The following is a 288,358-nucleotide window of genomic DNA, read 5'->3' on the forward strand; positions in this document are numbered from 1 at the left end:
TGTACAAAACCAAAAGCAACCAGGAAGACCATTAGAATCAGCAGAGCAGATGACTGTAGTGAGGAGAATGTGCAAAGCAGTACCAAAATGCCAGAGGCCAAAGCAGGCAAAGCTGAATGCCAGGCTAAAAAAGGGCAGAAGAGCAAGAGAAAAACGAGCAAAGAGGGCAACTGTAACCCTCAGAGAAGTGAAGCAGAGACTTCTGGTCCATGTGCAGATGTGCAAAGTGTAGATAAAAGCAACGATAAGGATTCATCAAGTAATACTAAACCTAGCAGGAAAACGTACACTGTGTCTCCTTCCGATCTTACAGGGAGCTCAATTCCTGTCCTGCCAGGTTTAAAGAGGGGTGAAATCACCCGCTCTGAGCGTGTTCCTGAGAGCAAAACTAACAAGATCCAAAAGGCTCAGAGAACCTCCGCTGTTCAGAGCAATAACAAACAGAGTAGCAGCCCCGTAGAGGTGCTGGACAGAGTCGCCAACAATACGAACGCCGTAAAGGAAGGGGCCGATTCCAGATCTAAGACTAAGAGAAAAACCTATGTTGTTGACCCTCCAGAGGCTCACCCTGAGAGCAGAGAGAGTTTTGCTTCTCAGACTAGAGGCGTAGCCGATTCTGCCTTCAGTCAGGCTGATCCAGTGGAACAGAATTTTCTGCCTGTTACCGTTTTCAAAACGGAGCCAGATTCCTACCTGGAGGCACTGATCAGTGAGCCAGGTGGGACGAATTCCATGGTGGGAAATCCAGGCCTTATTGATTTCTCCTCTGCAGCCCGTTCTGAAGCTTTGGCCTTCAACCCCTGCAGCAAAAGTCTCCCACGCTTGGAGCCCCCGACTGCTGCAGACCACAGAATTGCAGGAAAAGCCTCCGCTCTGCCAAAGAGCTCTGCGATCGTTAAAGAAAATTACATCGAGCAAACGTCGGGAGGCAGTTGTGGGCGGAAGAAAGCAAAGGCCAGTTCAAAAGACCCTTGCCAAAGCGCAGCGTCGCCAGGAAGTGGTAAGTGGTGGGGGTAGAGGGAGAGGAAAGGGATTGTTGTGAATGATTAGCATATTGACTGTATAAGGGAAAGATGGAAGTGATTATATTGTAGTACAATAAATGCTCTGATCATTACTATTTAAAACACAGGTGATGTATGAATCTTGGGCATTTTTGTTGCCCTCCGCCATCTGAATGCTAACTGCAGAAAAAGAAAAGTTTTCTATTAAGTTGGGGCCTGATTCAAAGCCTGTTGAATTCCTTGTGAGGCTTTCCATTCAGCTGGTTGTGAATCCGGCCACTAGCCCTTCCCGTGCCTCGATTTGGCTTCAGTGACTTGGGATTTCATTTATATTTTTGCAAGAATCTCTGGATGCTGTTTTGGTTGCGGGCAGGGAAAGGCTGAGGACCACTGCTACAGGGGTTTGTTCCTTTTGCCTCTGACGTTGTGCCTCTTCATCTAGACCAGTGGTTCCCAAACTTGTTCCGCCGCTTGTGCAGGGAAAGCCCCTGGCGGGCCGGGCCGGTTTGTTTACCTGCTGCGTCCGCAGGTTCGGCCGATTGCGGCTCCCAGTGGCTGCGGTTCGCTGCTCCAGGCCAAGGGGGGCTGCAGGAAGCGGCGGCCAGTACGTCCCTCGGCCCGCACCGCTTCCAGCAGCTCCCATTGGCCTGGAGCAGCGAACCGCGGCCACTGGGAGCCGCGATCGGCCGAACCTGCGGACGCAGCAGGTAAACAAACCGGCCCGGCCCGCCAGGGGCTTTCCCTGCACAAGCGGCAGAACAAGTTTGGGAACCACTGATCTAGACTGTCTGGCAAGATGTGGATCACTTGAGCAGCTTTTAGGTGGAGAACAAGATGAACGAGCCCTGATCAGTGCCTGCATTGTCTTTGCAAAGAGCTCGACAGAACTGGCTGGGAGATGTGCTCTTGTATGTTTTAAAGCTGAGTGGGAGGGTTCAGCTCCTTGCTGTTGCCTAAAGATGTTTTCACTGCAGGGTTAACATGAGTTACTCCTCTCAAGTTCGCCTCGTTTGAGTGAGAGCGGCCGCGCTGTCCGATAACATCTGAACCCACACCTCACTGCACTCGCTCCTGTGTGGCGCTGACTTAGAGCGACACGTTCCGTGGTTTGCAGACTGCAGTAAACTGAGCCGCTCAAGGAATTCTTGGAAAACTTGTCTGTGCTTTCTGGGCACAAGAGGGAGGAATGTGGGATGGCTGCCGAGAACCAGCAGCTTTTGAGTCGTGCTAGCCTGTGTCCACACTGCAGAAGTGGTTGGGTTAGCAGCTGACGGGTTGCACTCGCTGGAGCGTTGGCCGGCCCACTCGAGTTAAAAGCACCAGCGCACTTGAATTCAGGGTTTTTGTGTGTGGAGGGGACTCAAGTTAGGGGCGTCGTTTGAGTTATAATTTGAGTTGGTTTTGCAGTGAAGACAAGACCCGAGAGAGAGACTAGAGATGGGATGTTTGAAGAGAACTCAGCATTGGCTAACTCCCCGCCTGTGGAAGTCAATCACAGTGGAGTTAAACCAGTGCTGAGCACTTTTAGAACTCACCCTCAATTGGGCTGAGATGTGAGCCCCTTCCACCTAATGGGCCCTCAGAAAAACCCACATTTTATCCAGACTGCGGCTTCATCCATAATGCTGGCCCTTTGCAGAGCAATCTGTGCTCGTGGGAACTCCACTTGTTCGCCGTGCTTTGTTGGGAAAGCAGCAGAACACCAGCTTTGCTGGAGAGACGTTTAAACGTTTCTCCAACCTGGGGGAAAATGCTCCAACAACTTACTGCACTGGCTTCCTGTTCTGACCCTAGTAGGGTTCTCCATGCTCTGGGTCGGTGGAACTATCAGGAGGTAATGGAAGCAAAGAACAAAGTCGTGGTAATATGGGGTCTTTGTAGATTCTTCCAGAGTTAACTCAAGGGTTTAGCATTTCTGTGCCTCTCATAGAGTCGGTCTGAAGCTCATGTGCCCCTGTGAACACACACAGGATGGATCCAGCTGCTTAGACTCACGGGTACGCTCTGAAGCCTTTATGGCAAACACTGCACTGAGAGTGATTAAATGTTGCTACAGAGTTTTTATTTCCATGTCTCATGCATTAAAATAAGAGGGGCATAATTTTGTATAGAAATACACACAAACTCCGAGCCAGAGGCTGCCGACACACTTACTTGATAAGGGATCCTGCATCTCCATTCATCTGGTTCATTCTGAAATGCTCCCGTTCCCCTCATCCAGACAACGTGAACTCCATGGGGGTAGATGAATCCTAGGGTTCAATTTAGCTCCCCATCAGCTTTCTCCCAGTCTCTTGCATTAGAGGGCGTAAGGCATCTGAAGAAAGGCAAAGTTTAATAGGCCCGGTAGCTTAATTATGGCTAATGGGGCCACGTGCAGCCCTCACTCCACTTGTATAAGCTCCCACTGATGATCTGAGCAGGGCTGGGGGAGATGTGCACATGGATAGGAGTCAGTTATGGGAGAGGTTCTGTTACTACTGGTTACTCTGCAAAAAGCTGTGGGTGTGGTGGTTTTTTTTTTTTTTTTCTGTAGCGTTTCAAAATCAGGCTGGTTTGAAAAGCAGAGTGTACTTTGCAAGGGTGTTTACCTGTAACTGGAGGTCTGGAAATAGTATTACACTGATTTTTCCCCCTCCCATCCCCCAGGCTTGCTAATTTCCCTTGGGAAGGTTTTCAATAGATGCTGCAGTTACATCCGGGTTCCATAGTTAGCTCTGGAATTCTCCCAGCTACGCAGCCTCGATCACACTTCCTTAGCTCTTACCCACCTGCTGTGTCTTTTAGATCGTCCCTGCCCCAAAGAACGTACTGTCAATAACTTTTTGTACATACAATACAGCCCTGCTGCAGACTGGGGCTGGCTGGCCCTACCGCAATGAAAAATTACAATCATACACAATAAAAAAACTGGCTTTTGAACAATAATCCTGGTTTTGGACCCCAGGGGGTGGAGAAACCTCCCAAACAGTCTCCTGTGTTTGGGGGTGAAGGGAAAGGTGCCAGCTGCAACTTTCAGAGAACTCTGGCTGGACATTACTCATTCTCTTCTCCACTCGCAGGTGATGTCTCAGGGTGGATTTAAATGGGCTTTGTCAGGGAATCGGCAATATTTTGAATAAATCCTTTTGAACGTCCCTGTCTTTACAGAGAACAAAGCCCTGCAAGATCTGACCAATGCCAGCTTTCGGTCATCCATCAGTTCAGAAGAGTCTTCGGCACGTCCGACCAGACGGAGGCTGGACCCGGCTTGCTATGCAGAACCGAAACTCAATAGGTCAGTATTTCTAACCCCCCAGCGCCTCCCCTGCACACCTGTGTTCTTGTTGAAATGGGCTTTTCCTGTGTGCCGGCTGCCCCTACTGCTTGGCCTGCCCTCCCCAGTCAGGTGGCTAGACCTAGTCCCTTCCCTACCTTCATCCAAATCCTCCTAAAACAGCCTTTTGCCTACAAGAAGTGACGGGGGTACCAACAGAACAAAAACACTTGGCTCCATAAAATATGTATGTGCCTTAGGCCCTGGTCTGCCTAGACAGACCCTTACACCTGTTGTTGTCTCTCTGAAGTCAGTGGGAACTTGCTGAGTTGAGAGTCTACCTGCGTGATCCCTTTGCAGGATCAGGCCCTTCCTGAGCAATTGTATGTTCTGTATCTGTTTGTGGCATCCACTTGTATCATGTTGAATTTAGGCCACAATCCTGCCTTGGGATCAGTTAGCACAGATGCCTGCGTGGAGTCCTGTAGACTTACTGTCCAAGAGCTGATGTCTAGCACAACCCTTTGCTAGGTTTATTACTCACCATTATTGTTTAATTGCTGAAATTTAAATCGCAACCCTATACAAACCCATCCCTGTAAGTAAGAAATCTCTAAACTGTAATAGTAAGTAGGTGGAGGGATAGTAGAAAATAAAATTCCGTTTCCTAGCTATACAAGGAATAGGAACAGAAAGCAACATTTGTACTTCACTGTATTCTGAGACATCCAAAGCAGTTTTGTATATGTATATTAAAGATATTACAACAAGTACCATTGATTCAGTCAAATTCTCATGACGGGTGCATTGTTTTTCCAGTAAGCAGAATATCTGAGTAGTTACAAACAGCGGATGATTTCTCTAAAGATGCTCTAAAAACGCAGTGCATCAATCTCTCCAGCATAGGGGCATTTTCTCATTGCGAGGGTCTCTCTGTTTTGCATATTACCAGCTATCTTCAGGCCTTGTCTACACTTGAAAGCTGTACTGCTATACCGGTATAGCCATAGACTTACCGCAGGAAGTGCAGGGCTTGAAACCCGGTGACCGAGCCATGCCCTAGCACCGGGAAAGCGGACAACCCTGCAAATGAAGCACCGAGGCATCTAATACTATCTAAGAACTAAAACAAGTCAAACTAACCTAACTACTAAAATTACAGCAACTAATTACACTAAAGACTGGATTAAAAACCACTAAGAGAAGGATTACGTGAGCAATGAGGGGGTCCAGGAACCGTCCCAGGTGGTAATAAGGAACTGAAGGGGAGCGGGGTTGGCAGGGCCCTTTATACCGGCGCTATAAGCATGCGGCACCAGAGGGCTGGAGCCGACCCAACGGATACCACTAAGGGGAAAAATTCCGGCAACTGTGCTCAGGACATGCACACGTCTATGTTGGAATGAACATTTGCAAGCACTGGAAGAAGACCCTTCCCTAGTGTGAACACGTTTTATATCCGTATAAAGAACCTTTATACTAGTATGTCTGTTTTCCTTTTGGAGGAGGAATAAGGTTACACCAGTAAAAATCCAAGGTGACTTATACTGGTATAACTATTATGGTAAAAAAAAAAAAAAAAAATCATGCCTCTAATGGAAATAGTTCTATGGGTAAAACTTGCAAGTTTAGAACAGGCCTAAGTTTGATTAGCACTTTAATTATTTGTATTATGATAGTTGGTTAATAATATTTAACCCTTTTTATTCTGCAGCAAATTGAGGCGTGGTGACCCCTTTACAAACACACAGTTCCTGCATTCCCCTGTCTATAAAACCAAAAGGAAGAAAATGACAAAAGAAAAGGAAAAATCCAAGAGGATCAAACAGGAAGAAAAATGTCTTCATGAATGATCCACTGCAACATACATAAATTGTCCGTTTTCAAAATGATTAGTAAATATTTTTATTTTTCTGTAGCTAAAAATTGTCAAATATAACCCAGCATCATGCCCTGAATCCGTTTGTCTCGTACTTTTGCTGGGACAGTTTGAACTCGCTAGAGAACTTAGAAGGGTGTTTTGCATAATGTATTTATTTTATTTTTATAGTGGAACGCTAAATAAAGACCGACCATTTTACCTTCTAAAATTCACATTCATGGTCTCATTTTTATAGCCGGGGCCAGATGAGACCGTGCCTTATGGCCCTTTGCACCAGCTAGGCATACACCTGGGTCTTCCAATTCTCTGCTACCTGCACTGGAGCCGTTCCAGGCTGGGGATGGGGCAATGGAGACCTGGGGAGATGTGGACAGGTTGTTTGGATGCCCCTGCAATTACACATCCCTGGCGGGGCTGTAGTTCGTGATGGGAGTAAGTTCTATTTAGATGGTCAACGAGCATTGGGCCAGATTTGGTCCAACTCCACAGCTTGTGAGGCTTGCTTTCTGGGAAGGTTTCCTGTACGTTTAGAATCCAGTGTTTTGTCATAAAATCACAGAAATGTAGGGCTGTAAGGGACCTCGAGAGGTCATCAAATCCAGCCCCCTGGAAGGAGCCACTTGGAAGGAGTTCTGCACTTGTGCAATAATAAGTAAAAGAACTATCCGGGTAAAGCACTGCAACATCCCTTAAAGGCGATGAGTTTCCATTGACTTCCATGGGAGTTGGATCAGGCCTTTCATCCATCCAATGTTGCTGTATGTCTGATATATATATGGGGATTTTTTTCTAACCATCAAACCCTTCCTTGTCCTTGAGTCCTCCTTGGGTAAGTCAATGCTCTGCTGCTTTATTGACTCAAACACTAGCTGGGAAACTCTCCCTGTCTTTAAGGCCTGGTCTACGCTGGGGAGGGATCGATCTAAGATATGCAACTTCAGCTACGAGAATAACATTGACTTCAGCTACGCATCTTAGATTGACTTAGAATCACTTCGCGTCCTCGCGGCGCGGGATTGACAGCCGCTGCTCCCCCGTCGACTCCGCTTCCGCCTCTCGCTGTGGTGGAGTTCCAGAGTTGACAGCAGAGCGATCGGGGATAGATTTATCACGTCTACACTAGACATGATAAATCGATCCCTGATAAATCGATCACTACCCGCCGATCTGGCGGGTAGTGTAGACGTACCCTAAGAAAAGGGGTATTAAGAGCAGAGGAGTTAGCGCTAATATTAAACAACGTGGGCCTGAGTTAACTGCGTACAAAAAAACCACACCGAAAACCGAAGGCCACCAGCTGTTTTTAGCAAGTCAGCAGACTAAACTGGGCCCAATTCGCCTCTTCCTTACACGGTTCCTTATCACACTGAAGTCAGTGGAGTTACTCCAATGCAAACATGGGCCCAGTTCCTGCCTCTCTGACCCCAATATGTGTAACTGCGACCAACAAACTTTGTACTTGTTAGTCTTACATTTACACTCCACTGTCTGCTCTATAATGGACAGTCACAAACAACACTCCAGAAGGGAAGAAATAGCTTAAATATAAGGAAAAATAAGTTCAAATGGACTCTGTTAATAGTGCTTCAGTGTCATTGCAACACTCACTACAGTCCCTGTGCAGCTTGAGGACTACGGGCTGAGTAGGATGTCAGCGTCTAGAAAAGCCAGTTTGCAGCTCTCCAGCAAAACTACCTCCCAGATTGAGGTCATGTGACTCCCTAAAATCTTTGAGCAGATCTGGGCAAAATACAGGACAAGGACAAAACAAAAATTCTGTCCGAAGTAAATCAACCCCCTGGCTGTTAATAGTCAATATGGTATAATCACTGCATGTGTCCTTGTGGGGGAATGAGTTTAAATAGTATGGCTTTATAGTTTAAAAATATCAACTTTTCTTCTGTCTTTGGAAGGCACACTGTAAGAGGCACTAATCTCTAGTGTCATTCTCTTCCTCCTCATAGTATTCTGTGCTACTAAAGCATTTTTCCAAAGGTATTGCTCTGATTACTGCCCATTGCCTATCACTGGCTGTGGTTGCAGCATGCACACGTGGAAAGCAGTCACAGATTTTGGACAATACAGCCTTGAGGGAGTCTCATTCAGACTCACCACACGGTTTCACTTTGCCCAGTAGACAATATAAAGTGTGATGGCCCTTGAGTTTCCTGGTTTCTCAGAGCTTGTCTTCACTGCAGAGTTAACCTGAGCTCGGTCTCAGGTGTTGTCTACAGAAACCTCTGACTTGAGTGGGGTTGGTGGTGGTGCTTTCAACCTGGGCTAGCTGACCTGCCCTGGGTGACAGGCTAAAGCCAGAGTTTTGCCTACAGTTGGGTGCGTAACCCACACATATTGCAGTGAGACCCCAGGTTCAACCACTCCAATATGGCTAAACCTCCAGTGCCTTCCCATAATTCCCCCTGTGTGCCCAGAAGGACAGACAAGTTCTCCCATAATTCACTGGGCAGGAATCCTAGAGCAGCTCAGTTTCCTGCAGCGCTAAGAATCATGGGATGTCCCCCAGAAGTCCTAGCAACACGCAGGGGATTGCAGCACCGGTGAGCATGCAGTAACTCAGGTAGGGCTTTGCAACGTGGCTGCTAGCCCCAGGCTACCTCTGCAGCGAAGCCATGCCCTCAGTGGTAATGGCCCCTGGGCTAGTCTGCTGGGCTTTGGGGAACCGGTGCTGCTGGGTTTGACCTTCCTGTCTTCTGCAGGAGACCCAGCAGGGGTTTCAGTATCTTGGGCTGGGTTTTCAGAAGAGCTGAGCACCACCAAATCTGATGGAGGACAGAGGAGAGCTGTGAGTGTTTGGCCCGCTCTGCTATGGGCTCACCCCTCACCTTATGTGGCAGTAGTAGGGGGCCCACTTTCTCCCATCTCCAGCATTCTGTGGAGAGCTGCAGGGGTGTCTGCTTCTCCCCTGCATGAGTGGCTGCAGGGACTCCCAGTGCTTACCACTGTTGCCGAGGTATAGCCGGGGGAGTGGCTGGGGTTGCTACACAGAGCCCCCTTGCTTGGATGGTGGTGGTGAGGGGTCCTTACAGCAGAGGGTTTGATGTTAACACCCTGTTGTGATGCCTGGGGCAGTTCACCCCTTTCAGCTGCTGTCTCAGGCTGTCTGCAGACTCAGGCAGATATTACTGCATCAGTCACATTCGGGCCACGTTTTCAAGGTTTTTATCATAACCAAATGGGATAATTTTTTTAAATGAAAGCTAAGATTCTGTGCTCATCACATGACTCCAGGAGCTGGGGCCCGAGGCATGGGCATTGTAGTGTCTAGACATTAACACTACCTGGACTCTATAAAGTGTATTTGATTTCTTGTCCTCCTCTTATTGTGAGTTGCTTGTCACTGCACGGTGGAGCTGCTAGGAGCGTTCCTAGTATTGGTGTTTATCTAGGTAGGCTGTTGAACTTGATCTTTGTGTGACCCTCCCACTTGCGGCAGGGGGCTACTAATGTATCACTGTCATGAACCAGGTGGCATGACGATTCCGATTTAAACATTTTCCTGTGTTTCTCTTGCAATGGCTTTAGCGTGGATGTAGTGAGCAGCCCCGCAATAAGTTACACAAGTTGAAATGAACCCAGCTCTCTAACGCACTTTGGGAATAGGTCGTGCACTCCTAGAACAGGCCCTAGATACACTTAACTAGCAGCTTAGAGAGCCATGTTTCAAATGAGTGGCACTCCATGTCAATGCTGCTCTCTAGATTAACCTGGACTATGCTACTAGCTGGTCAAATTTAGGATTGAGCATCCCACTGCCTGTATTAAATTAATTCACTTTCTTAACCAGCTCTTTGAGCATAGGTTTGGCTGCAGACTTTGAGCATAGGTTTGGCTGCAGGCTTTGAGCATCTGAGCCTGTTAGGTTGGGCAGTAAGGTTTATACTGATGTAACTAAAGTCATAATCTGGTCCCTGCTGGTTTTATAGTTGCCATTATGTACCGTCTTTGGGTACAAAGTCTCTTTTACTATTCTTGTTTACATCTAACTGCTGAAGACGTCAGAGAAACAGGGCGTATCGCAGATATCGTTTCAGCCTACAAGGACAGACATTAGTGGTTGCTTTGGTCTCCTACTCCTACAAAAATACAAGTTTTGTGTTCTAGAGAAAACTTGGGGTTTGCAGACCAGATTTGAATCTCCTTTTCCAAACCTACTGTACCCACCCTCTATAGGTCTACAACTCAAATCCTTTCAGGAAGCTTCTGCAATGCCCACAACTGAAGCAATTCATAATCCCACAGAATTAAGCCAGCAAGATGTGCACATGCCTAAAACGAATGACTGCATGATCTCATTGCTATAATTCTCCATCTTCCCCATCCCATCCGCTTCCTGTTGTTTGCTATTACTTCTCATAATGTCACATCTAATATTAGAGGGTAAAATACCACCTGTTTGTTTGTTCTGTAAGATGCCTACTGCTTTTCTGCACTGTAAAAAGGATGTCAGTCATCTAAACCTGGGAGCTTTATGCCTATGTGACCAGATGGAAAGCTATACTTTTGGGGTCTCTACTCCAACCTCTCACCTTACCTCCCAACTTCCACAGCCATGGCCAGAGAATCAGAGGTTTTGGGTGGTGGTAGGCAGGGGGAGGGGAATACAAGGTCATCTACCCCATTCCCCCGCCAGTGCAGGATTGTTCCATATTGCATATCGTCAAGTGTAGTGTCCAGTAGGGGGTTAAATGTGGAATGGGTGGGGTTTCCTGCACATTCCCTGGCAAATTATTCCACAGACTAATAGATCTCACTGGCAGGCAATTTCTTAACTATATTCCCTTGCTCCACTAACCTCTCTGGGGCTTCCCACTGCAACTGGGAGATTATCAGCCAAGGCCACAGAGCCTTAAAGAGGTGGGTGGTAGCAAGCAGCAGTCAGGCTGGGGGCTCTGTAGGCATGATGAAATTGTGTGTTTGTAGGTAACTAGGTCATAGGCAGCGAAGGAGCTGGGTAGGGCTTCAGCCATATTGCATTGTGCAGAGCTATGCAAAGCCTAGAGCCAGTCTTGTAAACTCTGGTATGCACTAGCTGGAGCTACATGATATTCACCCATTACTAGAAGTGACAGTTAATAGACATCACTGCTGTAGTTTTCCTTGCAATAAGGAAATATGCAATTTTTACATCTACTGCCACACTTCAGCTGACAACTTGTCGTAGGCAAAAACATGAAATAACTTACTAGCAAACAGAAGTTTGTAAATAAGAATTAAGTTATTTTACCTCTTAAGTATGATATCTTTACAACTAACTTTTGCTTAATGAAATCTGTCTCAGCATTAACTAGGTTGATAGGCTGTGGAGAGATGCAGTTGAAGGGATTTATTTTGGATAGTTCCGGTTTTTTCCCCTCACACACACACACAAGAGAAGAGACAAGAGGATGTTAGTTCTGGTTTTATTTTAGTCTGAACTAATATATCCTTCAAGGAAAAAAAACCAAACCATGGCTGGAATAGTGTTTCACAATAGACCATAATGCTGAACATTGAAGTGTCACAACGATATAAGAGACTGAATAAGAAGCATTCAGCTGCCTGAAGAAAGCAGCTTGAGTAATTGCACCTTTCTGAAATACATGGGCCCTGGTAGGAGGTAACAATTCCCATACAGTAAGAAGGGTGTATAATGAAATAGAGTCTCCCCTCCCCCCAGTCCCACCACATCCTGGGTTTAGTAGCCATTTACCCTAGGGAACTGAAACAAGCTTCCAGCATTCATTACGTGTTCTCTCTCTGCTATAGCTCTGATTCAAGTAACCCCTCATCACCAGGCTATTGCGCTCTGGTTGCCATGATCAAGGAAGTTGGTTTAATGCATTCATAAGACAGACTATTGAAAAGCTGGAGTTTACTGTGCTGCTGGCACAGTCAGTGGATGATGCTGGAGAGGAGAGGACTGTTCAAGTTTCTACACGTCTGTTGTACAGTAGGTTACCACTGGTTTAACCGCTCATGTATCATCCTCTGGTTTTGAAGTGAGGCAGAAGAGGGGGGGGAAAGAGGCAGTAGTGAGGGATAAATCAAGGAGGAGGGAAGCCCTGGCCTGCTTTGAATGTTGTTAGGTGTCCTACCACATTCAGATGGCTGGCAAAATAGACCCCACACCCCAGCAGTTAATGAGTTAAAACAGGTTTTTAAACAGGTTTCATTTTTAAAAAAGGTGACCGTGTCAATTCTCCCAGTACTGTGAAATGTTACACACCACAGTGTAAGCCAGTCATCAGACAGAGGCGGGCTTCTCTGCAGAGTGCTTCCTGACGTCTGACCTTACAGTTTGGGCTGCGAGGTTAGTTTCATGCTCAAGTTTTCAGCAAGCTTCTCCATGAACTCAAAGGTGTTCAAGTAATCGGACCGCTTCACGCTGCAGAGGGAAAAACACACCAAACAAACATCTTAAGGCACTGATGCTGCCAAGTGTAAAGGGAAAAATGCTCTTCAGGCTTTGAGTTATAATACTACTGAAGAATAGCATAAAACACTGATAAGTTTATAGTGTGACGGTACTTCTGTGCAAGGACCCTTGCAACAGGACTGAAGGGGAGTGTGACAGAGTGCTAGGCAACAACACCTATTGCGTTCTGGGGGTATAGACCCCTCCTTCAGCCTAAGGGGAGGAGCTACTGAGCCCAGGGCTCAAGCAAGTTCGGGGGACCACAAATGAAAACCAGGGACAGGAGTGAGGTTATAGGGCCAAAATCTGGGATCCAGAAGGGGACACTGAGCAGAGAACCCCAGACAGCACCCACTGCTCCTTGAAGGTGTCTAGGGAGCCAGTGGACGCAGCCCAGAGGAACTCTGCCGGATGCATGATCGAGGCGAGGAATGGAAACCAACCCCACAATTGCAGAGCACCTTCCCATGCAGCATCCTCCTCCTGGTTTTCTAGATGGTCACCTTGGCCAGTGCTAGGAGGAGGTCTCTTGACTTCATGGGGCGGGGACAGGGCGTGCATAAATCAGGAGATGAGGGGAAAAGGGCAGCCAGAACCCAAGGAGAAGGTTCTGGAGGAGCAGGAAAAGGGGCTGCAACTTGGCGCGCTGCATGTAGATATGTACCAGGTTCTCCCCGATGCCGCAAAAGGGACAGGAGGGAGGTGAACAGCGCCAGGTACATGGCCGTGCTCATGGCTCCATGAAGGAGCTGCCAGCTGATATCCCTGGTCTGCTGTGGGACCAAAGTGGAATACAGGCTGGCCCTCCGGGGTTCCTCACCCTCCACACATGGTAAAAGGTCTTGCCACTTGGTGTCAGGGCGGGACACGAGGGTGAGGAAATGGAATGTGTGGAGCATGAGCATGTACAGCTGTTCTCTAGACGCAGTCCGGAAACTAACCAACTGCAAGTCGCACAGCCGGCTCAGGTTACGGAGGGGAGGGGACTGGGGGTTTGCAGGGCAGGGGCCTGATAATAAGGTCCAGAGGGCCAGGGGTGGGTGGGGAGCACCCTCCTGGACAGACTGTGGCTGCAGCTCCTTCAGGATTCATGTAAAACAAAACCCCGAAGTAACCATGCTTCAACAGTCTCTCAAACAGCTTCATGTCTCATTGGGAGACTGTAAAACCCACATCAGCACCTTTCAGCCAAAAGGGTCAGCTATGCAGGCAGCCGCACTGAAACGAAGCCAGTGCAGGAGTGGAGCAGACATGCCGATAACAGTGTATTATGCTGGGGACCAACAGTAAGGGAAGGGGGAAATGTTTGGACAAAAAAGAGCAGGGCAAACCCCTCCTCCTATGAAACGTGCCAGGGATCTTCTAGATCCCCGGAGCAGACAAGACATCACTTAAGGTCTCATCTAGAAGACTTTCATATTGTATCTACCTTAGAAAGGACTGAGTTGCCCTCTTCCAGATTTGAACCTGCAGCTCCTGTTTACATACACCGTACCTAGTGCTTAGACTATTAAAACAACCTCTGCCTACGATTAACAGCAGCACTGCTTTCCCTTTTACCTGTTTTGTTGTTGCTCGTGGTCTTAGGCTATATGGCATTCCCCACTCACTGATTTATGACAAGAATGTGTGTATTTAGTTGCTTTGCCAGTAAAACGACATGCCCCTCCCGCCTACAGGCAATTCTCACCCATCCTTGGAAAAGTTGGAAGACTGGCTCTGATTTGCATCAGGCATGTGGAGGCTTGGGCCAGATATTACAGTTGATAGGGAAAGAGTAAATACGGTGGCCTGCCCAAGAGATTGTAGAGTCAGTCTTGAACTATACAATGCACGATTCTCTTAGGTGAATACAGGACCAACTCACATTGAGCTGAATGGCTTAGTTCTGTACTAGAATGTTAAGACAGTAGAAGGACATGATGAGGGATCTGATTGGCCCTTCTTTACTTGCCTCACTTTGTAACTGTGTTTGCAGCCCAAATGGTATGCAAGACCATCCCGGCACCCTTAACAAAAGATCTAGTCACCATGGAGGGGCACGTGAAGGAGAGAATGGTCAGAATTCTGTAGATTAATTTTCTGTAGTCTTTTGGAGGTGGAGAAATCAAACCTTCATCCTAGTGTAGTTCACACTTGTATTTAATAAAAGCGAGTGTCACCGTAAGACAGTCGTCCCACGGGAACTGTCTCCCAGTCTGGTCTGGTCAACCTGGGCTCTTACACCATTTGGCCAGGCAGGATGGATTGAGCTACTTAGATTGTAAGCTCTTGGGGGCAGGGACTGTCTCTTCACCGTAGGCAAATCACTTCACCACTCTGACCTTCAGTTTCTCGGTCTGTAAAACAGGGCTAACGATGTTGACCTCCTTTGTGCCATGCTTTGAGATCTATGTAAGAGCCAGCTACTCTGATTATTCTGTGCTTGTGCAGCGCCTAGCATAAAGGGGTCCTGGTCCATGATGGGGGCTCCTAGCTGTTCCAGTAATACAAATAATAATAAACAGTGGTTTTAAACCTACCCCCCACCAGCCTACCATGCACTACTGGTCACTACAGAGTTTAACAGCAATGCCATGGCCCAGTTTAAGAGCAGTGCAGACACCGCATACTTACTTAGGTAAACCTTTAATGCAAGCAGCTAAGTCCTTTGTCATGAAGCCAGCCTCTATAGTCTCTACACAGACCTCTTCCAAGGCAGTGGCAAAGTTCTTGAGGTCGGCATTGTTATCCAGTTTAGCTCTGTGAGCTAGGCCTCTAGTCCAGGCAAAAATGGAGGCTAAAGAGAAAGAGAGAGTAATTGTAGTGCTGAAACAATAAGATGAGGCTGCACTGTCACAACAAACAAGTAAGGAATCCCCCAAGTAAGAAATGGAACAACTGATGAAGGTTAATGAGAAGAGCTGAACTTTCAGTGAAAATCTGGAGTGCGAACGGGAGTGACTTCACATCCCCGTCTCTTCTTTGTTTTTTAAAGCAACCCATGTGCTATTCCTTATCTTTTTTTTAAGCTCCAGTATCTCTTTCGCTCCTCTCTGTGGCACATGATGGAGATGAACAGAGGCCAATACGAAGAGCTACATACAATTAAAATATCCAAAGTTATTAAATACCATACACGCTGGAATCTGATTACTTCCCAGTAACACGTTGCACGGAGAATGAGGGTAAGTGCAGATGATGTTTTATCATGATTTTATAGGGCTTGTTGATACACACACGTAGTGCGCGGCCCGCTGGGGAGTGAATCTATCCTGCACAAGCCTGCCACGCGCTAAGTGCCCATGTGGACCTGCTGCCCCACACTAAAAGTTCCTAGTGTGCTTTAATCTACACAGGAGTAGAATAAAGCACACGCGGGAACTCTTCAGTGCATAGCACCAGGGTCCACATGTGCCGGGTACATTTACACCCCGGCTTGTGGTGAACGAAGCGTTCACATAGACAAACCTGTACTCTGCTCACTTGTGCTTATCAGCTGCGTGTACCTATTTTATTTGAAAGTAAAACAACCCGGTGGAGCCATTACTGCACCATTAATGCAGGGATGTCAGAACATCTCATAGGTTAGATTGTGTACACAATTCATTGCTCCCATCCAGTCACTTCCAAGCTGCTTGTACTGTACACGGCAGAAGTACCAAGGAAGATACACACATGATCATGCAATTTGCATGTGTGGCATTCTGTGATGCAGGAATTTGCAGGAACAACAATGCGGGTGTTCTCAGTCTTAACTCCTTCTGACATGTCGCAATCAGTCAGAGAAGCACGGGGCATCTTACCAATGGGATTAGTGGAAGTTTCTTGACCCTTCTGATGCATGCGATAGTGACGCGTAACTGTGCCATGAGCAGCTTCTGCTTCCACTGTCTTGCCATCTGGGCAGATCAGTACGCTGGTCATCATCCCCAGAGAACCATACCCTGCAGGTCATAAGCAAATGGGTCAAGTCTTCCCCTGAAAACCCCGACTCCGCTAAAGCTACCCCACTCTGCCAAGCCACAAGGGAAGCCAAACAAATTCCTGAATAACAGCCATACATTAAATACTAAAACACCCACTCGTTCAGTTCTGACTTAGGAAGCTGCTCCCAAGTGTCTGAAGAATAGAAGTTATTCACCAAGGCCACTAGAAAACTGCAGCCATTTTGCCCCATTTCAAGCAAATTCATATTCACCCTATCCAGCCACTTGTTTTCTGCTCATAGTCTGCAAGCACCTTTCCTCTCCCATTGACTCCCAAAGCTCTGAAATAAAAGTCACTCCAAACTGCAAGGCAGCATGGGAAGGGGATGGGAGCAGCAAGGCTGTTTAGGAATCGGATTTTGCATTTGATTTCACACTCGCTGGTCCCAACCAGAGTAGAAATTCAATTCTCCCAAGACAGAGATTCGTATTTCTCCTAGGGGAAGAAAAAGCAATGGGCCCAGAAAAGCTAGCTGCAGTGGGAGGAATGGAAGATTTCCTTATGGGGTGTGTGCAGAGATAGGAGGGGAGCACTGAGACGTGGCTGGGAGAGGTGTCGGGAGCCAGGTCCAGGGCCCGTTCCAGTCCCTCTGAGTCCCGCTCCCTGGCCCAATCCTAGGCTTTGCTGCGGCTGCTCCAGCTCCGGTGGATCCCGCTCTTGTCTTCCCCCGCCCCAGTGTGTGCGAGTTTATATGGGGGCAGAGCCCCCACAATATTTCCATTGTGGGAGCACTTCTCCTGCCCCCCTTCCCAGTTCCACTGCCCTGCTTCTTATCTGTTCATGTATTTTGTTGTCCATCCTCATTCCTAAGGTGACCATACGTCCCGTTTTGCCCGGGACAGTCCCTTTTTTAAGCCATGTCCCAGCTGTGATGACTTTTTTTTTGGCAAAAATGGGCATTTGTCCCATTTGCTCTTACCAACTGATCAGCAGCTGGCGAGAGCAAACGGGACAATTGCCCATTTTTGCCAAAAAAGTGGGGCGCGCACCCCTAGTGGGGCGCAGAGGAACATGCGGGGGGGGGGGGGAGCGGCAATGCCACCCCTGTGGGGGGGGAGGGGAAACGGGGTTTGCACAAGCAGCGATGCCAGCTGTGCGGGGGCAGGCAGGATTTGGGCGAGCAGTGACGCCAGCCGCGTGGGGGGAGGGAACAGGGCTCAGGCGAGGAATGACATCAGCCCCACACGGGGAGCAGGCTGCACGTGGGAGAGGCAGGGCTCAGGCCAGCAACTTGGGTCAACCCCGTGTGCAGCGTAGAGGGGGGGCAGGCACGGGTCAGCCCCATGTGCGGGGTTGGAGGCAGGGCTCAGGCAAGTGGCTTGGGGCAGCCCCATGTGGTGTCCCGTTTTCCCTTTGGGAAATATGGTGACCCTACTCATTCCCCACATTTATCTTGTCACGTTCATCTCCATTCCTACGGAAAGGTCCCATCAGATAAAGGGCTTTGGGAGTGGGAGGAGAAACTTGCTCCTGTACAGAGATTTAAATTGCTGTTCTACGCCACACCTGATCATCTGGGGTAGTCGGGGCCAGGTCCTCCACTGGTGTAAAGTGACATGCTCTAGGAACGTCAATGCGCTACACTTGGGTACACCAGCTAAGGACCTGGCTCACTCTGTCTAACATAGTAAGACTTTGATTTTACATGCCATCTCCTTGGGAAGATCTCAAACCACTTCAGAAGCATGAACAAGTTCTGCCTTGCAACCTCGGTGTGGTAGGCGAGTATTGTTCTCCTCCCCAATTTAGAGAGAAGTAGGCTCAGAAAGACTGAAGGGCTTGCCTAATGTCACATGGACCCACTGGCATTGATAGAACTATAGTGTCTTGACTTCCTGTCCTCTGCCCTAACCACATGCATGGCTGGATTAATGCACAGGCAAACCAGGTACATGCCTAGGACCCAAATTTGTGGGGGCAGGGGGTTAAAATCGTAGGCCAGTGTCCTCCTTCTCCAATGCCTTGCGCCACCAAGGGGGCACCAACCACCCTTCACCCAGGCACCACAACCCTAATCCTGGCCTGGTATGGAGGGGAGACCCCAGGGGCGGAGGAGAATGCGAGCCCACCCCGCACTCACCCTGCAGCAGTGGTTCCTGTCCCACAGGTCTAGACCTGGCTCCCCACTCCGGACATTGCACGTTGAGACCTGGTGCCTGGGTTGCAGCACCAGTCATGTCTGGCCCAGCCGCCTCCCTCCGCCCCTGTCATGACAGAGGGGCAACCGGGCCGAACCTGAGTGGTGCTGTAACCTCATGCACCAGGTCACAATGCCTGGAGCAGGCCCAGCCCCACGGGACAGGAACTGCCACTGTGGGGTGAATGTGGGGGGGCTCTCTCCAACCCCCTCCCCCTCTCCAGAGCCAAGGGTCACCAGATAGCAAATGTGAAAAATCGGGACGGGGCAGGGGGTAATAGGCTCCTATATAAGACAAAACCCCAAATATTGGGACTGTCCCTATAAAATTGGGACACCTGGTCACCCTACCAGAGCCTTCCCTCTGCACTGGGCCAGGAGAAATGTATGTTTACTTAGGATCCAGTGATTGGTTAATCCAGCCCTGACCACATGGCCATTCTTCCTTCCCCTACGTTCTTCAGCACTTAGGGTCCCAACCTGCAAGGTCCCGGTGCTTGGAACTCCCATACTTGAACAGGTGTTCCATGAACCTTACAACTTATGGGATCAGGCTCTTACACTGGGTTTGAGTGTTCCATCCCACAGAAAGAGCCACAGGGGAGAGCCTGAGGGAATGGAAAACAAACAAACAAACAAAACCTGTTTTCCTGGTGCCATCCCCTCTGGCGGGAGGAGCTTGTGGGGAGGTAAAACTGGGAGCTCATGTCACCTTCTCACCTTCCAGGTCTCTGAGATCTGGGTCACTGGAAGCTTCTTGGGGCAAGGAACAAGAATCCCTCTAAGTTTTGTGTGAAGCAAAATTTGCTGATGGTACTAAAGAAAGAACACTACTCAACTCACGTTCTTCCTGCGAGTGCCACACACATGCCAACAGGCCGCATCTTTGAGTAGGATTCTTACCAAGAGCTATGAGTTTTATTCATATCAATATCTATCTAGCTCTTGGCATTTGGGTTACATTTTTATGTCATTACAATTTCTTTTTTTGCTCATGGGGCATTGAGCCAATTTGCTGAGGTGACCTTTCCATGCTCAGCTTTCGCCACTGTGCCCTGGGTTAAGTCATGCAGGCATTTTGGTGACCAAATCCCAGCTACTGGTGCAAGCACTTTGGGTTTAGAGCCATTAGTAGTTGTAGCACTGGAATAGCCATCAGACAAAGAAGTCTAAACAGAAGATGGATGCACTCTGCCAATTGAGAGTCACTTTTTAAAGTGCATCTCGTACTTAGTTTTCTTGAGTCTGTGAACTGCAAACAGTTCGGAGATAAAGCAGTGGCTCTAGGATAAGCATATGCACGGGTACATAGCATGAGATGCTCTGTGTGAGGCTGGTGGCCTTACTGTTACCCAGGCTTAGCCCAGCAACCTGCTGGAATAGGAACAGGACATACCTTGTGCCACAGAGTCAGACTGCACATCACCGTCATAGTTCTTACAGGCCCAGATAAAGCCACCTTCAGATTTCAGGGCTTGAGCCACCATGTCATCGATGAGTCTATGCTCATACCAGATCTTCTTGGCTTCAAACTGGGGCCTGTATTCTCTGAAAGACAAGAAAACCACCAGGTAGCTTCTGGAAATTACAATTCTGGTCAGTGCAACATGCAGGGGAAAGGCTGAAATCCTTAACTTGCATGAGGAAATGGGAGAGGAAAGGGCCTGTGGGCTCAGATGAAGACGTTTATGGGCCTTGAACAGCACCTGAAAGGACAGGATGTACATAATACATTTTGCTCCTGGTTTTATAGGTTTTTATGAAGCATACATATAAAGATGGCATGTGACCAGTCAAAGGTGGGGGGAGGAGGGAAGACAACCAATGGCTGAGCTCCTCATATATGTGACAAAGAGCAAACATAAATTAGAGGAAACACTGTTAAAAGAATTTGTCTCATGCATTCAGCTTTGAGACTCAGTAGGCCCAATGGTGTTCTCTCTTACACTGAGACAAATCAACAGCAACTCAGCTGCATTTAAAGGGCTTAAACTGGTGAACGGGACAAGACTATGACTCCATGCTTCTGTGAATTTACAGTGAATTTTGTGTGATCTTATTTCTGGGGTCAATTGGAGTCTAATACTCAAGGACCTCCCTGGTTAACTATGAGAGCTGTAGGACAAGATACTTTCTTCAAAAAAGGCCAAGCAACAATTTACTGAAATCTAGACAGATCCCCTCTTTATAATGTAAACCATTTTAAGAGTATACATATGTACATTTTAAAGACAGAAGACTTGCAATGCTCTACTAAAAAATAGTGAGGTTCAAGTTCTAAAGCAAGTAGCCAGGGATTTTCCATGACTCCATCCAAATCTCCAGAGCTTTCTTTTTATCATCAGTAGATGCCAGTGGAGATGGACAACAAAGCCTTGATTCAGGAGAGCCCTTAAGCACATGCTTGAGTGCCCCAACCTGGCTTCAATGAGAGCGGGGGGTGCTGAGCACTTCAGAGGTTTGGGCTCTGAATTGACAGTGGGGGTTCACAAAGAATAAGAGAACCATCTTTCTACTACAGAAAAAATGCTCTGGAAGAGAAAAACTGGAAGTAACAATCTGTACTAGTTACTTTTCATAGATCTCCTGAAAGATGTCTTTAAAGCGTCCATCATATCTCTTCAGAATGGTGTTCTTGGTGCTCATGTACAGGGGCCAGCCTTTAGATAATGCCATCTGGAAAGAACTGTGTGCAAAATCCCTGATGGAGTGGTCAAGGTTATACATTCCCATAGCTACACCACCACAGCCTATCAGCAAAGAGAGAAAAGAGAACAGTAAATAAGAATTAGCTACAACACTGGCTAAAAACCCCACCCCATTTCTAACAGCACGCTATAGAATTCCCAGCCAGCAGGCTGGAATCCTCGGAAGTCTGTCTTTCCTGATGCGGTTCTAGAGACTGTGAAGTATAACAGGATGGAATTCAGTTACAAACAATAGGACTCTTCCTCCCACATGGAGAGATATACCTATCTCAGAGAACTGAAAGGGACCATGAAAGGTCATTGAGTCCAACCCCCTGCCTTCACTAGCAGGACCAAGTACTGATTTTGCCCCAGAACCCTAATTGGCCCCCTCAAGGATTGCACTCACAACCCTGGGTTTAGCAGGCCAATGCTCAAACCACTGAGCTATCCCTCCCCCCACATGTGCATCATTTGTCTAATTCTCTCAGTGCTGTGAGGCATGGATCTAGGTATGGTTCCTGGTGGATCTTTAAGCTTAAGTAACTTTTTACATGGCTGTAGGCCAGATGTAGTTTCCTTCAGTGACACCTAACTACGGTCCAGATCACCACCACTCAGAGAAAAAAAAAAAAAACACATGGAAAAGGGTTCTGGGGAGGAAATTGCTGTGGGAGATCCTACTTCTTTGAGGTGGTGGTTTAACCATTGGCAGCGTGGACAAAGGCTGTGGGACCAGCTCCATACTACGTGGGTCCCGGGAATCCACAGTCATCTGTGGAGGCCCTGCATCTCTTCACTGGCTCGGCCCTCACTGCAGCCTCTCCTGGCTCCCTGAGAGGACAGGTTCATTGTCACCAGGCTGCAAAGAATGCTCTCCTGTTCCTAGAACCTCCATAAGGGCTATAGAGAAGAGAGAACACAGCCTTGGACAGTATTCTGACTAGGTTGTGCACGGCCTGTGTATGTCTGAGAGGAACGCAGGAAAATTGTGCATGCCCTCCATTCCACAGTTTGTAATCCCTTCCTCAGTACAGACCCTGGGAGGAGGAAGGAGAGACCTGCTTGTGGACCAGCAGGGTGGGACAAGCTAGCATTCTAAGAGATACATTAACATTCCCTAACTTCCTATTTAGTCTGAAGTACATACATTAAAACTGTGCGTGGCATATAGAAGTGGAATCACCCTTTGAAGCAGAAACAACTATATCACAGAGAACTCTGGTGATTTTATTGAGAACAACAAGAGCTATGGATTTAAAAATAAGTACAGAGCCAGTCAGCCAAGGAAATACAATTCCCCCAAACTCTCCTGTCATCTCTTCTGGTCTGAATAACAGAAGGGTAGGCTTCACAGCAGTACGCACACCCACTTCCCCCTTCTTTGAGTTGTGAAATTTCCTAGAGGCTGTTGTATCTGCCATGAGTTTGATCAAAACTAGACACGCTGGAATGGTCTTCCTACTGTTGACAATTACTAAAATGAAAAGATTAAGGTTCCTGGGCCTGATTGTGTTTCTACTGAAATCAATGACAAAATCCCACTTACTTCAATAAGGCAGTTCCCATTGGCTGATCTCTATGAGAGTCTTCTCGTTGACTTCAATAAGAATTGGTTGGAGCCATTAGTGAGAAACCTGAGATGGGCTCATTCTTATCCAAATGCCTTAGACCTTTACTATCATTTTCAAAGCAAAGTTACCACTGGCCTAAATGGAAGGTTTGCCTGGGTCTGCAGGATCTGGCCTAATTTGAAATCTCACTGGCCAAAGTATTTTTCAGTAAGTTTTCTTATGACAACACCCCTCATTTGGAAACCCAAAACATAATTTTGGAAGGAGTGCCTCGTAAGGTAACTTAACCACTGCCTATGTGTATTCCTGGTAATGATAGAAATAGTTGAGTCTTATTACAGAGGTACCTGGTGGTGGTTGGGGAAATAGCCAGACCTTTTCATGACTGAAGCAGGTTTGATTGTTTGTCACAAAAGCAAAGTTGTTTTAAGATGACATTGGGTGTTATTTTAAAAGTATTAAACCAAGTTTCATAAAAGCCGAACCCAAGTATGTTGGAATAGGATCCAAGAATACAAATCACCAGTCTCCATTAGTCTTAGCATGCAAATTGGCACCCAGCCTGCCATGCTTAGTGATGTACAGAGCAAAATCGGATTGACTACAAGGTCCTCCAAAGAACTTTTAGGGTTAGGGGTCTCATAGCTACCAAGTTTTATACAGCCTCAAGTGTAACATTTTCCTGAAAATAATTTAAAGATAATTTGCACATTTGTACATAACCGTAAACTTCAGGTTCAACACAACTGCATGGCGTAGTGCTGGTGAAAGGCATTTGATTCACTGCCTTGGTGAACCAAGTGCTTTGTTTATCTAGAGTGCAGCAGCAGGGCCGGGAACCCACACACTACCCTGCCAGCATGGCTCAGCCCTGATCTGGGGGGAGGGGATTTCCTCTAGTAGTAATAGAAGTAGTTCATTCTCCAAGCAGTTTTTGGCTTTTTGACAGAATCTGCCAATTAGTCCAAAGCATGGTGGGGAGTTTGCAATGTGAGAATTTCTCTCTCTGTTATCAGCGAAGAGCAGTGCCTGACATAGCTACCAACGGCGCAAGTGTCACAGAAGATGCATGAGAAGTGGTAAGTCTGGTGTGTGTGTATGTTTTGTATTTTGTTTCTTTGCTTTATGATTTCCAACACAATTGAATTAACTTTCAGCGCTGGAAAGTTCTCCTCCCCTCCCACACAAATGAAATAGGCCTCTAAAAGTAAAGATGTTGTACCATGCAGTGAATCTGACACACCCATCAACTTGAATCATGCCAAATACCAGTTACAATCACAGCTTTTGTGACACCATACATACCTTCAAAGTTATGGACCAGATAGGTCACTGGTTTACCGCCAGCTTTCGGTGTATAAGTCATTTCTACTTTTCCAGGCCCAGGAACAACAAAATCTGTTGCTCTGTACTGTACAAAAGAGAGAAATTTAGTAGTTTCGTCCAATACACAGGTAAACTGCAAGAGAAATAGTGTCATGTTTGGTCAAATAGCAATTCACATTCATAGGAAAAATGTGGAAATAGATGCACTAAAAGAGCTGAAAAATGCAGAAATTTACATTTTCCAGATGTAGATGACATTTTAATATTGCAGATCTCTAAAAATAGTATTGTTTAATATTCAGTGGGGAAGGGGAAGGGGATATTCTGGTAAATTCTATTTATTCCATTTCATAATTGGGTTAACACAACTATGCACCAAACTACACTATCTTGACAATGCTGTGAATTATGCTACTAGTGTCTAACCTTTCACTTCTGAGACCTGAATTCCAAACAGGCCTAACTACAGTAAGAATCATTCTCAGGCATTTGTGAATGGGTGAAAACTGCCCACGCAGGCAACACACACTCTAAAAAAAACCCACATAACTGTAAGACTTAGTTACAATAAATGTGTATCATCATCTTCCAAATTGTCCTGGGTAAATGTCATTAGGTTCTTTTTAGGCTACTCTCCATTACAGCCTTCGAGCCTTCTCACCATTTCCTTGCTGACATCAGTAATGTTCTTCCCAAGCTCTACAGCTTGCTGTTTTTCCTTTATCTCTTCCCATCTATTATTCCTTTCACTTGCTCTGGCAAGTTTCCACTTCTTTTGCTTTATCAACACACTGTCTAGCCTACTGTAATTTCCACTGCCTACTTAATTATTCAGTGCTCTTGATTTATTTCTTAAAGACGCAAGACTAATTATTCTTTTTTGTGAGGTATGGGCTCGGCCATTTCTTTTTGCTCTTAGGAATTAGATACTCAGCTGTCGCCTACCATTTCAGGTGAGCATATGACTTACCTAGCTCTTCTATAACACTGCTCATCCATAGATTTCAAAGCACTTTACAAAGAAGGTCTGTATCATTATTCCCATTTTACAAATGGGGAAACCGAGGCACAAAGCTGCTATGACTTGCTCAACATCACACAGCAGGTGAGTGGCAGGGCTGGGAACAGAGCCCAGGTCTGACTTCCAGTCCAGGACCTTCCCACGGGACCACACTGCCTTCCACACCATTTCGTTTCACTTGAACAGCTTCAAAACAAAACTCATCCCTCCCTCAACCATTTCTGCACCAAGAGCGGAATCTGTGCGGACAATCACTTGAAAAAGGACAAATGCTTTTTCACTAAGCTTTCAAACTTGTATTTAAATCAGATGCTCAAGTGACATGACTTATTTGTAAGTCCAAATAAACAATGTCAGTGTTCATTAACCCAGGACAAGTAAATGACATGGCAAGAACCCAGTATGTTGCCAAAAAACAAAAACACCCACCAGCTCCTCATTAACTCACTTGCATAAACCTTTTGGCACAATTGTGCATAGTGAACAGAAGTAGGGCAGGCAATGAGACTCCTCTTCCCCAACAAAATGTTTTTCTTCCTCCTTCTAAAGGTCTCGTTAAAGTGGGCTTTCCTGGGGGGGTGAAGGGGTGTTCTGCTGCCAAAGAGTGGGTCTTCCAGTTAAATAGACTGACATGTTTCAGATCACTAGAGGACACTCTCAGCTTCATATTACACCAGCTCTCTCAGTATTAGTGATCATTAAAGAACAGGAATGTTCCTCGTTATGATGTGGCCTGAGGCTTCCAAGGCACCATTGTCCAGTCTCCCCAGGCACAAACTATAAGGTAACCAAGCAAGTGGGTTTTGTTGGTTTCGCGTTGTTTTTTGAGTGAAATGAGTACCTGGCTCTACAAAAGCTGCCCATGGTGGAAACACAGCGAATCGAGAAGTAATTTGGATGTTGGGCTACCTAGAAGTACTTCAGACAATTCGACAACACTGGGACAAGAGGAAGGAAAAAATTTAGGGGTAGAGTCAGTCTGTCTTATACATTCACCGCTGCAATGGGGTGAGAGGAAGGCCTTGGGAGCAGTTGCTGGAGGCATTCTGTCTCTAGACTGCTAAGGCAGTGAGCTTGCCTTTGGGGCAGTTGGAAATTTCTACACTCTTTAATAAGGAACAGTGCACTCTACCTCCAGCATAGGCCTCTGTCTATTAGTAGTAGAACTGCGGTAGCTCCAGTCATCGACCAGCACCATGGTAGGTGCTGTACAAACACAGAATGCTAATAAGCACGGAGCATGATGAGTGCATCTCCACCCCCTCGTGAATCTGTGCAAAAGCAGCTAAAATACGGCCTTTAAGAGATATCGCATGCACGTTGGGTGCATGCTGTTTTGTACCAGTCCTGTTCCCTGGGATAAGACTGTTCACCTAAATAAAGTACAGATAAAAAGAAACAGAGAATGACCCTAAAGTAGTAACTCACTTGGTCCCCATAAGCGTGACGGCCAATGATGATGGGTTTCACCCATCCAGATACCAGCCGGGGGATGTTTTTGCAGATAATAGCCTCCCTGAAGACTGTGCCACCCAGAATGTTTCGAATTGTCCCATTCGGAGACTTCCACATTTGCTTCAGCTTGAACTCCTCCACTCTCTTCTCATCCGGAGTGATAGTAGCACACTTGATGCCGACATTGTACTTCCTCATCGCTTCTGCTGCTTCTACTGTCACCTTGTCATCGGTCGCATCACGATTTTCCATGCCCAAGTCATAGCTACAAATAACCCCCCAAAATAATCAAAGTCACCTGATGGCTCAATCTAAGATGCTTATGGTCCTACATGATATAAATGGACAACACACACACAGTCCTAGAATTCTGTCATTACTGGTATCTACATCCAGCCAACCTGCACTCCAGCAGGAGTCAAAACAAGGGAAGGTCTTAACACCAGTATCTTCCCTCAAGGTTTCTGCAGGTGAGCGTGCAGGGATGACTTTAGTTTATGATCGAGGCTGTGTAGGAGCCCTGCCAAGAGCATCTGCCGCAAGGGTACACAGATGCGTGCATCCCCAGCTGCCTTGGCCATGTCCCATTCTCAGCTAGTACCCACCTGCTTTGTGAGTATCTAATCAACCTATCACCCTGGCAGCTCAAGTGAAGTTGTGGCTGTTTTGCATTATTTCAGCCTTCCCCGCTGGACTTTCCACGATGGGGCTCTCTGCCTGCGTGCAAATCAGCATAAACCCGGAGTGAATTAGACCCTTCTACTGCAAGCTGCTTGGGGCTGGGACTGTGGCTTTCTTTGTGTAATACATAACACTAAGCACACCAGCAGGACCCCGCAAACAATAATACCAGCGATGATGGAGTCAGCACACTGCTATGCTTTAAAATTACATCTGAACATATTTCTTTAAAACAGTGGAGGGGGAAACATTTACTATACTTATTACTGTTTTTATGAACAACTGTGCTCTGCATATTTGTCCTCGAAGTATAATCAGTTACGTGTAAAACAGGGCATGAATGTATCCACTGTGCTTGGGAAGACAGTCTCAGTCTCCTTCCCCACTTTTTAAGAATGGACTCTCCTCCAGACACTGTGTGTGCAATAAGCTGCTAGGTGCCTGTAAGTTCCTCTTGGCACTAGCAAGCAGTAAATCTTGGGTGAGTAGGAGGTGGAGTCTCCAGAACAAAAGCAAACTGCTTTGGAAGTAGGGAAAAGGTCGGACTCGGTGGGTTTGACTAATGATTGACACCACTGAAGATTTCTCCATACAGCTGGGAAAATAAAAAACCATGAACACTGCTGTAATTCTGACCTACTACTTTGAGGATAGGAAGGGAAGGAATAGCTCTTTATTTTGCTAAAATAAGTCTTGTAGGCAGTGTCATCACATTCCAATAGGTGTGATTTTTCCCCCTCCCTGTTTTTTTAAAAACTTGCTCCTAATTTATTATTCTGGAGGTGAGCAAAGGTGAATGGATGCAGTTTATGAAACTGTGAGAAGCGTGAACAGTCACAGACTAATCCAAACAGGGCTTAATCCTGTTCCAGCCCCTGCAACAGCCCCTTTGTACCACTTCAGCTGCCTAAATGCGTAAAAAGGCCCTGTGGGGAATTCCCCCATGTTGGCATAAGGCTAATGGGAGCCCAATACCATCATTCAGTAAAGCTGTCAGTGTAGGGATGTGCTGGGGGCAGGGGGTTAAGGAGAAATGGCTGAATTCCAGCTGGTTTAGGCTGCATAAAGCATACCTATCACCAGACCTAGAGCAGCCCAGAATTAAGGAGGTCCAAAGGTGGTAACTGAACACCTGGGCTCTGACTCCTGTGCTGTCCCTTCTAAGAGGCACAGCACAGTTTAATCCACTTACTGCTGGGCGTACACCACTTACCCCTGTGAGTCCACAGAGACTGTCAGTGAAAGTGTTTGCAGGAATGAGGTCATAGCGAAGACATTTTGGCAAACAGGTTTTTCATCACAAAGTAGTGGCTTTAAGTAGATGACTGAGCCCTTCCTGGTGGTCTTCAGAACAAATCATTTTGCAAACCAAGCAGAGTAGCACTGAGTGCTGGAGGGGAGACGTCTGTGGGAGGCCAGTTCTCTGACAAGGTATAAACCCCCACATATACAAAAATATAAACCAATGCCCAACAGCAAATCGGCCATGTATAATATATGGTTACCTGTGCAGGTCCAGATCCACATATGGAAATATCAGCTTTTCTTTAATCAGTTCCCAAATGACCCGAGTCATTTCATCTCCTTGCATCTCCACAACAGACCCTCCATGGATTTTTTTGGACATCTTGAACTAAATAAGATGTAAAAACAAACTAAACTCTCTATATTAAGCAATGCACATTTTTGTAACATGAACAGAAAAAAAAAATCCCAATCCTACAAACCCTAATCCTTTAGCAGTGTTGCCAACTCTCATTTTATTGTGAATCTCCTGAAATTTGGTGCTTTTCTTAAAGCCCCAGCTCCTGGATGCTTCTGATTAGGTGAGAATCTCAACTTTCATGTACGTTTCTATCCCTCCTGGTTGTGGAGAGAAGGTTGAAAATGTGCCCTAAGCGCCTCCCAAAGGCTCAAAATCCAGAAGGGAAATAAAGAGAGTCCCAAATTTATTAGTTAAAAAACCCTCATGATTTATAAGCCAATCTCATGCTTGTTGAGGGACCAGACTCACGGTTTTTGAATGCTTAAGGTTGGTGATACATATTCATTTTAGTAGAGATCAGCTCATCACTGCTCTTTTTTCCCCCCCAGGAGTAAAATGTCACATTGGTACAGAAATGCCAAGGATATACAAATACAACTCTTTACTTGAATATCTTGCTTTTGGGGTTAAAGTAAGTACTGGAACACATCAGTTTTCTGAAAACAGAGTACTCCTAAAGTATTGGAGTCAAGGGTCATTAAAAATATTTTCCACCAAGACTCTACATGGCTCCTATTTGCATTTTGATCCTTGTCAACAAAAAGTACTATTCAAACACTTTATGCATTACTTTCAAATGGCTACAATCGCTTGGTTACTACTTCTGCTTACACAAGAGCTATGACTTGGCAATTTTTTCTCAAACGCAAACCAGCAACCTAGTTCTCATATGCAGTTCTCATTAGTTATTTTAAGTTCTCAACTTAGATACAGGAAACTCCTGTTTAAGGCCCTGATCCTGTAAACACTTATACCCATGCACAACTTCGTGTACATGAGTAGTTTCACTGGATTCAATGGGAGGACTCACATGAGTAAAGTTATGCACAGGCATAAGTGTTTGCAGATTTGGGGCCTTAATGTGTAAATATTGATCCTTACTGACAGTAAAAATTCTTTGCATTAGTAATTCTTATTCAGCATTCATGTATCCAGTCCATTTTTAGACTTTAAGTGAAAGTAATGGAATAATTAATATAAATATTTCATAATTTATACAGCAGCTTTCATTTGAGGATCTCGGAGCCATTTACAAACATTGCTTAAGCTTCACAAGAAGCTTTGAGGTAGGAAAGGGGTAGCATGCCTGTTTTACAGATGGGGAAAGAGAGGGTGAGTGACTTGCCCAAGGTCATACAGAGTCCAGGGCAGAGCTAGGAACAGAACAGAGAACGCCTGATTCAGTCTTGTGCTCCAACCATGCTCTAGACCATGCTTCATTTTTTTTTTACTTCCTCTAAAAACCCACCTTCTGAAGTGGCAATAAATTTGCAGCCTTATGCTACTAATAATCCCATCTGGACACATCAATTTGAATAACAACCAATCTGAAACATTTTAAAGGTAAATCTTTTTTTTTATTATATCCAAAGATAGTGTCCTTGCCAACATTAGATATAGTTGCCTAGTGCTTATTACAAGCCACTATATAAATGGCCATTCACAAAACTTCGGCTGAACTCATAGTAGGCTAAGCCCACACATATAAATACTCCAGGCCTAATTTTCAAACATGTTTTTTCAGTGACGAGGAGGCAGAAGGGTCTTGTGGGTAAGGCACAGGATTACTGGTTAAAAGATTCTGTGTTCTGTTTCTGGCTCTGGGTGACTTTAGCAATTCATTTAGGCCAACACTTTCAAGAAAGAGGCCATTGATTTTGGGGTGTTTTAAAAGTTTGAGAGTCCAGAATAAGGCAACCAAAAGTGACCATTTTTGAATGTTTGGCTGCTACCCACTCTGGCCTTTGTCATCAGCAGAAAAAAAATTAAAAGATGCATTTAAATATGTTAACTAACAACATTTTCCCTAGTATGGCTATGGCTTATGAGCCTCAGTTTCCCCACCTATAAAACAGAGATAATAAAACATTTAGACCCACATATGCCTAAACACTGATTTGAGCATCTACACGTGGTATTTGGCCATCCTATTAAGGTGCTCACCTCTGATAGTCAGTTACTTCAGTGATCTATCCCTTTCAGGTTCCCCAGATTCTTGCCACAGAGCACGGACTTTAAAACAACATCCTCTCCCCTTTCATATCCTCAGCCCATGCACCTAGCCAAAGAGACCTGGATTGGACTTTCCCAACACTCTTTCATTAGGAGAGGCTCATTGCATTTTGTAGTTGCTATTTACATTATTGTAAGTTACACAGTTCAAATCACATCCACATTAGAGATGTGCAGCTATGCCAGTGGCTGGAATCACAGTGCTGGCAAGGTCTGAGATCAGAATTTGGTTTTGGGCCTTGTGTGTCTGGGAAAGTTTGACCTGTTATACCAATATAACTATGCCATTATAACCCTCTGCACAGACAAGCTTATTCTGGAAGAAGACTGGCTTTTTGTTGGTTTAGCTTAAACCCCTTCTAGAGTGAAATAACTAACCTCCCTTGCAAAACAGCCACTCATACAAGAAATGTCCACAGGAGAGGTTATTCTGGTATAACTATACTGGCTGAAATTCACAGTTTAGGTTATACAAAGAAACAAAAGGATTTCCACTCAGACTAGGTCTGTACTAATGTAAAAGTGATCTAAGCTAAACAATAGAGTCTCATTGTGAAGCTTTGGTTGTCATGAAGCAGCAGTAATTTGATATTAATTTGCAATCTATGAACTGTCACTTCGTGTTTTCCAAAGATTTACAAATCATACTCTTGACAGCAACTCAAAATGAAGTATTTCTAAAGGTGCATCTTTTGAAAAACCAAAAACACTGTAAACTTCCCACGGGGAGAATGAAATCATGCACTCAGACTGTTTCTGAGCAGCCTTGACACGCCCCTGCACCTTCACCCACCCAGGAGAGAATGTCAGACCTCTGAAAAGGATCTAAAGCTGCAAAACACATCTAGATCCAGGCCGTTTGTAAAACCCAGCTAGCGCTATTGTAGGTATGCCATTCTGGAGGTATAACGCCCGCTTGAAGGAAAAGCGGATCATGATTTTCAGCCTGGGTGAGGGGCGGTTTGGTTTACAACTGCAGCGCTTGCTGGGGTGTAAAGTACAGAGGTCAGATAACAACACCGTGTACTCAGGGGACCGTGCAAACAAAGGTAAAAGGTAAGTTTCAGGTTGCGGGGGGGCGGCTGCCTGTCCCCCCCATCAGCGATCAGGCCCCGTTTCTAGAGAGAAGACTGATCCCTTCCTCTCCTCCTCGGTCCAGCCCCGGGACCTCACCCACCTCGTCCCTCTCCGAGCCCGGCCCCCACGGGGCTACCTCCCCCCGCGGCACCCCAGCCCCGGGCCGGTCACCAGGCACGGATCGGCCCGGCCAGCGGAGTCCCGGCGCCCCCCGGACAGACGGGGCCGCTGTCACGGACAGCCCCTCACGGCCCCCGCCCCGAGCCCGGGCAGCGCCGCTCCTGGGCTGGCCGGAGCGGGGAGAGGCGGCGCCCCGCTTACCTCGGGCTGTCACGGGCTTGGGTAGCGCTGTCTCCGCACCCGGCCTGCTCCTGCTCCTGCTCCTGCTCCCGGTGCCGCGGCGCCTCTGCTCGCAGCCGGCCGGGCTCCCCCTGCCGGCCCTCGGCTCGCCCTGGGCCCAACGGCCCGCCTCCGCCGCCGCGCCCGCCAATGGCCTCGCCCACGGGCAGCCAATGGGGGCGGCCCACGCGGGTGGGCCCCGGGCGGCGAGGTGTGTCCTGCCCGGCCGGGGGGCTAGAGGAGGGGAGACAGCCAGTCAGCCAGTGGGTGTTATGGGAGGGGAGGGGGGCTAGAGGAGGGGAGACAGCCAGTCAGCCAGTGGGTGTTATGGGGGTGGGGGGATAGAGGAGGGGAGTCAGCCAGTCAGTGGGTGTTATGGGAGGATAGAGGAGGGGAGACAGACAGCCAGTCAGCCAGTGGGTGTTATGGGGGGAGGGGGGCTAGAGGAGGGGAGACAGCCAGTCAGCCAGTGGGTGTTATGGGGGGAGGGGGGCTAGAGGAGGGGAGACAGCCAGTCAGTGGGTGTTATGGGAGGGGAGGGGAGGGGAGGGGGGCTAGAGGAGGGGAGACAGCCAGTCAGCCAGTGGGTGTTATGGGGGGAGGGGGGCTAGAGGAGGGGAGACAGCCAGTCAGCCAGTGGGTGTTATGGGGGTGGGGGGATAGAGGAGGGGAGTCAGCCAGTCAGTGGGTGTTATGGGAGGATAGAGGAGGGGAGACAGACAGCCAGTCAGCCAGTGGGTGTTATGGGGGGAGGGGGGCTAGAGGAGGGGAGACAGCCAGTCAGCCAGTGGGTGTTATGGGGGGAGGGGGGCTAGAGGAGGGGAGACAGCCAGTCAGTGGGTGTTATGGGAGGGGAGGGGAGGGGAGGGGGGCTAGAGGAGGGGAGACAGCCAGTCAGCCAGTGGGTGTTATGGGGGGAGGGGGGCTAGAGGAGGGGAGACAGCCAGCCAGTCAGTGGGTGTTATGGGGAGGGGGGATAGAGGAGGGGAGACAGCCAGCCAGTCAGTGGGTGTTATGGGGGGAGGGGGGATAGAGGAGGGGAGACAGCCAGTCAGTGGGTGTTATGGGGGGATAGAGGAGGGGAGACAGCCAGCCAGTCAGTGGGTGTTATGGGGAGGGGGGATAGAGGAGGGGAGATAGCCAGTCAGTGGGTGTTATGGGGGGATAGAGGAGGGGAGACAGACAGCCAGTCAGTGGGTGTTATGGGGGGTGGGGGGATAGAGGAGGGGAGACAGCCAGTCAGCCAGTGGGTGTTATGGGGAGGGGGGAGGCACAGGGAAAATGGTGCCATGGGTGAACTTGTATTTTGGTAGCCTTGACCCCTGTGGGCAAAGAGCCCCCCCCCATTGTCCCTGTGGGCTCCCCACCCTCCTGCACCCCAACCCCTGCACTTCCCTCCTGTGCCCAGGCAGGGAAACTGGTCTGGATGCTGGGAGAGCTGGCACTGCTGCTCACTGCCCCGGGAACGCTACTCCTCTGGGGTGCTGGGGGGTCGGGGAGCGATGTCAGGGCTCCCTGCATCCAGGTCACTTTCCCCACCTGGGCGGCATGAGGTGAAGGCAGAGAGCAGCAACTCCTGATGCTGGACTCACGGCACAGCCCAGATGGGGAAAGTGACCTGGATGCACGGAGCACTTGGTGTTGCTCCTCGCTTCCTCCCTTACTGCCCCGTAGGGGGGCGAGCAGTATCTGTGTTGCATCACCATTGGCCCCCCCCTTCCTCCGCTGGGAGGAAGCAGGGAGAAATCTGGGTGCTCCCCGCCCCCAATGCAGCACTCCCCTGCCAGCCGGGAGCAGTTTCTGACTCCACATGGGTAATGCGCACCTCTGCACTGCCGCACGGCACCCCCTTGACTATGGTGCCCCTGGGCGGTGGCCCTGGTGGCCTACCCCTAAGACCAGCCCTGGGGAGGAGGAAGGAGAAGGGAAGGGAGGTAGAGGAGAGGTGGGAGCAGGAGGAAGGGGGAGGTAGCGGTGAGAAGAAGGGAGGCCAAGGCAGGCAGATGCTCCCATATAGGTTATACATTTACTCAGGTGAGGCTGAGGCTCACCTGAGTATCCCGGTGGGTTACCAGCCAAGCCCCTCAACCCCCCCCCCCACCCATCAGACCGTGGCCCTGTGGGCCTGTGTCAGGCTGTAGGGCAGGGGGAGTCAATTATTTTTTGATAAGGTCCAAATTTCTTGGTCAAGGTATAGTCAAGGTCCAGACTCCAGAGCAAAGAAAACAAATCATAATTATAAGTAAATAAAAAGATGTTGGGTTTCATTCAAAAGCATCTGGTGGTCTGGGTTTGGCCCATGGTCTGCCTACTGACTATCCCTGCTGTAGGGGATATCAGACCCCAACATCAGTTTTCAGCTTCTAGCCCTGCCTTTCACGGCTCTGCCCACAACCCAGCTTTCATTCCTTCTTATCCCCCCTCTCACTTACTTTTCTCTGCTGGGGCCTCCTGTCAACCTGCTCCCTTTGGGCCAGAATCATCTCTGTACAGACCTTGGCACAGGGGTTGAGAGGAGGTGAATTGTCTCCCCCATGTCTTGGGGCTGCTGGGGGTTGGGCCAGTGCCTGGTGCAGGTTAGGATAGCCCTGAAGGCTGCCCTAACTCATGCCACCAACCTCTTGGGCTCTGCATTAGCTGGGGAATCACTGGGCTGTAGGAATGTGTTGGCTGTGCCAACTCCCACCCCGGTTTGCCCCAACACAGACCCTATGGCAATAGCTCTTTCAAGAAGAGAGGCAGAGTCAGTGTGAATCTGCCAGGGAGGTCTCTATGCCAGGGGCATTCCCCAGAAAGGCATTGGTGTAATATGGCTACAGGACACTGTTGAATGAGCATTTTCTAGCCTTATTCTACTTGCATCTTTGGGCTGTCCTCTACAATTGAATCAGTCTTTCACTTGTGCACCGAACAGAGAATTAGTGTTGGTAAAATCCTTTGAGAATGTCAGACAAAAGATGCTATAGTGCAAGATATTAAGAAAATAATATTTGATAAAAAAAATTATACTTTTCCTCTCAAAAAGTAAAGCCCTGCACCTGCACCCATGATCTATTGAGTTCAAAGAGACTTCTGGTGCTTAAAGTTAAGTGCAGTAGCAGTCTTCTTTGGTTGAAGGAACACACACACAATTGGTCAATTCAGTCCTCAGTTTAAGAGTATTTATGGATTCCTCCTTCATGCTGACTTCTCACATGAGTGTCTCTTTCTATCATCTCTGGTTGGCTAGGAGGTTCCATCCCATGCTGGAGAATGATGATCTGGCCTCACTCATTCACACTTTCATCATTTCTCAGTTGGATTACAGCAATGCAGCGTACCTGAGCACAAAGCCTCAGCACATAGGAAACTCCAACGGGTACAGAATGTTTGCAGCAAGTCTCCTCAGCCATACAGGCTACCGTGAACACATAGGCCCTGTCCTCCACTCTCTATGCTGGCTTCCCATAGAATACTGAGAATCCAGTTCAAGGTTTTGGTGTTTATTTTCAAGGTACTCCGGGCCTGGGCCCAGGATATCTAAAAGACTGCCTAAAGCTCCGGGACGAAGACTGTGATTGAGAACTTCACTCCTCTGGCACAGGGGAATGCTCTACAAAAACAGCAACGCTTGTCTGTGCAGGAGACAGTGTTTTCTCTGCGGGGTGGCCTGAGGCTGTGGAATGAACTCCCTCAGGAACCTCACAAACCTCACCACTCTCCAGTGCAAGGTGCATTTCTTTGACCTTCTCTAACATAAATGTATACTAACCCCCCCCCCCCCAACTAAACAAAAACCACAACTACTACCACTAACAAGAATACCTTACCAAGACAACTAGCTGTACAAAATTCTCCTGGGGCGTGGAGGAAAGAATAAATATGTGACAGATGTTAGTCATGTCATTTAAAGGAAAAGCGCTACAACTGGAAGGTGCTCAAATGCTACAATGGTCATCACAGGATAAGAGCCTCTATAGAATAGAAGAGAAAAAGTGCTTGCAGGAAAAGGATCTTAATTTGCAAGAATTTAAACAAACACCATTGCCCCCCACACCTCCAAAAAGAGAAAAAAGAAAGCATTCCAGTGCTGTTCAGCTTATGGTGTTTACACATTCTGTTGGCTTTGTCATTGGAGGTTATATGTCTGAAGAGAACTGATTCCTCTTGTTTAATTTAGGGGTTGTGGGTCTTGCACAGTGTATAGTCATTTACACCTGTCCAAAGTAGATGAGGGGGGAATTGAGATTTGGTTGCATTTTGGCACCCACTATGTACAGGTGTCAATAACTGCAAGACAGCAGACTGTCAGGTCCTGCATATGCTAGGGGTGGGATTTTGAAACCATGTCCAGTGTTGGCTCAACTGTGCTCTCATTGGAAACCATCGGAGTGTCAATGTTGAATTTAATGAGAGCGGAGTTATGCCGAGGCTAAGCACCTTTGAAAATCCCATCCTCTGACTATGCTTGAAATATTAATCAAACATTTCATTGACATTTTGACTAGAAAAAGATGAATTCTTTGCAATAATTTCATGGTTCTCCTTCCCCTCTCAGTTTTCAAACCAGGTGTAAAAGTGAATGGGGTTTTGGAGCATAGATGGAATCTAAATTGCAAGGATTTGAAACCCCCCCCCCACCCCATGCTAGGTGACTACACTTTGCTAAAAAGTTTGTAAATGCGTGTGGGTGTTTGCTTAATAAAATCTGCCCGGTGAAGTTCACAATACATTTAGAGAGCTATAGACATGGACCCATGCATGGACCCTTATGTTTTGAATCCTATATAAAAGCTGTGTCAATCATGTGTCAGTGTTGGTGTAAGAGGAAACACTGCAGGCTGGAGGGCTCAGCTCGATCCCTCTTAACCTGCCACGGCCCAAATGCAGGACGCCACAAAGACCCAACAGGAGGCATCCCCAAAGTTTACTCATGCAGGCAAATTAAAATGCAGTGGGGTTCATTGCTCTATGTGACCAGCCCTCTGCCCACCTCCGCTCCATTGTGCTTCCACCTGGTGCCAACGATCTGCAGCAACCCAAGTGCGGGGGGACCTATGAATGTGCGTGCAAGGACAAGGCAGGTATACTGGGGGCAACACGAGCGAGGGACTTTTGTCAGCCTCCGGCTCTGATGCTGCAAGCTGGGCGGAACCCGGGTGGATTGCTCTGCGGCTCGATTGCTGCGGGCTCCGTGCTCGTTGCCCTCGGCTGTCGATTGGTTTGGGCTCGGGAGGCCGGTTGCTAGGAGGGGCGGCCCGGGAGACAGGAAGCGGATAGAGGGTTCATGGTGAAGACTCAAGAGGCGCTCCGGCCGATATGAGAGGTGCTCCCCCCGCGGCGGCGGCCTGAGGTAGCGGGGCGGCGGCAGTAGCAGGGAGAAGGTACGGGGTAGGCGCTCGGCCCCGGGTCGGGGGGGGCCCAGGGAGTGCCGGCCTCTGGTCGGGTCTGGGGGGCAGGGAGTGCCGGCCCCGGGTCTGGGGGGGGCGCTGCCCCCCTCCCCCCGGGAGTGCCGGCCCCGGGTCGGGGGGTGGGCCCGGGGAGTGCCGGCGTCGGGTCGGGGGGGAGGGCAGGGAGTGCCGGCCCCGGGTCTGGGGGGGTGGGCGCTGCCCCCCTCCCCCCGGGAGTGCCTGCCCCGGGTCTGGCTGGTGCTGTCGTGTTTTACGTCCTGTCCGCAATGAAAGCGCCTCCCTTGTGATCAAAGGCGTGATGGTGCCTTAGTGGCCCGTAATCCCCCCGGGAGCTAGGGGAAGTTGGGATGCTTAGGACACGTCGTGCAGGGCACCTGCTGGCATTGTGAGGGAAGATGGGCTGAGAGGCGTGTTCTGTTACCTCTGGAGTCCGAGTATTTCCCCGGCTTCTCTTCCTTTCCCCCCAACGATGCACAGGAGTATTTTTTGACTTTTTTTGTGCCCCTATATTAAGCTTGAGGCTGAAGGGGACCCCTCTGCTTACAAGGAAACTCAGAGACCAAGAAGAGGTGTGTGTAGCTCCTAAGCTTGTCTGTTTCACCAATAAAAGTTAGAATTATAGACTATCAGGGTTGGAAGGGACCTCAGGAGGTCATCTAGTCCAACCCCCTGCTCTAAGCAGGACCAGTCCCCAACTAAATCATCCCAGCCAGGGCTTTGTCAAGCCCGACCTTAAAAACCTCCAAGGAAGGAGATTCCACCTCCTCCCTAGGTAACCCATTCCAGTGCTTCACCACCCTCCTAGTGAAATAGTTTTTCCTAATAGCCAACCTAAACCTCCCCCACTGCAACTTGAGACCATTACACCTTGTTCTGTCATCTGCCACCACTGAGAACAGTCTAGATCAGGGGTAGGCAACCGTTCAGAAGTGGTGTGCCGAGTCTTCATTTATTCACTTTAATTTAAGGTTTTGCGTGCCGGTAATACATTTTAATGTTTTTTAGAAGGTCTCTCTCTATAAGTCTATATTATATAAGTAAACTATTGTTGTATGTAAAGTAAACAAGGTTTTCAAAATGTTTAAGAAGCTTCATTTAAAATTAAATTAAAATGCTGATCTTACACTGCCAGCCTGCTCAGCTCGCTGCCAACCTGGGGTTCTGTTCACCTAGGCCGGCAGCGGGCTGAGCGGGGCCTGCGGCTGGGACGCCGGCTGGCAAGGGGCCGGCAGCCGGGACCCCAGACCTGGGGGGTTCAGGGGTCAGGGCTGAGGGTGTGTGGGGGGGTTCAGGGGTCAGGGCTGAGGGCTGGGTGTGTGTGGGGGGTGCAGGGCAGAAGGCTGGAGGTGTGGGGGGGGTTCAGGGGTCAGGGCAGAGGGATGGGGGCTGTGGGGGTGCAGGGCAGAAGGCTGGGTGTGGGGGGGGTCAGGGCAGAGGGCAGTGGGGATATGGGGGGGTTCAGGGGTCAGGGCAGAGGGCAGTGGGGAGGTGCAGGGCAGAAGGCTGGGTGTGTGGGAGGGTTCAGGGGTCAGGGCTGGGGGGGTGGAGGTGCTGGGCAGAAGGCTGGGTTGGGGGGGGAGTTCAGGGGTCAGGGCAGAGGGCTGGGAGTGTGTGTGGGGGAGTTCAGGGGTCAGGACAGAAGGCTGGGGGGGGGTTCAGGGGTCAGGGCAGAGGGCTGGGGTGCTCCCAGCCCCCTGCCCTGAGCGGCTCATGGCAGGGGACTGGAAGGGATATGCCCTGTTCCACCCCTTTCCCCAAGGCCCCGACCCTACCTCTTCTCTGCTTCCTCTACGGAGCAGGGAGCACGCTGCCACTCCTCCCCCTCCCCCTCCCCCTTGAAGGGCCATCAGCTGATCAGCGGCAGGGAGAGGGAGGAGGAGGGGCAGGAAAGCACCACACTGGGGGAAGAAGCGGGGGAGGAGGGAAGCTTGGCTGCAGCAGGACCAAGCTTCTACCTCCTACCCCTGCAGGGGAGAGCGGTGCGCAGGGGGGCTGAGTGGGGCTGGGGGCCGGGACCGCGGCAGGCAGCAGCGTGCCACTCAAAATCGGCTTGCGTGCCGTAGGTTGCCGACCCCTGGTCCAGATCCATCCTCTGTGGAACCCCCTTTCAGGTAGTTGAAAGCAGCTATCAAATCCTCCCTCATTCTTCTCTTCTGCAGACTAAACAATCCCAGTTCCCTCAGCCTCTCCTCATAAGTTGGGCCAATAAAAAATATTACCTCACTCCCACCTTGTCTCTCAAAAAATATGCCTTTTTTACAAACTGCATCTCACAATGCTCTCTAAAACCAAGTAATGCAAATACAGCAGTGACTCCTGGCAGCAAGAGCTGAATTATGTGGTATATAAAACAGAGGAAGGGGAAAATGTTTACCTTCCTCTGACAAGGTTGTGATGGCAACTGAGAGACTTCCAGGATATTCAAAGGTGATATTCTATAACTAATCTTCAAGTGTTTGATGCAGTTTTAAGACTATTAAAATTAAGATTACTTCGCCTTTAAACCTGGAATACATGTAATGGATTCCAAGTAATACCAGAATAGCAAGAAAGCAATTTGTTAAGTGCATGTATTGACCTGTTACACCATAATGTCTCTGAGCTGTTATAACCAATCATTTGGTATTCTGTTTGATCTGTATTCTAGACCAGGGGTCGGCAACCTTTCAGAAGTGGTGTGCCAAGTCTTCATTTATTCACTCTAATTTAAGGTTTCGCGTGCCAGTAATACATTGTAACATTTTTAGAAGGTCTCTTTCTATAAGTCTATAATACATAACTAAACTATTGTTGTATGTAAAGTAAATAAGGTTTTTAAAATGTTTAAGAAGCTTCATTTAAAATTAAATTAAAATGCAGAGCCACCCGGCCCGGTGGCCAGGACCAGTGTGAGTGCCACTAAAAATCAGCTTGTGTGCCGCCTTTGGCACGCGTGCCATAGGTTGCCTACCCCTGTTCTAGACAGTCACAATATTTACATGTCCATGCATTTTTAAAATGCATGAAGACCTAGGTAAGTCAGCTACTGTACTGCCTTAACACTGCATTTGTTATAGATAAGGCATATGGACAAAATTTGACCATAGCTAAAGTCACTTTAGATTATCTTCCTGGTTCCACAGGGGGAGGCATGATCTGTTTTTTCTTTCTAGTCTGTTGATTGGTATCATGTGCCTCTTGGCTGTTTAGTTTCTGCACCAAGTACAAGTGAGCAACTATTTCCATCTGTTTCTTGAGGGTGTGTGGGTAGCAGAGAAGAATGTCTGATGGAATCCTTGACCTAGGAGAAGTGGAGTATTGTGCAGGAAGGGTGAATACATTTGCTTACCAATCACTTCTGAAACGAAATCGAAGAGCTTTATTATCATCTAATTTAACAGTAAATATCCTTTTTCTTCCCCAGCCCATTCAATTAGGCACAGAATCCAGCCATTGTTCTTACGGAGTAAAATATTTCTCCTGACAGATTTTGTATTGCCTAGTTCTGAAGATAAATGACATGGGTCCTCTTACCTTGCCTAATTAAAACATCCAGGTGATGAGACAGGGCTGACTTTTTTTTTAAGGCCTCTGATGGCTTTGTTCTGATAGTTTTGTTAGCATTATATATAATGCTATGTGTTTGTCTTGTATTGCAGTATAAAGGAGAGAAAAGTGTGTATATTTGAGATGAGGGAAGGGTTACTCCACTATAGAGGTAGCAGTTGTTGAGCTGGCTAACCCTCCAGATACACTTTTGATAGAAACCATCACATGAAGAGCTTAAATAAGTGATTGTTAATGGAGGAATCATTACCTGCCCATTATCTAATTTGCTGTCGCATGCAGTGCCAGAGAGAAAAGGGTTGAATTAGCCACTAAAAGTAATCCTCTTGAAAATGCTGTTTAAATTTGGAGAGACTGGCCCAGATCCCTCACAGGTATTTAGGCACCTAACTCCAGTTGACTTTAATGGATGTCTAAAGGAGCCTAGATACTTTTGAGGATGTGGGCCTCTGTGCCTGTATTGTGGCAGAGTTCCATGAGGCTTCTGTGATGCAAAACTACTAGAACAGTAGAGGGGGTGTTACAGGCTAGGATTGAGGTACCTCAGACATACCTAAGGGCATTGGCAGTTTTCTTATAAAACTAGGAAATTATTACTCACTCCCTTCAAAAGAGAAGAGAGAAAACAATCCTAGAATAGCAAAAGAAATCTAAGTGTGAAACCAAGCTTGGGGATCCCCCCACTTCCTGCAATAAGGGCTAATCTTACCACACAAACTAGCAAGAAAAAGCAAACCAAGAACTTGCTTGATTACCTTGCAGAGACCTTTGCATATGTATGTTCTTTTTTTATTTGTCAGCTCTGCCTGAAAATAAGGAAGTTCTGAAAGAGTTGCATATGATCTTGTGACCTACAGCTTTGGCCACTGCTCTAACTAGTTACACTCCGATGAACATCAGTCTTTACACTGCCTTTTTCCCGGCACAGCAAGATATCTTACTCATTGAACAGTAACTGGATTTTCCAGTTCTCCTTTTATTTAGCATTAGAAGCTCTATCTCCTTAGAGTTCTAAGCCGCCCATAGAACAATTTGTGATCCTAATTTCTATTTCCTTATTGGTGCCTGACCTGTGTAGTTCTTGAATTCAACTGTTACTTCTAGTTCTTCCTCCTAAGAATATGAAGTCAAAACACAGTCTCTCTGCAAAGATTCGTAACTTCCTCTTGACAGGTAAAAAAGCCATTCTCTGTGGACCAAGAACCAAGATGTGTAGTCAGAACAGTGCAGAGCCCACTTTTGGTATCCAGTTTCACAGGTCTTCCAGCTGACTGGATGTTGCTTTTGCTTGATCACATTCAGGTTTGTAAAGCGTGTGTATATAATACACTGAAATTCTTTTCCAGGACACATGAGATGGCCACAGATGACAGACAATCTCCAACACTGGACTCTGTCAGTGATCTGCCCCGCTCTCCTAGCAGTCCCTCTCATCTCACTCATTTCAAACCATTGACTCCTGATCAAGATGAGCCTCCTTTTAAATCTGCCTACAGCTCCTTTGTAAATCTCTTTCGTTTTGGCAAAGGTAAACACTCATTACGAAGCAATTAATTGTGCCTAAATGTCCTACTGCCATGTTACTGCATAACTAGTATTTCAAACTATGATACTTCATGAGATGAGGGCATGGTTTCAGACTGCCAGATAGCTAAATGAATGATAAGGCTCCTATGAGAGTTTTACTTTCTTTAGTAGAATATATGAGCTAGATTCACTTTCTGGCAAGGTGGTAGAACCTTGGTCATAGGATGAAGTCTGCCAGGAGTGGAAAATGTAGAAGTGTGCGTTGCTTGCAACCTCTGATCTACCTAGATTGAGAGCTGGCAGCAGCCAGCGATGGGTGGGGACTAGCTGGTGGGGGAGATGCATTAATAAGCCTCCTTCAGTAGGGCTTCTGTGGATCCCTAGTAGGAATGTAAAGATCACCCCCCTATAAGAAATTCCCAGGGATGGAAGCAGCCTACCACTGTCTGCCCTCATTAGTGAGATGAGCATTTCTGGTGCAAATTCTATCCCTGGCCCTGCCTTTCTCTACTTCCCATCCCCAGTGAATCTGGCACCATGTCTATGGTCTCTAAATGGTGAAGTTTCAATAATGCACATAGGGGAACTGCTTCTTGAAGTGCATTTCTAAAGGCTAATGCGATCCTGCGATGCATAAACAGAGAATCTCGGGTAGGAGTAGGGAGGTTATTTTAGCTCTCTATTTGGCACTGGTGTGCCCGCTGCTGGAATATTGTGTCAAGTTCTGGTATTTACCGTTCAAGAAGGATGTTGATAAATTGTAGAGCGTTCAGAGGAGAGCCACAAGAATGAGTAAAGGATTAGAAAAACACGCCTTAGAGTGATAGACTTAAGGATCTCAATCTATTTAGCTTACCAAAGAGAAGAGTAAGGGGTGCCTTGATTATGGTCTATAAGTACTTAAGTGGGGAGCAAATATGTAATAATAGACTCTTCAGTCTAGTAGAGAGCGGTCTAACTTGATCCAATGGTTAGATGTTGAAACTAGGTGGTTTTTTTGGGTAAAAACAAGCTTGTACAAAACTTTGGGCCAAACTTGACATGCCAGTGTGAACTTTAACACTAAATTGAGCAGGTTAATTTGAGTTGTATAAGATAAGTATGGCCAGGATCACAAAATGTTTAAAGGGTGGAAATTCTGCTGAAATAAATAAATAAGACACAATGTGAGTACGTTACTCAAACCAGCAAGATCAGCTTAGCTATACTCAAGCTTCTATTTGAAGAAGGTGACTTATTAATAAGAGGCTCTATTCATATTGTTAAATATGTTGCCACTGTACTAGAAAAACTGGCTTTCAATTCAATCCAAAAGATCTATCTTCCAAAAGGCAGGCTGGTAGCAAGAACTATTCATATGTGATTATTATGTGGAAGAATTACACTTGTTATAATTTGTCTTTGCAATTCTTTCTTCATGAAGAGAATACTTGTGAAATGAGAGAGTGTAGAACCTGGCTTGGTTCCTGCCCTGAAGAGCTTCCTAGTTCTGTATTTGTACAATGCCTAATACAATGGGAGCCTTGATTCCTGTCGGGTCCCCTAGGCACTACCATATTACAAATAATTCAAATGAACGATCTATAAAGCTTCTTTAGCTTTAAACTTGCTTGTGGTGCTAGGTTTCTACTTCCCTTTTGAAGTGTTGGTTTCTTGCTGTTCTTAAACTTAGATGATGGTAGACTTTCATCTCCTGCAGAGAGTGGCCAGGGTGAGCAGCAGGCACTGAGTGGGACTTGGTCCAGTCCTCAGCATACCTCAAGGGCCCAGTCTCTGAGGTCCCCTGTTCCATACAAAAAGCAGCTTACTGGGGAGCTACAACGCAGAGCGTCTGCAACTTTAGGTAATGTGTGCCTAATTTTAATGTTGTTTGCTGTATTTTACATGGGTGCTGTCTACTCGTGGGAGGGAGGTACTACCACTTTTCAGGTGGGGAAACTAAGGTAAAGAGCGTTTCAGTCACTTTCCCAAGGCAAGAACAGGGATTAAAACTTTTGAAATTCCTGGCTCTGCTTGCCAATTAGACTACATAACCTTCTGTTTAAGCTGCAACTTCTCCTCCTCATGAGCATGTCTGCTCTTCTCTCAAGACACCGTAGTAACTTGACCAGCACAGCTTTTTATAATCACTCTTGACAAAATGTTATCTTGCTCAAGTAAGGCTAGCAGAAATTCCTAGGTCAAAAATGTTGAGTTGTCTCTACATAGCCTGGATTGCATTTTTGGATAAAAGTTTAAGTGCCTAATTATTCTGCCGAAATCTAAGAATGCAGAACTGACACCTCAAAATGAATTGTAGGGCTCAGTCCTAACAAGACAAAACACGGTCCCTCTGGTTTCAGACTACCCGTAACATTCACTTGTTGCATCTTTGAGGAGGAGATGCAATGGGCACTTGCAGAAAATGCTTTAAGTGCCTGATTTAGTGACGCTACTCATACGCCGTACTGAATCGCTTCTAGCCAGCTATCTGGAATGAGTTTAACGCTACTGGAATCTGCCATTGTGTAACTGCTGAGCCAGTACCTTGATGGCAGCCCTCCAAAGAACAGAGGTGCTGCAGCAAGTGATGGTGGTGATTCATGATGTGGCATTGGCAATCCTTCTGATTCCTACTAAAGTAACGCCTCAGCATGGAGCTAGAGTATTGTACTGTCAGGAATGCTCTCTCACATGGGACATCGAACCAGGTCTTGACAGCTTGTGGCTATTAAGATTCTCTGGTACACTCCAGAAGAGTAGAGGTGTCTATTCCTGGCATTCTGGCAAAATTCCAATGTTGGTAGCCACCATTTTATCTAGCTTAGTCCCGCGTGATGTTCCAGTTGGATATATTCATTGTCATTCTCTTTGCTTTGTTGCTTGTGCTATTTAACTGCTCTTACGTTTTGGGGTAGGTGGAGTAACTGCTGTTTTTGAGACAACTTTAGATACTGTCAGGCATTCAACCTATCCAATAGGCTAAACACGTTGTGTGTGAGAGAGGAGGAGGAGGAGGAAGCCTTGGGTTTTGGCTTCTGCTGGAATTAAGCTGCCACAAAATAGATTCTTAGTCTCATTGAGGTTGACTTACTACTGCATTACTCCAGTTTAATTCCAGGTAACTCAATGCATTTCAATGGATTTACACTGGAACAAGACTAGAGTAACAGAGATGTGAATCAGGCCCATTATATCTAAGTGCGAATCTGCACAAGCACTTTCTGCGGGGCAAGCTGGGATGTAACTTTGCCTTGCACTAGCCTGTGGCGCACTAGCTGTGTGTGTGTATGTGTGTGTGTACACCGCTGATGTGCCCTAAAAGTTCCCTGAGGTGCACTTATGTAGCTCTTATCAGCAGGGTCCACACAGTTAGTGTGCGGCATGCTGTAGCCTTACACTTACTGCATGACAAGCTAGTGTGTCTGCATAGACAGGCTGAACTTCACACTTCTTCCCAGTGACCTGCTGGTTACCTCTAGAAAGAAGTACATATTCAAATTCTGTTTATAATGCCATCGTGTATTCCAATAAATGGCCTGATACCTTGTTGAATATCTCAAGTCTGGTAAAATGTAACTACAGTGACAAAACATTAACTCTGCAATAAGGGTGTAAATGATCAGGATTTTCTCTTTGACAGGATATTGTCAAGTCTCTCCTGCTTTCCCATATTCTTCTTTTAAAAAACAAAAAAACCCTTCAAGTCTCTTCCCCCTCCTCAGGATCAATTTCCTCCTTTACCATGTGTTCTTTCTGCCTTTCTGAAGGTGCTGACACTAACATGTTTAAGGGAGTCTTGTATTCAGGTTTACACGTGTTTCTGGAACTTATGGCAGGGTTCCTAAAACACTGGGTAGACTCCCCCTTCTTTTGTTTACAAATGTAAGTAAAGTTCTTGGGCAGATGTACAAAGATATTTAGGGGGATGAAAGATGCTGACAGGTGCCTGGTTGGATTTACAAAATCACTTAAATTGCCAAATTTTCGTTAATGTCAATGGAAATTAGGTGCCTAACTTGCTTATATGCTCTTCAAATCCAACAAGACACCTTTTGGCATCTTTAGCCCCCTAAATGCTTCTGTGGATTTGGCCCCTCACCTTTAGGTTTTATAATTTATCTTTACATTACAACAGGTATTAGTATGACGTACACTATTTAATCCCTTCACAGACAATTAAAGCCTGACGTAAACAAACAGGTAAACTGAGGTGCAAAGAGGCTGAATGACTTCCGAAGCCCTTACTGAGCTGATGGAAGAGGTAGAATTAGAACCTGTGAGTCCCCATTTCAACCCTCTCTCTGTGCAATTGATAGTCACATAACTCTGGGGATAGTATTTGTTAGCTAACTACAGTTTTAAATCCAGAGAAGGAGCAGAAATTACTATCTTAAACTTTTTAGCAACAAAATGGTAAGCTGAAAGCAAAGTTCACACTTGGAATCTGGACTGGCTTCTACTTCTAGTCATACAGTAATATTAAAGCTAAATTTGCCCCAAAATATTAATTACATTTTTACTTAACTGCTATTACATAAATGGAATTGAGAAGAGACAGTCGGATGCCATGCTTTCTGAAGATAGGTTTGCTGGGTGTAGCACAAAAGGATCAGCCGTGAGATTCTGGGTCTGATTCTGTTGTCCTGCCCTTCATGTAACCATTGCACAAATTTAAATGATTACACAAGGTGTGGGGCAGGGGGAGGGGAAGGGGCATTAGTATCTCATATAGAAGCAATGGACTCAAATTGCTTCAGTTGGAGTTAGAATATACATCTGTGTGCCAAGTTCCATGGTCCAAATTGCACCAAGGCAGCATGACTCAGAGCTAATGTCCTGAGTCTTCTATCCACTTTGAGTAGATCTTCATAAGCTGTCCAGCTGAAGTAGCAGCATTTAATATTAATAGCATTTCTAGCTTGTTACTCAAACATGCTCAGTAATGCTATTGTGTTAGATGGCTGTAACAGAGAAAGCAGGTAATGGGGAGTGGCAAGGGCATGAACTGGGAGTAAAGGAAAGGAGAGAGCACATGGGAGGAACTGACTGAAAATCATAGAAGAGAGACTAGAAAAGAGACTGCATCCAACTACATTCTGTTCATGTTGTGCACAATGCACTCAGTTCTGCAAAGCCAATAGCAGGAGAGATTCTTGCAGGGGAAGTGAGAATTGACTGATATTAAAATTGGGTCAATGTCTCTTAAATTACTTAACATTGTGTTTCCACTATTGGTGGTACACACACTTGAATGAGCCCTGTATGTGTCCCCATTTATCCTTTTGACCTGTTAGAGTAAAAGTTAGATTTAAAAACTAACTAGTACATAGTTAGCTATGTAAATAGAAATTTTCACTAACCTTCTTGTCCTGTCTTGCAACACGCTTACCTAATTTAAACATTCTTATTTCCTGAAACCATTTGTTTAAAAAGAGCTTTGACTGGTACTTGCAGATCAAATGGTATGATAGGCTAGTTCATGTAGAAGTTTTGATACCTCTGATAGCAGAGATAATTTTAAGTAACGCTTATGTCACTAGAACACATGCTCATCTGGAAGTTGAAGCATTTACTTTCCAGGCTGTCCTGCTGAATACCGAGAATACTCTGCTGGAGGCAGGGAAGAGATCTTAAGATTTAAAGTAGTAAAGATATTTATGCTCATTTGAAATCCTAAATTCACTTAAATCTTGTTAAAATATCAGACTCAAATACTATTGACGTACTCCAAAATGACACTCAGTTTGGCCTTTAAATTCCAGGTGGTTAAAGGTATAATAAGATCTAAACACTTGGAATCTTTTTTTAAAAACATTTTGTTCTTGTTGCAGGTCTGTAGTGGCTTTGTGGACAAATCTCTAAATGTTTTCTTGCATCTGGGCTGATAAACACATTTTCTAGGAATGAGGCCATTCAATAGATTCCTAGTAGATATTTTTAGTTAACTATGGAGCTTTAAAGACAAAGTTTCTTCTGTCACACCCCCAAAAGTCAGAACCTAATTTTTACTGCACAGCAACAGTTAACTAACATGCTCTTGCCAGTGCTTTCAGCGTTCCTGCTGACATCAGTGATATATAAAGCAGTAAACAAAAAGCAGCCATGTCTATTTTCTCTGTACCAGAGGGAACAAAATAAAATGCTTGTCAGATGGCGAGCGAGGAAGCTGGTAAGAAACTTTAAGCTGTTTTGAAAAGCAAACGAACAATGTAGAGAAGTAACTCTCTCTTTCAAAACTTTTCTATGGAATATTAGGCAGGAAAAAATGCATTATGTAATACCAAGGTGAATCATGTTGTAAACGTTTTGAAGAGACTGACTCTTTATTGCACCCTAAATGTCAATGATTTAATTTCATGTTTGTAACCAATTAGTAGGTGAAACTAATTGCAACAAACAGAAAAATGTTGTGGAAAAGTGGCTTAAACTTAACTATAAACATGGCTATTATAAGCTGGTGAAGTGAAACCTGTGGATGCACTTCTTTGTATCCTTTAATGAATCTGACAGTTTCAATGGAGACTCTCAGCTGTGTCCTGGGATTTGAATGAATAGTTATTGCTGTTTGAAATAGTCTTGAATTAAGTCTTTATGTACAGTACAGGACTGAATTCAAGTTTTCTGCTGCCATCTGGTGATTATTAGTGCTTTAGAAGATATTCTAAAATGAGACTTCCATTGTATAAGAATTTGCATTTCTTTTTAGAAAACACTGGATGAGAACTACCACTTGTTTTGAGCAGTGATGCCTATTTAAGTTCTTAGATTCTATGGTCTTATACTAGAGGGAACAGATAGGTGGTTACAGAAAAATTCAAGCTACTTTGAATGCAGATTACTACTGACTCTCTCTATCTGACATAAGGCAGCTCTTTTTTAAAAAAAAGTAATGATGCAAATTCTAACTTCCTAAACTACATACCCGGTGAACTCTTCTTTTTCCAACGGCATGTTGCGTTATATGACCCACACATTTCTATAGTGCCTTTGATGGGGACGATCAGTTTCTCTCCCCTTCAGACACACGGAGGAAAGTGGAACCTTCTCTCAGTGGCCATGATCCTCGGACAGCTGTTCAGCTCAGAAGCCTCAGCACGGTCTTAAAACGTCTCAAAGAAATCATGGAAGGGAAAAGCCAGGTACTGCATCAAGGGTTTTACTTGGTTAGGTCAGTCAAAGCATATAGAAATTAAAATGTTAAAAGGTTCTGTGTTGCTGTGTTCCATGTATTGCCAATGGAAAAGAGCAAAACCTTACGAAGTTCTCTTGGGTTTTTTTACTAGCATTCAGTAGAACAGAGTATGAGTAAACTTGCAATATTTGAGTGGGGAATGGGGAGAAATTCAAACTGGTGAAGTCAACTTTTGATATAAATTGCTTGCCGTTGTTTGTATTTCCTATTGAATTACTTACTAGATTAGAGTTTCCAGAACTTTCAGAGCAGGATGACCTCATTCCTCCCTTACTATAATATTTCATGATGTTGCTCCCCAAGATCTAACCAGGAGCACATGAAATCTTGTAATTGTAGCAATAGCAGCTAATTCTGAAGTTCTGGAAATTTAACTTTAGTTTCAAACAAAGTACAGCACTTTAAATACAATCACATCAAACTGAGTGTAACAGGCAACTATTCCCAGCCTGAAACACTCCAGCATATTGGCAGGTGTGGATCCTGCTGGGAAAAAGTTAAATGGGTTCTGCTGACTTAGCCAACCCCACTGGGATATGAAGGGAGGTGGAGCTATCTGGAGAAAATCTCTGTTGTGAACAGAGCAGACCTAACATGAATAGCCAAGCCTGGGGACAAGGTATGAGCAGGCAGTTGTGTATCTTCATTAACAATAAAACTGGGAAGGGGTGAAACTAGGTGGTTTTTAGCATGTAAGTTGTGTTAGAGCAGATTGGATGCAACCCTTTTGCTGACAAAAGATGTTCCATGTGGTGATGATTAACTGGGGAAGTGCAGGCTGAAGTCCTTCGCCTCAACAGACAATTGTGATGCTTTTTTTTTTTTTTTTTTTTTTTCCCCTCACCATCATGCTGTAGTTGCCTGATCAGCAAAGGTACTGGGATGGGAATTTTCAAGGTCTTTGCAGAGACAGGAGCTCAGCAGATTTTGGCTGGCTAGAGGTTCTGTGGCAGGGTCTTGTCACACAGACTTTGCAGTGGCGCTGTCAGCGTCGTGAATGGAGAAGTTGGATCTACATTTTTATCCCACTATTATCAGGAAAGAATGCCTGCAGCTGGGTCTGAAGTTCCTGATGCTGACGTAGGAGTTCCTGATCAGCTCCTCAGTTTCTTTGAAGTCTGAAACAAAAATAAAAGGATCAGAGTAATTTCCTCTTGAGTAGACCAATTTTCAACCCTCCTGAGGAATGCTCTTACCCTGTTAGGAATGCTCTGGCCAGGGTGGAATGCACATGGACAGAAAAGTTGAGCTCTCTTTTTAAATGACCCAAATATATCAATTTGGTAGACCTAAGCATGCCACCCAAGATAAATTACTGGAGACATCAGCAAGGAGAAGTTGATTATCATTTGGGGAGACCTGTGCTAGGGTTACCGTTCGTCCGGATTTACCCGGACATATCCTGCTTTTTGTGTTAAAAATAGCGTCCGGGGGGGAATTTGTAAATCACTAAAAATGTCCGGGATTTCCCCCCTATGCAGAGCGAGGCGCGGCTGGGAGGGCTGCAGGAAATTCAGCCGCTCGCATGGGGCTCTGGCAGCCAGGGCCCTTCCCCCGCAGCTTGCCGGGCTGGACTCCGGAGCAGCTGTAGAGCTCCTCCTCCCCGGCCCCCCCTCCCCCGCATTCTGAGCCGGCCGGCCTGCCGGGTCGTTTGCATCGGGCCTCGGCAACTCCTCCTCCCCTGCTGCCCAGCGCCCCGCTCCGGCAGCACTGGGTGGGGTGGGACCGGGTTGTGTGTTGCGCTGGGGAGCGCAGCCACGTGTCCGGCTCCGCACAGAGCCCAACACCATGTTCTGAGCGGCAGGGTAAGAGGGCCAGGGGGCAGGAGAAGGGGCAGGGAGATTTTGGAGGGGGCAGTCAAGAGACGGGGGGGGGGGGGGTCGGGAGTTCGGGGGGGGCTTTTTGGGGGGGGTGGAGAAGGTTTTGGGCAGTCAGGGTACAGGTAGGGGCTAGGGTCCTGGGGGGCAGTTGGGGGGGGTCTTAGGAGGGGGCAGTTAGGGGACAAGGAACAGGGAGGCTTAGGTAGGGGGTGGGGTTCTGGAGGGCAGTTAGGAGCAGGGGTCCCAGGAGGGGGCAGTCAGGGGACAAGGAGTGGGGGGGGGTTGGGAGTTCTGGGGGTGGGGCTGTCGGGGCAGGGGTGGGGAGAGGGATCGGAGCAGTCAGGGGACAGGGAGCAGAGGGGTTTAGATGGGTCGGGAGTTCTGGGGGTGGGGCTGTCAGGGGGTGGGGAGTGGTTGGATGGGGCGTGGGAGTCTGTGTGGGGGTGTGGATAAGGGTTGGGGCAGTCAGGGGACAGGTAGGGGGTAGGGTCCTAGGGGGCCAGTTAGGATGGGGGGAGGGTCCCAGGAGGGGGCAGTCAGGGGACAAGGAACAGGGAGAGGGTTGGGGGTTCTGAGGGGGGCGGGAAGTGGGAGGGGCTAGGGCGGGGCTCCTCCCGTCCTCTTTTTTGCTTGCTGAAATATGGTAACCCTACCTGTGCTGCTGTTCATCAGAAGAGATGAACTATTGCATCGGCACAAGAGTCTCTGCTTCAATGAAGAAAGGGGTTTGGGCTCCCCTTCACTAACATGTTGTTACAGAGTAGTACATAAAGTCAAGAATCCACTGTTGATAACTCTGCAGAGTTCAATGCCAGCAGCTTTAGAAGGACCTGATACAGCTTTTCAGGCATTTCCCGAACTCTTGGAAGATGAGGTCATCACGGTAAAGCTCTTGCTGCTATGACCTAATGAAGCTGTGAGATGTTTTATGTGATCCTGGTAGATCCTTGTGTGCAGGCTGCAATTACATGTAATCACCATGGCAACATCTGAACAAACTGCAATAATATTCTGTCTGAATGTGGAGATCTTCAGCTGCTGTGTGAAATGACTCAAACAAGCATTCTCTTATTGTGGGTCCTGGTACAACTCTACTATAGAGCACATTGTCTTTGTCTGAAACACACATCAGACGCTAAAAGACCTTGCACTAGAGCATGCAGCACCAGAGACACTGACCCAGTCAAAGCTGCTTTTTGGGCACCCTCTGCTGTGTTGCAAATATATTGCAAAGCAGTCTCATTTGATAAAGACACTTCAGTTTGGTAGTCGCTTCAGGTCCTGTACATTCTGAAACAACATCTTCTGTATATGTGTTTACTTTATTACCTCACTAGCTGAGGGTCTGACATGTAGTAGGGATGAGCAGGGGAAGGAAAATAAATCAATTTTTCATGTGCTAGTTGAAGTCTTACCTACAGATTGCAAGCTTTGATTGTTGAAACATTTTCTTAATGGACCAGCCAGATTGAAAATTTGATCAGGATAATTCAGTTTAGTTCTGTGACTAAGAACTTGATCAATCATTTTATTTATGACCTTGTGACTCTTTACAGTGCTGCATCAAATCTATGAACTACCCTAATTTTATAAATATGTCCAGCTTCACTTTTTTTCACTCACTGCTTGTGTAGCAGCCAGGAGCAGAGAATACTGTCTCATTTCTCTAATATGACTTACTTTGTAGGATAGTGATTTAAAGCAGTACTGGATGCCAGACAGCCAGTGTAAAGAATGTTATGACTGTAGTGAGAAATTCACCACCTTCCGGCGCAGACACCACTGTCGGCTGTGTGGGCAGATCTTCTGTAGCCGATGCTGCAACCAGGAAATCCCTGGAAAATTTATGGGTTACACAGGTATGCTCTTTTATTTGTTCCTGGTGCATTTATGTATTAAAAATAGATTGTTTTTCAGATATCTAATGCACTCAGAATACTGGTCGCTAAAGAATTAAGGGGCCCAAATAGTTTTGATTTCCAATGAGCCTAAGGCTTATAAATCAGTGAGGTGCTTTGGAAAACTTTATTAGATAAGAAAAGGGTGAATCGTCTTAAAAGGACGAAGAAACAAAGAAAGATGGCCATTGTCTAACAGACATGTCAAACATGACAAAGTATGTTCACAAATAAAACTTGCTTTCTTAAAATGGCTGAATATGCGTTCAATCAATTCCACAAATTCATTTTACTTACAAAATTTTCAATATTAAACTCTAAACTCTGAAGTCTAGAAACAATTGAGAGACAGCTTGTTCCCAACTGGTTTGTAATCCTTCACTTGCTACTACCACTCCATAATTTTGGTAGCATGTAAGCTTCTTTGGGGTGGTAGCCAGCTCTACATGAAACAGATCTACATGCTTAACTTTTGAACTTGGAGAATTTCCTTGTGTGGTTAAGATTTTTTTTTTTTTTTTTTTGGCTTTTCTTCAAATGAGCCCCAGAAACTCAAGTTAATGCACAAGTCCTGAAACAGGGAACCCCTGCTTTAACAGATTTTACGAGACTCTCCCAAGCAGGGCACTTCTGTACACTTTTTGCTCACTTCTCCCATACACTGGCTTACACTCCTCCTGCTTCCTTTTTCTACAGGGGATCTCCGAGCTTGCACTTACTGCCGCAAAATAGCTTTAAGCTATGCGCACTCCACAGACAGTAACTCCATTGGGGAAGACTTAAATGCTCTATCTGATTCTACCTGTTGTGTATCTGTACTGGAACCTGGGGAGCCACGTACTCCTGTTGGGAGTAGAAAAGCTAGCCGAAATATCTTTTTGGAGGAGGATCTTACTTGGCAAAGGTATGAAATGGTTTCATATTACTTTGGTTAGGGGTCAGAATCTCAGCCACGCTGCCAGATTGTCATTTGTTTTTAGGCGAAGAAGTTAGACCACTACAAGATATTACTTCACCTATGTAGGCTCAGGCTGTTAGTTTGCCTCTGATAATTTAGGCTTATCTTCTATAAAAGACCTGAACCCTGCGCTTGGTTCTAACTTTCTCCTTCAATGGAGAGAAGAGATGTGGCCAGTAATTCCTCTGGGAATTGCCCAATCTTAGTGAGGCTGTTGGCATTTGGAATAATAAACCCTTTACAACTAGACTGGAGCTGGAAGCTGGTAATGTGAATAGGAGCATTCACTGTAACAGCTTCATAAAGATGGAAGGCATTTCTGTTTTTGTTCAGCCACTGGTGAGTCAGGCTTCAGTTCAATAAAGTGTTAGCTTGCTGACTGTCATAATTAGGAATGGTAGACTCAAAAAATGCTCTCTGGGCCAATACTGATGAAATTAGCAGACAGTAACCGTCTGCAGAAAGAGTCAAACGCCTGGTATGAGGCTGCAGGGACAACTTGAGGGGTTCTTTTATCTCTGTCAAAAGAGCCAAAGCTCTCCCTAGTGGTCTTAGATAGAAAATTACTAAGAGGAAAGAGAAACAGTCTTGTCTTGTACAGCACTTAAGCCACAACATGATGTTTACTCTCACTGATCTTGATTAGTGTGAGAAGAACCCAAATATGTTCCAGGACTGCAGGGTCAGGATAAAACTATATTAAAAGAGGACTCCAATCATGCTTGCTTTGTAACCAGAAGAGTACTATAAGTGGCAATATGTAACTTCTCTAGGGGCAAGAGTTGGATTTTTTTCTATGTATGCTAGTGGTTAATGCTCTACTGGCAATAAAAGAGAGCTCAGAAAACGGCTGTCTTCAGAGAATACTGATTTCCACTTCAACTTCCCTTCGGTGCGTGCTAACAACTAGAATGAAAGTACTCTGTATAAGCTGTCTTTAGGTCTGAATAAAGATCTAGTGTTGAAGAGATTCTGTCAAGGTGAATGATTCTTTGTCTTGGATCATTTCTTAAATGTTAAGACAGTCTATAAACTAATACTCGATGTAGGCAGTTTGCTAACCATCTCTAACCTTGTACCTGGGGACACTAACTAAATTCCTTTGCTAAGTATATACAGTGTAGGCCTCAGCATTTTATTAAAGACAAACTAGTATTTTTAAAGTGTCTGATAGAAGTGCTGTCCAAGGAATCTGAACTGTAGAACAGCGAGTTCTGTGGCATTCTCACAAAGGCATCTGTTGCTTTTCAGGTGTATGAGAATGCTGCAAAATACTATAAATCATGAGACCTTCTGATCTGCCTTTATAGCTTTTCTCCACTCCCATGCTGTCTTTTAGGGAGTGCAACAATTCCCAAGTAGAATAATGGTGTGTGGAAAGCATTTGCAACTTTATTCTTGGCAGTCTTAATACAGCCTTGGAGGAAAAGTTCTTCTGAGTCTTGAAAGACTGGTATCTCTGGAGATGTCATAATTATCAGTGTTGTAGGGAAATTGGCTAAATGAGCATGGTGTAATGGTTTTTGGAAGAAACTAGCTCGTTTTTGTTTCTCCTCCTCCCACCAGATTAGGCTTAAAATTCATTAGTAAGGGAGTACACGCTGAAAGTCCTAAGCAAACTTCTTAACAGTACTGCAATAGAAACTTGGCAAACTAAACTCAGCTTTGCAATTAAAGCAGAACTCAATTTATGTTTGTAAGCCATGAGATACTTCATGGTAGGTGTAGGCTGCTTAAAGAGAATATTGAGAAGAAGCTGCAGCTCAGTCTTCCCAGGGTAACAAGAACTCAAAAGTCTGCTACTATTCTACTGAATTTGAGGAGAAATATGTCTTCTCTGCAACTATATAAACTCTTTAGAGCAGCCAGAAAAACCTTTATGGGGCAGGGCTGCTGTATTTATTCAGAGCACCCAAGAGCATGCTAAGGTGCTGAATGGAAAAAGACGCTGCCCTTGCGCTGAACAGCTGCTAATTCAAGTAGTAGGGCAAGATGGATAAAGGAGGACAAAGGTTATACTGATAAAAGAGGGTTACTGAGGCTTGTGCATGTGTTATGGCGGTAGCTATGTTCTTTATCAGTAGCTCTGTGGATGGGCTTTAGATATTTAAGGTCATGAATTTCTTGGGGAGCGGGGGAATGTTGTGAAGGAGGAAGGGCAGGGAGTATCGGGCACTAGCACAACCAAGTGGGAAAGAGGTGAGTTAAGGAGAGGCAGGGTAATGGGGAAGGGGATGAGGATGAAGAGTGGGTGAGGAGTTATGCATTTTGAAAGACGCTGGCGGTGGAGTCTAAAACGAGAGCACCATACCAGTCTCTTGTACAGCTGTCCTTGGGCTGATGTTATGAAGGATCTTCCCCTGTGCTCTGGCTGCTTTTTAACTTAGCAAGTGTGCAAATCATGTTATCCCAAATAGTGTTGGTTTAACTGGGACTGTTGTTTTTTTAGTGCTTCTTTGTGATGGTGGTTGTCTTAACAGAGCTCTATTCTTTGCAGTCTGATTCACCCAGACTCTTCAACTACCACACTGTCAACACGCCTTGTGTCTGTACAGGAGGATCCAGGGAAGTCTCCTGCTCGAAACAGGTAAATTACCAAATGTGTGTGCGTCTGTTGAAGATCTCTCTTCCTAATCACAATACCATGCATCATGAATATGAAATAAATATGATTTGGTAAAATCTTCTCTTGATCAGTTCTGAACCGGTGTCCTGACGTAATGAGAGAACCACTGTGCTATTAAAGGTGCAATCTGTTGGTTGAGATGTGAGGTTAAAATCCCGTTCACTTGTGGTCATTGAAGAACCCAAATGTCTTTGCTTTCAGTAATTATACAATGCCAAATGTATTTAAGTATTCTAATGTACAGCTAAACATGCTTCCTGCCCTGAGGAGCTTGCAGGCTACATGTGACTAAACAAGCAAGACTAATAGTAGGGTTGGGGAGAAAAAGGACCAGGAATACAGTAAGATTGTACTGTTACTCTAGTTCAGTAGTGTGGCTGTTTTGATGGTACCACGAAAACTGGATTGGCTGTTCCATTGGAACAGAATGAAAGGAAAGCATGGAAGCAGGTTAGTGAGAGACGGGAAGAGAGGCTGGGGGAGGAGACTGTGGTTATGTCCTAAAGGCCAAGATTGGGAAAAGGTGAGAGGAAATTGAAAGCTTTTGAGAGCAGGAGAAATGGTGTAAGTAGAAAGGTGGAAAAATTAGCACTTATGTGGGGAGGTTGAGAGGGAACAGAAGGAAGAATTATGGTAACAAGGGCAAGAGATGCTGTACTGAATTGATTGGTTCACTTTTAACTTTGCCTGTGTCACTAGGCTGCTAAAACCAAGGCTGTTGGTTCAGGCTGCTTGGAGTAGCATCTGGATGCATGCCCCCTTTATTCATTAGCACCTCTTGTAAGAGAAACATGTTAGCCCAGTTGTCCTGGCTGAATTCCATTTGAGTCACTAACTTCTGCATTGAGTTCCCCTGGCAGATTCAATTGGAGAAATCTCTCCTGACCTCAACAGCTGTGTTCATTCTTTGTGTGTTTTTGGAACTCTGTAGGCAAATTCTGTTCAGGCTGCTTTTGAATGAACTGAGCATAGACTATTCCCTGGATTTCAGTTGTTTGCTTGTTTGAAGTCTTGGAGGATGCAGCAAATCTGTAGGAATTTTTTTTCTTACATCTGCTGCTGGCTGAACTGGATAGCCTTGTTCCTTTTCTCACTTCACTATTCCCACGCCTGATCTTGTATAAGAGTGGTTAAACCTCCAGGGGCTGAAGTAGATTTTAATAAATGTAAAAACTTAATAATCAGCTGCAGTTTTTTCTGACGCTTTTGTCTAAATGAGCTTTCTGATGGGGAATCCCTTGCTAGAATTTAGTCATTTTTGATACGGTAAGTTTCTTTGGTGGTGCTACATAATAACTGGTTCCTACCCCAAAGAGCTTCCTGTTGTAACTGCCAAATCTAGGACACAAACACAAGGAGAGAACATGATGGCTAGGAAAAGATAATGTGAGGCTTAATATTGTTAAAGAAGTTTCAGAGAGTTGGTATTGTCCTCTAGAAAGATCACTGAGTGTCACCAATGTACTCAGTATTACACAAATGCTCTTCAAGGCTATCTAAGGAGACATGGGCAGAACAAGTTAAGATAACTGAGGTGGGCAGGGGGAAATGGAGGGCCTGCCTGGTTTACAAGGAGATTATGTGGCTGCTTTAGTAGCTCATATCTTGGTAGTTCAGTTCTTCCTCTTTTGAGCTCCACTGAGACTTCAAAACAAAGGAACAGTGGAGGGAAGTGGGGTTGAGGAGCTAGATATAGATGATAAAAAGGGGAGGAGGGTGAGAAACCTATAAGTGTGTTAGTGCCAACAATCTATGAATGATCGGCAAACAGAGCAGGAAGTCCAGTGTTAAAGCTCAATGCTGAATGACTGTAAAAACATGGAGAAGCTGCTAGGGCCATGAAGCTACTCTCCCTCTACTCCAGGGCCGGCTCTAGGATTTTTGCCACCCAAAGCAAAAACAATTTTGGCCGCCCCCCGTTCTTTAATTACCCCACCCCCGGCCCCGCCTCAACTCCGCCCCTTCCCCAAATCCCCAGCCCTGCCTCCTCCCCCCAGGCTCTCAAGCCTAGGAGGGAGGGGGAGAAGCGGCGCCCGCGCCGCGGCCACTCGGAGTCTCACCTGGGAGGGAGGGGGAGACTCCAAGTGGCCGCGGCGCGGGCGCCACTTCTCCCCCTCCCTCCCAGGCTCTCAAGCCTGGGAGGGAGGGCGAGTAGCGGTGCGCGAATCAGCTGTTTCGCGTGCCGTGGCAGCAGCAGCGGAGGTGAGCTAGGGCGGCCGGGGCACATTTTTAGGGGCGGCATTCTGGCGCCGGCCATGCCGCCCTTAAAAATGTGCCGCCCCAAGCACCAGCTTGTTTTGCTGGTGCCTAGAGCCGGCCCTGCTCTACTCCCAGTTCCCTGCTCGAGAAGGTGGTGCTTAGAGCACTGTTCCAAGAAGGCTCGGGCTAGCTGGCTGCTTATGTGGCGTAGGAGTGTCCTGAGCAATGCCTGGCTGACCCAATTTGCAGCTGCAGCAGTTCAGTCTAACAGTTCTTAGTAACTTTTTTGGAATGGCTCTCTGACCTGAGTATCTGTCCTGAAATACAGAGTGATGATGCAAAGCCACCCCTGTCTCTGAATCCTGAGAATTTTGGCAAAGTCAGTGTCCCAGCCAATGAGACTCTCTTGGCATCTGTAGCTTTGGGTCATGCGACAGAGGCTGAATGCTTTCTTTTGGCAGACTATGAATTCTAATAGTGCTTAGCATTTAACGTGTTAAAAGCACTGTGTGGGCATCTCCAGCTAAACAAACAAACTTCATCATCCCTTTAAGAAGGCTATTCTGTCGCTGTTGCAGGAAGTAAAGGGATTAAAAATCCCAGATGACAAAATTTGCTGTAAATATCCGGGAGATAAAGTGCAGCAAAACCAGTATTGGGATAGGTATTGGAGGGGACTCGCACTTACTGGATCTCATTAGAACTACAGTGTATAGCAAACTAAGTGGAATAGTTATGGAATTAATTTTTAAAGTGTTGGGGAGGGCATGTTGGGGGAGGCTTTTGGGACTGATCTTGGATGGCTGGTTAACTGTTTTATGTGCACTAAAAGCCCTGTGAAGTTACATGTCAGTACTGAACCTAAAATCTCTGAATAGATTTTACAGGCCACTTCTTATAATAGACACTTAAATCTTTGAGGACAATGGTACATTCAGTGGGTTTGATAGCAAAAATACCCCAACAAACTGCTCGTCCCCCGTCCCCCCAAAGTATAGTTTTTTCTGATTATACCAACTTGATCTCAATGTGTAAGTAAAGAGTAAAATATTTTTAAAGTGACTTAACAAAAAATGGTGTAACTGGGGAATACTGTAGTAAGGGCTATAGAACCACAATCAACTTGTTAGAGATACTACACAAAGATCTAGAAAAGCCATGTCTACACCCTTACCTTTCCACAGGTATCCTAGTGTAAGAGCTGACTCTCATGATACTCTTGCCAAGGCTTTCAAAAATAAGGGCTAAATGTCAGGCACTTAAAGGCCTAGATAATTTTTCTATTTCAGCTGTACCAAGCAGCTTCCATTGAGTAGGTATGCAGCTGTATTCTGTCCAGAGCTAGGAAGGTTTCCTGGGCGGCAGTTGTATCCTAAATGCTTAGTCTTAGCAGAATAGTTACGAAGAGCCGGTGCTTCCTCCCTGTGGCCCTTGCTTGCTTATTTGCTTTGTTTAACGTTTTGCTATTTCTCACTCTTCTGATTGTAGTCCATTTTGTGCTGGAGGGAGGAGGGGACTGTTCATGGCCCCTCTCTTTGGCAGGTTTTTTTTTTTTTTTTTTTTTTTTTTTTTTTTTTTTAGAGCCACTTCACATCAAAAATACCCATATTCTGCTCTCTCTGTCATTCTTACCATATCCCATCCACCTCAATCAGGGATGAACCCAGACCCCAAAGCAGTGTACAGGCTTTGAGATCTCCTCTGAGGATCTGAAGAGGCAATCTCACTTTTTTTGGTGTGTGTTCTGTAGATCCAAACTATTTTCTTCTAACAGTCAGAACTGATCAGAGTCTGGTATAAAGTTCTTGTGTAGATATACTCCCTCTAACCCCTAGGTATTTATGACTTTGCTTAGAATATCTCTAAACTGTCCAGAGTTCATTAGTCACTCAGTCATTTCCCTAAAAAATTATTAAATCATCTTTCAGAATACATTGTTAAAAATGGCATCAGGTCCCCAAAATGCCTGACACATGTTAATCAAATACATGTTCTCTCTGCAATGCACTGTGGCATTTTTAGTAGAAATGACAGCAAGTTAGTAATCAATGTGCGAGGCAAAGTAGTGCCATGCTCTGTTTTGAGGGGTATTAAGGCTGTCTTTTGCACTTCCCTCCTAATTCTCTATTGCATTGAACAGGCAAATATAGCTAATTGCCTTAGCTGCTATTTGACTGCTAACTTGACTGAATTCCATTTCTAACTCCTTTGGCATATGGATGACCATTCTAACTAGCTATTTGATATAGATTTATTTGCCAGTCAAGGTAAGTATAAAGTACTGAAAATAAGAGGGTCATACAAGAGACTATAAAGGATGTTCTTAGAGGACCCAAGTCTGCCATAGTTAGGATACCCACAAATGGTCCTATTAAAATCAGTTGAACTACTCTATGTAGTGAAGTAAATAGGGATACTGAGGCATAGAGGTGAAATGACTTGCTCAAGGTCACCCAACAGGCCAGTGGCAGAGTTGGGAATAGAACCCAGATCTCTTGAGTCCCGGTCCAGTGTGCTATCCACTAGGCCCCACTGCATCTATCATGTATTCAGAAAGAACAGCCACAAATCTCTCCATTCATCTTGCTACATGTACTTACAGATGCTTCAGCTAATACTTCAGAGAGCAGATGGTTCAGTGAGCTGTGGCAAATTGAGTAGTTATCTGTTGGGAGAGGATGAATAGGGCATATTTACTCCAGCAGACTGGGAAGAAAAAGGGGTTTTGTTTTGTTATTTGAAATACCTGGGAGGTACTTAAATACTACGCTTATAAGGAGGCCATGTATGTACTGATTGTCTGTCTTTGAAAGACTTTTATCCTGTATGTTTAATATCCGAATTATTGCAAAAGCTGATCTTCAAGAAAACTATATATACAAGGTAAAACTGCTTTGTGAATGTGACTTTAAAAAAACCAAAACAAAAAAACCCAAAACACTAGTAACAAAAAAGATTAGGTATGTAGACTTTAAATGATAAAATTTAAGTGACGCTATAGGTGGTAGTCCGTAATTGAATTTTAGCACAAGAAATAGATCCCAAAAGGTAGAGAGAACTGCCACCTAAAATTGGTGTGCGGACAGAAGAATCTCTGGGTATATCTGCACAGGATAAAAAACCTGCAGCTGATGCAGGCTCTGGCTGCAGGGCTGAAAAATTGGACGAAGGGTCCCAGGGCTCAGGCCCCCGCTGAAGCCCAAATATCTACACAGCAGTTTTATGCCCCCCCCCCCCCCCCCAGCCCGAGTCAGCTGACGCAAGCCAGTTGTGGCCATGCCATGGGGCTTTTATCCCCATGTAGATGTACCCTAAGTGACTTGAATCCTCATAAAATAAGCACAAAATTACAGTCTAAACCACCAGGGTTTGAGCTTCTTACACATTCTTGTTCCTCCTGCTGGAGGAATGAAGCTTTAACTAGAAAACCTATTTTGTTTGATCTGTCCTTTCTAGACCAATTCAGGTAAATACAATCAGGCTTTGAATGTAATCAGTGGTGACAAAGTTTTGATACTAATGTCCATTTAGCTAGCTGGTCATGTTTGTGTGGTTTTATATATACACCTAAATAAATAAAACAATTATGCCTTCTACAGCTAGATGGCATAGTTAAACTAGTTCTTGTAAAACTAGCTCTTGTAAAACAATTGACTAGCACTAGAAAACATTTCTGATATGTGAAGTTTTTAAAACTGCATAACTTTTTCTGTACTGAACTAAATTATCTGTTCTTGAAATGCTGTTAACTCATGTTACTAGGAACATAACATCTGCAGTAGTTGAAGGCTATTAGCAATGACAGCCATAGCTGTATGTCAGAGGTACGCTGTGACTTATTGCTTATATTGGCCAGGAAAATGCCATTAATTGTCCTTAAATGTCAATTGTTGAAATACCAACGTGGCTTCTCTTGATCCTGACTCGCTCATTACCTAAATTGAGCCTATTAATGTAGACTTTCCCCCTTTATGTTTAAAACACTTCAACAGGCCAGTACTACTGATTGAAAGACTACTGCTTTTTCATTCTATTGCTCGTTGTTGTTTTTTTTTTTTTTTTTAAATATAACTTCAGTGTCCACTTTCTTACAGTTTCACGTTCCATTAACTTCTGTAGTCTGCATTCCCTAGCTATCTAATAGTTATAGAGTAAGGCCAGAAGGGACTACGAGATCATCTATTCTGACCTCTGTCTCACAGGTCACCAACAGCACCGCCCACCAAACCCAACAACTGAAATTAGACCAAGGTATTACAGCCTTCAGGAGACTAGACTATTGTGTGCCACAGGCAGAGAATAGGAGGGACTGCGATACACCAATACCAGAGGCCCTGAAATGGCAGGGAATTGATTTAAATGAGATAATCCGGGTAAATAACCTGCACCCCCTGCAGCAGAGGAGTCACTGCCAATCTGACTTGAGCAAAAATTCCTCCCCAGCCCCATATATGACAATTAGTTAGAGCCCGAACATGTGAGCAAGAACCAGCCAGCCAAGCACCTGAGAGGAAGCTTGGTACCACCTCAGAGCACTGGCCCACCTTACCACAGCTGGAGATAGTAAACTGGATATCTGGAGACCAAGAAACCCCAGAATACACTGGGGAGGGGGAAGGGAGATAATTCCTTCCTGACCTCTGCAGGTGACCTGAAGCATGAGAGTTTGAGGATATCTAACATGAACCAGATGTTAGACCCCTCAGGGCTGTGAAGCCCTGCCCCCCACTGTCAGAAGCAGCCTTATGAGTCCCACTTATAATGTGGTCCAGCTCTCTAAAAACTAAGCTTGTTTGCCCCCACAACACCTATTGGGAGGATGTTTCAAGCCCTCACTTCTCTGATGGTTGGAAACCTTCTGATTTCCAGCCTGAATTTGTTCACTGTCAGTTTGATTAACATGTCACTATCTGTCCTATAATCCATAGCTTATTCCTGTAAAAAACTTAATGCACTAAAAGATGGCAATACCTAAAAGAGAGGACAACTGCACAAGTTGCACAGTTCTTGCCCCTCCCATAAAACAAACCAAAACCTTGCCAGGAACCTGTTTCAAATCACTTTTTTAAACTAGCCTACATTGGGTATTGTCCCCATAGAGAACTCTCATTTCAAAATGCATTACTGTGAGGTGGATAGGGAAGAGAAGAGAAGATAAAATATACTCTGGGTTACTCTAAGAGGCTTCCCAAAGCTGTGGGATGTTGGAGAAGAGGATCTATTATATAGTGACAAAAAGCAAATGTATCGCCATTTTGTAAAAAGAACGAGGAGTCCTTGTGGCACATTAGAGACTAACAAATTTATTTGGGCATAAGCTTTCGTGGGCTAAACCCCACTTCATCGGATGCATGCAGTGGAAAATACAGTAAGAAGATGTACACACACAGAGAACATGAAAAAGTGGGTGTTGCCATACCAACTATAATGAGACTAATAAATTAAGGTGGGCTATTATCAGCAAGAGAAACTTTTTTGTAGTGCTAATCAGGATGGCCCACTTCAAACAGTTGACAAGAAGGTGTGAGTAACAGTAGGGGAAAATTAGCATGGGGAAAAAGTATTTACTTTGTGTAATGACCCATCCACTCCCAGTTTTCATTCAAGCCTAATTTAATGGTGTCCAGTTTGCAAATTAATTCCAGTTCTGCAGTTTCTCGTTGGAGTCTGGTTTTTGAAGTTTTTTGTTGAAGAATTGCGACTTTTAGATCTGTAATTGAGTGTCCAGGGAGCTTGAATTGTTCTCCGACTGGTTTTTGAATGTGATAATTCTAGACATCTGATTTGTGTCCATTTATTCTTTTGTGTAGAGACTGTCCGGTTTGGCCAATGCTATTCACTGGAGTGTGGGACTTGACCCAGTGTTTGGAAACAGTTGGGTCCAAGGTTGATTTCTTCCCCCCCCACCCCCCAATATCGTTATGGAGAGGAAAAAAAACACTTGGCTCAAATATTCCTTCTGATGTGAAGCTGTTCAATATGAACTATTTTGCCTGTTAACTTCTTTTATAATGTAGAGATTCCATGGAATCTCTTTCGGCATAAGATCATTGTAATGTTCCCTGTATTGCAGCCATCTTAATTTGGGAGAGGTCGGGAATGACCCTTTAAGTGCTGGTTTGGAAAGCTAGTGTGTGCTAGCACACTGCTTAAAGATTCTTGAAGCATGTTGTAAGGTCACAGACTGTTCTGATAAAGTTTTGTTTGAGGGGTTTGCAGACTATAAGCATTGTTTCTTTCTCTCTCCAGATCGGCCAGCATTACTAACCTGTCACTGGATCGGTCTGGTTCACCCATGGTGCCTGCATACGAGACATCTGTCAGTCCCCAGGCTAATCGCACGTATTTGAAAGCAGAGACCAATGAGGATGAGCGCAAAATTCTTCTGGTACAAACTAGATTTTTGTCGTCTTCATTGTGATAGCGATGTGTTGTGTGCCTGTCTTTCTATTGCTTTCTTTGCGGTACATCTTGTGGCTCTTTTTCTTTTATGATCCTTTAGTTTTTTTTTTTCCTTATGGGTTAGCAAGTTCTAACTGTAAATAGTTGTTTTAATGTAAAATAGTTCTCTAGTCATTTGAATAAATTCTAGAGACCACAGCTAATGTTGGAAGGTTTGAAATTTGACCTTCTCCCCATCTGCTTTGCTTGCAGAGTTGATGTAACTTTTCTCATAGGAAGTAGCACTAATGCATTTATTCCAGAAAAGTAATCAACACCAGTAGCACAGCACTCTGGAGCAATCCTGTTATAAAACATTCTGTTATGTGTGCGTTGTGAGAAATACTACATAAAACTAAAAGAAACACCCAAACCCCGGTTGACATACCTAACGTTAATAAAATAAAGTCAATTAAAATGGAGGGAGGGGGGAGATGTTTCATTTAAAACTGTCCAGACTGCATAACTAGTGCTGAATCTTTCTGGGCTTCTATTCCCATTCAAAACCAACAAGGTCAAATCTTGTACTAGCCCTGTCTCCCTGTGGATTGCATATGTAAGGGCAGAATTTGATGATTGGTGGTGGCTCACCTTTTTATTGTAGAGCTTCCACATTGAAGCAAGCTTTTTGTAATGAGACAATTTCTTCCTTTGAGGAAGGAGAATGCTGTAGCAGATATGCTCTGCAGAGGGAATCTAGGAGTGTTGGGGAGAGTAGGGAGACAGTGTCTCTGTCCCCCAGACTGAATAAGATCCTAAACTAACAGCTTAAACATTACAAATACAGCTTGGGACAAAATAGTCAAAGCTGGTCTGTCTTCACTTAACTTTAGATCTGATTTTTAGAATTGTTGCTTTTTATGCAATAATTTAGGATGTCCTAATTGCTTATTGCAATACAGGAACTGCCCTGAGTCCTTGTCAGGTTATGATACTCTTCTGTGGCGCATTGCGTTGACTATACTATGATAAAAAGTTAATGGCCTTTGCTTGAGAAGGGGGAGTTTGTGACAAGGTGCAGGAGCACTAGAATTCTGAATGAAATCCGTGCGCGCTTTCATAATCTGCAAACTAAAATCCTAGAGTTTAAAGTGTTAAACTGTTCTGCCACTTGATTTCAGTCTAAAACACAAGGCTATATTAAGATGACTGAATTGCTACTGGATCAAATTTTATATACTCCCGCCATGGCAGGAGTGAAGTGCTTTGTAGCTGACAACCCAAGAACATGCAGTGCACTGGAGAGGCTAGCATGGGGTGCATAGAACTGGAGTCAACCAATCAGTGGGACCAGGTTCCTGTAAGATGAAGCCAAGGGGAGGGGGGTAGATTGCTGGGGTAGAAATTGCTTGGGGGTAGATATAGTAAACTTGCACACAAACTGGGTTAAAATCATAGACTTTTTTTGGGAGGGAGGGGGCGAGATCCTAAGGAAACCAAACTTTCCTGGCAAACTTGTCATCTCAGCAAAAGGGTGAGAGGAGAGGAATGCTGATCAGATGTGGTAAATCATTCAGTTACTTGAATTTTTAAAGGGGTGAGGAACTGGATTTGTTTATTGTGTATGAAGAAGCATGTGGTGGAGTCCTGGCTTTTTTTAAATTTGTTTTTTGTGTGTGTGCACACACATATGCTATGTGTGTGTATGTGTATATATATATATATATATATATATATATATATATATATATATATATATATGTGTATGTGTGTGTGTATATAAAATGGAAATATCAGGAGTGTTAAATCTAGTCTTGTTCTTGAAAATATCAGTATGTCTTGTGAGCATTTTTTAGCCCTGTTTGAAGGTTTTTTTAACACAAAACCCTAAAAACAGTCCTAAACAGAGATTAAAAATAAAAACACTTGAAGCCTAAATGAAAATCACTTCCTCTCTCAATCCGTTTACTTGATAACTAATGTCATAATTCTACTGGTTCTATGTGTTTACATAGTCTTCTGGGGGGAAAAAACCCCTACACTTCTTTAGGCTAACTTTATGCATCCTGTAGTAGCAACTAAAGAAACCATCCCGATACTCCCCTCTCTTCCTCTTTGGGCTGGCTCAACATCTGCAGATCTTTTCCTGTGGTGCATATCATTTCAAAGGACGGGAGCATCCATCCACCAGGATAAGCGCACTATCTGGGTGTGCTGGTGCCGAAGAGCTGTTCTGGCTGCAGGGACGTAGCCAGGACCAATGTAAATGTTAGCTAGGCCACAGCCATGCTAGTGTCAGGAGGTTTTATGACCACATGATTCAAAGTTGTAGTGTAACTAGCCAATACATCAGACCCTGTGATTCAGAGTTGTCTAGCACCAGAAATCTGTGGAGAGAACCTGAATCGTGGGGTGTGTGGAAATTCTGGTCATGGATGTTCTGGGCCCTTGGCTATGCTAACTGTAAAGTGAGGTCCTAGAGGTGTCTTACCATGCAGAAAACTAGCTTTGATTTCCCAGCTGTGGCTGCTCTTATGGAGGTGGAAGTACTGGGAAAGGAGGGTTTGCATCAAAATGGATGGAGGCTTGAACCTTAAGGATTCAGAAGCGGGTACAGCAGATTGGAGGTAGGGATGAGGTGGTGTGATTAGCCTCTCAATTGTCCAACAGGCAGTAAGTGGAGATGGTGGAGAGGCATTCGTTCATAGAAATGGGATGGTAGAAGTTACTTGAACAAAATGGCAACATGGAAAGCAGCATTCTCAAAGGGATCTCCTTAACTAGTTGACCAAAGAGAGCTCTGAAACAGGCTTGAGTGCAGCATTCAGGTCAACAGCACAGAATGTTCAGAAGAGCATTTATTGCTTTACCAGAAAAAAGAACCAGTGTTCCTTGGTCTTCTACATAGCCCCCAGTTCCAGGGGGCTGAAAGAGGGAGCTCAGCATGGTAGATTTAGTGCTATGAAAGCACTTGCATGACTTAGTCAAACAATGCAAAAGCTCACTGTGTATGTATAAAATATTACTGCAAAAATTCTTCCCTTGCTTCTTTCTGAATTGATCTTTGGGTATTAGTCTGTTGCTGCTGCCTCATTCTGAGTTTATAGGATCACTTGCTGTAAAAGAAAGGACTTAAATAGCAGCTGTTATGCATTTGTTTCTAGATAAGCAGTGCTTAACACCTTCGATTGTACTCTTGTTACTGGAAGGCTGTTGATCTAGGAGCCAATTTAAAGGCTTGAGCTAGTCTTTTTAAAACACTTCGTAACTGTCTCTCTCACACAGGACTCTGTCCAGTTAAAGGATTTGTGGAAGAAAATTTGCCATCACAATAGTGGAATGGAGTTTCAGGACCATCGCTATTGGCTGCGGACACATCCCAACTGCATTGTGGGAAAGGAATTAGTCAACTGGCTCATCAGAAATGGACACATTACCACAAGGTATTCTTGATATTTAAAAATGCTTAAATTAAACCCATCTGCCATTGCACTCAATTGTAGGTGTTGGTTGGCGTGTGCATCAGTGGATGGAGAGGAGAAAGAGGAAATGAGACTCTGATCTCCTCCTCCCTTCCTCTGAACAAGGTAAAGAATGTCTTTAGTTCATTTGCCAATTCTGACAGCACATAACCTAATGAAGGGGTAAGTAGAATCAGAAGCTAGGGCAGACGACTAGCCCAAGGGAATGGAATTTCCCAGTGGGAGGGAAAGGTAGTTGGGGTGTAGGGAGGGAGCAGAATGGGAGTAGCAGACTGAAATGGGCGGAGGGGACAGTGAGAGAATGGTAATCACTAAAACTGGCACTAGACTATAGTTAAGAATGTCACTGGTTTTGGAACACTGCGCTTTGTTTCATAATTGCTGATCAACTCCTTCTTAAAGGGTTCCTAATGTTGGTTGAATTAAGCCATGCCTTTTGGGTAGATGCTCTAGTGATAGTCTCCCCTTTTAAATAATGTAACCTCCGTAAACAAAAGATCAGATTAGCTGTGCTGCGTGGATATTGCAGTTGTTTCTTAGCTGCATGAGCACAACCTTGCTGCTATAGCTGGCTGGCCTGGGGGTGGGGTTCAGGACCCTCTAACTATATTTGTAGGCTTTGGATGGCCCCAGGATCTAGGGATAACTGGGTCTACAATGTAACAGCTTACCATCCTGTATAGCACTGGACGTTTGCCTTGCAGTGCTGAGGGCTTGTAAAGGATTATCCCTGTTTTGCTGAGTTAAGAGGGGCAGGAATCGAGATGATTCAAGCCTGCACAGCACTTTGTCTTCAGGCCTGAGTCTTCAGCGGTGCTGAGTACCTACAGCAAGGAGCTGGGGGTGTTCAGCACCTCCAGAAATCAAGAGCCAAACATATAGGTGGGGAACACTTGCATTCCTGGCTCTAGTCATGTATTCAATCCACTGCCTCACCAAATTGTCTCTAAGTACCTTTTCTCGAACAAATAGTGAAAAATAAAAGAGAGAGCTAAATTACGTGGTGTCTAGTCAAGCTTTTTTGGGTAAAAGTCTGTACTGTCAACCATACACGCTTATAACCAGACTCTCTTAATACTCGCCTGTCTCTTGTTCTGCTCTTAGAGCTCAAGCCATCGCAATAGGACAAGCACTGGTAGATGGACGCTGGCTGGATTGTGTCAGTCACCATGATCAGATCTTTAGAGATGAATATGCTCTGTACAGACCACTACAGGTACAGAAAGCTCTTTTCTAGCTGCCATTGGAATGCCGACTCAGTTGTGGCTGGGGAACTGTTGTCAATCTCTCCTTCCTCTGTATGCTCTGCTAGCTCCTAGGTTTCAAGAGAACTAGGCCTAGCCCGAGTCTTGCCTCATGTTCTCTGTACTCTTGGTGCTGTCCCTATGCCAGTGGGTCTGTCTTGTTTTGTGAGTGTGTGGAAATATTCTTAATCTCATTAAACCACTAATGTAAACTAATTGAGTTAAGGTCATAGAGGAAACTAGGTCAGGCAAGGAAGCTGTGATGCTTCCTCTGTGAGGAGAAAGGGTGGCCACACCTATGTCAAGTTAAAAAGGAGGAGGGGTTCTAAAATCTCTGATTGCATCAACAAAAGTCTAAAGTCGCCATGGTAAGCACATTCCAATGTGGCTTCTGAATAACAGAGCCAGTATTCAGAACAGCTGTCACACTCTAGGAGTAGATGTCACTTGTGATACAGTGTGTAGCTTTTCCGGAATGGGCCATTTTCTCTTTGAACAGTGACATCTTTGACAAGTTCTTCATAAAGACTTAAAAAATACAGCATCATTCCAACTCTTAGACAATATTTGGGGAAATTAATTACTTAATTCCTGATCAAAAGAAGTTGATGGGTTTAGGAAGAGATTGAATTCCCTAATTCACTTACTGTTGCCGGTAAAGTATCTGGAGACTTTGCATAAAGGGTTTCCCCACCCTGATATATAAATGGTCTCTCTTTATTATGAGCCTAAGTTGCGGTGTGGAGAAAGAAAGTCAGGGCCCCAGTAAAGGAGAAGTTTGTCAGTCACTGAAGATGCTGTCTGGGCTCTGGCATAGTCCTGCTTGAGATATGCTGAGGGGTAAGATCTGCCAATACCATTAGTTTTTGTCTTGATTCATTCAATGACTTCTGACGTTCAAGAAACAGAAAGTTTTAGTTATAGTTGGTTGTATATAGTCTGCAATTCATGATTAACTCGTGATTTACTGGTCATGCTCTTGTATGATCTCTGATACTGTGGTGTGTAAAGTCAGCAGGATGTTGCATCTGACTCGTATCTTGTCTGTTTCTGTAAAAATTGGGAGTAACTCCACTGAATTCAGTGGAGTTAAACTGGTGTCAGTGAATTTGTATTTGCAGCAATTGCATTAGTTTCAAAGGAGGGAATTCTATCTAGAACTGCAACTTTTTTGGTGACTGGAAATTGCCATCTGGTGGGGGTATATTGGAGTTGCTGTGGGCTCTCTGGGATTCCCTGCTATCAGATCCCAAGGCCTTGCTTCGCAATAGTGTCTCTTGATTTAGAGGGCTGAACCTGGCTTTTGACTGAATCTGTTAGCCCCACTTGATTTGGTCAGTCACAGAATTGCTCAAGGGGCTAAAAGTGCGTGCCCTTCTCCCAGATCAGCATGGTCAGCTTATGGGGGCAAAGGATAAACTTTGGCAAACCTCTATGCTCTAGTCCAGTGGTTCTCAAACGTTTGTACTGGTGACCCCTTTCACACAGCAAGCCTCTGAGTGCGACCCTCCTCCCCCTTATAAATTAAAAACACTTTTTGATATATCTAACACCATTATAAATGTTGGAGGCAAAGCGGGGTTTAGGGTGGAGGCTGATAGCTTGTGACCCCCCCCATATAATAACCGCATGACCTCCTGAGGAGTTTGAGAACCCCTGCTCTAGTCCTAGCACTCAAATCTGTGCAGGCTTTTAACATTGTGTGGGACAAATAGAAAACTTGCAAGTTTTCTTTCATTTCCCTTACTTGTGAGACTGGGGTGAGGTGCCTGGGGGAAGAAGCAAAGACTGATGTGGGCAGAGTAAAGAGGTACTCGCTTCCTGTCCTAAGCAGTTGCTGCCCCCCCTCAAATGGTGGGTGGTTGAGTGATAAGTTTATCCCACTGTGTGCGTACATTTACTTTTGTGAAGTGCTTCAGGCTGCAAGACACAGTATAAATGTAAGCTGTTGCTGTTTTGATCAGTGCATAGTAGTGCCTTTCTAAAGCAGCTTAACATCCCAGTAGGGCTGAAGAATAAATTTACTTTCTCTTTTCCGGATCTTCCAGAGCACAGAATTCTCAGAAACCCCCTCTCCAGACAGTGATTCGGTGAACTCCGTAGAGGGGCACTCCGAGCCATCCTGGTTCAAAGACATCAAGTTTGATGACAGTGACACGGAACAGATTGCTGACGAAGGGGAGGATAACTTGGCCAGTGAGTTTCAACTGACTCTCTTCCAGCGTCACATGACAAATTAGCATGACTCTTTGTGTGTGTGTGTGTGTGTGTGATGGAAGTGAAAGTCCTGCTTTGCTGGTAGTAGCTGTAAGGTTCCACGAAAACTAAAACCTCACTAGTCCTCCTGTTTCTCGTGGTGGATACAGTATTTTCTAATCAGTTTGCAAGATTTGATGTTTCTAAATTAGTATAAACTCTCTGGATTACGGTAGCACAGACAGGCTAGATCGGGGTGTCAAGACAGACACTGTCCTAATGTTCACTTGGGTTTTAAAATAAATCTATAGAACTTCTATCCAACACTTAATCTTATCTTGAAGTGTACATATTTAAGACTGAAAATACTGTATCCCTTTAGTATTGCACTCTGGGCTTTATGTATTAAAGACAATTTTTCTCCTCTCCAATACCCTCATGATACCCATTTGAACCCCTTTCCTCCCTGTATCTTCCCCCTTACCCAACATTAAAAGACTCTGCCAGCCCTAGCAAGCGCACATCAGTCAGCAGCTTCCAGTCCGCAATGGACAGTGACTCAGCCGCTTCCATCAACCTGAACGTGGAGCTGGACAACGTGAACTTCCATATCAAGAAGCACTCCAAGTACCCACATGTGCCCCCTCACCCTGCCGACCAAAAAGGTATGAGGTAGTCACCAGCTGGAGTTGCACATGATGGAAAGCGGTGCCCTGACACTGATGTTTAGACACTACCACCTGTAGTTGTCTTGTTGATGGGTGTATATATAAGAGATCTGTTTACTTAGCCTGCTGCGTACTTCCTCCTGACACTATTACCTTTGTCAGGGTGCTCAGAATAAACCAACTATGCCACCTTCTCTGAAGAGTGTGCAATTTCTTGTGTGGCTTTTCCCTTTGCAGTCGGAGGATTCAATGCTTCCTCCTCTCTCCTTTCACAGCCTGGCAGTTCCAGGCATATTGTCTTGTTCAGCTAACTGGGATAACATCCTAAGTGTGTGTTCCAAGAAGATTCCCGTCTATCCAATTTAAGATGTGATTATTTTAAAAAAACAACAAAAAACAGTGACAGTCCGATCTTAGTGTAACAAAATCTATTTTAATTCTCCATTAGTGATGGAGAAAACTTAATCCCTCCACCTCTTTTCATCAGTTTACCACTGTTGGACCAATTATCCTTTTATAAAATGCATTGATTAACAAATCTAATAGTCAAATTGCTGAGTAACTTTTTAAATCTCTTCTATAAATGAATGCTAACTTGGAATGTGAAAAGGCAAGTGAAATCTATTTGAAAATATCCCCTATTCTCCCATTCTATTGTAGTACACTGTGAACCAGACTATGGCTGACTGAAACAAAGACTGGCCCACTGTTTTTGTTTTAAAATAATTGTGGTGCTCCTTTAAATGCTGGGGTGACTCTATATTTCTGTTCTCCCTTCTCTTACCTGCAGATTCCTATCCTTAGTTTCTTCGAATGGACATTTAAAAGTCTTTGATTATGGAGTCTGGGCACAGTTCTTGTAAGGTTCACTAGCAGAGTAGAGCATCTTTAATTGGGATGTTCCTAATGAGTGCATCCCTCAGTTGTCGAAGTAAATACAACAGAAAAGTTTCTGTTGGGGTGATTTAGGACAGAAAAGCTTATTTTTTCACTTGTTCACAGATGGCTTGCTCTGAAAAAATTTGAGTTGGACAGAGAATACTGGAAGCTTCAGCCTAAAATGAGTTTGAGGGGGCAACTGTTAGCAGCCAAAAAATGAAAAAGCCCCTTTGGCAGTGGGAAGGGTGAAAAATAGTGTGTGTTAACCGTAAATTCCAGTATCTACAGCAGGCACTGCCGGTATCTGCTAAAGCCTGTCCAGAAGGAAAGGAAAATAGGTGTATTGTAAAAAGGAAAGTGCTGAAGGCGCTTTCAAAAGCTGAGTGCCTTATATTAGATAATAGCCTAGTTTTGCCTGATGTTATGACCCCACCTTCTTCCCCTCAAAAGATTACACTGCTCTACAGCCAAAATGCTTCTGAAATAAATGTAGTCAAACTTTACTAATTCTGGGTCACTGAGAACGAAAATGATGCTTAAAATTGTTGATTGGCTCTAGTTTTCAAGATATGCTATTGGGTCAGTATATACAACCCTTGACTTGGGAATGGCGGAGGATAAGTGAGTTATAAAGGGAAGGGATCTCAATTTAAACCAGAAATGACTAAAATACAACTTTGACTGGATCTATGAATAAATCTATGACTGGGTTTGGACAGTACTTGCTTTTTAGGCAAAACAATGAATGATGCAATCTGAAGCTGGTATTGCGTCATACATTATATGAATTGCATCATGTTATTCCTAGAAGTCCTGGATGATGCAATCATAAGGAAGCTTACATCACTCTGCTGAACAAATTGCCCTATATCAGCTCTAGAAATCATACAGTGTCGTGCTCTCTTATTTGTCAGTGTTTGATTTTGCAAAGGGACACACTTCTGTTTAGCCAAAGTGAGCAGAGATGCCTCGTACTTGTGTGAACAGTGCAGATAACTTCTGCTATGTTTGTGGTGAAGTGACTTTTACATCACAAAAGCGCAGTATAACCACTGCGCTTTTGGTTAAGAAAGCCTATCACCTTTATTTTGGCTACAAAATTGGAGATCAGGACAAGAGGTGGGCCCCACACATATGCTGCAACACTTGTGCAACAAATCTTCGCCAGTGGTTGAACAGGAAAAGGAAATCTATGCCTTTTGCAGTGCCAATGATTTGGAGAGAGCCAACAGATCATACCAGCAATTGTTACTTCTGCATGGTGCCTCCAGTTGGGAAACGTGTGTCAAGGAAGAAAAAGTGGACTGTGCATTATCCAAACATTCCATCAGCTATACGCCCAGTACCCCACGGAGAAGGACTGCCGGTTCCTGATGCACCAGAATCATTCTCACTTGAGTCAGACGAGGAAGAGGATGAAACTTCTGGTCCTGAACCATCAATGTCACAGGACCCACATTTTCTCCCATCCTCCTCCTCTGAACCACACCTCTTAACACAAGGTGAACTGAATGACCTTGTCAGGGATTTGGAACTACCCAAGAGTAAGGCAGAGCTGTTGGGCTCCAGACTACAGCAGTGGAATCTCCTGGCAGGTGATGTTAGGGTTTCCATGTTCTGTGACCGTCAAAAGGATCTTGTCCCATTCTTCTTCATGGAAGGTGATCTTGTAGCCTGCAACAACATCGATGGTGTGATGGCAGCCCTCAACATCGTTCACGATCCAGATGAGTGGAGACTGTTCATTGATTCATCGAAGACGAGTCTTAAAGCTGTTTTACTGCATAATGGCAATGTTTTGCCATCAATTCCAGTTGGTCATGCAGTCCATATGAGGGAAACCTATGACAACATGAAACAACTTTTGAGGTACATAAACTATGACCAACATCAGTGGCAGCTTTGTGGCAATTTGAAGGTTGTTGCTCTCTTGCTTGGTCTGCAGACTGGATACACAAAGTACTGCTGTTTTCTCTGCGAATGGGATAGTCGTGCAAGAGATTCCCACTACATCAAGAAAGATTGGCCACTCCGACAGTCATTGGAGCCTGGGAGGAAAAGTGTTCAGCATCCACCACTTGTTGAATCAAGGAAGATTTTGTTACCACCCTTACACATCAAGCTGGGTCTGATGAAGAACTTTGTCAAGGCCATTGACAAAACACAAGCAGCTTTCAAGTACCTCCGTGGAAAATTTCCAAGGTTAAGTGAAGCTAAGATAAAGGAAGGTGTCTTTGTTGGTCCTCAGATTCGTGAACTTCTTCGAGATGATGCATTTGACCATGCACTGCGTGGCAAGGAAAAGAGGGCATAGAAAGCCTTCCAGTTAGTGGCAATAAATTTTCTCGGAAACAACAAGACAGACAACTACAGGTTGTTGGTGGAAAACCTCCTCAAGGCATACAAAAGCCTTGGTTGCAACATGTCACTAAAGATACGTTTTTTGCACTCTCATCTAGATTTTTTTTTTCCACTGAACTGCGGAGCAGTGAGCGACGAGCACGGCGAGCGATTTCACCAGGACATTGCAACAATGGAGAAACGCTATCAGGGCAAATGGAGCCCATCAATGCTTGCAGACTATTGCTGGACAGTGACAAGAGATGCTCCATTTAATGAATACAAGAGACAAGCCAAGAAGCATCGAGTAGACACTGAATAGGACTAAACTATGTACATAATAGTTTTTTGCCTTTTGTTTCATAATACATTTTATTTATATAACCCTTTTGCTGATTTTATAGTGTTACATAAACAGGACAGGTGAAATATTATCATGTAAAGCAACCATAAACACATGAAAAGACCTAGGTTTACAATTTGATTAAAACTCTACTATCTACACAATATACATAGACATAAAATGTAAAAACTTAAATATCTTAGAAACAGTAGCCAATCAGTTGTTTTAATTGTCATATTTGAATTCAGCACATCAAAATACATAATAAATAGCACATTTTATCTCTGAAGCAGACTTCTCCTCAAAAATTGTAGACCAGTGTTATCAACCGCGTCCGTTGACGTCACTGACCGTTATGGGCACAGCTTACTACTTGGGTTCCTAATTTAAGGCATTTAAGCTTGAAAATGTTGTCCACTGTACCTTATTCAGTGTATAAAACTAGATATTTGAGAGCAAGCACACACAATTGGAATCAAAGATAAACCATGTAATTCACAGTGTACAGTAGCTGAGGCAGTCAGGAATAAACCTAAAAGGAAAGTGTGTTCCCACTACAGAACTCTGAGATCTTGGAAATTGCTGATGCAGATGTTTCTAATATCTTCTTTCCTTGCTTTCCACTTCTGTGCACACCTTCCACCCCCACCCCCCCCCGGAAGGATGTGGGCTAGATTATCTTCAGTTCTCTGGAACCTATATGTTTATGTTCCTGTCACATTGATGAATATCATATTTGTCATTATCTACTCATTATAAACTGATAGGAAAATGTGATCCTAGGTGGTCTGTGGGATTTTTATTTGTATTTGTATTTTTTTGCATAGTCCTAAATTTTGTGTGTTAGACTCGTAGACTTTAAGGTCAGAAGGCCCTTCATGTCATCTAGTCTGACCCATTGCATATTGTAGGTCCCAGAACCTCACCCACTCACTCCTATAATAGGCCCATAACCTCTGGCTCAGTTACTGAAGTCCTCAGAACATGGTTTAAAGACTTTGTTACAGAGAATCCACATTTACACTAATTTAAATCTGCAAGGTACCCATGCCCATGCTGCAGAGGAAGGCAAAAAAAATGTCAGGGTCTCTGCCAATCTGAGAACACTTTACTATGGAAGTAGATTCTGCTGTGTTGTAGCCTCAGCATGTTACTCTTCAATAGAGTTGTGAAGTTTGACCAAAGAAGATAAGCCAGGAGGAGGGAGGGAGTCCAAGAACAACATCCAGGATTACAGAATTATTAAAGACCTCACTTGCCAAATCAGCTGTTTATCTGCTTTCCAAGGACAGGAATAAGTGGGTTGATAGAAATCTGCAATGGGTTGTGGGCAGAGTTAGCATTACCACTGGAATGAAATCTGTAGAGGGAATCTAAACTGGGAGGAGCTGGGACACTTGTGGAATTAGAAAAGATGGGCCGGAAACAACAAAATGAGACTCAAAGTGGAAGTTAATATACCTGGTGAGAGGGGGGAATAATCCAAAAGATCCTCTTATTAAGAGGGAGAAGCCTGGAATTCAATAAATCTGAACGAAACTCACCATTGTAAGTCTATATGGCTGTGCAAGTCTGTATGGCTATGGTTGAGTCTCATTTATACCTGTGAGTCCCCTCCTAAGTGCAAGGAAGCGGGCTGCAGTTTGGCTTAAAGGATGGTAAGCCTGGTTACAGGCAGTACAAAAGAAATCTGTGTAGTTTTGGGCTGTTTTAGGCAAGTTTTACATGATGAAGAAGGGGAATTTAATGGCGCTCCTCTGTGTCTGGAACTTGTGTAACCAAATCTGGAATTTTCCATTCATTTCTGGCGTAAGTAAATTTATATCCAGGCAATTTTATACCAATATAAAAGTGAGAGTAATTTCACTAAGATGGTGGAATTGTCATGAGGTTGATCAGAATCAGGCTCTCTGTGTACAGCATTGTTTAACTAGGGGTAGATAGCCTACAACATTTGAAGCCAGTAATTGTATGACTCTATCTATATACTTATAGTTCCTGTCCTGTAGTGTGAGAACCTCTAGGGGAGGCTGTGGGATAAAGTGGAAAGGGAAATACTTAAATGTTTTAGACAAGAAACCCTTCCTGACTGTCACGTGAGACTGTGAAAGTCTCAAAAGGGACAGGAGAATGGAGTGTTGGCCCTATTGTTCCAGGCTTCTAAAACTAGGCTGGTCAAGACATGAGAAACTGTACTGGATTTTCAGGGGAATTAAATAAATGATCTCTAAAACATGAATGATGACAAAAGGAAAGTGCTAAAATAGTAGTGGTCAAATGTGTGTACTGCCACCTCATGTTTATAGTTTACTTGTAAGTAAAGCTTGTTTGGTGGCTGTTCTGCCAAAATAATCTTCCTAAGGAATTAATGAACTAATTTGGAAATTTTCTGAAGTATCCCCACACAGACAAATCTTTAACAGCTAATAGATGCTGGATGCAGTCTACGGTGACATTGCCCTATGAAAATGATGGGAATTAGTCTCTGACTTTGTTTTAGTCAGGATCTTCTGTTATCTTACATGGTAGTGAGTTTGTTCCTTACTGTGAGAAAACTTGCAAAACTGGTGATGACACACCCTCCTACACCAGGAAGTAATTTGATGGTTTCTTCACACAATCTATAAGTCACAATCATGGGGGAAGGGGCAGTAAAGTAGGGACAAAGCATCAGTTCTAAGAAGTATGTAATCAATTCTGCAATATAGAGTTACTTATAACTGGTGGAAATTGCAGGGTGTATACTGCAGGGAACAGCTGTAGAGCAATAGTCTATAATGTACTAGAAACCTTTTGGTATTCTAATGCTGCTTTTTGATTGTTGCAGTATAGGGACTTGTCTTTGTGAGATCATTAAAGACTCAGTAATATCAGACACGTCCATGAAACTAAATTCCAATACGATAACCTTGGAGTCAAATTTCATTCGCTTCTAGGGTGTGCAGCCCAAATGCTGCAGCAGGTTCTTAATTTATAAGCCAGAAAGTGAAACTGATGATCAACAAAAATGAACTTGATCATCATGTTTGCTTCTTGCATTTCATTCAGTGAAAACCCGCTCAATGGTTAAAAGTGAAGTAGTGTTACAACAGGCAAACTTTTTTTTATTGTTTAAAATGGGGGTGTTTTGAAACTTCACCTTGTAGATGCTATGTCAATTTCTGACAATTCTCTCTTCAAATTCTCTTCAATACAGAGCAGTTTTCACCTTTGTGTAGTTAGACGTAAAGGGGATACAATTGCAGTGGAACAGGGGAAAGGAGGGCTGTCAGTCCATAATAAAAAGGTGTCTTGTGGCTTTTTTCTGTTTTTAACCAAAGCTTTCGTAGAACTATTCACGGAGTCTAATGTCCCCAGGTGTCTTGGTCAGGGTATGATGAGTGAGGGCAAGTCCAGGCTTGCCTATCTGGGGGCCTGTCACCACCAAGGGAAAATGGCATATATTCATTTTGCTAATGCAGGATGATTTTAAGACATTTTAAATTGCTATTAGTGGTCTATAGTGATTACAGTAGCAATGAAGAAAAGCGCTCTCCCCTCCTGATCTCACTTCATCCTTCCTAATGGTCATGGCTATTGTGATTGGTTTTAACTTTTTCCACCCCTTTTCAACCGTGCGAATTATTGAAGTTGTTGAATAGTTTCATGTATACCCTATTTCTACCCATGAAACCCTATTTAAAAGCTATATAGAATCTATGGAATAAATTGCATTGTCTTATAGCCTGCATCTGTGAACAACAGACTAATTTAGTCTATTTCAAACTTCCATGGTGCTTTTAGACCTCAGCTCTGATCTATAAATAAACTTGGTAGAACTTGATTTTTATTTTTTATAACTTTTGACAGATGCTTATTTTTAATTTTTTTTCAGTTGTGGGACATTGAGGGGCATTCAGACAATTATTTAATGACAGACCTTGAGATTCAGAAAGTTAAAGCTTTATAAACTATTAAAACACAGTGTCAAAATATACAATGTAAATATCCTTAAAGCAAATCATACTTACTTTTACTATTCGTTTGCTAGTCCATTTGTAACTAGCCTAATTCAAAAGTTTAGATCACTACATTTTGACTTTAAGTTCTCAGGCAAAGTAATAGAAATGCCACTTATCTGTAAATTTTAATTATTATAATGGAAACATTTTCATTGGTTTGTGTGTGTCTGGTGAAATCGACATTTACCGATACTTACCAATAAAAATCTAATCCTTCAAACTATGACTTACCACACATACTCCTTGCTCCCCATAACAAAACACATCATGGGTATAAGCAGGGATACAAAATAGTTACTGGTGCGGTACTGACTAATGCTAGGCTGTGACCTCAGGACAGAATAGCTTGCAGTAAAATATCTCATGAACTGCTGTTGCTGGAAACTCCACCTACTAGCTTCCATGGGGGAGAGCTGGAACTCTTGAGTCTCTCTCTTTCCCAGCCCTGTTCTTGAACATCAGGCCTCACAAAGGCACGTGGACTTATTTAAAAAAATAATTGTGGTTAACCTTCTAGAGACAGCCTCTCAAACAAAAACAATATACTTGGCTCTAACTTTATTGTCCCCAGGAGGCCTCTGTATGGGTGCTAAAGCTATCTAGCTTGTTAGACAAGGATACAAAAATTAAAACAACTTCCTGAAACGGGGCTTAAACAAAATATACAGTATTATGCGGGGGACGGGGGTAGCATGTGACAGAACATTTATTGCTGCATGTTGGGTTCATCTGTAGTAACAAACTTGTGGCTTTGCCACTTCTGAATAATGTGGTCATCCCAATAAAATCTTGATACATTTTGATTTACAACATATGTATTTCAGATATTCCTGATAAGTAACCCTCACTTAGGGCTAGATTGTCATAGCCCCTACAATGCATAGTGGAGTAAGATTCTCATATTGAGACTCCAGCTGTGGGGGGGGCGGGGGAGAACTACTGCAAGGGAAAGGGTCCTGGTTCTGCACTCTACTTGCTGTCCAGGGCGTATAGGGGGAGTAAGCTGCTCTGTGAAAAGAGGTTAAATAGCTTCCTTCTCATTCCAGAGTAAGTGATGTTTGGGGAGGAGTGATGTCCAAGTCACAGATTCGTCTCTGCTATGCTTCTGATGTAGGGTAGCTGTATGCTAGCCCTGAAATGGGGCAGGCTGCAAAGTAGTAAGCTAGCCTTTAGTATAACTAGTTGTGCAGAGCTTATTAAAGACACTCTCCTTTCAACCCCTCCTCGGACAAAATGTTACAGTACTAGTAACGAAGGGGATAGTGCCATCCTGGACTCTTCATCCGTTATGTCTGAAGCTTCAGTTAGAGCACCCACAGGACAACCTGTCCAAACTGGGATTGGGATAGGGATTCCTCCCTACTGGGTGTGTGGTGGTTTGTGGGTTTTAAAATAAGGGACTGTGCTTGCATATGCCTGCTCCTCTTTCCTGCTCCTTCCTCTCTATGCTGCCTAGTTTCACTATCGCTGGAAAGAGTCCTCTTGCCAGACATGAATTGAAAGCATGCACTTGCATTCCCAGGACATGTGATTAACCCTTTGCAAAACAGAAAGGAGTCCATGCGCAGAGCTGTCAAATGCATGAAATAAAATGAAGAGATTGTGTTTCTCTGTCTACAGTCCAGCGCTGTGGTTTTCAAGCTGCTTTCTGTCTTGGACCCCTAAAAATTTCAAATGCAGGTGCGGATCCCTTTGGAAATCTTAGATATAGTCCGGGACCACAGGTTGAAAACCACTGGCCTAGAGTAATAATCATAAGGGGGTAGGGGGTATTTGCAACACTAGCAGATAGGAAACTACCAGGCAAAAATGCAACTTATGTTGACTGTGTCCCTCTTTAATGTTTTACTTGTGTTGTCATTCGTGAGGGCACAGTTCTGAGATTTCTGCTACTTTATCAGTTGTCTTATTTAGTTCTGTATTTTTCTCTGCCTTGCCAAACACTTCTTGTCTTGAAGTGTTAAGATTTTTTGGGGGTGGAGGGAAGCGTGGTGGTCATGTTGGGGGTGCTTATGTGGGACTTGGGGACACTGGATACTACTTTTTCCCTCTAAACGGCATTGCTGTTTTTTTTTGGTTTTGTGAAAGCTGGATATAGTTACTAACTTGACATGTGATGGTTACAACTGGTTGATAGATATTTCCTGGAAAACTCTTTCTGGCAAACAAGTTGACAAGTAATTACACAATATGGTATCTATCTTGAATTACTTAACACGCATGCATATATTCTACACCGGGGTGACCAAACGTGCTGATCCTCAGAGCCCCATATGACAATCTTCAGATGTTTGAGAGCTGGTGCGCACCTGCAGCCCCACGGACGCTCCCACCCTGCTGCCAGAGGTGACGTGTGAGGGGAGGCACATGGGGTCACATGCCCTCCCCTCCCGCCCCTGATTTTTGCCAGGGTTTGCTGGCCTCACTCAGTCATGTGCAGCTTGGCCCCCTCCCTGCACGGCAGCTGCTGGAGCCGGCAAGCTGGGAGCTGCAGCTGTGGGCAGAGGCAGCAGCAAACAGCTGGGAGCAGCAGGGAGAGCTGCTGCACTTGCTGCTGCCTCTCCATGACATGCTAAAGCAGCCGCTCCTCCCTGCAGCTCCCAGCGGTTTGCTGTTGCCATGCAGAGCTAACACCTGGGACCTGCAGGGAGGGGCCACTGAGGGTAAAAGGGGAGTGTGCCAGGGGGGTCATGACTCAAGCTGTTGGGGGGTGGGGGGGAACTGAACCTTTAAACTGTGCTCCCACACTCTCAGCAGGTACCAGTCATCTGTGGCAGAAGCCCCTAGCCCCACCGCCCCACCATAGGGCAGAAGCCCCAAGCTCCTTACCCCCCAGTTTGGGAGGCGGAGAATGGGGGTGGGGTTTCCGCGAGCCACACTTTAACTGTAAAAGAGCCGTCTGCAGCTCACGAGCCACAGGTTGGCCACCCCTATTATTTATATTTTTACACACACACACACCCCTTCATAATCTGCATGTACCTGTATGTGAACTGATAAATGCCTTTATACATACCGTGTGCTGTGCACGCATTTTTGACTGCCCCCTTTTCGTCTCTCCATTTTGACCATAATCCATTTTAAGTATGGCATAAATTCCCCCCCCACACACTCCCCCCAGCTCTTAAGGAGAGCATGTTGCATGTCTGTTTCTTTGATGTTGAAGAGTCCTGGAACCAGATGGCTCTCTCTCCCTCCTATGAGAGAGCTAGTTGTTCATAAAGGGCCTGTTAGCTGCATCTGAGAACAAAGTTAAGGTTATGCATGGGCGTGGGAACACCTTCGGCTTTAAGGTGCCTTAAAAAATTAAGAGACCTTCTTCCTCATTGTGTTTGGGTACCTCTACAGTGTCTCCCTGGTAAAGTCTTAATACATTCCAGATGTAGATGTAAAGGGGAAACTAGCCACATGTAACTTGGAAAGTCAGATTTTTTTTTTTTCCCCCCCCAACACTTTTATTTTGTATACTCTCCATGTTAGGTTGGTTGCTGAACAATTTTAAGCAGTATTGTGCCGTCATTTTGGAGCCTTGACAGAACAAGCATGAGAGGATATTCTTGTCTTGACCGCTCATCAGGTTGTTGCTACAGCAATGACTAAATGTTTAAATGAGTAATATTTTTCTCTTATGGTGTGGGTGTGTACATAATATAATTATACTGGCATGCGAACATAACCTGTCATTTTTCTGTGTCTCCTCCCATCTCCATCTGCTCTCTCCTTTTCAGAGTACTTGAATCCTGACAACGGAGGGCAACAGATGATCTCAATAAGTGACGCATTCATCAAGGGTAAGATGAATGGAAATGCTTTTTTCTAGTGAGTGGGTAATGTAATTATGAAAGCTTCTATTGATGTTGGAGCTGGGCTAAACATTGGCTTGTTAAAGTAATTCTAAGGGCACTTAGTGAGAAACTCTTGTGTAACTTTCTCCCCTTACTTGGTTCACTTTCAGATTGAACTCAGGCTTGTCAAATTCTTTGTATTTAAACGCCCTTGAAAAGAAGCTTCCTTCATCACACATTAACTGGCTGTGTTTAGCATTGTGTTAGCACTTCCCCATCCGTAAAACGTTCCTGCATATGAGATTAGTGTTTTTGTTTTTTTTTCTGGGCTCCATCAGGTGTTTAACTCTCCTACCTGCTTATTTCCTTGTACATTTGTGTGTGCACCGAACACCTCTGTGCCACCAATCTCTCAAAACTAATCTGAGGTCATTGTAGCACAACTTCTCTTGTCACTTCTGTTGAAAGGCAAGTCCTATTGGACACAGTTGGAAGTTTGAGACCCTTTTAGATGGGATGCTTTTGCCTGGGCTCTATGATTAGGATGCAGGCTATATATTTCTGGATATTAAGGCATGTGATTTATTGACAAATATTCAGTGTCCGGTGCAAAGCATCTAAAAGAGGGAAAATACCTTTTTTATTTTTTCACAAGCATTGTTCTTAGTCACGTACTCATATAGTGGTGGTGGTGGTTGTTGTTGTTCCTATGCAGACTACTTAAAATATGGTAATCATGGCCTGTAACTGTATTGAGTTGTTGTCCAAAAGATGACCATTCCCCTTACAGCCTAGACTGTGGAGATTTAAATTTTAATGCAGAACTCTGCACTAGTGGCTCAAATTAAATATGAATTTTATAGTCAGCATAATGACAATAGTGAAGCTTCTAATATTGCTCTTTGATACAGTAGTGCCGGGGGGTGAGGGGCAATCAAATTTAATCACTAAAATGACAACAAAATTTACTTTGGGCAGGGGGAAAGCTGCATAAAGAAAATCATAGCGGCTTTGGAAGATTAGGGCAATTAGTGCAACACACAGGACTTGCCTGTGCTTTAACTACACTGTTAACTATACCAGTATGTTTAAAGCGGCACCCCTTGTCCCTCCCCCCCTGTGGATGCAGTTATAGTTTATTTTGCTTCCCAAAACATACTATCAATATAACTACATCCACATTAAAGCTTATTCTGGTATAACTATACTGTTAAAAAGAATTGCACCCCCAGCTGAGTTACACCAGTGTTGTCCACTTGAGTTGTACTGTTTTTTCCAGTGAGACCAGGCCTAAGTGGAATGACACATTTTACTTATATTTTTATCAAATAAAAAAATTGAAGGACAAGTTAAGATTTTTAGCATTTCATTTTGGGGGAAACTCATAAAATATTAAAATTTAAAGGATAACTATTAGTTACAACCTGAAGAAATAAAAGGACAGATTTAAAAAACAAAACTACTCCTCCTAAGAATTATTACTACTTTGGAATTGTACTGTTCAAAGGGAAAAATAAGAATCCACACACAGGCAAAAGCAAAATGGACTGACAAGGCAGCAAGCTCAAGCTGAATTGTCAACTGTTCCCTTCATGTATTTTAAGGAGATCTTTAAAAACCATGGCTCTTAACAAGCTATTTTGGTACATATGATATTATTTTTGGTCTTACAAAAGTAACCAACCTAGTAGATTGTGCCTCATATGGCCAGTATTTTTATTACATACAGTTCTATGGCTCTGGGCCTGACTGACCTCTGTTACTCCAGTTCAGTGGAGTCTTACTCTTAGAAAACTGGAATAACCGTGGTGAATCTGGCCCTCTGATTAGACTACTAGCTAAACTGTGAGACTTGTAGTGTTCGTTCAGAGACTAAACAGAACTTATTGTGACTTCCGTTGACAAAGATTGGACTGCGCTAAGAGTACTCACTCAATTATGTTGGAAAAGCAAGATATAATGTTATGACCAACAATCCTATTCAGTAGGATTTTACCTCAAGTGATTGGCCCTAGCTTTAGTGTGTTAAATCTCCACTGTCTTAAGATCTTGTACTCTTATTGTGCAATTGCCTGCTCAATTTCTAAGAGTCTGGGTTAGCCAGGAGATGCATTTCCATTGGCCTTGATTGTGGATACATTTATATTAGAACATAAAACAAACATTAAAATAAGTTGAATGTGCTCTTATGTGCATGACCTTTTTGCTAACTCCACTACCTGAGTGGAATAACTAGATGCTGTTTTAGTGCTACTTTTGGATATAAGGCTTCCAAAACAAATAGCTTTTTGTCAATTAAACCATACAAGATTAGACTGTTCTAATTTTAAAAGGTCTTAAGTATAAGGTTATGTATCTGGGGATTCAGATTACTACCTATTTTAGGCAACATGAGGATATAGTTGGCCATACATAGTTAATTTGCTGCCTTAAGATTGAACTGCTCATGAGCAGGTTAGAGAGAAGAAAAGCAAATTATCTGGCATGAGGCTGTGTAGCCTGAAGTGTGTGTAATAGCATGCTTACTCTGCTATAGTTGATGACGCTGCGAATACCTAAATTACTGTCAGTGACTAACACTGTTGTTTCCAGCACAACTTTAACATTTCAAGAGCCTCTCACAGCAACAGGCCTGAACTAGTCTTGGTGAAGTCTCTTCTTTCAGCTTTTTAAAAAGAGAAAGTGTAAGCATTCAGCTTTGACTTTGTATAAACAAGCTTTTTTTGCTGTCCTTCTTTAGAGTCACTGTTCAATCGGAGGGTGGAGGAGAAATCCAAAGAGCTGTTTTTCACACCTTTAGGCTGGCACCACAGCAATCTGGATCTGCTGAGGGAAGAGAATGGGGAGAAACAAGCTATGGAGAGGCTTCTGTAAGTAGAGCATAAAAGGGAATTGATGTGGATGTCTAGGATAAATTTGAAAAGCTTTGTCCCTTTCACGTTCGATGGGACTTAGACTCCTTAAGCATTTTTGAAAATGTTACCTCTAATTCAAATCCTTTCTGTAATAAGATCAATGTGCTAGAGAAGCAAGAAAGGAATTCATGATTGGTAAAAATTCTCCCCTTCCAAAAAAAGTTGTTCTGGGACTTTCTCTTTCGCAATTTCCCCAAGGTCTTCTCACCTTCCCCTTCTTTGTTCTGTTGTCCCCTGTCTTGGCTCTCTTAAATCATCAATAGCCTGAGACAGAGTAAGCGTGTTATTGTGTGAAATGCCACATACATGTGTGGAGCTATAGAAGTGTCCTTTAACAGCTTAGTGAGGGCTGGTCTACACTAATGCTGCAAGTCTATCTAAGGCCTGGTCTACACTACCCGCCGGAATCGGCGGGTAGAAATCGACCTCTCGGGGATCGATTTATCGCGTCCCGTCAGGACGCGACAATCGATCCCCCAATCGACGCTCTTACTCCACCAGCGAAGGTGGGAGTAAGAGCCGTCGACGGGAAGCCGCGGAGGTCGATTTTGCCGCCGTCCTCACAGCGGGGTAAGTCGGCTGCGATACGCCAAATTCAGCTACGCTATTCGCGTAGCTGAATTTGCGTATCTTAAATCGACCCCCCCCCCCCGTAGTGTAGATGTAGCCCCAGTTGCGCTACTTCAGTTACGTAACTGAAGTCAATGTAACTTAGATCAACTTAGCACGATATAGACGCTGCTGTATGTTGACGGGAGACGCTCTCCCGTCAACATAGCTTCCGCCTTTTGGGGAGGTGGAGTGCAGACATCGCCGGGAGAGCGCTCTCCCACCGACTTAGTGTATCTTCACCAGACCTGCTAAATCGACACCGCTGCATTGATCGCAGCAGTGCTGAATTAGCTGGTAGTGTAGACATGTTTTGAGATTTCACTTTCATACATGCAGCCTCCATGTCTGCTGTTGTCACCATTTTACGGTCTGGGATAAGGGATGCCTTCTTCTGAGAGCTTGGCAATTGGCTGTAGCCATGGATTGGTGATCCCACAGTTTTGAAACAATTTTTTGTGCTCGTGTGTCTGAATTAATGTCATTAAATGTTACAAACATGCCAATCATTTTCATGTCTGCTAATAATTTTGTGTCCATTGTAAAAGTCAAAGGAAAAAGTAGCACAGTTGCTGTTAAAATTAGACATTTAAACCATCCATATTTGAACTCTTATGTCCTTGAATATAAAGCAAAATTCTTCCCAATATGACATACACATGGCACTGTTAATATATACTGCATGGCATGATACTCTGGGACTACTCCACCAAAAATATTTGGCATGCCTTAAATAGCATGACATAAGCACATATAAATAATCTTGAAATGGAGCTGCCTGTCTGAACTCTATTGATAGTATGCAATATTGCCACACAGCACCCAAGAGATGTTGCTTATTGACCACCTGTGTACAGTGTGCTCTGAAACTGAGTTGCAGCAAAGCGCATTTTGCTGCTAGAGCAATAAAATTAATAACTTGCTGTCAAACAAAAGCTGAACTTTTGTCTCTTCAAGGGAGACTTGATCTAGATACTTAGTGCACTTATTTGATTTATTTTTATTTAAGAAATTAGGTCACAGTAGGGAAAAATCAAGATATTTTTTGTTTCTTTATGCTACCTGTTGCCTCTTACTATAGAGCAGAAAAAATAAACAAGATGATGACCTGGAACACTCCTGACTGATGTGTCCTCAAATTACTTATTGCATTTTAAACACTATGAAGTAAAAAACCTCTAGGTCACACTGCTTCAGATGAAGCAATGTGTATTCCCCTCCTCTCCCTTAATCACTCTGATTCCTCTGCAGCTCAGCTAATCATAACCACATGATGGCACTGCTTCAGCAGCTACTCAACAATGAGTCATTGTCATTATCCTGGAGGGATATCATTGTGCCTGTGGTCTGCCAGGTAGTTCAGACTGTCCGACCTGATGTCAAGAACAGAGACGATGATATGGATATCCGCCAGTTTGTCCACATAAAAAAAGTGAGTTCTGGTGACTGGGAGTGGGAGAATGATGACAGGAAATTTGTGTGACATAAAGATGATGTGGCTTTTGATGGGGCAGGTGTCTGGATTAAAAACTACAAATTCATTAGCATGAGTAACAGATGTGTCCTATGTTGCAGAGAAGACTGTTGCTATTTTGGGGAAGGACATGTACATGACTCTTACCTCCTATGCTGCAAAGCACTTAGAGGCACTTGAGTCAATCTCTTCCTTTCAGGCTGCAGAGGATGGCGTGGGATGAAGTCACAGTAACAACTCACTCTCTTCCTGTTTTTTTTTTAAACCTTGCATGTCTAACTAGAGATGTTTGGTAGTTGGCAGCCTGCTGTGTAGTGTACTGGAGGCAAACTCTTCCCTGTAACTGCCTATTACGCAAGAGTTAACCCCTCCACACCAAGCCCAGCAACTGGCCTCCATGAGGTAGCTTAATCCTCTTGGAGTTACGCAAGATGCACCGATTACTACAGCAGTTGTAACAAATGTAGGGCCATGATCATGGATTAGAAAGGCCATCAGGAGACTGGGACCTGACGTGAAGCTGCTATGAATAACAGTACCAGGCGCAAGCCTGTTCCTCCTTATAGAAATTACTCTCAATAGGCCATCCTCGGTTTCAGGCAGCCAAGTAAGATTAGAGGAGAGTCTTGTACGCTTTTTGCAGACAGCCCCATGAAATTTTTTCCCGACCATATTTGTTGCTACCTCCTCTCCTAGCACTCAGGTTGAGTTTTAGTAGATGATCAGCTCTTCAGAACCTAATGCTGTGCTAGAAATGATGACCTAGAAAGGGATTTTTGTGGTTCGAGCATTGGCCTGCTAAACCCAGGGTTGTGAGTTCAATCCTTGAGGGAGCCACTTAGGGATCTGGGGCAAAATCAGTACTTGGTCCTGCTAGTGAAGGCAGGGGACTGGACTCAGTGACCTTTCAAGGTCCCTTCCAGTTCTAGGAGATAGGATATCTCCATTAATTAATTAAATTAATTAATTAAAAAAATATGCCTCTAGGCAACCTACATTTGATTCAGAGAGCCTGCGTGGCATCCACTGTTTTGCCTACATTTCACTGTGGTTATTGGCACTCTGACCACTTGGCAGACTTCTTCTAAAGGCTCTAAGATATGTAGAGCTGCCGTTTCCAGGCTCTCTTTTTGTTCTCTCCACTGAGTATGCTATTAAAGAGGTCTTGACATGGAATAGTGGGAGCTGTAGTACAGTAGAACCTCAGAGTTATGAACACCTCGGGAATGGAGGTTGTTCATATCTCTGAACAGAATGTTTTGGTGGTTTTAGAAGTTTACAGCTGAACATTAACTTAATAGCGCTTTGAAACTTGACTATGCAGAAGAAAAATGCTGCTTTCCCTTTATTTTTTTTCCGTAGTTTGTTTAACACACTACTGTACTGTATTTGCATTTGTTTTTGGTTTTTTTGGTCTCTGCTGCTGCCTGATTGCATACTTCTGGGTCCAAATATGGTGCGTGGTTGACTGGTCAGTTCGTAACTCTCGCGTTCTTAACTCCGAGGTTCTACTTTATCTGTATTAGCACAAAAAATAGAAATGAGCAAATTGAGGTTTTAGAAAAACCTATGCATGCTGTAAAAGACAATTTTTTTCATTAAGTAACTTACTTGGTATGCTGTTCAAAGAATTTAAAGAGAGATTAAGTGAATGTTAAACCAGAAAGCCTTTAATTCTTTCTATCTTGTTAGATCCCAGGTGGAAAGAAATTTGACTCTGTGGTGGTGAATGGCTTTGTTTGCACCAAGAACGTTGCACACAAAAAGGTAATGAAGGTGTCGTAAATAAAATAGCCTGCATTCTTTTAGTATGGCATTGGGCATTGCATTTAAAAAGAGAAACTTCTCCTTCTTGGTGGTGCACACCTGAGAGTAAATGTACTGCACCATCATCTTTGATCTACAAAATCTTTCTCCTAAGGGGCTTGTGGAGTGGGCTTTACTCAAGGCTGTTGAACAGTTGATTATTTGTGGATTTTTTTGAGTGTGCATGTATATTGCGTTTCCATTCAAAGGGGTTCCTTTGTAGTCCAGGGAGTCTGAGTTTTGAGAGCACGGACTAAACTTTCCTCAAAACTGTAGAACAGAACATTTTCTAGAAACATTTAATAAGATTTACTGGGGAAAGATCCTTTTATGGTTGCACTTTTTTTTTTGGCATGTAGTAAATGAGTCTGTAAAATAAAGCCAGTGATCAGGATGGAGAGAATCTGGTTGATCGAGTACACTCTGGTGGCTTAGGAAGTCTTGGATCATTAAAATTCCATCTGTTGTGCAAGAAAGGGGTTTGTACCAGGAACTCGTTTGTTGACCTTCTCTTTACAGAGCAGTAATTGCCCTGCAGGACAGATGAAACTGTATCTTGTTTTCTCTGATAGGAGATTGGCACAGCATAAAGTTTATTTGATTGGAGCCACTACCCAATTGGCATGGGTTAGTGGTAAATCTTTGCGGAGATCCTCTGAATGATATGCTGCAGAACTTCATCTTTGCAACTCTGTCACCTTTTGGGTAACTGTATGAGGGAGCTTCAAAAAACTTCCTCATGAAAAAAGTCTTGGGTCTGATCTCACCTTGATGTCTGTTCCCTTTTGTTTTAACTACCCTGCCTTTCTCTAGATGAACACCTATATAAAAAATCCCAAAATTCTTCTGCTGAAGTGTTCCATCGAGTACCTGTACCGAGAAGAAACAAAATTCACCTGCATAGACCCCATTGTTCTTCAGGTTAGAACATCTTCCTTCTGTTTTTAGTTTAAATTTTCTATATTGTCTTTTTATGATCTAATGACTTAGCCATATATGTAGAGCATCGCTTGTTTAACTTCAGTTCCAGCCACCAGGGGGTTTGGGTGGAGTGGAAGGAAGAGCATTTGTGATGAGGGATAACTCACAGCTGCTTTGGGCTTGGGACTTCAGGAAAAAGTTGTATACTGGCCTCAACAGAAACGTGCGAGTCCTGTTGACCCTGGGGGAGTTGCATGGATCGAGAGGAATTCATGGCCTTTTTCAATAACATGAGTATTTAAGAAGCGGGTTTGTATAGTGTGTGTCTAAGAATCAGGGATCTTGCTGTTCAAAATGGCAGAACTGCTGACTGAGACTCAGGAATGGATGAACATTGGGTCCAGTTGTGCTTCTGTATTGGTGTTAATCTGCTGGGAACTGATCATGCTTGGTCTAATAATGGAGAAAATTGCTTTAGAGCTGTGTGGAGCTCTCACCACTGATGGGAGGTTTCGGGGGGGTTAATGCCTAAATTGGTAGAGCTGCTTTTTGTCCAGACACAAAATATAAATATCTCTCTGAAGGGAGCAGTCTTAATAAGAGTGTTTATGTACAATGACCCTTTGAAAGCCCTTACATTGAGCGCTTCCTTGATTGACAGTCTGTTGGCTCAGTTGAGACCCTGAAAGGTTTGGTGCTTAACACAGGAGCATAGAAATGAAAACATTAGCAATACAATTCAACACTGTTTGATGAAATAGCTTTTTCAGCAAAAAAGTATAGGAGACATCCCTTGTGTCAACAGAAAAGTAGAACTTGTAACTTCTCCTTCTGAATATTGTTCACTGTCATTTTTTTCAAAGCTGTCCTTGAAATAAGGTTGTCTATATCTCTTTGTCTCCTTTAACTATGGGGGGGAAGGAGGGGAAACTGCTATGGGAGAACTAAAACAATGTTTCATGGAGGCTAGGTCAATGATTTCTGCTAGTGAACAACTTTCTAATCCTTGCTGCAATAATGGGAACAGTGGTGGTGAGAGGAGTTGGCAGAACATCTAGGTGGATCTGAGTAAACTCAAGCCAGAGGGTAACTGGGACTAACGTGGTCCAAAGCACTGCTGCTGGCAGGCGGAAGTTGCAACAAATAGCACAAACTGTCCTGCAGTGGAGGATTCTTCCAAAAATTGCATATTTCACAGTCAAAAGATCATTTAACTTCAATACTGAAGTTAAATCTTATGAAACATGCAACTTGCCACAAAGTTGTTCACATACTGTGTGTGGGGCAGTAACCATCTATCCATCTTGCTGAACCCCAAAGTCTGAAATTGTTGAAGATGCCAAAAAAATGCTGATGGGTGCTGGGAAGTGGTGGTTTTGAACCTTCACTCTGCTAATTAAAGATAAATCCATACATCTGGTGTGGCTTTAATCTTGATCTCGTATGCTTAGAATTATCTCAACCTTTTCTATTAATATCAAAATCCACACTGAAACTCAGCAAGATATGTATTTGAGGCAGTGTTGCTTGAGATTCTTCATACTTGTAAATATCCATTCAGTAACTTCCTGGCCAGCTGGACAGAGCATCCAGAACAATTTCTTAGTACTGGAATTTTGCATAACCTATAGTAACTCAAAGGCCTAATTGGAATAGGATCCGTACCCTAATATTGCTTTGAAACGCAAGACGCTGGAGATAGTCTTGTACTGCCTTTTGATCACAGATGGTAACTTTAAATGAAGTGCGTAAGCTGATAATTTGCAGATAAATCTTTATCACCTATCAAATCCTCTTATTTGTCTGTCAGCAGACTTCTTCCAAAAAAACTCAATGAAAGTATTGCAATATGAAATCTTTCTACACATGCATAATCCTGCTTATTTCTCAAGGTATATGGAAGCTGGAGGTTTAAATTTTCTTTAAACAAAATCATCTTACGTTGCTCCTAACCAGTTAAAATTATCCTTAACTAAATCCACCTTCCATTTAACTCTGATTAGAGATGATATGCATTTGAAATTTCTGAATACTAACAGGCCACCTTTTTAATGTCATGTAGGCACATCATAAATCGAGCAAATAAGTGCCATTTTGAAGGATGGGCCTATTTAGTAAATCCAGTTTAGAACCAAGTGCACTTGGTTACTGCCATACTATTATACTGTTAAAACCCTTGGTGTTTTGGGAGGATGCTAATTGCCCAGGTGGGCCTCGATATCTCAGCCATGTACCCACACTCAGAGTGCAAGGTTAGGAATTTCTGAATTATGAGGGCCTATGCTCATCAGGTTAAATAGATTTAACAACAAATAGACTGAGGAAGTGCAAGTTGTGGTGATCTTTTCTTGGGGGTAGTAGAGTCCTCCCCCCCCCCTTCCTTCCCCCCCCAGGCTTTGGAGCAGGGGCTTGAAATTTTGCAGGGTGTTGCCCTGGTGTCAGGGACTTGACTTTGCCAACTCTGTGAAAATCTGGCCAAGTTGTAAGTAGATCTGTGCAGGAGCTGGATTTTTCATCTTGGGGTAGAGTTTTGCAAAATCAAAATTCTTTTGTTGAAGAATGGACCAGAAACGGCTTCAAAATCTCACATGACCCAAAACTCCAAATAAGTTGAAACTTTTTGTTCCAGTTTCAACTTTAAATATAAAATTAAAAAATTGAAATGGAAAATCAAAATGTTATGTTCCAAAAAGCTCAAAATTGAATGTTTCAGCCTTATCTAAATGCTTTCTTTCAACTTTTGTCTAAGGTTATGTGTTTTCATCTAATGTTTTTGCTGTGGACAAATTGGTATTTTCCAACAGGTGTTTTGTTGGAAAATTCATAACTAGAGCTGATTGGAAGCCTCTGGAAAAATTGCAGTTAGCACATGCTCTGAGACTTGTTAGACTTTTTAGCTGGTAAAATCCTTGAAGATTCCGTTTGAGCTAGGCAAACTTCAGCCAAAGTCTGAGCAGGACTTTCTCTTCAGCTGCAAGCTGCCTTGGACCATGCCAGGTCAGGGTACCACACACATCTCCTGCAGGGCGGCTGCATAGGGCACCAAAATGGCTAGGGACGGCCCGGGCTGTGAGTGCTTAGCACTTCTGCAAATAAGACCCCAGGGTCTCAACTTAAGTGCCCAGAAAATGAGGAGAACACAGCTAATGACCAGTTGTGAAAAATGTGGGCTAAATGACTTGATTAGCATCTGGCAGGAATTCTGTTTCCTAAAGCCCCAAGGAGCGAATCTGGTTCTCCAGAGCAGTATTCAATTGTCTTACCCATCACTGTCCTTTTTCTTACTGCAATTCCCCTTCTTCATTTACTACCTACCTTCCAATTTCTGCAACAAATTGGGCCGGTATCCTACAGACAAAAGTCTTCTTCATACGAAACTGTAATATGTGATCATGCAATTAAAGATTGAATCCTAATGCATATGCACAAGGGAGCTGAATAACATTGCTTGTGCAGCCTTACTTTTTGCTCCCTTAATGTTATTTTAAGTGTGTGTGTGTGTGTGTGTGTGTGTGTGTGTGTGTGTGTGAGATAGGATTTGTCTACCTGGGAACACTCAGGAAAGTTAATCTGAGTTAATGAAAGATGAATCCACTTGAAATTTGCACCTTTCATTAACTCAGATTGGTTTTCCAGAGTGTCCTAGGCAAACGAATCCATAGAATAAAGCTACATAGAAGTATCCATTATGTTTTAGCATAGCAATGCAAAAAACTAAATTGAGTAACTTACTAAAATGTCAAAGTTCCATTGTTTTTAATCTGCTGAATGCACCTCAACACAACATATAAAAGCATCTTAATAGGCAATTCTTATTGATAAGGGGTTGTCTTCCTGCATTAATGATATCAAACTAATTAAATTAAGCCTCTATTTTAAGGGACACAGTCAAATTCACACTTAACATTGAGAGGGAGAATGGGAAATGTATATGTACTCTATGCATTTGACTAGACTTTCTGGTTAGTCAGTTTCTACTGTGTGCATTGGCCTTTCACAGTAACAGGAGAGAGAAACTAATTGTATATAAAGAGAATTGTAAAATCACTTGCATAGGCATGATGACTCAAGGGCAGGTTTAGTGCCTGAAATGACACATTTTGAAAGTGACTAGATGTGTGACTGCTTCACTTTTTAAAAGAAATTAGATCTGCAGTAGCTGTCATACTTTCTCTTGGTATCTAGGAAAGGGAGTTCTTGAAGAACTATGTGCAGCGGATAGTGGATGTCAGGCCTACCCTGGTTCTGGTTGAGAAGACTGTGTCCCGAATTGCCCAGGACATGCTGCTGGAACATGGCATCACTCTGGTCATCAATGTCAAGCCGGTGAGTGCTTGGTCCCAAACACAGTAACAGCATATGATACTTGCAGAGTATCCTGTTGCTGTAATAAGTCCTGTCTGGCCTGGTCATTTTAAACAGGCTAAAATGCAATGATAGCTGGAGCTTAGTTAAATTATTATTTTATATTTCTTTGGAATAACTTCTCAAATATGAATTCTTAAACAATGAAATTAGTGTTACCCCAATGACACAAACCAAGAGACTTCAAAGTTAAGGCTGATATTTTTTCCTTAATTCACTCTAGGAAAGCACTATAATAAGCTAATGCCTTAGGCTTATCTAAGGATGGAGTAGCAGATACAGCTTGGAACATATATTTTTAACTTATGACAGTATTGTGCCCTATTCTATTGTTTTATGCATGTTTACAGCAAGTATTAGACCGAATAAGTCGGATGACTCAGGGAGACTTGGTGATGTCAATGGATCAATTGTTGACCAAACCACACTTGGGAACCTGTCATAAATTTTACATGCAAGTGTTCCAGTTACCTAATGGTGAGTAGAACCTGGATGTCCTAGTTCATTTGCCCAAAACAGAGTTGGCGAGTGGATTATTAATTTACTAATACTGCTACGTTAAGCAGCATGTCTTGGCTGCCAAGTAACTGAAATGAATGAAGAAAGGTTGACAGGGCTGTTAAGCATAGCTTTGCTATAATAGTCTTGATGTTTTATACCCCCAACAAAGAGTGCAAATAATTCTATATCTATCTAATGCAGAGGTGGGCAAACTATGGCCTGCAGGCCACATCCAGCCCGCGGGACCGTCCTGCCCGGCCCCTGAGTTCCTGGCCCGGGAGGCTGACCCCCGGCCCCTCCCCCGCTGCCTCAGCTCACTGTGCTGCCGGCGCAGTGCTCTGGGCGGCGGAGCTGCGAGTTCTTGCTGGGCAGCGCAGCTGAAGAGCCGCGGCCTGACCCGGTGCTCTGTGCTGCGCAGTGGCTGGCTCCAGCCGGGTGGCACGGCTTTCTGTCCTGCTGCTCTGGGCAGTGCGGCTGTAGCGCCGCCAGCCACCGGTGCTCCAGGCAGCGTGGTAAGAGGGTAGGAAGCAGAGGGGGTTGGATAGAGGGCAGGGGAGTTCGGGGGTGTGGATAGAGGTCGGGGCAGTCAGAGTGGGGAACAGGGGGGTTGAATGGGGTCCAGGGTCTGGGGGGGCAGTCAGGAAGGAGAAGGGGGGTTGGATGGGGTGGTGTGGGCACAGCCTCCCCTAACCGGCCCTCCATACAATTTTGGAAACCCAATGTGGCCCTCAGGCCAAAAAGTTTGCCTGCCCCTGATCTAATGTTTTGCCAAAAACATGAAGAAATGATCCATATTATGCTGATCTCCATATACAACACATGAAACGAGCATCTAACAAGGGGACCAAAAAACCTCATTTGGTCGGGAGCCTAGGGGAAGAAACTGCAGGTACAATATTGTTGACATTTTAATTACAGAAACAAAAGGCCAGTGCAGCAAGGAAGACAGCATAAATGAATCCCTTACGCTTGATCAATGTAAAGCTTAGCCCAATGGGTTACTTAACAATGGGCTGCCTCCTGGCTGTAATAACCTGCATTTCCCCCTAACACCCCCCTGCCCCCACTCCTCAAATTCTTTTAGCTAGAAAGAAACCAAGTCAAGGCATTTGCTTTCAAAGTCTGTAGGCTTTAGAACATCCTGAGTTAAACAGTGGAATAGGTAGTGGAATCCCCATCATAGGAGATTTTTAAGAACAGGCTAGACCAATACATAGACCATCCCTGACAAGTGTATTCAATCTTGCCTCAGCATGGGTGGGATGGACTAGATAACCTTTGAGGTCTATTCCAGCCCTACACTTCTATGGCTTAGCTTAATCTTGGTATATTGGGACATATGCTGCTTATTTGTTTTGTTCTGTCCTGACTGGATTCAAAATGTATAGCAACTTGACCGGCAAAGTGAGGGACAGCAGAGGCTAACTTTCCATAAAGAAACCTAAAAATATACAACTTGAGCCACACCCTTGGTTTGGACTGGGCACGAGTTCCTGGCAGCGGTGTTGCAATAACTGGTTGTCTCTAGTTCCAACTCTTACGTCGTAATTAGCGTTCATTTTTTTCATAGGAAAACAGTTCAGTTCTGCTGCTTGCTTGTGAAATGTGAGAGCCGCTTGACCCTCACTGTTTTCCTCCTAACTTTTCTAGATCAAACCAAAACCTTAATGTTTTTTGAAGGGTGCCCCCCACACTTGGGCTGCACCATCAAGCTGCGTGGAGCTGCAGACTATGAACTGACCCGAGTGAAGGAGATCCTTATCTTTATGGTCTGTGTGGCTTATCATTCCCAGCTGGAAATTTCTTTCCTTATGGACGAGTTTGCCATGCCCCCATCTCTGACTAAAAACCACTCCTTCCACACACTGATTGAAAGCCAAGGAGATGAAAATGGGCACCAAGACCTCTTTAATGGTGAGGAGTTTAGCACAATGGTCAGAGATGTTGAGCTCTCTACTGAAAAAGTGCCCATGGTCTCTGAGTCTGTCTCTTCCGATGAAGCCAGCACACTAGAACAAAGAACTTTGTTTGAAGAAGAGGATCAAGATGATGATGATGTCCTACGAGAGGGTTCCTCTTTAAGGCACCAAGAGCATCTCAGAATGGAATATTCACTGCCAGTGTCGAGCAATATTACAACACCAGTACCAGAATCACGGCTACCCTTCCATAATATGGACCAACACCCAGGCACTGTATATAGTCAGCCTCTGGAGACTCTGCAGCAGCCAGGTGACCTGCAGGATTCCAAAAGCCAGATGAGAGTCTTTAGAGACCCTCTGCAGGATGACACTGGTTTGTATGTCATGGAGGAGGTGACTTCCTCCGAGGATCGCCTCAAGGCCTACTCCTCAGCATTTAAGCAGGAGCTGAAAGATGTTATTCTCTGTATCTCACCTGTGATCACATTCCATGAACCTTTTCTTCTAACAGAGATGGGCATGAGGTGCCCTGCCCGGGACTACTTCCCAGAGCAGGTATATTTGTCTCCTTTCCTCAACAAAGAGTATAAGGAGCTGGAGAGCAGAAGGAAGAAACAGCTGTTAAGGGATCTCTCTGGACTGCAAGGGATAAATGGAAGTATCCAGGCAAAGGCCATCCAGGTTTTGCCCACCCATGAGCTAGTTAACACTAGAATTGCAGAGCATCTGGGTGATAGCCAAAGCTTGGCCAGAATGCTGGCAGATTACCGGGCCAGAGGAGGAAGGATACAACAGAAAAATGCAGATCCCTTTGCCCAGTGTAAAGATGCATCTGGTGTTCCTGGAGGCAAATTTGGAGGCAGAAATGAAGAGGATGAGAGAGGATTGGTTCGGGGTGAATCTGTGTGGTCTCATAAGGTAAGAATCTAGGTTTTTACCTCCTGTTTTTGTTTAGTGGTGAGAGAAAGAACATACTTCTGAATATCCTATTTAGGAACAGGCCAGGCATAACAAAAGTTCATATTGGACTGCAATGCTCTGTCAGCTTGGATGTCAGCTTGTTTAATCACCACATTGTGGTCCCTGATTGTGAGATGCTGGCCTGAGGGATTGTGGGTGGAGGGGGCTTGTAAGGCACTTGCTCTCTGAAGAGCAAGAAACTTGGTACATCTCATTACCAGCTCAGTTTTACATGCTGGGAGTGAATGTGCTTGCATCCACAATCGGGGGGTGAAGTGTGGGATGGGGAAGAGAACAATCTCCCATCTGTTTAAAAGCTGTTTGTTTTTTCTCTCTTCATACTGAGTAACGCTAATGTTGATATTGTCTCCTAGTGGGTTTGGTAGCTAAAGGTCATGAATGGTGTCCAGTTAGAATAAAGGACAGTGTTGGGAGGATGTAACTGCAAAGTATTTTTTAAAAAATCTCTTAATATTCTAAATATCTGATCCAGATTAGTTGGAAAAGTATCAAGAGAATCTTTTAATGAAAATGTAATTCTAGCCTTTCCCTTAATTATACTGTCTTTGAAATATCACAATTATTTGTGTACAAAAACACTTGTGAAGAAGCAATTTTTTTCATAAATAGGTATCTGTTTTCACAGGTGGATAAATCTTTCTTGTTTGCTATGAAAATTGCCAACTTCTGCCTGGGGGGAATCTCGCAGCTCTTCTTGGGATGTGATGCTTTTTTGCACTAGAAGCTGTGGTTACTGGCAGAAGTGGCTGAACTTCGTTTAGAGCAAACAAGTGAATACTTGCCAGTCCAGCTCCCCAGCACAAAAATATCTTCACTGGTTGACTTTTTTTGTGGGGGTTTATATTTATATTGAAGTTTTAGCAGCAGAATAGTAATCCTGTTTGGGGTGTGGGTGAGGGGAAATCTACCTGGTGTATTTTGAATAATTGAGATCCTGTGTATTAGAAAAACTGTTCTTGCAAGGAGGTAAGCAGCAAATGTCAAGATTCAGGCTCAAGATTTCTTGTTCCAAAGGATTAAAATGCACAACACTTGTGGATTAAAGACCTCTCAAACTGTCACAAACTGTTTAAAAGTCCACTTGGGCTTCCTATTCCTTAAACTTTTGTACCTAATTGGTTGTGCTGTAATCCAAAAAAGTCCTCTAGGTAGAAACTTAATCTCCTGAGAAAAGTAAATCCGACAAATGGGACAAACTCAGAATCTCTCACTGAATAAAATTCCATTCTATGCAGCTTTTAAAGTGTAAATTATTTTGTATTGGTGGAAATATGTGGTTGTAACTGGCTAATGGGTTGTCTTGTCAGGTGGACTGTCTGAGTCCAGTAAACCATCAGAGGCTCTGTGTTCTTTTCAGCAGCTCCTCTGCCCAGTCCAGCAATGCTCCAAGTGCCTGCGTTAGCCCATGGTATGAAATGAATTTCTTCTTCTTCTCTATGGCTCTCTCTTAAAATACAAAGTTTAAGTATTAATATCTCTCTCTTTCTATGAAGGCAAGGGGTCAGTGCTAATTCCTCTGTACAGCGTCACTAAGGACTCCTGGGAAGGCAGCTTAGCCCTTTTTAGAGTTGCCTGTCACAACATTAAGCTGTGTATGACCAGATGGATTTGAGTAATGTCACTTACCTTTGTAATGCTTAATAAGGCAGGAATGAGGAGGGGAAAAAAAGCCCAACCTGTAATTCAGTGCTCTAACTAATCACTGCTTTTGTACGTGGGCCTGATGAAATTCATCCTAGAGTACTTGAGGAACTAGCTGAAGCGGTCTTGAAAGTGTTAGCAGTTATCTTCGAGAGCTCATGGAGGATGGGTGGAGGTCCCAGAAGACTAGAGAAGAGCAAACATAGTACCTATCTTTAAAGGGAGAACAGACCCAGGGAATTATAGACAAGTCCGCCTAACTTTAATACCGAGAAAGATAGTGGAACAAATTAATAAACAATCAGTTTGTAAGCACTGAGGGAATAGCATTATAAGGAATAGCTAGCATGGATTTGTCAAAACCAAATCCTTACAAACCAACCTAAAGTCCTTCTTTGATAGGGTTACTGACTAATGGATGAGGGGGGAAGCAGAAGGCATGATTTATCTTTATTTTTAGTAAGGCTTTTGTCACAGCCCTTCATGACATTCTCATAAGCAAACTGGGGAAATATGGTCCAGATGAAATTACTATAAAGTGGGTGCACAACTGGCTGAAAGACCGAACTCAAAGTAGTTGTCAGTGGTTTGCTGTCAAACTGGGAGTATGTTTTTAGTGGGGTCCCATGGGCATCAGCCCTGTATCTGATAGTAGTCAATATTTTAATTAATGACTTGGACAATGGTGTGGGGAGTATGTTTATAAAATTTGCAGATGACACCAAGCTGGGAGGAGTTGCAGGCGCTTTGGAGGACAGGATTAGAATTTAAAATGAATTTGACAAATTGGAGAATTAGTCTGAAATCCGCAAGATAAAATTCAATAAACCCAAGTACAAAGTACTACACTTAGGAAGGAAATATCCAAAGCCCAACTACAAAATGGGAAGTAACTGGCTAGGTGGTAGTACTGCTGAAAAGTATCGGAGGGGTTATAGTGGATCACAAATTGAATATTAGTGAGCATTGTGGTGCTGTTCTCCATGTCCTCCTGAAGGTAGGACAAGAAGTAATGGGTTTAATCTGCAGCAAGGGAGATTTAGGTTAGAGATTAGGAAAAACTTCCTAACTATCAGGGTAGTTAAGCTCTGGAATAGACTTCCAAGGGAGGTCGTGGAATCCCCATCACTGGAGGTTATTAAGAACAGGTTTGACAAACACCTATCAGGGATGGTCTGGGTTTACTTTGTCCTGCCTCAGCAGAGGGAGCTGGACTTAATGACCTCTCAAGGTCCCTTCCAGCCCTACATTTCTGTGGTCCTGTACAGTAGATTTTAATGTAGTGACTGTGTGGGGAGTGAAATCTGTGGAGTCTCTGTTGGGCAGGTTGGGACTTGTAAATTCAGAATTTTTTTTTTTCATTTCTAGTAGTAGGGCTCCAGAATGGGGTGTAGAAAATCCACTACAATCTAAATATTAATACAGTTTTACTCACCTAGCGAGGGCAGGAATTTCTTTGTAGCAAGTAGCATTTCATGTTTAAATGTCTGCAGCGCTAGCTTTGAGGCTGCAGGTTTCTGGCAGACTTTTAATACTAATCCTTAGCTGTTCACTCTGGGTGGGGCTTGTCCCCAAACAGCCAGTGCAGTTGGAGGGAGATAATGGAAGTAAGAGTGGCATGGTATGGTATTGCCATCCTTACTTCTGCACTGCTGCTGGCGGGGTGCCACCTTCAGAGCTGGGCGCCCAGCCAACAGCCGCCGCTCTCCAGCCACTCAGTTCTGAAGGCAGTGCAGAAATAAGTGTGGCAATACCGTGACTTCCCTGCAACTCTCTTTTTGGTCAGGACCCCCAATTTGAGAAACGCTGGTCTCCCCTGTGAAATCCCTATAGTATAGGACAGGGGTCGGCAACCTTTGGCATCCGGCCCGTCAGGGTAAAGCCGCTGGCAGGCCGGGCCGGTTTGTTTATCTGGAGCGTCCACAGGCATGGAGCCCCGCAGCTCCCACTGGCCGTGGTTTGCCATTCCTGGCCAATGGGAGCTGCGGGAAGCGGCACGGGCCGAGGGACGTGCTAGCCAGTGGGAGTTGTGGGGCTCCGTGCCTGCGGACGCTCCAGATAAACAAACTGGCCTGCCAGCGGCTTTACCCTGATGGGCCGGGTGCCAAAGGTTGCCGACCCCTGGTATAGGGTAAAAGCACATACAAGACCAGATTTCACCGGGAGGGGGAGACCAGATTTCACAGTCTGTGATATGTTTTTCATGGCCATGAATTTGGTAGGGCCCTACTCATGTTAAAGCAACAAATAAAGCAGCAAAATTGATTCTGGACAAACCTTCCAAATTTTGGTGCCTAAAATGAGTTATCCAAATCAGTATTTAGGCACCTAAAGTGACTCTTCTTTTTTCCAAAGTTGCAGAGCACCTGAAGTGCCCATTAAAATCATTTAGAGGGGATGAGCTGGGATGCTGTGTTCGGCACCTCTGAAAATCATGCCCCATTAGGTGTTCAAATATTGATGAAAATTACTAACTTCAGATACCCAAGTTTGGAAGTTCTTCGCCATGATCTTTAAAGGCACACCTGTGTGGCGTTTGCTGAGATAAATGTACTTACTCATGAGCGTTCCCATGTTGTTGTCATTCCTGTAATGTACACCTCTCAAACCAATACAAGATCCTGCCTCTTAAATTCTTTCTGTTCTTCCTCTACATCAGGATTGTGACGATGGAGTTCTATGGGAAGAACGACCTCACTCTAGGAGTGTTTTTAGAGCGGTATTGTTTCAGGTAAGAACTTTTACACTAGAATACCACCCGTGCTTTTAAGAAAGTCTTCAGTAGCCTCATTAGACTGAGATATGCTTTTCTTACAGACATACATGAAATACTGTATAGTTTATAGAGAATTGTTTGCATGATGCGCTTAAAAAGGTATTCATATCCTGTGAAAATCTTTGGCAAAACATTCTTTAGAGACAGCTCTGCTGAATAGATCTTCTATAATTCTTTTCCGTCTGTTTTATTAGGATGCTTGCAGAAAAACAGGAAATATGTTTCTTAAAGTATGTTCCATTTACCTCCTGCTGCCTTCTTACAAGTGAAAACGTGCTCATATTGTTACCTTCCTCCTACCCATTTGTTTAATCACCTGTTGCATATTACAGATGTCTGAGGCAGGGACTATCTCTTTACCGCATGTTTGTACAGAACTTGTCACAATGGGATCCAGATTGGGATCTCTAGGTAGTACTTTACTGCAAATAACTCTGTCCGCTACAAAGCAGTTAATTGTGTTGGTCATAATCCTCTAATTTTACAACAGTTGCTATGGAACTTCAGGTGAGATCGGCAGCAGGAGCAAATTCCTAAGGAATAGTGATCCAATTTCATATAATGCTTGGAAAAATCTACTGCCTAAATATTATCAGAATGTCTAAAAATATTTTTTTAAGATATCCGCATAAGAGAGTCTGATGCAAACTTTTAGAACATACTGACTTTTGGTAAACAGGCTGTGCTGGTGGTCAAACCAATACCTCAGCTATATTAAGTAGCTTAATGCTTTAAGAACATAAAAATGGCCATACTGGGTCAGACCAAAGGTCCATCAAGCCCAGTATCCTGTCTTCTGACAGTGGCCAATGCCAGGTGCCCCAGAGGGAATGAACAGAACAGGTAATCATCAAGTGATCCATCCCTTCGCCCATTCCCAGCTTCTGGCAAACAGAGGCTGGGGACACCATCCCTGCCCATTCTGCCTAATAGCCATTGATGGACCTATCCTCCATGAATTTTTCTAGTTCTTTTTTGAACCCTGTTATAGTCTTGGCCTTCACAACATCCTCTGGCAAGGATGTTGACAGGTTGACTGTGCATTGTGTGAAAAAATACTTCCTTTTGTTTGTTTTAAACCTGCTGCCTATTTCATTTGGTGGCCCCTAGTTCTTGTGTTATTGGGAGTAAATAACACTGACTTTCTCCACACCAGTCATGTTTTTTTATAGACCTCTATCATATCCCCCCTTTGTCATCTTTTCCAAGCTGAAAATTCCCAGTGTTATTAATCTCTCCTCATACAGAAGCCATTCCGTACCCCTAATCATTTTTGTTGCCCTTTTCTGAACCTTTTCCAAATCCAATATATCTTTTTTTGAGATGGGGCGACCATATCTGCACGCAGTATTCAAGATGTGGGCGTACCATGGATTTATATAGAGGCAATATTTTCTGTCTTCTTATCTATCCCTTTCTTAATGATTCCCAACATTCTGTGTGGTTTTTTGACTGCCGCTGCACATTGAATGGATGTTTTCAGAGAACTATTCACAATGACTCCAAGATCTTTCTTGAGTGGTAACAGCTAATTTAGACCCCATAGTTTTATATGTATAGTTGGGATTATGTTTTCGAATGTGCATTACTTTGCATTTGTCAACATTGAATTTCATCTGCCATTTTGTTGCTCAGTCACCCAGTTTTGAGAGATCCTTTTGTAACTCTTCACAGTCTGCCTGGGACTTAACTAGCTTGAGTAGTTTTGTATCATCTGCAAATTTTGCCACCTCACTGTTTACCCCCCTTTCCAGATCATTTATGAATATGTTGAATAGGACTGGTCCCAGTACAGACTCTTGGGGGACAGCACTATTTACTTCTCTCCATTCTGAAAACTGATAATTTATTCCTACCCTTTGTATCCTATCTTTTAACCAGTTACCAATCCATGAGAGAACCTTCCCTCTTACCCCGTGACAGCTTACTTTGCTTAAGAGCCTTTGGTGAGGGACCTTGTCAAAGGCTTTCTGAAAATCTAAATACACTATATCCACTGGATCCCCCTAGTCCACATGCTTGTTGACCCCCACAAAGAATTCTAGTAGATTGGTGAGGCATGGTTTCCCTTTAGAAGAACTGTGATTATTCCCCAACAAATTATGTTGGGGAATAATAATTATGTTCTGTTTTGTTTGCATAAGGGAGTCTGTTAAGAAGCTATGTTTAAGGAATTTTCTACTTCATTTTGTCCCCTGTATGAATCTGTCTTATATAGGTACCCTAAAGAATGCTGTTTACTTTACTGTTGACACTAGCTGCATTAGAAAGATGAATATGAGTAACTAAGATAGAAGCTTATCATTCTATTAAATAAAATCAACAGAAGACAGAATGTTAAGCAGAAGGAAGGATTGTAGTAGATGGTGCTGGGATTTGATAAAGGAATATGCAGTCAGTTTCTCTGAACTTCATAAGTTGCTTTTTATAATTAGACTTGGGCTACTAAGTCACTTAGGTGTTTTTGGAAACTTTAGTCCTAGAGCCTTTCCTCTCTAGGTTACTGGCCTGATGCTCTCCTGATTTTGAGAACAAGTGTTTGCTATCTGATAAATATTTTGTAGCATATGTGAAGTTGGGTGGTAGGCCCACTCCGATTTCTAGACAACAGGGCCCATAGTCCCTAAATGCAGTGACAGCTCTTCAGGGTAGACATAGCCTTGAAGTTGAGGAGCTGCACAGCCACTGCCTAGGGTGTACCTACTCTGTTGGTAACTAAGTAATCAGTCTCTAGTGCTGTCAGCCTTATATGTATGTCAAATGCTAAATTTAAATCTTTTAAAAAAAAAAAAAAAATCTAGATCAAATTTTGACCTGTGTGTGTGTGTGTGTTCACTTTTTTTAAATTGTAAGTGCTACACTCGCTACTCTTGAAACAGTGATTGGTGCAGGGTATCAGGTGTTCCCCAGTCAGAGGGGAAAGCTGATGCTAGCAATGGATAAAAATCTGTGTGAAAATACTGAGTGCAAGTTTAACCCTTGGAAAGCTCTCTGTTAAGTATCCCTGATAACCAGTGTGGCCAAAGTTTTCAGAAACTGGGTGCATAGACTTAGGTTCCTAAACCTATATTCAAACACCTACACTGGTTTCTTTTCCCCACATGGGAGCTCAGCACTTTTGAAAATATTGCTCCTCATTTGAGTGCCTAAATATAGATTTGGGAGCTTAACTTGAAGCACTAGTTTTTTTTTTTAAATCTTGGTCTGCAGCAACAGATCTCACTGTAAATAAACTTAAAATATTTAAGATAATTTAGAAGCGGGTTGGAAACTTGCTTGTTCTGAACGTCTTGGAAGGTGGATTTACTGCAGTGTGATGACACTGAAAGGTATGCTAGGGCCACTGACAGTCGCTTTCAAGATCATCACATGTAGCACACACTTCCTCACAACTGAATGTCCCCACTTCTTTTCTTTAAGGCCTTCCTATCAATGCCCCAGCATGTTTTGTGAAACACCGATGGTGCACCACGTTCGTCGCTTTGTCCACGGGCAAGGCTGTGTGCAGATCATACTGAAGGAGCTAGACTCCCCAGTCCCTGGATACCAGCACACAATCCTTACCTACTCCTGGTGTAGATTGTGCAAACAGGTAAAGATTAAGAGAAATATTCTGATGCTATGGTAGCAGAATCCCAAGTGTGATAGGTCTTCACGCAGAGGGCAATGCCTTTCAGAAAGAGCTGTATTTTCTCAGGAGCTGCAGCTGAAGTAGTACTAGCAGCTTCTGATCTGTATAGGTGCTTCCAGATGTAACTAAGACTAACCCTACATAACCCACTGATGCTGTTGGGTGTAGTGCTCCCAGTATATTGTACTACAGGGGAAATATCTGCCCCTGCTTAAAAAAGGCTATCAAATCTTTTTTGAAAGGATAAATAGCTTTGGATAATGGTGCTGACACACTGAACCAAATTAATTTCAGGCACCAGCAGGTGAGTGCTCCATTGATTTTAAATGGAGTCGTTCCCACATGTGCCAGTAGAGGTTGTGGCCCCCTGGCCATAACAAAACTTGTTGAATGTTGAGGTGGGGAGAGACAAAACTCCACTCTCCTGATGTACTGGTTCATTAATTGACCTAAAACCATCTCCTCCACAATGTACTCTTGCTATTATCCACTGTACATAGTGTGTGTCTGTATCAAGTCCAACAGCACCTGCTGTACTCTGTTTGTTTCAAAACTATCTACAGATTTTCTTTGTTCAGCACTAAAATACTAGATGAGAGAACTGCAATATTAGATGAATTTTATATCCTTTTTTAAAAGCCAGAAATAATTAGTAAAATAACATATATAGGGCATGTGCTTTTTCTTGTAACTTCAGTAATCTTCTTATACTTATTTAAGAAAACTAGCTAGATGTCCCCTGGAGTTAAAACAAACTAACTTCTACTTAATTTTAGAAATCTACTTGTAATCACCAGTCTCTTGAGTGAATTTTATTAAAGACCCCCTAAATTAACTTCATTTCCTGTACATTTAAACAAAGTACATAAAATAGCCATTTTGCCATCTAGAAACTATATAGAAAAATATTCAACTTACAGTAGCAATTCTAATGACTTCATGCTATCTGTACTGGTTTATACCCTGATGATGATGATGGATTTAAAGGAATTGGAGGAAATTAGTGTGATAGCTGAAGGCAGATGCAAATCATGGATGCAGAAAATATCCCATATAAAAAACTTACTTGCTTGTTAACACTCCTAATGCTCTGTTTCTAAATGTGAATATGTTCAACACCAGTAGAAATATTGACCATAAAAAAACACACCAAAAATTGCAAGCAGTATTACAAATATAGATGCTAAAGTATTGAGTACTCAATGGAATCTTCACTGCTCAGTACTCAGGCACTTGATTAAATGTATTAAGGCACGGCAGTGCAGTGAAGTCGGTGTTGTTGACTAAGCATCGATACAAGTGATGCCACTAGACAAGGAAATCACCTTACAAATATAAGCAAACATGTTGTGATGGTGGGAAATGTCTGCTTTCTGGGGCAAGTATTCTTATATTGGTTTAATAACCAAAATCTCTCCTGATCAGCACTTCTAGATATTGCTAACTGCATCAGCTGTATTAGTTAACCATGCCAGCACACCACAGGATATCTTGATGCTGTGTTGACCTCTTCCTGCCATAAAAACTGTGTGTGTGTGTGTGTGTGTGTGTGTGTGTGTGTGCGCGCACACACACTTCAGATTCCTAGACACACCTTTTGAATTGCTTGAATACCACATCACTGCTTGGACTAGGCTAGTTTTACTTACAATTTACTCATTGCTTCTGCCTGAGTCATTGGTCTGTTTCTATTAAAATCTGTTTTCAAATTTCAGGTCACACCAGTTGTCCCACTTTCCAATGATTCTTGGTCCATGTCATTTGCAAAATACCTTGAATTGAGATTCTACGGGCACCAGTACACGCGAAGAGCCAATGCAGAGCCTTGCGGTCACTCCATACACCATGACTATCACCAGTATTTCTCATATAATCAGATGGTGGCATCTTTCAGGTAAGGTTTCGCTTCCAGATTCCACCCCAACGCTGACTGCATGGCCACCTAAAGTGCTTGGGTCAAGCTGAATGAGCAACCCTAATACTCCTGTCCTCCTAATTAATTAATCTTGAGCATGTCAAAAAGGAAAAGGGACGGTGTTCTATACTATAGTTTGTGCCCCTGTTCTAGTAGTACAGCCTGTCTAGAAACTGGCACTATCTAATCACGCTGTTCTGTGCAGTGCTGGGAGAGGGGGGGTTGGCAGCCCTTCTAGGAATAAGGGACTCAACAAGATGGAACCAGCAGTCCATAGGCAGGCTGCATCGGGGGGAAATGATCAATCCTGTGTTACCAAACTTCGCTCCGCTGGTTTATAGCATGGTTTGTGTACTCATTTTACATAAGAGCTAAACAGTCCGTTCTTGATAGTGTCCTGGAAGGCTGAGGTATTTCAGGCACCGCCAGGTGCCTCCAGGGCTCTTTCTGGTACTCTGTGCTCCAACTGAAGGAGAATCACCAACAGCAAAAGGGTGGGAGAAATGCAATGGAGCAGGGTGGTGTTTGTTTTCATTTTCACACAAGGTTGTTTTTTATTGCTCTTAGCTATTCTCCAATCCGGCTGCTAGAGGTATGTGTCCCACACCCCAAAATCTACATCAAACGTCAAGCTCCGCTAAAGGTTACTATTCTGCAGGATCTGAAGGATTTCTCTCAAAAGTATGTCCTTGTTTTGTTTTTCTTCACCTATCTTGGCTGCCTCTTCTTATTTATGACTTAAACCTTAATTACTAGAGGACGTGAAGCCATCCTTTGCTGAAGAAACTAGAGAAAACATCTGTTAAATACATTTGCAGTAGCTTAAAATATAAGAGCTTGTAGCAAAACAATTAATTGAAATGCTTAAGAGTAAGGAAATAAGGTTCCTATACCAACCTTAACTCCGACCCTCTCCACCTATTTTCTAAGGGTATGTCTACACAGCAACTGGGAAGTGCGGTTCCCAGCTTGGGTAGACATACGTGTGCTAGCTATGTTCAAGCTAGCACAGTAAAAATAGCAGGGCGGCCCCAATGGCATGGGTCATGACTCAGGCTAGCTGCCAGAGTACAATCTGGTTCAACCCCTGTGTACATACTTGGGCAGCTAGTCCAAGCCACTGTCCTGCTGCTGCTCCCACATAGCTAGTTTTACTGCGCTAGCTCAAGCAGAGTTTGAACATCTACCCAAACTGCAAATTGTACCTCACAGCTGCTGCATAGGTGTACCCCGAAGACTCTTTCTTCCTCCCTGTATGCCTGGTGTAATTATACTTTTTAATGTGGCTGGACTAAAGAGTTTTGGTCCGATGTCTTTTTTTAATTAAAAAAAAAAAAATGTCCTGATTTCTATGTAGCTATCTCAAGTGGCCAAACGTGTTCTTACAGAACTTTCCTAAATAATTGGAAAGGATCACATCGTCAGAAAGCTGATCCTGGAAGCATGCTGTTACAATGGAAATCCTCAACCTATAAGCGAGATTGCTGCCACTCTCTAATACTCAAAAAATGGGGAGGAGACGCTGTACTTGGAAGCTTTATTTGAAAAGACACAAGTGACCCAAAAAAAAAAAAAGTATCCAGGTTCTTCAGTGCATTGTTTTGAACTGTCTGGCCTTCTGATGCTCTCAACGTGTGATTTCAATTTATAAAATATTAAAAGGAAAATATTAAATTGTTTCCTGAGCAGAACCAGTTCTATTGAATTTGGTTTGATATCAGCACTTTTCATTGCCACCTAGTGTTTATTTTTAGCTGACTCTAATTGGGGGGATTGAATGTAATTTGATTTGTTGCCTCAGACTGCAGAAGAAACTGGTTTTAGATTGTTTGGAGAGGTGGAAAAGATGCGTGGGAGAACTGGCAACTTATCACAATCTTCTGACTACTGCTCCTAATGCAGGGTTCCCATACTGCTGATCTCTTTTTAGTATCTATTTGCTACTTGTCATAATTCCAACAGGTTATTCTGTTCAGTACTGAAATATTCAAGAAATGGTGAGAAGAGATGCTCTTTCCTACTTAGCTCTGGTTTTCTACATTGTAGTTCAGAGCCCTAGGTTATCCTTAAACCAGGAAGGTACAACAATGCTCAGTTTGCGTTGTCATTTTTAGTAGACAAAGGTGGTAAATGTATTCTAGCTGTTTGTTACCTTAACCCTGCTTTCTTCACAATGGAATACTCGGTCATGAATGAGCCCTGGTCTACACTGGGGTGTGGGAGGAATTGATCTAAGTTAAGCAACTTCAGCTACGTGAATAATGTAGCTGAAGTCGATGTACTTACGATTGACTTACCGTGGTTTCTTCACCGCGGTGAGTTGACTGCTGCCGCTCCACTGTCGACTTTGCCTGTGCGTCTCTCGCAGCGCTGGAGTACAGGAGTCGACAGAGCGCTCGGGGACCGATTTATTGCGTCTAGACTAGACGCAATAAATTGATCCCCACTAGATTGATTGCTGCCCGCCGATCCGGTGGGTAGTGTAGCCATACCCTGAATGACTCTGTGCGCCTCAAAAGGGCGTGCCATAGGTTAGTAATCTGGGCAGAATAGCAAGCTTCTTCATGATCTTTTGGAGTCTACAGAATGCTCCTTTTAAGGGACTAGTCTTGCATCTTGTTCGTGAGAGTAGACTGACTCACTCAAGTTGTCCCACTGAAGTTTAATGGGACAAGCTGTTACAGGGTGGGGATAGGTTGCAAAACTCTAGCATCAAATTTGAGTTTGTTCTACTAAAGATCACTTTGGACCACATTTTGGCTCAGACTCTGAATGGTGTCTGAAATGTTTTATCCTCCTACCACAGGGTATCACAGGTGTATCTTGCTGTTGATGATCGTCTCACTTCTTTGAAAACTGATACTTTCAGTAAAACAAGGGAAGAGAAGATGGAGGACCTTTTTGCACAAAAAGAGGTAACGTGCTGCTTCTGCACCAGTGAAATGCAGGGCGAAAATAGACCATTATTGTACCAGCGTAACACTGCTGGTGGCAGAGTATTGAAAAATCTAAATTTGAATTTGGCAGATGGAAGAGGTAGAGTTCCGGAACTGGATTGAGAAGATCCAAGCAAGGATGCTTTCACCTTCATTGGACACCTCTCAGCAGTTGCAGTCAGTCTTTGAGTCTCTGATAGCTAAAAAACAGAGCCTCTGTGAGATGCTGCAGGCCTGGAATAACAGGTAAGAGAAATGCTAGCAACCTAGGTAGGAGATCCTGCTGCACTTTCTCCCCATCAAGTTTGTTGCTACTACAGCATAGCAAGGTACTGCAATATCTTGCTAATGACTAGTCATATTTACACGTGAGTGTTTGAAGGTGAAAATTTAATGAGTGGAGTTATATTTATACAGACCACTTGTAAATGGCTAGACTTCAATGAGTGGCATTATAGATTATCTATTTCAAGCCCTGTTGTAGAAATTGCCCAGACTTATTGGAGAATCACAATTTGTATGGGAAACGGGGCACAACTGAAATAAAGGTAGAAATGAGGAGATAGCCCATATAAGGCAATTGATCCTCTGCACAACACTTTGAAGTAATCTTACAGCTGAGCAAATTTGAAGAGAAACATTTTAAACACAGGCAAATTATCATCATTTCTATATTCCACTTGCAGTTGTTTAAACTATCTCACATGGCCCATGTGTGACTTTGAAAACTGTTCTGACTTCAACACCACGGCTCTACTGTGAGGTGCGAGGAAAAGAATTATCTGTTAATGGCTAATTGCAACCTTTTTTTTTCGTCACACAGAACATTTATTAAGTACCAGATGTGACCAGAAAATATTATGAAGACACACATTTTACTAAACCTCAGCATTTTACTAAACCTCTTTAGAGATTGTCCCCAGAATGTCTGAGGGCTGTTCTGCACTACCGCTTAAGTCGATGTAACTTGCATTGCTCAGGGGTGTGAAAAAGCCACCCCCTAAGCGATGCAAATTACATTAACTTAAGTGCTATTCACACCAGCACTAAGTCAGCAGCAGATGCACTCCTGCCAACATAGCTTCCACCTCTCATGGAGACGGAGACATTATGCCGACGGGAGAGTGCTCTCCCGTCGGCACGGCACATCTTCACCAGACGCGCTACAACGCCGCAGCTGCATCGGCGCAGCTGTGCTGATGGAGCGCAGTAGTGTAGACTAGCCCGAACGCAATTGTTCTAATTGAATATACTATTATTTATTTGTATTACCATAGTGCCTAGGCATGTAGTCGTGGACCAAGGATAATTCTGCTTCTCTTTTAGATTACAGGATCTCTTCCAGCAGGAGAAGGGTAGAAAACGCCCCTCAGTACCACCGAGCCCTGGAAGACTGAGACAAGGTGAAGAAAACAAGGTAATTTCATTCTGTTACCTTGAAACCGCCATTCTGGTTAGAACCAAACTTATCTAAAATAGCTTCTCCCATCTTTCAAAAAGTTTAAAATAACTTTCCTACTCAGACGATGTTGCACCATGAAACTACTGAACCTCTGAAGGGTTCTAAAACATTACATGTTATCTGGCGTTCTGTACAGTTATAGTGAAGACAATGTTAACTTTAAAAATACAAAAGCTTACATTTGTTCTTCAATGCTTGTAAGCTATCAATATTATGTCAATCTAAAAATGAAGACTGATGTTGAGGCTGTTATTTCCAGTTTGGAAGACCTTTATGCACTGGCTTTTGTATCACAATATAATTGATTTAGTTCAGAGGAGGTAGCTTAACGGTTTACCTTCCTATTAAGTTTTATGGTTAGCTCTCCTCTTACTTTAGAAGGAAAAAAAAACATGAAATATAATGAAAGTAAAGCAAACATTGTAAGAATGTAGGAAGTATTGGGTAAAATTCTGATGTAAAGGGACCCAGTGGAGATAGGGAAGGTGTTGAAAGGAATTATTGTATCCCAAAGGGTTGTACGTTGTATCTGGTGATAAACTCACTAGCATATAAAATAAACCCAGTGTCCATGTACAAGAAGGAAGTAAAGCTAAAAGGAGTTGCAGCATAATCCAGGTTTCAGATGGAAAAGAGGAAAGAATGCAGGATGAAGATAGTGTAATTATAAAGAGGTGGGAAATGGGAGTATTGTAGAGCTGAAATTTTAAGTGTGTTAAAATTACATGTTAAATACTAGAACTGTAAAACATTAAAAGTGTAACTTTGACAGATATTTTGTTAAAATTGCAATCTCATAACTTTATAGCATTCTACACGATGACATCTGTCCTATCTGTGTCCAAAGCTAGCTAACCTTTGAATGAACTCCTTTTTTAGTTTGAAAATGCATTTGATTTTTTTTTTTAAACTACACTGTAAAACTTAATAGTACAGGTAATGAGCATATTTCCTTTGGTATAAATCTGAAAATGTCACTTATGGGAGATAGTAATTAATAAACTCTAAGAACTCGTGGCACAGGGCTCTAACTTGAGAGATAATGAAGAGAATGGTCGGCCATGATGGCAGTAACCTAAATCCTACGGTCTCTCTTAGAGTGCCGCTCTTACTTTTTACAGACACGAGCAGACTTACAGAATCGTATCTTAAGACTTGCACATCAAGCATATATGGTGGTGCTGCAGAAGCTGAAAATGCTGGTGGTGGGTTGGGGGCTCTGCTTTTGCAAATGTGATGCTGCTTCATTTTGTATTTGCCCCATCATAGGGCATATAGCTGAAAAGAGAATGGGACTACTGGCTGCTTCCTCAGTAATCTGTGTTCTGTCCATCTTTTCACAGATCAGTGCAATGGACGCCTCTCCCCGCAATGCATCTCCAGCCCTACAGAATGGAGAAAAAGGTCTGTTTAGATAATGTGTCCTAGTAAGGACATGATAGAATTGCTCACCTCATCCCCGTCTCATCTGAAATAATTAAAGCTGCTAATGCATCCGTGTAGGTCTGTTTTCAAACTTTCCATTTTGAGACCATTACACTACTCTGTGATACAGATACATATCTTTTCCTGTATTCAGTTACGACATAATGGATACCATTTCCATGTAAATATCCCTAACAAAGGGGGAGAGAATGGAAAGGCAGCATATATCTGGTACAGAATCAGAATTCTTTTCACGTCCACATAGCGTTATTGTACAAGTTTTCCTGGAAGAATTAATGACCTTTAAGGTTTTTATCTTAAAACTCTTAAAGGCTGCAAAATCCCAAAGGTGCAACATGTCACTGAGCTCTAGAGACTAGTTTGAAACAATGGGCTTGTCTAAATGAACACTCTAGTTTGTGGCAGGCTGGGGTGTAAATCTACCCCGCACTAGTCTGCCATGCACTAAGTGTCCATGTGGACCCTGGTGCTGCACTAAAAGTTCCCTAGTGTGCAATGACCTACTTCTGTTTCAGATTGTTTGGCACAAACCACTCCCCCAGCATGACGATTACCACAGGGCAGTTTCTTAAAACGATTAAGATATATTTTGGTCTTGTCTCGTATATCTGGTACCAGTCTGGGTTAACCCTGCCTTGCTGAAGTTCAAAGCTATAGCTCAGTTGTGCAGTTGGTTAATGTGTACTGCAAGACTGAACAATATTCATGCATGATGGAACTATTGTCTTAATTGAATTCTGCCATACAGGAAGGATTATAGCATAAATTGGATTGAAGTACTATAAAGCTTATTAGTGTAAAAATTGCCTTTGTAACTGTCCTCATTGCGTTTGCACATAATTGTTAATCTCTAATTTTAAGAGATTTAAGCCACTAGCCTCAAGGTTAAAAAGAACCATCAAAATGTGAAATCAATGTAAATTTATGCGGTGATCATTAAGTCTTGGAAACCATAGCTCTAAAAGAACTGTCTATTCTTTTCAATGCATTATTAACGCTAAACCCTAATGAGGCTATTTTAAATGTAATCTTAATTATTTTGCTGATTACTTTTATTTATCACTAACTATTAACAGTACATTAGGTTAGAATGCAGCATGGACTGCTGGAAAACAGCTAGTCCCTGTCAAAGCTTGGTTTTAATCTGCCTCTCCTAAATATTGTCATGACTGAGGCGAAGAAGCTGCATCTCATTCCCATTGCGAAAAACCGTAGTCATCTCCTGGTTCAGATTTTTATACTAAATTGCATATTACATTTTCATTTCAAGACACGCTCGTTATGGGTCTCGTACGTTGCAAATAGGAATATAATACTTCCAATGCAGAAATGTTCTTGCAAAGTAGAGGAATTTTAAGGGTAAGGATTACTGAAAGTGAGATACTGTAACTATTTTCCCATGGAGTCTTTTGAGTGGTTGTTCAAGGCAAGTTGCATATTATTTTAGTAATATGGGAGTGCCAATGTTTTCAGTTTCTTTTAAAAGTTACAGGAACTCCATCAAGAGGAGTAGGTTGAGAGCTCTAGATTTTGATGTTATAAAATCTAATGAATTGAAATGTTTCTTAAAAATTCATGGGTGGGTGTTCCTCTACGGTATCTGCAACCCAAACATCGTGGGTGAGAACTGCAAAGTGACATGAACTAACCTATTGTCAGAGATGAATGGAATGCAGTAAATGAATCTGCTGCATAAATGGTGAAAAGGAAACTGGATTTCTTATGTTCTCAATTATAATATAAGGATTTATTAGTAACAATATTATAGAAGTTTAGCTTGATCATCACTTTAAAGTTTCCAAAAGCTCTGACTATAGAACCACTCTGAATAAAACTTTCAAAAATTTTTGAAAGCGACTTGGATGCTTATCCCATTAGGAGACTAAGCAGCTGGAGTTTCTGAGGCCTGGTCTAAACTAGAAAATTCAGTTGGCATAACTACATTGCTCAAGGGTGTGAAAAATCCACACCCCCAAGTGGTATAATTAAGCCAACCTAAGTCCCCCTGTAGACAGAACTAAATTGACAGCAGAAGGCTTCTGTCGACCTAGCTATTGTTTCTAGGGGAGGTGGATTAGCTACACCAACAGGAGAGTCCCTTTGGTCGGCCTAGGTAGCGTCTGCACTGATGTGCTGCAGCGGCATCTAAGTGTAGACAAGCCCCAAGTCACTTTCAGAACTGTGACTTAAGTGCTTTTGGAAACTTTTTCCTGCTACCCCACCTAGCATTTGTGCTCTCATTATGCACTGCTCCTCCACTTTCCAAGTGAAGGATCTGTTATATCACATCACACATATATGTGAGGGAAAAATGGTTACCCAAGTGAATGTCAGTTTTTAGTGAAGGGTCGGGATGGAAGCAGATATTAGTTTTGGTTGGTAATCTCACTGCTTTCCTGTGTCCTTGTTCTTTTTTGTATGTTCAACAGACGACCGTTTCTTGACAACCCTGTCAAGTCAGAGCTCCACAAGCTCCACCCACCTCCAGCTTCCTACCCCACCTGAAATTGTGTCAGAGCAGCTGACAGGGGGGCCTTCCTTTGCCAGTTCACTCTCTGAACCAGACACCACCAGTAGCTCAGAAGGTACAATTCAATGACTCTTATCTCCCTCTCCTTTTTGGTTGTGTGAGATGCCACGTAGTGGCTAGCGCATGAGACTACTGGTTACTAGATTAATGTGACTGCCTCTCTAAGTGATGGATGGTGCTGAGAACCAAACAGTTCACTCGGCCGACTGAGTGCCTAAAGCTCACCAAAGTGGACTAAATATTTTGAAGTGTGCTTGAGTATTGCAACAGGCTTCAATGGTGGGAACCAAAATAGTGTAAACTTATAGTAATGGTGTCCTGTATCATGCAACCTGTGATCCAGGGCATCTCATCAACCTTCTTCAAATGTTTGAATGGTACCTAACTGTGTCTCAAAAATACATGTGCTCCTCTCAAGATATGCTTGTTGCTAAAGGTTCTGCTGCAGTTGCAGAAAAGCTATTGGTTTGTTACTGCATTCTAATGAAGAATGGCCATGAACCACTCTCCTCCAGAGGGAAGGCCATTGGTATCCTCCTTTCTCCCTATGCTTTCTTCTCCATATCACTGACCCTTCCCTCTTTGAATGAAGAGTAGATTCATGTTCTTCAACACTTAGTTTTGGCCAGAAAGGAATCCTTGTGAGAGAAAGGCACTCTCCTTTCTCCTGGGGCTGAATATCCTGGAGAACTCTTTTATCCAAGGTCAAGATCTGATCTTAGACTTATTTCAGGCAGGCATATCTGTCACAAGGGCGCAGTGCTACAAGGCCATCCAGCCGATGTAACTGAACCAATATTGCTGCATTGCGAGCTGACATCCACCAAACAGCTTCTCTGAGCGAAGCTTGATCCAGGGAGATGTTAATAGGTTGGCTACAAAAAAGGGCAGTTACAGTGCAAATTTTCACAAGCTGTACTATAATCCGCTGCATGAGACTGTTCAGATATTCAGCAGCATGGCTCCGGGGATAGGACCTTTGGGTTGGAAATTAGGCAATCTGGGTTCTATTCATGGCTCTTCCACGGACTCACTGTAACTTGAGGCAAGTCACTGTTGGGCCAGATTTTTACATTTGGGCACTTAATGGCAATCTACCTTTTAAGAATTTGGCCCTTAACCTCACAGCCTCAATTTCTAAAATGGCAATGATACTTACATTTACATGTGAATTTCTTTGACCTCCTCCAGTGAAATGTATGATAGAACAAGGAATTTTTTATTTCCCAAGATTACTGCCCATGTGGAAATTCAAGTAAAGTTTGATTGTTCTGGTGTATGCTTCATGACCCACAATTAATAGTCATACCCTCATTCTAGATGTATTTGATGGACACTTGTTGGGATCTACAGACAGCCAGGTGAAGGAGAAATCTACTATGAAAGCTATTTTGGCAAATTTGTTGCCTGGAAACAGCTATAATCCCATTCCATTCCCCTTGTAAGTAATATATGGTGCTACCAATGGGCATGAAAATTGTGTTGTGTGTCAAATACAAAACTGATGTCCTGGCTTAGCTACAGAAACTGAAATCTGTGCAACTGCTCTTGCTGAACAGAGAAACCAATAGTCATAACTTGGCTTTCCCTGCACATAAACATCACTGGATTAATAGTGTGTTCATAACATCCAATAGTATATAACTTGCTTGAAGCGAACCCTGTTTTCTCTAACATGTTAATCTTTCTACTCTCCTCCACCACCACCTGTAGTACATAATGGAATTTTAAATTACTCTAGCCTGTGGCTAATGTGCCGTCTACAAATATTTGTGATGAGAGAAGCCAATACCTTTTACAAGTCCATATGAGGCATCCAAGTCACAGAATCACTTGTCTGGGGTGTATTTGGTGAAATCTGAATTTCACCAAAAACTCCACCTGTTGCTCCTTCACTTGCCTGGAGCGGCTATCCTAAAAGAATAATCTATTCTGGTTTTTATACAGTGACCCAGATAAGCACTACCTAATGTATGAACATGAACGGGTACCCATTGCAGTCTGTGAAAAGGAACCAAGCTCCATCATAGCTTTTGCGCTCAGGTATTTAAATTGATTCACTCTTCATTGGGTTTATCCCAAATGTCTAAGAAATCTTCAGTGGCCTTTCTGTTCAAGGAACATGTGAAAACCCTTTGCAGCCGCTACTTCTATAAATGTGAGACTTTCTTCTAGCCCCATATGAGAGCTCCTTGCGAAATTGAAGTGACAGCCCTTGTACGTGGGGAAATTAGACTGTCTGCAGCTTTCTGAAAAATCCTTTTAGATAAAAATAACTAGAGTTCAGAGCTAGTTGTCACAGAACAGAGTAAAATAGTTTCTCAAGGACCCTGTGCTACAAGGTGGGTATCATATCTCTAGGGGGTGGTTCTCCTACTTGCTGCTGCCTCTGAATTAAAGCAAATGGGTCGGTATTGTAGGAATTGTAACAAACTGTTAATCTTTCCCTTTCAGTTGCAAAGAATACAGAAATGGCTTAGATGAGTTATCCAAAGCATCTCTGAAGAGCAGTTCTGAAGAAGGGCTTCCACCAAACAGGTGACAGACTGGCTCATAGCAGGCTTGGCAATATTCTAGAACAGGGGTGGGCAAACTGCGGGCTGCATCTGGCCCACCAGCCGTTTTAATCCAGCCCTCACGCTCCTGCTGGGGAGCAGGGTCTGGGGCTTGCTCTGCTCCAGTGCTCCAGCTGGGGAGCAGGGTCCGTGGCCACTCTACACAGCTCCTGGAAGCTGCGGCCTGTCCCCCCTATGGCTCCTATGCATAGGGGCAGCCTGGGGGCTCTGCTTTGCACAACCAATGGGAGCTGTAGGGGCGGCGCCTGTGGACAGGGCAGCGCGCCACAGAGCCCTTTGGCAGTGCCTCCACTTAGGAGCTCTGGGGGGGGACGTTTTGCTGCTTCCGGGAGCCGCTTGAGGTAAGCGCTGCCCGGAACCTGCACCCCTGAGCCACCCCCTGCATCCCAACCGCCAGCCCTGATCCCCCTCCTGCCCTCCGAACCCCTCTGTCCCAGCCCAGAGCACCCTCCTGCACCCCAAACCCCTCATCCCCAGCCCCACCACAGAGCCTGCACCCCCAGCCAGAGCTCTCATTCCCCTCCTATACCCCAACCCCAATTTTGTGAGCATTCATGGCCCGCTATACAATTTCCATACCCAGATGTGGCCCTCGGGCCAAAAAGTTTGCCCACCTCTGCTCTAGAGAGAGCTGAGTGTGGTCATGGTTTGGGGGGAGGAGGAGCCAAAATCATAGCTGGGGGCCCCTCAATGTGCTCTTATGGAACTGCCAAGTACTTCAATTTTCAGACAGCACCCAATGTCCAGATGGTGTCGTCCCCAGTTTCAATAACAGCTGTCTCATAACAGTAATTGAGGTCCCATCTGACTGTGGGCCCTTGTCCTGTACCCTCCTAACCAGCTTCTCCACAGAGTTGCATATACACTAGGGTGCAGTGATTGGGCTGCTCCCAATCCTGGAGCTGTGCTGTTTGGCACAATCTGTTATTGACAAGGCCCATGGTCATGTTTACTCAGCTTGGTGATTTAGAGCAGCAGTTTTTGCACTCAGGCAAGTGGGCCTTCCCCGCTGAGATACGGGTGGGTGATCTCCTCCCTGGATAGTTGAGGGAGAGGAGTCATTTTGGAAGGAAGCCTGGAAGTCCACGAGGGGTTGAATGTCTCCCCACAATATGACTCTTTAAATCTGTATGGGGAAGAGGATGTAATTTTAACTTTATCCCCCATTTTAAATGAATGAAAGAATCTAGTGCCCGGGTGAACAATTAGTTTATTTGGTTCACATGGAAAACTTAGTATGGTTATAAATAATTCAGAATGTCTTTCCCTTTCAGTATGTCGGACAACAAACCAAAGAGCAGCAGCCCAGTCCGATTGCCTGAGACTAATGTGGGACAGGCAAACCGCACGGCCGAAGCAGAACAGCGTAAGGTTGTTTTAGAGAAATAGTATCCACATCACAGGCCAGCTTTGATTTAATTACTGAGATCAAATAAGCTTAAGTGTAGGTTTGGATGGAAACTAAGTTAAAGGGAAAATATAACTTGGAAACCAAATCCAATTTGTTCTAAGTTGGGCATCGTAAATTCAGTTTTTGAACTGCTGATATTGGCTTGAAAATCAGTCTGTTACCTGCTCTCTATTTTAAACCAAGTCTCTCACTGGTGTTTTTCTCCTGGTTCTCTTCTCTTCTAGTAACAGATGACCTCAGTTCTTTTTTTATGTAGCAGACTTAAGTATTCTTCTTTGGGCTTTTGTGCCCCATAGAGAACTCCAGTTGTGTTTTTTTTTTTTTTTTTTTTTTTTTTTTAAGGCGACTGGTTAAATATTTTGAAATTTGGGGAGGAGGGGAAGCTGTAAAATGCCAAGAGTACTTCTCAGTAGAAAAGTTTCCAAGATGCTAATGATTCTTACAATCAGGAAGGTTCCTGGTTTTGTTTTGTTTTTTAAGAGGTGTATCAAATTGTGAGCATGGGAACATCGCCTATGTGTTAGGCTTTCTTCAGCTTGTCTCTTTTCCTCCCCACCCCCCTTTTTTAAAGTATTGGCACTTTAGCACTCCAATGTAGCAATTAAGCAGTCAACTCAGTTTGATGTGTGCAGTTTCTCCAATGACTTCTGAAGTATTAAGGTGTAGCATTCTGTAACACTAGGTCAACTAACCTGTTACTTTTAAATTGATTGGAGGATGGGAAATAGGTTACTGTTGAATGGGCTTTTCCCCTACTGCTGGAAAAGTCACTTGAGACTATTTCTGTGATACAAGCTTCTGGGTTGTAGTGACTATAGAAACAATGGTGTCCACTCTTTCCTCTGCTCACTCACTTTAGCAAAAAAGGTTTCCGGAGTTCTGTCCTTCTTCCGTGGCACAGGAGGGAAGAGCCCTGATCTGTCTGCCCAGAAGAAAGAGACCTTACGTGGTGCAGATAGTGCCTACTACCAGGTTGGACAGATGGGCAAGGAGGGTCCGGAGAGCCAAGGAGCAGAGACTCAAGGTATGCTCTCTCATCAGTTGCATCTTTCAACTAGGACTGTTTCATCTCCCAAGATCTAGTCTATTTAAACAAACAAACAAAAAACCCCAAACCTACTCCAGCTGGAATTTTCAAAGAAATGTAAGTGTTAGGTGCCCAAATCTCATTGAAATTCAATGGGCTCCTTTTGAAAATCCCAGCTTCCCTCTTTACTAGACAAGGGACCTTTTTTAAGGCTCCAGGCCTATAGTATCAAGAACAATACATCTTTGGTTTCAGGGTCTTCCAAATTCCTTCAAGTTGGGCGGGTGTAGCGTGAACCAGCGGGCTTCAGTCCATCTCTCCGCTTTACTTCCTGGTCTGCTGTATCACTTCAGTTCATGGAGTAGTAAAAAACAGAAGGAAGGGGGTGGGGGAACTGCATTCATATAGGCTAAAACGCTTAGTGCTGTCGTCATGCTTCTCTAGTGTGAGTGGTAGCGGCACTCGAAACTCTCACCCAGAGCTGTTCTATTGGGAAGCTTGGCCTGGAGGGACTAGAGTAAGACAATTGCTCTCCAGACTGTTTCTAAGAAATTAGTTACATGACTCTTTCACTTCACGGTTATCTGTCAGCAAGTTTAATGAACAATGTGTTTTCTTTAGTATCTACCTACAATATGTTTTGAGGACTCTTCCAGTGACCATCGGTTTTTTATAGCACACTGAGTTTGAATCTTCTTTCTAACTTTTGTAATTTGAAGCCAAATTTGACCTTGAATAGTGGAAATGAGGCTAATTCAGTTCGTGAAATAAATGATTTGTGTGTGATTGTGACTCTTTAACTGTTCATGCAGTATCTAATCATCTTCTCGAGGGGTGCTTTAGAACGCCTGCTGCTAATAAAAATAAACATTTTGGCAAACCCCAAAGATCTTCCTTTGATGTGAATTCTATTCAGTACTAAGCATACCTTGTTATAAAACTTGGCTTATGGTGCTAAACAGACATGCCTGACTTAATGTTCCCCTGGCCTTTTTCAGATGAAGCAGATGGAGGAGATGCACAAAAGAAGCAGCTAGCAAATCCTCATGTGGAACTTCGTGAGTAGGAAATAATTTGGGGCTCTTAATTGAGAATCACCTGGTGGCATACTGCCCTCTTCACAAAACACAGCACTACCTCCCTAATAAAACTTGGAGTTGATGAGTTGACAGTTCAACTTGGGCAGGAAAATGTCAGGTTGCAGTGCAATGGCATTCTTACTGACAAGTCCAAGTGTTAATTACAAAAACAACCCTACAAAGTCTAAATTACCATCACATCTTGTTTTGAAGCGCTATCCATTGGGATGTAACATGGGCTAATTTTGTGGCAGTATTAAAATAAAAACAAAAACCACCCTTTTCTTTTTTAATGACTGCTTAGCCAGCTTTCTACGCTCTTAAAGCATAGGGGTGGATAAGAGAGTAACTGTAACTTAAAAATAACTTTTGTAGTGAGGGTAAGGGATCTTAAAAGCTCTTGAAAAATATTACTGACTGGCCATCTCTCTTGGGAAAACAAGCCTTGCATTTTCTAATTAATGAAGGACCTTCTCCCTCCACATCTCTCTGCAGAGTTTTCAGATGCTAATGCCAAATTCTATTGCCGGATTTATTATGCCGGGGAGTTCCATAAGATGCGTGACGTGATACTCGGGAGCCGTGAGGAGGACTTCATCCGCTCCCTGTCTCACTCTCTGCCCTGGCAGGCCCGTGGAGGCAAGTCAGGAGCTGCGTTCTATGTGACGGAAGGTAAAACTGGCTTGCTTATTTCTTCCCCTTTCATAGTGAAAATCTTCTTAACCATTTCTTGTGGGAGGGGTGTTTTCTGTACCTTTAGTGCGGCACTTGGGGGGGTTGGAGAACTAAACTGAAAACCCCAAAGCACAACTGGAGGACAGGCTTTCATAAAGCACACACTGAAAATGCCAACAGTACCCACTCTTCAGCAGTGCTGAAAATAGCTGGCCAAGGAGGTTAAGTATAAAACTCCTACTTTCTCATGGCTTCAAGGGATGCCAGTTTTTAATATAATTGAATGATTACAGTTTTCTTTCAATCTTTCTGGCTTTCATGGTTAAGGCAAATCAGACTTTTGTTTTTAATTCCTTCAAATGAACCAACACCTAGAACTGTAAAGCCTATGGACACAACTTTCTGCTGCTAAGGTTTAAAGAGAAAATTACAGTTTATAAGGTACACAGTTGAAGTTAGATTCTTTGAAGGGGTTGGGGGGGGGTGTCTCTATGTATATTTACAGTAAATGTTGTTTTCCTACATCTGGAATGACATAGCCTTTTTCTAATGTTGAAACAGATGACAGATTCATTTTGAAGCAGATGCCCCGTCTGGAGGTCCAGTCCTTCCTTGACTTTGCCCCACACTACTTCACTTACATCACTAATGCTGTTCAGCAGAAGGTAGGAGCTTGTATAGCCTGGTGTTTGGAACTTGGCTTTTATTTAAATAGTTAATTGTTTTCAGGCCAGTCGTATTAAAACGAGGGGGACTAACAGCAGGGCCGGCTCCAGGGTTTTTGCCGCCCCAAGCGGCGGGAAAACAAACAAAAAAAGCCGCGATCGGTCGCCATTCCACGTCAGCTCTACCACCGCCGCTTCATTCTTCGGTGGCAATTCGGCGGCAGGTCCTTCCCTCTGAGAGGGACTGAGGGACCCACTGCTGAATTGCCGCCGAAGAGCCGGACGTGCCGCCCCCTTTCCATTGGCCGCCCCAAGCACCTGCTTGCTGCGCTGGTGCCTGGAGCCGGCCCTGATTAACAGATATGAAAGGTATAATGGGGAGTTGGGTATATATTGGCAGTCTGATAGAAAGAAAGGATGTGTTTTTAAATTTAAAATGCAGAAATTTTGCCAGGACTTAAAAATCAAATGTATTGGGATGAAAAATGAAAGTTCTGGTGCACAGAAATGTAACGCTTACTACCATAACTATTGGAATGTTATCACTCTGTTCTCTTGATCAGAAACCAACAGCACTGGCCAAAATACTTGGAGTGTATCGGATTGGATACAAGAACTCTCAGAACAACACTGAGAAAAAGCTGGATCTGCTTGTCATGGAAAACCTTTTCTATGGCAGAAAAATGGCTCAGGTGAGGAATAACTATGCGATGCATCGTTCTCTTCCAAAGTGCTTCTTCCGACACAGAGAGCTGCAATAGGGCTGCCACTGATACTAATGGGGCATCTTCACCCTAAAGATGTTGACTCAGGCCTTGTCTACACTTATCCGGGGTTCGACACATGGTGATCGATGCATGGGTGGTCGATTTAGTGGGTCTAGTGAAGACTCGCTAAATCGACCGCAGATCTCTCGCCCATCGACTCCTGTACTTCACCTAAACAAGAAGCGCAAGGGGAGTCGACGGGAGAGTGTCTCCAGTCAACCTCGCGTAGTGTGGACCCCACGGTAAATAGATCTCAGTACGTCCACTTCAGCTACGTTATTCACATAGCTGAAGTTGTGTAACTTAGATCGATCTCCCGCTGTAATGTAGACAAGGCATAAAAGTGTCATCTTCAAATGGCTTCTATTGCTATAGTTAAGATTGCAACCTTTTTTCCATTAGATGTCCTATATTTGTCCTTGCATCTCTGGGTATCCACGGTGGCTTGCCCTGAACTGCAAGGTTTACACTGAAGACTCAGAATTTTTTTGAATGTTAGAAGAAAATTAGCCAAAATCACACACAACTTAAAATTTGACTTGATCTTTTTAGATCAAAAAAGGCTTATTGCTGACCATCTATCCTTACCAGGTGGTTAAAACTTGACCCTATGCCTAAACTACTATTTGAAGAAATGTGGTGGTGGTTTAAGCATATGATAGTGTCTGCTGTATCTAATTCTAATGGTTTTAATGTATATGTGATCTGCTTGTCCTATGGTGGCTTGCTGCCTCAGAGACATTATATATTTGAGCTTAACTTCTTGCTAGACTGGTGGAGCACAGCTGTTTGGTAGCTGAAGGGACCAGGTTTCTAGGCCAGATCAACAGGTTTGTATGGCCTATCTTGTACTGTGTTTGCAGCAACCACAACTGGCTACAATTCTACAATTAATCCTCTGACCTTCCCAGCCACACCATGGCCTGTTTCATGTAAGATTCACCCTCTCCCGAATGTCTTCTCCTTACGACTGACCTGTGGGGTTCCCAATAAGCAGAATGCAAACATCAAAAAGTGGCAGCATCCGCTTTCTTTTATATTCAGCAGTTTTAGAAGAAAATATGTCAGGTCACCTTTAAAGTCCAAATCATAATACAATAAAATCTGTAAGCAGTGTACTGACATCTTCTTCAAGGTCCATTGATTAGTTACCACTCAATCCTATATATACAACTTGGGAGTAATTGATTTAAGGGTAAGATATTTGACATTTCATGCTCTCCTAGTAAAACAATTTGTAGTTTTTGATACCCTGGTCTCTCTAACAGAGTGGAAAGTGGGTAAAACAGACTTTCTTCCAATGAAAAAGTGCTCTTGTCCTCCCCTGCCAGGTGTTTGACCTGAAGGGCTCCTTGCGGAACAGAAATGTGAAAACAGACACTGGGAAGGAAAGCTGCGACGTTGTCCTGCTAGATGAAAATCTCTTGAAGATGGTACGGGACAACCCTCTGTATATCCGCTCTCACTGCAAGGCTGTGCTGAGGGCTTCCATCCACAGCGATTCCCACTTTCTTTCCAGCCACCTCATCATTGACTATTCTCTGCTGGTTGGCCGCGATGATACTAGCAATGAGCTGGTGGTTGGGATCATTGGTATGTAATCTTTGCTCTTGCTCTTTCAAGTACTTAACTTTAACTTCATGGACTTTAGTATCAGAGGGGTAGCCGTGTTAGTCTGAATCTGTAAAAAGCAACAGAAGGTCCTGTGGCACCTTTTCCGCAGGGAGCCCTTGCGTCTGATGAAGTGGGCATTCACCCACGAAAGCTTATGCTCCAATACTTCTGTTAGTCTTAAAGGTGCCACAGGACCCTCTGTTGCTTTTTTCATGGACTTTGTGTTTCTTATCACCACCATACCATATCTGTGGTTATTCGTGACTTCTGCATCTTCCTTTGAATTAAGCTGTGTGTTGGCGGCGGGGCGGTTCACGGTGAACCTTTCTGAAGCCTCCCTTGGAGTCAGAGCCATATCTGTGGCTAATATATTTGAAGAATTATGTGGGCGAATGACCCCATTCAAACATTCACTGGATCCACCCAACTCAACAAAGGCACATGTCATGAGCACTTGCCTTTCACCTTGCTGAAGTAAGATCACACTGACTGTGAAAGCTTAAGGATTTCTCTCACTCCTTTCTTTCCGGCCTGCCTGTTTGCTCGTAACCCTAGCTGTCCAAATGCTAACATGCATGCTGAGTACCTTTTACAGTCATTTAAAGTAAAGTCAAGTTGGTGTCTAATTTGCATGCCTTGGAGTCAAAGTCCATGTTAAAATAGAGAGTGGATTATTTATGCCACCTTACATACTTCTCCTCACTGCCTTTCCTGTCCAAGCTGAATGGCAATTTAAGTCAACTTGCAATAAACTTACAGAGATGGGCCTAGAAAAAATGCATAGGTTTGATTTAAATTTTTTTTTTTTTTTTTTTTTTTTTAAGACTAGAAGGGACCTTATGGTCAATGCAGGAAGTCAGCCTAGATGTACAGGCTGTAGAATTTCACCTGTTCGTTCCTGTATCACACCTAATAACTTATGGTTGAACTAGAACACTCCTTAGACAGCCAATCTTGAATAAAAGGCTTGGCTGGTGAATCCACCACATTCCATATTTGAAACCCCTTAGGGGAAAATTGGTTTTCAAAATAAAGATGCCAACTCATCCCAAAGGATGTTTCCAAACTGAGGTCTCTTAAGATGGGAGCTAGGGAATCCTCTGTGCTTCCTATTGAGCTCTCAGAATGGCTTTCAGTGTTTAATAGTTGAAAGAACTGAAGCCAAAATTTCATGCCGTTAAAAGCAGCAGCCCCAAATGTTCCATGTACAGTAAATGTAAATCAGTACTTCCGTTAAGTGGTGGTTTTGATTCTGCACAATTAACTAGATTGGCCAAAACTAAATGTCGTAGAGGGATCAATCTCTTGCGTTAGCCTGGGAAGGATTTAGATGGCCTAGTTGGTCTCCATAACTGATTTCCAGGGATTTCTTACTTTCAAAAAGTTTTTGTTTTTAACTAAAGTTGGAAATTGCACAAACCTATGAGTCTTTTGGGAGAGCAAAGGGGGGGTGGGGTGAAAAAACCTACCAATACTGGGATGTTTCCTAATTTATATAATGAAAACAGTGTGAAATTGTAGCGCTCCCTCTGAATGAAAAGCACTGATAAATATTTCACTACACCTCTACCCCGATATAACACGAATTCAGATATAATGTGGTAAAGCAGCGCTCTGGGGGGCGGGGCTGCTTTGCTGTGTTATATCCGGCAGCGGGGCTCAGGCAGAGATTTAAAGGGCCCAGGGCTCCCTGCAGCGGCCGAAGCCCGGGGCTCTTTAAATCACTGCTGGAGCCCTGTCACCACTACTCCGGGGTAGCTCCCCCCCACTGCGGGGAGCCCCGGGCCCTTTAAATCACCGTCGGAGCCCTGCCGCTGCTACCCCCGGGCTCAGGCGGTGCTTTAAAGGGCTCGGAGCTCTGGCCGCTGTGGGGAGCCCCGGGCCCTTTAAATCACCATCGGAGCCCTGCCGCTGCTACCCCGATATAACGCGGTTTCACCTATAACGCGGTAAGATTTTTTGGCTCCCGAGGCCTGCGTTATATCGGGGTAGAGGTATATTTTGCATGTTCATTCCCACAGTCACTTAAGCAGTGTCAGCCAACTTTCTAAGTAGTGAATCTCTTCATATGATGAGCTAGCTCTGTACCAAGAGCATTGTAAGCAAACTTAGTGGAAAAATGGGCACTTCATCTGTTTCTCTTGTCTGCTAACGGCGGGATCTGTTGTTTTCCTATAATAACCACTACCTGCATTTGTTAGTTATTTGGGTAGCATTTTACATCAGATGATTAGGTGTTCCTGCATATATCCTGAAACAGATGGTGATAGTACAAAATTTTAGGCATTATGGAAGGCTTATTTGCCTCTGCTGGATGATGAATAAACATATCAGAGAAGTAAGCATATGGATCTCTGACTACATGTCACGCTGTTTCTCCATCACTTCCGCTGGTACCTGTCATACTAAGGTGACTTTGAATACATTCAAATTCAAGATCTACAGAACTAACTCTGGTCCTAATACAATCTAAAGCTTTGCATCATTTATTCTTTTGCTTACAAATGTCCATTTATACAGACTGCTCTTAACTTTTCAAGTGAAAATTGGTTGTAGTTCATCTATAATTTACACACACGCACGCTCTAAAATTTATTTATTTATTTATTTTCTGGAAATCACTTCTGTTTTTAACCTGAATCCCTCAGGGAAACATGCCTTGAGTATTGCTGGATTGAGTTGAGAAGAGAAAAATAATTCAGTATTCCCTGAAGAACCGATGGGAATAGTTTTTTATTCCTCTTGCATTCTACTCTTTGTGCTTACAAAGATGCCACTTTTATCCAAAAACAGGCTGCATCAGTGTTCCCACTTTGTTCTGCTTTAAAAAGAGGCGAGGTCATTGCCATTTGAATAGCTACACAAAGGGCTGATGCTAGGACCATCATTGTTTGCGTTTTGTTCAGTAAATTTTCTTCTGCCCCACTGTTTGTGCATAGCTCACCACAAAGCGTGGGCTATTGAAGGGGTTTCAGTAAATATTGGAAAATATTTGTGCAGTGAATGGAAAATCTGTAATCGGCAGGTCTCCGTGAAAGCAACAACATTCACTTAAAAATAACACTTTCCGTAAATAATAATAAGCCTTGAATATAAGGCTGGGCAACTGCAATGAGTAAGTGCTAGGATGAAGACTAATTGATGTTGCTTACAGGGACTCTGTACAACATGTGGGAGAGCAATAACAGAAGCAGGATCACCTAATGAAGAATTTTTTTTTTAAAACGATGTTTTTCTCATAAGCCTGAGAAGCTGTATTGACTTTAGTTCATGTGCCAAGCAGAGAGGTTTAGAAGCAACCTGGGACTTTCCTGCCCAAGCCATGCTGTCCTCCTTTCCTTTTGTTCAGGGTAACCTCTGGCATTCCCAGCCCTTCTTTCCATAAAGGAAAGTTGGGAGGTGCTCTGAAAGCCGCACCAGATGCTTTTTGTGGGCAAAAGAGACTTTAATGAAGGGTAATAATACTAGCTTAAAATGAATGAGTTGCTAGATCTTAAGCCATCGCTGGGCACCCTTGATCATCAACCACCTTATGAACTGTAGGACCAGTGTGGGGCGGCTCCTTGCACATGTAGGGTTGGGGTCAGCTGGATGAAGGAAAGTTCATACCAAGGTGCTTGGAGCTCTCACTAATGTGAGTGAAGGCAAAGCATATCTGAGCAATATCTGTGTGTGCACAGTGAACAGCTGGTGTGGTCTCATTGCTACTGAGCGATGTCCCCTGCCAGCGGGAGAGACCGCTGGCTAAGAATGTGAAATTGTTCTGTTGGCAGCAACTTGAATTTCTTTGCCACATGCCAGGAATGTATTTCTAATTACCCAGAAATATCTCTTTGGAATATGAACTTCATGACGCGTCTTTCTGTACTTGTAACAGATTACATTCGCACCTTTACCTGGGACAAAAAGCTTGAAATGGTGGTGAAGTCAACAGGCATCCTGGGAGGACAAGGTGAGTCCAAGACACACCCAATATTATTTCTGATAACCCACTCTATTGGCACTGCTATTGACAGATTTCAGGCAATACTATTTTCTCTCCCCTTCACCCCCACCACTCTTTTTCTCTCGTACAAATTTATTGTTGCAACTCTTTCCTCTTCTCCCTCATTCCCAAGGCTGTGCACAGTGTAAGAGTCTTGTGTTCTCACAATGTATCTACATGGGTGGTACTGTTAATTGGCCTATTACGTAGGTGACCCTGCCCTACAAAAAGTATCTCACTGCTCTCCCGTCTTAGAGTAACGCTATCTCCGTATTGTTGGGTTATTTGCAGGGGTCACTAATCTTTTAAAAGCAGATTCAGAAATGCCCATTTTCTTGGTTTTGGGGAATGAAATCTCTTCTGTGAAAACTCCTTGCACCCCGTGTGCTCAGAAGATCTGATTCCTCTCTTCCGCCTGCGACCCTTCCTCCCGGATATCACAGCCACACTGCCTTCCCAAACCATGCTGAAGTGGCTCACGCTACTCGCTGTGATGTCGAAGTTCCCCTCAGCACGAGTGCTTGACCATGTGACTTTCTAGTATCATTACACCTGTGCCGGTTGTGGGGAGGTCAAAGGGGAAATGCTTACAAATGAGCTGTCAGCAGCTGAAGAGGAAGAATTGTCTTGTGGCTGAGGCACTTGACTGGGACACTGGAGTCTGTGTTCAGTTCTCAGCTCTGCCCTGCCTGGTGTTGGACTAGTCACGTCACTTCTGTCTCCGAGCCCATCTGTAAAATGGGGCTACAACTTCCTTTATCTTGTTTGCTGAGAGACTCTTACACTGTGTGGGTGTGGGTGTGTGTGGGTGCAGCAGTCCGTGCTATAGAGCCCCAAGGCTCTAGGTACTACTGTAATACAAACCTGATTTTTCCTGTGTGAACTCTGGTCCATCTCAAACTGTGGCATTGTCTCTTTTAAACACTAGGTAAAATGCCAACTGTGGTCTCTCCAGAACTGTACCGGACCAGGTTTTGTGAAGCAATGGACAAGTATTTCCTGATGGTGCCAGATCATTGGACAGGGCTGGGTCTGAATTGCTGAGCTAAAGCACACGTTGTGGTGGGTGGGGAAGCACAGTGAAAGAAAACATTTCCTGATAGAAGAGGACACAAACACCCTGGACTTTACGTTGCCGTTCCAGCTCCCTGCAGTAGGCAAAAGGATTGCAAACCTGCGTCTGCACAGGCCACGTGCATCTGAAATGTAAAATCTGCATCTTACCTGCACTTCAGTTTCTGACCTGAGAGATTACAGATAAGGCTGGCAGATGCAAGCTATTGTAGGGATCAGAGTTGGAACATATTACTCAAGAAGATTGAGAATTGGGTGATTTATTAGCTCAGCCACAGGAAAGAGGACAGCATCCAATACAGATTTTTGTACACTGTCCCACATATCAGAGCACTGAAACCTGGTGCTGGCCAGTTTATGATGGAACACTTTGGAGAGAAATAGGTGAGCTCTGCAAGTATTACACAACTTGTACAGTGGCTAACGTGCGTTTGAATCTGTAGAGCGGATGTGTGTGATTTGCATCAGTGTCTAGTGTGATAGTGCAAGGGACATAGAAAGCTTTGAAATAAGCACCCTGGTCATGGAAAATCTAAGTCAATTCATATCCACAATGTTCATTACTGCTGCAGTGGTCTGAAGCAGACCTTGTAAGAATCAGAGTGAATAACTTGTCCTGTTATGCACTTTACAAGTTCCGTTCTTACAGGCTTCTGTAAACAATATTTGTGTGTGTTGTAGCCAGCTATGACCATTACATTGTCCTTTTATTTGTACTGAACTTTTATGCAGCTAAGTTCATTGCAGTAAAGTGCGATTTGCCCTGCCTGTCATAAATTAGTTTTCAGCAGCCTCACACAGAAATGGAGCAGTCGAACACTGCAAAAACCTGAAAACAATAGGAACGTAAACCAGACATTCCCAAAGCCCCAGAAGCAAACTAATTAAACTATAGATCTCTCTTATCCCTTTCAAGAGAGACTTCTGTGCAAGAAGCACTGCCTTGTCTTGCATGATGAATCATGCTGCCTTAATGGTAGCTTCTTTTTTAATGATACTAACGTCCTTTGAAGATAAATTCCAATCATTTCATTTCATTCCCACAAAACTTTGACTATCACATTCCTTCAAAGTAAAAAGTCTTGCCAGCACAATATTTTTCTTACGTTCTTAAGATAAGATTCCACATTCAGACCTCAGTGACATTTCATACATATAAACCAGATTGAAAACCCTTCTAAACAATATTTGCTTCTGCAGCATTGAAATGAATGTTCAGTTTTCTTGGTGCTCTGTGTGGAAACGGAATTAGTAGGTGTTTTTGGTATGATGTGCAGGGATCTGTGGTTCGCCACAACTTGAAAATAAGCACTTATTTCATTTTTATTCATTTTACTTATTTTTTTGTAGACGTGCCAAGAGTTTCCTTATTTTAGCTTCAATACAATAAAGGCCAGTAAAATGAGGGTATTGTATGTATGTTAGAGGCAAGTTCCATTGTCCTTGGAACTTGCCTTGTAGGACATAGGCAACAGCCAAAATTAAACGTGACGTCTGAGACGGCACAAGTATTCAGGGCCATTATCTGCTATGATGGGCTGTCGCTAATACTAGCTTCAGTGCAGTAACTGAGTCTTAACTATGCATTTCCCTCTACCCAACATTTCTCTTTCTAGGGTAATGGTAATTCATATACCCAAGCATGGGGGTTAGAGAGGGTGGATAGGGCAATTAAAAAATTTCAGCAGTGGTGACCTGATCCAGGTTGTTCGTATAAAAATGCAGCTTGGTGTTGAGCTGCTGTTAAGTGACACCGCTGTAGCGTTCATGTCCTGTCAAGCAAAAAACTCCATTCGATTCTTACATTTGGGTGATCCTACTGTAGAATGAGGAAGGAGAGGAGTCTAACTTGGGTTTAAGCTGGAGAAGTCCCATTCCCTTTGTACAGCGTGATTGTTCGTGTTTCTGAATCCGTTAGTCATCAACTAGTTTGCAGTTGCAGTGCACTCCAAGGATGGCTGAAGGTGACAATACTGCATGTCTCCCTACAGCAGAATCCCATAAATCCAGTGAGTCAAGCACTGATGCCTGAGGTGCAGCTGTTGCATGTTTATGCATTTTCTTCCCTCTAATGTTCTAACTTGCATCAGAGTCATGCTTACCCGGATATATCTGGCTTTCAGTGGGGTTGTGCTTTTTGCCCAGTTTGACAATTAAGTTGGCTTTGTACAAGGTCAAGTGACTTACCCAGTATCATGGAATTATTGCTTTTAACTAAGAATGCAACTCAACCATGTTTTCATTCCTATTGTATGTAGATTTTTCTACCTCTAGGAGGAAGCATCACTACACATCTTCCCCAAAAGAAAGAGCCCATGACACTGACTTATATGGCTGCCCCAGGTCTATATTACAAGTTTTCACTTTTTATTTCACTCTTCTCCAGCTGACCCAGAAAAGCTAATTTATACACTCGTCTCTAACCCACGCTGACAGCTCAATTGACACACTGTCAAGTGGATTTTATCAGCTGTGTGTTAGGAGTAACAGACCAAATCTGAACATGGGTAACATTCAGGTTTCTGCTCTCTGCTATAGTCCTTACACTCCACAACATCCTCATTTTGATACAAAGAATAGTTACTCTGTAGAGTGATGTATGGTTTTTTCCCTTTGCTGCTACTTAAGCTGATGGTTATTAGTAACTCTGCTAACCATGGTTCTGATGTAACATAGTCAGTACTCCCCATCATTGGGATCAACAGACTGAGACCTTCAGCACTGCATGAAAAGAGACAGATGTAGACCTGCCTTTTTTGTGTGTGTGTGTGTGTGTGTACACACTTTGGCCAGCTGATTTGCAGTACTAGTACTTGAAACCTGAAAATGTCCCTTGAATTCAGGGCCAGATCCTCTGCAGGTACAAACTGGCATAGTTCTTCTGAGGTCAATGGAGTTATGCCAATTGACATCAGCTCAGGATCTCTCCTGTGACGTTGGTGGTAGCACTCAGCCAGTAAATTACTTGTCCTGGTCTGACTGAGGCTGATAACAAACAGTGCTGGCCTTGGAAAATAAAGGGGCACCGATATTCACTGTGATCTTGAAGGTTTTACAGATTTGAAGTACTTGATGATCTTATTCAACTGGGGCAAAGTTCAAGAGGCAACACCTACTGAAAGGCGCCGCAGCACATAGCTATATATTGTGCAATAGGAAGGAAGTATCAGCAACAGTAATGGAATTGGCAGCTCCTTATGGGTGTTCTCCATTAGGATAAGAACTATTCTAGCATTTCACCTGCTACAAAACTGAGTTCCTCCAAAAGAAAGCAACAAGCAGTATTTTTGCACACAAAAGCCAGCGTTTCACATCTGAAAACTCCTGTCAGGGCAAAAACTAGGCTGGTGAGATGCTGGTGTCTGACTGGAGCTGAGCTGGATCAGGATCCCTGAAGTATTAATGCAGGGGACTATAACTCGCAGTATTATGGCTCTGGTTAGTGCAATGTTTTCTCTTAATTTTGTAACACGGGTGTATGTACATAGAGTAAATAATAAACTACAATTGCAATCATGAAGCAGCACTTCCTCAGATGCTGCATTAGCTGTTGTATAAATCTAGGAGTTCAGGCAAATGTGTTAATCTTGTCTAATTCAAGAAGTGACAACTCATTTTTGTGTTACAGTATCTGTATAGCACAACTTTTAATTGCTTGGGGCTGGATTCTGCCACCCTTATTCACACGGAGTATCACCTTACTATATAAGTAGCCCCATATGAGACCAATGGAGCTGCGTGCATAGTAAGATGCTCCTCAATGTGTCTAAAAGCATAGCAGAATGAGACCCTTAGTTACCAGAGATGAGATGAGCCACATTCAAAAGCACTCAATGTACCATAATATGTATATATTTCTATTGTACCTTGGTTCCAGCTGTGTTTTATATGATTCTGACATGTTAAACTATTTAAAAGTAACTGCCTTGACTACTTGGAAAACTGAACTGTATGTAGATAGCAGTCCCAATAAAGTAATTAAAATATACTTACTACTCTTTACATTCTTTACGTGCGTTTGATAAGAATCTCATCAAATTATAGCCAATAAACGTTGCGTGTCTACAGAGGCATTGGCATGATTTAGGCAAGATGGCTGAAAAACTTTTTTCCCCCACCCCTCCCAGCCAATAATTGGGTTAGTCCCTAATCTCAGGGTATGTCTGCACTGCAGTTGGGAGGTGTAAATGCAACATAGGGGCCCGCCCAGGACCCCAGGTACCTACTTGAGTGGCTGCTATACGTGCTATCCAGGCTTCCCTGCTCTTGAACTAGATTTGATCCAAAGCTAGATCAAAACTAGCTGGGGTCTGTCTACACGTGCTGTAATCACACCTCACAGCTGCAGTGTTGACATACCTTAAAAGGTAAAAAGTTTTCATGGTCCCTCTTGGCGAAAGGGGAGGAAAATAATGAGCAGGCTGCTTGCTCAATGAGTTTTAATTTTGAGTGAGCACAGTAGTTTAACATCTAAATTAGAGCAAGGTTGTGTGTGGCTCTTTCACATGTGAGCACTCACTCAAGCACTCCCATTGGAGTGAATGGGCTTGATAATCTGGCCCTTAATGTGCTACCATATTGGACACCAGGTTTAAGAACGAACTAGACTCCCCCAATTTTGGACAGGTGATGCTGTCAGTAGGCAGAATCCACCTCAGGAGAGTGAGCGTTGTATGCTGTCATGACACTCTTGAGTTGGCAAAAGTCATCTCTTGGTATCGTGGCTAGTATTATGCAAGACTGTATCAGTCTAAGTAGTTTGAATCCTCTCTGGAGACTGTCTTGCCCTTGCCAGGAGATGGACTTGGTGGATTTAGGGGGTCTCACCACCACAAGGGATCCCATGGTAGCTGTAGTATTGCAGGTGGCATGGGAAAAGGGTAAATGATGTAGGAAGGAACCCGTGAATAATAGTCCTTGCATAGCAACTCAGTCTCTGTATCGAAAATAAAATAGCTCACCTTGGTAAAACGTGTGGGTGGGAATGAGTGAAACATGCTTAGATTTGGGTCACCAGAGCACTCTCACTAGAGCTATTGTCTCTATATGTGCATTTTTACATAGCATAGAAGAGGGTCCTTTAAACACCTTAACCTGATGGTGTCAACAGATCTCTCCTACTTTGAAGTGAATGCACATATCTTGCCTGCCCGTGTGGAAGTTTTGCTTTTAGTGCATGTGCTGTGCTGGGTGATGCATCCGTTTCCCAACCTGCTTTAAGATAGTTACTCCTATGGAGGGAGCTGCCATCTTTAAAGACTTGATGAGCAAATGCATGGAATAATCCCTTACCTGGGTTTGAGGCCTTGGGGCTGCTCTGACTGATGTAGTTGGTATTTTCCAGAGCTCCTTGACATAGGACCTCAGGCCTGATGCCCCGGGTGATTTCTAAGAGGAAACAACACACACTTCCAGCCTCCTGTTTAAGGACCGATTTCCCCCCATTGCATCTCCTAATTGATGACTCATCATGTCATGCAGCACTTTGTGACCGCCTCTCTTCCACCAGGAGGTCCGACATCTGGTCCATGTGCAGGATACAGACCATCCAGGTCCCAGCTCCTTAATACCCTCTTCATTTCAGACTGGGCTCTTGAGGGGAAACCCTCAATATAGCTACCTATTAGGAATGCCGTGTGTCTGAACAACCTTCATCTATTTAACCAGGTCAAGAGATTTACTTTTCAATCTAACTTTAGAGGACTGGCTATAAGGATCCCTTTAATCTCTTCCAAAGCCAGTAACTCTGACTAGAGACATGCGTCCTTCTCCTTGGTCCCAAACAAATGATGTAACTAAGAGCTTTGCCCCAACAGTTTAAAGATGCCTGAGATACTGGCATTGCAGTTGGAAAGAATCAGTGCTACTCTGGCCAGCAAGTGTCCAGTGGTTCTGGTTCATTTTTTCCTTTTATGGACCTTTGTGAAGTATTTTTTTCATAGAAGTTTTCTCTCACACTTTGCTTTCATTTGTTTTGAAAAGTTGTTGCATCTGAAGGCGTCCGTTTCAGGGGAGAACATTCAACTTGCTTAGAAGTCTGTCTGACTTCCATAAGAGCAAAGGGCTAGAGTTAATTGACAGAATGGCTGGAGGTTTTAAGTGACTTGAACATTCAGCTGGCCAGTTTTGTTTCATTTTTTTATATTTTTCTATTAAAATTCTGTTTCAAAGTCCATCAAAAACCTCTTATTTTTGTGCTTTACTAAGGGGTTCCTTCTTATTCCAAAAGTTTGTGTTACCTTTTTGTGTATGGACTTCTAATGTGTTTCTCTACCAGGCACCCTGGTGAGATTATATACTGTGGAGTGGTTACATTTACCTTTTGGAGGGATCTATTCTCAGCTGGTTACTTAGGGCATTTAGATACTTATTAGCCCTGCACATTATAACTGCAGAGAATAACTGGCTGCTGAAATAGAAAAGCTTAATAGTGGGCATTTAATGGTTCCCTTTTATCCGAGTGCTTCACAGATTGTACGCAATCACGTCTACCTCAGCCTCTGGGAGTGGCGGCACAGCAGTCATGCCACTGTAGCGAAACTGGATAGTGACATAGTTTGTAGTAGAAATGCAGAATTGAACATCACGGGGGGAGCTTAGGTACATGAACACTTTGATCGGGACCCTGGGACAACATTCCCCGTTCTCCCCAAGAAGGACCATGTAAACTTTCATAACCTTGCCTCAGCACAGTGGGCTGGGCTAGATGACCTTGAGGGGGTCCTTTCCAGCCCTATGTTTCTATGGTAACCACCAAAGAGCCAGAACCTCAGCCTGTTCTGGCATCACCAGGAATGCTGGAGGCAAAGATTGCTTGATGCTCCCAAGTGAAAAGTGGAGCCACTAGCCTCTCCTGTCAGAGCTGGGAGCTGAAGAAGCAAAGGGCGTGTGTGTGTGTGTGTGTGTGTGTGTGTGTGTGTGTGTGTGTGTACACAACACAACTGAACCTCCATCCCCAGTTGTGGTCAGACAAAGAAAACAGTAGAGTCTAAGGATATGTCTACAGTGCAAGGTAAGCCCAGAATTAGTACAACTCGAGTTAGCAGTCCGTGGGTTTAACCTACGGCTTGAGCATCTACAATCATTAGCCCAGGTTAGGAATTGTTGAACCTGGGGCTGTGGTGTCTACACTGCACCAAGTGACTGAGGCCAACCATGCATATCCCAGACTTTCTAGCGCCCGCCTCCCCGAATGTGGCCACTCTAGCCCTTTTGTTCATGGTGCAGTGTGGGGAAACTTGACTGTCCACCAGACTTGATGGTGCAGAGGACAAAGGAAGATCGCATGTGGGATACTTTTGGCAGACTCCCAGAGCATGAGTTTAGTGGGACTGTGTCTACACTGGGACGGGGACCGCTGGGCTGGGGTGGGGTGGGGTGAGCAGCATCTAAGTTTGTAAGGGCATTGAAAGTGTTAAGATCAGCTTAGAATGTGTTTTGCTTTTATTTCATTGGCCCAAATCTGACTTAAAATCTATCTTTCATAGTTAATAAATTTGTTTGTTTTACCTGAAGCAGTGAGTTTGGTTTGAAGCGTGTGATAGAGACTCCCCTTGGGATAACAAGCCGGGTACATATCAGTTTCTTCGTTAAATTGACACACTCATATAAGCTTGCAGCGTCCAGTGGGCATAACTGGACATTGCAAGATGAAGGTTCCTAGGGATGTGTCTGGGACCGGAGATATTGTCTAGTGTCATTCGGTTGCACAATCCAAAGAGCAGCTTACCTGCCAGAGGCTGTGCGTGAACAGCCCAGGAGGGGGGTTCTCACAGCAGAGCAGGGTAAGGCTGGCTCCCAGAGTCAAGGATTGGAGTGACCTAGCAGATCACTGATCCAGATTGAACGTCACAGTGGCACAGCGAGCAGGGTGTATGTACGGCTTGTTACTCCAAGTGAACTTCACACTTTAAGCACTGATATTTGTGATTTTAAGTGAGTCTTAAGTGCAGTGGCTAAGAACAGTCAGGAGGAGGTCACAGTTTTGTTATTTTCTGTTTGCTTATTTCGGGAAAGGGAAGTAGGAACAGAAAAGCAGGAAAATGAGTGAAAGCAGTGACGCGATTGCGAAGTTGGAGCTTTTTAGGCTGCAAGTTGCAGAAAAGGAGAGGGAGCACCAGAGATTATTGCAACTGAAAGAACTGGAGAGGAAAGAAAACGAGAGAGAGCAAAAACACCAACTGGACTTGCTAGAGAAGCAGAAGCAGAACCCCCCCCCGACCCCAATGACTCCCATCACTCCAAAAATCCACGAGTGGGAACACTTATGTCCTGCATACAGTGAGGACGATGATATTGCTGAATATCTGACTACCTTTGAAAGACTGTGTGTAATACATGAAATCCCTGATAAGAGAGTTCCTACCCTGATTGCGAAATTAACTGGTAAAGCTCGAAATGTATTCAATGACATGCCTATTGAAGATGCTTTAGACTACTGTTTTACGAAGTTTTCAGATTACCCCTGAAACATATAGAGTTACATTTAGGAGTCTTAAGAGGGATATTGGTATGAGTAATGAGGAGTATGTAAACAAAAGGAAAGAGTTGTTGGGGAAAATGGGTGAGGGGTAAAGAGGTGGCAAGTTTTGAGGGAATGTTGGATCTTGTTGCTCAAGAGCATTTCCTAAGCGTATGTAAGGCTGATGTACAGCAGTGTCTATGGGACAAAGATGTAAAGTCTGTGGATGAGATGGCCTTTTTAGCTGATGCCTTTGAACAGAATCAGGTTTCTATTGAGGGCAGGCCACAGAAAGAGGGGTTTAAAACTGGTGGGAAGGGAGGATCCCATTTTGCCCCTGGGAAGAGAGAAGGGGATTGGGAACCTACACGTTCTCTTACCCAAAAACATTCCTCTAACCCTCATCCCAAATCTCCCGTAAAAGTAGAAGAGCCCAAAAGGTGCTACCAGTGTAATTCCACTGATCACCTGAGGAATAAATGCCCTGTGCTAGGAGGAAGCAGGCAAACAACAGCTCATGTTAGTTCTGCTGTCCTCAACACAGAACCCCCCCTCCCCCCCCCCCAAGCAATTGAAACCTATCATATTGGTTCTGTGAGGTTAGCCTCTGCAGAACCAGATAGGAAGCATGTCAAAGACTCTCCTTGGGATAACAAGCCCGGTACATTATCAAGTTCTTTGTTAAATTGATGAACTCATATAAGCTTGCAGTGTCCAGCAGGCATAACTGGACACTGCAAGATGGAGGTTCCTAGGGTTGTGTCTGGGACCGGAGATACTGGCTAGTGTCATTCGGTTGCACAATCCAAGGAGCAGCTTACATGCCAGAGGCTGAACAGCCTGGGGTGGGGGGCGAGGGGGGGTTCTAACAGCAGAGCAGGGTAAGGCTGCTCCCAGAGTCAAGGATTGGAGTGACCTAGCAGATCACTGGTCTACATAGCACCAGAGGGGCCAGGCCAGCCCCATTGACAATTTGCAAGGCCGTAAATAAGGGTGTGCCCACTTTTTGTTTGGTATTTAACATTCATGTTGACTGGGAGTCTCTGACTTTTTTCTATTGGGGAGCTGATACCTCACTTCTCCCTTCATATTTTTAATTTGAGAGAATGCAAATCTACCACAGTTTGTTTGTACTTCTATAGGTCAGAAAATTACAACCATATGGTAGATCAAAACAGGTGTTGGAAAAGTGACGTTACTACTATTCTAGCTGTATGGAAGACTCTGATATTTTATTACTTTGTTCCAGAGGCAGAAGGTAGGTGTTGCAGACAACGAGAGCTAGTAGTTAAGCTTTCGTGTCAACTACAGAGGTGTTTCATTTGCAGTCCGCTTTGCATGCAAGTTGGTGAAGAACACGGCAGAAGTGACCTCAGCATGGAGAAGTCGTTATTCTTTGTGCTAGTTCAGCAGCGGATTTCATTTCATGCAAGACAGGCGCGAACGGTATGTTTGTATGCAGTGTAGCTTGTGGCTCTAAATGAAACCAGAGATGCCTGGGCATCTTTGCAGGCATTCTGCAAATATTCTTCTATTCAATTTCCCTGCTCCCTCCCGTTTCCTTCCATGATCTCTGATGTACTTTGTTCCAATTTAAAATACTATGTGAAAGAAGAAAAATTTAGTTTTTATTCCAGGAGATGGGGCTATATTCCTGTATTCATTAGCACACAGGGTAGGACATCAGTTCACTAAAGGAATAAACCTTTAAATTCTTAGTAGGAATTTCCTTAAATTCTGTTAATTAGATTAGTAAGAAACCAGAAGGATTAAAGATTAGTGACTTCTGTTTAATCTAGTACATAATAATCCCCATTTCCTTCTTCCTTAGGCCAAGAATGACTAATATGGCTGAAATTTTGTTCCTAGTTTTGAGTTGTTTTGTTTTTTAAGTAAAACAGTAAAATTTCTCCTCTTAAACAGTTCCCTAATTTGCTTTTTTAACTCTGGCCCTGATCCTGAAAAATTTTACAACACACACTTGACTTTAAACAGCGAAGTAGTCCAAGGATTGGGACATCTATTTGGTTTTTTGTTCTTGATGATGGAGTACAACATGCTGACCCAAGAAGGAAGCAGTACTGTACTTTGTGATCAGCCCAGCTACTTTCCTAGCACTTCTGCAAGGGCACTGGTTTAGCACGATCATAACGAAAACCACGACTGCTGCGTAATCCGAACCGCAATTGCATACATTTGTATGCATGTGGCTAATTGACCAGTGGTTGTGCTGTAGAGTAGGCAGGACATTGAAGACTCCTGTTGATTTAATACAGAAGTCATCAAGATTAGAAGCAAAAGCTCAAGCAAACTGCCTTGTCAATAATCCAGACAACTGGTTATTTGGGACAATGCCCTAAAATTAAGAGGATTCTACTATATTAGTGAAAAAGTTGCCCCCAAACCATTCAGGCTGTAGCACACAATCTGTATGATAAAAATGTTTGCCAAAGTCACGTTGGTGCCCTTTGAGGTTGTAGCCTTTACACCAGGATCAAATCTACCAGATCTTTAGACCTGCTTTGCCATGAAATGCCTGGCAAAATAGCTGGGATAAGCTGTGCCCTAGCCCACAGCTTGATGTATGCAATTCCAAAAGAAATGAGAAGCTAAAGATATTGCATATCAGAAGAAAAGCCCTTTGCGTTTGTGATAAATGCGGCGGGGGGCGAGGGGGGAGGGGAGCACCCTTTTGTGGACACCCAGCCAGCCAATTAGCTATAGAATCCCTCTTGGTAGCTGTTCTCTGCTTGCTTTACCTGTAAAGGGTTTAAAAGTCTGACTGCATGCGTAGGTAAAGGGAAGTGAGTGGGCACCTGACCAAAAGAGCCAATGGGAGGGATGGAAGTTTTTAAAATTGGGGAAAAAACTTCCCTTTGTCTATGTGTTGTGGTTCTCCGGGGAAGAGGGGAACAGGGCAGCAGTTATACTGTGGGAAGCTGAAGGCCAGGTATGAAAATCAGAGTCATACCTAGAATTGCTTATTTGGAACCTATATATATAAGTAGATCAGAAAATGTGTAGGCAGACGTGATTAGGTTTATTTTGTTTATTTCTTATGGCTTGTGGATTCCTCTGTGCTAACCCCAGATGCTTTTGTTGCTTGTAACCTTTAAGCAGAACCCTCAGAAAACTATTCTGGGTGCTTAATTTTTGGAATTGCTCTTTTAAAAATCTAGCAATAGTCTGAGTTTTCAGATGCATTTTCTTTTTGTTTTTAATAAATTTTACCGTTTTTAAGAACAGGATTTGGGTTTTTGTGTCTTAAGTGGTTTGTGCACATGTTTTTTAGTTAGCTGGTGGCAACAGCTGATTTCTTTGTTTTCCTTTCTCAGCTCTTCCCCGGAGGGGGGTGAAAAGGCTTGAACGTACCCCACAGGAAGGAATTCCCAAGTGCGCCTTCCTGGGTTCCAAGGGGTTTTGCACTTGGGTGGTGGCAGCATCTACCCATCCAAGGTCAGAGAGTAGCTGTGACCTTGGGAGTTTAATACCAGCCTGGATTGGCCAGTATTAATTTTCAGAATCCTTGCAGGCCCCCACCTTCTTCACTCGAAGTGCCAGAGTGGTGACTCAGCCTTGACATGGTGGCAGAGCAGTGGGATAGTTTTGAACCAGAAGCACAGACCTCAGGGTTTTAAAAGGACACGTTTTTCCTTTTGGCTGCTTGAAAGCCAGGGAGGTTTTTTTCCCTTTCTTTTCTTTGCTGCCTGAGGGGGAACAGGCATGCAAAGGGTTCAGCCTGCAAAGCCAGGGAGTCCAACAAGCAGTTTATTATTTTTTTTTCTAGCTTCATGGCAATTAAATAGTTAGGCTAAGAGCAGGGCAGCCTGTGCATGCGCTTGAGGTCAGGCACTGAAACCTTTGAAAACCACAGAGAAAACAGACCCAGATCAAGCCCAGACATCCAGCTCCATGATGGAAATGCAAGGAGGGGATGGGGGACTGGGAACTTCCCAGGAGGGAAGGGTCAGCCCTCCCAAACCCGAGATCCAGGTGCCAAGATGGAGAGATGCCTTTAACCCAGACCGAGTTCTGACTGCGGAAGACAGGAATTTCATCCTACAGATGATGCACTTGGAAGTGGAGGTGAAATGCTTGGAAATGAAGTGCTTGGAGGCGGAGTTAGAGCTGAAGCGCTTAGAGCTGGAAAGGGCTAAGCTCAGTCGAGCAGGTAACCCTAACGGTCCTTCTCCAGGTACCGCTCCCCATTCCAAGAAATTCCCCACCTACAAGGTAGGCGATGATACAGAGGCCTTCTTAGAAAATGTTGAAAGGGCCTGCCTTGGGTACAACCTCCCTACAGACCAGTATATGGTGGAGCTGAGGCCACAACTCAGTGGACCCTTACCAGAGGTGGCAGCTGAAATACCTAAAGAACACATGAATGAGTCCAACCTTTTAAACAAAAGGCCAGAATTAGAATGGGGCTAACACCCGAGCAGGCCTGTCGGCGGTTCAGAGCCCTAAGGTGGAAACCAGACGTGGCATTTTCCCGACATGCCTACCACATTGTAAAAAATTGGGATGCCTGGATATCAGGAGCAAATGTTAAATCTCTGGAAGATCTGTCTCTCCTAATACAAATGTAGCAGTTCTTAGAGGGGGTGTGTGTGTGTGTGTGTGTGTACACACATAGTTAATTAGAAAGCACTTTTACTGTATTCCTCTACCTTTTTTTTTTTTTCCCCCCCCAGCAAAAAAATTAACTTCCAGAAAGCTTTGATTTAACGGCAAATAGAGCTAAATTAATCCTCCCTTTGTCATATCTCTGGAGTGGGAGAGTTGTCTCTGCTTTTGTCCTTCTCTGTTTGATTTTCAGCTTTTTATTCTCTTCCCACCCAACCAGCTCTATAAATGGGCAATACAAAGCTGTTTCTATTGTACAAGGCCTTCTTATCTACACTGAGAGCATAAGAAACAGACCTATACCCTATGGTACAGCTCAGGAACTCTCTGCTAACTGTAGGGGCCGGTGGTGGTGGTGAAGTGCTTGGAAGTTAAGCTTCCATACGCTGGAAGCTTATTCAGAATCAGGAATGATTCAACCCTTTGTTGAGGGTTTCATTGCAATCCCCAGACTCAGCCCAGGGTTTGCCAAGTTTCAAGCAGCCCCTTCTTTCTGCAGGGGAAACAAACGTGCTCACGTGCTCCAGGACCGGCTCCAGCCAGCAGCCCAGCAAGCAGGTGCTTGGGGCGGCCAAGGGGAAGGGGCGGCACGTCGGGCTCTTCGGCGGTGGGTCCCTCTCGGAGGGAAGGACCTGCCGCCGAAGAAGAAAGCGGCACGGTGGAACTGCCGCTGATCGCGATTGCGGCTTTTTTTTTTTTTTTTTTTTTTTCCCCCTCAGAAACCCTGGAGCCGGCCCTGACGTGCTCTGAGCCCAAACTCAGTGGTTTTCGCTGTATTTTATGATGGCTACTGGGTTCAAATGAGCATGAAACCAAACAACTGAACTAAAGCCACTGCGCATTGCACAGCTCTAACTTCAATCTTGCAATAACAGGAGAGCGTGGCTGGAGAAAAGGTCATGGGACTCTGATGGAACAATTCTAAGGACTATGTTTCTCCTTCATAATATAATATAAATAATATATGGAGATATACCTATCTCCTAGAACTGGAAGGGACCTTGAAAAGTCATCAAGTCCAGTCCCCTGCCTTCACTAGCAGGACCAATTTTTTTGCCCCAGATCCCTAAATGGCCCCCTCAAGGATTGAACTCTCAACCCTGGGTTTAGCAGGCCAATGCTCAAACCACTGAGCTGTAGCTCATTGGACCAAAGCTGCAGCTCATTGGACCAAAGCTGCATCCATAGAGGTAAAAGAAATAATATTCCCAAATACTTAAGAACAGTTACCTGTGGAGTGAGCCAATGGGAAGTTGTCATTGACTGCCTCCTAAACTGTGATTTTTAAATTTTTGTTGGCCTCCTAACAGGAGGAAATAGATTGATCAATGGTTTGACAAGGATTTGATGGAGGAAGTGAGGCTCATTTGTTTTTTCTCCGTGCGGGAAGACTCTAATTCTTGCTGTAGCCACTTACAGTCGTTGAAAATGTGGAAGAATAATGAACCATGATTACAGCCACTATGTTTGTCAACACTGATTGAACATGGGACATTCAGCACAAGGCATTTAGATTTCTTTTAGCTAATGTGCAAGCAGTATTTTAATATAGTCACATGGGCCAGCTATTAGAGGGAGACATAACCACTGAGCCAAGGAATTACAATGGCAAATCTTAAAATCCGTATTACTGAGCTTTTGTGTAAAGCAGATTTTCCAGTGTTGGTGCCAATATCCACCATTCACCTGAGACTAGTCAGATTGTGAATGTCTAGTCCAATATCTCCCAAACTTTTGAATGTGAAGTCCCTTTCAGCAAAATGAAACAGTGAACCACCTCACAATCCATTCATGTAGTGTCAAATGGCCTACCCCTCTTAATTGGTACAACCACCCACCTCTCCAGCTCAGCCTGTGTGCCCTCTTCCACCACTTTAGGAAAGGCTGATATACACCTTAATAAATATGAAACTCCCTCTCCTTTCTTACAGGCTTTGGTGAGCAGTGGAATAGTTAACAATGCTGATATTTAAAGTATCATTATTGGCTTCTGAGTTAGCAGCCATTGAACTGTGAAAGGGACAATTCACATTTCTCAGAGCTTATTGTTTCAGGCTCTCTGCAAACTCCGGCAAATGATTCTGCTCTGGTCACGTTTGAAGATTTTCTTCACAACCATAACAGGTGAAGACTTTTTTTTTTTTTTTTTAAATGAAAGCTGAGACTAAAGAACAATTGAGAAATCTGTATGTGCTTCCCAGATAGCCCTCTAGTCCATCTCTAGAAGGGCACACTGAACACTTTGGGAAACACAGGTTTAGTTGTTATGAATGTATTGTAATAGCAAGGATCAGAATGAACCAACTGATATTCATGCCAAGGTTTCCCATAATGCCATTTGTGAACTTTGCTATTAGTTTAGCATCTCTTTATAGAAGATAAAGTCTGAAGACCCATTTGTTATGTTTTGGTCTGATAGGTTTGTGTCTTCAGCTGTGTGGTTCCAGCAAAATCGGTATTCATCAGCACACGTCACCTGGCTCACAATTTAAGAGCCCTTGTGTCTTAAGAACCAAGGTTCTGTTGTCAGAGCAGTGCTTCACAGGGTCAAACAATGAACAAGAGAAGTGCATTTTCACTAAAAACCAAATGTGGACCCAGATGCATCACCAGTTTCTTCTGCAAAACCTTATTTATTCTCCTATTTGGAAAACTAAAATAGAAGTTGGAGACCAAAACAGTGGAGAAGAATTTTAATGCACAGCAGATATTCTGCCATGCAATTCCACCTAACTGGCAATTTGTGCTGATATGGGAAGCTCAGGGAGCGGGGAGGCAGGGGAGACAATTGTACCAGGGCCACGAGCTGAGCGGCCCCTCCAAACCATCTGTTATGTCTGTGTAAATAAAGTCAAACGGGAAAGGCTCCAGAGAACATGATTCAGGACTGGGCTAGCAGGGAGGTTGCAAGTCAGGACTGATGCATAGCAGCAGCGGTGTGATTGACCGCTTGCATAAGGCCTGCCTGTAGCCACTGTGGTCAGTCCCTCACTTTTACAAGCTCTTTGGGCTGGAACCAGCCTGGGACTCGGAGTGTCCCTTCTTGTGTGCCAGTCTCTTTGCTGGCCCAGGTTACTCCCCTCTATCTGCCTGCTCCGGTGCATAGGCTGACACTCCTGAGAAACAGTGGCAAGGCTCCATCCACTCAAGTTTTTTTACTACGGTGTCTAGGGGGCAACCAAGAATGGTTCTCCAGTGTGCTAGGGGCTGTACAAAGTGTTTACAATGCAAATAGCCCAGACCGAGACAGGGTGGGGGAAGGGTTGTAACACACAGGCCGAGTGAACGATGTGATGGCGGGAAACATCGTGTTCATTCCGTCATTTTCTGGGGGTGGATGGGGGGGAGGAGGAGGATTGTGATTTAAATCCTTTCCAAAAGTCTGTGTTTGGGGGAGTCAGGAGATACTCCAGGCATGAATCTGGTGCTGCTGAAGCTGTACTTAGTAGTGGCAGTGCTATCCTCACCCACCTGCATGGCTGGGAGCGCACGTGTCCACCCGGGGCTGCTCCCCGCCTGCCTGGGCTCAGGCAATGCAAGTAGGTGCAGGAGGGCCCACAATTAAGCCCACAATTTAAAAATATTGATAGTTGTTGTATGCGCTATCTTCTAACTTCCAACTTGTCACTAAGGTTGGTCAGCCAGTACATATATATGCGTGATGAAGCACTCTAGGTGAAATGCCAATACTTTAGGAATTTCTGGGTGAAAAGCCACATTTTAGATATCTATATAAAGTGCTTTTAACGGCTAAACACCAGACACAGAATAACAAGAGAGGAAAAGAGGACTCTTTCTCGGGCAATTGCAGAACAGGGGGTATAAAGCAATGACAAATGAAACAGGAGACATTAAAAACCTGTGGTGTACAATTTGTAGACAGTCACAGTGGTCTGTCATTCAGGCTTGATATTTTAAATAATTTTGACCCTTGGAGTCACATATGTAACTTGTTTAAACTGGAAATGGAGGGAAAAATTAAAAAAGGAAAAGATAAGGAGCTAAACAGTCCGTGCGATGCATTGCCTCACTTGTTTAGCATTGAACAAAAAAACCAACAGATAACTTAACTTAAAACTAGAACAAGATCAACATAAAGAAATTAAAACGGCAAATAGACGATATAAGCAACTGTAATACCCCTCTTGCTTACAGTTTACAAGAAATTAAGGGAAGACTAGGAGATTATCAGATGAGACGCAGTCAGCAGAAGGGAGAAAAATTAGGCTAGCAAAAAATCTTTAAAACGTGGATGGAGTGGCCCAGAAACATTAACTACAGTAAGGAAGGGTGTTCCTGTAATCCATTTAGAATGCAGACATAAGCAACAAGCACTTGAGGAACAAATTCATTATTTTGTGGAAACAGGTGGTAGTGCCCACTCTCCTCCCGCGGGGCAGGATAGGACCTAGAAGTCCTAGCTCCCAGCCTACCAGCTCTAAGCACAGACCCCCACTTTCCTCTGAGAGCTAATACTGTAACCTTCTTTTCTCTAACATTTGTACATACAGGTCAAGTTTTCCTTTTTGTCCTTTCGCCATCCAACCCACCGTCTTTCCTTTTTCTCTTGTCTTCCTCACTTGGTTCAGTTTGCTAAACTCACTGCTGCTTGCCTGTACTTTGAAATGCCCTCTCAGAGTTAATGAACCCCCCTTGATTCACATCTGCCCCCCACCCCCATTGCTTCCTTCTCACTTCTGCCCTCCCTTCATTTAAAAAATGAGAAGTTATAGTTATTACAGAGAGAGTCACAGGAAGAGACGGAGCAACCGAAAAACCTGAAGAAATCATCAAAATGCTTCAGGTAAAAAACTTCAAATAGTCCCACTAAGATGAATGATTTTAACTCTTCAAGAATGCAACAGCTAAAGAAACTCCTAACTATCATGAAGATATGGTTGCCAAGCAACAAAAATGTGAGCTCTGCTTTGAATCCTATATATGAAAATGGGTTTTATTTATTTCTATATAGTAGTATTCTTAAAGTAAAAGTAATATAAGGCAATGTAAACTGCCTTAAGTTAATTAAACTAATACAACAAAGTGGGCAAATAACAATAGGAATTTTCATCAATTTGTATTAAAAGTTTTTTAAATAAAAGGTAACAAATAACCTGCCTAATTAAATGTTGAATTTTTTTCCTTAATAACTTTAAGCTCTTAATGCCTTGTCTTGTATAGTTATAAATACAATTTTGACATCATTCATCTTTAATGGTAAATTTATCCTGTATGTTATATATGTTGTGAGTCACATGACTAGTTTTTGTTTTTATTTTGTTGCAACAAAAATCAATTTTGCACTCATAACAAATACTTTTTAAAACATCAGTGGCAACACACTATTTCAATGTTATGGTTGGGTCATACCCATCATACCTCCAATTTTATTTTGCAAAATTCACAAAGGCCCCAGTTATAAATATATGTACATATATTTCTGCCTCAATAAATCAGTTGCAAATATAGAAGTTTTTTATTATTTATTATTTTATTTCTTAGTTTATTCAATAATCATATTTTTGTTCTATGAAAAAAATGAGGGAAAAAGCTCAACATTAATGCAAAGGTAATATTAATAAAATCTATCTTTTTTTTAGGTTTCTTTATAAACTTATTTGTGCCTTTATTAAATATTGACACATAATTAGAAGTAAGTTATAGCCAATATGTTTAGAAGTATATTATGTCTGGTTATGTAGCAAAATGTTAAAGCTAAACCAAACAAATTTGAACAGGTTTTACCTTTGTCTCCCAAGCACAAGAATTTGTCATAAAAGTTTATTACTCCCAAAGTATTTGCATAAAACCTGCATCTAAACTTCATTTTGCTTTAATTTTAAGCAGTTTTCTTTTGTGCTATGTTTAAGTATTGGTTATTAAAGTTTACACTTTCAAATATTTAACTAAAGTTGAATTGCTGTCTCCAGCAAATTAACTCAAAAAACCTGGGGTAAAAATTCTGTTGCTATAACAGTGCTGTGGTGGGGGCGTGGGGGCAGTGGAGGAGAGCAATACAATTTCTCACAGAAGATTCTGAGCATGTCTTAGCAGTCAAATACTATATTTATTATGGGAAACTGGTAATACACATGTTAAGGAAGTAAAAATGAATGTCTTTATGCAAAAACTGCAAAAGCATGCTCTCTGTTTGTGTGTGTCTCAATTTATATTGAAGAATTAGAAAAATCAGAACAAAAAGCAAAAATGTATTTTAGCAAAGGGAAAAAAATTAAGTCATTCTTGTGTCATATGCTATACTAAAGCATAGCATGTGTTATAAATGACTTGGTCCCTGTTCTATTGTAAATAAACCGGGTCCCTATTACATGGCAAATAAGCTAAGTTCATCTGTGTATAACTTCGAGTTACTAAAACAAGAGAAATTTAAACAAAAAAAGTTGATCATGTTAACCAATTTAAGATGTTTAAAGGTGCATTCTACAGACTGGAGACACCAGAATATATCCGTGCAAAAGCAAGAAACCAGTGAAGACATCAAAATAAATGAATTGGTCAACTACATTTCATCCTGCCATATATGGATAATAGTGTATGCAATCAACTATAGAGACTTTGTAAATATCATTAACCAGGACAGGTGTAATTGTTTAATATGTAATAGGTAATATGGTCTTTGACAAGGTCCCTCACCAAAGGCTCTTAAGCAAAGTAAGGAGTCATGGGTTAATAGGGATGGTCCTCTCATGGATGAGTAACTGGTTAAAAGACAGGAAACAAAGGGTAGGAATAAACAGTTAGTTTCACAGTGGAGAAAAGTAAATAGCAGGGTCCTCCAAGGATCTGTACTGGGACCAGTTCTGTTTAGCACACTCATAAATTATCTGGAAAAAGGGGTAAACAGTGAGGTAGAAAAGTTTGCAGATGATACAAAATTACTCAAGCTAGTTAAGACCAAAGCCAACTGAGAAGAGTTACAAAAGGATCTCACAAAACAATGTGACTGGGCAAGAAACTGGCAGATAAAATTAAATGTTGATAAATGCAAAGTAATGCACATTGGAAAATGTAATCCCAATGAATAGTTCTCTCTGAAAACATCTGCTCAATGTGTGGCAGTAGTCAAAAAAAGCTAACACAATGTTAAGAACTATTAGGAAAGGGACAAATAATAAGACAGAATATATCATAATACCACTATATAAATCCATTGTTCACCCACACCTTGAATACTGCAGGCAGTTCTGGTCACCCCATCTCAAAAAAGATATATTAGAACTGGAAAAAGTATAGAGAGGGGCAACAAAATGATTAGGGGCATGGAACAGCTTCTGTATGAGAAGAGATTAAAAAGATTGGGACTGTTCAGCGTAGAAAAGAGACAACTGGGGGGGATATGATAGGGTCTATAAAATCACGAATGGTGTGGAGAAAGTGAATAAGGAAGCATTATTTACCCCTTCACATAACACACAACCAGGGGTTACCCAACAAAATTAATGGATAGCAGGTTTAAAATAAACATAAGGAAGTAGTTCTTCTCACAAAGCATAGTCACCTGTGGAACTCGTTGCCAGGGGATGTTGTGAAGGCCAAAAGTGTAACTGGGTTCAAAAAAGAATGAGAGAAGTTCATGGAGGATAGGTCCAAAACCTTGGCTGCCAGAAGCTGGGACTGGATGACAGGGGATGGATCACTTGATAAATTCATAGAATCATAGAAGATTAGGGTCGGAAGAGACCTCGGGAGGTTATCTAGTCTAACTCCCTGCTCAAAGCAGGACCAACCCCAACTAAATCATCCCAGCCAGGGCTTTGTCAAGCTGGGCCTTAAAAACCTCTAAGGATGGAAATTCCACCACCTCCCTAGGTAACCCATTCCAGTGCTTCACCACCCTCCTAGTGAAATAGTTTTTCCTAATATCCAACCTAAACCTCTCCCACTGCAACTTGAGACCATTGTTCCTTGTTCTGTCATCTGCCACCACTGAGAACAGTCTAGCTCCATCCTCTTTGGAACCTCCCTTCAGGTAGTTGAAGGCTGCTATCAAATCCCCTCTCATCCTTCTCTTTTCTTCAGACTAAATAAGCCCAGTTCCCTCAGCTTCTCCTCATAAGTCATGTGCCCCAGCCCCTAACCATTTTTGTTGCCTTCTGCTGGACTCTCTCCAATTTTTCCACATCCTTTCTGTAGTAGGGGGCCCAAAATTGGACACAATACTCCATATATGGCCTCACCAGTGCTGAATAGAGGGGAATAATCACTTCTATCTATCTGTTGTGAATGTTCCTACTAATGCAGCCCAATATGCTGTTAGCCTTCTTGGCAACAAGGGCACACGGCTGACTCATATCCAGCTTCTCGTCCACTGTAATCCCCAGGTCCTTTTCTGCAGAACTGCCGCTTTGCAAGTTGGTCCTCAGCCTGTAGCAGTGCATGGGACTCTTCTGTCCTAAGTGCAGGACTCTGCACTTGTCCTTGTTGAACCTCATCAGATTTATTTTGGCCCAATCCTCCAATTTATCTAGGTCATTCTGAACCCTATCCCTACCCTACAGTGTATCTACCTCTCCTCCCAGGTTAGTGTCATCCGCGAACTTGCTGAGGGTGCAATCCATCCCATCATCCAGATTATTAATGAAGAAGTTGAACAAAACCAGCCCCAGGACTCCCCTCTGGGGCACTCCGCTTGATACCGGCTGCCAACTAGACATCAAGCTGTTGATCACTACCTGTTGAGCCCGACGATCTAGCCAGCTTTCTATCCACCTTATAGTCCATTCATCCATCCATACTACTTTAACTTGCTGGCAAGAATACTGTGGGAGACGGTTTCAAAAGTTTTGCTAAAGTCAAGATCTATCACGTCCACCACCTTCCCCATATCAACAGAGCCAGTTATCTCATCATAGAAGGCAATCAGGTTGGGCAGGCATGACTTGCCCTTGGTGAATCTGTGTTGACTGTTCCTGATCACCTTCCTCTCCTCCAAGTGCTTCAAAATGGATTCCTTGAGGACCTGCTCCATGATTTTTCCGGGGACTGAGGTGAGGCTGACCGGTCTGTAGTTCCCCGGATTCTCCTTCTTCCCTTTTTAAAAAATTGGCACTATATTTGCCTTTTTCCAATTGTCTGGGACCTCCCCTGATCACCACGAGTTTTCAAAGATAATGGCCAATGGCTCTGCAATCACATCAGCCAACTCCCTCAGCACCCTCAGATGCATTGCATCTGGCCCCATGGACTTGTGCATGTCCAGCTTTTCTAAATAGTCCTTAACCTGTTCTTTTACCACTGAGGGCTGCTCACCTCCTCCCCATACTGTGCTGCCTAGTGCAGCAGTCTGGGAGCTGACCTTGTCTGTGAAGACTGAGGCAAAAAAAGTATTGAATAGTTCAGCTTTTTCCACATCATCTGTCACTAGGTTGCCTCCCCCATTCAGTAAGGATCCCACACTTTACCTGACCACCTTCTTTTTGCTAACATACCTGTAAAAACCCTTCTTGTTACCCTTCACAGCCCTTGCTAGCTGCAACTCCAATTGTGCTTTGGCCTTCCTGATTACACCCCTGCATGCTCGAGCAATATTTTTATACTCCTCCCCAGTCATCTGTCCAAGTTTCCACTTCTTGTAAGCTTCTTTTTTGTGTTTAAGCTCACCGAAGCTTTCACTGTTAAACCAAGCTGGTCACCTGCCATATTTGCTATTCTTTCTGCACATCGGGATGGCTTGTTCCTGTGCCCTCAATAAGGCATCTTTAAAATACAGCCAGCTTTCCCTCTCATATTAGCCTCCCTGGGGATCCTGCCCATCAGTTCCCTGAGGGAGTCAAAGTCTGTTTTTCTGAAGTCCAAGGTCCATATTCTGCTGCTCTCCTTTCCTTTCTTCCTTTTGTCAGAATCCTGAATTTGACCATCTCATGGTCACTGCTGCCCAGGTTGCGACCCACTTCTACTTCCCCTACCAATCTTCCCTGTTTGTGAGCAGCAGGTCAAGAGGAGCACGGCTCCTAGTTGGTTTCTCCAGCACTTGCACCAGGAAATTATCCCCAACACTCTCCAAAAACTTCCTGGTATGTCTGTGCAGTGCTGTATTGCTCTCCCAGCAGATGTCAGGGTGATTGAAGTCCCCATGAGAACCAGGGCCTGTGATCTGGAAATTTCTGTTAGTTGTTTGAAGAAAGTCTCATCTACCTCATCCTCCTGGCCTGGTGGTCTATAGCAGACGCTCACCACAACATCACCATTGTTGTTCTAGCCTCTAAACTTAACCCAAAGACGCTCAACAGGTTTTTCTTCAGATTCATACTGGAGCTCTGAGCAATCATACTGCTCTCTTACATACAGTGCAACTCCTCCACCTTTTCTCCCCTGCCTGTCCTTCCTGAACAGTTTATACCCATTCATGACAGTGCTCCTGTCATGTGAGTTACCCCACCAAGTCTCTGTTATTCCAATCACATCATCGTTCCTTGACTGTGCCAGAACTTCCAATTCTTCCTGCTTGTTTCCCAGGCTGCTTGCGTTCGTGTACAGGCACCTAAGATAACTAGCCAATTGACCTACTTTCTCAGTATGAATCAGGAGGCCTCCTCTGTGGCACTCCTCCTCCTTGTGTTTCCTCCTGGTATCCCACTTCCCCACTTACCTCCGGACTTAGATCTCCATCCCCTGGCAAACCTAATTTAAAGCCCTCCTCACTAGGTTAGCAAGGCTGCCTGCGAAGATGCTCTTCCCTCTCTTGGTTAGGTGGATCCCATCTCTTCCTTGCAATCCTTCTTCCTGGAACAACATCCCATGGTCAAAGAAATTGCCCTGTTCTGTTTGTTCCCTGTGATGCATCTGGCACCAGCCACTGTCAGAAGACAGGATACTGGGCTCGATGGGACCATTGGTTTGACCTAGTATGGCCGTTCTTATGTTCTTAACATAATAAAAAATAACTACTGCTTAGTGCCTATACTATGCTAAATAAAACAAGGACTCCGCAGAGAGATGGCAGGTCAATCCTGAAATCACGATTTAACTGTGAGTTTATGGGATTCACATTTTTAGCTCCTGTCCCCTCTAATATAAAAGCAACCCTGACATTTAATAATATGCTGTTCAAAGCAGAGCAGGCTTGCAGTCTGGGGGCAATATTTTAAAATACTGATCGTATGGGAGAGAAAATGCAGACTATTGCCTTATTTTATTTTGTGTCGTGTGTTTTCTTTCTGACATTGATGCACATCATAGATGCATAGATTTTAAGGCCAGGAAGCACCATTATGATCATCTAGTTCAACCTGCATAGCACGAGACAGAAAATTTCCTCCAATAGTTGTATCATACAGAGCCTTCATTTCAGTGTAATCCAGTCCCGTCCTTTTGGCTGAATAAGTAGCTGATCTTTGTCCATATGACCAGTAGGGGACATATTACAGCATGTAGCTGAAATTCTGCTCAATACTAAGGCTAGGTCTACACTATGGGGGGGGAGGGGGGTGTCGACCTAAGATACGCAACTTCAGCTACGCGAATAGCGTAGCTGAAGTTGCATATTTTAGGTCGACTTACCTGGCTGTGAGGACGGCGGCGAGTCGACCGCTGTCGCTCCCCCACCAACTCCGCTTCCGCCTCTTGCCACGGTGGAGTTCCGGAGTCGACGGCAGAGCGATCGAGGATTGATTTTATTGCGTCTACACTAGACACGATAAATCGATCCCCGATAAATCGATCGCTACCCGCTGATCTGGCAGGTAGTGAAGACGTGCCCCAAGTCACTGAAGGCATTGGCATTGTGCAGGAGTCACTGAAGGGAGAATTTCGGCAGTTGACTGGTGAAGAGATAATGGATTTTTGCTTCCCTTAGCCCTTTCTTAATAAAATACAGATAAAGCAACTCTCATTGTTCTTCTTAAATACCCCCTGAAAACTCTCCTTTGCTATAATTGCCTACAAAAAAACGTGACAGTTAAACAGCAGTGACCAATGTTATCGTGCCGGCCAATGTTGTCTCATTGTTTCCTTGTGCTCTGCCTGTCTGTTGTATCCACCTGCTGTCTCTTCTCTAGTATTTAAATAGTACCTGCCCCCAGGAGCTAACAATCTTTTTGTTCTGTGTTGGGCAGGGCCGGCTCTAGGCACCAGCGCAGCAAGCAGATGCTTGGGGCAGCCAACGGAAGGGGGCGGCACGTCCGGCTCTTCAGTGACAATTTGGCGGCGGGTTCCTCGGTCCCTCTCGGAGGGAAGGACCTGCCACTGAATTGCCGCCGAAGGATGAAGCGGAGGCGGTAGAGCTCCCGCCAAAGTGCCACAGATTGCGGCTTTTTTTTTTTTTTTCTTTCCCCCGCTTGGGGCAGCAAAAACGCTGGAGCCGGCCCTGGTGTTGGTACAGCGCCTACCACAATGAAGGCCTGATCTATGAATGAAGCTAGGTACAATTCTGTGGAAGAAATTTTTTTCCCCACCACTGAAAAATGCAGATTTGGGTTGACCGAACTATTTTGTGAACTCATGCTGAATTTGCCAAATTGTTTGGGTCAAAATAAATAAATCAGAAAAAGTTTAGTTTAGTTTTGACATTTTTGACATTTTTTTGGCTTTTACGTTCAAATGTTACCTCAATTTTATGTAATTTTTTTGAAAAGGTAAAAAAAAAATATCCTCACAAATGAAACAACACATTTTGCTTTGAATGAAATGTTTTGTTCAACCCGCATGATATTTTAAAAATTATTTTGGTTCACTGAAAAGAATTGAAAAAAAAAAGTCATGTTGAATTGATGCAAAGCAATTATTTCAAAATGTTTTGGGTTGGGCCACTGAACTGAACAATAGGTTATTCCCATAGCTCTAACCCGTAGGTGCTACTTAATTACAAAAATAAATAATACTCATTATTGTGGAACTGCGGGAAAATACCATAAAGCTGGAAAAGCATTTCACTTATTAAATAGTGACCCAGGGAGTGCACAGAATACACGCTAATGATCAAAATCTCCATTCTAACCATGTCGCGTTCTCCCACTTCATTTTTACCTCCTTTTAATCAGAGTTCTGAACCGAGCTCAAAGCTACATGCAAACCAATCTCCAGACTAGACCTAGCTTAGTAGCAGAATAATGAGGCTACACTAGACTGCTTTTCTTCCTCTTTGTTTATAGGTCAAAACATACTTTTCAGCTGCAGCAAGATCTTTCAAGCTTTCATCCATCAGTAATAGCCATTCTAAGCTCCTATTTACTTTGTTATTCTGGCTTTTCATTATTGCAGGGTAAAGTATATATCGGTCTGCTGGATGCTACTCCACTGATGGTTGTGCTGTGCTTTGATTAGGCACCCGAGTGTGTGTGTGTGTGTGGGGGGGGGGGGAACCACGCTGGTGGGGGGTCATCAACACTCCCTGGGCATGGCAGAGGGATTCTCCTTCAGGGGCTCAGGCAAAGGGGATTTTTGCCAGATGTGGGGCGGAGGCATAGGCAGGATGGGTCCAGGACTACCTGGATCCAGTGGCCCCAAACCCTACGGGGTAGGGTTTACAGTGATTGCCCATGGGATGCAGCCAGGGCAATAGAGTTACCGTATGGGTTGTCTGTGATGAGAAGGGGAGGATTCCATCCTTTCAGATGCACGCAGACAATTTGCAGGTCAGCTTTAATACCAGCTCTTATCTGGCTCTCATTGACGTGAGTGGGAGTAGAACCAGACCTGAAAGGTGAGCAAGCGGCCAACGATCATTAGGCTGCATGGTGTATAAGCACAGGCTGGGTGGAAGCTGGGAGTTGGTCAGGACCACCAGCGTGACAAAGCCACCCCCCCCATGAAATCCCCATAATTCATGCTAAGGAGAAAGGCCTCCCTACAAGTCCCATATCAATGATGGACACGAGCCTATGCTATGTTAAAAAAATGTCCCTTGGCAATGTATTTTTTCCACATGCTGTGGGCACCTAGCTAGACATGGGGCAAAAAAAGTTGGGCTAGAGGTAGTTGGGTAGGTACAATCTGTGCTGGTCAGGACACAGAGCGAGTCATGGACTGACACCTACTCCCAGGAGCGCCGCCAGCTTTTTTGCCGCCCTAGGCGGCGGAAGGTCCCGCCCCCGAAATGCCGCCCCTGACCGAGGTGGCGGAAGGTCCCGCCCCCGAAATACCGCGGCCGAAGATCTGGCCAACGCGGTCGCCGCCACCCAAATGTTAGCGCCCTAGGTGACCGCCTAGGTCGACTAAGGGGTTGCGCCGGCCCTGCCTACTTGTGGTGCAAAGGAGGGGGGTCAGCAGGCTCTGCTGTGTCCTTGTGTGGGTTAGTTACTCTAGAAGGACTGAGCAATAGATGAACTCTAGAGGGAGTTTCGTCTTTCCCCGCAGAAACAAGAAGGCTTATGATAAGTTATAAAAGTTAAATATTCTGAGCGAGGGAGGAAACTTCCGATGGATGGACAGGAAAGTAAATAAAAATGATGCCAAGTATTTGACAGTAAATGAAGCAGATTGTAACCATCCTCGCTTACTTCTACATGACACTATGGATTCAGATTGGAAACAGTCGTGTCCCCACAGTCTGATATGAAATCCAATACCGATTTGACACAACCAGGTCAAATCCTTCATTTTCTACATTCGTAGATGTCAGGCCGTGTCCTATTGCAAAGCTACATTTTGCGCTGTTAAACAACCCGTGTGCAAAGTAATTTATTATTCAATTAACGTCTGCCTCTGCAATATGACCGAGGAATTACTGGGTTTTCTTGGCAATGGCATGTCATGGACCTCGATCCCTGGAAAGAATATTCCAGTGCTATTCAAAATATATCAAGTGTTGACTGATCTATTGACTGTGTATTAATTATATTGGTCAATTAGAAATCCCAGTTAAGACTCTGTGGGCTGGCAGGGTCCTGCCTTGTGATCTGACCCAGAAATATTAGAGTTATTACAATGATGAGGACGCCAATGTGTATGAAAAAGACAGATCTATAAAAAAGAGAGCTAGTATAAAACAAGCTTCTGAACATCCATATGCTCACACCATCCCTTGCAGACCAACCCAAAGTCATAGTCATCATCACCACAACCAGTGTTCATCATCCTGGCATCTCCCCAGGCATGCAGGCCGGGATACTGCTTCTATAATGGGTTCCGCTAATGCTCACTATGCCTAATGCAAGAGCTGAATTACGCCAGGTGGGCCCAATCAGTTAATTAGGCTGCAAACAGAGGAGCATTTGGCTGGAGGCAGGTAATTAGAGAGAAGCTCACCTGTGAGGGACAGGCAGGGCTTCTTCCAAAGACAGGGAATTGGAAGCAGAGGGGGTAGCTGGGAAAGGCTGCAGTCCCTCCCTGGGAAGAGGGAGGAGAGTTTGGGGGCTGCGGAGATGAGCTTGCTTCCTGGGAGGAGGGAGTGAAGAGACTGGCAAACTGAGAGGAGATGGGAAGGCTAGGAGACATGGAAGTGGCTCAGGGAAAGGCAGCAAGGTGCAGGGAACAGACCTTGACTGCTGTGTAGAGGGTCCCTGAACCGGAACCCGGAGTAGAGGGTGAACCGGGTTCCCCTGCCAGCCACTGCGGGAGTGGCACGGTGAGGCAGTGAAGCAGAAGACTGCCTGAGACTGTTGGAGAGCAGGAACCTCGATACACTCCGCTTCTCTCTCCCCCGCCCCAAAACGGGGAAACCACACACTGACCTGGCTGAGTCACAGAGAGGACAGCTGCAGCCAGGGCCGGCTCTAACTTTTTTGCTGCCCCAAGCAGCAAAAAAAAGCACCGCCTCCCAGCCCGCCCCCCCACCGAGCGCCACGCCGTCGGAACCCCCTCCCCCCAGCGCCGCGTCCCGTGCCGCCCCCCCCCCGCCGCCGAGCGCTGCGCCGCTGGAACACCCCCCCCCCCAGCGCCGCGCCGCCGGAGCCCCCCCGCGGAATGCCATGCCGCCGGAGAGCCCCCCGTGGAATGCCGCGCCGCGCCACCCCCCGCCACCCCAAGATTGGCCGCCCCTTACCAGGTGCCGCCCCAAGCATGTGCTTGGTTGCCTGGTGCCTGGAGCCGGCCCTGGCTGCAGCTCCTGGGAGCCAGAGAAGGGCTACCGAGGAGAAACTGATGGGGTGTAAGAGGTGTCGGCCTGATCAAGCTAATCCCAGAACCGCCAGCAGGCGGCACCATGTAGTGGTGAGTAAAGTAGAGTTGCACAGCTCCTTTTCCTTATTGGGTATTTCCTCATCCTACTAATGTTGGGGTGCCCTTCTCCCATGGGTTACTAGGCCTTTTACCTCAACTTCATTAGCATACACACTCATTGGTTACCATGGCATTCTTGGGGTTGGACATTGCTGATGTTCCTAACTTAGACTATCTCAAGCTGGTATGAACCGGCATCTTGTGGCTCCCTGTGAGCAGTTGAGCCATAGTTGTTTATTACAGCATTTTCTTCTGTGATCTCTTATGCTCTAGGGTTACTCCTGGCTAGCTGCTTATGCAAAGACTTTTTGGGCCTTATGGCTTGATTAGTTTAGCTAAGTTATTGTGTTACAGACCTTGAGGCTTGTAGGCTCATTGAATATTGCCTTAACTTATACTTATGCCTTACCTAGCAAATACCTATACCTATGGGCTACCTAAGCAGAAATCTGCAAATTACTTAGTAAATGGGTTCTCAGCCCAGGGGTCTTGTGAGCACATCCTTTCGTTATAACTACATGGGATAGGTCCCCAAACTTTTTTTTTGATAATGGCTTCACACTATGGGGTTCGGGGGAGAGGGGAAGAGAGCCGCTGGCTGTATTGTATATCAATGGGCATATCCCAACGTCTTTGGACTAATCATTATATTGCAATAGATTTTCTTAGGCAAGCAGAGGAGAGATCTATAGGTTCATGGACTAGTCTTTCACCTCTAGAGATCTGGGTTCAAATCCTGCCTTAGGTCACAAATAAAAATGGGTTTGGCCTTATGTGAGTGCCTAATTTAGGCCCTGCTCCTGTGAACACTTATGTATAGGAGCAGACTGTCAAAGAGACTGGTCAGGAAATAGGGATTTGAGAGTCCTCTAATATCCTGATTCAACAAGATACTTAAATCCATTGGAGCCCATGGCACTACGGTCTTCCTTAAAATGAGTCGTGTGCTTACCTATCTTGCTGAATGTAGTAGTGCAAACATCTAATATAGTAGATCACATAGAGTTCATTGCAGTCTGCTGTTCGATATTATGGTTGCTTAATATCCTTATGCAATGTATTAACAAGTATAATTAAATGACTGTAATCTTATCTGAAGAATGTGTCATAATACATCATAATACAACCGAAATATCTCATTCTTGGAAGATTTGTCAGAGAACGATGGAATTCTGGGTGACTGTGCCTATTTGCAAAACAAACAACTATATATATATATATATATATATATATATATATATATATATATATATATATATATATATATATATATATATATATATATTTTTTTTTTTTGGACCAAACAGAAGATCTGGGCTCACACCCATGGACTATAGCCCTCCACGTATAGATTGCTACCTACAAAGCAAACTAACAAAAAATGAAAGACAAGTCTGGAGGCACATGCCTCTCTAGATCATTTTTGGTATTTGAAAATTAAAAATACACTCTAAGTCCCAGTCCATTAATCACAAGACAAAGTTTCCCCTCTAGCATGGGAAAAGGGGGATACACAGTCAACAATAGTAATGGGATGACATGGAGAGGGAAAATGGAGGTTAAATATCAAGGAAAAACTCCTTGACAGTCAGCTCTAGTAGACTGTTGAATTGTCTCTTCTGGAGAAAAAAAAATGCCAAACCAACCACCCACCCACCCTCCCCCACCTCCCTCTCAATAGAACAAAATTGATTCTACCTTTTTCTCCCTGTAAACCAATGGGAGCATAATATAACACTGTGACTTGCTCACTTTTTCCAGTGCTCCTTCGAAAAAGTGCACGGCTTCCTCTATGGGTTGACCCGTAGGAGACTGCCATGAGTCATTGGCAATCTAGTTGAATGTATGCCTCTAGTATTCCAGCGCAATCCATATATGTTTTGGGATATGTGCCATTTGGTCTTAGCATCTGAATTACAGTATTGAGTGCATGGGTACGGTGCCTGTAAAAGATCCAACTCCAAATGTGTCTCATCTCTGTTCTCTTCATTATGCCGTTGCTCTGTTAGGTTGAATATATCCAAGCACTTGCATTTCCAACAGGTACATCAATGAAAATGCCATTCCAGAACTGACACACAGACATTATGAGCACAGCCGGTTTGTTGCATAAAGTGCCAACAGACAGAGTTCAGAAGATCAGTTTTTGTACAAGTCTGGAGACTGTAAACATCTCCTACTTTGCTCACTGACCACCGGTGTTCTAGATTATACTTCCTAATGATTCAAGCCTTCATGCCCGTGTTTCTACTCTTTGGGGGCATGTCTCTGAGGATACTATCTGTGCCTTGCACTGGTAACCCTTGGAAAGTAGAATACAGTAACTCCTCACTTAACGTTGTAGTTATGTTCCTGAAAAATGCGACTTTAAGCGAAATGATGTTAAGCGAATCCAATTTCCCCATAAGAATTAATGTAAATGAGGGGGTTAGGTTCCAGGGAAATACAGACAAAAGACACTACACACACACACACACACACACACACACACACACACACTATAAGTTTTAAACAAACAATTTAATACTGGTACACAGCGATGATGATTGTGAAGCTTGGTTGAGGTGGTGCAGTCAGAGAGTGGAAGAGGGAGGGATATTTCCAGGGAATGCCTTACTGCTAAATGATGAACTTGCAGTTGGCTGAGCCCTCAAGGGTTAACTCTCTCACTCTACTGTACAAGGCAGCAGGAAAGGAGGGAGGGCAGACAGAGACACACACCGTGTGTGTGTGTGTGTGTGTGTGTGTGTGTGTGTGAGAGAGAGAGATGCGCATTGCCCCTTTAAGTATGAAGAGTGGGGTCAGAAGTACACTGCCTTGTTAATTAGACAGCAAGCTGAGACCGGACCGCAGCTGCTGCTGCCTAGAAGCTCCCTCTGTCATGTGTCCCGCCTGCTCTATGGAAGATGGGGTAAGTGGGGTGCAGGGGGAGGGGGACACCCTGACATTAGTTCCCCTCTTCCTCCCCTCCCCCCCACAGAGCAGGCAGGAGTCTCGGGGAGCAGCTCCAAGGCAGAGGGCAGGAGCAACACATGGCAGTGGGGGGAGGGACAGCTGCCATTGCTAGCCTGCTGGGCAGCTGCTGCACAGGGAACTTAGGGGAGTGGGGAGCTGATACGGGGGCTATCGGTCCACCCTGGTTCCAACCACCTACCAGCTAGCTCCCCCGGCCTGCTCTTCCTGCAAGCAGTGAACAAAGCAGGCAGCTACCAAATGACATTAGAAGGGAGCATTGCGCAACTTTAAACGAGCATGTTCCCTAATTGATCAGCAACATAACGAAACAACGTTAACCGTGACGATTTTAAGTGAGGAGTTACTGTATTGAGATTACTGGTTGTGTTGGTAAACTGGCATTACTAGATTTCCCCCTGTATTACTAAATTGCCCTGATCAATCCAAGGATTGACGGCGGAAGGCATAATGGTGGTATAAAGGCACCTTGTCTCTCTGTATCAAGTCTTGTCCTGAACCCAGCTTGGCTGGCATTGAAGGCTTGGTCCACACTAACCCCCCACTTCGAACTAAGATACGCAACTTCAGCTACGTTAATAACGTAGCTGAAGTTGAAGTACCTTAGTTCGAACTTACCGCGGGTCCAGACGCGGCAGGCAGGCTCCCCCGTCGACTCCGCGTACTTCTCTCGCGGAGCAGGAGTACCGGCGTTGACGGCGAGCACTTCCGGGATCGATTTATTGCGTCTAGACAAGACGCGATAAAGCAATCCCAGAAGATCGATTGCTTACCGCCGGACCCGGAGGTAAGTATAGACGTACCCGAAGATTGAGCTCTAAATATGGAGGGCTTGCAGGACTGGACCCAGGGAATCAGACCCTTCCCTTTCATGAAACTGAGAGTAAGGAAAAAAGTGCCTAAAAAAATATTACAGTCCCCAGTGCTTCAGTGTTTTGCCAGCACACAGGCTTCTAGGCACTATCACCCCCTTGCCACTGCTGATGTCGTCTCCACAGGAGAGTTGGTCTCTCAAATTGCTGTCATCTTCCCAATGAGGACGACCGCCAGGGCCGGCTCTGGCTTTTTTGCCGCCCCAGGCAAAAAAGCCTCCGCCGCTCCCCCCCCCCGCGGGGGGGGGGCGGCGAGCCCGGGGGGGGGGGGCGAGCCCCGGCGGGGGCTCCGCTCTCCCGCCGGGGGGAGGGCGGCCGGAGCCCCGGGGCGAGGGTGGCGAGCCCCGGCGGGGGCTCCGCTCTCCCCCCGGCGGCCGGGGGGAGGGCGGCCGGAGGGGAGGGCGGCCGGAGCCCTGGGAGGAGGGCGGCGAGCCCCGGCGGGGGCTCGGCTCTCCCCCCCCGGCGGCCAGAGCGCCGGGGGCAGGGCAGCGAGCCCCGGCTGGGGCTCGGCTCTCCCCCGCCGGGGCTCGCCGCTCTCCCCCCCGCAGCCGGGGGGAGGGCGCGGGGGGGAGGGCGGCCAGAGCGCCGGGGGGAGGGCGGCGAGCCCGGCTGTGGCCCCGCTCTCCCCGGCGGCCCGAGCGCCGCGCCGCCCCCCTCCAGGTGCCGCCCCAAGCACCAGCTTGGTTGCCTGGTGCCTGGAGCCGGCCCTGACGACCGCATTGTAGCTCACAAGACCCATGTTGTTCTTTTTAATATAATTAGTCAGGAATAGAATTTTGCCTTAGGCCGTTTGCTTCAGGAGCTGCTCTAGAACAGTGGTTTTCAAACTGCGGGTTGCAACCCAGTACTGGGTTGCGGAATATAAGGCACTGGGTCCTGGCAGCTCTGGTCAGCACCGCTGACCATGCCGTTAAAAGTCCCGTTGCCGGTGCAGTCTGGCTAAGGCAGGCTAGTCCCTACCTGTCCTGGCTCCGCGCTGTGCTCCAGAAGCAGCCAGCAGCAGGTCCGGCTCCCAGGGGTGGCTCCAGCCCACCAAGCGCGTGCCTGGGGCGGCAAGCCGCAGGGGAGGCCTGCCGGTCGCCATGAGGGCAGCAGTCAGGCTGCCTTCGGTGGCATGCCTGCGGGAGGTCCGCCGGTCCCGCGGTTTTGGCAGCAGGTACGCCGAACGCGAGGGACCAGCGGACCTCCTGCAGGCATGCTGCCGAAGGCTGCCTGACTGCCGTGCTTGGGGCGGCAAAATACATAGAGCCGCCCCTGCTGGCTCCTACGCGGGGGTGCCACGAGGCTCCGTGCACTGCCCCCGCCCCGATCACTGGCTCCGCACTCCCATTGGCCCCTGGTGGGGAGGGAAGATATGGGGCCAATTTTTCTGCTGGTGTAAACTTTTGCAGATCCATTGACTTTAATGGGGCCATGCCAACTTCAAATGGTAGACAATATGGCCCATGGTCGCAAGACTCTTGGGCAAAGTAAAAGTTTGACAGAAGGGGAAGCTCTTGGGTTGTGACCAGAGGAGATTGAAAACTAAGGCTGTTCAAAAACACAGTGAAAATAAATAAGCATAATTGCTGCCTAACACAAGAGACCCTATTTTTCTTGCTGTTTTAAAAATGATTTTACAGTATATTTATTTTCATCTTCTAGTCTCCACTCGGCATAATTCTTTCCCCAAAACTGAGCTTCTCTTCATTATAACTGAATATTTTCTAGACACCCAGCAGAACAATCACCCCCCCCCCAACACCCCATGCTGTACAGAATATAATTTGGAATTAGAATCGTGATACGAGCAGATTTTTTCAAGATATAAAAGCTATGTTTCTGCAGATACATTTTTTCTTTAATTTCAAGCCACAATTAACTTGACTTTTCTTCATTCTGATAAATCTGTACTCTTGGCATTATGCTACCTACTTGATTCACATGGAGATTATATTTTTATTATAGTATCACTCGGGTGTATAAAGCGTTATTTTTGCTGCTAGCAAAAACAGTCATTTTCCTGACTTTCCCCTTCTCTGATTCTGTTTATTTTAGTAAACCTTATATTTTCTTTCCTTTTCATTAATGTAGAGCTATTTTAATATAAAATGTGTGGGACTCAAATGTAACATGGGATTTTGTCTTATCATAGAATCATAGAATATCAGGGTTGGAAGGGACTTCAGGAGGTCATCTAGTCCAACCCCCTGCTCAAAGCAGGACCAATTCCCAACTAAATCATCCCAGCCAGGGCTTTGTCAAGCCGGGCTTTAAAAACCTCCAAGGAAGGAGATTCCACCACCTCCCTAGGTAACGCATTCCAGTGCTTCACCACCCTCCTAGTGAAATAGTGTTTCCTAATATCCAACCTAGACCTCCCCCATTGCAACTTGAGACCATTGTTCCTTGTTCTGTCATCTGCCACCACTGAGAACAGCCGAGCGCCATCCTCTTTGGAACCCCCTTTCAGGTAGTTGAAGGCTGCTATCAAATCCCCCCTCATTCTTCTCTTCTGGAGACTAAACAATCCCAGTTCCCTCAGCCTCTCCTCATAAGTCATGTGCTCCAGACCCCTAATCATTTTTGTTGCCCTCCACTGGACTCTTTCCAATTTTTCCACATCCTTCTTGTAGTGTGGGGCCCAAAACTGGACACAGTACTCCAGATGAGGCCTCACCAATGTCGAATAAAGGGGAACGATCACGTCCCTCGATTTGCTGGCAATGCCCCTACTTATACAGCCCAAAATGCTGTTAGCCTTCTTGGCAACAAGAGCACACTGTTGACTCATAGCCAGCTTCTCGTCCACTATGATCCCTAGGTCCTCTTCTGCAGAACTGCTACCTAGCCATTCGGTCCCCAGTCTGTAGCAGTGCATAGGATTCTTCCGTCCTAAGTGCAGGACTCTGCACTTGTCCTTGTTGAACCTCATCAGGTTTTTTCTGGCCCAATCCTCTAATTTGTCTAGGTCCCTCTGTATCCGATCCCTACCCTCCAGTGTATCTACCATGCCTCCCAGTTTAGTGTCATCTGCAAACTTGCTGAGAGTGCAGTCCACACCATCCTCCAGATCATTAATAAAGATATTAAACAAAACCGGCCCCAGGACCGACCCTTGGGGCACTCCGCTTGAAACCGGCTGCCAACTAGACATGGAGCCATTGATCACTACCCGTTGAGCCCGGCGATCTAGCCAGCTTTCTATCCACCTTACAGTCCATTCATCCAGCCCATACTACTTTAACTTGGTGGCAAGAATACTGTGGGAGACCGTATCAAAAGCTTTGCTAAAGTCAAGGAATAACACATCCACTACTTTCCCCTCATCCACAGAGCCAGTTATCTCATCATAGAAGGCAATTAGGTTAGTCAGGCATGACTTCCCCTTGGTGAATCCATGCTGACTGTTCCTGATCACTTTCCTCTCCTCTAAGTGTTTCATAATTGATTCCTTGAGGACCTGCTCCATGATTTTTCCAGGGACTGAGGTGCGGCTGACTGGCCTGTAGTTCCCCGGATCCTCCTCCTTCCCTTTTTTAAAGATGGGCACTACATTAGCCTTTTTCCAGTCATCCGGGACCTCCCCCGATCTCCATGACTTTTCAAAGATGATGGCCAATGGCTCCGCAATCACATCCGCCAACTCCTTTAGCACCCTCGGATGCAGCGCATCCGGCCCCATGGATTTGTGCTCATCCAGTTTTTCTAAATAGTCCCGAACCACTTCTTTCTCCATGGAGGGCTGGTCACCTCCTCCCCATACTGTGCTGCCCAGTCCAGCAGTCTGGGAGCTGACCTTGTTTGTGAAGACAGAGGCAAAAAAAGCATTGAGTACATTAGCTTTTTCCACATCCTCTGTCACTAGGTTGCCTCCCTCATTCAGTAAGGGGCCCACACTTTCCGTGACTTTCTTCTTGTTGCTAACATACCTGAAGAAACCCTTCCTGTTACTCTTAACCTCTCTTGCTAGCTGTAACTCCAAGTGTGATTTGGCCTTCCTGATTTCACTCTTGCATGCCTGAGCGATATTTTTATACTCCTCCCTGGTCATTTGTCCAATCTTCCACTTCTTGTAAGCTTCTTTTTTGCATTTAAGGTCAGCAAGGATTTCACTGTTAAGCCAAGCTGGTCGCCTGCCATATTTACTATTCTTTCTACACATCAGGATGGTTTGTTCCTGCAACCGCAATAAGGATTCTTTAAAATACAGCCAGCTCTCCTGGACCCCTTTGCCCTTCATGTTATTCTCCCAGGGGATCCTGCCCATCTGTTCCCTGAGGGAGTCAAAGTCTGCTTTTCTGAAGTCCAGGGTCCGTATTCTGCTGCTCTCCTTTCTTCCTTGTGTCAGGATCCTGAACTCGACCATCTCATGGTCACTGCCTCCCAGGTTCCCATCCACTTTTGCTTCCCCTACTAATTCTTCCCTGTTTGTGAGCAGCAGGTCAAGAAAAGCTCTGCCCCTAGTTGGTTCCTCCAGCACTTGCACCAGGAAATTGTCCCCTACACTTTCCAAAAACTTCCTGGATTGTCTGTGCACCGCTGTATTGCTCTCCCAGCAGATATCAAGGTGATTAAAGTCTCCCATGAGAACCAGGGCCTGCGATCTAGCAACTTCTGTTAGTTGCCGGAAGAAAGCCTCGTCCACCTCATCCCCCTGGTCTGGTGGTCTATAGCAGACTCCAACCACGACATCACCCTTGTTGCTCACACTTCTAAACTTTATCCAGAGACTCTCAGGTTTTTCTGCAGATTACCTACATTTCTCTAGGCACCTCCATTTTACTACAGTATTCAACAGCAGTGGCCCAAAACACTCCAGGAATATTAACTGTAAATTCTGGGGCCAGATTTTCAAGAGTTCTGCTTCCAACAGCTCCTATTTTGGCATGTAAATAAGTGGCTTAGTTTAAAAAATGCAGCCCCCTTTGTTATCAGAGGAAGCTGCTGAAAATGGTTCTCAGTCAGAATGGCTGGGCGCTGAACGCTTTACAAAACCCACCCAGCCACTTTAGAATATCCAGCGACTTCATTCAAGTGCCTAAAGAGGAGCTGATCTCTTTGGAAAATCTGGCCTCAGTTACGGGTATTGAGCATTTCCATCATGTCGGAGAATATTAGTGCAATATATTAATATACATAGAATTGGGCAATTTTTTTTTACAGATAGTTTATTTACCAAAAATACACACTTTTGGGTCAACTGAAAATATTTGCAAATTGTGGCAAATAGATTTGGCCCCCTCCCCCACCAAAAAAAGATTTGCTTTGTAAAAAGTCAAAACATTTCGTTTTAAATTAATGTGACACTTAGAAATTTAGCTAGATTTATTATAAAAAAAAAAAAGAGGTTTAACACGCTCCCCCCCCCCACACACACACATACTTCAAAATGAAACACTCCTCACGCCCCTAAGATTTCTGTGTTGGGTCATCATGAAACACATTTTTTTGTCTAGATTTTTTTGTTTGTTTGTTTAGCCGCTGAATGAAAAAAACATTATTTGCTCGGCTCTGATTATAAGGGCAACTAAGTACCATTCTGTCCCTGAATGTGTGCGAGCCGTTAAAATAAATAGGAATAGCACATGGGTTTCTAAGTCTAGAATTTGGTCCTATGGAGTCCCTAGTCCTCGTTTGTGCAAAACTTACCTGGACTAAAATATGGCTTTTGTCTTTGTGAAGACAAAGCGTTTGGCCAGATGTGTTTTAAGAAGAGGTTCAATTATCATCCAAATAGCTAATGTGTGAGAGAGAAAATTGTTTGTTCGTCTAATAATTTCATGTCATTACGCCATTGGCTAACGGCATTTTGGGCTGTATAAGTAGGGGCATTGCCAGCAGATCGAGGAACGTGATCGTTCCCCTTTATTCGACATTGGTAAGGCCTCATCTGGAATACTGTGTCCAGTTTTGGGCCCCACACTACAAGAAGGATGTGGAAAAATTGGAAAGAGTCCAGCGGAGGGCAACAAAAATGGTTAGGGGTCTGGAGCGCATGACTTATGAGGAGAGGCTGAGGGAACTGGGATTGTTTAGTCTCCAGAAGAGAAGAATGAGGGGGGATTTGATAGCTGCTTTCAACTACCTGAGGGGGGGTTCCAACGAGGATGGCGCTCGGCTGTTCTCAGTGGTGGCAGATGACAGAACAAGGAGCAATGGTCTCAAGTTGCAGTGGGGGAGGTCTAGGTTGGATATTAGGAAAAACTTTTTCACTAGGAGGGTGGTGAAGCACTGGAATGCATTACCTAGGGAGGTGGTGGAGTCTCCTTCTTTGGAGGTTTTTAAGGCCCGGCTTGACAAAGCCCTGGCTGGGATGATTTAGTTGGGAATTGGTCCTGCTTTGAGCAGGGGGTTGGACTAGATGACCTCCTGAGGTCCCTTCCAACCCCGATATTCTATGATTCTCCGGAGTGAGTAAAATTATAGTCTAACCTTCCCTTGTTTTTCTTAAGGGGACCTTTGATTGGATTCATTTGCAATTAGGGTTATTACCAGAAATGTTTCTGATTCTTATCCTGAAGTCAACTAACAATAAACATCTTTGTTGCAGCTCACTAGTTCAGTTGAAAATAAATGTATTTTCTTTGTATTTCAGTCTCTCTCCCCAGGCTGTCTTGGAGCTTTTTATGCCTATAGATCTGTTTGTGTAAAGCTACATTACTGCCGTTTGTGAAGCGTCCTTTTATCACGTTGGTGAGCCCAGGAGCAAATCAGCCAGACATATGAATGCTACAGAGACAGATCCTGGGGTTAGCAGAACAATAAATCAATGAAATCTATTTACAGTATATGTTTGTTTGAAAGCCATTCTCTCTGTGATCAATCAGCTCTCTGTCTCTTTTAAGAAAATAGAAATGCATAGATGATTATATGCTCTTGCTGTAAGAGGGAGAATATACATCCTTTAGAAAGAAAATCACATCATATTGACGTTAAATTTAAGTGTAGCCCTTTCAAGATGACTGTCTGTCTTCCCCAATTTATGATGATGCCTGGAAAGAAAATGCCTTTAGAATTAGGTCAGATGTTAATGGAAAATGTATTGTTTTTCTATATTTTTCCTAACTCTTGTATTTTGTTTTCATTTTCATCTTCAAAGCAAACCTTTTTTTGTTTCTTTTGTGCCATAATTTATTCTCAATAGGCTAGATTAAGAGGTTGTGCGTCTTTTTGTGTGTAAAAGATACATACTGGTAAATGGGTATGAATCTAAGCCCACCTAGAGTGAGTATTAAATTTGTGTACTGCACATATTGCAGGGGATGGGATGAGAGAATTTGTATGAGTTGTGGCTTTGACTCTATAAAGACTAATGCACATGGGTAACTTTTATGTCTTGTAAGTAGAGCTAGTTGGAACTTTTTTTGTCAAAATGTTGTTTCAATGAAAACGGCATTTTTCATTGAAACTGAATCATTTTTAAAATGTGCAGATGTTGAGGAACACTCCCATGGGGGGAAGGTAGAAAGGACTTTGAAATGATTTTTTTTTTTCCATTTTAGAACAAAATTTTAGAATTCCCCTGTATTTTATTTTGGCTTTTCATTTTTATATTTTATTATTTCTGTTTCATTACATGTCCGTATTATGCACTATTATCACTTCAATGGCGTAATGACAGAATATTTCAACTATTCAGTTGTGTCTGACCTGGGTGTTATTTGTAAGTCATTTGCGATCAACTATAGGTGCAGAGATAAAGCACTCAAACATGTGTTTAATCAGTGAAGTGTTGGCTGTGGTCTAATATACAATACAAATAATAAACCGGTGCCAAAATCATTGATCCTGACGTTCCGGGACTGCATTCTAACTACCAAAGCCAGGAAATTAAGGCTGAAACTCATTCTTGAGTCCCCTCACCCTGCTGTGTCTGAGAACACTATCATGAAAGAAATTCACAAGGCAGAATTGTCGCCATTTTGCGGATACCCTGGAGTACTTCCTGTGGGGGCATTTCTCTTACTTTCTGAGTCATTGCAATTTCTTCTGTGCTATTCTATACACTCAGGGTTTGGTTCTCTCTGACTTCTTATTGGAGATTGAGTTTCCTGGCTTTTTGCATGACTTCATTCACACTAGCTATTGACATTACTGTTTACAGGTATCTGCCTATACAAAAATATTACTGTTAGGGCCTGATTTTTGCAAAGGGAGCCATGGAGACAGGCACTTAGGCCCTCAGGGATCCCTTTGCAGCATGGGGACGTTAGGTGAAAAAATGTGGTCTGTGGCTAATGTATGGGACTTGGAATGAGGTATCTCAGTTTAAGACCATAAGAATGGCAATGCTGGGTCAGACCAAAGGTCCATCTAGCCCAGTATCCTGTCTTCCGACAGTGGCCAAGGCCAGGTGCCTCAGAAGGAATGAACAGAACAGGTAATCATCAAGTGATCTGTTGCCTGTCACCCATTCCCAGCTTCTGCCAAACAGAGGCGGGGGATGCCATCCCTGCCCATCCTGCTTGATAGCCATTGATGGATCTATCCTCCATGAACTTATCTAGTTTTTTTTTTTTTTTTGAACCCTGTTAGTCTTTGCCTTCACAACATCCTCTGGCAAAGAGTTCCACAAGTTGACTGTACATTGTGTGAAGAAATACTTCCTTATGTTTGTTTTAAATCTGCTGCCTATTAATTTCATTTAGTGGCCCCTAGTTCTTGTGTTATGAGAAGGAGTAAATAACACTTCCTTATTTGCTTTCTACACACAAGTCATAATTTCATAGACCTCTATCATATCCCCCATTAGTCGTCTCCCTTCCAAGCTAAAAAGTCCTAGTCTTATTAATCTCTCCTCATACAGAAGCCATTCCATACCCATACTCATTTTTGTTGTCCTTTTCCGAGCCTTTTCCAATTCCAATATATCTTTTTTGAGATGTGGTGATAACATCTGTACACAGTATTCAAGATGTGGGCGTACCATGGATTTATATAGAGGTAATATGCTATTTTCTGTCTTATTATCTATCCCTTTCTTAATGATTCCCAACATTCTTTTCGCTTTTTTTGACTGCCGCTGCACATTGAGTGGATGTTTTCAGAGAACTATTCACAATGATTCCAAGATCTCTTTCTTGAGTGGTAACAACTAATTTAGACCCCATCATTTCATATGTATAGTTGGGATTATATTTTCCAATGTGCATTACTTTGTGTTCATCAACATTGAATTTCATCTGCCATTTTGTTGCCCAGTCACCCAGTTTTGAGAGATCCTTTTGTAACTCTTCGCAGTCTGCCTGGGACTTAACTATCTTGAGTAGTTTTGTATCATCTGCAGATTTTGCCACCTCACTGTTTACCCCTTTTTCAAGATCATTTATGAATATGTTAAATAGGACTGGTCCCAGTACAGACCCCTGGGGGACACCACTATTTACCTCTCTCCATTCTGAAAACTGACCATTTATTCCTACCCTTTGTTTCCTATCTTTTAACCAGTTACCAATCCATGAGAGGACCTTCCCTCTTACCCCATGACAGCTTACTTTGCTTAAGAGCCTTTGGTGAGGGACCTTGTCAAAGGCTTTCTGAATATCTAAGTACACTATATCTACTGGATCCCCCTTGTCCACATGCTTGTTGACCCCCTCACAGAATTATAGTAGATTGGTGAGGCATGATTTCCCTTAACAAAACCCATATTGACTCTTCTCCAACAAATTATGTTCATCTATGTGTCTGACAATTTTGTTCTTTACTATAGTTTCAACCAGTTTGCCTGGTACTGAAGTCAGGCTTACCGGCCTGTAATTGCTGGGATCACTTCTAGAGCCCTTTTTAAAAATTGGCGTCACATTAGCTATCCTCTAGTCATTTGGTACAGAAGCTGATTTAAATGATATGTTACAGACGACAGTTAGTAGTCCTGCAACTTCACATTTGAGTTCCTTCAGAACTCTTGGGCGAATACCATCTGGTCCAGGTGACTTAGTACTGTTTAGTTTATCAATTTGTTCCAAAACCTCCTTTAATGACACCTCAATTTGTGAAAGTTCCTCAGATTTGTCACCTAAAAAGAATGGCTCAGGTTTGGGACTCTCCCTCACATCCTCAGCCATGAAGACTGATGCAAGGAATTCATTTAGTTTCTCTACAATGGCCTTATTATCCTTGAGTGCTCCGTTAGCATCTCGGTCATCCAGTGACCACACTGGTTATTTAGCAGGCTTCCTGCTTCTGATGTACTTTTCTTTTGCTATTACTTTTTGAGTCTTTGGCTAGTTGTTTTTCAAATTCTTTTTTGGCCTTCCTAATTATATTTTTACACTTCATTTGCCAGAGTTTATGCTCCTTTCTATTTTCCTCACTAGGATTTAACTTACACTTTTTAAAAGATGCCTTTTTGTCTCTCACTGCTTCTTTTACTTTGTTGTTTGGCCATGGTTCTGTCTTGGCTCTGATTTTGGATCACTGGATGAGCTTGATCATGTTATTTATGCCAAATCGTTTAAGCTGGGTTGCCTAAATGTATGAACCCAGGCTTACCTTTCCAAAAGTATCCACTGATTTTGAGTGCCTCAGTTTTTGGGTGCTCAAATGTCTGTCTTACTCTGGAAACTCAAGTTAGTGGGCACTTAAAAAATTGAGGCTCAGGTCCGTATTTTGTCAGTTCAGTAATCATAAATCATGGAACTAGCAGGGACCTTGAGAGGTCATCTAGTCCATCCCCCTGCCTCACGGCAGGTCTAATTACTATCTAGACCATTCCTGACAGGTGTTTGTCTAACCTGCTCCTAACAATCTCCAATGATGGAGATTCCACAACCTCCCTAGGCAATTTATTCCAGTGCTTAACCACCCTGACAGGAAGCCTTTCCTAATGTCCAACCCAAACCTCCCCTGCTGCAATCTAAGCCCACTGGTTCCTGTCCCATCCTCAGAGGCCAAGAAGAACAACTCCTCCCTCCCCTCTCCACAACAACCCCCCATATACCAGAAAACTGCTACCATGTCCGCCCCCCAGCCCCCTCACCTCCAGACCAAACAAACCCAACCCTTTCAATCCTCCCTCATAGGTCATGCCCTCCAGACCTTCAATCATCCTTGTTGCTCCCCTCTGGACTCTCTCCAATCCGTTCACATCGTTCCCGAAATGCGGCGCCCAGAATCAGACACACCACTCCAGCTGAGGCCCAATCAGAGCAGAGTACAGCAGAAGAACCACCCCCTGCATCCCGCCCACGCCTCCCCCGCCAACACATCCCAGAACGATGTTCGCTTCCCCCTGCGACAGCACCACACCGCCAACTCACACCCAGCCTGTGGTCCAACACGATCCCCAGATCCCCCTCCGCAGCACTCCCCTCCAGGCAGTCATCTCCCACCCTGCACGTGTGCAACTGATTGTTCCCTCCCAAGTGGAGCACCCTGCACCTGCCCCCATCGAATTCCATCCCATCCACCACAGAGCGTCTCTCCAGCCTGTCTAGATAACCCCGAATCTCAATCCCCTCCTCCAAAGCACCCTCAGCCCCTCCCAACCCGGCAGCGTCCGCAAACTCCCCAAGTGCACTCTCCAGGCCACCGTCCAACTCACCGACAAAGACACTGAACCAAACCAGACCCAGAACTGATCCCTACAGGACCCCACTCGACACGCCCCTCCAGCATGACCGAACCACCGATTACTTCCCGGGAACGGCCCTCCAACCAGTAGCTCCATCTAGGTCGCACCCCCTCAGCCCGTTCATGAGAAGGTCATGAGAGTGTCCGAAAAGCCCCACCAAAAATCAAGACACACCACATCCACCGCTTCCCCCATCCACAAGGCCTGTCCCACTGCCAATGAAAGCCACCAGGTTGGGCCGACACGACCTGCCCTTGACAAATCCGTGCTGACCATAACTGATCACCTTATTTACACAAAGTTGTTGTTGTTGGTTTTTTTTTTAAAGAAAAAGAAAAAAAAGAGTCTAAGACTGCATAACAATTGTCAGTAGTGACTTGGGAGATTTCAGAGATGTTAGAGGCACACAGCATGCCTTACAATAAGGCAGTAGCTTTACAATAAGAAGAAGCCAAATGAAGATGCTGCTCCACATTTCACTACACCTACAAAACAAAAACCCTCCAATGGTTAACAAAAAAAATGTTGCATCTTAAGGCCAAGGCATGCAGACGGGCTCTGTTGAAGTGTCACACCCCCAGTGGCCCTCTCCCTCAGGGAGGGGAGGAGGGAGGATCAGCATTGTATGTTGCTATCGTGTTTGTAAGCATTACAAGGCATTTTGGGGGGCGGGAAGGGAAGGTCAAAGGTGTGAATGTGGAGTAGAAGATTCTTTTACAGGTAGTGAGAGGGGAAAGGAGAAAAAGAGCAGAGAACGGGTTAACTTAACATTTCAACTAGCTCCATGTGAAGATAAGATGCTGTCCCCAGTCCAAGGTCATGGGTGCGACGAGAAATTTGCAGCTGCCCAGCTGTGAGAAGAAGAGAACTAAGTTGAGCAGAGATAGCAATGAGAACAGTGAGAGCGAATGAGATGGCGAAGGCCAACGGGAGGGAAAACAAAGTCTCCGGAGCCGGTGTGTTTTGGGAAGCCAGGGAGGCCACAGCGAGCCGGGTTGGACTGGTACAAAGAGCACCAGGAGTAAAGGGCCCTGGATGACAACACCCCCAAAAGAACCAAGGACTTAAAACCCTCCCGAGAGCCAAAGCAAGGCGGAGATCACAACGGACCCCAGACAACCTGGGCCCAGGACAAGAACTCCTGTCCACCCTTCCCACTCTTCTTATGTTACACCCAGGCTTGGCCAGCCTCAGGTCATGTGGGTGTGAGTATGAAAGTGGGTTAGGGCTGGGATACTAACGCTTTCTTGCTTCCTTTGAGTGACGTGGGAGCAGTCCCAACACTCAGTTTGGCAAAGTGCTCAGCACTACGGCCTCGATCCAGCAAAGCAGTTGCTTACCAGTAAGCATGTAATAAGTCCCATTGGCGTCAATGGCACTACAGTACAACCCCTATTTTATGAACTAATTGGGAGTTGAGGAGTTCATAAAATCAAATGCTCATAATGCTGAACGATAGATATGGTGCATTGCATCGCCGCCGCCTTGTCCTTCAAACCACCGCGAAGCGATTTCCAAAGCACTGAAGCCATTGGACCCGGAAGGGATGTCGACTTCTTCATTCACCTCACTCTCATTATGTGATTTCTCGCTCCCCCTCCCATGGTGGTTTGTCTGACTGGCCATTTGCAAGGTGGGAGTTCATAAAACCAAGGTCCTGCTTTACTCGTTTGCTCAGAGGTGAGTACGTGAGTTAGTGTTTTGCTGGATTGGGATGAGGGAGCTCCACATTTTACAGGAAGAACAGGAGTACTTGTGGCACCTTAGAGACTAACAAATTTATTTGAGCATAAGCTTTCGTGGGCTACAGCCCACTTCTTCGGATGTTGGGGGGGGGCAGGTTTTGGGCACCACCAAAATTTCTACAAACCTGCCACCCCTGGAAGAGGCAGAGCAGGGGTGGAGTGGTGGTGCAGCCCAGTGCAGTGGGGGGGCTTTACTGAGTGTATATATATTATTAAAACCGCTTGGAGGAGGAGGTGGAGAAGAGATGGGGCAGGGGCGGGGCCTCATGGAAGGGGTGGAGTGGGGGCAGGGCCAGGAGCAGCGAGGGGGGGTGTCAGTGATGCGGCCCTTAGGCCAATGCACTAGTTCTCATGTGGCCCTCGCGGTCATTTGAGTTTGAGACCCCTGTTTTACACCAACTTCTCACTCGCTTGTCACAGGCAAAAATGATGGCACGAGGTGTAAAGCAGTTGAGAAAATGGCTCTGTTTCTGTGGATGTGAGAAATGTTGGTACCATTCGGAACTGAAGTTATGAAGAAAACACTACTAGATAGACTTTTTTTTTTAAAAAGCTGGTAGATTTCCTCTGAGTGAAAATTCCTGACTTTAATCACTATGACGGAAGCTTTTGTTAGATTTTAGTCATTATTTTTCACTGAAAGTCTTGAAAATAAGCCATAGCAAAGTTAAAACACTCCATCAGCCCACTTGTCGAGGTCACAGGAGCTTGTTACAGAGGCACATAGGTCACAATAAAATACAGCATCCCTAAGGGAAGAGAAACATAGATCCATTACAGACCAAGAGCGAGCAACACCCACAGGCATGCATCTCTATATTGAAAGCACACAAGTAACCCCACCAAAGGAACTGGAGGTCAATGCATTGTCACTCTCATACGCTGATAAAAATTCTTTCTTCCTGTATCAGATGCCTGACACCTGCAACCTGTGCCCAGTCTAGTACCTTGCTGCTATGGTAACAATAGCTACTCCAGGAAGCAAGACATGATCAGTTCCTGAATACATCCCAGCCAGCCCTAATCTCTGACTACTTTCAAGTTTTAAGATGAAAAGTTCCTTGACATCATCCCTTTCAAAACAATCAGGGCCAAACACTGCTGAAGAAGCCGTATAAACCCAAACTGCCAACAGCTACAAATGCAACGCCAGCAGCATCAACATCATGTTTAAAAATACAACTCCGTGAATAAAGTTTTTTCCTTTACGTTTGCAAGTATCTCGATGAGTGTAAAGCTAAGTAAGGACTTTATATCCCTAACTAAACCTAGGAGTGACGATAACAGAAACACATTCATCCAGCTCTAGTTGGGATGTGATGCATTTTTCTGTTCCTTGGCGATTCTGACAAATCGGGGGGATTATTTTATGTTGAACCGAAAATGAATGTTTTAAAAAAAAATTTCAGTGAATCAAATTGCTGAAATGTTTTGTGTGAGCTGAAATGAAATACAGCTTCTTGTGTGTGTGTGTGTGTGTGTGTGTGTGTGTGTGTGTGTGTGTGTGTGTGTGTGTGTGTGTAAAATTAAAATAAAAGGCATCTTTCAATCCTTTCCCTCCATCCCCCCCACCCCCCCTTTTTTTGGACTAGCCCTAGTATAAAGCCTTCTGAGTGACAAAGACTGGAACTCCCAAAGCTAAAGAATTTGGGAGGCTACCTCTTTCCCCATTTCATCCCGTGGAACACCCTGCCATGTGAGTGACATAGCCTGCTGGTACTTTCAATGCTCCATTCCTTTCCCATTGCTGGTAACTGCTCAGCTCCTCCAGAGGTTCCTGTGACCAGTTTCAGTTGTTGGATGATTTTCTTCCTTACTTCTGGGTTTACTTCTGAGTTAAAAATATACATGCATCAGTGTTTTGCTACTTTCTTCTGCCAGTTTAATGAGAGAATAATTGTGAGATATTAGAAGAAGAGGCTCCTGTCATCTTTCTGGCCATTGGGATGTTGCTTTGCTGTTTGTTGGCGTTTCTTATTTCCCTCTGTGAGGCAGCAGCGAATGGGTTGAATCAACAACGGGCAAGAAATTCATATTTAAGGCAAAAACCCACCCTTAACTTGTTCTGTTTTGCAGAAACTCTAGTATTCTCATATTCTGCCAGGTGACCTTACCTGCAATCCATAAGGGTGAATTAAACAAAGGAAATTTTGGATTTTAACTCTGAATTCCCCAGTTTCTATCATTTCAAAGCTGTTTGTATGTATATGAATTTCTCACATTATGAGGGAGGCAGATGTTTTCTGTTTACCAGGAGTTTTAAACCTTCACTTTGTAAATATCTTATAAAATGGCAAAGGAAACAGCATCAAATGTCATTTTTCATGGTGGCTTGATGGAAATTGGGTTGATACAGAAAGAATATGAGTTCCAAAATTGTTACTGTTGATGTCATATGCTCATCTGAACATTCATCTTGGGTCAGACCAACGGTCCATCTAGCCCAGTATCCTGTCTCTGATAGTGGCCAGTGCCAGGTGCTTCAGAGGGAATGAACAGAGCAGGGTAAATTCGAGTAGTCCATCCCTCGTTTGTTGTCCAATCTCAGCTTCCGTCAGAGGGTCATCCCTGACCATCTTGGATCTATCCTCCATGAATCTCTGTCATGTGTTCCATATATTAGGGAGGCTGTTCTGACTTAAAATGTGGTATTTGGAAACATGATATAAGCTGTAAGTCATTTATCTTTTTGTACTTCCATTTTTTATTGTTTTTTTTCCATAAAGAAACAATCACACGAAAATGCTAGCGTGCAAGCGGGGTGACATTGGGCTACGGATTGTTTTTTTATATCTGTGGAGATGGAAACAAAAGTCTCACTCTAAGGATTGGAATGTGTTCTCAACCGCATCCGCATTGTAACTAGAGGTGAGTGGGAAATGGATTTTCCATCCTAAACAAATTTGAGATTAAAAAAGGGGATGAAAATCCAAAATTGCTAAAAGAATTTTTGGAACAAAATACTGAAAGTTTCAGGGCAATCAAATATTTCATTTAGATTTGATCTTTTTCATTTTTTTTAAATATAAAATGAAGTACCTTTTCAAACAAAACAAAAAAAATCAAAGCTTTCTCTTTCCAAAATGTCAGAATGGGACACTTCAACATTTTCTAATCAATTGTTTTTTTAAAAAAATAATTGAAATTGATAGGATTTTGTGAAAAAATTCATTTTTGGCAAAATGACATTTTCCAGTAGAAAACTGTTTAGATAAAAATTTTTTTTACCAGCTCCCATTGTAAGTCATGTGTAAGTGGTAAGATTGCAGAAGATGTTTCCCTCACTTTCTGGTTTTCACACTTTTAAGGTTTTGGGTTGGTGGGATCTGTCTTGATGCAATCTTATGTACCACCAAACAAAGGTTAGGGGTTTGTTGTTTATGTTTTCTATGTATTTAATTAAAATGAAAAGGATGAGATTCTTAGATGGCAAGCATTTTTGGACAGAACACGTTATGCCCTAATCCTGCAAAGACTTGGGCACATTCTTAATTTTCAGCACTGAATCCTTCCATTGATTTCAATGGGACTACTCATATTTTATACATTTAAGTGTGTGTGTAAGTTTTTTTTTTTCTTTTCTTTTCTTCAGGATTCAGGCCTTAATTTAGACTTATAAAGAGTTATTTTTACAGTGCAGATTTTCTTGAATAAAATAATAGAGTATTTGCCCTCTATAAAGTGAAGAAATATGCCTGTTTGCTGATAGTCAATTAGTCATATTATAAATGCAATGCTGTATTCCCAGTTGATTACCACAGGAGTTAATTACCAGTTTGAGAATTTCCTTCAGTCCAAATTTAGGCTGTTCACTAACAAATCACTCATTCTCCGCTGGAAATGACTAGCTTCTCTATGGCTGCTGCTATATTCAAGCAATGGCATCTTCAAAGCAGGAATTTCAGGAAAACAGTTTGTGCAGCTGTGATGTGAGATCTTAGGAGAGGGAACAATGCCAGTTTGATCCCACCCCCCTCCGTATCTGAGCTGCTAAATTGACTAGATGAGGCGTTCTCATCTCCTTTCTTTTAATTCATCCCCATGGTCTTTCTCTCACCTCAGTTCTGGGGCAGGGAAACATAAAGACAGGCACACTTACAGTAGCATTTTCAACCAGACCTATTGTTTTCAGACAACAGAGAGAAAAGAAGGAGCCCATTTTTCTAGAGGGAATGGGAACAATTAGCAGAGATGCTCATTACGCGTTAAATGGACAGAGACGATTGGCACAGATGCCTTTCCAAAGGCTTGGCAATCAAGCCTCATTATTCAGACTTGTTAATAAAGGTTGGTGGGTAGCAATAATTAGAGAATTGGGGTTGTAAAACAGTCATTCTAAACCTGGAGACCGAGAAAAGAGAGGGCTATTTAATGCTGAAATGGAAGAGGAGGAAGTCTCAATAACCAAGTTTGCTCTTTTCAAGTATTTGCCATTTGCAAGTTGCGGCTGCTTTTTCCGGCCATGCAGTCTGGAGAATTGACAGCCAGAGAGTGCAATGAAGTTGAGAGAGGACAAACCAGAAGTCCTTAGCGCAGCTTTTAGGGGAAACATTTTCTCTTTCTTTGAGTGAAGCGTACAGTTGGCTTTGTTAGCCCATGAGCGAAGACGTAAACAGCGCGTGCAGATCCCACTTTCAGCATGAATAAATAAGGGCCGGATCATCCCATCTGCTTTCAAGAGGGGAGATGCCGCTTGGATGGGTCTGGTTGGGCCGTGTAGGAGTGGAGAGTGCCTCTATAGCTAGAGTCCACCCCCCTAACTCCATGGAAGCCTCTCTAGTTTTGGGTACCAATGTCTCTTGTGGGTGTGTGTCAAAGTCAGGCTGATGCTCACCCCAAGATCTGCCCCCCTTTTCACGCAACAGAGAACGAAGAACAAACCCTATTCCCCAAATCAGAGAGGCATGCAATGAGAATCAACTAATGGAGATTGCAGCCCCCTAGGTGGGAAGGAAACCTGCCTTAAATATCCAGTTAAGCACCTAACTACCAGGGGTGCTGGAACAATTTGTATACCAAGATGCAAAGTTTGGCTGTCCTCTTGAGGACCCAGGAGATGAAAATTGGGGCCAGAGTGTTAACATGTGACATCGTTTGTGCCGCTGTGGGTTGGTGTCCTCAGCAGCTGTCCTCCACCACCTTCTCGGTGTCTCTTTCAGGTGCCACGTATCATGGTGCACATTAATTCGCATTTAAGATCTTCTGTTGAAAAGTGCCATGTAAGTGCAAAGTGGTGGTTGTGCAAAGTGACTTGCATGTTAAAATTTCAAGCTTTGCTTTCTGGGCTGACTGGTGCTCTCGAATGAAGTACGGTGCTAAAGTGTTTGCTTTGGTCACCTAATATAAGGTTTAGCATTCACAGTTCTCAATGGCTGGAAAAATCACTCCATCTGTACCTAAAAGCCGATATGGGACACTTGAGAGAACATCTTCTGTGACAGAGAGTTAGCAACACTTTCCCAAATCCATCGTATTATATTTGATATTCACAGAATCTATCAAAAAAACAAAATTGTTTGAATAAATAAGGAATCGGCTCAGCAAATACAAGAGACTGTCTTGTATTTTAAAGTAACAGCGCTCAGACAAGTGATAGGAAAAATGCCAGTGCAGTATTACTTTAACAGCTTCCAGGTGTAGGTGCTGGAACTAGGGGGGCGAGGGGGCTGCAGCGTCCCCTGGCTTTAAGTGGTTTCCATTATATCCAGGGTTTACAGTTTGGTTCAATGGCTCTCAGCACCCCCACTATACAAATTATTCCAGCACCCCTGGTTCCAGGACACTGCAGCCTGAAATGACACAGCCTTGTAATCTCCACTATCTCTAATGATGAGATTTGTGAGGTAATTGACTCAAAAGAATATCTTCTCTCCCCCCCCCCCCCACGCTGATTAGAACTCTGGCTATTTCAGCCAAGTAAGGAAGGCAGCTGTAGCAATTGCATTGTCGTTCCTTAATACAATGAAGTCAGTGTAAATTACCATCATTTAAATGCGAGTGAGTTTGATCTGGACATTTTGTACTGTGGCTTTCTCATAAAGGACAAAGGAACAGAGCTAGCGGAGCCATTATACAGCATGTCGTCCTCCAGCTGTAAGAGGCAGAATAAATCCGAGTTATAGACGTGGAGTAACGCCAGAGAGTGGGAATGTCCCTTTGATACGGCCATGAAAGTGATACTGCCACAATGCATTTCATGCAGAAGAATCTCAAAAAACACTACAGACGATGGGCCAGATTGTGACTGGCGAGCAGAAGGGCGCATAGTGTACGAGAAACTTCCACTGTTGTGCTCCCTCCCCAGAGGCTAGCCACAGCCTTGCTCTCCCTGACCTCAAGGACAGCTTGTGGCTAGCACAGAGAGTGGAATTAACCTCTTCAAAGATGGTAGGGTTGGGCCCTGGGAGGACGGGGGCCATGCAGCCCAAAGTGTGTGTTGCTCACACTCCTCCTGTGCCACTGGAAGCATTGTGCCTGATGCAGTTCCTGCTGGCAGGCTGCTGCACCCCTACCATAGGCAGTGACCAAAGAGCCCCAGTTTAACCTTTGAGCTGCACAGGTGGTACATCTATCTGTCCATTATAGTCCCCTCTGGGGTGAAATGTATCCACGATGGTTAACAAACAGGGCAGTGACCCAGCATAATGGCTTCAGGGCAGGAAATTCATCTCTCCACCTGACATTACAAGATGAATGTAGGATGTGCAGAATGTACTTAACTGCACTGTCTTAGCTAGATTCCACTTTGGGTAACTCCCGCATCCTTAGCCGATTGGTCTCATGGTTTGGAGTAGAATCACTCTAGGGAAGTAATTTCAGAAAAAATTGGGGGTGGGGAAGGGTGAAAAGTTTGGTGAGCACATAGAATGTTCTATGTGATTATTTTCTATCCTGCAAAGTCAGGGGGAGAAGGGGATGGAGGGAGGAAGTGGAGCATACTGACTGATGGAAAGTCTGGGATACTGTATAAATCTGATATTACTCTAAACAAGTCAATGGTTTTATAATGGGGTAACTAAAAAATAACAAAACAAAACAAAAAGAAAAACCAGGCCCATAGGCTTTATCCTTCCTGTGTAATGGATTAAATTTTTCTGTCATGAGTTTGTTCTTTTTTCTCTTTTCACAAAACATGCAATACACATCAACTTCACTATGGGAAAAATGTTCCTAATCTTCAATCTATTGGGGAAATGCCTGTAAAAAACACAGAAATCACCTCCCAGAATCTACACGATTTAGACATTTATGCTCCAATACGTCTGTTGGTCTATAAGGTGCCACAGGACTCTCTGTCGCTTTTTACAGATCCAGACTAACACGGCTACCCCTCTGATGCTTGACACCATTTAGACAATTTCTGATGTAAATTTCTTAATGAAATGATTGAGTTCTATCTTTCTAGGCTTTTATACCATATTATCAATGCAGCTACCTGACCAACCGAATGATCCCTTAAAATTGTAGGATAGTAAAAGAGGACATTAATTCACAAAAGAAGACCAGGCATTTTAACTGCTTTTATTAGACCATACTGATGCATTTGAAAAGAGCCTTGCAATCAAGTCAATGTCATTTCTCCCAAATCTGGGGTGGCAGTCTCCCCTTTGCTCTGTTCTCACTTAACAGGGACAGGAGCAGGGGCAATCCTTCTCTTGATGGCTCTCCTGCCATTCCTCTTCTTGGAAGGTAAAACCACAGGCTGATTTAAGTGCAGGACTCCGCCCTGAGAGATGGTGACACCTCCCAGCAGTTTCTTGAGCTCTGAGTCGCTGTGAATGACCAGCTGCAAGTGCCGTGGGGAAATCCGACGCTTCTTGCTGCGTGCAGCGACTTCCCCAGCAATATCCACAATCTCATGAGTCACTTATTGAAGCACCGCGGCCATGTATACTGGGGCTCCAGCTCCAATACGGTCTGCAAATTGTCCTTTGCGGAGCAATCTGTCTATGCGACTGACAGAGAACTGCAGCCCAGCCCGGGAAGAACGGGTGATTTTGGCCTTAGGGTCTTTTGCGGTTGAGGTCTCCCCAGAGTGCTCAGACTCAGACTCAGTCTCAGACATGTTGCAGACTTCTAGTGTTCCAGCAACACTTGGCTTGACTTTCTTGGCTTTCTTTTGTTTTCTCTGCTTGGTTTACCTGAGTCTTTCCTCAGGAATTGGCCTGCCTAGCTTTTTTCTTGACTTGCTTGGCTTCAGTGGATGTTTCCTTGCTTGGCTCCACTTGCCTGTGTCTTTCTTTGCTTGGCTTGCCTGACTCTCTTTCCTTCTGTTCCTGGCTCTGTTCACTTGGTTTTCTCGCTCTTATTTTGCCTTCTTTGATTTCTTCCTGGTCTGGCCTGATTATGACTGGCCTGACAAAGTGTGGCTTGGCTAAGCCACCTCTTGAAATCACCACAGTAGTATGCTGACCCTGTCTGAGCCTGCAGCCTTTTATAACCTCAGTGCAGACAGAGAAAACGTACTTTCTGATTGGTTGTCTGAGAACCAATGGGCAGCTACTTCATTTGTTACCCAAGCCAGAGGGGATATGTCATCCTTTTATGACATCATTCCCATTGATTCACCGTTGGTGTTGGAGTTTTAGTCAGTGATATCTGCTATTAGCAAAACTCATCCTGTAACGGCATGAAATAGGCTTTGGTTACATTTTGAAAATTAGATGCCTTAAATTAGGCACCTAAATAACTTATAAGTGGCCTGATTTGAAGAGGAGCTGAGCACCCACAGCTCCTGTTGATTTCACTAGGAGTTTTGAGTGCTCAGCACCTATGGAAATCAGGTCACTTTTAGTTAGTAGCTTAAAAGTGGGTTTAGGGGCTGAAAATCAGGCATCCTAAAGTTTGAAAATATTGGCCAGTTTCTCTGGAGCCCTTAACTTGGTGATGCTTCCCGTCTCTCAGAGAACCCTCATGGCACCCAAGCCCATGGGAAGGGTTCTTTGCCATTCCAGAAACCCAAGTGTTCACCATGTGTCACTCTCAGGTTTGATTAGCCGCTTCTCTTGTTCGTGAGCTATTTTCTGAGACCGGTTTAAAAACAGCATCTGGAGAGAACCCCTCACGTCAGGCCAAATCCATTGTGTGATGTTGCACTCTATATGATTTTATGAAAATATGCTAATGAGTTAAATATAATGTAACTGGAATATGCTTCATGCAAAAGGTCTCTTGTAAGGTATCATCACAAAGCTCATAATCTACTGAGTGTGGTCATCCTAGTTGTATAAATGTACCATTCATGTATCTGAAACTAGAAATATGAAATATAACTCTGAGGGCCTATTGTAATTATGCAAAGTGTGGGCCATTAATGGTGGTTTGGAATCTTGATGACTCCCATTAACCAGGACAATCGTCTGCAGATGGCTCTCTTTTACTTGTAAGTCTCCCTGTATACCTGTGTGCTGGCAAGTGGGTAATGTTTTCCCTTTAAAAAGGTGATCAAAGTTTATGTGAACCCCTCCAGGTATTTAATAATTTCAGAAAGCCTGATTCTAGTATCACTTATACTGTATAAATCTGATATTACTCTAAACGAGTCAATGGTTTTATAATGGCGTAACTAAAAAATAACAAAACAAAACAAAACAAAAGAAAAAGAACAAAACAAAAAGAAAAACCAGGCCCATAGGCTTTATCCTTCCTGTGTAATGGATTAAATTTTTCTGTCATGAGTTTGTTCTTTTTTCTGTTTTCACAAAACATGCAATACACATCAACTTCACTATGGGAAAAATGTTCCTAATCTTCAATCTATTGGGGAAATGCCTGTAAAAAACACAGAAATCACCTCCCAGAATCTACACGATTTAGACATTTATGCTCCAATACGTCTGTTGGTCTATAAGGTGCCACAGGACTCTCTGTCGCTTTTTACAGATCCAGACTAACACGGCTACCCCTCTGATACTTGACACCATTTAGACAATTTCTGATGTAAATTTCTTAATGAAATGATTGAGTTCTATCTTTCTAGGCTTTTATACCATATTATCAATGCAGCTACCTGACCAACTGAATGATCCCTTAAAATTGTAGGATAGTAAAAGAGGACATTAATTCACAAAAGAAGACCAGGCATTTTAACTGCTTTTATTAGACCATACTGATGCATTTGAAAAGAGCCTTGCAATCAAGTCAATGTCATTTCTCCCAAATCTGGGGTGGCAGTCTCCCCTTTGCTCTGTTCTCACTTAACAGGGACAGGAGCAGGGGCAATCCTTCTCTTGATGGCTCTCCTGCCATTCCTCTTCTTGGAAGGTAAAACCACAGGCTGATTTAAGTGCAGGACTCCGCCCTGAGAGATGGTGACAGCTCCCAGCAGTTTCTTGAGCTCTGAGTCGCTGTGAATGGCCAGCTGCAAGTGCCGTGGGGAAATCCGACGCTTCTTGCTGCGTGCAGCGACTTCCCCAGCAATATCCACAATCTCATGAGTCACTTATTGAAGCACCGCGGCCATGTATACTGGGGCTCCAGCTCCAATACGGTCTGCAAATTGTCCTTTGCGGAGCAATCTGTCTATGCGACTGACAGAGAACTGCAGCCCAGCCCGGGAAGAACGGGTGATTTTGGCCTTAGGGTCTTTTGCGGTTGAGGTCTCCCCAGAGTGCTCAAACTCAGACTCAGACTCAGTCTCAGACATGTTGCAGACTTCTAGTGTTCCAGCAACACTTGGCTTGACTTTCTTGGCTTTCTTTTGTTTTCTCTGCTTGGTTTACCTGAGTCTTTCCTCAGGAATTGGCCTGCCTAGCTTTTTTCTTGACTTGCTTGGCTTCAGTGGATGTTTCCTTGCTTGGCTCCACTTGCCTGTGTCTTTCTTTGCTTGGCTTGCCTGACTCTCTTTCCTTCTGTTCCTGGCTCTGTTCACTTGGTTTTCTCGCTCTTATTTTGCCTTCTTTGATTTCTTCCTGGTCTGGCCTGATTATGACTGGCCTGACAAAGTGTGGCTTGGCTAAGCCACCTCTTGAAATCACCACAGTAGTATGCTGACCCTGTCTGAGCCTGCAGCCTTTTATAACCTCAGTGCAGACAGAGAAAACGTACTTTCTGATTGGTTGTCTGAGAACCAATGGGCAGCTACTTCATTTGTTACCCAAGCCAGAGGGGATATGTCATCCTTTTATGACATCATTCCCATTGATTCACCGTTGGTGTTGGAGTTTTAGTCAGTGATATCTGCTATTAGCAAAACTCATCCTGTAACGGCATGAAATAGGCTTTGGTTACATTTTGAAAATTAGATGCCTTAAATTAGGCACCTAAATAACTTATAAGTGGCCTGATTTGAAGAGGAGCTGAGTACCCACAGCTCCTGTTGATTTCACTAGGAGTTTTGAGTGCTCAGCACCTATGGAAATCAGGTCACTTTTAGTTAGTTGCTTAAAAGTGGGTTTAGGGGCTGAAATTCAGGCATCCTAAAGTTTGAAAATATTGGCCAGTTTCTCTGGAGCCCTTAACTTGGTGATGCTTCCCGTCTCTCAGAGAACCCTCATGGCACCCAAGCCCATGGGAAGGGTTCTTTGCCATTCCAGAAACCCAAGTGTTCACCATGTGTCACTCTCAGGTTTGATTAGCCGCTTCTCTTGTTCGTGAGCTATTTTCTGAGACCGGTTTAAAAACAGCATCTGGAGAGAACCCCTCACATCAGGCCAAATCCATTGTGTGATGTTGCACTCTATATGATTTTATGAAAATATGCTAATGAGTTAAATATAATGTAACTGGAATATGCTTCATGCAAAAGGTCACTTGTAAGGTATCATCACAAAGCTCATAATCTACTGAGTGTGGTCATCCTAGTTGTATAAATGTACCATTCATGTATCTGAAACTAGAAATATGAAATATAACTCTGAGGGCCTATTGTAATTATGCAAAGTGTGGGCCATTAATGGTGGTTTGGAATCTTGATGACTCCCATTAACCAGGACAATCGTCTGCAGATGGCTCTCTTTTACTTGTAAGTCTCCCTGTATACCTGTGTGCTGGCAAGTGGGTAATGTTTTCCCTTTAAAAAGGTGATCAAAGTTTATGTGAACCCCTCCAGGTATTTAATAATTTCAGAAAGCCTGATTCTAGTATCACTTATACTGTATAAATCTGATATTACTCTAAACGAGTCAATGGTTTTATAATGGCGTAACTAAAAAATAACAAAACAAAACAAAACAAAAGAAAAAGAACAAAACAAAAAGAAAAACCAGGCCCATAGGCTTTATCCTTCCTGTGTAATGGATTAAATTTTTCTGTCATGAGTTTGTTCTTTTTTCTGTTTTCACAAAATATGCAATACATATCAACTTCACTATGGGAAAAATGTTCCTAATCTTCAATCTATTGGGGAAATGCCTGTAAAAAACACAGAAATCACCTCCCAGAATCTACACGATTTAGACATTTATGCTCCAATACGTCTGTTGGTCTATAAGGTGCCACAGGACTCTTTGTCGCTTTTTACAGATCCAGACTAACACGGCTACCCCTCTGATACTTGACACCATTTAGACAATTTCTGATGTAAATTTCTTAATGAAATGATTGAGTTCTATCTTTCTAGGCTTTTATACCATATTATCAATGCAGCTACCTGACCAACTGAATGATCCCTTAAAATTGTAGGATAGTAAAAGAGGACCATTAATTCACAAAAGAAGACCAGGCATTTTAACTGCTTTTATTAGACCATACTGATGCATTTGAAAAGAGCCTTGCAATCAAGTCAATGTCATTTCTCCCAAATCTGGGGTGGCAGTCTCCCCTTTGCTCTGTTCTCACTTAACAGGGACAGGAGCAGGGGCAATCCTTCTCTTGATGGCTCTCCTGCCATTCCTCTTCTTGGAAGGTAAAACCACAGGCTGATTTAAGTGCAGGACTCCGCCCTGAGAGATGGTGACACCTCCCAGCAGTTTCTTGAGCTCTGAGTCGCTGTGAATGGCCAGCTGCAAGTGCCGTGGGGAAATCCGACGCTTCTTGCTGCGTGCAGCGACTTCCCCAGCAATATCCACAATCTCATGAGTCACTTATTGAAGCACCGCGGCCATGTATACTGGGGCTCCAGCTCCAATACGGTCTGCAAATTGTCCTTTGCGGAGCAATCTGTCTATGCGACTGACAGAGAACTGCAGCCCAGCCCGGGAAGAACGGGTGATTTTGGCCTTAGGGTCTTTTGCGGTTGAGGTCTCCCCAGAGTGCTCAAACTCAGACTCAGACTCAGTCTCAGACATGTTGCAGACTTCTAGTGTTCCAGCAACACTTGGCTTGACTTTCTTGGCTTTCTTTTGTTTTCTCTGCTTGGTTTACCTGAGTCTTTCCTCAGGAATTGGCCTGCCTAGCTTTTTTCTTGACTTGCTTGGCTTCAGTGGATGTTTCCTTGCTTGGCTCCACTTGCCTGTGTCTTTCTTTGCTTGGCTTGCCTGACTCTCTTTCCTTCTGTTCCTGGCTCTGTTCACTTGGTTTTCTCGCTCTTATTTTGCCTTCTTTGATTTCTTCCTGGTCTGGCCTGATTATGACTGGCCTGACAAAGTGTGGCTTGGCTAAGCCACCTCTTGAAATCACCACAGTAGTATGCTGACCCTGTCTGAGCCTGCAGCCTTTTATAACCTCAGTGCAGACAGAGAAAACGTACTTTCTGATTGGTTGTCTGAGAACCAATGGGCAGCTACTTCATTTGTTACCCAAGCCAGAGGGGATATGTCATCCTTTTATGACATCATTCCCATTGATTCACCGTTGGTGTTGGAGTTTTAGTCAGTGATATCTGCTATTAGCAAAACTCATCCTGTAACGGCATGAAATAGGCTTTGGTTACATTTTGAAAATTAGATGCCTTAAATTAGGCACCTAAATAACTTATAAGTGGCCTGATTTGAAGAGGAGCTGAGTACCCACAGCTCCTGTTGATTTCACTAGGAGTTTTGAGTGCTCAGCACCTATGGAAATCAGGTCACTTTTAGTTAGTTGCTTAAAAGTGGGTTTAGGGGCTGAAATTCAGGCATCCTAAAGTTTGAAAATATTGGCCAGTTTCTCTGGAGCCCTTAACTTGGTGATGCTTCCCGTCTCTCAGAGAACCCTCATGGCACCCAAGCCCATGGGAAGGGTTCTTTGCCATTCCAGAAACCCAAGTGTTCACCATGTGTCACTCTCAGGTTTGATTAGCCGCTTCTCTTGTTCGTGAGCTATTTTCTGAGACCGGTTTAAAAACAGCATCTGGAGAGAACCCCTCACATCAGGCCAAATCCATTGTGTGATGTTGCACTCTATATGATTTTATGAAAATATGCTAATGAGTTAAATATAATGTAACTGGAATATGCTTCATGCAAAAGGTCACTTGTAAGGTATCATCACAAAGCTCATAATCTACTGAGTGTGGTCATCCTAGTTGTATAAATGTACCATTCATGTATCTGAAACTAGAAATATGAAATATAACTCTGAGGGCCTATTGTAATTATGCAAAGTGTGGGCCATTAATGGTGGTTTGGAATCTTGATGACTCCCATTAACCAGGACAATCGTCTGCAGATGGCTCTCTTTTACTTGTAAGTCTCCCTGTATACCTGTGTGCTGGCAAGTGGGTAATGTTTTCCCTTTAAAAAGGTGATCAAAGTTTATGTGAACCCCTCCAGGTATTTAATAATTTCAGAAAGCCTGATTCTAGTATCACTTATACTGTATAAATCTGATATTACTCTAAACGAGTCAATGGTTTTATAATGGCGTAACTAAAAAATAACAAAACAAAACAAAACAAAAGAAAAAGAACAAAACAAAAAGAAAAACCAGGCCCATAGGCTTTATCCTTCCTGTGTAATGGATTAAATTTTTCTGTCATGAGTTTGTTCTTTTTTCTGTTTTCACAAAACATGCAATACACATCAACTTCACTATGGGAAAAATGTTCCTAATCTTCAATCTATTGGGGAAATGCCTGTAAAAAACACAGAAATCACCTCCCAGAATCTACACGATTTAGACATTTATGCTCCAATACGTCTGTTGGTCTATAAGGTGCCACAGGACTCTTTGTCGCTTTTTACAGATCCAGACTAACACGGCTACCCCTCTGATACTTGACACCATTTAGACAATTTCTGATGTAAATTTCTTAATGAAATGATTGAGTTCTATCTTTCTAGGCTTTTATACCATATTATCAATGCAGCTACCTGACCAACTGAATGATCCCTTAAAATTGTAGGATAGTAAAAGAGGACATTAATTCACAAAAGAAGACCAGGCATTTTAACTGCTTTTATTAGACCATACTGATGCATTTGAAAAGAGCCTTGCAATCAAGTCAATGTCATTTCTCCCAAATCTGGGGTGGCAGTCTCCCCTTTGCTCTGTTCTCACTTAACAGGGACAGGAGCAGGGGCAATCCTTCTCTTGATGGCTCTCCTGCCATTCCTCTTCTTGGAAGGTAAAACCACAGGCTGATTTAAGTGCAGGACTCCGCCCTGAGAGATGGTGACACCTCCCAGCAGTTTCTTGAGCTCTGAGTCGCTGTGAATGGCCAGCTGCAAATGCCGTGGGGAAATCCGACGCTTCTTGCTGCGTGCAGCGACTTCCCCAGCAATATCCACAATCTCATGAGTCACTTATTGAAGCACCGCGGCCATGTATACTGGGGCTCCAGCTCCAATACGGTCTGCAAATTGTCCTTTGCGGAGCAATCTGTCTATGCGACTGACAGAGAACTGCAGCCCAGCCCGGGAAGAACGGGTGATTTTGGCCTTAGGGTCTTTTGCGGTTGAGGTCTCCCCAGAGTGCTCAAACTCAGACTCAGACTCAGTCTCAGACATGTTGCAGACTTCTAGTGTTCCAGCAACACTTGGCTTGACTTTCTTGGCTTTCTTTTGTTTTCTCTGCTTGGTTTACCTGAGTCTTTCCTCAGGAATTGGCCTGCCTAGCTTTTTTCTTGACTTGCTTGGCTTCAGTGGATGTTTCCTTGCTTGGCTCCACTTGCCTGTGTCTTTCTTTGCTTGGCTTGCCTGACTCTCTTTCCTTCTGTTCCTGGCTCTGTTCACTTGGTTTTCTCGCTCTTATTTTGCCTTCTTTGATTTCTTCCTGGTCTGGCCTGATTATGACTGGCCTGACAAAGTGTGGCTTGGCTAAGCCACCTCTTGAAATCACCACAGTAGTATGCTGACCCTGTCTGAGCCTGCAGCCTTTTATAACCTCAGTGCAGACAGAGAAAACGTACTTTCTGATTGGTTGTCTGAGAACCAATGGGCAGCTACTTCATTTGTTACCCAAGCCAGAGGGGATATGTCATCCTTTTATGACATCATTCCCATTGATTCACCGTTGGTGTTGGAGTTTTAGTCAGTGATATCTGCTATTAGCAAAACTCATCCTGTAACGGCATGAAATAGGCTTTGGTTACATTTTGAAAATTAGATGCCTTAAATTAGGCACCTAAATAACTTATAAGTGGCCTGATTTGAAGAGGAGCTGAGTACCCACAGCTCCTGTTGATTTCACTAGGAGTTTTGAGTGCTCAGCACCTATGGAAATCAGGTCACTTTTAGTTAGTAGCTTAAAAGTGGGTTTAGGGGCTGAAAATCAGGCATCCTAAAATTTGAAAATATTGGCCAGTTTCTCTGGAGCCCTTAACTTGGTGATGCTTCCCGTCTCTCAGAGAACCCTCATGGCACCCAAGCCCATGGGAAGGGTTCTTTGCCATTCCAGAAACCCAAGTGTTCACCATGTGTCACTCTCAGGTTTGATTAGCCGCTTCTCTTGTTCGTGAGCTATTTTCTGAGACCGGTTTAAAAACAGCATCTGGAGAGAACCCCTCACATCAGGCCAAATCCATTGTGTGATGTTGCACTCTATATGATTTTATGAAAATATGCTAATGAGTTAAATATAATGTAACTGGAATATGCTTCATGCAAAAGGTCTCTTGTAAGGTATCATCACAAAGCTCATAATCTACTGAGTGTGGTCATCCTAGTTGTATAAATGTACCATTCATGTATCTGAAACTAGAAATATGAAATATAACTCTGAGGGCCTATTGTAATTATGCAAAGTGTGGGCCATTAATGGTGGTTTGGAATCTTGATGACTCCCATTAACCAGGACAATCGTCTGCAGATGGCTCTCTTTTACTTGTAAGTCTCCCTGTATACCTGTGTGCTGGCAAGTGGGTAATGTTTTCCCTTTAAAAAGGTGATCAAAGTTTATGTGAACCCCTCCAGGTATTTAATAATTTCAGAAAGCCTGATTCTAGTATCACTTATACCAGGCCTGCACAACATGTGGCCCGGGGGCCGCATGCGGCCTACGTTGGCTCACTGTGTGGCCCGCGGGGGGTGAGTAGGCAAGCCGCGGGTGAGGGAGGGGGGCTGAGGAGGCAAGCGAGCCGGCAGTGGCGAGGGGGCAGGTGAGTCAGCGGCGGGGGAGGGGAGCTGAGGAGGCGAGTGGTGAGTCGGTGGTTGACCTGTTCTACTTATCTGGTCTGGCTCCCATCCCCTCTCCAAGGGTTGCAGCTGTCTGGAGGTGCCTGCCTTCCACGTCTTCCTCATTCACACCTCATTCATTCAACAGGGCAATTGATTACAAAGTGGGGGGAAGATCTTATTCTACTTCTAGCAAAAAGACAGTTTTCTTTTACCTTAATTATACTACCTTAGGGGCCCGCTATAACACGTTACCAAGGTTCAATACCACTGTTTCGGTGGGGCGATGCTGGGGGGGGGTTGTTTTGGGGGCGCTGGGAGGCGCTGGGGCGGGTTTCGGCAGCGCTGGAGGTGTTGTTTCCACGAGGCGGGCGGCGCTGGGGGTGTGTGTTGTGTTTCAGGGGGGCTTGGTGGCGCTGGGGGGGGTGTTCGGCGGGGCCGGGGTGTTTCAGCCCTCAGCTGTTTTCTTTGGAGTAATATGGCCCTCGCCGCTTTACGAGTTGTGCAGGCCTGGTCTGGGGGTTGGGCAAAGCAAGGTCTGGGGGGAGGCAACTGTCCCCCCTTGCTCCATAGTAGATGACACCCTTGAATCATGAAGCTATTCTGAAGCAGCCCTATTGAAACAACTCTTCATGGTTTAGTCTTTCTTCACTCTCTCTGATGACAAATGGTCTCTTAAACTTTGCTGGTCAGGCCATATGGTGAATAATTAGTTTTTCCAGAGAGCTGCAGAATCATTTAAACCCTCCCATGTAATTTTGACTATTCCCTGGCATCTGATGATTTACCTTAATTAGTTATCTGACTGGAGGCAGTTCCATGTGTGATAGGTCAGAAAAATCACTATAATGAAGATCTCCCTTTTAATCTAAAAGGAGCATGATCTGATATTAGAAACTACAGTCTTCATAAAGCCCCCCATCTGTAAAGCAATTGAGGACTATTTCTGCAAACTCAGAATTTAGTCTGCAAATGATTTCTCATAATTTAGTGATCTACCATAATCTAACACATTATCCCCATCTTCACTAAAGTCTGTGTATACCATGTACTGCCAAGTACAGTATTTTAAACTTCCCCAAAGCCAGATTGATCAGCCATACACATTTGATTGATATTGAAAATCCCATAATATGTCTTCAATCAACTCCAGAAGCTGATGAGTGGGCATGAGAATGAGGAAGATGGATGAGAACTGTCCAGTTCTGGTTCATAGCAGCCAGATTGCTGAAGAGAGAAGATATATGGGTCTAGCGGTGCTTGTACTCCTTGGCCCCAGTGTTCTGGGCTGGCCAAGCTGTACTCAATGCCAGACCTGAAGGAGAGGAGGGGGCAAATGTAGGTGTACATCGATTTTGCTCTCCCTGATTGATTCTGATGACAGCTGGGGACTAACACAACTTATCGTAACTGTCAAAACCAGAGAAAAACAGCCATGTTTTAGCCATGGGTTTCTATCGCACCCAAAGGACAGGATATGAATAGAGTCACCACACTTTGAAGTTAAAGAAGCCATGTAGAAGGTGGCCTTAAACAAATGTCGTCATCTTCTAGTCTTAGTTCAATCTATGTGGGTCCAGCTCCTCGAGTCCTTCTCCATCGCGGTCTGTTTTGAAGGAATTCCTTGGAAATGCCACAGCTAATCCAATCCTTTTATATCCATCCATCTAATTTTGGGTCTTCCAATCCTTCTCTTAACCTCAACTTCTAAATTTAACACAGTTTCCTATACATTGTTCCCATCTTCTTTTCATGTGCCCATCTAAGCCTGGATTCTCTCCGTTTGTCTATAATCAATACCACTTTCACACTTCCCATAACTTGTTTGTTCCAAACGTGGTCCATCTCCATGACTCCATGTATCTTAACATTGTCATTTCCACTGTATTCCAGATCCTGCTCTTGCCTCTCCCTCAGGGCCCAGCATTCAGAGCCGTACAAAAGTACAGGCCTAATGATTGTCTTGTAGATCTTTGCCTAGCAAATGGAAAAGTTTCTCCTATTTCACATCACTCCCCTCGCTTCTCTCTGTGTAGTCCAGGCCTTTCCTCTTCTGTTTATAAGTTCATTGTTGAGTTCATCATTATCCTGTGCTGTAGAACCCAGGTACTTGAACTTCTGTACCTTTGGTAGTGGCTGCCTCCCAACTTAGTCTAGTTGTCTTCCTGCAAGGTATTAGTAATCTACAGACCGTATGCTCTGTTTAATTTCTGCTGATTTTTCGTGCCATTTTTCTCCAACTCTCTAAATCTTCTTCCACTTCCTCTTTGCTCTTCCCCACAAGCTGTAAAAAGCATGCATCAGCATGTCACTCTCTGGACACTTTCTTTAGATGCATGGTTCACCAACATACACAAAAAGGGGCTTACTAGAGACTGTTCAGTTTCCCCACATGGCCTTCTAACTGTGGTAACAGCACCCTCCTACACATCCTGGATTAGTCTGATATCATCTTCAGGTATCTGTTTCAGTCTCAGACACCACCAGGTCATAATCAAATGCATTCTAGTGAAACACAAAGGAGTCCTATTAAAATCCATGCACATCAGCCACTATGACATGAAGCACACAGCACCTGAATTAATCTGACTGCCACCTTGTGGATGCCCGTCGAGGTAACTTCACATCCAGGCTATAGAAATAAATCTAAAAGCAAGTTATCTTGGAGACCAGAGCTCATGCCATCGCCTACCTTAGAAAGATGGTTTGCTGGAACATTTTAATGAAACTTAAAATTGTGTTAAGACAGCCTGTTGCTAATGAGGCATAAGAATGGGACAAATGGTATCTTTTTATTTAGCCTAAGGATCAACTGGTTTCCCATCTTTGGGTTGCCATTAAGTCACCAAAATGCCGTTTCTCGGAAGCCAGGACATTAATAAGGAAGCATGGCACATAATTCCACAGGCTTCCTGTAGATGGTTAACTTGTGTAATGCAAATACATTTAACAGGAGAATTAAAAATACAGACTTTATTTGTTATCATAGAATCATAGAATATCAGGGTTGGAAGGGACCTCAGGAGGTCATCTAGTCCAACCCCCTGCTCAAAGCAGGACCAATCCCATACAGATTTTTGTCCCAGATCCCTAAATGGCCCCCTCAAGGATTGAACTCACAACCCTGGGTTTAGCAGGCCAATGCTCAAACCACTGAGCTATCCCTCCCCCCAAGCATATTTATGCTTCAAAATAACTTTAAAAAACTGAAGGCAAGGTTTTAACGTAAATAAAAAGAGGGGGAGGAAAAGCAGTATTCTATAATAGTAACACCCCAAGAGATGAGGGCCCTATTGTGCTAGGTACTGGACAGACACACAGCAAGTCAGAATCCCTGCTGTGGAAAGCTTACAATCTCAGTCAACAAGATGGACAAATGATGGGAGGACAAACCGAGGCACAGAGCCCCAGGTCAGTAATAAAATGTATTCTTAACTCCAGCTGGTATTCAGCTAAGGCCCTGAAGTGTGAGGCTTGATCCCTCTGATAGTGTTGTCCTAGCTAGTGTCACTGAAAACGCCACTCTTATGCATATAACTGTCTAGTCCCTGCTTGAATTTTCCTAAGCTGTTTACCTCACTCCTGCAACCGCGAGATACCAGTTAATGACATGCTGGGTAAAAACAATGATCCATTTTATCTCCTGCAAATGTGTTCACTGCATGTGATCCCTTTGGCTTGTCTTATTGGGGGAGGTCTTCTAGTAAGAAATTTCCCATAGCGCTAATCATTTTGAGTGAGTAATCAGTGAAACTTTTCTATGATGATTGTCTTCCTTGCGATGACGTGAGGATGTAACAATGACTGATATAGTGGCATAGTATATAGTTTCCCACATTCCCACATAGTTTCCCACATTCCTATTAAATCCTAAGAACCTTTTCTTCTTCTTTGATCACTGCTGGACAGGCACTGATCTCTTCATAAAGTTGACCAAAGATGTTTTTCTTGAGAGCTGCCAACTAATTTAGAATCCAGTTGACTGCATTAGTAGCTTACAGACGCTCCCCGACTTACGCAAGTGTTCCATTCCGGAACGCCTTGCGTAACTCGAATTTTGCGTAAGTCAGAAACATATCTCCGACCATTAGGCCAACCCCCCCCCCAAAACAACCCCCCCCTCCTGTTTCTGGCTTACGGAACTTTTTCCGTAAACTCGGATTTGCGTACGTCGGGTTTACGTAACTTGGGGAGCGTCTGTATAATGTTCCTTCCAATGTATAGAACCTTATGCTTGAATTTCATCTGTTGTAGTGTTAGTCAGTAACCCAGTGCCTTTTGCAATCCTTCATACCTCCCCTAGTCTTCATAGAATATCAGGGTTTGAAGGAACCTCAGGAGGTCATCTAGTCCAACCCCCTGCTCAAAGCAGGACCAATCCCCAAACAGATTTTTGCCCCAGATCCCTAAATGGCCCCCCCAAGGATTGAATTCACAACACTGGGTTTAGCAGGCCAATGCTCAAACCACTGAGCTATCCCCCCCTAGTCTTGACTAACCCAATCATTACACAAAATAAAACTATTTCCCCATGTGTATTTCCCGCCCCCCCACCGTTCCTCACACCTTCTTGTCAACTGCTGCAAATGGGCCATTTTGATTACCACTACAAAAATTTTTTTTCTCTCCTGCTGGTAATAGCTCACCTTAACTGATCACTCTTGTTAGAGTGTGTATGGTAACACCCATTGTTTCATGTTCTCTGTGTGTGTGTGTGTGTGTGTGTGTGTGTGTGTGTGTGTGTGTGTGTGTGTATGTATATATATATATAAATGTCTTCCTACTGTATTTTCCACTGCATGCATCCGATGAAGTGGGCTGTAGCCCATGAAAGCTTATGCTCAAATAAATTTGTTAGTCTCTAAGGTGCCACAAGTACTCCTGTTCTTTTTGCCAATCCCTACAGGATTCCACACCACTTCCCTGGGGAAACTATATTCCACTGGCTCACTTCCTTTAGCACTAATGGGATAAAATCACACCATTAGAACGCATTCTGCAAGCAGCACTGTCATTTTCACGATATGTGGGAGGCAAATTGTATTGGTGGAACCCATTTTTTTTTGGGTGCAAAAAAACTCACTGAACTCCATCAATAAACGCTATTATTTATATCCTGAGACTGTAATAACAAGCCCAGTTTTTGGAGATTAGTGGGCTAAAACATAGAACCCAATCCTGCAAGGTGCAGAGAGCTTTTGTGGTCATTAGGAGCAAGTGCATGTGGCAGGAGGTGCTCGGCTCTTAGGGCAGGTCTACACTTACTTCCTGGTCCGGCCGTAAGCAATCGATCTTCTGGGATCGATTTATCGCGTCTTGTCTAGACGCGATAAATCGATCCCGGATCGATCCCGGAAGTGCTCGCCGTCGACGCCGGTACTCCAGCTCGGCGAGAGGAGTACACGGCATCGACGGGGGAGCCTGCCTGCCGCGTCTGGACCCGCGGTAAGTTCGAACTAAGGTACTTTGAATTCAGCTACGTTATTAACGTAGCTGAATTTGCATACCTTAGTTCGAAGTGGGGGGTTAGTGTGGACCAGGCCTTAGAGAGCTTCTTGGAAATGAGCTCTTACGCCAGTATAAGGCCATTGACTTCAAAGTGTTTCTTCTGCTTTATGCTGGAGAGCGTGAGATGCGGGGGGAAAATCTGGCCTTTTGCCTTGAGTCTTACCCAAAATAGCAAGAGTGAAACAGTGACTCGCCATCTGAAATCTCTGAGAACACATGATCAATGTCTTACAGACCATGGTCCACAATATACAAATACAAAATAAGAATAAAACAAGTCAAAGCTTTTTCATGGTTTGGGGATTCTGAGCATGTTATAACAAGCCCAGAGTATCTACAGTCAAATGGTCTAGCACAGTGGTTCTCAGTCTTTTCCATACCAGGATCCCACCGCTAACCCTGTCTCCCCCTCTGAGCTTACCAGAACTCTCCTCCCTCATTTGTAATATGGGATCGGACCCCCTGACACCTGCTTGCAACTTCCCTGGGGGCCATGACCCACAGCTTGAAAATCCCTGGTCTATTACAATGTACTGTTCAAACTATCACAATTATACTTAAATCTAAGAAGGACACTTAGGATCTTCAGGTGGCTTTGCTTGCGTACAGACAACCCCTCAGAGACTATCCCATCCTCAATTGTGAATGGATAGGTGTCCGAAAACCAAATTGCCAATTGCAACTAGGTCATTCAATTGACACAACAGTGATTCTGTGAAGGAACTGATGGCTTGTGCAGATGTGTAGAAGAGCTATTAGAATAAAGACAGCAAAGTAATTCATTTCCTCTGCTTGAAAGCTGGTGACTAGTTCAGAGTATGGCACAGAGTGATTGTCAGGAGATGACTACTATATTTTATACAGAGTAATTACCTAATGGAACATGAGTTCAGAAAGAATGGGAAAGACATCTTGAAGGTTCCAATAGACAGTGGGAAGCATGCAGCTGAAATAACCTCTATCGTGGAATACACTGAGATAGATGCTGCATCACAAGGTAAAGAGACATTCTTACGCATAAGCACTGTTTTCCCCAGGAATTGAAATTAAGGGGGGAACGTGTTTGAATTTACAGGGGGGTGAGAACCGATAAGGGGTGAGACCATGAAGGTGGGCTGTATGGCACCAGAGTAAAAATTAAAAAATATTTCATGACCACTTTATTAGATTGAACTCATGTATTAAAATCATCACAAATTAAAGTTGACTACTCCAGCCTACTATGAAGCACGACATCTACATCTTTCTTATTGTAATTTTGCACAACTCTGTTAATGAACTTCTCGAATGCAGTGCGTTCATCTTTGGTGTGCTCTCGTGTGTCCGACACTTCCAGTCTTTCATGTGTTCATGATCAGGCAGAAGGCGACCACTTTCAGAACACAAAATTCTATTCAGTGAGGAAAAAGAACACCCAGCTGTAGTTTTTATGACTGGGAGTAGCAAGAGATGAATTCCTACTTCTTTCATCCCAGGAAACATACAAGATTACAAGACAAATGCAATGCTCTGTGATATAACTCAAGCAGTTCTTTGGTTGTTGTAAACACCTAGCACAACCAAGTAACCAGAAGACCTTTTAAAAACTGATGGTGCTAAGATGTGTGGGCAAATTACTGCCTTTATTAATCTTGCTATTTATTTTCTTGTGTCTCTTTGTAAGATACAGAATACGCAAACATCAATGGAAATGTCACTCCAGAAACAACTAAGACTTTGTTATAATTATTTGATTTTTCAAATGGGAGATTATTTATAATGCTTGTCGTTGTTCATAAAGCGACACAACGTGGACTGAGTATGAGGATTCTACTCCGGATTCTATTCCTACTCCATTGCCAGTAGATATTGTTATGGGTTGGGTGTAACCCCCCACACCGCCCCCTTTCATTTAAGATAATGGTAAGCAGCAGTCAAGCTCCTTTATGGAACCAGAAAGCTGAAACAATGGTGGCCTCCACCCCAAACCCAGGCACATCACTACCCAAAACAAAGGTACATGTGGGCGGAGGCTTTTGCCACTTACTGTTTGACGTTGTGAGTGTTTGTAGAAGAGAGGCAGAAAGATGAGAGAAGACAGAAAGGAAGCACTAGACCTAGCCTGAACAATTACTGGGAGCCTGGCGCTGAGAAAAGCCTAGAGACAGAGATTTTTGGGGCTGAGTGCTGGCTGAAAGAGGCTTGGAGCTGTGAGCAAAGAAACTGTTTCTTGCTGCTTGGTTGCTTCTGTTTCCATGGAAACAGGACTTGGTATATTTTTAGTAAATAAATGGGATTGCATCAGAGAAAAAACAGGTCCCACCATCTATTTCTCCTTCTAATGGAAACAACTGGCAACACACGGAATTTGGCTAACGACTCAGGTCAAAACGGGGCAACGATATCACTGAAGCCAAGAGCTTAGCTTGTTTCAGAAAGGCTTGGATAGGAAAAGAATATCCAGAGCTATCGGGATTGAAAACACAACTCAAGAGCTTTGGAAGGGATATAAACTCTAAAGATCAGGGCACAATCAGCCCCTCACTAACGCGGGGCGAGGAAGGAACTTTCCCCGACAGCAGGTTTATACGATAACTACCTAGTGCAGGGTTTCTCCTACCTCTCTCAAGAGGAGCAGGTGCTAACCGCTGTTGGAGATAGGATTAGCTGCATTGCATCAGACCAGCAACCAACCCTTCTAGTCCCATATCCTATGTTCTACTATGCTATGAAGTTGCTACAAGAGCTTGCTGGTGTGGGTCAGTGTTGCTTTATTTGTTGCAAAACTCAAATGCCACATAATAAAAGGCAGAGCTGTGTAGCTGCCTTCTGGTAGCCGAACTGAGTCCTTGCTGGATTATTTATTTAACTACAGATTTGTTTACTGTTCTTTTCTTTCCCTCTCCCTCTGCAGGGATCTTGCAGAACCAGATGCTCCAACTTTTATGCCCTTCTTTTTCCCTGGTTTCAATAGTTTAGAGCCTAGAGGAACAAGAAGGAAGGGAAAAGCGTTGCCCTTGTATTTTTTATTTTTCCTTGCAATGTTTCTTGGCTTTTTTTTTTACACTGCAAAGGAAGGTTAACAGGGTATTTTTTGATCACTGGTGCTGCACATTTTGACATGTCCATAACTCATGGTTGTGATGTCGTGCTGCTTGCCCTGTCCTGTCTGTCTGATTTGCCATTTTCCTACACTTTGAAACAGAAGTTCCTAATTGTATATCTTCTTCAGTATCAGCTGTGGCATTTTGACACAGAGGACTGGTGATTTATAAGTCTTTTGGCTTCTGGGCACTTTGCAGCGCTGTTCTCAAATGAATTTGCAGAGAAACTAACAAATGATTTCTTGCAATTGCAATAGACCAATCTCGCCTGATGAGAGACAAAACATTCTCTTGCATCTATGTAAGCATAAAGCTGTCGCACTTGTACCTGCCAGCAGGGCCGGTGCAAGGATATTTTGCGCCCTAGGCAAAACTTCCACCATGCGCGTGCACACCACACACACACACACACACACACACACACCCTGCCTCCGGTAACATCGGTTCATTGAGGGGCAAATCCCAACGAGTCTTTATAGACCCCAGGGACCAGCCGTGCCCAGGGGCTGCTCCCCAGACCAGGTTCCCCCCTCCCCGCCCCCTGAACTCCCCTGGAGGGTGCACAGTCCCCCTGTGAGCCCTCCCCACCCCACCCCGGCAGCCCCCACCCTGAGTCCACTCAGTGGCTTTGCCAGGCTTGGGCTGCTGCAGCAGCTCGGCAGGGAGGAGCTGCTTTCTGGGGGCTCCTGCAGCAGATGCATGTGGGCAGAGGCCCCCGTGCACCCCCTCGGCTTCCCCCTCACCGCGCTAGGGCTCTGCAGCTCCCGGGAGTGTGAGCCACCGCTGCCCCTCCCCCTCCCGGAGCAGTCTCAGGGCCCCGCGCCCCGGCAGCGGCTCACATGCCCGAGAGCTGCAGAGCCCGAGTGTGGTGAGGGGGGATCTGGGGGGTGCACGGGGGCCTCTGCCCGCATGCATCTGCTGCAGTCTGCAGGGGCCCCCTGGGGAGGCAGCCTGGGCGGGGGGCCGGGGGTGCAGCTGCTCCCCGCTAGCGCCGCCGCCGCCTTTGCAGGGCTCCTGCCCCCCTGCGCTGCGCCGGCTCCTCCATGGCTGGGGCTCGCTGCCCCCGCAAGCCCTATGCAGTATTATTAAACTGGTGCCCCTATGCCCGCCAGCAGCCTGAGCTTGCAGCCCGGCGGGGCTGGGGGCGGAGGGACAAGGCAGAATAACAAGACGCCCGGCCCCCCTCACGGTGGCGGAGAGTCACAGTTCCCCGCAGAGACCCCTGTACCCTCTCCCTCACGCAGAATGGACATGCAGAAGGTACCTAATTAAAAGCACTAAACTTGGGAATGAACAATGTCAGTCACAGATTTTTTGATATGCCCTGAAGTTTCAGACATTTATTTGCAAAAACTTTGTAGTAAGGGCGAGTCAGCTGTCTTGCTGAATACAACATTAAATATTATGGGATGCATGATGCAGCTCTTCTCTGTTTTACATTTTCTTAATCAGTATTTCTAAGCTGATTTTATATTTTAAATGTTCTCTTAAGCCTTCATAAAGTAATCATTCCAGATTACTACATATTTAACTCACTGAAACAGACATTATTTTAAATGAATCAGTCACAGAAGTTTAGTGTGTTCATAACGATGTTCATTGCTTTTAGCAAAAGGGAACATTCATTTACTGTGTGTGTGTGATCTCCATAACAATACACATGTTTATGAAATTTCACCAACTTTAAAAAATATGTTTCCAAAGATTTTAGGCATAACAAAGGATTTTATATCTTACTAAGACTAATTTTGCTTAAAACTAGTTCATCAGATAGTCAGAAGTAAAGAAAGGGAAACTCTGTCCAGCTATCTGGAAGCAAAGGGGTGTTGCTTCCTTCAATGGGCGGGGGGGGGGGGGGGGTGAAGGGAGAAATGGATGGACAGAAAGGACAGGAAAACTTTGGAAGTAAGTTTTTTTACTATAGTAATTAAAATGTGTATTTTAGATAAGGATGGTCTTTTGAAGAATTTATTTAAAAAGCCATATGTCTGAAGATCCAAGCATTTAAGGCTAAAGATGATTGTGCATCTAAAAATCTATGCAAGGATTTTTTAGAGATGTGATTTTATAATCTTCACCAACTCACTAATGAAATATTTTTTAAAGCAAATTTTAAACTAAGGTCCTGTAGACTGACATGTTGTGAGTAAATATGACAGTCATGCACAACTGTTTTTCTCAGTTCATTCAGAAACTGACAGTAGATACCTGCGGGTTGGCAAATGCCTGTTAAATGTCTTCATTGCCCCTTGAATGGCTCTATAACAGTTTCAGTGTTGTGCTAATAGGTCTGGCAGGCTGGAGACTGTTTCTCTTTTAACTACTAGACCCCCTTCCCAGGAAGACTCAGAGCCTGCAGGAAGGGTCAGAACAGGGGTAGGAAAACTAGGGGGGTGGACACTAAGACCCAGTGGTGCCCCAAATTTGCAGGTGCCCCACCCAGCTGCCTATGCATGAGGACGGCCCCGGGCGCCCCCAACCACTTGCCGCCCTAAGCCACTGGGTAGTTCGCCTAGTGGTTGCACCGGCCCCGCCTGCCAGTATTCTACCCTCCGTCTCAGCATAGCAGATGGTTATTTATCCATAAATCAGTTAAAATGAAGGGCAGGCATTTGTTGGGGGTTGCCCTGTGGATTTGCAGACAGGTCCTAGCCCTGGAGCCCAATTGCAGGTGCTGGTCTTTAACGATGGATTTCCTCCTACAACAGGAATGAGATGGTGTGAAAAACTCAGCTCAGTGCCCTGTACCCAGATCCTCAAAGGCCCTAGAAAATGATAGAGATTTTGGTCCAGACCCTCAAAGGCATTTAGGCTCCAACTTCCATGGAAGTTAGGCATCAAAAGACCTTTGGGGGTCTGGGCCTTTGTAAAAAGGGGCTCTGATCCTGCAAACCCTTCCTACTGCAGGGAGCGCGTCCGTCTGGGAGCAGTTCCATTGTCTTCAAGCCTTGGTAGTAAGGGTTTTCAGGACTGGGTTGTATGTTCTAGATCAGGGGTGGGAAAACTAGGGCCAGCCAAGGAGTGGGGCAGGGGGCTTGCCCCGCTCCGTGCGGCTCCCAGAAAGCAGCCAGCATGATCCCCCTCCAGCTCCTATGTAGTATGTGGAGGCATGGTCGGGCGGCTCCGCGCATTGCCCTGTGTGCAGGCGCCACTCCCGCAGCTCCCATTGGCCGCGGTTCCCGGCCAATGGGAGCTGCAGAGGTGGCGCCTGTGGACGGGGCAGCGTGCAGAGCCGTGTGGCCGTGCCTTGGAGCGGGAGGGGGGACATGCTTCCAGGAGCTGCTTGCAGTAAGCGCCGCCTGGAGCCTGCACCCCTGAGCCCCCCCTGCGCCCCAATCCCCCGCCCCATCCCTGATTCCCCCTCCCGCCCTCCGAACCCACTGGTACCAGCCCAGAGCCCCCTCCTCCACCCCAAACCCCTCATCCCCAGCCCCACCCCAGAGCCCACACCCCCAGCCAGAGCCATCACCCCCTCCCGCACCCCTACCCTCAATTTCGTGAGCATTCATGGCACACCATACAATTTCCATACCCCAATGTGGCCAAAAAGTTTGCGCACCCCTGTTCTAGACACACTCCATCTGAGGTATGAAAGGTGTCTGTATTTATTACAAGGTGGGTCTGGCTCAGCTAATTGTATTGCTGAAATGAAAAGGGACAATCTCCGCTACCTCCAGATCCCCTCTTTTTGTTCAGAGCGAGGCTGTACTCCTGCTCTTCAAAATCTCACACTTGGTGCTTATTGAAAGTGGCAGACTGACCATTATGGGAACTGAAATATTGTATACATTGGACAGGTAAAACACGAGCCGTGTCAGGGCAAGATCCCTCAGCACTACCCCATCCACGTATCTCCACCCCGCTGCTTTGAAGAAGCCACTTCTAGGACTGAAAGGATTCTATCCCCATTACTGATACACCCCCTTTCCCCCTCCCCACCCACGCCAGTCATCAGTTTTGTTTCTAACAGGAGCTCTTCTGAAGATGGTGGCTACCTTTAGAATTTGCAAAAGGCTTTTCTGTGGAGCTGGAGTTTCTGCAAGCTAGGAAGAACGACAGAGATGTTCAGGAGACACCAGCAGTCACAACAGACCTTGGGAGCACTTACTTCCGCTCGACAGACCTCATTGTATTCCTGTGCCGAACAGTGAAAACAGAGTGGAGATGCACACGAGTTATGAAGGTAGCTGGAGCAGCTGTGAAAACATCACGTGTGCAGCTCTGGAACTAAAGAACTCTGTGGACTACTCCTCAAAAGTCACCTTTCAAACACATCCTCGCTGGTTGATATTTCTGGTAAGGTTAGAGTGAAATATTCCCATGGTTAGGGCTAGCGGTCTCGAGGGAGGAGGCCTCTTGCTTTAAGTTGTTTCAGCCTACTGTACTTAGTGAAGAAGATTTCAGTGTTTGTAGAGCCAGTACCTTAGCTATCACATCAGGAAGGTGCGGCTTGGGGGGCCAGAGCAGATCTGATGCAGGATCGAGATAATGGGTGTGTCCACTGCAAATGAAGGTGTCATTGTAGCTAGGGTAGGCACTCTATGCTAGCTTTAATTTAGCTAGTGCAGGGAACAATAGCAGTAAAGACATGGCAGCACAGGCGTCTGTGCAGGCTAGCAACCCACGTACAAGCCTGTAGGTACTCAGGTTGCCAGTCCATGCCACCACATCTTCACTGTTGCTATTACCTATACTAGCTAGGTTAAATCTAGCATGGGTATGCCTACATGTGCTACCATAACACCTTAATTTGTGGTGGAGATGTGCCCGATCACCGCTCGATTCTGCCATTGTTCCTTCTGTCTCCTTTCTTGTTCTTCTTCGTCTCTGTCTTGTGCTCTTGCTCTGCCTCAAATCATTTCCCCCAAAGTTGCTCGTTTTTCAATAGAATGTTTTAAAACAATGTAGCATAGTAATATAGTCAGTAAAAGGAAGCTGCTGTTTAACTTGGCTCTTAACGTAATTACCGTGAGGCAAATGCCTCTGGTGATTCTGATAGCCACTTAGTTGCATGATTCCGTCCAAAGCCACAAGCCTCAATTATCCCTGCAATCATATTTTTTTTCCTCTGTGTAATTATTTGTTTGCATACTAGTCTAGCGGAAGCAGTGTTGACAATGAAATGTATTGCCTGTCTGCACTCAGAACTACTAAGTAAACATTCCAGTAACTGTAAAGGCTAGATTTCGAACTCCATTATTTAAACAAAGTGAACAAGGCAGATGATCCGGGTTGGATGAGCCTCTTCTCAGGTGCGAAGACCTTCCCCCGCCCCCCTTTCTAGCCCATTTTTAAGGATTTGGTTAAAGCTGAAGCTAGGTGAATTACTTAGAATACAAAAATAATTGTTCACTCTTCATAGATTTTTAAGGCCAGAAGGGACCATTATGATCATCTAGTCTGACCTCCTGTATAAATAACATAGGCCAGAGAACCTCAGCCAGGAATTCCTGGATCAACTCCATAACGTCTGTCTCCACTATAGCATTTCTTTTAGAAAGAGACCCAACCTTGATTTAAAGACTTCAAGCAATGGAGATTCCACCAGCCCCTACGGTAGTATGCAGCATGGAACCAGCTTGTTCATATTTGCCATACGGACCTTTTTAATATATTTAGATTGCACAATGGTTATCCTGTGTACACTGCTAGCTATGCAAAAGAAGTGGAATGGGAAACAGGAGCAAGTAGCCCTAAGGAGCATATTCTCCTACCTTTCATAGGTTCGTATTGTTCATGATGGTTTAGAGGTTCTATGTTTGCTCCCTGGGATGGAGTAGACACCTCACATTGGCACTAAAAGGGTTAACGGGAGCTATAGAGCCCACTTGTGGCACCTGGCTGGAGAGAGGGCCAGGCCCGCTTGAAGATGAAGCCTGGCTGGGTGCAGAGAATAAAGGCAGGAAGCCCAGGTGAGAAGGAGGCTGCAGGTAGAAGAACTCTGCAGTCCCTCTGTGGTTGCTAGAGAGTGTAGGGAGGGCCAAGAGAGAGGCAGAAATACAGAAAGCCCAGGGGAGGGGTAGGCCTGAAGAAAGGCCAAGGTAGGAAGAAGTCAGGGAGACAGCAAGGTGTCTATGGGAGCAGACCATAGCTGCTTACCCCGGGGTCCTGGGACTGGGATGCAGAGGAAAGGGAGAGCCTGGGTTCCCCCACCAGGGACCGGGAAGGGTGGTGTGAAAACGCCCTGACACAAAGGGGAGAAGGACTATAGAGTTCAGAGCCAGGCCTCCAGGGAGGAAGCCCCGGGAGGCGTCACTCCGCACAAGAGCAGGAGGGTAACCCTGCAGCGCCTGGGAAGGGGTGCAGTGACTGGAGGAGTGAGCCTGAGTAGGGGTGAAGAGTTATGTTTGTTTGATTTAGGTTTATTTGACTCCTTCTTTATCCCAGAAGGGGAGGGACTAACCGTGACCCGGCTGGAGGGCTGAGTCATGAGAAGAGGTAGATCACCACAGCGGCCAAGCAGCTGTCAGCAGAAGATGCTAGAGAAAAGAGCTGCCATGTCCAGCCACCAGGGGACATGCCATTGCTGAGTCACTTCTTCCACCTACACATCCCCTAATGAACAATGGTATAGATCCATTTTGGCAATACAAATAATGCTCCTTTCTAAAGTAGTCAGACCTCTCAAATGCACCTCATGTTGAGGATCACCACTTATTTTAGTCCCCAGCTAACCTGTGTTCAATACAAAGCCATATTCCCCACACTTTTATTGTTGAAAACAATTGACATGATATCCGAAATAAGGCAAAGATTAGAGAATTAAAGGGATGAATCCCACCGTGTATTAAATTTCCTGCAGGAACAATTTTTCACATCCCTCGTTTTAGGTCTTTGCCTCAGATCTGGGCCTTGGTAGGCTAGGAGGAATGAGTGTATTGCTCAGTTACAATGGCTATCAGAATGGAATTACATATTACAGTCCATCCACCCATGACTTCAGAGTTCATGCTACTACAACGCAAGGGAACTGAGTCCCTCTGGCTAAAATGTTGCCTATAAAATAACAATGAGAGTCATCTTGTCAAGAAGACAAATCTGCCTTGGGACACCATCAGGCTGTTTTTGTTCTGTCCTGCTTTTGAACAAGGCTAAGTTTTAGTGCAAATAAAAAAGCACTCACAAAAAGCAGAAACCCTGGGCACAGTGAGAGTCAGCAAAAAATACAAGGAAAAATCTTCCCAAGTGATTTGAAGAGTCTGTATGCTGGAAGTTACTGGACTGCTAGTTGCAGTGGAGCTTCCAAACTTTGTGGTTCCAGATGCTTCAGCCTTAGAAATGAGCACTGTGAAGGACTGAAAATGAGGCAAAAGCGGAGGACACGCTTGAATGGCTGTTACATATTCATTAGTAAAGCTGTCAAAATTCCATTCCACTTCACCCCCAGTGGTTGTCTACAGAGGCAGAACAAATCACATGATAATGTTCAATGCCACGGGGAAGAAAACGTAGAACAAAAGAAGTCCTTCTTCCATCTGGATCTTGTCTTGTCAGATCTTTTGAAGCAATGTGGTCTATTTCAACTAAGTATGGGGGAGGTTTGCCTTGTATGGGCCTGATCTAAAGCCCATTGAAATCAATGGAAACACACTTATTAAGTGGGCTTCGGTTCAGGCCCTATGCTGACAAGGCAAATGTGATTGTTTATGGTACCAACACCATACTAGTGTCTTGCTACCTCAATGCAATTTTGTCTGATTTTCTTTCTGCTACTGACCCTTGTTCTCCAGTTTCTCTGTACACTGGACAGTTGAGTCCAAATTCTCATACACAGCTGTCTACAAAAAAGGGCTTCAGAAACTATAATGCTGTATAACGGCCACCATCTAAAAGTCAACATTTACCAAAGTTACTGCATTAATTTCCTCTCCTGAATATATAAACTTCTCCCTTGATAGTCACAGATGGATTTCTCCGGGAGGCCAATTTCACTTTACAGTCACAAGTCTGAACTTGTATTGTTTTATCTAAACTAAAACTACAGAATTCTGTAGTTTTTAATTTAAATGAAACAATACAGCTTCGGAAAGGTACAGGCTCAGATTTCAGCTCTCTGACAATCTGCTCAGGAGGAGTAACTCTTTCAAGGCTGTGAAAAATGAAATGAACAAGCCCTTTTTCTTTTTATTGAAAAGGAATTTAGTTTTAAGAACCACCAATACTAAGAGGTTGAGTGAGGGAAGGGGGTGGGGGAGTCAGATTAAAAGCAAGACAATTCTTCCCCTGCTGCGGGTGTTCGCGCACTTAGGACTCGACTGTCACAGCAACAGCTGCTTTAAAATTGTTGACAACTTTCTTTGGGATGAAAATGGCTTTTCAACTAACTGGAAACTTAATCCTGAAAACTTTCTTTGGCAACTTCATGTTTTTTTGGTTTTGACAACTGAAAAGATTTCAAGAGGGTTTTTTTTTTTTGCTACAAACCTGAACAATTCCATGAAAAATTCTGATGAAACGTTGCCTTTCACACTTTTCATGGAAAACAATCTATATTTATCATAGCTCTCACTCAGCCATGCGAAGAAATAAGAAGGAACAAAATCTCCCCTTGAACTTCTTATTGGACCTGCCCCCTGTGCTGGGGACAGTAGGAACTACTTGAGCAAGTGCGTGGGGCAAGGGATGAGGGGGGCGGAGACTAGGAGGGGTCCTGGCTCCAGTTTAGGATGCACAGCAGGAGTAAACTGTTCCACAAAAAGGGTTGAATTAACGTAGGTCCAGATCCTCAAGGCTATTTAGGTGCCTAACCCCCCTTGAAATACTTTTGAGGCCCTCTAGCTTACTGCCTACCCAGAGCAAAGGGGAAGCGGCTGAGGAATTGTGACTCTCTAAGCCACGTTTGTTTCTCTGGTCTGTGCCTGGAGCAGTGGAGCCGCACACGACCCCTTAATCAGGTTAGATTGTCAAGTTACCATCCACCCTTTAGTTAACCAGGCACATAACATGAACTGACTGAGGGCATCTTTTAACATGCACTCGTGCGTACGGTTAAACAACTGACTCTCATCAGAGAGACGCCATCAGAACTGAACGATAAGAGACGCCCACTGGAACGCACTCGGACGTTTCCTTTTTCTTGTCACTCAGGAAAATTGGTTAATCAGATTCTTGGATGAGAAACAAAAGCTCCCAGAGGGTGACACACATCCTGCAAAAGTAGCAGCAATGAGGTACAGCCAGGTGGTTATTGGCACAGGTCCCAAGCTTGATTATTCCTTCAGGAACATAAATTTCAGACCACTAAGTCTCGGCCCTTCGGTCTTAACCTGGAATGTCTCTGAATCTCCAGTCAGAAGGGACCCTTAGAGCGCCCCCTCTGGTTTTTTTGTTTTGATTTGTTTTGATAGAGCCAGACCTGGAGCAGACAACTTCCAATCCACGCTCCTCCTGCTGGGCCTTGGGTTTTCTGGCAAGTATCTACATGCAGCACCTGCCCTGTCTATGAAATTGCTTTGCTGCAATTAAAATGAATAAAACACAGACACAATCCAGCAGTTGCTGCTGACACATGCAAAGTGCTAGAACTCCCTTTTGTTTGTTGTTCTGATGAACTCTGGTTAAACACCGTACTATATCTCATCACCTGGGACTTCTCTGGGAACATCATGGCCACCTGGATTATTGAGAATCCGTATGAATGAGCAGCCGAAGTATGAGTGTCATAAGAAAGGTACAGGTTGTACTTTTGGATGCCCTTTTCTCTATTTGATTTATTCATAGCAATTCACCATGACCCTCATCGTCCCGAGAATTGTATTGTGTTTTCTTAAATACCATGAATGACCGAAGAGTTCACCAGCGCACTCGCAATTGTGTGAATGACCAAGTATCAGCTGAAGTGGTTCAGAAACAATCATGAAGCGCCAAACACAAGTGACAAAATTTGAGCATAAGATGGAGATTTCCCTCATGGTACATGGTGGATGGGGCCATATGTTTTTTAGTCGTACCACAGATGTGACAGCCCCAAAAGCAACTCATTTTGGGTGAGTCCCTTTTCAAAAATCTCCTCTTTCTCTATGTGTCAAGAAGAAAGGAAGTCTCATTATTCTGGTAAGACTGGTACTGTTGATAGGAGGATCTCACTGTCAATCAAAAATACTAAGTGTAGCTAGCAACAATTGACTTATCCTGACTTCTACGGACAGTAGCTCTCTCTCAAGACCCTCTGAAATTTTGAATAACTGCTACATTGATGCAGTCTGATTATAACAAAGCTGGTAATGCTGATTGCCTAGCCACCATCTATTTAGGAAGCAATATTTCTGTAGGAATGCCACTGCAATAGTGTCAGTCTGTGGTTAATGCAGTAGCACTTGGGTCAGAGGGAATGTCAGGAAGATGATTGTAATGGTATGTTTACTTTCAGTACATTATTCAGCCACTATGTTGTATAGAGTCCCTGGTAAGCAAGGGAGTCAAGGCTGGAACTCAAGCTATATAGAAGGTTTTGAAAGATTCTGATTCCATATATCATGACAATGCTGATTTTTACTTGAGCCCTCTCTACAACATGTGTACATGAACATGTGCACACTCATATATTTTAAAACAAGATACGGAAAATGGATAGGTGGGTAATGTTGTCATGGCATGACAACCAGCTGAGTCCTGCAGATTGATCACTATATTTAAAAACAGCCAGTCAGGCAGGTTTTGTCTTGCAGGCCTCTGTTTCTACTTTGTTTAGGGCAAAGAAAGTGAAAATCAGCATAGAATTCTTTCTGTGTGTGTCAGTTTGGGAATCTAATCCAGCACAATCTGGGTGAAGAGCATGCAAAACCACAATCTCATGGGGAAATGAAGTATCTCATGGGGATATTCCGCATTTGCCATGTGTAAGCATGTAGAAATCAGGCACCCTGAGGCTTGACTACACACTAGGCAAAAGGCCAGTGAGCACCGTGTGTTTAGAAGAACACATCTTTAGCATTCACCATTTACAGAAAGTATTTTGTTTCCTGTCTTTTGGATTGAGATTAAAGAGGATGCATCTACACTATCCAATGTAGCATCTATTTTCCAGTGCCAATGCAGCTGTATGAACACCAAAGGTGTAAGAGGTAGTGTAGATGGTGTTGAAATGCTTACACGACTGCTAATGACTCCCGGAAAAAGGGTGCCAAATTTTGTAGAGTAGGCAAGCCCAATCATTTCTTAGAATTATATCACAAAGCACTCATGGAAAACAGACAAGGGCTATCAGAAAATTCCTCCCAAGCTGTTTCTAGAAAGCTCTAGCAGTAATGTTAATGTTAGTGACCGAAGGTGGTTCTGATAATCCCAGCCAGCGGTTCTAATCTTATTCTGAGCATTTTAAAATGTAGACGTTAACCAATTTGTGGACACCAAACTTGCAAATTCAAAGCATATGGAAACTCTGCTGAAGCTTTCAGTCCAATTTTAAAGAGACGCTGTCTGCTGGTGCCTGGGGTTTTCTGAACTGTTTCTGCCGGGGTGTGTGCGTGTGCGCATGTGTATTATTTACACTACTAGGATATGAACAGAGGACCCACAGGTACAAGGACAAGACATCTGCCATGTCAGATGAAGGGGAATTGCCACTCAAAGTGCAATTGTGGGCATGAGGCAAAGAAGATTAGATTGGGAGTGGCATGGAATAGATCTAGGTGATAGCATTATTCAGGATTAGTGGGGATTTCTACTACCTGTGTACTTATGTGGCCCCCATCCCTGCAGAGCCTGAGTTAGTCACAAACAGATCTTCTCAATATCTCTGTGAGGGAGGAGGGTATTATGATATCTACTTCCCAGATGGGGAATGGAGGTACAGGGAGATTCAGACGTGCACAAGGCCACACAGGATGTCTGGGTCATACCTGGAAAATGACCCCTTGGGTGAAATCCTGGCCCTACTGAAATCGATAGCAAAAGGCCCCTTGACTTCAATAGAGCCCGGATTTTATCCACCATCAGCAGAGTTCCCAGTCATTGCCTCAACCACAAGCCCATCCTTCCCAATTAGAGTCTGGGCCAAATTGTGATCACTTTACTGATACAAGTACTCATTCTGGCTTCAAGGCGTACTGGACCGTAATTTCTGAAAGTAGAAAAAACATAAATAACTGTCCCTCATGCACAATTTTAAAAGCAGTGAATTATTTGTAAGTACACCTCTACGCCGATATAACGCTGTCCTCGGGAGCCAAAAAATATTACCGCGTTATAGGTGAAACCGCGTTATATAGAACTTGCTTTGATCCACTGGAGTGCGCAGCCCCCCCCCCCCCGGAGCGCTGCTTTACCGCGTTATATCCGAATTTGTGTTCTATCGGGTCGCGTTATATCGGGGTAGAGGTGTATGTAGGTAACTAAATACCACCTTATGTATAGAGGCACATGAGAAAAGCCATGTATTTAGGGTTATTGAGCCAATGCCAGAGCTCCATTTGTCCAAGTGTAAATCAGAGGACCTGCTTGGATTTTTACTGGTGTAAGTGAGATTGTAATCTGACCCACCATACTTAAATCTTCAGAGGTTTACCTGCTGTATATCGTGTTCCAGATACCTTTACTGTAAGTGCTGCATATTGTGTAACATCTTACTGTAAGTTCTGTAGCATAACGAAAACATGTTCTGATTTTCCTGATGACCATCTCTGAGATGTGAACATTCAGTAAGAAGGTTTGGGAGTGGAGGAACATTTTTTAACAGTTGCACGATGACACCGGTAACAGGATTTGTGTGTGTAACTGTCAAGGCATTGTTGTAAACCTTCCAATTTGAGTAATCAGGGTATATTGTTTTACATGCAACATTCTCATTAGTTGACAGTGATGCATGTAATCCTTTCGTATGGAGAATGAGGCTTAGAATTTGTCTGTCTTCCTGTACTTTGAGAAGAGATACTGTACCACTCTGGGTTGCAAAATAAATAGTCTGTCCTGTCTGATGCTAAAATATCATGTACTATAATATACTTTAGAAACAGTTAAACGTATAGACATATAAAATGACGATGATCTATGAAGACACTGCTTGTTGGCTAGCTAAGTGCAGCATATGAGAAGAGCACAAAAAACTTTGGATTTACCAAAATAGCATTTCACACAGAGAAAATAACACTTTTTGCTGTAAAAGTAGCAATTATTGCAGCAGTGTTTTAAATATACAATCAATCAGAGAGTAGGCTGCTTTCAAGGCAATGAATGCAACTCCCCATTCCACCTGTCGAGTTTGTTAGCTTGTTGTTGGTTTTTTTTCACTTGGAAATGTTTTATTTTAACTTGGCTGGAAGACAGAATAGCCTTATTTCGAACAGCTCTTTAAGTCTTCCCCTGTCAAACTATACATACAAAGGGACAGGAGCATTCACACACAAAATGCAAAGCATACCCAGCTCTGGATGAGTGGGGTTAGAGGCGGTGCCTTTTACATAGATAGGGATAGGTCAGCACATCCTCTTGAGCAGCTGGTCGATGAAACCCCACCAGCAGATTTACTTTTGCAATACTTTGGAATTTGAAGCTGAGTGTTGCAACTCTTTATTGTATGACAACTGGGCCTGGGAAAAGGGTGATATCTCACAGTGTAGGGCACCGGCCGTCCTGCCTGTGATAGAGAGAAAGAACAAGGAGAGAAGGTACAAAAGACCTCGCTGAATAAATGTTCTAAACAAACCTATCTGCCCCTGGAAAAGGGGAAGAGAAGGTAAAAAAAACCTAGTTTCAGTATTGATCATTCATGAAGGCAATGTATGGTGGTGGACATGGTATAAAAACCTGTGTTACGTCAGAGAGGATGGCACACAAAACAAGATAATCACATAGACAAATGTGCTGCCACTAACCTTGGATGAAGAGGAAGCATTAGCGTCTAAAAATGTCAACATTCGCTGGGAAACTTCAACGCCTCCTCGGGGACAAAGGCCTGGCCACTGTGAGCCAGGTATTTATCACCTCCAGATTGCGTTACTGTAACTCACTGTATCTGAAGCTCAGTGTTAAACAGTGCACAGGCACAATCCAGCTGGTACACAATGTGTCTGCTCTCCACTTCTGGGGCAGTGAGCATAGCACGCCTGAGCTCCCGTGCCTCCAGGGCTCCCCATCTGCTTCAGGAGACAGTTTAAGACCTCTGTCCTAAATATCTTCAGAGCAATTTGGAGATGAAGCCTCAGCTACATTAAAAACTGCAATTTGAGCTATGAACCCTGCAGATACAGTTATGCTCCAGTGGGACAACTGGATCAGAAAGTATGTGAGAGCTAGAAGCAAAGCATTCTGGGTGGAAGGGATCTGGCCGGTGAATGAACTTCCAGGGGAGATTAGGTAAATCCAAGATCAGACCTTCTTTAGGAAATGATGCACCAAAACAAGGAGAACACTGACCACGCTGCCACCCCCTCTGCCACTACCCCTGGCCAAATAATAACCAAAGCAGCCAACCAGTCGAATAACCATGTCCTAAGCAGAGTTGTTATACCTTCAAAAGGAGCCAGAGACTCCATTAAGTTCACAAGGGACTGTGCTATTACCAATTGGTTTTACATGGAAGATGGCCAAATACTACGGTGATGGGTGGCAGTATAAAGCTCTAAGATAAACAGCGTACAAGACAATACTTTTATTAACTATTATATTTTAATTTGCTGAAAAATGTATTCATTTGCTTCACTTTAATGGAACACTTTTAAGTTGCTCATCTAAAACCTGGAGAGTTGTGCACCTGAAAACTAGCTGTTGGGACAGTCAAGAAGACTAACACATCCAGCATTGTGCTTGGTTTTCTTTTTTTAGTGAGTCACCACCTCTGTCAGACAAAGCACATATGGCATGTGTATCTTCATTCTCAGAAATCCCATTATGCTCAGACACACTGAGGGGTTTTTAGGGAACATGTACTCATTTTAAAATGAAAGTACTCAGTTATTCTGCAGCCCGTGGAAACTGTGCATAGTACAATAACTCCAGTGTTTCTGCAGCTGCTTATGGAATTAGGGGTGTGATGGATTCCCCCCAGGTGCCACCTGGAACTGGGGTACCACTGAGCCCTCTGACCCACCAGCCTGGGCTCCCTCTCACACAGTACTGCTGTGACAAGTTGCAAAGCCCTCCAGCTTGCACTTTCACCAGCATTCACACAGGTAGGGACAGACCCAGCTGCAGTTACAAGGCGGCTCTCTGACCAGCCATTCAGGCACACACCCTTTCTGGAGTATAAACTCAAAATTATACTGTCTTGCACTACACAGGGAATGGTACAGTGTAAGCTCATAAAATTCACCCTCTCTCTCTCACTGTGGAGAGGAATATGCAACAGCATTTTGCCCCTGGGTTATGATTTTCACACACTTCACTCCAACTCACTGGTTTAGATAAAGCAAAAACAAGTTTATTAACTAGAAAAGATAGATTTTAAGTGATTATAACTGATGGCAAACAGATCAAAGCAGCTTGCCTAGCAAATAAACAAAAACTAAGCTTTAATATACTAAATAGATTGGATATGAATAGCAGATTCTCACCATAAAAGATGATACAAGCAGGCTGCAGATTCTTAAGGGGAAGCTGCCCTTGCTTTACAGCTTGGAATCCCCAGGTGCTTCATTCACAGGCTAAAAATCCCTTTAGCCTGGGTCCAGCACGTCCCCCAGTTCAGTCTTTGTTCCTTAGCTGTTTCCAGGAGTCTTCTTGTGAGGGGAGCAAAGAACCCCAGATGATGTCATTCCCTGCCTTGTATAACTTGTGCATGTGGTGGGAACCCTTTGTTCCCAAAGCTTGGTTCCCAGACCAGTCTGTGGAAAAACACTGACATCCCAAGATGGAGTCTAGAGACACGTGGTCTCCTCACATGTCCTTGTAGAGTCCTAGCAGCCATCACTCACAGGCTCTTTGGAGCGTTCACAGGGAGGCTCACCAGGTGGGAGATAAGCTTCTCCTAAGGCCTAATGTTCTTTTCCTTCCCCACCCACTCTCTAGACTGAAAACACCTTGTCCAGTGGGTGTTACCCAGGTGTAACTACATTTGAGATACAGATACATAGTCAATATTCATAACTCCCTATACAAAAATGATACATGCATACAAATAGGATAAGCATATTCAGCAAATCATAATGACCTCTCACATGACTTACCATGCATAAAAGATATCATAATTATATCATCGTATCATAATATCACTGTGAAGAAGATGGGGTGCAGTGTCACAAAATGTACAATAGATTTGCATCTGATGTTTCCGGAGCCATGACGTGGCGGTTGATGGAATGTATGATAATGGAAAGCAGACGTGGTTCCCTCGAGGGAGAGAATCTCAGACAGACATGCTTGGTAGCCTAAAAATAAGTGACTGTGTCTTGTCTCTGTTTTTGAAAGGATGGTCCCACAGCTGTCTATGAACCTTGATTCCATCACCCTGGACTCTCCACCGTTTCTTATTTGTATATGTGTACAATATTTTTTCCCCTTGAGTTACTAGAGGGTGAGACCCAACATTCTGAGGGCTGTGACTTCTTCTCAGTCTCTGTGTTTCTCTGACATAGCTTGATTTCCCTAAAAGATTTGGAACCTGGGTCTATGGGGAGCGATCTATCTCTCGCAACAAGTGGGGGAGTCTAAAAAAAAAATGGAGTCCTTGACCATCAAATGTTTGGGAAAGTCAATGGAAACTATATCCTGTAGTGCCTTAGGGCTTCATCCTGTGCTAATGGAAGTCGATTGCAAAGATTCCATTGATTTTAACGAGGCAGGCGGAGGGCTTTGATGCACATTTGGAGCTTTCTGCTCAAGGAAGTTAGTGATTCCAGTAAGTTTGGCAGTGTCTGGGTAGTCCCTGATGGATACCTTTGTTCAATTATAGATGGCTCTCTTATAAAGAACGGTAAACTTTGTATAGAATTTTTTTTAAACTAACCTATAGAATTTTATGGCAGTGACATAGTTCTCTACTAATCTCTCTAGACTGGTTTGTAAATAGTCACCTATTCATTTCCACTGGGTTCAGAGTACTTTCGATAGGTTTCATTCATATGACATTCTATCAGGCTATGGAAAAGGATAAATTAGCCTGTGCTCAGAAACACACGGTGCAATTTAGAATATGTAGCAGGCTTTGCTTACTCCAGAGGAACGGCAGCTCAGGACTGAGCTGTTTATTGCCTGGGTTGTGGAGAGGTTGCTTGTATTGTGCCTCAGCATGCTGCACATGTAAATCACCATTGCTCCATTGAAGCCAACACCAGCTGAGCCTCTGATTCACAGAACTTAATACCATATTTTACTAGTACATAATGCAACCTGTCTCTTCATTTATCCGTAGCTGCTGAAATTGCTGGGGGAGAGGGGGATATTGCTTTATAGAGCAGAAAGTGTATCGTTAATTTTCATTCATGACCTGCGTCATGCCCGTGCTCGGCTTACCTTTTAAACATATATTCGCTATAGCCATTTTCATAAACAGTGTGGATGTTCAAAAAGCCTATCCACATTTAGAACCATTTTGAATGTTTTCTTGGATGATTCTGAAGAAAAGAAAGCAAAATGAGTCATCTAAGTGACTCCTTTTAGCTGAACTCTCTCATTTATATGTATGTTGGGAGGTTAAAAATATGACATGGAGGACACACGGGACTAAATTAAGGTCTATACTTGCCTCTAATGGCATAAAGCCCAGTACAGAACACCAGTGATGGAAAGCCTTGTGGGGATGAGAGGTTTTAGCAGCAGAAAGTGGCTTGAAATCAGTCGTCCGGGGTAGCTTGGAAGAGTGTGCAATGCTGCACCCCTGGAGGGTCATCTGAAGTGGGGCTTGAACCTGGGACCTAAGGATCTTAGGCCAGGTCTACACTAACCCTCCCACTTCGGACTAAGGTACGCAAATTCAGCTACGTTAATAACGTAGCTGAATTCGAAGTACCTTAGTCCGAAGTTACCGCGGTCCAGACGCGGCAGGAAGGCTCCCCCGTCGATGCTGCGTACTCCGCTCGCCGAGCTGGAGTACCAGCGTCGAAGGCGAGCACTTCCGGGATCGATCCGGGGCACTTCCAGGATCGATCCGGGATCGATTTATCGCGTCTTAACCAGACGCGATAAATCGAACTCAGAAAGCCGATTGCTTACATCCGGACCCGGATGTAAGTGAAGACGTACCCTTTAAGCAGGAGCCTCTATTGGCTGAGCTAAAAGAGTAATTTCTGTTAAACACGGCTGTAGCAGGCTTATCAATTGCCTCTGCCACCACAAGAGGGAGACAGAGCACCGCAGGGACTGGATTATAAGCGAGTGCATAAAGAGGACAGCCGGGTGATGTGCTGGCTCAGTGTATCCCCTTGACAATCCTCACCAATCCTTGAGCCTGGGCCTCAAACTCAAGCCACCTCTAGCTGAGCTGAAGGAGCAGAGAAGGGAATGGAGAAACACAAGGGGGTCTGATTCTATGCTGCGTTGCTCAGAAGTATCATCAGTGTAAGAGCAGTACAGATAGCTGAAGGTGGATGCTTCGTCTACTTGCAGAATCACTAATGAATGAAAATGATAAGACTGCCTATAAAATGAGATATTGTTATCACGCTGATAACTAAAATGCTTCTGATGCTTTGGGATGCATTTTCAGAAGATCAGCCTCCTTTATGCGGGCACAAGTTGCATCTACAACATTTACACCCACATTTATTTTTTTCATCATAGTTAAATGGCTGGCACAAGTCTGAGCAATGGCAGGTGCTAATTGGGTAGTTAGATCTGCCTCTACTATTCGTGTGGTAGTGCAAAATTGTAAGTACAAATTTTATGGGTGCAAACTGCACCTGCGCAGAGGGAAGTTGGATCTCACCCCAACTGGAAATATGATTGTGTATGTAAGTCCAGTCAAGTCATTTCCCCGCAAGCCACTATCTCAAGCAATTATTCTCTTTGTTCCATTTGGGTGGTACAAAACTATATGTAGCATCTATGTGAGTTCCATATAGGGAGCGTGTTTTAGGTGTGGGGCTGAAATGAAAGCATCCTGTTCCATATATTAAAATTCACATGTATATAAAATATAGATTTAAAAACTAATGACAGTGTCACAGTCTGAGCAGGTCTCCTCCTCCCCTGCTCTGTGTATAATCTGAACTCACCCTTTCCCTAGTGTTCAGCTTTATTGCCAATGGAAACCACAGTAACCCCCAAGCCAGCCTCCTCCCAGAATCGGCAACTGGATGGATCTAGGATGGATTTAATGAACTGTTCCTGTCACAAAGACTCAGCAGGAATCAGTAGGCATCTCTCCCTGCAGTGGCCAACAACTGCTGTTTGTCAACAGGAGAGACCTGCTGCCTTGCTGTACCCAGACACACATGTCTTCTCCACAAGGGTGACCATGAATTATTCATGTAGGATCTGCCCTCATCAATGGACAGCCCAACAGCAGCAACAACCCCTTAGGAGTCGAGCAAACCTCTCCCTTTGACGTTGTGGCTGGTCAAATCTACTTTTCTTCGCTCGCTTAAACAGAATCTGGCAGAGGACCCAGATACAAAGCTTTTCTGGTTAACAAATGCTTGCAAAAACTCTTTTGTGCCTCGTATTATATACTCCTCCACCATAAACTTTATCCTTTCAGTCAGTGGTTTAACAGTTGCACGCACTGTAAGAGACCGAACACGTTCCAGGCTCATCTTTTTCCTGGCTGCAGCAAAGTGGTGCTTTTCCGAGGCTTGAAAACAATGTGACTGGCAGTTGATGTTGGTAATGAATGTCTCTCCTAGAATAAACCCATATCTATGCTTTTCTGGTGTCAGAAAGGGAGCTCTGTACGTTGACAATTATTCAGTCGGTGTTGCTATAGCAATTGGAGTTGTGAAGGAGGAGGCTGGCAGTGGCAGAACGACTTAAAAAGATAAGGCCAGTGAAGGAATTTTGTTTTCATTTTTATTTATTTTTTGATACTTTCTCTTTTTCATAATAATCTTAGTTTGAAGTCTCCCCCTGCCCATCCTTTACACATAGTGATTAAAGGGTCACATTATTCTAGTTCATACCACAGAAACTGTGCTTGTATTGTGGGAAATGTGCAGGGCCGGCTCCAGGCACCAGCACAGCAAGCAGGTGCTTGGGGCGGCCAAGGGGAAGGGGCGGCACGTCGGGCTCTTTGGCGGCGGGTCCCTTGGTCCCTCTCGGAGGGAAGGACCTGCCGCCAAAGTGCCGCCGAAGAAGAAAGCGGCGCAGTGGAGCTGCCACCGATCGCCATCGCGGTTTTTTTGTTTTTTTTTTTCTGCTGCTTGGGGTGGCAAAAACCCTGGAGCCGGTCCTGGAAATGTGGATGATAGACACAAATACAGCAACGGGAGGTAAGGCAGAAAATAACCAAGAGGAGTCCATTATAAGGTTCAAAAGAAGGAATTTTTAATCCCATGAGGGCCCATGAAAAATAGAGTTAATTTACAGAGTTTCAATTGCAACCATCATACAGAATAGTCACCCTTTTTATAAAACCTTGGTATTGCCAACTCTAGTGATATTTGATGTTTTTCTTTATCTGATTCCAGCAACTGAGCATTATCATTTGAGAACCTCACTTTTTTTATTAAATGAAAGCTAAGTTTCTAGCCCTCATTGTTGCGGAGAAAGCTTAAAAATGTGACCCATAAAGACTCCAACACCAGAAGGCAAATAAAAAGAACATCAAATTCGGGCTGGTTGAAAATTTTCTGTTAAAACTGTTTTTGATGGAAAATTGGGCTTTTGACTAGATGAAATATTTTGCATAAACTGTCTGTTTTCTGTGGAATTTTTCAGTTTGTTGTAAAAAAAAAAAAATCAAATGCTAAAAAAAAAAAGATTTCAGCAGAAGACTGAAATATTTCGACTGAAAAAGTGACTGTGGTGCATCATCGGAGTTGAACTTTGTTTGTCTCATGTCCCATTTCTTCTCTAGGGGACATGCTGTCCAGCAGGATTTCATCTCCTATGACACATCGTGACCATGGGATGCCCATGAGCCACTGCCTCCCCTCACCAAAAGGTTAAAAACCATAGTGCATCATGGGAGATGTAGACTAACTAGGGAGCCTCACCTATAGAGGAGAATGGGAGTATGAAGCACCCAAACTACAACTCCCATGAGCCACTGCAGCAGCATTTCCAAACTGAAATATTTTGGTTTTCTACCATTTTTTTTCTCTCTGAAAAGTTGATTTTTTCCACAGGGAGATCTAAGTAGCTCTAAATCCTTACCTGAGCTGAGCTTCTAATCTAGATTGATCCAAATCAACAGCTCAACCAGCTCAGCCCTTACACTGAAGTTAGAACAAGCTTCTATGCTAGAGTGAGCTCCTGTGACTGGACACCAGTTTTCTATTGGCTACAACAAATAGAAGAGTGTGGCCAATCAGCCCACTTCAATTTTCAGTACAGACTTTTCTCTCTCCTCCCACTTTTTTTTTTTAAAACATATAAAATATTTTTCTTTGCTGTTAACACACTTTGCCACCTTACTACTTTAAACTAGGTCGTAAGCCAACAGGTGACAAAAAGCCCAGGGTAGGTATATAAAAAAAGGTGACCGTAACAGAGGGCTAGATGTTGGGGGTATGGAATAGAAAGTTACAATAGGATCATAGGAGTAGCTAAAGGGAAGAGTGGGTGAATCTGCTTAACCTCTTAGATGTCTATACACAAATGCAAGGAGTTTCATGAATAAACAGGATGAACTGGAAGTAATAGCACATAAGCTAAATTATGACTTAATTGGCATCAATGAGACTTGGTGGGATAAATCTCCCAATTGGAATATTGGTATAGAGGGGACAGCTTGTTCAGGAAGGACAGGCAGGAAAAAAATGGAGGAGGTGTTTGCAGTAAATATCAAGAATATACACACTTCTTCTGAGGTCCAGATGGAGATGAGAGACAGACCAGTTGAAAGTCTCTGGGTAGAGATAAAACAGGAAAAGACAGGGATGACATCATGGTAAGGGTCTACTAGATCATCAGAAATATCCAAAACACAAGACTTGCTAGTACTGAGGGATTTTAACTATCCAAAAATCTGTTGGAAAGGTAACACAGAAAAACAAAAAATGGCCAGTAAGTTCTTAGACTGCATTGGGCACAACTTTTTGTTCCAGAAAGTGGAGGTAGCAACAAGGGGGACAGCCATATTGGACTTGATTCTGACTAGTAAGGAGGAAATGGTTTCAGATCTGAAGATTGAAGGCAATTTGGATGATAGTGATCATAAAAGGAAAGATAGAAATGAAAGGAGCAGAATAAGGACAATACATTAAAAAAAAACCAGACTTTAACAAACTCAGAGAACTGGTAGCTAAGGTCCCATGGGAAGAAAATCTAAGGGGAAAAGGAATTCAGGAGAGCTGGCAGTTTCTCAAAGAAACAATATCAAAGGCACAACAGTGAGCTATCCTAATGCAAAGGAAGGCTAGGAAGAGTAGTAAGATGCCCTTTAATAAACTGAAAACCCAAAAGTACTCCTACAAAATGGGGGATCATGGATGAGTTGCTAAGGAGAAGTATAAAAGACTAACCCAAGCATGGACAAAATGAATTACACCAAGCAAGGGAAATGAAAGGCAATAAGAAGAGGTTTTATAACTACACCTCTACCCCGATATAACACTGTCCTCAGGAGCCAAAAAATCTTACCGCGTTATAGGTGAAACCGCGTTATATCGAACTTGCTTTGATCCGACGGAGTGCGCAGCCCCGCCCCCCGGAGCGCTGCTTTACCGCATTTTATCCGAATTCGTGTTATATTGGGTCGCGTTATATCGGGGTAGAGGTGTATATTAGGAGCAAGAGGAAGACAAACAAAAGTGTAGGCCCACTACTTAGCTTGGAAAGAGAGCTAATAATAAATGACACCAAGAAGTCTGGGGTGTTTAATACCCATTTTGCTTCATTCTTCACTGAAAAGGTTAATAGTGACCAGATACTCAACACAATAAATATTGATAACAAGGGGGAAAGGAAGACAAGATAGAATAGAGAAAGACCAGGCTAAAGAATATTTAGATAAGATAGATGTACTACAGTCAGCAGGGTCTGATGTAATTCATCCTAGGCTACTTAAGGAACTAGTCTGAAACAACCTCAGAACTGTTAGCAATTATCTTTGAGAACTCATGGTGGATGAATGAGGTCCCAGAAGACTGGAGAACGGCAAACACAGTACCTATCTTTTAAAAGGAGAACAAATAGGACACGGGGACTTATAGACCAGTCAGCCTAACTTCAATACCTGGAAAGATATTGGAACAAATTATTAAACAATCAGTCTGCAAGCACCTAGAGGAAACAGGGTGATAAGTAATAGCCAACATGGATTTATCAAGAACAAATCATGCCGAACCAACCTAATTTCCTTCTTTGAAAGGGTTTATAGATTCATAGATTCTAGGACTGGAAGGGACCTCGAAGGTCATCGAGTCCAGTCCCCTGCCCGCATGGCAGGACCAAATACTGTCTAGACCATCCCTGATAGACATTTATCTAACCTACTCTTAAATATCTCCAGAGATGGAGATTCCACAACCTCCCTAGGCAATTTATTCCAGTGTTTAACCACCCTGACAGTTAGGAACTTTTTCCTAATGTCCAACCTAGACCTCCCTTGCTGCAGTTTAAGCCCATTGCTTCTTGTTCTATCCTTAGAGGCTAAGGTGAACAAGTTTTCTCCCTCCTCCTTATGACACCCTTTTAGATACCTGAAAACTGCTATCATGTCCCCTCTCAGTCTTCTCTTTTCCAAACTAAACAAACCCAATTCTTTCAGCCTTCCTTCATAGGTCATGTTCTCAAGACCTTTAATCATTCTTGTTGCTCTTCTCTGGACCCTTTCCAATTTCTCCACATCTTTCTTGAAATGCGGTGCCCAGAACTGGACACAATACTCCAGCTGAGGCCTAACCAGAGCAGAGTAGAGCGGAAGAATGACTTCTCGTGTCTTGCTCACAACTACTCCACTAGGTTACACACCTAGTGTAACCAACTCCACTAGGTTACACACCTAGTGGATTGGGTAAAGTTATAGACCTGATATATCTTGATTTTAGGAAGGCTTTTGACACAGTCCCACATGACATTCTCATAAGCAAATGAGGGAAATGTGGTCTAGATGAAATTACTATAAGGAGGATACAAAATTGGTTGAAAAAACATACTCTGGCAATGATGGTTTAAGAATACTTGCTCCTGCCTCAGTGCAGGCAGCTAGACTGGAAGGCCCTGAGATCCCTTCCACTCATATATTTGTATGATTCTATGTCTGTCCAGGTGGAATAAGAGACTACCAAACAACCGGAATTAAAGTGATATAAGCAGCTAATATTTAGCAGCCCTCCTCCCTTCAAAAGAGGGCCATAGTGCTGTCCTCCTTGCAATACTGCATTCCTAACACCAGAGGGCACTGAGTAAAGTTATAAATAGCAGCTGCTGCAAACTCTCCTCAGGTGACCCAAAATGCAGTCTAACAGTCATCAGCAAACACTATGGCTTCTCATGTCTTCAGGGAAAGCTCCACTGAGGCACTGCCCCAACGTAAGAGTGTGGAAATCTGTATTTTTTAAGGTGAGGGTAATTAAATTAAGAAAAGCGAAGCCATCTCTGAGTATGCATACCATGGCTGGGTTCTTCTTGAGACTTTACATAGAGCTCAAACAAGAGGTTTTAATACAAATAACACATTTTGTCTCATTGTTTCTTTTGGCTCCCTCCTCAGTCTGTTGTCTCTTCTGTTGTACTTCCATTGTAAGCTCTTTGATACAGGGTTTTTATTCTGTGTTTGCACAACACCTAGCACAATGAGGTCCTGGTTATGACTAGTGCTCCTAGAAGCTACGGTAATACGAATAATAATACATTTGTTCAATTAGTTCTTTCACAGATTTGTTCCTGGGGTTTCCAAATTACCTGTAACATATTACTCAGTTATAACAGTCACCCTGTTGGAAGACAGTGGGCCTGGAGTAATGAGCCCAATGTCTGTAGTCTTCTCTTTCCTCCTAGAGCCTACAAAATGGGATTTTCCCACATGTTAAATATCATTTTAAAAATCATCTTCCATATAGTTTTGGATTCAGGAGACTCAATATAGTTTCTGTGATTTCAGGGGAAGTTGCACTTGTACATCCTTGGGCAGGATGTGGCTGTAGGTTGTTTGAATTGTTGTTGTATCTTGGAAGGAATAAGAGCATTTCCCAATATTTTCTAAAATAGCTAAAGAAATGGACCGATCTGATTTAAAAAAACAAGAATTATTCTGAGCACTGACTGTAATGCCGCGTATTGTAATTCACAGCTCAGAACGCTGGTGGCTGAGATTAAAAAAAAAAAAAAGGATTTACCAACGGGATTTACCTCGGAGTGTGGAGGATTCTTCACCACTTGAAGTCTTTACATTAGGACTGGATGCCTCTTTAAAAGATATGCTGTAGCTTAAAAAGAAGTTATGGGCTTGATGCAGAAATTATTGGGTGAGGTTCTATGGTCTGTGTTATGCAAAAGGCCAGACTAGATGATCATAACAGGCCTTGCTGGCTTTAAAGTCTATGAATCCATCCTTCAGTTTCAGGTAATTAATTTGAGAACCAAGGACCTGTGCCCCATATTTTCAGATGCCAGGAGAATGGGGTTTCCCAGATACTTGCTGGTATCACTGTTTAGAAGGAGCTTTGAGAGTGAATGGTATCTAGCCATAGTTACAAAGCAAGAGGCCAAATGAGTTTGCACATGGTGCAATCCAGTTATAGTTTGTGACAGTGTTTGATGCAGATATGTCTGCATCTGCTCCGCAATTTGTATTTCCTGGGGTGTTCCTTCTTCTGCATCTTGCAGTTACCATCAGTAAAGCTGCTAGAAAACATACATTTTATTATTTTTATGATCATTTATTATTAGGGGCCCAACTCCGGGATCATGCTAGGAGCTGTACAAATACAGAACAAAAAACAGTCTCTGCCCCAAATTGCTTCCAATCTAAGTATAAGATCAGACAAGAGATGGACATAGATAGACTAACTGGGGAGTACATGGAAACAATCAGACAATATTGGTCAGCATGATATCCAGTGGTGTCAGCAGCCTAACAATTGTCTAGACTTTTGTAGCCATCATGGGAAAGGAGAATTTTGAGGGTGGAATTGGAGAACAATCAAATGGGTTTTGCAGATGGTTCTGGGGAGACTCTTCCAAGTGTGAGAGGCAGCATGGGAGAAAGCACAAAGGAGCTTGTTTGAAAATTTAACAAGCTGTCATTGGTGACTGGCCTTGTGGGTTGATTGGAAGTGGGAGTTGACCTCTCGATACTGAAAGAGAGAGAACAGGTAGGGTGGGAACAGATAGTGAAGGGCCTTGAAAATGAAGGCAAGTAGCTTATGTTTGATATGGTAGAGAAAAGGGAGCCCAAGGAGGGAAGCAAAGAGAGGGGTGACATAGTTTTCCTTCCCTTCAGCCACCCTCTTAGCAGCAGCATTCTGAATAGAAAAAAATGGGGCAAGATGGCTTTGGTCAAAGCCAAAGAGGAGGATGTCGCAGTAATTGAGCTGTGAGATGATTACTCTGTGCGAGTCTGAACAAGAGTTTTAGCTGGGTGGATGGAAAGGAAAAGCCGTATCTTAGAGAGATTTTTGCAGATTTGTGTCTGCAAGACTTAGACATAGCCTGAATGTGAGGATCTAGAGAGAAGTCTGAATCAAAGATAACCCCCAGGCCGTGTGCCTGAGTAACCAGAAGGATGGTGGTGGTGTCCACAGTGATAGAGAAAGAAGGTGGTTGGGAGGACTTTACAAGGAAGACTAAGAGCTCTGTGTTAGCCACGTTGAGCATGGGTTGATGGCTAGACATCCACGAGGCAGGCGGAGGTTCTAGTATGGGCAGAAGACAATTCTTGGAACAGAGGCAGATCTGTGAGTCTATAACTCAAGCATCTTTTCTTAGTAATGAGCCTCTGTCAGAGGAGTATTATCTTAAAAACAACAATAATGACACAGGTGTATTTTAAGACAGATTTTAATTCACCCAGAACTTAATTTACCCTGCCCCTCTTGTAAGATATATAGCAAGAAATGGAAAGAAAATATAAACTCCTTTTTCACCTGCTAGGTTGTTCTCAGCCATTGAGCATTTTATAAAACCAATATTCGGACAGAATCAGAAAATAAACCTAGGAAAGGATTTGGAATTGCCTTGCACAATTAAATGTCACCTATTAAAAAAAAAAAAAAAAGCCTGAGATAGCTAATTAGATGGGTAAATCTCTTGTTCTTGACAATGAACTAGCAAATAAGCTCATTACCTTATAATGATGTGCAAATCAGTTCCCAAATACTGTCCAAAGGATCTCTCAAAAGAGCTAATTTCATTTTGTATTTATGTCCTGTCTCATTAAATTTTCCTTTGACAGGATGGAAAAACAAAAGTCATTAGGTACAACCTGGACAGAAAAAACAACTTGTTATATCACGGGGATGTTCAGACAGTACAACAAAATAACTTTGCAAGTTATTCTTTTTTAATGTTTGACCAAACTCTACTTATTAATGAAAGGGCATATTGTTCTCAATCTGTCTCCTTCATCTCATGATATGAGACATGTTTTGATCAACCTGTGTATACCGGTTTTGCTCAGGGTAGATTGGTTTGCCATAGTATGCACCATACCATTTTATTTTGAGAGGAAAGAGCAGATCTCAACCTTCCTGTCCAGTTAGAAAGGCAATAGCGATTCTCCTCACCAGAGTATAATTGTATATTTTAGTAAAACCAACACAATTACGTAGGTTGTCATCTAAAGTTATAGTGAGAACCACTGTGTCCATTTACTCACAGATCAATTACTACCCACAAGACCATGGGTATCAGAGAGATAATGCAGACAGCTATTGTCCTCATTTTATATGTAGACTCAGGCCTTGTCTACACTACGTGGGGAGATCGATTTAAGTTGCGCAACTTCAGCTATGTGAATAACGTAGCTGAAGTCGACGTACTGAGATCTACTTACCGCGGGATCCACACTACGCGATGTCGACTGGAAAAGCTCTCCCGTCGATTCCCCTCGCGCTTCTTGTTCAGGTGGAGTACAGGAGTCGATGGGAGAGCGATCAGCGGTTGATTTAGCAGGTGTTCAGTAGACCCACTAAATCGATCGCCGATGCATTGATCGCTGCGCATCGAACCCCCCATGAGTGTAGACAAGCCCTAATAGTTTTGGCAGTTGTAAACCACTCCAAATGTCAAAAACACCCTTTTAACTTCATCTTCCCCTCAGACTCTGTTATGCAACTGGATATGTCTATACACTCAGACTGAACTTATAAATAGACGTGCCATATGCAGGCCAAATTTGTAGACGTGGGCTCTGGCTTTGCACTCAAATTACAAGCCTATAAACTTGCAAAATTTAGCGTGTACTCATTTTCCTCAGGTAAATAAAACCCACAGGTCCCAACAAGTTAAGAAAAGTAATGCACCAACTAACAAATGGGTCAGGAAAAGCACAATCTGTTGCAAACAGAAAGCTAAGGCCAAATCCAACACATTGTTCCAACCAACGGTTCAACCAGCTATGGTCATTTTGCACCAAGGAATGCTTGACAGAATCCAAGCATGGTTGAAACAAACTAAAATTCTAACTTTGCCAACGTAGTCACAAATATTTTTTCTCTCTAAATACTATTTGCCCAGCACTAAAGAAAGCCATCGGCAATTCCAGCACTCTGACATAGAGTGGGAGGGAGAACCTCTTGAAGAGCTTCCATTTATTCAGCGGGGGATCTGCTTGGATGAGTTTTTGACAAATGAGAGCACAGATCCTCTGGAGAACTTCATTAGTTAGGGTAGTGCTCAGAATAAGGAGCAGGACTTTATTTCTCCCCATGAGAACTCAGCTGAGTCCCTAAAGCAAGACACAAACGGTGTAAAGGCTGAGAACATTTTATCAGAAGAACAAAGGACATCAACACAAACATTAATGAAGAAAGAAAAGCCAATTAGGTGTTCCAAACACAGATCAGACGCATGCAGGGCTTGCCTCTGTTAAAATCTCTTTAACTGGTGCGGCGCTATTTAACAAGTAGAATGTTGTACTGCTTTTCGCCTCTTTGTAGCTGAATTAGAAGAAGATAAAGGACAAGATATCTGATGTGTTCAGAGATGCCAGAGTTCTCCACTCCTAACCCTCTTGTCTGAGCAATTCCTTTTAAAAACTCTCATCCATATGACCTGCATTTTTTTTTTTAAAAAGTGGATTGTAGTGTTAAGCTTCAGATCCAAACTTCTCCCGCTTTCAGGACTGTTTGGATCTGGTATTTATGTTTGGGCCCATATTTGGTATTTATCAAAGTGGAAAATGGTGAAAGTTGGGTGCCTGAAGCTTGGCATTCAAATGTATATCTAGGCACCTAATTAAGGGCATGATCCTGTTTTGATTCAAGGCAATGAGAAAACTTCCATTCATTTGAATTTTCACCCCTTTTTTCTATTTCAGAAATGGACAATAGCTCAGGGGACTAATTTGTCTCTAAAAAGAACGTCATATGCAAATGAAAGTGAAGGGATATTGATCTTCTTGTCATTATGTATTAACTATGTATGTGTTACCAAAAACATCCATGATGAACTAGTTACTGTACAGATACATAAAGGAAAGCAGAGTCCGTGCCTGGAAGAGTTTACAATCGAACAGAGAAACAAAACACTGCCAGACCCTTTTCCCATCTCCTTTGTCTATCAGGCAAAGAAATCACGGAGGTGTCTGCCTATAGCTTGAGAATACCATGTGCTGGCAATACAGTTATATATAGCAATATGAAAAGGATGGTCATAAAGCACTGGGACTTGGGAGATCGAGCATCAATTCCTGTCTGTGCCACAGACTTCTGGGGTCACCTTAGGTAAATCACTTAATCTCTGTGCCTTAATTCCCCATCTGTAAAATGGGGATAATAGCACTTTTGTTCTCTTTCTATGGGTTTGTACAGTGCCTAGCACAATGGGACCTGTCTTGGTTGGGGCCTCTAGGTGCTACTGGAATGGAAATAAATAACTTTTTATAATATAATAAGAACTATAAAACTATTGTAATTTTCCCTCTGCCTTACCATTATTAGTTAGTGATTTCTTGGAGGTATAGTGGCAGAAGTAGGTCATTAGGGGGCATTTGAATGTGGAGATAGGAGTGTTTGGGTGCAGCTCTGATGCTTTTCACATGGACTAATCGGGAAACTTGTATGATCAAAGATACCATATTGGCTGCTGAGTTCAACCACGGCATTACTGTTGTCTTGTTAAGAAAATACAGTCGTTTCTGTCTGACACTTGTACAAAAGGCAATTATCGCTGTACAGCACATGTAAGCCTTGAGTAATATCACCCTCTCCTATTACATTGTTTAAGATAGTTCAGTATAATATGTTGCTCTTGCCACTCAGTTGTTCGAGCGCAGAGTGCTCTTAAAAGTGCCCGTCTCTTTCCCACCACTTACTCTTCATTTATGTACCAGCATCAGTGATGCTGGAACAATTTGTATCGTGGGGGTGCTGAAGGTGTATTTGGGTTGTTGTTACTACTTTAAGCCAGGGGGCACAACAGCACCCCCCAGCACCCCTAGTTCCAGCACCTGTGACCATCATTTGGAATAATACAGTTCTTCTAATGCCGTTTTATGATCATTGCAATACCCTCCCGTCACCTGTATTTAATCCTGAAACAAGAAACATGACCATTACTTTCGATTAACCTGCCCAGAGCTCTAAAGTTTTAAAGACCTGACTGGATCTGGGACATTTTGATGTTTTTCACAATATCATTATCTCAAGAGCAATTTTCTAATCAGGTTTGGCAGGGGCAGGAGAGGGTAGGACAGAGTGCATGGCTCTCCCCCCAGATCCTCAGCCACCACTGCTACTGGGTGCAGCTGGGCTATCTTAGAGCAGCCTTCAGGTATCTCTATGCTATTCTGAGGGCTGTTTCAGCCTTCAGCTGGCCCAGGATTGGGGGAGTGGAAAAGTAGCTTAGGAAACTCCTCCTCCTCCATCCCTTCCAGCTGCATAAACTGTAAGCTCAGTGCAGCTGAGGGTTGATATGTCAATGTTATTAGGTGACTACAGCCTACTCTGGACATGTGTTTTCTGGTGGAAAGGAGAGATTTGACTTGTGGCCATAGGGATGGTCCAAAGGGAACATTTGGCCTAATAGAAATTATTTGTGGTGACTCTGTGAGCAACCCCTATAATATAAGTGGGGCTTGGGAATCTCCAGAACAGTATTAGCTGGCAGGAGAAGATCAACTGAGTAGATCCGGATCTAAGCTAGAAAGTTCACCTCTGGCTCTGTTTCCAAACTCCCCTGTAGTGTGGACATGTTCAGATCTGGAGTCTTCTTTTGGTTTGTTATAGAAATGGAGTCATCTATGAAATTCTGGTGAAGATCCAAAGTTTTAGGGTGTGTTTGGTTTTGGTTCAGGCCCTTTCCTATAGAAGAGGAAAGGAAAACAAGCCAGGTTGTCCTTAGCCAGGTTCTTGTTGTCCATCCCTTACAACCGTGTGATCATTTTGTTTCTCTTTTCTGAATTCCCTCCAGTTTGTCAGTATCTTTCTGGTGATGAAGTTATGAGAACCAGATGTAGTATTTGAGGTGTGGCTACCTGAAAGCTACAGAGAGAGAGGAAAACTATTTCCCCCTTTAATATGTGAGGGACTTTTTGTGTGTGCGCATGTAGCTCAGGTATGTACTGGCTTTTTTGTTGCCATATTGCATTTCAAACTTCCATTTTCTGTCCATTACTAGGTTTAGGTCGTGGGCTACTTCAAAATAATAAGATCAATGAAGTTGCTTGTTTGAAATTAGTAAAATTTGCTTGAGTAACAAATGATGTATCAGGTATATTTGGGAAACACAATTCTGCAGCGTGTCTTTGATTTGCTTTGATTCCTGTATGCCTGTGATTTAAAGGGTTACTGAGACAATGGCAAACTGTTCCTGGAGAATTAGCAAGTTCCAAAACTAGTAAAGTAGTTAAGAGATAAATTATCTGACCAGATCCACAGCTGAATCTCTACCTAACAAACCTGATATATGCAAACTGCAGAAACACTTTGGGGTGAAATGCCAGAGGGAGAGGAGAAATATATTTCCAGTTTGGAATCAATATGTGATTGTCACAGGTTTAAATTGTTAGTGTCAGACAAGCAAATGACTCCCTTGGTTTCTTAATTCACTTGGAATTATTCATTGATTAACATTTTCCATGCCCCAGTTAAATCCCAAGGTGGAATTTTGTTTTGCCTTCTTCTAGCATCACCTCTGGCATAAATATGCTTCTGGATTTTCTGCATAACACTAAATGTTGTATAGCGTAGTACAGTGTAATTCTGTAATTACGTGATTTTAAGTTGGGTAATTGTAAGATCAGTCAAGGGAATCAAATCACGTTAGTGGAGAATGAACAATACTGAATGGTGGTTCAAACTAGCGGGGCTGAACTAGAAGCAGAATTTGGATAAAAATAGTTATACTTTTGCTTCACTCCAAAATGTCCCACTGCAAAGCCAAAATCCTTGGACAAAGGAGTTGTACCAGAAGGGACTGCAGAGAGAATAACAATAGACTGAAAGGCCAAGTGGGCTATGAATCATCCTGATATGCTGGAGGGAAGAGAAAAGAACGTCACTGAGCCTTTTCCCCATTTGAAACCCATGAATAATTCCAAGTTAACCTGAAAATTTCAGAGAAAGTGCTAACTGTGTAAGGAGAAGCCTGCCCATAAATAGCTTTAATAAATGGTCAGTGAACGAATACCGCTCAAGCCAGATAACGCGAGACAATCCAATATAACAAAGTCCCTTTGATAAAGAGATATTGATCCACTGAAACAAAGGCAGAAAAAACACGTAGTAGTACAGTAACACAACTGAAATAGCAACTATATTGAACATCTCAAAGAATCATCTCGTAGAAAGGCCAAAGCAATTTCAGTACAAAGTGTTGTCTGAAATCCTGAATGGCTGGCTTTTCATCTGTGATCACATTTGAGCCTGAGCAGCTTATGAAGAGCCTGAGAAAATGGACAATTAACCGCAGAGAATTAGATTAATTGAAAAAGAAGGGGATTTTAGTGCTCAGACAAGGTGAAGGAACATCAGTCCTGGGGACTGGAGTCTTCTATCTATCTGCAGAGCAGGTACAGCAGAAGCTTCTCCCAAACCAACCCCTTTTTTTCCTGAGTGATGAGGACTCCTTTATGAGTGAGAGGACAATTCTCTCTTCATGACCATTTAATCCTTGAAGTCAAAGTCTGGGTGAAAGAGTTCCTAATTGAATGAATCCTTTGAAGGCCACTGTTTTGACCAGCGGAGTGCCCCCTGTGAGTAGGACACTGGTGACAGCATGGCATATGGACTCAATTCCCGGAGCAGGGCTTCCACCATGGGTAGTTTAGGGTATGTCTACACTGCAATTAGACACCTGCGGCTGGCTTGTGACAGCTGACTCGGGCTCGTGGGACATGGGTTGAGGGGCCGTTTCATTACAGTGTAGACTTCCGGGGTTGGAGTTAGGGTGATCAGACATCCCGATAAAATCCGCTGGCAGCACAGTGGTGTTGTTTTTTTGCTCAGCCGGCAGTACTCGGCTTTTTTTTGCTCTGCCGGCGGGCACCCCTCCCCCCGTGTGTCCCGATATTTTCTTCCCCTCATCTGGTCACCCTAGTTGGAGTGGAGCATGGGCACTAGGACCCCGTATGGTGGGAGGGTCCCAGAGCTCGGCTTGCAGCCTGAGCCCAGAAGGCTACACTGCAATGAAACAGCCCCACAGCCTGAGCCCTGGGAGCCCAAGTCAGCTGGCATGGACCAGCTGCAGGTTTTTAATTGCAGTGTAGACATATCCTCTGTGGCTCAAGCCTCAGTACCTGAGCTCAAATCCCAATGAGGTTAGCTCCCACAGCCACTAGAAGGTTCCTGTATATGGTGGCTCTGGATGAGATCACAGAAGCAAGTTGCTATTTGGCTTATCACTCTTGATCCCCTAAAGCTTTACACAGGATTAGAGGTTTGTGTGTGTGTGTGGTCAAAATAGCCCTCCGTACATAGTTATACATACAGCCCTTTGTTTTCAGTTTTTATTTTATTTAATTTTTCCCACGAATTTATCAGTGTTTATTACCACAACAACAAAAACGAGAAAATCACTGCAAAAAACTATTAATAATTTTCCTGGGTAAATATCGGGGTTTACTTTGGTGGATGGCAAGACAGGGAAAAAGTATTCAGTAGATTAATGCTTTGAATTCCGTTCATCAACGTGGTTTACTGCAGAAGTAAAACAGAACTCAAAACACAATGCCACCTCTGAGTTTAAGAAAACAATACATCTCTAATCCCCAAATAAAACTTTTCATTTGAATAAACAGTTTACTGTTGTAGACTTAGAACTATTAGCCTAACAAGATTTACATTTAATAATTGGGCCACACCATTTGCAGTGCATAACACTCAATTTCATCCTTTTCTCCTGTTTTTTTTTTTTAACTGTTGAATACTTCCTTGTGTTCTGAAACAGATTTTCGTTTTCTTCCCATTTTAGTGTGTCAAATGTTAAAATCTTATCTGCTAACAGCTTGAAATGTGTACGTGGTGGGCGTGAGATTCATCAGGGGTTTCAGATGCGCGTGCACTTCAGAGCTTGCGTGTGTTTCTGTTTGTTTATTATGTGTATCTTCTAGACCAGGGGTTCTCGCAACAAATTTTTTAGTGGCCTCACAGTGCGGCCACCAACTCTTGCTGGTGGCTGCTCTGACAGTTTTTCCTAAAATACTTAATTAACTTTAGGAAAAACAAATAAATATGCACATATACAGGTCCAAATCATGGTAATTTATTTATGTAAGGTTTTGCAGACTTAACAATAAAAATAATTTACAGTTGTCTCTATTCTTTACTGGACCTAAACAGAATAGAAACACAAATAACGTGCTTTGCATGTTTTGCTTTTTTAGTTGATTTTTTTTCAGACTTGCTAGCTAGTAACCCTGCTACTGTGAAAATTGATAGTTGTATATTTGTTAATATCACTTTTCACAGCAGACTTACTCAGCCCCAGCTAGGGTGGCCAGATGTCCCGATTTTATAGGGACAGTCCCGATTTTTGGGTCTTTTTCTTATATAGGCTCCTATTACCCCCCACCCCCTGTCCCGATTTTTCACATTTGCTGTCTGGTCACCCTAGCCCCAGCAAGCCCTGGATGGGGAGGTGAATAGGGAGGTGGGGGGCTGGAGGAGGCAGCAGGGGTCAAGGCAATGGTGGGGGCGTGAGGCTGAGGTAGGGTGACCAGATGCCCTGATTTTGGGGTCTTTTTCTTATATAGGCTCCGATTATCCCCCACCCCCTGTCCTGATTTTTCACACTGCCGCCCATTACCCCAGGGCTGAAGCCCACGCCCCACCGCCCCAGGGAAAGTGGAGAACTCATACTGGTTGCCTGCTCCTACAGTGTTTGGGACTCTAAAAGGGGTGTAGGGACCAGGCCCTGGGGGAGGGGCCACTGCTTCCTCCCACCCCCATCATCACCCAGGAGACTGTGGCCGCAAGAAAAGCCCCTGGTGGCCGCATGCAGCCACAGTGGCCGCAGTGGAGAAACGCTGTAGACTAACACATAACCTGACTTCAACAGGCAGCTTTGCATATACACACAGACTAATGTCTTATTGTAATACATGTATCTCATGCAATGTCTTGTATTTTCCTAATAAAACATGTTATTTTTTATATATCTGAATGATACAAAAGTAGGGTGAAAATCGGGGAAAAAAAGAATAATACTTTTTGTAAAACCTGGGACTTTTTTGGTAAAAATTGGTTGAAACTGAAAACGAAGGGGCTTAGTTATACAGTATGCCAGCTGCTTACTTCCCAAAGTCTCAGACCCCACCCCCCCCACACACACACTCTGTGTAACCATGACTTACCATAGTCTGGGGAAAAGGGAAAAAAATTAACCCCCTGCAAACCCTGTTAAAAGAGAAGGGACTTGAAGTGCAGGCTATCCAGAAACTGAGGGCCAGCATCTAAGTGGGGCATTGTCCGTGCAGCACTGGATCCCCTCTAGGACAGAAGGCATGCTGGGAAACTGCTCAGAGGCAACAGGTAACTCGTATTTAGAAAAGTGGTAAGGCCTGAGATTGGCCTTTAAGTTTATTTTCTGTGTCACTTGTCTGGGTCTGCTTTCCCTCACTATCTGATCTTTGAAACTAGGATTTTTCTATTAAATACACGTTATGCTTCTATTTACCTCAAGCAGGTCTCTGCACACTGTGGCGTGTGCATGCCGAGGTGAACTGATATAACTGGGGGTGGGTTTCCTGCCTTTGGGGATGGCGAACCAGAGGGGAAAAATCAGAGTGTCAGGTAGTTAAGAACTCTGGCGGATGGATCTGGAGGAACTCAGGATCAGAAGGGATTGCTGAGGTCACCCTCAAAGAAGTGACTAGGCTGGTGGAAGCCAGGGTGGGACCTTATGCTTGTGGGTTGGTTACTGGTGTCAGCACACTGAACCATAGCAGAGTCACCTTGACATCCCAGTTACATGGCAGGCGGAGACAGAACCCTTTATTGGTCTGGGTGGACTCAACAATTCCGTCTGGTCCCAAACTCCCCCAGATCCATCTTTCCAAGTTCTTAACTACTAGACACTCAGAATTTTCCCCTCTGGTGAGCGAGGCCAGGTTTGTTGGAAATAGGGTGACCAGACAGCAAGTGTGAAAAATCGGGGCAGGGAATGGGGGGTAATAGGCACCAATATAAGAAAACCCCCCAAGTATTAGGACTGTCCCTATAAAGTTGGGACATCTGGTCATCCTAGTTGGAAAACACTTTTCTCTGTCTTTGTCACACATCCATGACTTCTCTCTTTTCTATTGGGAATTAACCCTTCACTTAAATTAATGTTCTCCAAACAGGTCTCCACCCTCTTACTCCACAACATCGAGTCTAGGAGAGGCGATGCTCTGCGGTCCTCAGCTGCATAGCATATCATATTTACCATAGCTTCTCTGTTATGGTAAGCTTTCAGTCTGTTAATATGCACAGTTTGGGGTAAGCCCTGGCCATAGGCTATCTGTATCGGGTAAGTGACTTTGCTTAGTGTCTCTATCACCTCAGAGGAGCCCTCCTGTGAGTTCTGCATTTTATGCTCTTTTTACAGGGGCTAATATCAGAACCAATCATCTATATCATAGGCTCTTTCACATGTCTTTTTGTCATTCCATGTTTTTTGTACTCCTTGTCTCTTGTCGAGATTCTGCTGTACCAGCTCCATAATGAATTGTGGCTCTGCCCTGAATTTAGATACAAATTCCCCTTCTGAGTCAATGGTACCTTCCCATGAATCTCTGACCAGGTCTAGGGGCCTCTCGCCTTCCTTCCGTGCAAGAGGTCGAATGGGGAAAATCCTGTTGATTCTGGGGGTACCTCTCTGTGAGCAAACAATAGGTAAGGCAGTAGCCCGTCCCAGTCGCTGGTCTTCCTGTCTTTCATGCATTGTCAGCATGGATTTAAGTGTCCCATTAAATTTTTCAACTAACCCGTTTGTTTCTGGCTGATATGGGGCAGACTTTAGTTGTTTTACTCCACGTCTCAGAGAATAATTGGGACATGAAATTTGCCCTATGATCTGAGAATATTTCTTTTGGGAAACCCACCCTGCTAATATGGTGAGGAGTGTAGTCTGCCTCTCTATGAGCTAGGACCATTGCCTTTGGGTATCTGGTAGCAATGTCAACTACTGCCATTATATATATTTCCCCCCATTTTTGGACGGCTTAGGGAGAGGACCCATAATGTCCATGGCAGCCTTATGGAATGAGTCTCCAGTTACAGACAGTGGTTGCGATGGGGCCTTGCAGAGCCCTGTAGTCTTTCTGCTTTTGGCACAAGTCACAGGACTTACAATATTCCGTTCTGTCCACGTTTATACCAGACCAGTAAAAATTCTTATGAAGCTTTTCCAAAGTCTTCTCTCGTCCGAGATGTCCAGCAAATGGACAGGCATGGGCATAGGCGCGAACTTTCCCAGGCGCCGGTGGGTGCTCGCGCCCCACCGCCCCTGGCCCCGCCCCAACTCCACCCTTTCCCCGCCCCTGCCCGCCCCCATTCCAACCCCTTCCCCAAAGTCTCCACCCCAACTCCGCCCCCTCCCTGCCCTTATTGGACCCCTTCCCCAAATCCCCACCCTGGCCCCGCCTTTTCCCTGAGCGCGCCGCGTTCCCTCTCCTTCCCCCTCCCTCCCAGTGCTTGCCACACGAAACAGCTGTTTCGCGGCGCAAGCGCTGGGAGTTAGGGGGAAAAAGTGGGCACGTTATGCGCTCAGGGGAGGAGGCGGGGCCGGGGCGGGGATTTGGGGAAGGAGTCCAATAGGGGCAGGGAGGGGGCGGAGTTGGGGCGGGGACTTTGGGGAAGGGGTTCAGAGAGAAGAGCTGATACCCATTCCCTGCTCCCCCGGGAATGTGTTCCCGTCCTGTAGTGTGGTCAAAGTGTCTTTCCCTGGCCCCTCTCTCTTCCTCCCCTGGGCCAGGGAAAGGGGTTTCTATGGTGCATGCTTTCCCACCCCGGTGGGTTAATAACTTTAGGCACAGGTATGATACCATTTCCAGCCGAAATGCCTGCAGGGTTACTGTCCCGAATTCCCACTTTCCGATCGCCCTCCCACTCCAACTCTAATTGGCTAAGGGGGAAAAAGTTCCCAAAGCAAGGAGTTGTACATTTTCCCCCCGGGAGCAGGTGAGGCTCTCTGACCATCTCACTTTTAACCAGGGAAGCCTGCCCAGCAGTACCTCTCCATGCCTGGCATACCCTGCCATTACTCTTGACATCAGATGGACATCTTGCCCATCTCCATAGGTTCAGACCTCACTAGCACCCTGTCGGGGACCTCTGTGTTGAGTTCACACTGTAGTTGTGTTAACCTGGGCAGGATGAGATTTCCATTGGGGCAATATCTCCTCGTGCTCAGGAGACCCACACTCAAAGCATTTTCTTGGGCCCTCATCCTGGGCTGGGCAGTTGGAACTGGGGTTACTTAGAGGGTATCTGTTTTGCAGGCTGGCTACGGGTGTCCGAGTGCTCAGACTCATGCAGCCTGTGTGGCCGCCACCATTGCTCTAAAAGCTGCGGCCCCAACCTTGTTCCATTGTACACCGTCAGTTCCGCAGAGAGACCAAGTCTTCTGAAGCCAAAGCAAGAAAATGCAGTTGCAGGTCCTGAGGGACAAAATGATTGGAACGACTACCAGTTGCTCCCTGCTAATGCAAGCATGGAGGGGAGTCACAAAAACCAATTCCCAGTAACCCCAGGAGATGGCTCCTGGGGCTGTTTCTCTGCTAATAAAATGCTTGCCCTGTGGTATAAGCTGGTGCATTCCAAAGGCAAAGTATTTGCTCTGAAAGAGAATCTCTGAGCTGGAGCTAAATGTCATCCCCAGAGGGAAGGTTCAACCTCCAGAGAGCTGGGAATGTAGATAAGGGAATGAATTCCACCAGAGGTAGAATATGCCTCCCCCTCCCCACCTCCTTGCTGGAATTTGAATAAAGATGAATTTCATTATAATGAAAAAGGAATCTCCTCTTCTGCTTTTTCATCTCAGACTTTTGATAAATTCACTTGTTGCCGCAGCTGAAATCAGTCGGACAGGATCCAACCTGCCTCCTTCCTCCCACTCGTTTAGATGAAAGTCACTCCGGGGTGCTCCGGGAATTGAGTGGATCAGGAGATGCCTTCTGAACGGTGAGGAGGAAAGACAAGTGTGTAAAACACACAAGTTCCAAGCATATCTATGTGGAACGTGTAGCTGTTGTGATCCTTTCGAGGGGGAAAGGGGCAGCTCTGTTTGGCAGGTAATTTGCTTTAGCTCTCTGTGTGAGTAGGAGGAGGGACTTGTGATTGAAATGCCAGGCTGGGATACAGGTGCTCTGGGTTCCATTTCTGGCTCTGAGAAACCTCAGGCAAGTCACTTCTCTCTGTGCGTCAGCCCCCCCGCTGTAAAAGGGGCTAATACTACTCCCTGTTTATCTGCTTCGGCTGTACGTTCCCTGGGGCAGGGTCTCTCTCTCACCAAATGTTTGTCCATGCCTAGTTCCGGGGGGCTCGGTTGTGGGATCTGCAAGTGCCTATGGGTGTTAATATTACTACGGGGTAAGTCCGTTAGATGTCTGCGATGTGTATCAAAAACACACGACAGATGCATTGCCTGTTGCCATTGAGCTTTGCTGCCCGCTCTTGGGCGTCTTCTCTGACCCCAAAGACCCCCAGTTCCTCTCACGCAAGCTTCTGGCTGTCTCCCATGCTACTTTCCTCCCTCTCTCTCCCCACAGCTTCCCAAGCCCTGCCTTACCTCCCCCAGTTGCTTCCCTCCACTGCACCATTTATTTCCTTTTAGTTCGTCTGGTAAGGGGGAAAAAAAAACATCTGGGACTGCTAACAATAGATCAGTGCTGTTAAAAAGGATTATTTTTTAAAAAGATGATTTTTTAATCCCTGTCCCCTGCATGCTCCCTGGGGCTGTAGCCACATTCTGGGCCTAAATATTTCGGCTGAGGCATTATGGCCCAGTAGCTAGTTTCGTGACTTGGGATGTAGGAGACCTGGTGTCTAGTCCCAGCTCCAACGCTGGCCTGCTGGGGGGCAAGTCATTTCCCCTCTGTTTCCCTCCAGCTCTTTCTCTGTCTTGTCTACATAGATTGCCGGCTTCTGGAGGCCAGGACTGTTTAGTGCTGTGTGTTTGTACAGCGCCTAGCACACTGGGGCATACCACTAGGATACAAAGGCTATTTTTAGAAGTGTTTTAAGATTTGCCCCGGGGCACTGTGGTGTCTTGGTTTGTGGAGCAGTCCTCCCTAACCTTACCCCTATGGGACTCGGAGTCAGTTCCTATAGCAGATCTTCTCCCTTTGCGACTGCTGCTGGATATGGAGTGCTTTTAGGGCAGCTCCCTCCTGCTACCACTGACAACGGTTACACACTCTCCTTGTCCCCAATATTGGTCAGTTCAAGGAGACTTGTACATTCTGTGAGCACTGCCTGGAATTCACGCCTGATCAGCCCTTCCGGCTTTTGTATGGTATATTATTTAATACAGCAAAAAACGTTGAGCCAATCGGAGCAGTAAATGACCATGCCACACGTTTAAGTGCTTTGCATAGGACTGTTGAACGGATCATCCTGAAGTTACCATTGGGCAGGGGCTGTTTATTGTTCAAAACCACTTTATAATGTGCTTATAAGTTTCCTGACGCATTTATGTGGGTTGTAGGCATTTTCTGTATTTATCTGCATCAGTGATGTCAATCATCAGCCACCTCATAATGCAGCGTTTAGGTGCCCTTCCTTAGTAAGCAGTGGGGAACGAACTTGGGGCTGAAGTAAACTGGTCTAAATAAAACAAATGAGCCTTTTAAGTAACAGGATGTTGCCACTTTTAACAATCATGTGGCTCCTTGATTTCTCATGCAGCTTGTAAAGAGTGACGATTTTTACCAACAGCATTTTGCTAAAACAAAGCTAAAGCACAATGTGCAATTTGTATTTACCAGCTCCTTCTGCTGGCCTCTCTTGAAGACAGAACTGCAGAAATCTACATGCTTGAAGGTCTTTTTGCCCTATCTGGATAAAACCAGGTTTTGACTGTAAATATGGTATAAGGCAGAGTAGAAGAGCTACTTGGAAGGTCTGTTAAATACTCCTTGTTAGCAACTACAGTATGTTAGAGGAAGCATCACTGATGCCATCATGCAAATTATCGTGCTCCTTGGCACGGACCTTCCACTCCTATGATCAAGTGCTATAGGCAGGGCTGCTGTGAAAACCCTGCCTATAGTAGATATCGGCTTCCCCTTGAGACCCTTTTCCAGTCCGCTGCGTGCACCCCTTTTGAGTGGAAGGTCCAGGACTCCACTTCTCTTTGGGGTCCTGGTTACATTTCCCTGGTTGCAAACGGTGATACCTACCAACCCGATGTGCCTGACACCTGCAAGCGTTTCTCTCCAGGTGCCTGCGCGCAGTGACCGTTTGCAGTGACCCAGCAGCAGCTTCTCCAAATCAAAGTCTGATTTATTTTGCCAAAACGTTCACAGGACTCAGGGAAATGGATTTAAAATCAGAGTCCTACATGCATCTTGTCTTACTCATGCTTGGCGTTCCCGTGGGCTGCTAGCTAGACATGACTTCGCCCTGGTGCCTCTCTGTTTATCTCCGGGCACTAAATTACTGCAGGTCCTTGGTTTTCTGCCAGCCTGCTCTCTCTGTGTCAACCCACAACTGCTCCCTTCTCTGTCAGGCAGATCTTAACAGTCCAGTGTCTTTTGAGGTCCAGATTCTCAGCCTTGGGACACAGCCCTGTTGCCGGGGCAGGGTCCCAGAAGTCTTCTCTCCGTGGCTATAAACTTGGCTATTGTGTATGAAGGGATGCTCCTTATCTAGGCCTTTGTTGTACCTTTCTTGCCTGGTTTCTTTAACAGCCCCTTTTGTTCTGACTCTGCGTTCTGGCAGGGTAATAATATCAGGCCGATTCACTGACGGGCATATATAGGTATGAAATACAACACAAACATTCCCCTGTTCTTCACCGTCACCTAGAGCAGATTCTCTGATATTTTTTGCCATACTTTCTCTTGGGAGCAGTTCCACGTCCAGGTGTTTCCATCAAGTCCACAGAGAGGCCTGCAGCCCGAAGAACGCTGTCAGCAGAGCAGGAGGAAAGAGCAATGGCTGTGGTGTAATGTCACAAATACACACTATTGTCCCTAATGTCATTCTCCAGCGTTCAGTGTCATTGTGTTTGCAGCTATTCAGCTAAATCAAAGCACAAAGCCTGGAGGATCACAGAATAGTATGGGCCAAATTCAGCCTTGGTGTAAGTCGGCAGAACTCCACGGAAGTCAGTAGCGCTGTGTGTGAGAGGCCGTGTGGCGTAGAGCAGAGGGCACTGCACAGCGAGTCAGGAGATATGGGCTCTATGCCTAACTCTATAACTACACTGCTGTGGAACATAGGGCAAGTGCCATCTCTCAGTGCCTGCCTCGGTTTCCCTCTCCTACCCTTTGTCTTGTCTAGTTAAAGTGAGAGTTCTTTGGGGGCAGAGGCTGTCTTTTATTAAGTCTGCACCGTGCCTGGCCCAATGGGGGCCTAGTCTCATCTGGAACCTCTTGGTGTTTCTGTAGTAATAATGTGCGGACACAGTCAGCTGTATTTGCATAGCATCTTGCATTTCCACTGCCTGCGTGCAACACAGGAACTTGGGCTTTGCTATCAGGCTCATTAGGTTTGCAGCAAAACAGAAAAATAACTAAATACAAAGGAAATGATCAAGGTTAACCTGCTCCTCTTTTCATTACAGGCAACGTTGATAAATTCAGGATGCAACCAGTACTCTTGAAATCCTAAGAGTTGGCTCTGATTTGGCTAGTTTCCGTTCTAATTAAAATTCTCTTCCCTAACCCTCTTTGGTTCCCTGTAATTTATTAAATGTCATAAGAATTCTGGAGCTGATAGTCTCTCTCTGGACTATCAGTGGGGTGGACTTTGTCTGCCTCCGTGTTAAAATTGCCTTCTCCCAGGATAATTAGGTTGAAGTGTGAGGACTAGTGGTGTAGTGAGTGGAAAGGCAGCAGGTTCCACCACCTTAACAGCTTTACTTCACACACGCACTGCAGTCTGTCCGCTTTCCACAGCGTTACACGCTGTTCTTCACCATTCCTATTACTGTTCCAAACATCAGGCCTTGATTATAGCCCAGGTCTACATAGGAAGTGCTATAAAAATCAACAGTGCCAGCTTGATATCAATATATCTCTTTATAGGCAGCCAATATGAAGAGCACAGCAGTGGACATAACATTGATCTTAGTTGCTCAGCACAATAAGCAAATGATCGGCTGTATTCTGAACAAGTTGTCACGGAGGTTATTCTCATGTCACTGAGGTTCCCTGATGAAAGTTCGGCTAAGAGGGAATGACAAGAACTCAGCCATGTGATTTTTAACCTAGGATTTTAGTGAGGGATAAGGAAACCCGGTGGAAGTAATTTTGTGAAACTACAAATCAAGAAGCCGTTGTCTTCCCCTGGCCTTTACAATTTAAGCCCATCTTGGTCCAAAGGGCAATTTAAACTGAAATAATGTTTTCCTGGAGAGAGAAGCCTGAGCTTCATATCTGCATGCCCAAAATCGCAGTCATTCTGCCCAATGAATCATTTCATTAAATGACTGCAAGTTTCGTTTTGTGTTGGCCAACGGCCATTTCATTCAGCTGTTTGGCCAAAAGACTAATGAGGACATTTCGGGGGAGGGGGAGGTCTTCCATCTTTACAGCCCCTTTGCACCCAGCAACAGAGTAAAGGTTATATACTGGACCTCAGGCTCAAGTGTGGACTATTTAAAAACTCCCTGAGATTTTTATTAAACGAGTGGGGGGGAAGCTAAATGAAGTAACTAGGTTCCAGATCCTCATTGAATGGGAGTTAGGGGCCTAAATATTTCTGATAGCTTTGGGCCTACATGTTTCCCATATTCCATTCTTCCCATGTTTTCATTTTTTATCCTTATACCCCCTCTATGAAACCCAGATTCATTATGCCCTTGTGTAAGCCCCAAACTGTAGTGGGTAATAAGGTTAACTTGCAATTGTCACAACAGGAGTTATGCATGAAAGGAATGTTTCTCTGTTCCTGGAAATTTCATTCTTATGGAACTGACTAAAAACTCCTCCCCCCCACCCCATGCAAACACATTTTCCCCTTCTTCCTGGTCCTCTTTGTTTTCAAACACGTTTTATACGATCAAAAAGGGTGTCATAAGGAGGAGGGAGAAAACTTGTTCACCTTAGCCTCTAAGGATAGAACAAGAAGCAATGGGTTTAAACTGCAGCAAGGGAAGTCTAGGTTGGACATTAGGAAAAAGTTCCTAACTGTCAGGGTGGTTAAACACTGGAATAAATTGCCTAGGGAGGTTGTGGAATCTCCATCTCTGGAGATATTTAAGAGTAGGTTAGATAAATGTCTGTCAGGGATGGTCTAGACAGTATTTGGTCCTGCCATGCGGGCAGGGGACTGGACTCGATGACCTCTCGAGGTCCCTTCCAGTCCTAGAATCTATGAATCTATGAAAATGTCTTCTGAGAGGGGCCCTGTTATCTCATTAAAACTGTACAAGCTGCCAAAACAAAGGGAAATTGTGGATAATGCGACGTTCACGCTGCATCCACCTGCAGCAATACATTCAGAAGAGAGATTTGAATTCCACAACAGGTGAATCGTTACATTCACCAGGTGCATGCGTGAGATGCCAATCAGCTTGGCAGCATACAAGTGAGCTTTACCGCCACCTACTGGTCATATATAAAAATGAGAAAACCCAGCTAAAAAAAACCGCTCAAGTGGAAGAGTATCCGATGTGGGATAGCCCTGTACACGTGATCTTGCACAAATGGAAGAAAGAGAGGAGGCACTGTTTTGAGTGTGGGCACTGTATATATATGCATGTGAGAGGATTGGGGAGCTGTTATCTCCCCTCCGTTGCTCAATAAGAGGACCAGAGAATAGTGTGACCGCCTACCGAAATGGGTGGGACTGTCCCAAAATGCAGAGTTCAAGTCCCGGTTCCATGCTCAGGGGTGGCACCAGCCTCTTCCCAGTCAGGGAGGGGGAGGTTGAGGTGGGCTTTAGCCCCCCCTCCCCCGCCAATCATGAGGTCCCACCCCCTGGCCAGGCCAGAAGCCGGAGCCAGGGACACGGGCTCGGGGCTACTCTCGGCAGGGCAGGTGGAGGGTCCGGGGCTCCCCACAGCGCTCCGGGCTCCCTGGGTGGCTCCTACCATGTCCTGGCTCCAGCTTCCGGCCGGGCCAGAGGGCTGGGACTTAGGGGGAGAAGGGGCGGGGTCTTGGGGAAGAGGAGGGGTTGGGGGCGATGTCACAGAGGGCGGTGAGGCTCCCACATATGTCCCGCTTTTGACTTTTGAAAAGGTGGTCACCCTAACAGAGAAGGGCATATCTACAGCAATCCCCTGGCTAGGGTTAAAATGAATCCAGCTGGTAGGGATGAATGAATCCAACTGCAGGGACGAAGGCACATGTGTCCTGGTGCTCCTGCACTCTCATTGAGAGTCCCAGTGAGTGCTTGGCCTGTGGCAGGAGGCATATGGCACCCTGCAGGATTTTGGCCCTTGGTGGGGTAATAAAGGTGAGGTTGCATGTTTGGCCCAGGGACTAGGGACCCAGTCCTCAGGTTGTGTAAATCAATGTAGCTCTGTAGATTACAATAGACTCTGTGCTGACTTACACCAGCTGAGGATCTGGCCCAGCACATTTGTGAACTTTGAAACCGGTCCAGGACGCTCCTACCCTAAGAATGGCTCTCAGTATTTAGATGTCCGTTTACAATTTTCAGTGAGGCTTCAACTAAGCTATACTCACGTTCAGTGGCGGCTGAATAGTCATTAATCATGTATCTATTGGAATGAAAGCGAAATGGGTTCTAATGGTCCATGTTATCACTGCTATGGTAATTTTATGGCCTCAGTGTTAGGGAAAGAACAGTGGGCCCAATCCTCCAGGGAGCTGAGCACCTGCCAGGTGCGGCGGGAGCAGGGGGGGCTCAGCACCCAACAGGACCAGGCCTTCTAACCAGAATAAGACCGTATCCAAAGGGCAAGTTCATAGGGGAAATCTGGCCATGTCGAATCGAACAGGTGAGTGATGCTGCAGAACAGTGCTCTTGTTTTAGTCAACCAGGCGCCCTTGGAGCACTACTTGATACTACCTCCTGAATGGAACACACAGAGCCTGTGTTCGGTGAGCTTTAAATGACCAGCCGAGATCCTTTGAAATGGCTCCAATTATGATTTTTCTGGGTAGTTCCAGGACCTGGGATCTGTGTGAAACGATTTACGTTTCAGTATCTAAGTCTGTCTCTCTTACAGATGCGATGCTGAGCCTCTGTAGATCATCCTACTTGGCTGAGTTGATCCTGAGATCTTTGTCTTCAGTGGAGTAAATGAACATATCACTTACGGGGATGGGAGAAAAACCAGTGGCTAGAGCAGGGGTCTGGGAGTCAGGATTGCTCCCTGTCTGGCTGGGTTCCTAGCATATCAGCGACCTGCTCCTTGTTTCAGTTTGTCTATTTGTTCCAGGTGTAATAATGTTACTTAGCTACTGTACCTCATGGAGTGTTGTGGGTGAGGATTAATTTACAAGAGGAAGGGGGCAGAGCAGGGGTTGAATGCTTCATATTCCTGTTTGAGAATTGGCTGGAGGTTCTGCTAGCTTTTTATGCTACAACCTGGGCTCTGGACCCAGGCTTATCCTGATTGGTGACGGCCCGTGGAGAAAAGAAGATCCCATTGCCCCGTTTCTGCTCAAGAAACCATAGCTTGACATTGACAATCTGGCCAACTATTGCCCTGTACCTTATCTTCGATGTTTGGTTCTGATTATCCTTGGGAGATCACTCTGAGTATCTAGATGCTTCCATTCTTCCTGACATCCTGTCAATCTAAGTTCCAACCTGGCTCTGGCCTTGAGACCGCGCTACCTGCGTTGGTGGTAGATCTCCTCTTGGGGGATACAGTTCAGGAGGGACAGATCGCCTGTCCCTGTTCTTGCTGCTGAGGCAATGCAAGGTAGCAGGAGCCCTGCCTAGAGGGTGTATCCTCAGGTGGCATAAAAAGCGAGTGTGAAATATGAGGATTACACATTGTGAGCGTTTGGGGTTTGGGGCTGTCTCTTTATTCTGTATTTGTACAGCACCTAGCACAATGAGGTCCTGATCCATGACTGGGGCTCTTAGTGGCTACAGTAAAACAAATAATAAACATCATAATTATTTTCTTAACAGTATCCCTATCAGATCTGATACTGAGACTGTTTCCATAGCTGTCTTTTGACAGCTAGATGCTGAATTCAGACTCATCTCATTGTGAAAGCGCACTTTTGATGGTGAATAGGGTATGAATGAAAGGGACTTATAAATGGGTCATTAGTCAAACAATTGTAGCTTCTTGAGACATGAGTCATCTGCACCCTCACATTGTTGCTAACAGGCAGAATAGAATATAGAGCTTATGTGACAATTAGCCCTGATGCACAGCTGCTCTATAAATAGCTTTCAGTGGTAAGTGCTAATAGCTGTCAAGGATGGCACAGGAGAAAGTGAGCTTTGAGTTCTTGGTTATGTTTTGCATTTTGTGTAAGAGGATCGGGAGGATACAAACCTCAGACTTCAGTACAGTACAGCAGTTGTTGTAGACCTTTTCTCCAGGGAGTCTCACGCTATGGAGTGAGACAAGTAATGGGAACTTTTACAGGCACAAAATTTAAAGACTGGGCATGAAAAATTGATGACAATCTACTTCAAGAAGAGACGCTTGGATTTTTTTGATTGCTTAAGTGCACCATTAGAAATAGAATGCTACTGTCTTTTTAACTCTCAGCTCTGAAGACTGAGGCTGGGCCCTAAGAGACAGGCTGGGTTCATTCCATCTTGCCCAAAACCAGAGTGGGTGATGACTCAGTTAAAAAAGGTACCTTTGCAAACAGAGTAACCCGGATGGCTGCGTTCTCTTCCACTCCTCCTGATCACCAGGAGAGGCTGGTTCTCCAGACCTGATACAAACCACAGTTGGCTTAAAACTGAGGATTACGTTAAGGATCTCTATGCTAGATCTCTTTGGGCTGCATGGTCCATGCAAGCCTCCACAGATGATGGAGAGTTAGAGAGGAACTCATGGTATTGCTGTGCCTGGTCTGGACAAAAATCTGCCTTGTGTGTGTCCTCATGTGGTCCCCTTTGGGGAAGGAAGAAAGCTCACGAGATCAAATCTTTAACATGAATAATATTTTGTAGAACTTGGGTTTTGTTGCTAAGTATTTTTGAGGAAAATATTTTACAGGAATAACAGCAAGTTTGGTTTTAAACCGAGGAATGTTCCTCATATTGAGTGACAAATGATATGTAGGTGCATGGATACAATGGGAGCATGAAGGGAAAGGGTTTTGGTCTATGTAGCTGACAATCTCCCCAGCTCCATCCACTAATTGAGGAGTGGAATGCCTCTGGGTACATAAGAGGCCGGAGCACCATCAGTCTGTAACTTATGGGAAAGTGCTGCCAAATCTTAATATAACTGTGTTCAACTGATCATCCAGCAATGTCTAAATGTCAGGGGAAGGAGGTGCAGGATATCAGAGAGCAATTTCCAGTAGAGAGAGAGCCTGCTGGCATGGCTGGAGGGAGGCTGGCTTTTGGCTCATCTGGTATAGCTGCTGTCTGCATCCACAACCAAAAAAGAGCGGCTTCTGGCTCCGCCAACAGCAGCTGTGCTAAGCTAAGTCAATCTGTGCGAATTGTGGCGTTTCCATCGTTCTCTGTTTGCTACGTGAATAATTCAAATGTTTGAAACTGTCCTTAAAATAATTAGGCTGTTGGTTTCTGTTACAGCCACACCCACTGCCCTAGATGCTATACACACATAAGGGACAGTCCATGTCCCAAGCAACATATAGTCTAAATACACAAGACAGACACAGGGTAGGAGGAGAAACAGAGGCACAGATAGGTGAAGTGACTTGACCAAGGACACACAGCAGAGCCATGACTAGAACTCAGCTTTGCTGTGGCCCAGTCCTGTGCCTTATCCACTAAATCACGCTGTGTCTCAATAATGAGAAAGGCAAAACAGCGGTCTGTGATTGCCATGGCGCATTTGGAGGACCCTGTGACAATTCGTGTCTGTTTTCACTTCTGCTTGGTCCAGCATCAGTAAAGACAGTCCCATTTAATAAGGAAAAGGAAGGAAATCTCTCAGAGGACAATCCTTGGCAGGTTAATGCAGGATTGGATGGGTTGGTTAATCCAGACCCTCTGCTGCAAATGGCTATTAGAGTCTCTGTAAGGCCCCTCACTTTCCAAACAGTGCCCCTAAATGTAGTGAATACACCTTAGTGCTGTGCAAAAGCCAACGCTTTCTATTGGCAGGACTTTGTGCAAGCCTTTTCCTCAGCCTTCTGGTAAAGTCACAGACTCCTGTTGACTTCTGGGGGCTTTGAATCAGGCCATGCGGCAGCAAGGTTTTTTCAGCATCTCATCCCCTGGGTTTCACTTTGAATAAAGAGTTCAAACAAGCAAGGAAATCTGTCCAATTTTGCTTCGTTTCAGGACAAAAAGTGTCAAGCTTTCAAATCCTGTTCTAAGACACCCCCAGTTCTCTTAAATCCCAGCCCTAGTACGTACAAATCCAGTTAGTATCCTACATGGTACTGTTCAAACTTTGATATCCAGTGTGTGCGCACACACACCCACACACGCAATCATTTGTTCTTAGTTTGTGTAATTACCAGGGTGCTGCTAGAACAAACACTAGAGCAGTTTTAATGTCTGCAAACAGAAGAACTAGCTTTGCATTGTAACTCTAAACAGAACTAGTCACATGGGCCAGATCTCTAGCTGGGGTAAATTGGCATATTTATACCAGCTGAAGATCTAGCCTGCATGTCTTCAGTGTATAGATAATCAATTTTTATTTGAAAGGTTAAAATGACTAACTTATTACTTAGTAATAATCTTTTAAAAATCCTTCAGGAATTCTCTGTCTGCTTTCAGAAGCAAATTGAATATATAGCAATAATTGGCTGAATATAATTAAGGGATCCATTCCTGTTGCCACTGAAGTCAGTGGGAGTTTTGTTATTTGTTCCAGTGGGAGTAGGATCAAGCTCTTGATGATGATTTTTAAAAGACAGCTATTGGTAGAGTAAATTTGCCTCTGTCTACAGACAGAAATAACCAGAGAAAATAGAAATCTGGAGTGAAAGCAATAGAATGTGGGGACTTTCTCTCCAAAATCTGCAGGAATTTCCCCCAAATCTGAGGCATTTCTGAAAAGATTTTTATTCAACGTGGCTCAGACTTTAATACGGATATTGTAAAACACAAGGAACAGTCATCAGTGATGGGTTAATTAAAGCTATGGGTGAAGCAGCCTGGGATTCCAGGGACACTCACATGTTTTGATTGTGGGTGGAGTACAGCCGGATGATACTCTTCTAATGAAACCCCCATGCGGGCAAATTTGGCTGATTGGAGGCTTTGACACACCCGTGTTTTTCAGCCGTTTACCTAAAGGGTTGTGGGCCAAGTATAGAAGGAGCCTGGGCTCGTTGAGAATTTGGGGTTGAAAACTGAAAGGGTTGGGGTTGATCTGAACATAAGCAAAGCTGGCAAGTTTAGTTGTGACTTTGAGTTTTGGGCTCATGTGAACTCAAAACAAAGCCTGGTGGAGAAGAAATTAAGAACTCGTGTGCAGAACCCCAGCCAGTGTCTTGGCAGCAACTCCTAGCAGCAGGCAGTATCCTGCCGAAGGCACTGAACCCGGCAGTACACTGTATGTTACTCAGGGTTTTCGGAACCCACAGCAGGGGTATCTTAACTATTTCACTCCAGTTGGTGTCAGGAATAAATCAATGGGAACAAAGCAATTCTGTCTGATAAAAGATCAGTACAAGTCAGCGTGCTCTATCTAACACTGCCGTTTATTAGATTTAAGTTCACACAGAGATAAGCAATAGGTTTAGAACATCCCAGATAATTACCTAAACTCTGGAACATTATTGAGTAATTAACAGCAGGTTTGCAGTGGCCAGTTGCTCACCCATCGGGGAGAAAAGGTGTCAGGAAAAACGTGTCTCAAGATGGCTTCAGAGGACTGCTCCAAAGTACACTGTATTAGCTAATCTTTTATAACTAACTTGTACAAAACACATAGGTCATAATGACCCCTAATAAATCATCACTTTTCTAACTTTCAATAAACTTCTAATATCAGAGGCATCTAGACTCAAGGTTTCCATCCACCAAGGTTTTTTGTCTCACTTGTTTACTTTCTTTCCCCTCCTCCCATTCTGATTAGCAGAAACTGTAGCTAGTTTTGACCTTGCATCTAAAAGCCTGCTTTCCAATTAACCTTTGACTATGTGATGTTCTATGTTATTAATTCATGGTGCCTGAATGCACATTATATGGTTGTAATTAGCTTGATCACATTCTGGGGTACACACACCCCTCAAATCCAGAGTGACGTACTCTCTTCTGTCTCTTCCTAGAGAAGATGCATTTGTTTTCTTTTTCTCCAAGAATGGATCACAGTGAATGGGTCCCAAAACAGCCTTGTCCCATAAGAACCTTATATAATGCAAAATGTACTGGAAAACCGAGGGAAAATCAAATTATATGAAAAGTAAACAGCCTAATACACCAAAGAGCATAGTGACTGAAGGTGAGCAGGCACCTTTTGGGAAATGCTCTTGAATGGGTCAGAAGATGGTCCCCGTGGAGGGAGAGCCCTGCCAGGTGAATGAAGGCTTTGGGCAGAGCACATGGTAGTCCTCTCAAAACAAACAGCTGTTGATCTCAGCTGGCTACTGGCTGAGCTGGGAGCACACCATCAGGTTGTGTTTTGTGTGGCCTCAGGTCATTTTTATTGGGCTTTATTTTCCCTTATGAAGCCTGGAGTACTTCAAACAGCTGCACTGATCCAGCTAATAACGCATAGCCTCCCAGTCTGGCCTGCAAGGACCCTTGGCTGGGGGTGTCTTTCTGCGCTGGGCCCTTTGCCCAGGGTCCCCCCTTGGCTGGCCCCAGCTGCTCACTGCACCCGGCTCTAGACTGCTCCAGCCCCAGCTCCACTGTTCTAGCTCCGGCTCCACTCGGCCTCAGCACTGACGCTGCTGCTCTGCCTCCAGCTCCCTGGGCTGCTTCTGTGGCCCCTCTGGCTCTGAGGCTGCAGCCCTGCTCCCAGCACAGGATCTTCTCTCCCTGGGCCGTGTCTCTGGCTGGCCTAGCCCTGCTCCCAGCACAAGATCTGCTCTCCCTGGGCCGTGTCTCTGGCTCTGTGGCTGCAGCCCTGCTCCCAGCACAGGGTCTGCTTTCTCCTTAGCTCGGCCCCACTCTGTCTGTCTGACCCAGGGCGATTCCAGCTCACACGGAGGACAGGACCTTTCTGACCCCCTGACTCCGTCATTAGCCTGTCTGCTCTGTCAATCAGGCTGACCTGGAGCATTGGCTGCTCCCCATTGCCCCTAGGGACTGTCAGTCTCAGGATACTGGTTTCCCATTGACCCTTCCCCTTCTTTTTGGTACTGGGACCTAACCAACCAAAAACCCTCACTGAGTTTTAGTAAGGGGCCAAGAGTCCCCTTACATATAGTGCCCATTGCTGAAATATCTACCCATCTGGGAGGAGGAAAATCCACGGAATAGATTGACAGATGAAGAGAGGGAATTTCAGATTTCATGGTCTCTCAGTGCTTCTGTTCATGGCCAGAACCAGAACATACCGGGGCGTAATACTGGAAGAGAGAAGTTACCTCATCTCATTCAAACTTCATAAAGGACACAACTTGGGTTCAGTTTGAGTTCTGGAGGAAAGTTCTGGCCGGGGCTGTTTCTAGTTGAACCATTTTGTGCTTCTTTAAGAAAAGACAGAGTAAAATTTAGTGTGGTGCAAAGGGTGTGCAACTTGTGCATTATTTTGATGCCTTATGTGGGACACAAATGTTGCATCAGCCTTGTGCTAGCTCTTGGTGAATGTTCCTTTGTTTAATATGAAATCTCTCTCTCTCTCTCTCTCCTCTGTTGTGTGTGTGTGAGTGTGTATGTATATATATATATATTATTATTTATTATTTAAATTTTTTTCTTCTTGCATAATCTCTGATTCAAATTAGACTGAGCATTGACTGTTTATTCTGGAGAATGTGATCCTTCAGAACTATTAAGTAGATTATGATATTCCTGTGGGCAGCTAAAGGCACAAGTATAAAAATATCCCATCCGCCTGTAGGCTGGTGGTTACTGCTGTGCTCAGACTGACCTGAGATTTTGCCGACTACCTGCCACTTCTCTAATTTGGATGCATTCTAAGGGGCAAGGCAAAGAGCAGCTCCTCAGCTGGTTTAAATGGCCATAGCGCCATTGAAAAAGCTATGTCACTCGCTGAAGATCTGCCCCCAGAAGTCAAAGGCACTTTGCCAACTTACACCACCTAAGATTCTGGCCCTTAGTCTTGTTTCTTTTTTTTAAGTTAAAATTTTTTTGAGAGTTCATTTCAGGAAATGAGCCGAGTGAAAACAGGAGTATCTGCGTGCGGCAGTTAAAATGGAAAGATGAGCATGGTAAAGAAACTAATTTAAGACTAGCAATGTTTTGCTGCTATCCTGCTGTGGCAACAGAAACATCATGTTCTTGCTAATTATTTTAGCACAAGTAAAGCAAACCAATATATAAACACTTCCATGTTGGAGCTATTCATAGAACAGATCTTCATTAGCAGAGAGGGGAATAAATAATGTTTGGTTCCACTCAGTCCCAGCACAGCTGACATGAGGCAATACTGAAACTGGTAAACATTTTCATTTGGTTTTTATCCAGAAATCTCTCGATATTTACTCTCTTGCAGGGAGGAGGTAATTTAACAACAACACTAGTCAATTGAAGACATAATCAGCTTGGCCTTTTGTGGTTTACTCTGTAGCAGTGTAGTGAGAGATTTTCTTTTCTTCCTCATGGTCAAAGTACCTCTTGCTGAACAATATCTTAACACCTTCCTTTTGCATCACACTCAATACCTTTATTAATGACCAACCCAAACAATCTATGCAGCTTTAGGGTACGTCTACACTTACCGGAGGGTCCGGCGGCAGGCAATCGATGTTCTGGGATCGATCCCGGAAGTGCTTGCCGTCGACGCCGGTACTCCAGCTCGGCGAGAGGAGTACGCGGCGTCGACGGGGGAGCCTCCCTGCCGCGTCTGGACCCGCGGTAAGTTCGGACTAAGGTACTTCGAATTCAGCTACGTTATTAACGTAGCTGAATTTGCGTACCTTAGTCCGAAGTGGGGGGTTAGTGGGGACCAGGCCTTAGAATTGCTAGTGTGGATTAAACAGAATATCTTCAATAGAGCGGAGCAGAAATGGGACTTCCTGTTTTGCTGAAAATTCCATGATTTTGAAATTTTTCCACTCAAGAAAGGAACGAAAACAATTTCCCCCCAAATTTCCTGCAAAATGAATCCCCCCCCCTTCCAAATTTTGTTTTGGGTTAATTGAAATATTTTGTTTTAATAAAATTGAAACATTTCATTCCAATTTTGACTCTTATTTTTATTATAAACATTTTTAAAAATGGAAACAAAAGGTCATTTTCAAATGGAAAATCAAGATGTGTCGTTCCAAAAAGGGGGAAATGGAACACTTTGACTTTATGGGAATGCTTCTTTTGGGTTTTTTCCTAAACAAAATTTTATTGAAATTGATACGTTTCTGCAAAACATTTTGATTTTGACAAATCAGCATTTTCCAGTTGAAAAACATTCCATCGGAAAATTTCCAACCAGCTCTAATTTTCAATTTGTTTTTTTTCCTATTTCAGGGAATGAGTTAAAGCTGTGTCATTTTCACCCACGCTCAGCATGGTTTTGTCATAAGGATAACATAGTATGCAGTAATTTGCCCCAAGAAACACCACAGTTCACCTTCCCCATCTAATAGCCCCCTCTGCAGAATGCAAAATGCACGTAATTTTCTACATCTAACATCGAGTAGTCAAAAGCCCAAGTTTCATTTCAAGATTGTGGAGGCTTAGGTGGTTGTGTTCTCCAGGCATCTTATTTTCCAGAGTCTTGCATCTTGTAGGCAAAGTGAGTGATGTGTGTGTGTGTGTGTAACATGCCGAATCAGAATTCTCCACTTGCTTGCCCTGGAGGTAACATTATGCACTCTCTCCACACAGTTGCAAATGGCCAAATGAGGAGCATGGCAGTAGCCTATTAGATACCATACCAGCGATTTAGAGGCAAGGCCTGACATAGGCAGAAGGAACCTGGGTTCTAATTTTACCTTGAGTCGCTTGACTTCCTTGTGCTGCAGTCATCCATGTAACTGGGTAAAAATACCAAACCTTATTGCAAAAAACTGCTTCCCCAGCCCAGCACAGGTACATTGACGCATAGAGGTGTTCTCATCTCTTACGTCCATTCAAACCACCCTTTGAAGCCATCGTTCTTGGAAGCAGGGCCTTTCACAGGAGTGCTCTCCAGAATAACACCAGAGTGGCAGCAATTAATTGTGATTGGACAACATATTCCCCACAGCAATGCACGCCAGGGTCTGTACTCTTAAGAAGGGATTGAAAACATGGCAGTCCCATGTGTTTCTAAGTGCCCATGAGAAAAGAGAGCTGCTTGAGCCATAGCCACACCCAATGAAATAAGGAATCACCGTTTCAGTAGAATGACAGGTTTTGGAGCCCTGACTAGGCATTGTAACATTGATAAAGAATTCTCATTGGCTATGCGATATCTGTAGCAAAGGAATAAAGTGACGCAATGTGTTAGCTGTCGGGTCTGACAAGGACTGTAATGAAAAGTGTATTCACATTAATTCAAGTCGTCCTTCTTCCAGCTTCAGGATTAAGGGCCAGCTCCTCCGCTGGCGTAAATTGGCATAACTCTTTTCAAGTAAGTGCAGCTATGCTGATTTACACTGGCTGAAGATTTTACACCCATTCATGTGGTGACCTGATTGGAGGAATGGGTAGCATACTTGCGTTACGGTAGTAAGCATGCTATTCGATATGAAATGTTCAATTACACTCCAGCAGCATTATCCATGAGTGACTTCTGTCTTGGGAGGAAATGCCCTCTCAATCTCGCCAGCAGATCATTTCAGTTTGTACCCTGAAGCATGAGATTTCGTCACCCTTATCTTAGTTGCATAGCTAGAACATCGCTACCAACCATGAAACCATCCGGATCATAAGTAATTTCACCAGGGTTCCAGGGCATTAAGTCCAGTTGATAAGAATGGAAGTATCTCAGACATTGCATCAATACTATCATTTACTGCTTTCACTGATGTCCTATGGGTCAGAGGGCAGGCACTACATGCGGGAGCCACAGTACCTGATTAGCCCTGCTCTACTGGCTAGATGGATCCGATGGATAGACTTAATACGATGAAACCAAGACACTACACATCAGTCTATCCACACTACTGAGAGTTGGTGAGCTGAGGACAAATTGAAAGCTGTACTTCTTATTTTCATCACTCATCTGGATTTCACTTGGACTCTATATTAATATAGATTTTTGTGTTTCATATAATGCCAAAGGTACTCGGTACTACTCTACTGTAAATAACCCGCTGTCGTGATTTCAGTGAGTTAGAATTGTCCATCAAGTCTTTGGATCGGGAGGCTGGTCACGTGATCACATTTAAAGTCAGGGTGAGGTAGTGGAAGTACTTGTTCCCTGAACCATCTGTCCATCTCAGGTGCCCGTGTTTGGTTCTGCTCAATCGTTGCAATGGCAGAAGAGTAGAATGAGAAAAGCTATCTCTGCTTTTTTACAATTGAGCGCAAGTGACATAATGGTCATACTGGAGTGTTCAAATTCTGAATGCCTGCTCACAGAGAGACAAATGCTCATGGTTTATATGCAGGACTGCGCCAACTTTAACTGGAGTCTAACTTAATGTGACGCAGTTATCATAAGGGACAGAAGTATATTTTGGTAATTATTTTGTTCTTTCGAAACCAAATGTTTTCAATGCCTTTGGGATACAGAAGTGAGCACATGCGCCGCTAATAACACATTTCTGTATGATGTTCAAGTTAATCGAACATTATAAAGACACATGCTTTGTGCCATCTACTATACTACTGATGCCCTGTCCTGGTATAGAACATCATTTATGTGGCTAAGTACTCCTTAACCCTTCAGAAAGTAACAATATTTCCCCCAAAATAACAATGGTAAGTTACTGCAAACGAGCGCGAAGAACACGTGGAAAGATGTAGTAGGTTCAAATGTCTTCAGATTAAACAGAAATAAAAAACAGCAGAAGATCACGGTTCATAATTGTAAATCAAGAACAGTAGTTGAAACACTTTAGGAAAAAACTTAGCAAGTCTGCTTCCTTGTGTAGCAATTCCTAGCCCTGCCAGAGACTTCCTGTGTGACCTGAGACAAGTCACTCAGGGTATATCTATACTGCAGCTGGGACCATGCGTCTCAGCATGGGGGGACTGACAAGAGCTAGCTCTGCTCAATCTAGGGTGCTAAAAATAGAATGTAGCCAGGGTTGTATGACTGGCAGCTTGGGCTAACCGCACAAGTACGTATCCAGGGGGCCTGAGAGGGTTTGTACTCAGGCAATTAGCCCAAGGTGCTGTCCGTGCTGCTCCGGCCACACTGCTATATTTAGCGTGTTAGCTCAAGCAGAGCTAGAGTGTGTCTGTTTACACACCCTGGGAAGCACGCTACCAGCTGCAGAGCAGACATACCCTCAGCCTCTCTGTGCATCAGTTCCCCATCTGTAAAATGGGGATAATAGCGCTTCTTTAGCTCTCAGGGGTGTTGTGAGGATAAGGATTGTCAGGCTTTCAGATGCTGTGGTAAGGAGAGTCATAGAAGGACCTAGATTAGCAGCAGAAACAAACAAACAAACAAAAACCCTTGAAAAATATTTGGCCAGTGTTCCCTTTTACAGGACATAGCTACTCATAACAATTTATGTGACTATTTTCAGGTGAAGCTCTTTCCCATTCCCAGCTCTGTGTGAAAGGGACATTTGAGTTTCATGTAGGTAGACTAGCATATATTGAAATCCATTACACTGAGCAGGAAGCATGGCCAGGTGGGTAGAGCACTGGCCTTGGACTCAGATGTTCTATTCCCAGCTCTGTTGCTGGGCTACTTTGGGCAAATCAGTTCACCTCTCTGTGCCTTAGTTTCCCCATCTGTAAAGCCAGGGCCGGCCTCAGGCACCAGCCGAGCAAGCTGGTGCTTGGGGCGGCAGCTTGTAGGAGGCGGCATTCCGCCCAATCCTAGGGCGGCACGGCCGCTTTTTTTTTTTTTTTTGGGTGGTGTTCCGCTCCGGCCGCCCTGTAGGGGGCGGTGGCACGGAGGACGGGAGGGCCCTGCAGTAAGCCCGGCAGGGCAGCCCGCGTCCTTCCCTCCCAGCCAACCGGAGCAGCGCAGAGCCCTCCTGGCAGCGCCCCGCTGAAGCCCTGGCCGCCCCCCTTCTCTCTCTCTCCACCCCGCTAGCCAGGGCACGTCTGCAGCGCAGGGAGTCCCCCTGCACCCTGGCTCCAGCCGCGCCACAGGTTTTTGTTTTTGTTTTTTTGGGGCGGCCAAAAAGCCAGAGCCGGCCCTGTGTAAAGCAGGGATGATGATACTGACTTCCTTTGTAGTACAGAGATTTGAGATCTACTAATTGAGAGTGCTGTATAAGAGCTAGGTATTAATATGATTATTTATTGCACTGGGAAAGTGAGTTATCCTGGAAAATATGTAAACCAAGATGTAGTTGTTGACACCCTAAACTTTACCCAACACCTAGTGAAGACAAAGTTGTTCGTATTGCAGAATGGGTTGTTTGCTTATGGTTAAGGCTGCGTTTTAGTCACGGAGGTCATGGAAGTCACAGACTCCGTGACTTCAGCCAGCGCCCGCTGGGAACTGCAGGGTCCCCTGCTGCCTGTGGAGGCATGGAACTGTGGATACCCCCATGGCCCCAGGTGGCAGGAGCCCCCCACAGCTCTCGGCCACCGCGGGCAAGAAGGGGGAACCCCGCTGCTCCCATCCACCGCGGGCAGCAGGGGGGACCCCCACAGCTCAGAGCCACCAGCAGAGGGGGACCCTGGAGCTCTGAGCCCCCACAGGTGGTGGGGCCCCCTGGATCTCCCAGCCTGCTCGCAGCTGCCTCATTTTGTCATGGATATTTTTAGTAAAAGTCAGGGACAGGTCACAGGCTTCCGTGAATTTTTCATTATTGCCCGTGACCTGTCCGTGACTTTCACTAAAAATACCCATGACAAAATCTTACCCTTAGTTATGTAAAAAGCAACAGAGGGTCCTGTGGCACCTTTAAGACTAACAGAAGTATTGGGAGCATAAGCTTTCGTGGGTAAGAACCTCACTTCTTCTTGCATCTGAAGAAGTGAGGTTCTTACCCACGAAAGCTTATGCTCCCAATACTTCTGTTAGTCTTAAAGGTGCCACTTGACCCTCTGTTGCTTTTTACAGATTCAGACTAACACGGCTACCCCTCTGATACTTACCCTTAGTTATGGTAACCCTCGCGTCCCCCTCATGGGACTCACTGAGCAGGGCCGGCTCCAGGCACCAGCTTAACAAGCAGGTGCTTGGGGCGGCCAAGGGAGAGGGGCAGCACCTGTGGCAATTCGGGGGCGGCAGGTCCCTCACTCCCTCTAGGAGCGATCGCGGCTTTTCTTTTCTTTTTTTTTTTTTTGCTTGGGGCGGCAGAAATGCTGGAGCTGGCCCTGTCACTGAGTCCCAGAGGCCCCAGTGTTGAGAGAGAGTGCACAGTCACATGGGATGTAGCCTGCTCCCTCCCTCCCGCTGCCCGCTCCCTCCCAAATGCAGCCTGCTTCACCTAGCTCCTCCGCACACATCCCCACCCCTTCTGAGGGAGGTCCATGCTTCCCACTGTCCCCCAGCACTCCCACACAGTGATGGCCTCACAGCTTAATCGCAAAGACTTCTTGCACCTTCGGCTTTGCTTTTTGGTGCGCTCAGAAATGGTTTTCTCCTTCATTCATTCCCTCCTGCATTAAAGTTCATCCAGTCAGTCCTCTCCTCCTTGCTCCTCAAGTGTGTTTGGGGAAGGCGGGAGGTGAGTTTTCCTGCTGCCTCACCTCACGTTTCTCTCAGGTGTGGTGGGAAGGAGAAGCCTCTTTTCTGCCCTGTACTGACGTCAGGGCATGGGGATGTCTCACTCAGGACAGTACATCTAATGGTGTATAGCAAAAACCATTCCAAGATGTGATTGTGGCATCCGAGTGTCTCCTGCTGTAAACACAGGATGAGGCCACCTGTGCTCAGCTACCTCAGACTGTGAGTGGGGAGTTTTCAATAGTGACATGGGAGACGTGGGTGGCTCATCAATAGAATTAGCATGACATGGTGTGTCTGTCAAAAGCCTCTGAAATGAGCAAAATGACAAATAGAGAGAGAGGCAGTTTGATCCAGTGGATACTGGGAGTCAGGATTCCTGGGTTCTATTGCCTGCCCTGCCACTGACCTGCTGCATGACCTTGGGTAAGTCACTTCATTTTGATGTGTCTTTAGTGTCCTTTTCCTGACTTATCCCTGTAATCTCTGAGGCAGGGAGCACTTACTATGTAAAAAGAACAGGAGTACTTGTGGCACCTTAGAGACTAACACATTTATTTGAGCATAATGTAATGACCCATCCACTCCCAGTCTTTATTCAAGCCTAATTTAATGGTGTCCAATTTGCAAATTATTTCCAATTCAGCAGTCTCTCGTTAGAGTCTGTTTCTGAAGTTTTTTTGTTGTAATATTGTGACTTTTAGGTCTGTAATCGAGTGATCAGGGAGATTGAAGTGTTCTCCAACTGGTTTTTGAATGATATAATTCTTGACGTCTGATTTGTGTCCATTTATTCTTTTATGTAGAGACTGTCTGGTTAGGCCAATGTACATGGCAGAGGTGCATTGCTGGCAGATGATGGCATATATCACATTGGTAGATGTGCAAGTGAACGAGCCTCTGATAGTGTGGCTGATGTGGTTAGGTCCTATGATGGTGTCCCCTGAATAGATATGCAGACAGAGCTGGCAACGGGGTTTGTAGCAGGGTTTGGTTCCTGGGTTGGTGTTTTTGTGGTGTGGTGTGTGGTTGCTGGTGAGTATTTGCTTCAGGTTTGGGGGCTGTCTATAAGCAAGGACTGGCTTGTCTCCCAAGTGGAGTGGATGGGTCATTACACAAAGTAAAACTATTTCCCCATGTTTATTTTTCCCCCCTACGGTTCCTCACACCTTCTTGTCAACTGCTGGAAATGGGCCATTTTGATTACCACTACAAACAGTTTTTTTTCTCTCCTGCTGGTAATGGCTCACCTTAACTGATCACTCTCGTTATAGTGTGTATGGTAACACCCATTGTTTCATATTCTCTGTGTATATATATATATCTTCCTACTGTATTTTCCACTGCATGCATCCGATGAAGTGGGTTTTAGCCCACGAAAGCTTATGGTACAATACATTTGTTAGTCTCTAAGGTGCCACAAGGACTCCTGTTCTTTTTGCGGATACAGACTAACATGGCTGCTTCTCTGAAACCGCTCCTTACTATGTGTATGTACGGTGCCTAGCACAATTGGGCTCTGACCTCGAGTGGGTCCTTTGAGCCGCTAATAATAATATAATACTGTTCCCTTCCCCACTGCAAATGCAACATCATGAGCTACAACAGTACATCCGTCACTACCATGCATTGGCATTTAAGAAATCTGCGTTTAAATTTGCTGGATTCAGTATCTCTGCCTTTTTGAAGCAAATCCCATTCTACACATGCTCCCCTGAGAAAATGAGAGGCAGAAAAATATGTTACCTGTCTAAAGGCTGGATGGGTGTTGTAGATTTCTGCCCATTCATGCGTGTGAGATGCATATGTGTGAGGACCCCAGGATAGGTGTAGCATGCAATGTCTGGCATGGCTAACAGCAGTGGGAAACATCCTTAATGGTTGGCTAAAAATAAATAAATTCTATTACTACTACACTGTTGTTCTCAGCACTATTGAGAAGAAAAGGCTTCACATCTGTATTGTTCCAGAGGCAAGAGAAAGCAAGATGCTTGTCACTCCGGAGCTATGCTGCAGGCTGCCAGAAATTGGTTCCCTTGCTAGACACAGAGGGCCAGATTCTCAGCGGGTATAAATCAAAATTGCTCTATTGACTTCTGGAGGATGACACCACTTTGCACCAGCTGAGAATTCAGCCCAGAATCTTTTTTCCTGTTTCTACTTCCTCTGCATTTCCCCTGGCTTTCAAGTCAACTACACTTCTACAGGTCCTGTATGCATTACAGTTTCCATTCCGTCCAGGAGGGACCCTGTAACAACATGATTCTCTTTTGTAGTGTAGTTGGGACATTAACAGCGTCCCCCTAGAGACCTGTTAGAGAGGAAACCTGTTCCTGCAAACCCTAAGAGATCCACGAAGGGAGGACTGATCTACCTCTACTTGTAAAAGTAAGAACTACTTGAATATGTATTGGAGGACTGGTGCCATATTGAGGAGTCTATTCATTCTCATTTTTAAAGTAGGGATCACAGGGGAAAGCTTTCGGTTTGGTGTCAGTAATTGCATGAGTCTTTAAAATAAAAAATATTAATGGAGATATCCCATGTCCTAGAACTGGAAGGGACCTTGATAGATCATCAAGTCCAGCCCCCTGCCTTTACTAGTAGGACCAAGTACTGATTTTGCCCTAGATCCCTAAGTAGCCCCCTCAAGGATTGAACTCACAACCCTGGGTTTAGTAGGCTAATGCTCAAACCACTGAGCTATCCCTTTTCTTTTGTTTTTTACTGGGAGGCGAGACTCCAACAGCATATTGCTCTTTCTGTATTGCACATCAAAGTAATTGCATCAGTGGCTGTCCTACTGCATGACAGAATTCTGTCAGATCTCATCAGATAAACAAGTTTAAGCTGGAACAAGACTCTGAAAGGGGATCACTAGTTGCTGCAGGAACTGGTATTGGTGGTTCAAGAGATGTTCATCTTCTCTCCCAGCTCTAAATTTGTCTCTGCCACCAAGAGACGTGGGTCCAATAAAAGATATTACCTCACCCAGCTTGTCATCTCTCCTAGGCAATATAGGACCAAAGCCACAGAGTGAAATTTGGTCATTCTGGATGCATGACTAAGATGTCAGCCAGCAGTCCTAAGTGATTGTGATCAACTAAAAGATCCCCTGGTACTTCTGGCAAAAGCAGGGGTGTTAGCTCTTGATATATTATATTCACCCTACATAAATCCCTGATCTTGCAAAGCCTTATTGTCACAGTTCAGGGCAGCTGCACCTGTATTTCTCCTCCATGGCCCACCAAGGGCACCCAGCCTGCCCTCCAGCTCCCCGCTGTTGCCTTTCTGGGTGGAGACTTGCATCTCTCAGCCTTCTGACGGTATTTCCAGGCAGCACAGCTCCCTGCCTTCACTGGGTATTTTCCAGCATAGACAGGTTGCCCGAGGACACCTGCTTGCTTGCTTTTCAGAGACAGCTCCAGCTATAAGGTCCCACACAGCACTTCCTATGCAAAGCTACTTTATTCTTAAGGTAAAAAGCATGACAGAAAAACATATTAAAAACAATAAAAGGACCTACACTCGTGCTAATACGCTTACCAGAGCTCACCCCAGCCCTAACATGGAATCTGGCAGGATCAGTCCTTCAATACCCCACCAAAGGGGATGCCTTGTGGGTACGAGGTCATCATAGCTTCAGCTCAGAACAAGCCCACAGTCTTATGGGACCTCAGTAGGCCCAAACCTTCCCTAAGGTTTGAGGCCCTCCACGGATTGGGGTCCTGTCTGTTTGCTGGATCAGGAAGAAGGCCCTGAGCCAGTTTAAAACCAGGCTATTTATCCAAAAACTCTCTCTTTGTTTCTTGGTCCCTGGTGAATCCAATGAGTAGCTGTAAAAAGGTAGCAACCTATACTCCACCCTCGCAAAACCGTTTCTCCCTGCCAGCCATTTTGATAACTCTTCCTCTCTCTCGGTCAACCCCCTTCACTCAGCTCACTTCCTCAGTTATTTTTGTCCACTGGAAATTAGGAAGAGAGAACCTCTAAAAATAACCCACAAAGAAATGGCAGCCGTCAATGTTCAGCACGTTACTGGCCGCCCCATGCTCTTTACAGCAATGCTTTCATCTTCATAATTAAACATCAGATTATTCCCCTTCAGCTGGCCCTAAGTGATCCAAGTCTCACGAACTGAAAAGGTGCGAGTCAGCTGTGAGAAATGCCTCTAGGGCTGCTTGAAAAGTCGCTGTGCTGTATCGAAATCTTTGACGTGACATGCTAGGAACTCCTCTCCACCGTGCAGGGTCAGGTTTTCACTCTGGACCCCTGTACAGTTCCCACTATTGGATCACAGCTGGATCTGAGAGGAAGGGTTGCTCAGTGGTTAGAGTGCTAGCCTAGGACTTGGAAGACATGGATTCAGCTCCATGCTTTGCCACAGACTTTCTGTGCTGTCTTGGGCAAGTCACTTAGTGCCTCAATTGTCTGTACAATGGGGACGTAGTACCTCACAGGGGTGTTGTGCGGTAAAATATAGATTGTGAAGTGCTCAGATACTATGGTAATTGGGGCCATATAAATACCTTAGAAGAGATGGAGCCGTAACAATGCGTGGACCCTCCCACAAGGCATGGCTCAAGTCTCCTCTCTGGTACTTGCTAACCGGAGTGGCTTCTCCCCCCCCCTAGTCCTCACCTCATATGGATTGGGTCCTGGGTTTTTTGTTGCAGGTCCTGGTGCCTCCACTCAAGGAGACTCCACTCTGTGCCAGTGACACAAGGGGTGCTGTCCCTTGGGAACATAACTAATACTACTACTCTTAATGAGGAGAGAGAGGAAGAGTTATCAAAATGGCTGACAGGGAGAAAAGGTTCTGCTAGGGTGGAGTATAGGTTGCTACTTTTTACAGCTACTCATTGGATTCACCAGGGACCAAGAAACAAAGAGAGAGTTTTTGGATAAATAGCCTGGTTTTAAACTGGCTCAGGGCCTTCTTCCTGATCCAGCAAACAGACAGGACCCCAGTACACAAGAAACAAAATACAATAATACAAACCCCAACAAACGAAATGCCGTGCCCAAACATGACAATGTAACCAAGGGGGACTTTACTGGGGACAGGAAATGGAGGCTCTAGGGAAGGACAGGGTTAAGCTGAACTAATAAATGCTAAACATGAATACTACAATAAATTCCCCACCTCCCATCATTCACAACTGTACCACCACCACCCCCAACTCCCTTCCTGGCATCGTCCCAGGCAAATGGATTGTACATGGTGAGTCTGGAGATGGGTATAGCAGCGCTGCAAACGAGAACAAATGGGGCCCTCTTATTGTGTTTTCACCTCCAAGTGGGGCAGGGTCCTCTCCTGGCTCCCTAGTCTGGAGTCCTGTGGAGGTCTAGGCTGGCTCTAGGTAGCTGGCACAGGGTAGGTTCTCTACCTCCCTGGACGCTGCAGGGGTGGAACGGCCTAACCACGCACTCGATCCCACAGCAGTTCAAAGATCCCCTTTGTGGGCAGTGGGAGTTAATGAGTGATGGAGGCTGTTCTGCTTCTCTGTCAGCTTCAAACTGAAACTAAAATTAGTCCCTTTGTCTCAAAGTCAGGCTGTCCCCTTCCCTTGAGGGACTGACCAGTCCTGACTCAGAACTGACCCAGCAAACCACCTGTATTCATCACTCCATCAGAAGCCTCCCTATTGGTCTCAGCAGAAGTTTCCAATCCTTTCTGGCCCCGCAGGCTGGGAAACAGTATCATTTGTTGTGGTAGTTCATACGGTAGTAGGACCCCTAGAGGTTCAGTCCAGCATTCCAGGAGCTGGCAAACTCCAAAGGGGGTTACAAATAGGTGCCCTGCCTGTGTCTAGCTTACATTTCTTTTGATTACTATTATTTATTATGAAGCACCTAGATGCCCCATCCCTACTGTGTTGGACACTACAAATGAAAAGTCCCTGCCCTAAATAATTTATAATTGAAGAATAGAAGTACAATGACAATAAAGGCAGTTGGTTTTACTAGCAGTTCTGAGTATATCTGTACATTTGACTAGGGTCTGCGCTGGGAAACCCCTGAATTCCTAGCCAGCTCAATAGAATGGTGTTGGGGTTTTTGCACTCCTTTATTTGAGAGTCACTTCTCTTAGCCATAAGAACATAAGAACGGCCATACTGGGTCAGACCAAAGGTCCATCTAACCCAATATCCTGTCTTCTGTCAGTGGCCAGTGCCAGGTGCCCCAGAGGGAATGAACAGAACAGGTAATCATCAAGTGATCCATCCCCTGTCGCCCATTCCCAGCTTCTGGCAAACAGAAGGCAGCTTCTCTTACTATTCAGAATACTTCTGTTAGTGTTCAGCGCTTGCCCACTTTGAGGGCCTGACTTTCCAAAGAGCTCAGGACCATATTTTTCAAGTGACTCCTGCAGTCGGGGCCAGATTTTCAAAAGAGCTCCGCTCCCAACGTGCTCAGAGCGTCTGAAAATCTGGCCCTGAGAGGGTATCACAGTTTGAAAGTCCGACAAATGGTTCATTGCTGCTCTTTCTATTAATACTTAAATCGATTATTTTCTCTCTCACATAATGGGTCCAGGCAGCTTGTAGAGTAGGATGATTATTTACCACACTACCAAGCCAAGTGAGTACAATTTAAATATAATACTGCTTACATTCAAATTCTGAATATTTTTTCTCTCTCCTACTGTGCCCATGTCTTACTCTCAAGAAACACAAGGTCAAAATGGAAGCAGCTGATTGCAATTACTTAGAGCAGATTATTCCACTTTGTCAAATATTGCTTTTGTTCTAGTCACAGAATACTGCATGTATACATTATAATTTCTATTCTTTTCTCGGTTCTGATTGGCTGAAATGCATTATATGTCCTACAACAATTTTGCACTCATGGAAATGAAACAGTACTTCATCTCTGCCCAGACAAGATTTTTTTTTGAGGGGGATGGGAGAGGGGAGACGTGATTTTTTAAAAGTGTCTACTGTTTTCATGAAATCTCTGTAAAAATATTGCTCTTGAAAGATAAAAGCTGACTCAGTTGTAAAATAATGATTGAACAGGTTCTTGGCTTCCAGCATTATAGTCACAATCAGTGGATCAGATTCTGATACCTAGCTCATGATGAGAAGTACCATACTCCATGAGTGGTCAAATCATTTCAGTAGGGACTAATTGTAAGCAAGAGTGCTAGAATCTGGCTCCTCATGTGCAGATTCCTTCTCCAATCACAGGAAATTTGTCTCTGGACTTGGGCATTATTCAATACGCAAGTCTGATGAAGTGGGCATTCACCCACGAAAGCTTATGCTCCAATACTTCTGTTAGTCTTAAAGGTGCCACAGGACCCTCTGTTGCTTTTGTCAAACCTGTGGTTCTTCTAAGGCCTTGCTTCACTGATGCTTTGATAACGAAAATGTGTGTGTGCAGCTCTATGCTGGAACTACAGAGAGACAAGGCTAAATGAGGGAATTGTGATTGTTATCTCATCAGATAAGTACAGCACTTAAATATAACGGTGACAGGCCCTGTAAAAATCAGATAATAGATTTGATTAAATTACATAGGTAGGAGTGGTAAATTAGTTCTAATTTTGTTTCATCTAAGTTGGCCATTTGGTGGTGTGAATGGTGCTGTAATAACTCAATTGGAAGTCCATCTCAAAGGAGAAGGCACATTATACTGTGCATGTTGGACACTAAAAGCAGGGATTTATAGTACAGCACATCATTAATCAGCAATTTGAACACTCTGCTTTCAACGAGTGAGATCAGGTTTTCTGAACTGTCACTGAGCAAAAGGACTGGAAATTATGTCCCAAGTTGAATGGGAATTTTTCTTGGGGGAAGGATGGCAGGTGCAAGTTAGAGATGGGCTGGAGCACTCACGGAAAAAAAATTAGTGGGTGCTCAGCACCCACCAGCCACCTGCCAATCAGCTGCCGATCTGTTCAGTGGCAGGAGCGGGGGCGGGAAGAGGTAGAGCGAAGGTGGGGCGTGCTCAGAGGAGGAGGCAGAGCAGGGGTGGAAAGAGGCAGGGTGGAGGCGTGGCCTCAGGCGTGGGGGTGGAGCAAGGGCGGGGCCTTGGGGTGGAGCGGGAGTGGAGCACCCACCCAGAAAGAAGAAAGTCAGCGCCTGTAAGTATAAGGAAGGATGAGCTTGGGGTTAAGGCATTGGACTGGAACTCAGGAGACTCATTCCCAGCTTCTTGTGCAACCTTGAGGAAGTCAATTTAAAGTCTTGGAGCCTCTGTTCTCCAGCTGCATAATGGGGATAACAACACTTCCTTACCCCCACCCTTGGTATATTCAGACTGTAAATTCTTGGAACAGGGGCTGTATCTCATTATGGGTTTGTACAGTGCCTAGCACAATGGGGTCATCATCTCCGTTCACGCCTCCAGGCATTAGTCTAACACACAATATTAACAATGGAAAGTGTGTTGTGCCTGACGGCCCAGGCCTATAAACCAAAGGGCCATTTTTCAGCATTGGACAGATGAACAAAATGTTCTTAGGCTCCCTGGCAGAGTGAGGGATATGGTTGCTATGTGCTACAGTGACCCCTCTGCTGGGAGGAATTTCTGCCATGGGGAGGGCACACATGTCCTAAAGTGCTTCATGGTGTCTTCCAAGCCAATATCCCTTCTCAGGATCCCCACTGACATTACACTGTTAGTCTGAAAGGCCTAAGGAGTGCAGAATCCGCCGTGCATACTGTACAAATCAGCCACAGTGTGGGAAGGGATGGTCTAGAAAAGGTGTGGGAAGGAGCAAATGACTGATGGATAAAGGAAAGCAATGCTGTGCTGAACTCAGCACAGGAGAACCCAAAAGTCCCCATGAGAAACACAAAGCGGAGCCGGAGTGCTTTAATGAGTCTTAGTCCCTACCCTTGCCTTAGTCACTGGTGTGTCGGAGCCTTGCTTGTCGTACCAGCTGTTGCTGCTGTCAGTCACACCCTGTCACGGAGAATGGATTTTTGGGACCCCACTAAGTATAAAGCAAGATCAAACAAGCAAGACACTGCAGTGAGGAAAACTGAATGCTTTAGGGCCTCATTCAAAACCTGCTGTAAGGCTCCCGCTGACTTCAATGGGCTTGGGATCTGTCTCTTATTGAGCTGAGTTAATTGCACACGGTACCAGCCACATGAGGCAAAACCGTCAGCATCTCGTGGGTGACTGAAGGAAAGCATTCGCTTGGGCTTTGATCGTCAGTCACTTCCACAAACCTGACTCCCAGAAACTCATCCAACTTCAGTCTGGCGTTTCTGGGCAGATGACGTTTCCTTTCAAAAAGTTAGCCTGGCAGAGTTAACACACAGTTGAAAATTCCCACAGAAATAAATTCTTTATGGGGCAGTGAAGTTGTGCTTGTCAGGCTTTCAACAACATCCTTAATGCAAATCTTGTTACCAGGCTGGTCCCACATTCTGAATGCTTGTCTGGCAGAGAACTGGCTGTGACAGCTCCAAGACCACAGCAAAGCAAGAGTCATGTTGTCTCTGGTCCCACTCCGGTTAGCCATTTAACTCTCCCTGAGTGTCTGAGCTATCTAGAAGAAGCTGTGATGATGGGCCTTCACTGTCCATTACAGGAGTGCTAAGGCAGACCAGAGGAGATCACATACTTTAGACTATGTGGCCGCCTTGTCACAGTCACAGTAAAATTGCCCCCCGCCGGGGTCCCCCGGGTAAGCACCAGCATGGTATATTGCTAACGCCTATATATGCATATGCATGGGAAAGGATTTTGGGAGGGGTTGAAGTTGTAAGTGTGGAGCGAGAGATTCCTTTGCAGGTTGCAAGAGGCCGAAGGGGGAGGAAGGGAGAAGGGAATGGGTTAACTCGATGCTCCAGCTAGGTCCGAAGATAAGAAGCCGACTCCAGATGCCCAAGGCCAAGGCACACAACCGAATCTCGGCTGCCTGCCAAGAAAGACGAGGTCCTGGATTCCAACCCCGACCAGCTGTGAGAACAGAGCAGTAAACTGAACAAGACTGCAGGGGATTGCAAAAAAGCTAGTGTGACGGTGAAGGCCAGCTAGGGGGAAAGCAACAGTTTCACATCACGGAAGTGTTTTGGGAAAGCTGAGGAAGCCATGGAAGGCCGGTTTGGACTGGTACAAAGAGCACGGGGGACAAAGGTCCCTGAAAGAAACGCCCCCAAAAGACCCCAGGACTTAAAACCCTCCCGAGAGCTGAAGCAAATCGGAGATCAACAGCGGCCCCTGAGCACAGGACAGAACTCTCGTCCACCCTTCCCCCTCTTCTGGCGTTACACCCAGGCTTGGCCGGCCTCGGGTTGTGCGTGTGTGAGTATGAAAATGGGTGACGGCACAGGCGCTAACGCTTTCTTTCTTCTCCTGAGTGACGTGGGGAGCACCCCGCACTCACCGCTGTTATTTTATTAATAAAGCTATAAAATTTAATCACTTGGTGTGCTCCTTCATCTCCTCCCCTAATGATCCTGCGGCCTCAGCCTGATCACCTGACGCCTTAGGCAGCTTGGTAACATAAATCTGTCACAACCTCGATACAGTGCAGCGGGGACTCAGACATTACCATGACATGGACCATCTTATAGAAAGACTGTCTTGTGGCCCGGTCTCTCCCCCATTTCCCCTCCCGTTTGGGAGGGGATGATGTCTGTGTGGCAACTACAGCAGTTGCATACATGGAGGAATAATACTAGGAAAGCATTGCCGTGGCTCCAGTTCCTGAGGGTTGCTACCGTTTCGCTCATTTCCGCTTTGTAGGTAGCAACAGCTCCTGGTGCTGGCTGCTCTTCCTCATTTTAAGTTGCATTTTAGAGTCTTCTTTGCAATGAAGAACATAGATACCTGCAGAAACAGTTGGGAGCAAGGAGGAGGTCACATGATTGGCCTGCACTGGACAATAGGCACCTTGAGACCTGTTCCAAGGAGCATGTTTCTAAGAAATGCGAGACGTCAGAGCAGACATGTGACAGCTGCAAAACCAAACTGGACTTGCCATTGGATGTTTGCTTTTTCCCCATCTGCATTTGCGGTGGTCTTTTCTGCTCATTTCTCAGTCTAGACAAATAAAAGTACCACAAGGACTCTTGAAAGAGAGATTGTTACATCTGCAAAGAGGCTTCCCAAGGTTGTCTGGGTACGGTATGGCATAAGCAGAGAATGCAATAAATTCACAGAATAGAGAAAACACTGAAGCCAGCTCCACCCCAGCATTCAAAGCTAGCCACAGCGGGCTAGATGTTCAACTGCTCCTATGTAATAAATAAAGGTCCAGGGTGAAATCTGGTCGAAGTCAATGGCCAAACTCCCATTCGTTTCAATGGGGTCAGGATTTCAACTCAGATTTTCAAAGGCACTCAGCAGCCAGCAGTTCCCATTGTGACATTTATGGCCAGATTTTCAAAAGAACTTAGCATGCAGCACACTCCCAACCCAACATGCTGCGATCTTTTAAAAATCCGATCCCTATACATTACGCAACGTTAACTGTAGCAGTATGAATGGTGCAGTGTGAATTCAATGGGAAATTAGGTTTGAAGCTGGATATTAAAAGCTGTGATTTATAATAAAGTGCATATTCAGTGGCTGGCTTAGTCAGCAATTTAAACATGTTCCTTTCAGCAACATGTCCATAGTTCATACCTTCCCACAGAGCAGAATGACAGGCAATCAAAGCTAGATTAGCTCTGAAGTGTTTTCATTTGTGAGCCATTCAGCAAGAATCGCAGAAAAATACCTGCTTGAAAGAAAATCCGTCCTACTTTTTGCGGATACAGACTCAGGCTGCTACTCTGAAACCTGTCATCCTACTTTAGTTATCTGAAAATCTCCGGTTAGTAAAGCAACAATCTGAGTACTACAGGCCTATTCAAAAGATATCTGACACACCACAGCAGGGGTCTGACACAGCTCCAACTTTTTCTGGCTTACGGCTCTAATTGCAAGACGGTGTTTTACTTTCCTTTGCAACTCAAAAATTCCGTTTAAGGGACAAGGATGGAACTGGAGGGCTCAGTCCTGCCGACATTGATGCCCCCGAATAACCATATTCGGACAAGTCGCTGCACTGCCTTCAATTTGCAGACTTGGGCCATAGGAGATAGCCAAAGAACACTGTTGTGAAGTGGTACCGTTGAAGACAAAGGTGGAACTCAAGTGATACTAGGACACTTGTCATTGCACTTCACATTTTATATAAAATAATTAAGGTCTCAATCCAGCAAAGCAGTTAAGCACATGCTTACATTTAAGCATGGGGCTACTCACTTGCTTAAATGCTTTGTAGAGAGCCTATGAAAGCTGTGGGAAACATGGAGAAGCCAGCACCTGTAACTACTTCAACAGAAAAGGAGGAGGAAGCAAAAAAGTAGTAGGTTATGACTAGCTTTGAAGTCCTGTGGGACACCTCATATGCCTTAAAGTTAAGCAAGTGCTTAAGTGTTTGGATCAGGACTCAAATGCAATATTACATGAGAGCTGGGGTCTTTTTCTTTTTCTGCATTTTTCATATTGGTGTGATAAATCAATTTGCAGAACATAGAGTATTGCCTATTTCGAGAAGAGCAAAATAATGCTTTTGATGCCAGTTGTGTCAATTACTGTTGGAAACATATATCAGGTATATGCTACAGATCGGCCCAAATCCAAATGGTTATACGAATGAGCAAAAGCCCAACTGTGCATGTAATCGTGGTACATTATATGTACAAATGTAAGTTTATAATTGTGCATTGGCCACTTGTGCCTCTGATTGTGTGTGTGGTGGGGGGAAGCCTGCATAGTTGTTGTTAGCTAAATTCTGTTATTTTTGTGAATTTCTTGGTTAGTTTGACAGACATTAACAAAGCATAATCCTTATCTATTATCTGCAAAAATAAAGAGCTACCTTTACAGTAACTTTGAAAGTCTCTTATACTTTCCCATGCTCAGTTTTGTTTCTTATTAGAGACGGTTGGAAAATGGATTTTTTTCCATTGAAAATGTCAATGTTTTATCAAAATACAAAGACCCAAAATTTTTGGTTGAAAACCAAAAATGTTATGCTTTTGACTGAAAAGTTTTAAACAAAAATTCAGATCTTCTGCGGAAAGCAAATTATTGAAAAAAATGTATTTTGTCTTCTGGAAAATTTTCAGTCAGTGCTACTTCCTGTGTCTCAAGCTGACAACTTCCTGCTTTATTGTTAATATAGCTCATGTTTAATATATGTCAGGTTTTAAGAAAACAATACCACATTCTAATAAGCTATATAATACTTTCTAATCAAAGGCACTGAGCCAAAGTCCACTGAAGTGAATAGAAAGTCTCCCATAGACTCCAGCGGGCTTTGAATTAGGCCCCAGTTCAACACAATTGTCAGTCTCTACTGAAGAATGGTCTAGGACTGCAAGGTCAAGTCATGGCTGTTACAGTGCAGGACTGAACTGTATGGGAGATGCTTGCACAGTGTGTGTCCACACATGAAGCCTGACCCACAGAGGTTTTGAGATCCACAACCTCAACACATTTCCACTGAAGTTAATGGGCTTACAGGTGGGTGGTTCATCTACGGAATAGGCACAAATGACTGGCAGAAACCAATGCCCTTAGGGCCCAATCCAACACCCATTGAAATCAACAGAAAGGCTTCCACGGAATTTACTGAGATTCAGGTAGGGCCCTTAGTCCCTTGTTTGATTGTTCAAATTCATTCCTTCACAAAGGTAAGTGCCCGGAAGATTCATCTGAATTCCAGACCCTTTGTCCTTTCCTTGCTTTTCTGTTTGCATATTTTGTTGCTTCGTACAATTCAACCTTGTCAAAGGGATTTTCTAATTTTACATCTATAAATATGGATTGTGGACTTGAGCACTGTCACAGACATGCTGCTAAATGCATGATCTGATTAGTCTTAGAGAATAACAGAATGGCCCAGCAACCTCACTTAACTAGAGAAATATGCATGAAGGAAATTAAGCTGTAATAGCCTCAAGCTGTTCAATTTTTAAAAAAACAATGGGAATTATTTTTCACCTGACTATTCCAGGTTGCCACAATGAATTTAATCTTGGCGTACAGTAGTGTGTGTATGTGTGTGTGAGAGAGAAATGTGCACAGGTTTACCACTGCCAAGCACTGCATCCATTGGGAACACCTCTTGGTTTATGCTTACTCAAACTGTGTGTGCAAACAGAACAGTTGGCTAAGCTGTAAAAGAAAAGCTAGTAACAATGTGTATAGCATCTGAGAGACACCCCAAAACTATGATCAGAGAGGGAACAACCTTAAAGGGTTTAAGCCTAAACACCAGCATTAAGCCACAGTTGTGGGTTGGAGCCAATAAGTAGTTACATGGCTTCTGCAATGGCTCCTGGAAATATAGCCTTCAGGAACTTTTGGGGTTCACACCCATTTCACAACACTTTCAGTGGGCTCCAGTGCTGCCATGGCCCCACGTCATCCTTATCTCTTCCCCGTGGCATTAGTCAGGGTCTGTGTGATGTTCTCAAACTGTTGCTGTGTGCTAAAATCCAAGAAGGGCCATCTGGAGTAACTGACATAGCTCACTAGAGACACACCTGTGGCAGACTGACAACTTCCTGCAATATCCTGAATAAACTTAATTCAATCACTTTAAACTGTATTCAATTAGGTTTAATACCTTGGAGGTCCGTTGTATTAAAAATGCAATTGTGTATGTGTTGTTGTGGAATTATATGTACCTTCTCTAGTAGGAGGGGGATTAGGGTGACCAGATGTCTGGTTTTCGACCGGAACACCCGGTCAAAAAGGGACCCTGGTGGCTTCGGTCAGGATTGCCGACTGGGCTGTTAAAAGTCCGGTCTGCGGTGCTGCAGGGCTAAGGCAGGCTAGTCCCTACCTGTCCTGGTACCACGCTGCACCCTGTAAGTGGCCAGCAGGTCCGGCTCCTAGGCGGAGGGGCCACAGGGCTCCGCACACTGCCCCCACCCCAAGAACCAGCTCTGCACTCCCATTGGCCGGGAACCGTGGCCAATGGGAGCTGGGGGGCGGTGCCTTCGAGTAAGAGCAGCGTGCAGTGCCTCCTGGCTAGGAGCTGGACCTGATGGCCACTTCCGGTGATGAACTTATGATGACAAAGGAAACGCTGTGGATGGGATGTTGAAGGGATACTAATACAAGTACCCATGTTAGGATTGGAAGATTCTGTGGTAAGCTTATTATGAGGTTCTTGTATTGTTTTTAATCTATTTTCTCATGGTGCTTTTGAATGAAATAGGCTTGCATAAAAAGAGAGGTGTGGAAACCTATAACTGTTGGCAATCACTCTGTTGTCGGTCTCTGAAGAGAAGGCATGCAGGTGAGCCTGGGCAGCCTGTCTCAGCTAGGAATAACACAGTGAAGGCATGGAACTGTGTAGTCCGGAAATACCCAAGTCGGAGGGGAGAAAGCAATGGCTGGGGAGCTGGAAGCTGGAGAAGGGTTGCCCTTGCTGGGCCACTGAGGAGAAATACAGGTGCAGCTGTGACAGCACTAGGTTACACAAGCTGGGGATCTGGCCCAAAGGCAATTCAGTGTTGTCTACAATGCAATGTTGAGCTGTATTTTAACAGTGTCTGTGCGATTTTATGGCTCCCCTTTCTCCTTGGCAGTATGCCCAGCTCAGTGGCCAGGTTCTTGTTGGTTTGTGGCCTATAGGGGTCTCACTATCCATCCTCCAAGAGGGGAAGAAGCCACTGACCGGGAAATTAACACGGCAAGGGAGCAACGTTAATTTCCATGGGGGAAATGTGTGGTTTCCCTCCTGGGCCCGCTCCAGTCTGACATACCGACATGGAGTTTTCTCAAGGTGGCTTCTGCTGATTCTGCAGAACTGTATAGGAATCAATTTCACTTTTCTGCAACATTCAGGATATCTGAGTCTCGTTACAGGTAGAACTGGGTGACCTTTTTTGACTGAAACTTTTTTTGGTGAAAAATGCAGATTTGGCTACACAGAAGCACTATGTGAATTTGTGTAGCTCTACTGCTAAATTGTTTGGGGCAAAAAAAAAATAAAAAAAAATTCAGAAGAAATGAAAACCTTTTGGTTGTTCATTTCCAATGCCTTTTTGTTTCAAATTTCCTTTAGTTTTCTTTTAGAACATTAAAAAGCATTAAGAATGCTCAAAATCAAAACATTTTATTTCGGGTCCAACGAAATGTTTCAGTAGATGCGAAGCTAAGTGTTTTTCAACTTTTGATTTGCCAAAAATTTCAAAACGTCATTTTTGGTTCGTCCCCAAACAAAGATTTTTCGGATTTTCTGTTTTTTTTATTTGCCAGCGAAACACTGTTATTCCCGCAGCTCTAATGACAACACTTCCGCTCCCTCTGCTTTGTGCAATGGAGAAAAACAGAGGCACTCGGCTCTTTCCTTCTCCACTCTCCTCCCCACCCTTCCTACCCTCTTTGCTTACTCTGGGCTGGATTGTGCCAGGCCCGTTCATAGGCATGCCATGGAGGGAGAGAGACTAAGGATTCCCTTCCCGACTTTGCACAGCCTCCTGGGAAGTTGGCCTGAATTGCCGTTGTGCCCAAGGTGCTCCAATCTAGAGCAACCCAGCAGAAGGGGAGTAGGGAGAAGGCAGAACCATTGTTCTGGGCCTGCTGGACAACCACAGGGGAATAAATATGCTGTACCCTTGATAGGGGTGTGATAAATTACTCCTCCCTGCCCCCCTGACCACAGGATGCATCAGGAGGCATTGTGAGGATCAGTCCTTCGTTAGCATAGTGTCTGCGGGGCTCTCCCTCTACTGCTGTGCCTACACATCATCCCTTATTACAGGCTCCAAGCTAAGGGTGTGATCTTAGCTTTCTATTGCTAATAAGACGTTCCCAGGCAACAACACTTTTAAAAAATGAAAACGGGCAAACTAAAAAGGCTAAAGAGGCTTCGTATTCGTTTTAAACACACACTCACTCACTCACTCTAAATAACAGGAATGGTTGGTGATTTATTTAGAGAACAAAGCGAGTGCTGGAACTTCATGTTCCCGAGACACCGTTTAGAATCCAGGCTGGGAAGACGTTACATGGGACATAAACAAGGCAATTTTTCATTTGGAAGTTTCAACTGGTTTCACTGATCAGAGGACACAAGATGAATGGGAAACGGTGCTGCTCTTGCGTTCTCAGTGAAGCCATTAATGGCTACTGCCTAAGACTCCAAAATGAGGTGCTAATTGGCTAAAATTGATTTGATAAGTTAAAAAATTAATTAAAAAAGCTTCCTGAAAAGGAGCACTGCTTTCTCAGCCTGGGAAAAGGAACACAGACAAGGGGAGTGAAGAGTTAAAGGAGCAGTAACCAATCACCTCAGCTGTGCTGTTTCAATGGTCTGAGGAAAGGAGGCAGTTTCTTAAAACTTATCTATAGCTTCCCCCCCCCTCCCTCCAATTTGTCTAGTAAAAATGCACACCACCGATGACTTGTTTCTGACTTTAAAAGTCTTCGGTTTTGGCTTAACATAGGTAATGTCAAGCTGTCCTGCAATGGCTCAAGTGCATGAGTGCCAACCTCAGGGCAGACTGCTAAGAAGCAGGGTGCAAAACCCCAAGCTGGTGGTGAGTTCTATACTTAGTTGTCACCAACCATTTATTAAGTGTAGACTGCTCAGGCACTGTAACAGCCTAACCATGGAATCACAGACAGTCCCCTTGGGTACTCCGATCGATCTTGTTTCCCTGGTAAGCTTGCCTTTGTGCTAGATGGTCCCTTACACCAAAAATCACCCCACTATTCAGGTTACTACCAGTCCCAAAGGGCTGGTCACTTACCCCAGGTCATGAAATCTCATATCAAAGACAACGCTTGCAGCCAATCTTACAATAAACTATCTAAAGATGTATTATATAGGCAAAGGAAGGGAGAATTGATTCCAAGATTAAAGCAGGTAAACACACAACACACTCACAAGTTACAGTCTTAAGTTTCAAAAGATAATAGAAGCTTTTATAAAAAGCAAGTTTGATATGTCCATTAGGGCTAACCCAGGCTAAATAGTCAGGATCTTATGCTTAGTAACCCTTGCCCCACAGAGTCTAAACAACATAAAGATATGGTTTCTCCTTGTCAGAGATTTACATGCCTTTTTCCTCCTCCTTTGAGCTGGCAGTTCAGCTGATGGGAGGAATTCACTTGCACCTCTCCTCTTCATGGTGAGCGGGGCACAGCAATCAGCAAAGTCTTTTGTCCTCTGATGTTTCACTGTAGTTTGGCTGGTGTTGATGGGCCTTCTTTGTCCAGAGGAGATAACACCTCCTTGGGGACTAGTATTTCACACTAGTTAATGCTTCTCTCTTGCCTGGTGATTTACAGTTACAGAGGCTTACAATGCAAACACTTCAATATTACTTCAATTATAACATTTGTATCCCATGTTCAAAGTGAGATCAATGCATGTGGGAGTTTACAAGCAATTAATAAAGTCTAAACTCTAAGCACATGTTTATAATGCCAATACCTATTTTAGCAATACTAACACAGAGGTGAACCAGACTGATTCCACCTATGTGTTTGTCAGTATTCAAACGAGGCATGGGGACCTTGGCATAAGCTGGCACCTGGTTTGCCAGCATTACACGTTGTTACTACTTTTTCCCTCTAGCACAGGAGCTTTGTTAAAAATGCTACATCCGTGCTCTGTACAGCTTAAGGTACTGATCCCCAGAGCCTCAAAGGTATTTAGGTGCCTAACTCCCAATGACAGCTAAGCACCTAAATCCCATTGTTGATCTGGGCCCAGTTTTCTAAATTGTGGGAGCACTTTGCTGGTGGTCGACCGTGATCTGACCAATTACACGGTGCTGGCGGCTCGTCTTCCTTTTGACATGCTAGACTGCATTAAAAGACAACTCAGACATAGAGGGAATGCTTACCTAGGATTAATATTCTAGGTAAGCAGCTGGCCCAGAAGTGTTATGCAGTGATGAATGGAAAAGGAAGTTGTCTATATGGTGATGGATGGGCTGGGCTGAGGTCTGTGTGATTATGAATGGAAGGGATGGTGTCTCTCTTTTAAGGCATGGCTTAGGCTATGAAAACAATTGTGAAGCCCTGCCTTATGGACCCATATCTGTGTGTTGCTGGACACCAGCAACTCCCATTGCATTCAATAGGCCTTATGCTGCAAGATGCTAAGCACCTCCTCTACCGTTGATTTCACCTTGGAAGAGGGTGCTCTGCACAGGATCAGACACAATGGATATGTCCACACGGTAGCTGGGGAGTGTGCTTCCAGGGCGGCTAGACAGACACATGCTAACTCTGCTCAAGCTAGTGGGCTAAAAATAGCTGTGTAGCTATGGTGGCTTGGGCTAGCTGCCCGAGTATGTACTCACGGGGTTGGGGGTGACTGTACTCGTGTGGCTAGCCCGAGCCAGTGCTGCTGCGGCCACATCGCTATTTTTAGTGCACTAGCTCAAGCAAAGCTAGCATGTGTCTGTCAACCATGCTGAGAAGCACAACCCTATCTGCAGTGTAGTTATGCCCACAGAGGCAATAGAGTGGCCACTCGGGCATTCCAAGAATACTGGACATTCTGCTGCTTCCAGGAATGGTTGGACCCTGCCCCTGCTGCACTGTAGATGCCATTTTTAAGAGCGCACCACTCTGCTCTTGCCCGTGTCAGCTCACATGCCCGTTGTGTGTGAGGTCGCGCCGGCAGGGCAGAGCCACATGCTCTTCAAAATGGCATCTCCCATCTGATAGTGGACAAAACCAGGGTACTGGAAGGGAGACAAACCACCCAAAAAGAGGACTTTCAGGTTTCAAACCAGACGAATGGCCTGCCTACGAGTTGGTCTTCACTGGAGAGTTCACTCAGGTGACCAGCACCAGGGTCTGAGTACTTGGGTTAGCCTAGCTCGGGTTTGAGCAAAACACTGCAAAGCTCTACCAGAGCTAGTGTGTCCTGACTGGCGCTGCACTCCCCGGTGTGTGTTGCTAGGACTTCTGGGGGCATATCCCATGGATGTTTGTGTGGCAGTAAGCTGAACCCTTCTATGTCCCATTGAATTGTAGGACAACTTGTCTGTCCTTTTGGGAACACAGAGGGAATTGTGGGAAGGCATTGGAGGACTATCTACACTTGAATGGTTTAGCCTGAGTCCACATTGCAAAATTGTCAACCTGAGTGAAAGAAGCTATAGGTTCTAACCCCAGCTGGGCCAGCTAGCTCTGGTTTAAAGTCCTACCGAACTTGAGTGAGAGGCCTATGTGTGTGGACGGGAGGGCGGTTAGGAGCAACATTGGGGAAGAGCCTGAGTTAACTCTGCAGTGAAGACATACTCAGCAGGAGTAGTGGCATTAAGTACCTTGCAGAATCTAGCCATATATGGGCCTTTGGCCATTTTAATGGAAGATGAATTAATTAAGTCATCTTGCTTGCATCAAGTTCACCAATTTTGCAATAAGATGAGTAGTTTTTCTTAGGCCTCTTGTGCCAATAAAAGCATATATCATTGCTGTCCTATTTGATAGTTTCCACCTGATCTCAGTTGTTTTTTTAGTGTAACATGAAAGTCATGTTTCGTTGAAGAATGTACCTGAGATGGAGGAAAAATGGTGCCAATTTGCATAAACTCCAACAATGAAATCAAATATAGTTATAATGTGTTAGAAGCAAATGACTTTTTGATACCAAACCGTGAACCAATTTTTTTTTTTTTTTTTGTATGTATTGTGTCTCAATCTATGGCTCACTTAGATTTCCAATGCAATGACAAGAAATGTCTTGTTTAAAGCAATCAGCTGGCATTTGTAAATCCTATTTCAATGCCCTGTTTTGTCTGCTCAGTTACTGTTTCACAGTGGACAGCTGTCACTTCAGAATGCCGTAGGGCATTTATTACACAGTACATGACCAAATAATATTGCAATGAAAACAGTAGCTGCTGTGTTATTCTTGAATCTTTCTGGTTATGAATTTTTGGGGCCCAATCCTGCTTCTCTCAAGGTCAAAAGCAAAACTCCTGTTGACTTTATTGGGAGCAAGATCATGTCTAAGGGCCTGATTCCCATTGTCACATTTTGCATAGGTTTACACATGCACTTTAACAGTGATCCCAAGTATTTCAGAATATGGATCTTATTGGAATTGTGTAAAGAAGATAATTTATTCTTGTGAAAATATAATCCCCACCTGAAGCCTTAGGACCAAGGCTCTCTGCTCTCTGCTGTTGTTTTTTGAAATGTCAATATTCTGATGCCACAGACACGATTATTACTGATTATTACTGTAGGCAGGCAATATGCAAAGACTTTGTTATATTGATGTAGGAATCAGCAGATGAAAAAAAATGAAGGTTACCATTAAGCAATGGTTATTTGGATGATGAATAAATTCAGCAGTTCTTTCTCTTGAGTAACTTAAGGCAGTCCCTGGTGCACAGGAACAATGATATATCTACTATTGATTGTCTGCATTTTAATTAGTAATTAGTGCTCATCCAGTTCTCTTTTAAATGAAATCAGAAAACCCTGACCTGATTGCTCAGCATGTCTGAAAAATATGTTTTCTTGCTGTTATCTATCATGTATGTACCGCAATGACCTCTTACTTACATTGTGCATGCAATTAAGATCACTTGGAAACC

The 288,358-nt window shown here is 44.3% G+C and overlaps 2 protein-coding genes across 4 annotated transcripts; one reads left to right on the forward strand and one right to left on the reverse strand.

Annotated features, from left to right (window-relative positions):
• Positions 1 to 11,555: 11,555 nt before the first annotated feature.
• Positions 11,556 to 32,634, reverse strand: IDH1 (isocitrate dehydrogenase (NADP(+)) 1). The gene is made up of 9 exons (XM_065413188.1): positions 32,584 to 32,634; positions 28,913 to 29,040; positions 26,700 to 26,991; positions 24,230 to 24,335; positions 21,236 to 21,413; positions 20,060 to 20,211; positions 16,343 to 16,483; positions 15,174 to 15,336; positions 11,556 to 12,527 (listed from the first exon to the last, which is right to left on the reverse strand). The coding sequence occupies exons 2-9, from the start codon at positions 29,032 to 29,034 to the stop codon at positions 12,434 to 12,436; spliced, it is 1,248 nt and encodes a 415-aa protein (XP_065269260.1). The 5' UTR covers positions 29,035 to 29,040; positions 32,584 to 32,634; the 3' UTR covers positions 11,556 to 12,433.
• Positions 32,635 to 37,877: 5,243 nt separating this feature from the next.
• On the forward strand, positions 37,878 to 133,732 carry PIKFYVE (phosphoinositide kinase, FYVE-type zinc finger containing). 3 transcript variants are annotated; one of them, XM_065413282.1, is made up of 42 exons: positions 37,878 to 37,964; positions 42,884 to 43,065; positions 44,737 to 44,907; positions 50,067 to 50,185; positions 53,746 to 53,917; positions 54,653 to 54,860; positions 57,412 to 57,501; positions 65,989 to 66,127; positions 69,406 to 69,563; positions 70,707 to 70,818; positions 72,895 to 73,042; positions 73,540 to 73,707; positions 85,002 to 85,064; positions 87,799 to 87,928; positions 89,834 to 90,014; positions 91,749 to 91,823; positions 92,676 to 92,783; positions 96,969 to 97,109; positions 97,499 to 97,625; positions 99,300 to 100,489; positions 101,860 to 101,960; positions 104,853 to 104,924; positions 108,390 to 108,561; positions 110,316 to 110,494; positions 111,083 to 111,196; positions 113,322 to 113,430; positions 113,543 to 113,697; positions 114,778 to 114,868; positions 116,257 to 116,317; positions 118,789 to 118,944; positions 120,210 to 120,330; positions 120,837 to 120,932; positions 121,344 to 121,427; positions 122,740 to 122,831; positions 123,736 to 123,900; positions 124,902 to 124,961; positions 125,478 to 125,654; positions 126,219 to 126,322; positions 126,886 to 127,014; positions 128,421 to 128,682; positions 132,581 to 132,655; positions 133,617 to 133,732. In XM_065413282.1, the coding sequence occupies exons 2-42, from the start codon at positions 42,894 to 42,896 to the stop codon at positions 133,730 to 133,732; spliced, it is 6,363 nt and encodes a 2,120-aa protein (XP_065269354.1). In that variant the 5' UTR covers positions 37,878 to 37,964; positions 42,884 to 42,893. The 3 variants fall into 3 exon arrangements, with proteins under 3 accessions (XP_065269354.1, XP_065269353.1, XP_065269352.1); XM_065413281.1 differs by lacking the exon at positions 37,878 to 37,964 and adding an exon at positions 43,926 to 43,938 and having other exon boundaries at positions 42,753 to 43,065; positions 44,768 to 44,907; XM_065413280.1 differs by lacking the exon at positions 37,878 to 37,964 and having other exon boundaries at positions 42,753 to 43,065.
• The last annotated feature ends 154,626 nt before the right edge of the window (positions 133,733 to 288,358 follow it).

This window comes from Emys orbicularis, chromosome 11 (assembly GCF_028017835.1).
Source record: "Emys orbicularis isolate rEmyOrb1 chromosome 11, rEmyOrb1.hap1, whole genome shotgun sequence".
NCBI lineage: Eukaryota > Metazoa > Chordata > Testudines > Emydidae > Emys > Emys orbicularis.

Coding starts and splice junctions, on each gene's coding strand:
- IDH1 (XM_065413188.1), bottom strand. CDS start 29,034: ATGTCCAAAAAAATCCATGGAGGGTCTGTTGTGGAGATGCAAGGAGAT. Junction 24,336..26,699: donor GTCACGCTTATGGGGACCAA/GTGAGTTACTAC, acceptor TCTTTTGTACAG/TACAGAGCAACAGATTTTGT. Junction 21,414..24,229: donor TCTGGTCCATAACTTTGAAG/GTATGTATGGTG, acceptor CTTTGCTGATAG/GCTGTGGTGGTGTAGCTATG.
- PIKFYVE (XM_065413280.1), top strand. CDS start 42,813: ATGTTGCTTTTGCTTGATCACATTCAGGTTTGTAAAGCGTGTGTATAT. Junction 73,708..85,001: donor TCACCCTGCCGACCAAAAAG/GTATGAGGTAGT, acceptor TCTCCTTTTCAG/AGTACTTGAATCCTGACAAC. Junction 91,824..92,675: donor AGAACGTTGCACACAAAAAG/GTAATGAAGGTG, acceptor GCCTTTCTCTAG/ATGAACACCTATATAAAAAA.